At 39.9% G+C, this 229,629-nt stretch overlaps 7 protein-coding genes, 3 long non-coding RNA genes and 2 other non-coding genes across 23 annotated transcripts; 4 read left to right on the forward strand and 8 right to left on the reverse strand.

Annotated features, from left to right (window-relative positions):
* Positions 1-8,134: 8,134 nt before the first annotated feature.
* LOC120719772 lies at positions 8,135-26,013 on the reverse strand. Of its 2 annotated transcripts, XR_005692749.1 has the most exons (4): positions 25,065-26,011; positions 24,545-24,689; positions 22,554-24,420; positions 8,135-10,629 (listed from the first exon to the last, which is right to left on the reverse strand). It is a non-coding gene; the product is annotated as an uncharacterized LOC120719772 (long non-coding RNA). The 2 variants fall into 2 exon arrangements; XR_005692748.1 differs by having other exon boundaries at positions 22,554-24,689; positions 25,065-26,013.
* A 6,823-nt stretch (positions 26,014-32,836) lies between these two features.
* Positions 32,837-52,332, reverse strand: si:ch211-136a13.1 (HHIP-like protein 1). Of its 2 annotated transcripts, none has more exons than XM_040009161.1 (15): positions 52,165-52,332; positions 51,102-51,973; positions 43,005-43,269; positions 42,216-42,495; positions 41,954-42,079; positions 41,732-41,875; positions 40,148-40,260; positions 39,757-39,897; positions 39,346-39,420; positions 38,901-39,027; positions 38,539-38,684; positions 37,384-37,465; positions 36,863-36,945; positions 36,210-36,503; positions 32,837-34,452 (listed from the first exon to the last, which is right to left on the reverse strand). In XM_040009161.1, exons 2-15 carry the CDS (start codon positions 51,405-51,407, stop codon positions 33,680-33,682), a joined length of 2,955 nt encoding a protein of 984 aa, XP_039865095.1. In that variant the 5' UTR covers positions 51,408-51,973; positions 52,165-52,332; the 3' UTR covers positions 32,837-33,679. The 2 variants fall into 2 exon arrangements, with proteins under 2 accessions (XP_039865095.1, XP_039865094.1); XM_040009160.1 differs by having other exon boundaries at positions 52,106-52,332.
* Positions 52,333-67,822: 15,490 nt separating this feature from the next.
* LOC120719403 lies at positions 67,823-74,171 on the reverse strand. The gene is made up of 2 exons (XR_005692681.1): positions 73,622-74,171; positions 67,823-68,730 (listed from the first exon to the last, which is right to left on the reverse strand). It is a non-coding gene; the product is annotated as an uncharacterized LOC120719403 (long non-coding RNA).
* A 17,826-nt stretch (positions 74,172-91,997) lies between these two features.
* On the forward strand, positions 91,998-97,929 carry yif1b (Yip1 interacting factor homolog B (S. cerevisiae)). 3 transcript variants are annotated; one of them, XM_040009407.1, is made up of 8 exons: positions 91,998-92,195; positions 93,741-93,843; positions 94,081-94,210; positions 94,355-94,459; positions 94,685-94,821; positions 95,080-95,235; positions 95,331-95,424; positions 96,336-97,929. In XM_040009407.1, the coding sequence occupies exons 1-8, from the start codon at positions 92,150-92,152 to the stop codon at positions 96,489-96,491; spliced, it is 927 nt and encodes a 308-aa protein (XP_039865341.1). In that variant the 5' UTR covers positions 91,998-92,149; the 3' UTR covers positions 96,492-97,929. The 3 variants fall into 3 exon arrangements, with proteins under 3 accessions (XP_039865341.1, XP_039865343.1, XP_039865342.1); XM_040009409.1 differs by having other exon boundaries at positions 91,998-92,171; XM_040009408.1 differs by having other exon boundaries at positions 91,999-92,186.
* A 2,241-nt stretch (positions 97,930-100,170) lies between these two features.
* On the reverse strand, positions 100,171-113,571 carry LOC120719445 (probable E3 ubiquitin-protein ligase HERC3). Of its 3 annotated transcripts, none has more exons than XM_040008604.1 (24): positions 113,568-113,571; positions 108,796-109,020; positions 107,920-108,070; positions 107,740-107,816; positions 107,059-107,286; positions 106,872-106,963; positions 106,662-106,789; positions 106,276-106,430; positions 106,095-106,150; positions 105,922-106,013; positions 105,735-105,794; positions 105,532-105,628; positions 105,264-105,444; positions 104,061-104,212; positions 103,715-103,834; positions 103,485-103,583; positions 103,205-103,375; positions 102,826-102,966; positions 102,474-102,640; positions 102,241-102,307; positions 102,090-102,160; positions 101,742-101,925; positions 101,250-101,352; positions 100,171-101,095 (listed from the first exon to the last, which is right to left on the reverse strand). In XM_040008604.1, exons 2-24 carry the CDS (start codon positions 109,010-109,012, stop codon positions 100,860-100,862), a joined length of 3,045 nt encoding a protein of 1,014 aa, XP_039864538.1. In that variant the 5' UTR covers positions 109,013-109,020; positions 113,568-113,571; the 3' UTR covers positions 100,171-100,859. The 3 variants fall into 3 exon arrangements, with proteins under 3 accessions (XP_039864538.1, XP_039864537.1, XP_039864539.1); XM_040008603.1 differs by having other exon boundaries at positions 106,095-106,153; XM_040008605.1 differs by lacking the exons at positions 108,796-109,020; positions 113,568-113,571 and adding an exon at positions 108,406-108,701 and having other exon boundaries at positions 106,095-106,153.
* On the reverse strand, positions 109,422-119,829 carry LOC120719444 (NACHT and WD repeat domain-containing protein 2-like). Of its 2 annotated transcripts, none has more exons than XM_040008602.1 (10): positions 119,616-119,829; positions 119,392-119,480; positions 118,459-118,566; positions 117,683-117,877; positions 117,298-117,436; positions 116,984-117,132; positions 116,114-116,458; positions 115,845-115,946; positions 114,924-115,719; positions 109,422-113,662 (listed from the first exon to the last, which is right to left on the reverse strand). In XM_040008602.1, exons 1-10 carry the CDS (start codon positions 119,695-119,697, stop codon positions 110,556-110,558), a joined length of 5,112 nt encoding a protein of 1,703 aa, XP_039864536.1. In that variant the 5' UTR covers positions 119,698-119,829; the 3' UTR covers positions 109,422-110,555. The 2 variants fall into 2 exon arrangements, with proteins under 2 accessions (XP_039864536.1, XP_039864535.1); XM_040008601.1 differs by having other exon boundaries at positions 117,298-117,439.
* Positions 119,830-121,439: 1,610 nt separating this feature from the next.
* LOC120719447 (F-BAR and double SH3 domains protein 2-like) lies at positions 121,440-188,010 on the reverse strand. Its single transcript, XM_040008606.1, is given in 22 exon segments — positions 121,440-123,561; positions 124,784-124,878; positions 124,983-125,175; positions 125,684-125,904; positions 127,116-127,293; positions 127,438-127,521; positions 129,637-129,687; positions 129,689-129,772; positions 136,909-136,971; positions 137,193-137,282; positions 143,064-143,168; positions 143,325-143,441; positions 150,914-151,009; positions 151,926-152,048; positions 156,389-156,517; positions 156,638-156,692; positions 159,531-159,664; positions 159,807-159,951; positions 160,395-160,474; positions 170,638-170,683; positions 183,766-183,863; positions 187,990-188,010. Coding segments are annotated over 22 exon segments (2,301 nt in total). The 3' UTR covers positions 121,440-123,468.
* trnam-cau lies at positions 173,149-173,221 on the forward strand. Its single transcript has one exon. It is a non-coding gene; the product is annotated as a tRNA-Met (tRNA).
* Positions 174,133-174,206, reverse strand: trnat-agu. Its single transcript has one exon. It is a non-coding gene; the product is annotated as a tRNA-Thr (tRNA).
* On the forward strand, positions 187,991-189,598 carry LOC120719448. The gene is made up of 2 exons (XR_005692689.1): positions 187,991-188,551; positions 188,642-189,598. It is a non-coding gene; the product is annotated as an uncharacterized LOC120719448 (long non-coding RNA).
* Positions 189,599-194,581: 4,983 nt separating this feature from the next.
* LOC120720006 (P2Y purinoceptor 2-like) lies at positions 194,582-200,084 on the forward strand. Of its 3 annotated transcripts, none has more exons than XM_040009588.1 (5): positions 194,582-194,720; positions 195,936-196,289; positions 197,028-197,196; positions 197,440-197,785; positions 197,869-200,084. In XM_040009588.1, exons 2-5 carry the CDS (start codon positions 195,953-195,955, stop codon positions 198,061-198,063), a joined length of 1,047 nt encoding a protein of 348 aa, XP_039865522.1. In that variant the 5' UTR covers positions 194,582-194,720; positions 195,936-195,952; the 3' UTR covers positions 198,064-200,084. The 3 variants fall into 3 exon arrangements, with proteins under 3 accessions (XP_039865522.1, XP_039865520.1, XP_039865521.1); XM_040009586.1 differs by lacking the exon at positions 194,582-194,720 and adding an exon at positions 194,727-194,835; XM_040009587.1 differs by lacking the exon at positions 194,582-194,720 and adding an exon at positions 194,850-195,032.
* An 882-nt stretch (positions 200,085-200,966) lies between these two features.
* On the reverse strand, positions 200,967-228,783 carry relt (RELT TNF receptor). 3 transcript variants are annotated; one of them, XM_040009584.1, is made up of 11 exons: positions 228,412-228,783; positions 212,320-212,394; positions 212,123-212,215; positions 211,041-211,225; positions 210,601-210,653; positions 210,246-210,500; positions 206,204-206,284; positions 205,794-205,872; positions 203,979-204,362; positions 202,561-202,686; positions 200,967-201,336 (listed from the first exon to the last, which is right to left on the reverse strand). In XM_040009584.1, the coding sequence occupies exons 2-11, from the start codon at positions 212,359-212,361 to the stop codon at positions 201,333-201,335; spliced, it is 1,302 nt and encodes a 433-aa protein (XP_039865518.1). In that variant the 5' UTR covers positions 212,362-212,394; positions 228,412-228,783; the 3' UTR covers positions 200,967-201,332. The 3 variants fall into 3 exon arrangements, with proteins under 3 accessions (XP_039865518.1, XP_039865519.1, XP_039865517.1); XM_040009585.1 differs by lacking the exon at positions 228,412-228,783 and adding an exon at positions 213,913-214,424 and having other exon boundaries at positions 210,246-210,497; XM_040009583.1 differs by lacking the exon at positions 228,412-228,783 and adding an exon at positions 213,913-214,419.
* Between the last annotated feature and the right edge of the window lie 846 nt (positions 228,784-229,629).

The raw sequence follows: 229,629 nt of genomic DNA on the forward strand, positions 1-229,629 counted from the left end.
AGGTAGCACTGAGGAAAGGGTTTAATGGTTGTAATGGTCATACATAGTTATGTAATAAATCCCAGCAGTTCCAAAATGTTCTGGTGAATTTTACTCTCAATAAAATATATTAAATCATAATGACTGTTATGTTTGTATGTCTTAGGTTAAATGTGATAATATATGTAAGAGTTCAAATAATGCACTCTCCCTGTATTGTGAAACAAGGCTTTGAGTGAGGATTAATCATCAGTTTGTTAGTACCAGATAGGCTATTTACTCTCTTTAATTGATCTGTAGCTTAAAATTCAGCACAGACTCTTAGTATGAGGGAATTCTTGACCTAGGTAAACACTGATCTGTACTCCATACTGTGGTTTGTGTGTTTTAAGAACAAGAAAAAAGAAAGGAACTCTGTGTGTTCCCCTGAGATCTATTGGTTTAGAGTCTCGTAGCAGTAAAAGTATCAACTCTTGATTTTATCTGGGGGAAAAGGACAGCAAAGACGCCCTGGGCCAGAAAAGGGCCTATGAAGATAAACACCATTGGGCCTGATCATGAAGTTTCTAAAAGGTAATCAGTAAGTGTGTTCTAAGAAATATTTATTATTATTATTATTATTATTATTATTATTATTATTATTATTATTATTATTATTTAAATAGAAGTAGACAAAGTAGTAGTATTGAGATATTAACATCATGATCATAAGTTAGTAATGTTAAGGTTACATTTTCTGATTTTTACATACAGAATGTATAGGCTAATCTATGCTTTAATTACATGTACACCCAAATAACTATTGGTATATTAGCATTAAACACGAATGAGCTACTGTGTGACCCCTGTTAAGAACTGCATTTTATGTTAGAGTTTTAACAAATCAGTTCAATAATAGCAATTAGCTTACAATAATCTGTTTATTTCTCTTCTTGCTCCAAGTGGGAAATGTTCTGCAGTTTGAAAGTAGAATATGATGTAAATAACTTAGATCTTGTCAGACACACTGTAACTTGCACATTAAACAGCAACCTAAGTGCATTCAAAATGGCTTGGAGATAATAAACATGAACCTAAAAGTACATGACTCAGTGGGTATATTCCTTCCAGGCTGGGCGAATTTGTGAAGGAATTGTTACACTCAACAGGCAAGTAGGACATTATATTACTGTTTACATAAAACATCTTTTCTTGTTTCACTGACAATGGCTTGAGGCTCGCAGCCGGAGATGGGGTTCATGCTTGAACTGGCAAACTAACTAAAGGCTAAAATAGGAACACATCAAACAACGGACCAAGGCACTGAGGAGAGAGCATAAATGGTTGTGGTGCAGAGGGTGCAGAGGGTAAGACAGAATGGTAACAGAGAAATCAGACACTTTATTATTAGATCACACTGGATTATACATTGGAGCTGTGGTCACAGCTATGCTGGAGACCACAGACTGGTGTGTATGAGACTGTTAGGGCATGTGTGTGTGTGTGTGTGTGTGTGTGTGTGTGTGTGTGTGTGTGTGTGTGTGTGTGTGTGTGTAGAGGGCAGCACCCATATTAGTTAGGTCAGTGGCTGTCTCATGGGGTGCCCGAGGACACACTGTTAGTTTAAATGGCTGGCTGAACATGGCTGCACACAACAGCACAGGTCTGCCAAAGCAGCTACTTAAAAAAAGCTCTACTATGTGGGTGATAACCTTATTTTCTGACTCCTAGTGCATTTAAGATAACACAATTAGGATGCATCCTACAGACAAACCAGAAGAATAAACCAGAAAGAAAGAAACCCAGAGGACCTAAAGTTAACACAGTACCAAACCACCAAGCTGAATATGGCTGATAAAAAGTGAAAATTTAAATTCACAGCCAGACTAGATTTCTCATTTAGTTATTCCAAGTCATTTAAAGGAGCCTTACTAAATTGGAAAAAAGAATATGGAGGAGTTGCAGTGGCCCCTCACTTTCTTTTCAGATTTCCTATTACAAGGATAGATTTTAATCGAGTTATCCAGAAAACATCTCTGAGTATTTAGGAATGAACAGAAATAATGTAAAATTATTAAAAAAAAAAAAAAAAAGCTAAATCATTTAAAAGCAAGGTATTAAATATGTAAATTAAATATGTAAATATGATGCATTTCTCACTTCTGTTCTTCATTCCAGCATTGGAAAAATGTCTGCAGTCCCTTCCAATTTCTTTCCAATTTCCATGGTCTAGTGAATCCTACAGATAGACTCTTCATCTGCAAAATGTGTAGCCCCTCTTATTTTGCTGATTGCGTATGTCATGGGAAAAAAGTGCAATGCAATCAAATAAAATGTCAGAGTTCATTGGTCCAACACAATATAATTTCAAAGCTATAAGCTGTTTATTATAGTGTGTTACATGAGATTTATGCAATCATCATTACACCTTGCTGTCATTGCAGTGGACCTCCCCCTCTTTTTTATTTTTTCTGGGGGATTTTCTTCAGAACTGCTTAAATTCTTCATAGCATTAGTCAACAAAGAGCTGGAAACATTCATCAGAGATCTTGTTACATATTGACATTTTAGCATCGTGAAGTTGTTGTACAACTGTTTAAGAAGAAAGTTTGAGCTTATTTAAACCTTGTGATATGTGACATTGTCTTGCTGGAGCAGACATTAGAAGATGGGTACACTGTGGTCAAAAGGAATAGACATAGTAAACAGTGATACTCAAGGTAGGCTGTTGTGTTTAAATGATCCTTTGTTGGTATTAAGGAGCCCAGTGTCTGCCAAGAAAATAACCACCATAACATTACACCACCACACCAACAGCCGCTGGAGGATGGATCTATGCTTTCATGTGTTTACATTAAATTCTCAAAGATTGTATCATATCTTTCTTTTAACAGTTTCATCAGAAATTTGCAAAATGATGCAACTTTATTTCTTTTATTTGATGGTTTAACTTCCCGATAAAAAGCCACCATTAATTGCAGGGTAATGGTTCAAGACGTCACCAGTTTGAATGACCAGCAATATCTTATTTGAGTTCATCAGTTAATTCACTCAGAAAATAATTTGCAGTCAAATGATTATTTACCCATGCACCCTTTTCCTCTGGGTGGAGTTGTGCTGCAGCTAACACAGAAAATACTGTACGACTGCAATCTGTTATGCACAAATGGGCAAAGAAATTCAGCTTGCCCATGCAAATGTGTGTGTATTTTTTATTTTTGTCTTCAGTCAGTTATTTTGGTTCTAACATAACCCGACATTCTTCAGCTTTGCTGCTCAGAAATAACAATATCATTTCAGTGATCCTCCAGATTATTGTCTCTTGTCTAGCCTCAGCCAGTACAATGTATTCTGAAAATCAATTCAGCTCATGCAGCATAAAAAAAGCATGAGATCAGTGCTTGCAAGTCAGTGACGAGCTCAGACTCAGAATGAGCATTTTTGAATATGGACTCATTTGCTTGTCTGAACCTCATGGTTTTCAATACTGAGTCAACAATTACTGCCTGGAGCATTAGACAGAAGTCCCACTTGTTTTCCCTACGGTACTGAAGAGTATTCCCATTCTACACTACAAGCAATAATGAGTTTGAGGTGCATTGTTAAAAAGAAAGTGTGTGCATATGTGCGCGTGTGTTTGTACATTGAGAAGATTGTATGGTTGTCTGTAGGGACAGCAGATGGCCAGGATTCACCCTCCAGGCTCTACCCTCTCATTGGTCCACTTAGCAATCAGCCTGTCATGTTAAAACTGGTCTCAACTGAGAAACTGAACTGCATTCAGACACTGAAGATAAAGCCCAGCTACTGGGCCAAGGCATGGCCACTTTCCAAATATAGATTTTTTTACTCTCAGTATATTGTCTTCATTAGTTGCTGCACACTAACAGTTAGATTTTAAATCCCAATACGCAACATTTCAGTATTATATGACATGTTAGGTTAAATATAGATATTACATATATTTCATCTGTTTGAGTCTTGTGCTATTTTTGTTTAGAAGGACCCTGAAATACAGGGTGGGCCATTTATATTGATACACTGTTATAACATGGGAATGGTTGGTGATATTAAAGTCCTGTTTGTGGCATATTAGTATATGTGAGGGGGGAAACTCCTCAAGATGGGTGGTGACCACGGTGGCCATTTAGAAGTCGGCCATCTTGGATACAACTTTTGTTTTTTCAATAGGAAGAGGACCATGTGACACATCAAACTTATTGCTAATGTCACAAGAAAAACAATGGTGTGCTTGGTTTCAACGTAACTTTATTCTTTCTATTTACAAGTTTCTGACCACTTATAAAATATATTCAATGTGCTGCCCATTGTGTTGGATTGTCAATGCAGCCCTCTTCTCCCACTCTTCACACACTGATAGCAACACCGCAGGAGAAATGGCAGCACAGGCATCCAGTATCCGTAGTTTCAGGTGCTGCACATCTCGTATCTTCACACCATAGACAATTGCCTTCAGATGACCCCAAAGATAAAAGTCCAAGGGGGTCAGATTGGGAGACCTTGGGGGCCATTCAACTGGCCCACGATGACCAATCCACTTTCCAGGAAACTGTTCATCTAGGAATGCTCGGACCTGGCACCCATAATGTGGTGGTGCACCATCTTGCTGGAAAAACTCAGGGAACGTGCCAGCTTCAGTGCATTAAGAGGGAAACACATCATCATGAAGCAATTTCAAATATCCAGTGGCCTTGAGGTTTCCATTGATGAAGAATGGACCCACTATCGTTGTACCCCATATACCACACCAAACCATCACTTTTGTTGTTCCAACAGTCTTGGAGGGATCCATCCAATGTGGGTTAGTGTCAGACCAATAGCGGTGGCTTTGTTTGTTAACTTCACCATTCACGTAAAAGTTTGCCTCATCACTGAACAAAATCTTCTGCGTGAACTGAGGGTCCTGTTCCAATTTTTGTTTTCGTCGAGATGCTGCAGTAGCTGGAGTTTGTAAGGGTGCCATTTGTGAGTAGCTAATATCCGCCGAAGGGATGTTCGACTAATGCCACTCTCCAGTGACATGCGGCGAGTGCTATGCTGTGGGCTCTTGCTGAGTGAAGCGAGGACAGCCACTGATGTTTCTTCATTAGTGACAGTTTTCTTGCGTCCACATTTTGGCAAATCCAACACTGAACCAGTTTCACGAAACCTAGCAAGCAGTTTGCTAACTGTAGCATGGGAGATGGGTGGTCTCGTAGGGTGTCTTGCATTGAAATCTGCTGCAATGACCCAGTTACTGCGTTCACCAGATATCAACACGATTTCGATCTGCTCCTCATGTGTTAACCTCTTCGACATGTGAATGGCTGTGAACAAAGAGAAACTTGTAAATAACTCATGAAAGAATAAAGTTACGTTGAAACCAAGCACACCATTGCTTTTCTTGTGACATTACCAATAAGTTTGATGTGTCACTTGGCCCTCTTCCTATTGAAAAAACAAAAGTTGCTGGCCGTTTTCTAACTATTGGTGAGCTTGCCTCATATAGAAAGAGGTATCAGAGATATTACCAATGGCTATATTAAAGGTTAATGAATCATTTACTAATGCTTTAAAGGTCTGTTAGAAAAATATATGAATATTTTGTTGCTATTAATGTTTTTTTCTTTGTGTAGACTTTGTTTTTTACTTTTGTTGATAATGCATTTAATAATGTAACATATATATATTGATAATATAATTGTTTAATAAAGGCTCTTGGGTTAACCCAGATAGCATTAGTAAATAGTAGACTGCTTTGTGTATCTATTATAAACATATGCCCTGCTTCAAGGTGTTACCAGATGATAAATACCAGGAGGCAAGGCAACTCAAAAGTTATTCTTATCAATATCATCTAGCAGATCTGTAAAACAAGTGAATTTTTCAGGTATTATCAAATAATTTATTCCAAAATTATAAGAACTTTATAGTTATACTGTTAAAACTTGCATTTACTAAAACAGTCATTAATTAATAATATATTTTTTGTGTTTGCTGACATCAGATGACCTCTAAAGCTAATTAAAATACCTTTGACTTTGGGTTTTTTGGAGTATGTTCACACATTGTTCTGCATAGTTTCCTTGCCACAGTCCACCCACTGCGTAAAGTGACGTCTTTTATATGTGAATTTTGGAGGTACAATTTTGGTCTACTGAAGGGGTTGTTTTATAATGCCAGACCTTTCTTTCGACGTCTACTGAACATCTAGTGCTGTCATCCGTAGGACCTCCATGTACAGGCTATTTATGGTCCAAATGTGGTTGTTTTTTCAATGTCAAACTCATATATAGATCTTGTTTTTATAATGCAACTTCTCTCAGTCCTGCTACCGATCACAATCACATTCACTTCCTTTTACAAATCTCTTCATAATAAAGCAGGATACTTGCAAAGTACACCATATATACAGCCAATGCTATTTAAAAATTTCACAATACATTGTGCTTCTTTTAAAAGGAATTCTAAAATGTTTCTAAATACTGTACTTTAACCATTATTATTTTACATTTTAACATGGATTTCAGCATTTTTATTATTTCAACACATTTTAAGAAATGACAATTTTAAGCTGGTTGAAAGAAAATATGTTGATTAATTGAAATAAATAAACCAGTTAAAGAAATCTGGAAAATGAAGAATAACAGAAAACCCCCCACATGTACTGAATAAATCAATAGGCTAACACATAATCAATCATGCTAGTGTATATATAATCTGTATTTATATGTGTCATGTGGATAATAACAATGTTGATATTTGTAAACACAAAAATATTACATTTATTAATCATGTAAAATTCCCGCAGCATGTCCACATGATTCAAAGTTCAAATGTTGAACATCATAATGATGTCCAAGTCGGGTCGTGGTTGGACATCCAAATTGTGGACCTAGTTTGGAAGTCATATAGATGTCCACAATTGGTCATGGACCAACAGACCCAATATAGACAAGTTCTGCACGTCTATCCAATGTCGAATGTTTAGTGGGTTACAGCAGATTTCCATCAAACCAAAGGTTTGCCTCATTCTGTATCTCAGCTCACACTTAAAATACAAACTAAATTATTAAATGTGACAGGAAATAAAGGTGCAAGTCTCAATGATCTAAGTAGGCTCGCACTAAAATGTTCTTATGTGCTATAAAAGGTGGAGATAAACCCACAAACTGATATGAAAGCAGCTGGTGTGTGAGCACAAAAGTGAAGACTTTTTGGTTTATAGTTTATACTCTTTGCCAGACATAAAATTTGAATCGTTCAACAACAATGACAGAAAAAAAATCAGTTTATTAAAATGTAGGTTTTATTATTATAGGTAGTCCATTGATTCCATTGATTACACAATGAACAGGGCAAGAAACAGTAACATAATTAAACAGGTTATAGGTTATAGCCTCCAGTTATAATGTTGCAGAAAGAGTTTGATGTGCTACTTGAGGTCAGGGGAAAATGCAGTGAGGGGTTTGCAAGAAAAGACATACCAATCATAATCTGTGTAAGCGTGAATGTGCAAGTGAGAAGTTCAGAGAGTTCTCATATGAGTTGCTTATGCATCTTTAAATGAATTTTCTTCAGCGCATGTGAAAGATTGATGTAACCACCATGAAATCATTCATTGGTTCGTGAAGTTCCATTTTAAAGCCTTGGTTTTAGCTTTCTGGTTGCCAACACATAAATTTTCCTCGGCCATAAGTGACCATGTTTGGATGAGAGGGTGGAGTAATACAGCTAAGGCTAGCAAGCTTGGTTAGCAAGGTGCATCCATAGACTGTATGGGTGCATAACACATACACAGATACTTGCAAATTAGTGCATAGTACAACAAAATGCTAGAATATCGCTCACTTAAATTGCAGCGTGGATTTCTTTGACAGCTGTTAGTAATCAACTTCTCAATAAGCCATGTTATTTGTCAGATAGTTGCATTAAAAATATTCCAAAAGGCACCAACACCACATATACTTTGAGAGGTACTTTTCTGTGGCTAGCAGAGGTGAAGCCTCGCATACAGCTACAGGATACAGCAGCAAGTGTCTGCACACACCTGCCAATCGAAGTGGCTGTGCCACTAATAAGCCTTTAAGCCTTAATACAATTTAAAACAGGTAAATTATATATTTTTAAAAAATAACCCCTATGCAATTACTTTTTTAAAGAGAAGGGTTTTTTTAATCCCACAATTCAGACATGGTCATTTCTGTTGTAAATTTGGTCATTTTACCATGGGACTCCCTGGAGATTAACTCAGTTTTGGAGCTAGTCTGTGGTGGCCACTTATTATCCAGTATTTAGTATAGGCTGTGGGCACACTTGTCTGAACCCTGTACAATTTATAAAAATAGACTGTGGTCAACAGAACCATCTACACTGAGTTTCATTCTAAACATTTTCTTGTATAGTGATTGTGACTTTTGGATTTACTTGACAACAAACCAAACAAAACACTCAATGTCAAATTGCTACTAAACCTAAGAGCTTACATACACAGTGTAACAAGTAATCATATGCAGAAATTATAAAATATCAAGGTTTTCCACACAAGCCAACAGAAATCTCAGAAAGTTAAGAGAGCACTCAGAGTCGCTGGTCATTCATTTTGGGAAATAAATGGTTCCTGTGCTCTATGAAATGACAGCAGGGACTCACGTGTTACTATGTCTTCTCTGGTGTCAGCTTGTTGGTGGAGAAAAGAATGATGAGGATAAAGTGTAGATTCGAGCCAGTCCTCCCTGCTTGCTTGTCAGCTGCATTTTGCTTTGCTCCTCCAATACAGTCACAGCTCTTAAACCTAAAATTATATCCATAATGACATGCAGCTCCATTGAACAGGTTGTAACCAAATCCCAGGGAGTTTTTTGTGCCTTTCTGAGTTTCAAGACAGATGGTGAAGCTTTGTAGAGAGATTTGATGTCCTCTTTTTTCTGACAAGCCATGCTGTTTCTCACCAGTTTGTTTATCACTGTTGTAGTCCTTTGTGTCGCACTGCAAAAGTACACAGTCTTGATTTGTGTGACATTGTCTCTTTTTCATGCTTTGCACTCTGTGTTGCTGCTCTGTGCCTGGCTTCCATATCCAATCACAGAAACATGGCAACACAACACAGACGATCATTTTGTGACCCCAATTATGCACAGAGGGATCTTTGCTGATGTACAAAGCTTCTGCAAAGGCTAAAACGTCATCCAGTTTCATGTCTTTGTGTTTTTAATATCGGTAATCGTGTGGAATGAACAGAAACACTTCAATGAGTTATATTGGTCAAAGCGTTATAAAGAGTATTTCAATACAGCAATATAAGCTTAAGTAAACATCTCATGATTCACACATGTGTAAGAGTACTGTATAAAAAACCAACTGTAGAGCAAATATTTTCACATTTTGTATTTCCATTACAAACTAGAATGAGATGCAATCTCCATATGCGATATAAACCATGTCACAGTTTACCAATTTAGACAAGTGCAATAAAATAACCTCCTTAATGCAAGATGTGATCATTGTAGTAAGTTAGAGGAATGTGATCATAGATAAACAGCACTGTATTCTGACAGAAAAACTGTGATGTATCAGATAGAAGTGTATATATAGACAAAGACTAGAAGCAGGAGGTTAAGGACAATGCCAATGACTCCTAGCACAGCCAGGAATCTTTCTTCTGGTGTGCTCAGGTATGGACACGTCAGGTCCATGTAAAACCTTTTCAAGAAATCTGTTAATTAATAAAAGTGGTATTTCACTGGACGCTTGGATTATTTGTGTGTTAGTATTGATGTTCTGTTCAAGTAGATTTATGGGTGTTGGGAGCAGATAGGCTAAAGGATCCCGCTGTTGATAATGATAATAATTAGTTTAACAATCTTGGTCCCAAGTAATAGTTTTAGGAGCATATACCTTTCTTATCAACTCATTTGTTCTGGTTGAATCAAAAGTGTCTTGTTTTTGTGACCTTTTAGATAAATGGCAGTGTTTTGGGTTTTTTTTTTCAAGTTTGCACAAAAGTGTGGAAGGAACATGGCTTTCAAATTTGAACACCATTAAATCGAAGACAATCATGACCTCCTCTCCTGCTGTCTGAGACATCCCATAAATGTTAGCCCACAGTTATGGAGCAATATGAATACAGGTATATCACTGTTGCCATAATGGACACACTGTGGGGAAAGAAATGACACAGTTAATATGAACAGTACAGGAAAGTCCAGGCAATTCCACATGAAGCTCCTCCTCTGTGACTGCAGGCAGTCTTTAGCTAGCAGAGCAGAGCTGTCTTAAGGAGTAAACAGTGTAGATGCAGGTGTAGATAAAAATAGTTACAATCCAGCTGAACAAACTGCCAACAATCCTCATAAGTCAGCGCTTACGTCAAATAATCAAACCCTCTTAGTATAGAAATACTTAAAGAGAGGGATGGCAGTGTTGGTAAAAGTATTGTGCCAGCATCTCCATGTCAAGTCCAGCAGAAAGCCTTAGGTGACGGAGGTGTAGATGTAGACAAATATGACCACTAAAAGATTGAGAATGGTCCCAATGATGCCCAGCACTGCTAAGATTCGCTCTTCACGGTCATTCGTGGAGTCATCCTCTCTTGCGTGAGCGCTGCAGACATAGCGGCTGCCCGGGACCATTGTTACCATCACAGAACCCCACCCCCACAGGGCGTGACGCCTAGCAACAGACACAGTGAAGAAGAATTAAGAGACGGCAACAAGGTTGAAAGGAGAAGAGGAAGAAACAGGTTCATTACTTCTAACACAGAATTGCTGAAAACTGTTCCTCTCTTTCCCCATCACAACACAAACACATTCATTTTTCCTGCATTCTTTTGATATTTACTATTTCTTGCAGTTGCTAAACACTTGGTGAAATTTGGCAAATAAGACACAACAGTTGGGTCAAGCATCTCACCTCAATGTCAAAATTAAACTTCGACTATATCTAACATTACAGATACACAAAGAAACCCTACAGAAAGAGAAATAATAAGCGTGCACAGCAATAAATACAATAAAATATTAAAATTTACAAAAAATGCAGTGATTTGGTAAAATAAAAAACACTACATGTGATGTATGTAGTGGACAGTTACAAGCAACCTGCTGTTTGTTAAGCTCTAGCTGATCTGGCTTGATTCTTTTTGACTGCCTTGTGTATCCTTGTGTATCTTGTGTGTGCTGTATCCAACCCTTACATGACCCCACTTCATTGTCTTTGCATGTTTATATCATTACCCTACTCCTCCCTCCTCCACCTAATTCATCTCTCATTCTCATCACTTCAGTGTTCAAAGTACCAGAGAAGAACTAATTAAATTAAAGCTGCAAGCAGCGTTAAGAGGGCCCTCGCACCCCGCGCGTTCAGCCACGCCCAACACCTACACCCAGCACATCCGATCTGATGTCACATTGATGGAAATCATGTGTAGAACCACAAGCTAAAATTTCATCTCGTTCGATGATGATTATAGTCGTCCCATTAGGTGGCGTTCTAACCATGACTGACAAATGGCATATCGAACATTTACGAGCTCGACTCTCAACTCATGGCTGCCATGTTTGGGAGAGATTGGACATTGTGCTTTTGAGTGACAGCAGATTGCTACTTTCTGGCTAGTGAGTGAACCTCCATGTGGCGCCATGACCACCCCGTTTCGCCAAACATTAAAAGCTTTACAATTCATTATCACAAAGGTCTATAGACTCCATGCACCGGAGATCATGTCATTTTGATGAAATCATGAGGAGGAGTTTGTCAAAGTATGAGACCTGAAAAGAGGGGAAAATGTTGCCAAAATTACACATTAATTTTAAAATGGCTGACTTCCTGTTGGATTTAGAATATTGCTCGAAAAGACTTTTTTGTACATCTTGATATCTTCCATAAGCTTACCAGGTTTCAACCTCAAAGATGAAACACAGCAGGGGCTGATGTTTTGAAATTTTGTAGGGGGCGCTGTGGAGCCATTTCGCAATATTCCATGAAAATATAACAACAAAGCCTTTATCACACTGGAGGTGTGGGCCAAACTCCAAGAGTTTTTGCACTTTCCAAGCCCCTCAAAAGCCACTTCATCTTTCATGGTGAACCGCCTTGCCACCAGGGTGCGCCGTTCAGTTTAAAGTCACAATTTTCTTACTGAAGCATCATGAGGGACTGATGTTAATATTTACCGCTTTTGATGTGGACCTGATGAACCTGTGAAAATCAGTTTATCAAAGTGAAAGACATGACATTTCCTGTTCCCACTAGGTGGCGCTCTGCATATTCCTGACGATGGGCATATCAATCTATTCAGGGCAGGTCTGACATCATGCCTGTAAAGTCTGATACTGATCAGACTGGTTTTCTTTGAGTTATACTAATTTGTTTCTTCATGGCAAGACGTCAAAGTTCGCCATGCTTTCGGGGTCACACCCTTTCGTGAAAACTCACACTTTTCACTGTAACCCAAGACCAACTCCTTAAGGCTTTCCTGGAGAAATTTGAGTCTGCAGACGTCACCCATCACTATACTGTACCCCAAAGTGTAAAACATGACATTTCCTGTTCCCACTAGGTGGCGCTGTCATTGATGTCAAATGTGGGAGTTGAAATTTTTTCAGGGGTGGATCCTTATTATATGTGGGCTCTTTGGTCCAGATCAGACAATGTATAACAGAATGAGAGGCAATAAGATTTTCATGGTGAATGATCAAAATTCGCCGTGCCGCCACAGTCACACCGTATCCTGAAAACTCAAAAGCTCTAAAATTTAATATGGCCCAGGTGTGTAGTTGACACTGACCAAATATGAAGCTTATACGATCAAATCCCAAGGAGGAGTTCGCAAAAGTACGAGGCCTGGAAATGGAAAAATTAGAGCCAAAATGGCACCTTCAATCCAAAATGGCGGACTTCCTGTTGGGTTTGCATCAGTGGTCCTGCTGACTTTTTTGTTCGCCTCAGCATGATACACGTGTGAGCCAAATTTCATACATGTAGCTCAAACTATGTGTTCGTAGGGCTGCATTTACAACGCATAGGTGGCGCTCCAGAGCCATTTCCCAATGCTCTTATGTAAAACCATTAAAATACACAATTTTTCACCAGACCTGACACATGTGCAAAATTTCATGAGTTTTTGAGCATGTTAAAGCCCTCAAAAAGGCACTTGTTTTGCCTGAATAATAATAATAAGAAACAGAGCAGATACAATAGGGCCTTTGCACTTTTAGTGCTCGGGCCCTAAATATAATAAAAACATAAAGTAAACTTCTTTAGTTTTTGTATCTGCTGGTTTGGTAAAGTTGTTATTACAGTTGTCTGATGAGGCACTGATGGATGTGTTTATTGAGACTCTGGATGTTTACCAGACTGTGAGTCAACTGTGTTCTTACTGTGATACCTGTTCTGATTTTCCTAAATCGTGCCTCCATACCATACCACAATAATTTAAAAGACTAAAACAAAAACTGAAACTAATTAAAACTAAACTAAACATTTTCAAACAAAGAAAACTAAACTGAAGTGAGAAAATCACATTTGGAAACTAAGTGAAACTAAACTTAATTAAAACACAAAAAGTCAAAATAAAATGAAAATAAAAAGCTAATTAGAAAGTACAAAACTATAATAATTCTGTCAATATATAATAGTAACATTAATACAAACCACAGTACCCCATACTACTGGCTGACTCATGCATTATTGACATTACACAATTTGTAGAAATGAGTGAGCACAGCTCCACTCGGTGCCTGCAGACTGCCCGTGCAGTACCAGGCTCAGACCTCTCTGTGAGGAGCTCTTCTTCAACTCCAAGAAAGAAAACGCACATTTAGCACAACAGCTCAACACCAGCGACAGAGATGGAAAGAATGATTCCAGCGCTGTCTCCAAAACAGCAACAGGCAGCTGTCACTCAGAGAAAAATCAGCAAGTATGTTGCTTTGACATACAGTAGACCCCATGTCCTGTAGTGAACAATATAAATAAGTGTGGACAGTACAGTCATCATGTGTGCGAAATTTGCTATTTGTTCATTGGCTATGTGCTGATAAATTTTTGGTAATGCAAAAATACTATTCTCTGTACGAGACATGGCACTCGTGGTATCCAAAACTAAAACACCTTCAGAAATTTAGAAATCCTGATAACTGTAAAGGCTTCACAAATGTTTTATTGCCACTGAATCGATGTACCCCAATCTCGTCATTTCTTAAATATTCCTAAAGCAATTTCATATAAGCATCTTTTCTTCTAGCTGGTTCCAATATTTCAATTAAATCTTTTGTCAAAATTCTTCAAAATCCACAGTCTGTAAAATTCATTACATTATGTCTTCTTCCATGCTTTTGTTCCTCCGTATGCTCTGTTGCTAAGCATTAGAGCTGTGAGGGATCAGTGGTGTCCTTTAAAAATGAATAAGGTCAGATGCTGATGAGGGAATTATCAGCCGTCCTTGGAGACAGTTTGGGAGCACACAGAAAAAGGGAGGTTAGGATTACGACGACGCAAGCGTGTGTGTGCGTGTGTGTGTGTGTGTGTGTGTGTGTGTGTGTGTGTGTGTGTGTGTGTGTGTGTGTGTGTGTGTGAATATATTCTAAAATGAGTAAGACTGTTTGGCTGTCCAGTACACTGAACCATCCATGACTAAGTCCACTTTCATCCAGTTTTTTTCTATAATCCACGCCCTTACAGTGGAAGGAAGTAGTATTGACAAAAACTGGCCATAGAAACAATATTTTTTTATAATGTCTTGTTATGAAAGAGTACATATTCCCTCTGAACTCTTTAACATCAGTAAGTCCAGACATGTACATACATACTAAACACTAGTAGCTATTCATCCTCAAAGAGTTTCTCTGCCCCGGTTCTCTCTCTACACTTGTTGTTCAATCTTTTCATTTTGGTGGTCTGCTGGCTAAACATTTCAACATCTAGCAGCTGTTCAGGCTGCCCAAGGGTGCGATTGTTTTTGTGTGCATGTCCTGTATAGAACTAGAGAAACAGCACACTCTTTTGATGCAGTTGAGTCATTCAGCAGTGTAACGTGATTATTTCCAACCCACTTAAAGGGGATTCATGGCACACCTCAAAAGTTGAAGCCATAAAGCATAGAAATAGAGGAGAAAAAGTGAGAAAGTAGAATACATTTGAACTACAGCACATTGCAACTATTCACCACTTCTGATGTTAGGTGTTGATTGTGAGTTTAAGTCATGGATGCTGGAGATGAAAAAATGTTGGCCATCTGTTAAAGGCTCTTCCATTTGATCCTCTTACAGAAATTAAAGTAAGAGAAGACTGATGCTTTTCCTTCACAAATAGCTACTAGAAACTTTTCAATTAATACAATATTTTTCATAAATGTTTTTCTTTGAACAATAAAAATATTCTAGGTGTTCAATTCGAGAAACAGGTGGTTCAGACCCAAACCAGATTGCTGTGCATCTCAGCCACATGCAGTAGATATCTGAGCAACTGGCTCTAAGTCCATTAAAGTTATGAAGCCACATACCAAGCTACCTGTTACCTATCATTATAGCATAGTGTTAGAATGCAACAACAATGCATTTTCCCCCCTCACACACAGATGAAGTCCCATCACCTCTTGAAGACTTCATAGTACCATATTATCCTAAGAGGGCACTTTGCTCTCAGACTGCAGGCAACTCCCAGTTAGTATTCAGGCAGCAGAAACCCTCTCTCCTCTTCAAATGAAGCTTAAAACTTTCCCTGAGATGTGTCTTAGTTATGCTGTGGTGGACCCAGGCCCTGGGAGACTTCCCATGATGCACTGAACATGTCTTCTCCATTCCCATCTTTCCACTGTATGTGTTCATGCACCATTACTACATGTCATTAAAATTTGTCTTCTCTCTCCCACACTTTCTGTTTTGGCCTGTCTCTCTATGCTCTCCTTTTTTCTTTTTCTGTTGGGGTTTTCTCTCTTACAGTGCAGGCTTTTTACTTTACAATATAAAGTGCCATGAGATAACTATTGCTTTGATTTGGGGATATGAGCATAAACACAATTGAACTGAAATGAATTTTCAAGCATTGTGTCTGGTTCTTTGAAGATTTAATTTCTTATTTTATCAGAAGTATAATTATGATAATTATGTCTTTGATTATGCTATTGTAAAAGCAATGGTATTATGTGGTACTTTGATTGTTGGATCTGTGATGCTTTGATTAAATGCTGTTCTCGCTTTGCTTGTTTAATAGCAACAATGTAAGGACCTGCAATCACTACAACTGAGAAGTGACAATACTACTAAAACCCATGTTACATATCTCAAATTACTATTACCTACAGTATTTAAGTTCAATTGCACTGCAAAAGGTTTGATCCACCAACAGTACAGTGTTTTTGCTTGCTATAAATGTACATATACATCATGAATATGCATGCATTTGTGTATCTGTGGCTAATGAAGAGGAACAGTGAATTGGTGGGTGGGTGTCGATTCTCTAACACTCATGATTTGAGGGTATTGTACTGCAGAACGTAGTGTGTTACTACAAAAATGACAAGAAAAAGGCAATTCACAATGGAAGAGACACAGACCACCATAACACAAATGTTGGTCTTTCTTACAGAGAAATTGCAAAGAAAGTCAAGGTGTCAGTGAGTACAGTTTCCTTCACCATCAAAAGGCAAACGCTGACAAGAAGAGGTCTGACCCAAAAGCAGACCCAAAGGCACAACTGAATCAGAGGATACGTTTCTGAGAGTTAACAGCAGCTAGGTGGCTCACAGGACAACAGCTTCAAGCATAATAGTGGTCGTAGTAAGAAAGTCTCAGTGTTAAGTGAGAAGACTTCGAGCTGCAGGTTTGACGGTACGAGTTGCAGCAAGAAAGCCATTGCTTAGACGTGAGAATAAGAGAAGGAGGCTTGCCTAGGCCATAAAACATTGACACTGGATTACTGAACACTGGAAGAAGGTATTATGGGCTGATGAATCAAAATTTGAAATCTTCAGTTCATCACTCAGAATCTTTGTGTGCCGTTGAGAAGGCGGAAGGAGGGTTCCACAGTTTGTGCCATCAACTGTCAAACATGGAGGAGGACGTTTGTTGACGGTCTGGGGCTGTTTTGCTGGATCCAGGGTCGGTGACTTGTACATAGTGAGAGGCGCCCTGAACCAAGCATTCTGCAGCGCCATGCAATACTCTCTGGTATGCACCTAGTTGGCCAGGGGTTCATCCTACAGCAAGATAATGACCCCAAACATAAGTCCAAGGTATGCCAGAACTACCTCAGGAAAAAAGAACAAGATGGTAAGCTTGAAAACATGGAGTGGCCAGCACAGCCTCCAGACTTAAACCCCATCAAGCTGGTTTGGGATGAACTGGACAGAAGATTGAAAGCAAAGCAATCTACAATGCCGCACATTTATGGGAGCTTCAGCAACAGATATGAGAAGAAATTTCTGAAGAATATTTGAGTTCTATTATAGAAAGAATGACACGGGTGTGTTCAGCTGCCAAAGGTGGAACTTTGAAGAGTCAAAAGTTTAGATTACATTTTGATCTATAAATTGATTCCATGATTTCTTTTTAAACTCTGCTTTCTTATTTGTACTATGCTTTCATTTCAGAGTGCAATGAGATAAACTGCATAATTTTCAATTAAAAACTGGGAACATTGGGGTGTTCTAAAACTTTTGACTGATATATATACACAGTGTATACACTAGTATACTGTACATGTAATATGCTGTATCGTTCACACAGGCTGGGTAGTTTCAAATCTATTTCAGGATTTTATATTCTCCCTCTTGCTTCCTTCATTTCTCCTTTTAAGAACCCACATTAGAACTAACTGAAGCAGCTCAAGCATTTACTCGATTTGAATTAATATTTAAATACATGCTGTATATTTTAGGCATTTAAACCTCTATAACTTACTGCTATTTCAAGAACAAAAGAGAAGGAGCTGCAATAAAATATCCTATTTAGTTCTTAGCCTTTTGAATATTATAATATATTTGTACCATAAAGCACTGAAATATCCTAATGTGTTTTTGCACTGGACTATCGTACTCTACTATTTTATCCTTTTACCACGGCTAGGAGCAGTTAATTTGCCTATTCTAATGAAATGGCCTTGTTAATCCTGCAGTATTCCTGCAGTATAGGCAAGCATAAATCAGTATAATACTGGAATCCTCCTGAAAAACAAAAAATAAAAGCATGTATGTCCCTAATTATGACTGTTCAGCTTTTTTGAGGCAAAAAAAGTAATATTTTAGAAAAGCATGTGATTAAAGTCTTTTAAAAACAATCACAATTTGAATCTGATCTGTAAATTATTGCTAATATTTCACAAACAGCGATTATCCCGAACTTGTTTTGAACCAAACAATCAGGGCAGTGTAAAGTGCAGTAACACTGGGGAATTCACCATCGGCTCCCCCGCTGACTGAGCAATGCAAAGCAGTCTGCCCCGTAAAACTCATGCATAAAATTCATCATAATTGGTGCAGATAGCTCCTCTGCTTATATCGCTGTCAGATTAATTTATATAGGAAGTTATATAAATTCCCTACAGATGGTCCATCTACAGCGCAGTGTGCATATGGGAGTCGGAATCTGAGGTCACATAGCAATTTGCTACCAAAGCAATCTCATGGAAACATCCTGAGATGAAACTGAGGCTTGTGGGATGAATGCTTTACATTAGAATGTTATCGTATCAGTAGAAGTAACTAATTTCATTTTACATCAATATCAGCAGCAGGTTTTATTTTCTTGTATGTTGTGCTTCCTTTGAAGCTATGTAATGATCTCAACAAGCTAAAAAATAACTCAAGTAGGTTTTGTATTATTATCAATATACAATATACATTAAATATTTATGCCAGTAGAATTATTGATTGATCAGCCTGAGAACAGTAAACAAGACTCGCTGCTGCAGAGTTATGTCCATGTAGCCATACACTTATTGCTGTAGTAATGCATAATAGATAACAGATTTGTGGAGGCACTGATAAAAGTATCTATTGCCCCTAGTCATATACAAAAAAATGCTGCTTCTGCTGGCAGTGGTTCTCTATATTTTTGAATAGTGTGTGCTCCAAATAGCCTGCTATGCATCAGTACTAATGAACTAAGCAATATTGGTAAAACTCTACCTTAGAAATATTTCTTGAATGTTTAAAATGACAGACACATTGTAGAGATGCAGACATAATTAGAGACAGTCCTGCCAGAAGGCTCCACCTCTGTGCTTCATCTGTTAGCATCCAAACCATCAATACCAGTCAGGTAATCCTAACGTTCTAATAAGAGCAACAGCATTACAAATAAATATGTCACAATTGAAACCAGTAAGTAAGCGATTAGAGGACCTGATACTAAAAAGGATTGTAGGGGTACAAAAGAAGAGCTAAAGGAAATGGAGATAAATGTATGTGATAGGATTGTTTTGAAATTTTATAAATAAAAATAATTGATTGTTAGTTTGGCATTAGTTAGTAGTCTGCATACTGACACTGTTCAACAGCATGTCACAAGATAGTACTATATCCATGGATGATCTGGATCATGGTGGTATTGTTTAACATTGAACAAAGACCCTTCAGTGACTTATTATGTGACTAATAATTTGAAAATAGGAAACAATAATATTAACTTGCTTTTTTTTTAATCCAGATGACCTCAAAATGAAGACTAAGGCATAAAAAACTATCTGCGTGCTTCCTGCTGAGCCACAATACTCCTGTAGTCGGCTTCCATTTATTACTAGTTATTCACTCGGAGGTACTGGGAGGATAAAACCAGCTGTACAACTTTTTTCATCTTCTCCCCCTTGTCTTTTATACTTCCAAATAAATGTGATTTATTACACATCTCATACTGATGATAATAAAAAATAATTGTCTCATAATAATACAATCAAAAATTTTAAATATATATATAAAGCGAGAGAGAGACATATATTAATCTCTGGCTCTCTTCCACAGCATGTCTTTTATCCTATCTTCCTTCTCTCACCTCAGCAGCAGGCGGCTGGCCGCCCCTCCCTGACCCTGGTTCTGCCGGAGGTTTCTTCCTGTTAAAAGGGAGTTTTTCCTTCCCACTGTCACCAAAGAGCTTGCTCATATGGGTTCATATGATTGTTGGGTTTTTCTCTGTATGTATTATTGTAGAGCCCTGCAATATAAAGCGCCTTGAGGTGACTGTTGTTGTAATTTGGTGCTGTATAAATAACATTGGATAAATAAAAACTGGATGGATATATATGAATAAATAAAGCTTATTTATGCCAACATAAACTATGGTAACTAAAACCTAGTCTCTCTGTGTGTAACTCATCAACGCTGACTTCTCATTAACAGAAAATCTGACCTCTTGATTCCTAATCTAGCTATTTGTACACAGTGAGGTCACTGTTAAGCAAATAAAATAATAATAATGTCAACTACAATAGCAGGTTTAAGTTATCCTGTGGTGAACTGTGCTGTATGTGTTGGCTGTATAGCCAGTAGTGGTCACAGGAAGGAGGAATTGCAAGTATTGATTGGTGTCATTGACTGGTAGAATTATTGACTTCACAGAAAGTCTCAGTCATTAATCTTACAGTTTTTGTATTTGCCACACTGAACAGAGACTCTGTTTAGTCTTAGATCACTGTCACGCACATGCACAAAGGAAACATGTATGGGCACCGTGTGCTGTGGAGAATGTAGCATATATAGTAATGTAGTCAAATATAGTAATTTTACCATTGTCCTCTCTCTCTCTCTCTCTCTTTCACACACACACACACACACACACTGAGCTGATTTGCATTACATCATGGTGATGGTGTGGGAGCCAGATCTTTATGACACTAAAACGTCCCACAGCCTCATTACGGGCTTGGCTGGCCAGCACTGCTGGAATATAAGGCCAGCGGCCATCAAGCAACTGTCACTTCTCCTCAGCAACAGTCCTTCCTTCTCCACGCTGGTGCATGTGTGTTGTTAATGATGTGTGTATGTGTGCTTGTGTGGAAAGAAGAAGCAAAGAGGGTGCCTACTTCACGACAGAGTGACTGTGTATATGTGTTTGTGACAGAAAGGGAAGAGATGGAGTGCATCTGTGTGAGTGAGAAAGTGTCGGAGAAACACGGGGATAACAAGAACTCGCTGAGTTAACTGCTCAACAACTCAACTCAGCTTGTTGGTTCTGGTCGAACAACATTGCATTTTATACTTGATTTAAGTTTTTTTTTAATAAAATGTAAAATAATCAAAGCATAATGCTAATGCTATAAATATTTAGCTTCTTCTCAGAAACAACAAAGTGATCCTTGCAGCATGTCAAATATTAGTGGACATTTTAATATCATCTCTAATACCAACATGGAACATTTAGTTGGTCCCAAGCAAATCACACCATACATACAACTTATTTTACTCGGTGCAGGTTAGTCCTCAGGTCATAACTTGCTCTGATGTTTATTGATTTTTTTTTTTCTTCTTTTGGCATGTACCTATATAGAAAGTGCTTTCTCACTTTATGTTAGGCACGTTAACATTTTTGTACTGTGCTCAGGGGAATTGTTTCTATGTTTTGCCTGAATTGTTGTTAATTGTTAGGAGAGCTAGAAGATATTTCCTAGACTTAAAATCTTTAATTCTCCATTAATACATAATGATAAAATAATATTGTGTGGTTAAAAATGATGATGAGTCACTTTTTATTCAAATCCCAGGCTCGATGTCATGTGACCCTCTGGGCACTGCTATCATGTGACCTACATTAAACTGTGTGAATCAGTGGATGGAGGCATAATGTCACCCCCTCGGCTTGCATATCATATGGACTGTGTCAGATCACATGACCTGCATTAAATTAAATGAATTTAATTTAATAACCCTGACCTCTGACCTTTCACCTTTTACCTTGAACAAGCTCCTGTGGGGAATATGATCTTTAAAAGGGTGATACACAGAGACACACAGCCACACCTGTCCAAAGATGCTGTGAAAGCATATCATATAAGTAGAAATTTGGCATTTTCTGTGAATCTTATTAATTACTGTGAGAATTATTAGCAAAAATTGTTGAGCATAAGCGTAATCTGAAATGCTTTTGGCATGGCAGTGGTCTAGCAGTGTAAGCACTTAGAGATACAATGTACCAATTTACTTCAACATATATGCCACATGCTTTTCAGATGACTTTTCTGCTCACTTTCTACATGCCAAACAAACTGCCACCATGTGCACATGACACTTGTAAACACAAGTCCCCTTGGACATGCTTATCCACAGTTTTTTTATCCAAGAAGAAAGCTGCATCGTCAGTGTCAGGTGCACAAAAGAAAGTAGGGGACCACTACTTTTTTTCACCATTTCTTAATGGACTTTTTTCCAGTTTAATTTTTTCATACATGGTAGCATACAGCTGACAACATGCAGCATGCCAGCAAAGAATTGCAGCCTATTAGACAATTCTAAAAATGCCCCTTTTTTAAGTTATTGGAAAAAAATGTGATGCCATTTTTTGTTTTTTCTCACGTACTGAACATATACCAAAACGATGGCTCCACCGTTCATGCCAAGCAGTGATTTTTGTGTACCATTACATGCTTTTGCAGATATTTGTACTCACCATACATTGCACCAGGGGGGCAGTCGAAGACTCCTTTCTTTCTTCTCTTTATCCGAGCATGCTGTCAGTTTTTTCTTCTCCACCGTCCTGCTGGTTTCTCTCGCCTCCTTCTTCTTCTCCTCCTCCCTCCCCTCCCTGTCCCCCCTCTTTCCACTGCTGTTCAGGTCCAGCGCTGTCGCTGGTGCCAAGAATCCAGGCGACACACACACACAAGCAGTTCTGGGTAACTCTTTGAGAATACACTTCGACACAGCTGGGTTCGAAGCTCAGCGCAAACACACACACACACACCACTACACACACACACACACAAGCATACCCACAAACACAGCTGAGCACATCCACAGTCCTTACACACCCCCTGCGCAGCCTCACATAAACACACAGCTGGACTATTTGCAGCTGGATGGAGATTGTGGCATTGTGTTGCTGTTTTTTGATGTTTTGAGGAATCAGAAATTCAGGTTGGAGAAATGGCAGTTACTGAATGTTTAGAGATGAAGAGGCAGTGGGACTTTATTCAGTCCAAGAATTTCCTCGCATATTTCCTCAAGCAGTCTTCTATTGGTCAAATACTCAAACCTAATCCTTGCAGGAAACACACAAGAAAATCATTTATGCTTCAGCAGTGTTGGCTTAACTCATCTGGCAGGACTGGCGCTGTAGAAGCAGGTGAAGCATTTCAATCCAAAATGTAAATCAGTGTTCTTCTTGTAGAAAAGAAGAAAATGTTCTGGTCCTCATGAGATCGCTCAAATATCGGTCCTCTTCCTAAAGGTCCTCCTTTCTCTAGAAAGTCATTGCAGTCAATCCAAAGAAGTTGGACAGCTGCCCAAAAAACCTCCAGGAAGCCAACTCCTGGCTATTTTGCATGTCTTATGTTATTTTGTGCCAACATCTCTGCTTCATATCGCTCAGCTTGACTATTCTGGTGTAAAAACTCCTCAGAGAGAAAGAAATCAGTTGCATCTCTTCTGTTTTCCCCTCTGTGGAGCAAGTAGCATGTTCTTGCCAGAGTGGCCTGTCGGCATCAATATTTAACAGCGACCTCTTGCTGTGCTGCTGTCACAGTTAAAGTTTCCATGTCCCCATCACTGTGCGCTGGATCTCATGTTCTCTGGTCTGCAGTGTTTTCTCTTCAGCTCCGTCTTTCTGTCCTTCTGTTCTTTATTGTATTTCCAATATTGCTCTAACCTTTCTACCCTCCATCATTGCCTTCCTCTATTTAACCCTCATGAAACTTGCTCCATATCCAAACCTCTGCCAGGTTCTCTCCTGGAGGTAAAACACAGCCACGCAGGACTTTCTTGCCCGCAAGGAGCTCAAACAATCTTTCAATAATCCCCTCCTACTGTCCTTCTTTGCAGTTCTCCATCCACTAACCCTGCAGCAAACCTTCACTCAACCTTCCCTCAACTGGCTTCAGTCAAATTAAACCTTCCACTTTCTATATTCACCCTCTTCTTGCCTTCCTCTCCCTCTAGCAACCTGATTCACGTGGCCTATATATCACTCACTGCCTGCCTGCGTGGTTACTTCTGTCCTCATCCTGTCCTTCTTCTGTCTAATGACAGCTCAATTCTGGTCAAGTCCTCTCTGATTTTTTTTCCCCCCGCTTTATATCTTCCTCATTGTTCCTCTATCTCCCTCCACCTCTCCTCTTGCATGCAGAATACGCGGCATTTGAGCTGCTGTGCTCTGAGTCATACCGCTCTCTCCTCCCTTTTCCTTCCAGAAGCTTGCAAATGTTCTTTTTTTTTTAGTGCCTCGCTTCTCTAACAACCATCAGGATTTGTTCAGCATTTTTTTAGGTCCTAGGCGCTGAAATGATGCCTTTTCATCCTGCTGACACAGACAGAAGGACAGGCTGTGGATAGACAGTCAAACAGAAAGACAAAAAGGAGCCAGTCATACTTTTTCCCAACAGAGGCAGGAGTCTGCTTTTAAATGCTTGATCCTGTCTGTGTTTTTGCTGTTGCTAGTAGTCTTACTCATTTGATTACAGAAGGCTTAGTTTCTCCTCTTCCCACTGGTGAAATGCCTTTTTCACTCGCCGCAGTCCCTGTAGCAAGTTTGGTCCATTTTTCCTCTCTTTAACCCTCACAGCTGGCTCTCCAAATATGTTTTTGTGACAGTCTGAAAAGAGGAGAAGAAAGGACAGAAGCACGTTTACTGTAAATACCACTGTCTTTTACACTCTAAGAACACACTGAGATGTTCTCAGAAAAGGGGGCAGAAAAGCTTATGCGTGGGTGAGTGGGTGGAATGGAAAGATGGTTAGCAAGAAAAGGTGTGAAGACAGAGGCACAAGGATGGATGAAGGGTAAGATGGTGAACAGAGGAAGATGAAGATGGGTACATGCATGGATTTAAAGGATGAATGGTTCGGCAGGTTAACTGCTGTCACAGAGGAAAAGGCCTCTCCAAGTCTCTGTTAGTCAAAACTATCAGTATAGTAGTATTTAAATGAGCTTTGTCAATATTTCATTCATTTATAGTTTGATATTTTACCTGCGTTGGAATCCTGCCGTACTCTCCCTGACAATGCACTGCTGCTCTCTTTTAATTTCTACCTCTCTCATCGTTCTCTGTCTGCTGCTGCAGCCTCAGTCTGTGCCATCACTAAAATGCAGTATCCCTTCCCTCCCGCCTCCTCTCCTCTGCCTACTCCCTCTGTCTCTCCCACTCTGTTTCCCTCAATTTCTCTCCCTCCTTTACCCCCACCATGCTCCCATTCTCTCTATATTTGTCCTTCTCTGTCTGTCTGTGCCTCTATTTTTCAGTCTCTCCCTCTATCTCCTCACTTGGTTTACACGTTCACTTCCTCCATCCCCGCCCCTTCCGCCACTCTACCCCCTGTCTCCACTTTCCCCACATGTATTCCATCACCACCTCTCCTCCTCCCTTTCTTTCACTCTCGTCGCCTGCTTTTTTCAGCCTTTCCTCACAGAGAAGCTTCGAGAACACACTGGACTGGACAGGCTCTGGAAGGGGAAAGCTCGGGGGACATGTGAACACCATTCACAATCGCGGCGCATGAATAATACATCCATAGTACGTTCATACTTTTTCAAATGCATGCACACATCAAAAACCTGCTCCAAAGATGTTCTCTCGCTCTCTCTCTCTTTCACTCTATCTGACTGAGAAAAAACAAAAGTAGATCCTGCTCAACAAACAATGAGGATTTTGCTATGCGCTACCTGTGCCAGCCACATGGGCTAAAACGCAGCTCTCTGAACGCACTGAGAATGAAAGCAGGTCTTCAGCAGCGCAAGACCACAGCTGCAAATCGAAGAAAGATTGAGCAAAATGTAATTAGTAAATTTCTCATACGACTGCAGCCACATACTGTTTTTGCAAAAAATATGTCATTTAAAATGAAAATTCAGTTTTGACAAGCAGTGATCGACTCATTGAGCTGCTAAATGAAACATTAGTACATTTAGGTTTGCGTAACCAGTGGAAAAGAGACAGAAGATCAGAAAGGGAAAGCGTTTGAGTGGGTTTGCTTGCATGTACATGTTGCGCTGTGCTGAACATTTGTGCATATATGTGTAAACTATGAGATGTGCATCACATCGTCCTCTTGCATATATGTATGTGTGTGTGTGGCTCAGGTTGTGTGCGTGGGTGGTTGTGTGTAGCTGGTTAGAACTGTCCTTTTGGCCCCTAGCATCACCCAGTGCCACCATCTGTGCTGCCAGCCAGATGGGAAGGGTGTGTGTCTGCACAAATGTGTGTACATGAGTGAGTGTGTCCAAGCAAACATTTACATGATCACTGGATGCGCTGTTTTCTTTTCTAGAATTTTTTTTGTGTCAATCCACAGAGCAAACTAGCTGTTCTTACGATTTGTTGACTATAAATCTGATGCAACGCCGCCACCCTCCACCCCATAGTAACATTTCATTGTTAAGTGACACTATGCCTGTTGTTTTCAAGTGACCTGAGTCCTCTAGTGATTGTACTAAGTGACTAAAGCAAATCATGCAGCTATAAAGCAAAGAAAGGAGTCAGGAGAGGTTACTACAAAGCCATGCAGTCTATGACAAAATAACCAGATACCTCACACTATGTACAACTCACTGTATCACTTGAAATATTCAAAGTACAACTGTGTTTTTTGTGTCATTTCATAGACATGATGGAAGGTGGAGATGTAGTGATTACACAAACTTATTTGAGATGAGCAATGGAACAACTGCCAAAATGAAACTACAAGATTAAACCGCTTTAACTGAAGAGTCATTGCTCTTACAGCAGATCTTATCTGCCTTGGTCATCTTCCAGCAACGGATGTTATGTGCATCACAACTGCACTGCATTGTGAGATATTTATACTGTTGTAGCGTCCACGCTAAAACAGGGACTTGTTTCAGCAAGCCCCAGGGTAGACCCAGCTGAGAAATATAATCAGCTGAGAGATTATATTTCTCAGCTGGCTTGGGAATGGTGTCCCCCCTGGAAGAGGTGGATGGAAGTGAGGAAGTCTGGGCTTCTCTGGTCAGACTGCTGCCCCCACGAGCTGAATCCACATATTGATTATAATAAGAAGATGGATGGATGGATGGATGGATGGATGGATGGATGGATAATCCTGGCACAAGTACTCTATGGGACTGTGCAAAACGTCTGAAAGCACCCATCATTTCTTTCTTTTTTGTTCCTTTAGACTGTTCCTTTAGTTGAATCTAGACAAAAAGAGTGAGAAAGCCCATTTTGACAGGCAAAATAGTAATTCTAAAAGAGCTCTTAGCCAAAACATTGGTGTATCTCGGTAGGGTGTGAGGTGTTTCCTAAAAAATCTGAGGGAACTGGATGATTGGAGGACAAAAAAAAATGAACAGTAAATGAACAGTATCTGATAGTCAGGTCCTTGAAATTTAGGACTGAAAATCTGTCTCAAAGAGTGTTGAATCAAAATGTTACATTTTGGTTCCAAACGAAAGGCAAAGGTCTAAAAAGGAAACTCAAAACCAAAGCCTAAACTGACACAAAAAGCTTAAGGTTAGCTAGAGAAATCACTGGAGCGGAAAGGAAGCATAACAAACAAAGACAAAGAGGAGGACGTGAAAATATTTACACAGAAAGGACAAATTGAAGTTGGGAAATAGGATAAGGAGTAAGACCCTAAACACAAAAAAAACTTGAGGCAACAATGTCACCCGCTGTACCACCTGTACAAAGTTTGCTCAACAGAAGTCCACAATTCACCCCCTGTCTTACCAAGTAAATCTTAAACCAGTTTCTGTATCTCTTGTCATATAAGATATTTCTCGTATCACACTTCTTGTTCCATCGCTTAGTCTTGTCCATAACTGCAGGTGTGTAAAAATTAAAAAGCTGAATCCTTGTCGGGTCATAGATGATTGATTGTCGCTCTTTAATGGACTGTTTAACCACACCTTAAATGTGGTTGATCAACAGAGCGAAACATCTGCTCCCTTGCTCGCAGATTCGGCACATTTAAATGGAGATATGTGTGGAGAATAATGCATTAAACATACATACAAACATACATACTATTTGGATGTCTAAGGGTAGAAATGAGCAGGATACAGATGAGCATCAAACCACAGATGAGTAGTTTAGATGTCTGAGAGTTGGATTACAATATGGGGCTGAGTTTGACTTTGACTGTGATCAGATTAAATGTAATGATTAAAAAGCAAAAGATAAAGGAAGCAACACACTTGTGGGATTTTTTGTAAGCTATGCTGTTCAAACTCAAGAAGTAGATATAAATATCCTATTACACACAATGTGACAGAGGCGTGTCAACAATGCTGCAGTTTACACCAAGATTATTTAAAGTAGGCCCTGTTCACTGGTTCCTATTTGCCGGGCAACAATAAGGAACCGCGTGCAAAAATATATGCACTAAGGAGCAGAGCTAACAGGGTGGTTAATCCCCCTAAATACTTGAAAAGATGTGGTAACTCAAATCAAACACCAAACCAAACAGACAGAGGCAAGAAAAACATAATGAGAGAAAAATGCTCCTAAGTTGACATCAGACACACACACAAAGCCATCGTTATCCTGATCTTCACTTTTTTCATTTGAGTTTGATTTTCCAGCTCTCTCCAAAAAAAAAAAAAAAAAAAAGCCAAACTTGCCTTTAGAAAAGTAGAACTCAAAGGAAGTGCAAGAGGAGAAGAGACAGGCAATGAGTGATTAAAACAGTAATAAAGAGACAGTCGGAGGGAGCAAGAGATCTAAATTAGGAACAAAAGACACCGGAGGATGTATGTGTGTGTGTGTGTGTGTGTGTGTGTGTGTGTGTGTCTGCGCTGATGTGGGCATTATGTGCACACTTGCGTGTTTCTATGCAGTGTATCTTTACAGCCCCCTTGTGAAACCTCAGGCAACTTAATTCAGTGTTTCCAGTTCAGTCCTTTCCTGCTTTGCCTTCCTATTCTCTCAGTTATTTTAATATCTTTTTTAATGTAATGGAACTTAAAAGTATATAAAAACATATATTATTGCTAAGAAAAGCATATTAAACGGAGAAAACAACCATATTTTGTTGCTTTTGTTGTCTGGGAGGGTTTTCTCTGCAGTGATATTTACACCACGAGCTATATTCCTGCTGGAGTGATATACTGTAGATCGATAGGACACTCTATCCGTTCCTTTTCAGTCTGATCCTGTTGAAGAATATCTATCGTCTTAATAAGACATAGATCCATTAGAGATAATTAATGTCACAGTTAAATCGGCTGCTGGCAAAGATTATCGTCACTCTGTATCATTTATTGCTTTTCCTATCTCTGATCTTTTTAATCCAGTGTCCTTCTTAATTATCTTCTTTAGACTTTAGCTTTTCCGTCTCATGAACTCATGAGCTAAAGTCAAAGTTATAAACAGGTGATCCTCTGTGCACACGCCTTGACTGAGCACACTGACGCAACATAGAGCTAATTTCAAGACAGCAGAGGCGTTGCTGTCATCTTAACTCTGAAAAGCACGTTGTGCAAATGCATGCTTGAAAGTGTTATACGCATGTGTCCATCTGACCACTGTGTGCTTTTTTTTATTTCTTTATTATTTTTTACACAGGTGCACATGTGGTTCCCCTCTCCTGTTAATCTGGGTCAGCAGCAGAGAAGCGATGATGAATTGCACAAGGGCTGCAGCTCTCCCTCGTGTTGATATTTCAGACTACAGGGTGCTCTGTAACAAAACATCTCTTGTGCTGTAGTCTGAGCCACAGCTCTGCTTGTAATTAGTGGATGATTTATGTAATGTAATATAATAATAATAATAAATGCAAAACTCAGTGCATTACCAGCTCATTTTGGCCTCTAGGTATTACCTCTGAGATCATGGGGACACTCTGGTCTATGCTTTTATGCTTGGAAGTATGAAAAGGGGGTATTGAGCATGGCTTGGTTGTCTCTTGGTTGCGGAGCTGCTCTGGTGTGAATAGTTACGACTCTCTTACATCTAAGAGACTCCTTCCTGAGGCCATTGCCTAAAGTGTGTTCTGTCACCTTGCTTGGGTAAATAAGACAAAAATCCTGTGTCTGAAACAATGTCTCCCCTGAGACTTCAGTCAACACAGTATAGGACATTGCAAGCAGATGGGGCCAGCTAGCCTAAAGGCAGAGGGATAGAAAGAGAGAGAGACTTATAAGGATTTTAATTGTAAGCCTGCTAATGGTATAACCACTTTCATCTTCTGCTTTGGAATTTAGACCTTAAGACCTGCATACAGTACAATGTCACTCGCATTAACATCACCATATAGCCACTTCTAGTAGCTTCACTGTAAAATATACATAAGATAATCTCTCACAACAGGGGCGCCTCTGCCTTGCTTTACAGAGACAGACCTTTATTTTCGGAAAGTGCCACTGTCACGGTCCAGAGGACAGGATGCACGCAGTCTTTGGAGGACAGATGTGAGTGATGATGTGAGAAACTAGCACAGACTGAAGACAAGGTGAAGTAGCTATATGGATAAATTAATTAATGTGTCATCGCTCTGCTCTGAGGGCCTCTGATGGTTTCTTGGAATTCATGGCTCGAGTTTGCCTCTGCCATGCATGACTGGGTGAGTTTATTAGGCGATGGATTGAAATAGATTGAAAAGTGCTCTACTGAGAAAAAAAAAATGAAAGTAAAAACAAATTTTAACAGTTGTGTGATAGTGCAAGCTAATGAAATAGATAACAAGGGAACATGGACTGTATTATTCACAGCTCCCTCCTCATTTTTCAGTGAGGGTAAAATTATACATGACTGCCTCCCTGTGGTCTGGAAGCAAAAGCAAGCTTTATTTAAATATGATCTTTTTTTCCTGGTGTTCTGTTTATAAATACTTATTAACAAAAGGGAGCTAATTCCATTTTTATAATAAAAATCATCTAGGCCGTTGTATTGTTCTCAGGTAAACATTACACAACTCTGGTAAAAAAATAAAATAAAAATCTATAAATATTCAAAAGTAATTCATATTTAGTTTATTATTATTAATAAATGATTAGTTTATTATTATTTCTTGTTTGCTATTTTTGTATTATTTTTAATGGTAACACCTTATATCTACACGTGATTTCACTCACTGACCACTTTATTAGGTACACCTGCTGAACTGCTGATTAATGCAAATCTCAAATCAGCCAATCACATGGGAGAAACTCATTGCATTTAGGTATGTGGACGTGGTCAAGATGATCTGCTGAAGCTCACACCGAGCAAAAGCATGGGGAAGAACAGGTGATTTAAGTGGCTGTGGTCGTGGGTGCCAGAGGGGCTGGTCTATTTCAGAAACTGCTGATGTACTGAGATTTTACCACACGACCATCTCTAATGTTCACAGAGAATGGTACGAAAAACAGAAAATATCCAGTGAGCAGCAGGTCTCTGGTTGAAAATGCCTTTTCCCAGTGAGAGAACATAGGAGAATGCCCACTCTGCATCGAGGTAATAAGAAATCTACAGAAACTCAAATAACCAACAACATCTAGAAATGCAGCAGCCCACAGGCACGGCACCACACCCGATGCCACACCGGTCAGTTACAATTCTCATGGACTCACCAAAACTGAACCACAGAGCGCTGAAGAGACTTCACTTCTGGCACAAGACTAGAAAGCTCAGAATTTGATGTAAACAAAATGTAAGCATGGATGTGCCTGTATCAACAGTACAAAAGACAAGCATGTCGGGTTCATATTTAAAGTCGATGTTTGTTTCCAGATCTGAGGAAAACAGTGGTACACTGCAACTAGGAGGAACAGTAGGAATCATTTTAATCCAGATCAAGAAAAACAAATGAATTTGGATAATGTCCAGTGAGGCTAACCGGATTTCAAAAATATTGTTTGGAATCATGGTTTTTCAGACATTTCGTTTTACATAATGAAGAATTATGTCACCTTCAGTTTAAACCACATCCATAGAAGCAACACAAGATGGTGTACTGCTTCTGTTTTCTTCTTCGTCACTTCACTCCTTCACTCCTTAATTTGCCCAAATGCTGCTTCTCTCTGTTCATTCAGCCATCTGTTTGTTTGTTAATATGGGACTGTTTGTAATAACGCCTCTTTTACACTCTGCTGACTTTCATATTTTAATGATTGCACAAATATATGGAGTGAGAATGAAGGAAATAAGGCCGAGCTTTAGATTTCGTGATATTTCATTATAAAATTGAAATGTAAAGAAAATGTTGACATGTGGTGCATTCCAGCCCACTGAGTGTAACTCATCAACTCATCAGTTTTTCCTTCTGTCAAAATGTTGATATGCGTGCACATAAGAAGGCTGGACAGCTGGACCTCCTCATCCCCAAAGCTAAATTCTGTTTCAGAGAGCAAGAGCTTAATCTGATTTTATATTTATTTTTTTATTGCCTCTAAGGTATCATCTCTAAAACAATAGGCAGTACTTGCACTGTGGAATTACTTATTATTTATGCATCAACAGATAATTATGGCCTATCAGGAAACAAAAAGATCTTCAATGTTTATTCCATCTGACCATAAAATGTGTGGATGTTTATTTGGGGCCACAGAAAATATCTTTACGGTCAGTAAGGACTGTTTCCACAGTTTCATCACAAACATTTTTACTTCCTGTTTAAGGTCTACATGTAAGTCAAGAAAAGTCAGTGACAAATGGGTCAAATGCTCTGTAAACTGTCTCAGAAATTTCTGATTAATATATTATAAATCCTCATTGTTTTACACAACAAAGTGCTTAGAAGTGTTGCTGAAGAAGAATTGGATACTGTTCATCAAAATTCACTGACAGCAAATAAGAGAAGAAAATCACTTTGCAGTAAACTTTATTTACATCACAGGCCCCCTGTGCCTTTAACATCTCTTTATGTAAACCTGGAAACATTACATTCAATCCGCAGAATGTCCAGCATTTCCTGGTTAAAGATATTTTTTCATCTTAAAACTACATTCAACATGTTTCCATGTGCAAATTATTTAAAATCTGCCTCAGAAAATAAATCTAGTAAAATTATGCATTTAAAAAATGTTTGTGTGTTCTAGCAGGATTTTTTTTCTTTAAATGTCAAGGCACCTCCAAAACTCACTCAATCCACCAGTTTTTAGCTTGATATGCATCATGAACATTATGAAACCATTAACTGCTGAGTACCAAAATTAATTTAAAAATGTTCATTTTTTCCCACTTTTTCTAAGTACAATACTCACAAGGGGTTAAGAAAGAGTCCCTTTTGTGAGCGGTAACCACTGTGTTTATGTAATTATGGTTTAGATACTATGTTGCTGTTTACTATAATCATCATTGTTTCAACTTGTAACTGATTATTATCTTTACAACTGTGGATTGAGTGAGTTTAGAAGGAGCTACTTGCATATAGATCACACAAAGCCAGTGAAAAGTTGGATGCATGTTCTTCTTTTCCACTTCTCTCCAAGACGCAAATAGAGCAGTTTTAAGGTAACGTGCAGAAATGCAAAAGCAGGATAATACAAATTCTGAAAATTGCAATTAATTAAAAGTCATCCTTAAAAAAATGTGTGGGATCTAATAATCATTCATACATTCACTGTCTGTATGTGATAGTCCCATATATTTTTTCCAGTTTTTCCAGTTCTCCCAATGCTTTTCCCTTTCTTTTAACCAACTCCTTGCTAACCACAGATCACCCCTACATCTTCCGCATGTGAGCAGTTATGTTTCCCAACCCTGGACCTCTTGCACTCGAGCAGTGATCTCTCCCCACCTTCACACTCCACATCATCCAAGAATATCCTAACACTGTCGTCCGCCTCCCCCAGGACAGCCCTCTTCATCACTGCCAGGGCAGTCGAGAATCCAAGCTGACGACACACGACGCTACCTGACTTGATGGTGAAAAGGTCATCGCACACTGTACCCCACTGGCCACGGATGAAAATCTCCACTCTGCCTCGATCTGGCAAACCTTCGGCGCTTACAAGTCGCACTGAGCCAACCCACAGCCTCCACCCGCCTCTTGCTTTCTTGTAACCTTGACCTCTACCTCGTCCTCTCGGCCTCTTAAACACTTGGTTGCCCTCTCCTGCATTTTCCAGCTTCTCACCAAGCCACAGCTTTTCCTCCTGTGTTTTAAGCAGCGTAGTGTTGGTTAGTGGTCTCTGGGGCCTGTAGGATGGTACAAGGGGCGTCTGGCTGAAGTACGGTGGCCATGCTGTGGTCATCCTATGGTCAGGAGCTTTTGGATAGGGTGTAGAGATTAAAGTCATGTGCGGCTGCTTCAGCAATTTTGTGGATGGAGTGGTAAGGAGTTGTGGTTTGAAATACTGTGAGGTGGTGCTAGGGGGGTACTGAAGGGGTCTTCCATGTCTCCCTGTTGAAGGTGTGGTGATGGTTGGGGTTTTTGCAATCCTAGATGAGTCTGCAGTCATGGAGGTTGTGCGATAACCTGATGAAGAGACAGAATCACCCTTTTTATTTGTTTTATGAGGTGCTGAAACTAATGTTAATATAAAAAAAAGTTTGACATTTTGGGAAACAGAGATTGTTTTGTTGTTAAGAATCAGATGCAGAAGAATCATATAAATAAGAGGATATTTTAGCGACTAATTAGCCTGCTAGGAAATGGGTTATGTGCAAAGTTAGCAAGTTAGCTAGCTATACTACTCATTATTTTTTCTATTATCATTTAAATAAAGAGTAAATACATCTAGCAAATTTCTGTATTCAGACAAAAAAAACTGTTAAAAATGTAAAACCACCATTATTTTGGTCTTTTATATGTGTAGGTATTTAAATAAGATATCATGTTGTTAAAATGCTAGCTTTAGCTGTGCAGGTAGCTATATTGTAATATCTTTTTGCAGTCCGTGTTCTAGCTAAGCTAACTAATTAAGACACAGCACTGACCTTATCAGCTGGAAGCACATTTCCCAAAATGTTAAACTGCTTTAGGACAATTTTTCATTGTACTATTTGACAAAGGAAAAATAGTATCAACCACAAAGGAAGGATGTAGACACAGACACAAAAGGATGAATGTCCAAACTGGGGCTGATGCAGAACAATTTATTCATAATAAATTATGCCAAAACACCTGATTTAAATTAAAGCAGTGCAAAAACCTAATGCATAAATAAGTACCATTTATCCTGCTTTAGCTTCTTGAACCAGCCAAAGAATAGCATGTTAGCAGGTCTGAAGTTGGGATTCAAAGCCAATTTAGTCAATTCCACGATACCTGAGTCGGGCAAAAGCTTGTGCAAATGCAAATGGCTTAGTCTGAATAATTAAACTTGTGATTAAAACTAAGCCAAGAGGGTGAGGCAGTAAACTCAATTATAATTAAGATAAACAACAATTTTACAGCATTTTCTCTGCAAATTATGCAAATTATTTTCCATTCCCCATGTTTATGTTCCAGTGCACAGACTTGCTAAACTGTATAGACAGGTGAGATGCAAAAATGAATTCTTAAAAAGCTACTTACTTTTTGAGTGTATATTGATTTAAGAAAAGTCACCTTTTGTTTTTTTACTCTGTTTTTTTTTTTTTGCCATTTAGGTTACAGTATGGCTTATCTGCCTCAACAAAGTAGAGAAAATGTCCCAGGGGGCATATTTATCAAACTTTTTAAATCATTTTATGTGTTATTTATTTCTATATAAATATTCACAATATTCTTAATCAGTTCAAAACGGTGTGTAAAACCAGTTAAAAGGCCAAAAACTATATAGCAGATTATTTAGTTGAAGAAAAACATAAATAACCCTTAAAACCAATTTAAATATGATTAAATTATAACATTTTAACATGACCTTTTGGAGATAGTACTGATACTTTTTGATCATGAGAAAGCCTGCATAGATTTTATAGTTACCTTATTCCAAGAAGGTGTGATTCCCCCCCCCCAAAAAGAAAGCTAAGCTAACTTATTAGCACTTAAGCCTAATTTGCAAAGGATTTTACTTAGAAGCAAACATAAATTTAGTAATTAAGATGTAAAAATGTGAAACAAAATCAGAATGTAGGCGAAGAAACCACCAGTTTTGGCGTTGCTGGCTTCTCCTCGTGCCACGGTGTGAACCAGTCTCGTGGACTTATTTTTAGTCTTAATAGTCAAATTAGTGGTTGGGTTAGCGGTTTGGCTAGAAACTGGGTAATCAGTGGAGCTAGCCTGATAAACGGGTACACCAGCAGGCCTACCAGTGGACGAGGTTGTGGCAGGAGTTGTTGCTGCCATCTGGACAGTTCTTGGCTTTACTGTTGTGGTCGACGCAGATTTTGTTGTGGTTTTGAGAGCCAGTGTTGTTGTTGGTAATGTTGTCTTTCTTGTTGTTTTTCTTGTTGCTGCTGTTGTTGGCGGTGGCTTTGGTTTTTTTCTTGTTGGCATTGGAGGTTTTTTTATTATTATTCTTGTCTTCTTTTTAGTTGTAGGTTTTGTAGTGGTCGTTGTAGTAGGAACAGCTGTGGTGGTTGGTTTCTTGTTGATTACATACTCTGCAAAAAAGAGAAAAATAAAATAAAAAGAATTATGCAGTGCTAAAAACCATCCGTTGGATACCTGATGCAAGAAACTGCTTTGATTTGGTAGATTTATCAAATTTCAACGCTCCCATTAAAGTGAACAATCAAGAGACATCAAGAGAAGCCAAAAGAAACCACATGCATATTAAATAGCATGTTTTAACCATTTATTTACTGCTGGAAATGTAACTCACCAATTTCTAGAAAGAATCACTTGTAAAGTGCCTTGAAAAGCGCTATATAAATCCTATCCATTATTATTATTATTATTAAAGGTTGAAGCAGGGCAAGGAAATTCGAGAAAAAAACACCACTTTAAGACTTTCTTTTACCTTCTTTTGGGTGGAAATGAATTAGTTTTCCTTTTATCTTAACAGGTGAAGGCTTGATGCTACACTTTCCTGGTGGTGCTCTCCTGTTTCCAAGACAGAAAAGATTAGTACACATGCAATATTGGGTACTATAAGCACATATGTATCTTTTCATTATTTTTTTTTATGTTTTGTTTTTAATGGTGTTTAGCAGCTTCCACTTTAGTTTTAGTGTGTATTAATGCAGAGATACAGTAAATGAAGATAGATTAAATAAATAAGATTTAAAAAATCTGTTTTTCTTATTTCTTTCTTTTTGCCAGGATTGGCTAGAGAGGGATGGAAGATGATTGTGCTCTGAGCAGTTCTTTTAATATTTTAACATGTTGCTGCACTGTATTTTATTAGCAGCATTCCAACTCTTAAAACCTCCATCATATATAATTATTGGGTTCACACTCTCACACCTTAACATCACACATCCATGTAGTTTAATGAGCACTTAACTGCTGATGAAGTAAAGTGATGCGTTGGCAAGTTACCTGGAAGGGTCCACTATCTTGTAGATAACGCCACCTCTTGCTGTCGCACTCGGGACTCCTGTGGCTAAGAAATACAGCTCACCTGGAAAAATTCACAGACGAAATGGAGAAAGAGAGCAGCAGGCAGAGACGGCAGAACATAAAAAGATAAACGGGGAGATTAAAAAAATAGGAAGCAGTGAGCAAGAAAAGAAGGAGATAAAAAAAGAAAAAAAATGTAAACAACAAGAACAGAGGGAAATATTTATGATGACAACAGACGGGAGACAGAAATAAAAGAGGTACAAAAATAGCAAAATGGGGGAGAAAGAGAGAGACCAAAACACTACTCTGGGGAAAAATATTTTAAACTTTGCTTTAACCATTCGTCTCCAATTTGCTTCCTGAAATTATCAGGAAAGAAGAGAAATACAATTTTTTAAGACCAACACAAACCTAAACATTTCCTAACTTAGAAATCATGCAGTTTAGTAGTAATCTAATTTCATTAACAATAACACCAGTAAAAATATCCACTTTGGTACTTCACACTACATGTGTACTAGTTAGAAATAATTATTTCTCTTCACATTAAGCCACACAGACCAGGAGACCAGTAGGAAATCCCCTGGAAACCAAAGACATGTAGAAAAATAAATTGTATTTCCGGACCAGATGGTGAGTGTTTGCTCTTGCTATGTGAAATCAGTCCTAAAGAGGGCGCTACACCAAAAACATCTTTGATTGTTTTGGTTACTAAGAGACAAAACTGCCTGTAGTTCTCATGCAAGAAACTTACTTGTCTGCAAACATTCGCCAATTACTCACTGAGCAGTAGTAAAACTGTGAAATGTGCAACACAAACTGGAAACAGAAAAAAAGTTACACCTTTTTAATAGTGTTGGCTGCAGGTGTCACAAGGAGGGTTTCAGTGCAGTACCCTACATCTCTTTGCAACCTATTTCACCAGCTGTCAGCAACCTCTAACAACCCCAACCAGTCTGAGAATACACATTTTCCACAAGCAACTGGCAGCTGCCAGGGGATTCATGGACTGTTTCTAGGTGTGTGTGATTGGGGCTCAAGTTTATCGTTCCATTATAAATGTACCTAATTAAATAAGTGATGCAGTGTCTGGTAGCAATACATCAACACACCGACCCACACAGTTATTACCTGCTTCATCTTCAGCAAAAGAGATGATGTATTTATAGTAACTGTTGATAAGTTTGGGGAATCTGCAGGTCTGGTCTCTTCCCATGCAGATTTCATTGTACTGCCATTCACCTGTGGTAACGTTCTCCCTAAGAGACATCAGACGCCTAAACACAAACAGAGATACATATAATGTTTACGCATAGCAAGAGCTGTAGTCCAAAAGCTTCACATCAATGCATTTTTACTGTAAATTATTAAATCAACCCTGTGCAGAGCAGTTCAACAGCACACTGACTGGACACTGATTAGGTAGAAATCCACAAAAACAAAAAAAGGTTACGAGTGTTTTCATTTGAAATTTTCATTTTACAAACACACACCCGCTCATGAAATCCCCAAAGATGTAGAGTCCGTTAAGGTTGGGCATCTGACAGCCTCTGTAGATGTATCCTCCTGTCACAGACTTGCCCAGCTTGTGTGGATAGGCAAAGATTGGCAAGACATCGTCTGCAAACACATAAACAAAGATCAGACCTCGTTTATTATTCAGTGTCACTGCTACATCATTGTAACAAACAGGAAATATACTGTACCCTGTAAGAAACCTGAGCTCGTGAAATTAAATGACAATGAAGTTCAGTTATTTAAAATGTCTTTTGAGTTGACAACAGTTTTTTTATTCTATTCTAAGGAGGCTTTTACAGAGAACAAACAGTGTGCTGTAACAATTTAATTTACAAATTAAATATCTGTATAAATATTAAATAATTTGGTTAAAATATACTTGTATTTATGGACTTTCAGTAACCCAGACTGTAGACTCACCGAGGGATGAGTTTTGACAGAGTTTACGATCGTAGCAGCTGAATCCTTCTTTGGCTCTCCATCCGTAATTTCCTCCTTAAAAATAAGAGTTGACACAGTAAAATTACTCAGCAAAAAAGAAGTTCTACAATTTATATGTATTCAAACGGTTTGATGCTGAAAAAATTGGATTTGGTTATCAAGCAGTAATTCTAATGTCTATTCTACGTCCTCTTTTGAATACATGAGATTCTGTTTTATTATTTGGCAGGAAATAGTGTTTCTGTAATGATGCAGGCTTTAAAATAACAGTTGTGGCCATATTATATACTGATAAAATTAAAAAGTAATTTCACTTTAATGTAAACTACTTCGGTGAAGCTGTTGAACTATAGAAAAAGAAAATCATCCTTCAAACTACAATTATCATACCTTTAACAATGAGGTCTACCTCTTCGTATTTGTTCTGGCCCACGTCACCACAAAGCATCCTGCCTCTGCCTTCAGTGGTAACGGGGTCACCGCGGTCAATGGAGCAACGCCACATGTTGCGAACTCCATAGGCATAAACCTCTGCAGGGAAACAAAGAAAGAAATACGTGGATGGAAAACACAAACAAAAATGACATCCTCTGTGAGGACGCACTTCTGACACGAACAGTCATTTTCCAGCTTTGCACAGAAAGAAAAACACAGTCCCACCGCAGTCCAATATTATGAGAGAAAAGCTAAGCTAGATTAGCATAAATAAGTGTGCCATTCAGCATCTTCAAAGTCACCAGACATGATCACAGTCTTCCACACAAACAGGAAATTCATTTACCCGGCCGTGCCTCCTTCTCGCCCAGAAATGGGTTGTCTGAGGGAATGCTGTACGGGGCACTGTTATCGTTGAAGTCAACGTCAACACGCAGCACCTTGCCGAGAAGTGTTGACCTATTAAACGTAACGACCAGACAAAAAAGGAAGAATGACTCAGAGTATCATAAAGACTGTGGTGACTAAATGGTTCAACCGTAAGTGTTTATTTAACGCCAGAAAAGCACGGTCAGATCCGTTTTGCAGTTCTGAGTCTGAATCTGAGAAGAGAGTATAGCTCTGGACACTTCAAAATCCATCCTGCTACGTCTATCAGCAGTCACATGAACAATGGACAGTAGTGATCTGAATCCACTGGCTGTCATAACACTGACCATCAATGTGGGATAGTTTAGCATGAGCTGTTTCTTTCCTTCTCCCTACCTTTCTCTCCCTTGTTGTTTCATCTGCTTAGAAATGTAAGGAAAAGAGGAACTACCTTCACAAATGGGTGTAATTTCTGTATAAAGAATAATTTAAAACAAATATTATTAATGGCCTTTATGGCCTTTTTCCCAGTGTCCACTTTTTCCAGTGTTTACCACCCTGCACTCACTCTCTCTCTCCCCTCCACATTCCAGTGTGTGGTGGTCCATGATGTGTGTAGTGTGTCATGTCAATATTAGACTTGGCAGGCTGCATTCCCAGAAGAGCTACTACGGCTTGTCAAAAACAGCCTCAGGAAGAGACAAACGGCTAAATTGTCCATCTCTGGAGAAAAGGTGCTAACAGCTCTAAATGAAGTCCCAGTTTTGGAGGAAGTTTACTTGCTTTCTCGATACAAACATTAAAGATAGATCGCTATTTTTGTCAGCCCTAAAATGCAAACCTACCTATTAAATGTGACATTATTGGTGCATTTCACAGGATGAAGTATTGATTACAAAAATCAATACGCTTTTTCTATTGGCTGAACGACTTGCAACCAAAGTTTTTTTGGGTTTATCTTTAATTTTCTGTGCTAACAATTCAAAAATAATAAACTTCAATCAATGCAGCTCTCGGTATAATGATAAACCATAGAGGAGGAATGCCTATTTGAAGTGTTTTGTAAATTAAAGACTGAAATCTCCATAAACTGGCACAGCACAGAACCTGGCAGTTATCATGAATGATTGTTTATGACACGTGCAAACAAAGTTTTCACTCGTCACTTTGAAGAAATTGTTTTGAATTATAGTCTTTGCAAAACTATCATTTATAATGCCCTCTGTTCAATGCAGAAATGTTCCTCATAAATTTGATCCTTTTAATTAGATTTGATTTGAGAGGAATTTAACTATCTGGAACCCATTTTTGGCAGGACTTTCTGACGCTTTACCTGCTCCGACTCGACTTTGGTATTTTGTTTATCAAGTCAACATCTTGACAACGTCATGAGGCCTCGTGAAGATTATAAAGATGAGCAGTCTTCACAATCGCAACTATGTCTATTATATTTGCGTGTTATTTGAGATTTCACATCTTCTTTAACACAAAATGTGAAATCAACATTGTGAGTCTATGCATGCATCCAAACATGCAAACACATTAGTTAAACAGTACTGACTTGTTTTGTGAATTGCCAAACTTTCCAAAAGGATCTCCAGCACGGCCACCGTCACCTATGAAGATGTACAGATACCCATCGTGACCGAAAAGAAGCTGTCCTCCATTATGATTGGATGCTGGCTCCACCACCTCCAGGATGGTTCTACAGCAGGAGAGATGAGAAGATGATGAATGTATTTGTGTCATTTAAGACCATGCAAGGACCTACTAAATACAGCACCTCTCAGAAAAATGGTCTAGTTGATTATCATCATGTGCTGATACTGTGAACTCGCTGATTCGTATTCGTTCCTCCTTCTTAACAGACACAGAGTAGTACACGTAGGCTTTTCTGACAGTGGTGAACCTGTGAACGAAACAGAAGCTCAATGGAAATCACATTTTGGCACAATGATTTTTTCCTTTGAAAACAAAATGTTGCTGTTTAAATGTGGACATATCCCTTAGACAAAACTAATATTTTGATTGAAAAAAAGATGGACCTAGGGTGTAAGGCTATGCAGAGGAATCCCCTCTCGTCTCCAGTCCACGGGGATGTGAGGACGGCTTTAGTCAGGTTGAGGAAAGGTCGATCGATCCTAGAGCCGTTCGCCAAGTACACCCACACATAACCCAGCTGCTCCGCAACAAAAAAGCGATGAGTTCCATCATCTGCATGGATCATGGCCACAGGGTTACGGAGTCCATTGGCAACTTCCTGTAAGCACAGCTCCAAACATCCTTCAGGATCTTCATTTAGCAATCCCAGGTTAGCATTTAACTCTTAGGGTGGGGAAAAAAAGACACGGGAGAGTAGATTGGCATGTGTCTAATCACATGTGCAAACTGAGTTGCAATCAAACTTGCAGAGGCTTGCACCAAATTAAAACTGTAATTATTTTTACAGCAATGCACTATACTTTCAGCTTCTGTTCAGGCAGTTACAAATCAATATGAAGAGCTCTTCCACCCACACTTTCTTTCATTGCAGTGATTTTCTTGGTGAGACAGTGCAGACACGGATATTTTCAAATTCATGCATGCAGTTCAGACTGTTTGCATCCATCATTAACATTCGTACTAATGATTTTAAACATTTCACTTTAAGCATGCTAGCTGGTTTGCTGATGTGGAGCATCATTTTGATACTGACGCTGACATTTAGCTCACAGATTGATGTGTTTAATAACAGCTTCAGAGCTATCAAGGCTGTATACTCTAGACCTTTTTCTGGGCTAGTTACACCGAGATTCATTTTTTTTTAACCTCTTCATACAACATGTAACTCATACCTGCATTTGTCAAGACACTAGGATAGCAATACTCTTTGTCCTTCAACACCAGAAATTCACAAAACCTTCTGTGATCTTCTTCAATTGTGGCAGTCAGGTTTGCAAACTGCTGTGAGTTCCCTACGTCCTCAAGCAGGAGGCTGAGCGTGTACCGGCACTGCCGCCAGTAGTCAGAGCAGTAATCCCCACAGAGTCCAGGTAGCGCCCTCATGGGTGTGTTAGCGTCCTCGGCATCATACAGGTGGGCAGCATATGGAGAACACTCCTTCAAAGGACAACAGATACCGTTTCATTACATATGATTTAAAAATGTAAAACTTTTTTAAGCTAATATCAAAGGTAGAGTTACAGAAATGTATGAGATTCAGTAATAAATCACTTAAATGGATTTGTGTATTTGTTCTTCCACAGACTCTGGGCCTCATTTTGACTGGGCAAGCCTGAGATATATCCAGCCTGTCTGAGTGCGGCCTGGTATAAATGGATCCCAGGAAGGTCCACTCAGTTATTAAGTCACAACCACACTGTCCACACCCAGAATGGTGTGCTTTAGGCACAAAGAGCCATGGCACCCAAACCATCATCATGCAAACTGGTGCGCTTTCATTTGCCAGAAAAACCAAACTGATCCAGTAAACAAATCCCAAACAACAAACCGGCATAAGATTGGTTTGGTAGATCAAGAGTGTTTAGATTAAATCTGGTGTTGTTTCTTGTAAGGGCTCATAAACCTATTTTCACTTTGCAGTGAATTATTTCTGACATCAGTAAAGTTTTCCAAATAACTGTTTTGGTATTTAAACAAAAGTAAATATTTAAATAAATAAACATAAATAACGTTGCAAAAGATTTAGCTCATTTAGTACAGATCAGAACAGCAGATATGGGATATTTTTGTGTTGTTTCACAGTCTGACGCTTAATCTCAGCTGTTTTTATATATGGAGATTATTACAGTGATTATGTAAGTGGTGGATTTAGTTTCAAAAGCACTTTAAAAATTATGTCACTGAATAACGTCAACGTGGACAAAACGTGTTGTTTTTAATCCTGTCATCACAATGCCTCTTCTGGTAATTATTTGCTGTAACATTTTTGTAAGGACATTGGTAAATGAAAACATGTACTTATGTGTTTTTATCTAAAAGAGTTTTTAAGTTTTTGTTGTCTTCATTGAGCCCTGGTTGAAAAATAGTCCCCCAAACGATGGACCAATGTCACAGAAGTTGCCTGGACGTCTTTGCTTGACTTTCTAGTGAGAGAAACGTTTGTGTTGAAGGATTTCTGTTTGCAATCTTTTCCTTGATTAGAATGAAACAAAAGCAGATATTTGCAAAAACAAAACAAAACAGTGGTTTCTTGACCTCATAATCACAGGCTTTCTGGCTCCTTTCTTTAACTTTGCACTCAAACAATTGCATTTGATGCTGACACTGAACGCAGTGATGCAACAGCTGTAAAAATCTTACCTTCAGCATTCAGATTTTTTTTTTTAACAGTCTGGGTACATGTAGGAAAAGCCTCATTATGAGAAAAAGATCAAAGCAGTTACAAGGGAAATAAATGGGTGATGTCCTGTTAACTAGTGAATCTACATACTGGAAAATAATGTAAACACCTGCCATTTGTTTTTTTGTTTTTTTGTTATATAAATCTGTTGCGCTTGCCTTTATTTGGTAAGACAACGTATATCAGGTAAAAATGGATGAGCAGTAACATATTTAATTATTTGTACCAGCAGAGCACTTTATTCTAGAGTTGTTTAAAGAAAGAAAAGATCCTGTAACTCAGTGCAGTCTGGGGCAAAATGTAAAGATTTTAAATTTATTTATTTTAATATAATTGTTTGATTTTTGTTTCTATATGCAAACCTCTATCTAATCTCTGTTCTATGTAGAAACAGTACCAACAACCAATTGTTTATCCTAATTACCACCTGTAAGACTACAAGGCCATCTTTTGTGTTTGGTGTATATTCCTGTGAGCAGATTTTTTTTAAGTATTTAGACCACAATTACACACATATGGACAAACTCACAGTAGGTAACATGACTCAAGCTGTAGCCCACACTAAAATGGATATGTTTAAATATAAAGGTGTGACAAATCGATAACTATCAATACTTTTTGGACACTGTTTTGTCTGTTTTTTTACTGTATCACATAAAATGTTTCATCACAGTTGCTGATCATACAGTAGTCCATTAAACTTTACATTTCTGTGTCTGTCTTTGTCTTTTAGGGCACAGATGGCTTAAACTGCTGTTCCATCCAAGTGTTAACTGAAAGACTGACTTTTATAAATCACAGAGAACGGGGAGGTGGGGAGTTTGGCAAAAACAGTCAACGCAGACTCTTGTTGAACATCTTGATAGCACTACTGTGGAAAAGATCAGAGTGTTCTCTGAAATAGATTTCTCTCTACTGGGCCAAACAAAAGCTGTGTTCAGTCTGAGATGCTGGAGCTGCTGATGAAAGCAGTAAACAGGCATGTGGGACAGATGCTACGTTCAAGGAAAAATGTATAAGTTCAAGCTATATCTTCTTCAATAGATATATATTTTAAGCCATGGTTATGAAGATGTTTTCTTTGCTTGAAAATGAGAGACATGTGTTGGCAAAAAGGCAGAGCAAACTGCAAATACTGCACATGATCTTTTGTTTGAGCAAGTCGTGCTGAAATCCCAGCCATTGTCCTATTTTGGTTCCACTATGATAGGGTAGAAATAAGGCATGCAGCTACAAGCAGCTGTTTCTAACAACGCGACCACTTCAAGCTGCTATAATTTGGTGTTTACGCCGTCAAATTCAGAATAGACTCAGATTTTATTCCTGTCATCTCACATGCTCCCGATTCTCCACTGACTGCTCCACACGCTGGTGTTTTATTGTAGCTGAGAGACAAAAAAAGAGTCGTGGTAAACAGATGAGAGGTAAATGTGTGACCCTGTCAGAGGAAATGACACAGGCTGAGTTTTTAAACTGAGAGAGCAGTGTGAAACAGCCAGACACATTGCTACCGTACTAAAAGCTTGCTTATTAAAAATGCAAGAGGGAAACAACTAATCTGGACTTCTGCTGCTTGGTGCAGTGCTCACTAAATGTTTTTTATCCTCAAACAGCCCCTTTATGGGTCTTGTTGAACTGAGGGTGCTGCTAATGGTTTATTTGATGACAAAATAAATGAAATCCCATCGAGAAAGCCACGTGAAAGCAGAGCACAACTATAACACGCAAATGCACACTCTTTTCAAGGGCAACAGAATGCCCTTGAAATTATCTCTATGTCTGTTTTTATTATTGTTAATTCATTTGTTTTTCTCTTTTCTTTATGGCTGACATTATCTTCACTGATTTTATTCATCTCTTCTTATTCCTGTTTCTTCATCCTTTTTCTCTCTGCTCCTCTTTTGCAGCAACCTGATATATCCTGGACCCCTGGCCTGAGGAGGAAATGGTTGTTTGTTTGGTCAAGTAAGCAAAGAACAATGACAGTCTTCCTCCCATCTCCCTGACTCACACACACACACTCATTTCCCACTCTGTCTCTCTCTTTAATATGTGTCTGCCTGTCCCTCTCTTCACGCTGTGATTGATATCAGTGCCAGGAAGCTTCCGTTCTGCAGCTGGAACAGATGGCTTCAGTGTATGGCTTTTACCCTGGTTAAGTACCCTGGCAGCGGGGTAACCTGACCGCCTCCCAGGCCTCTTTCACCTCAAATTATGAACTTGGGAGCCGAAAAACCACAGAGCGGACCATCATCATTGAAAAAGGTTTAAAAAGTACACAAAAGCATCAACATACCTCAAATGGAACCAAAAATGCATTCTTTATTTTTAACATAACTTTTCATATAAAGCGCTCATGTAAATGAGAGTTTCTTTAAAGGCTTTTTGTTGCAGTCTACACAGCACATGTGTATCATGCTAAACTTTTTGAATGTATATTTCGTCTGAGCTCCACCTATATCCAGCAGTTGTAAATGGTGCGTGAGTCGCAGCTCTGCAATTTTACTCGAGATCCAGCCTGCACTGCTTGGTAAGAACCACATCAGGCTATAATTACCACAATAACATAAGTCTATATTTTTGGACGATTCGTCATCATCTTTACATAATGTATGATGTATGAAACTGCCGGGAAGCCGCCAAGTTTGTTAGTTTTCATTGTTTCCTTGTTGACATCAAAAATTAAAGTGTTATTTATGGTAAAGCTACCCACCCGATTATTTTGGCTTCTGTATAGTGAAGCTTTTATCTCAGTTATACGGCCATGACCAAATTTGTGCTGCACCTATCATTTAATTTGTGCTCTGGATCTGCACGTAGTAAGCATCTGAGCTGCAAAGTCAGGGCCTAATTATGTCATCAGTGAGTGGGAATGGCTTCAAGGGTTATTCCAGGAAGGGAGGGGCTGGATTTCAGCACTGGGATCTGTTTAAGATTAAAGAGCTGAAAAAGGAAACTAAAACACAGTCACACTAAAATAGAAAAACTCGTTAGAATAAAAAATATCCAAAACTATTAACAGAGACTAAATGTTGAGTATTTATTTTATTTTATGTTCTGTTTTGCCATGTTCACTTTATTATTAGTAGTATCATTATCATCATCATCATCATTAACTATTATTAAAAAAATGAATTTCCTAAATATGGGATAAGGAAAGTATTTCCTATCTTATTTTTATCTTATTTTTTATTAAACTGCATTGCAAGAATAACACAATAATGCATTTGGAAAGTTTTTTTTTTCATGCCAAAATTGTATGAGTCAATGCTTTTTAAAACAATATAAGTTAAAGAAAAAAAAATATTATGTTCACCTAGGGATTGCTGGTTCATTTTTCTACCTCTGCCTTATGGTCTCTCTGCTGTCATTAAGTGAAATTCAGTTGTTCCCCTCCACACCTAATGTTGGCACAGGCACTTCATTCAAATATTGCCAAGTCTTCTGATGGCATAGTTAAAACCTTAATGCATATTTTTGTGAGATTACTGGAAAAGTGAATGTGCTGTTAAATTGTTCTGCAATTTCATACAGTTGTTCTGGTTCAAACTCTGGAGACTGGCTGTCTTATGCTTATGTCAGTGCCTCATCTGAGAAACTAATGTTTTCTGGCACATAGTTCACGCTTACTGCGTGATATGACAAAGTTCAGAGTCTTTGTCCATAAAACCAAAACCTTATCCAATTTGAATTTGGGCGATCTTTCCCTTCAAGGTCAAGATTTTGTGCACCTCTGGATTTCTTTCTGCATTTTTTACTAGTTTTAGATATTTCCCAGGAAGTCCCAGTATGAAAAACTTCACATCTTTCTGTGAATATCACCATGGACCACCAGACTTAAAAAGAGAGCAAACACATTTTGTTGATTGAGGAGCTTCTGAAAACTGATGTTAGTTGTTTTGTTCATTATAACTAAGATATCAAAGTAAAGATGCACCAATTCCGATTTTCTAACTATACTTATAGCTATAACTGACAGTATATTGACAGCTAGCTGCAGGTTCTTCTCTCACTGAAGCAACTGAGAATAAACTGAGAATTTACATGATATTTTTTATCTTGCTAAAGAGAAGCAGATGAAACAGGTTAATATAACAATACAAATTTTCAGTACATTTGTAACTTTACCAGATAAGATGACACAGACTGTTTTTCTTTGACCTTTTTTTCATACCAAGGCTGCTACCTGGCTGGATCTAAACACGTTAACTTTAGCCGTAGCGCCGTCACCTTTATTAGCTTCTTTAAAATGTTCACGTTCAGCTGGTGAGGGTGATTTAAGTGTCTGATTAGGTCTCTTGCTAAGAACATTTGCCGATTCTGTCGCAATTTACTTTGCCAGTTTTGTGTTTTCCCTACTCACAGTAGAACTCGCAAATGGCCACAGCCAAATGCTAGCATGTGGCTGCATGAAAAGGACCAGCTCACATTTGAATGCACGTGAGGCTAGCCAACAGGTCACCAGTCAGGACCAAGAAGACTGCAAATTATCAGATTTCCAGTCAATCAGTCCATTTCAACTTTCTTGGCTTTAAAAAAAAATGATGACAACTAATCTGTGATTTGTTTAGTACATGTTTGCGAACAGATGACCATGCAACATCACCTCCATGGACCCAGACATTTTGTGTCTACATCAAATAGCAGGATTCACTGGAAGAATCCACAATTTTTACAAGCCTGAACATCATGTATCAGGTAAGACAAATAAAATTTGAATTTATTTATTTATGAATTTAAGAAGTCCAACCAATGGCGCGTTTTTTTGTTTTTATTCAACAGGTGTCCCACTCCATGCACCTTAGTTGGTGAAGTTGTGGCAGAAATTTTTGGATATCTATGTTTTTATTTAACACCCATGTGTACTGTCATTTCATCAAGAAGAAAAGTTAGCAACAATAAACTGAACGGTTATGCGGTACAGTAAAGGAATTACTAACATATTTTTTGAAAAATCCACCGTAGTGTTATATGAACATTTAAATCAGGCCAGATGTCTGATACACACCACTCCATGGGTTGCATCAGACCCTACAATAATACAAATTAAACAGAGAAAACCTCACCAATCTTATGACCCCCATGAGCAGGTGCTCTGGTGACAGAGGGAAAGAAAACCCATCGCAATCATTCATCTTCAACTCTCTTAGCAAAAGGCAGCCTGTTCTTGATTTTGGAGGGTTTATTTCCACTGGATGATCCACGCCTTTGTGCTTTATATTCGCCATGTTCAATTTACACATCGGTTTGGCTTTTGATATGAGTAACTGCTGTCTAAAAGCATCATGTATTCATTAACCCTTTAGAGCCGATCGGAGCGGACACGCTCCATTTTGTGTAACTATTTTTAAATCCCGGTAGCACTGCAACCATGTAAGCTAGCGCAAATAATTTTTTTGCATATGAAACCGGAGGAGTTGTACTTACATCTTATGCCATCAGCTTGTCCTAAGTCACAGTTTCCTTCCACATAAAGCTTTGCAAAAACTGCATAAAAAGCACTTGCAGGAACAAAAACATAATATTCCAGAAACACGCTTTACCGATCCGATCAGCTGTTCATAACACTTCCTATGTTGGAATAGACGTCAATGCGAACTTTTGCATTTCCGCCATTACCTGCCCGAAACCGGAAGTGACGTCATTTTCGCTGAAATGTAGTCTTTTTTACCATCAGGGCCTCAGGGCCTATACTGGTCTTTTTAAAAGTTATCTTTGACTTTATGACTTTCTGTGTCGTTTCTGGGATGCTTAGGACTCATATTGCACTGCTGGAAATAGTTTTATTTTGATGCATATGCTGCTTTTTTGCAAATTTGCAGTATAATATTTATTTTCGTTTTTCCTGCAGTGTATAAAAATTGGTGTATTTCAAAAATAAAACTATGAAGACACTCAAAATAAATTTCCTGTGGTGGGAAACTATTTTGTGCAACTTTTTTGTATTTACAGTTTTGAGGGATAAGCCTCTTAAATTTCTCTAACTAGAAATATATGTTAAAAAATCAAAAACGATTTTCAATTTTTTTGTAGTTTATTGCACTTTTTTGCAATTTATGTAATTACTATGCACTTAATGAATACATATTATTAAAATCTGGGCTATAATGGTTGTATTGATGTATAGCAACTTGAAATGCTCCCAAAAATGGCTCCACAGCATGTAAAAATATAATATAAGCTCTGGCGGACTTGGTTCTATGGTAGGTCTTAAAGGGTTAAACTGTTAAAATATTTTGTTGGTTCTCCTTTATGATGAGCTTCTTACACATGACTAAACACACTTATATCTTCCTGTTGGAAATATGTAGTAGAATTTATTACCTGCTAAAACAAACCAGAGGGGAATCTGCTTTAATTTAAATGTAAAAAGTCACAATTGTGATGCTAGATTAGAGGACAGCATAATAAAATAAAATAATAAATAAAATAAAATAGCATAATAAAATCTAGTTATTATACACACAGTGGAAAACATGAGTTTGGATTCTAAACTGAACATGTGTAACATAGTCTGATTTGAATATTTGTACCGAATACTCATCAAATCAAAGACATCAAATAAAATTAGAATAAATGTTTCTCTTACCTGGCAGAGGATGCTGCGTACGTATTTGCCACAGGCTGCATAACCTGAATGGTCAAAGTTTTCCATAATGTTGTAAAACCTGCCCGATATCTCCTCATCTTTTTCCACATCACAGCACCCAAACTTGGAATACTCCTTGCAGAAGGCCAATGGCTGCCTGGGCTCAAATGGAGGCTTGTAATCCAAACACTGAGGGTGACAGCTCCCCCACCAGGTACGGAGGAGCAACAGCAGGATGGGGAGAAGGTGGTGAGGGGAGGTGTGCTGCAAGATGCATCTGGGGACCAAATTGCAGGTCTGTATCATCGTGCTGTAAGTATACGCTCTCTCAGTTCTGGATAGTTTGTCTCTTGACCCAGTATTGTAGTAAATGAAGTCAGTGTGAATGTGGTATTTGAGTTTAGAAAAGGTAAGAAAAGGAAATGAGTGTACAGGTTACATCACGTCTATAAAGCGCAAATATGAAACTGAAAGTTAAAGTGGAATGTTTGATGTTTTCATTTGGTGTGCTTGTCTCTGCAGATTCAGGCAGCCATCAGTGAGCTTATGTCTAGAGGTGTGAATGTGTGTATGAAGTGACCCTCCATCACAGCTGCCTGCCAGCTGGCCAGAAACCTACAAAATACTCAGGATAGCTCCAGTTAAATCTAACTCACACAACACACTCACATGGTAGGCTAACCTCAAGATGTGTGAGACAAAAATGAGGTAAAATATAGTAAATCTGATTCAAGATCCAGTGAATTATTTTATTCAGGAGAACTGCAGAGCAGTCCTGAAGGTCTGTCCAAGCAATGTCCCAAATTTCTGTGATGAGAAGAGTTTACTCAGTCATATCTGCATAAACACCTGCACGTCACAGCAGAAAGCTCCTGAAAGAGATAAGGTTCCCGTCACTGAAACTGACCATCAATCACATTGCAACTTATTCTCAAAAATAAGTTTGTTGTTGCACTAAAAGCAAATAAACAAAAGTACTAATCTTCTTAGAAAGAGGGACTAACCTTACGAAAAGCAATCGAAAATGCTGCACCCTCAGCCACAGTTTCTGAAAAATATTTACTTCTAGCTTGAAGTCACTCGGAGAGTCTCTGCTCTGTGTTTGGTCTGGACGTGCTCGTTTGCAGAAGCCATAGGTACAGACAGACAGCAGAAGAAAGTGAGAGTGAGAGGTCCTTTCATTCAGACACAGCCACGCTGCAGCTTTAGCTGAGATCCCTCCCTCATTGCTTCTTTCCTCCTCCCCCTCCTCCCCCTCCTCTCTTCTTTTCATTTGCTTTTTCACTCTCCTACAAAGACACATGCATTCCTTCCCATAGCATGCGGTCCATATTGCCCTGAAGTTGCAACTTTCTACCTCTTCTCCCTCTGAACTCCCCCACCTTCAGCATTCCCAGACCTCCTCTCTGTGTCTAACAGTTCCAGACAGACTTACTCACACTGGTGAGGTCGTGTGTGTGTGCGTGTGTGTGTGCGTGTGTGTGTGTGTGTGTGGTCAGATGAACTGAGACGTGTGCTGGAAGCAGAGACCAATGGATTCTCCAGGCACTATTCCAAGCCTGAATCTTATGTTTAAGAGCACAACTGGCAAACATTTGCAACTAATTTGTTTGAATACTTTTAGTTGAATTATAGCTTCTTCCTAAGTCAGAAAATTAAAAAAAAAAAAAGGGGGGGGGGGGGGGGGACAGTTAAAAGACCTTTAAACTTCTTATATACAATGTTTCTCTACTTTGACTTGCTTCAGATTTGTATAATTTATATTTTAATGCATTATAATCAGCACAGAGAACATGACTCTTCAGGTTTTTTGCAGCTCATTCTTTTAGTTTGAGATCAAACACTTTACCGTCTTTACCGGGATCCAAACAACACAGTGCTACAGATTGTTCAATGACTCCCCGGGCAAACTCATGATTGCTAAGAAAAAATTGTTATTCTCCTACTGGTTGGCGAGTGGTTGCTAGCAGTCACCAGGTGAAACTGGTTGCAAAGACGTATAAGGTGCCCCACCAAGGTAGTTTTACATGGAAGATGCCCGTTTGTCTGCGGACATTTGCTAACTACTTGCCAAGTAGTAGCAAAACTTGGCAAGTAGGTAGCCAATGTGTTTGAGTAGCTGGTTTACAGATAAGTGAAGTCTTCCATATAAATTTGATATCCTCTTTGCAGCCAGTTTCATCCAGGAGCTCTCAGCTACCATAAGCCATCTGGTTAGGGAATACACATTTTTCCCTACTGAGTGGTCACTGCCAGAGGGTCACTGACAGGTCTGCAGGCATCGATGATTTTAGCAACTGATTTCACAGTGCCGGCTTGCAATCCACAGCAACCACTCTTTTCGGTAGCGACTTTTCGTGTCCAGGTGGTTAATGACTTGTCTCTAGACCTGAAATAAAGTGATAGGTTTGTAGCTTAAACCTATTCGCTGGAACGTTAAGGACAATTTAATTACACAGCAAAGCAAGACACGAGTAGGCAAAGTTCTTTATGTTTCTCGTGCACGGGAGAGAACTGGACAAACGGCGTTCCTTCGCTTGACCCCAGTTGCTCTCATCTGCTCCCCCGTAACACTGCTCTTTTATTGAGGTTACATGAGTAAGCATAGGTTCATTAACATATGACGTCTACATACACACAAAGAGTACCTTGCCTGTGCGTTGTGTAAGTGTGTGTGTGTGTGTGTGGGGGGGGGGGGGGTCAGAGTGTGACCCCATAAACGACTTCCCTAAACCTGCTGGTCTGGAAGTCCAGCAGTTCATCTAAACAAAAGGCACTTAGCCTAAAACAGATATAGATACGTTTATCCTACCATAAAACAATAAGACAAGGTACGACCTCTCCCATGCTCCCAGAATGTGGGTGTGAATGCCAGAGCACTCTGGAATGCACACGTCTCTGCAGACTACTAAGGATCAAACCTCTATCAATCTACAACTAATTATAAAACTCTAAGCATATATAAGTAGATATTTCTAAGCATAAATGACAATAAACAATGCAAATCTAACATAAAGCAAAAAAAAAAGGTGAATATTAGATTTCCAGATGTGTGGACAGAATTTTAACAAAGAATGCTAATGGATGATATGTTGTGTGGTGTTTCAAACTTGCGTTTTTAAAATGAGTGTTCTTCAGTTAAAATTGGATTGGGTAGGATATTGGATAACACTGTATTTAAGTTAAAATGATAACTTCAAATAATAGGATAATTCAATCGAAATCTCCAAATAACCAGTAATTTCCGACGCAAATAGTCATTTACAAATATTGTAACAGATATAAGTGAAAGTTTATTCTCCAGTTTTAAAAAAGAAACTCTTAAAAAAGGAGTTCACACTTGCATGGTTGGTTGTGATTTGTATGTGTTTTTATATAAACATACCACAACCATCTGTGTCTCATTATTGCTAAGCCACCTTTTAGATTAGAGTGACTCCCATCTGGCAGGCTGACTGTCAGACACTTTATCACTCTGCACTCATAGGCAAAAACAATCTACAGCCAGACCTTCCTTGGATTAAGTAAATGGGCACTTTGCGTTATGTAATGTTATGAAATTGCATAATCCATTATAGCTAATAGATCAACGTAGTAAAAAGAGCTCTGTATAATAGCAAATCAGGTCTACTACTAAGTAAAGCTTTTTCTACTGAAGGGAAGTGAAACTGAATCAGTTTGCAGTACAGATACCTGTAGAATGTCCTGATGTTGGAGATTTCATACTAAGTAAAATCAGTACAGGCTGTTTTCACGACGAAATGAAAGTCTACACAATGCTGACTCTTATAGTAGATCATATCTGCAGAGACGTGACGTGATCTGTGCTGTGAAAGATTAACGTATTTTCTATAAACTGTTTATGCTCAGCTTCAATCTTTAAAATGACTTGAATGACGAAGCGACTGAGTCATAATTTACTGGAAAAGTAACAACAGACACTCAGACATACTCAGACACAGAGCTGAGCTATCTAAGCAGCCTAGCAGGCTGGCCTGATTATTGCTATCTTGTTTTGTTGTCTCACACACAGACATACACAATAAATATTTCAAATCTTGCAGGAGACTAGTCTCGCAGAAAAATCTGGAGCTGGTCCAGAGTTGGTACCAGTTTTAAAATCAAGTCTGTGGAATTGTGAAGTACCGGTGGTTTTCTGGGGGCGTGTCCATGGGGATTGGAACACGTTACCCTGGCAACCTAGCAAAGTTAAGTTTAATGTTTTAAAATGTAGTTAGGCTTGTGAAAAGGTCTATTTTAACCCAAACCATGATCATTTTCAAAACCCCGCTAAATTGTTTGGTGACTAAACAAACCACCAAGTGTGGCCTTTTCTCCAGCTGGTAGTGATTAAATACTTAAATAATTAAAAAGTAAGAAAAGCACCACATTTTGAATAGCTGATGCGAAACACAACACATAATACAAAACAAAAACTCCACGAATTTGGTAAATATCAAACTTTTTAGAGAACTAGGTATTTTATAGCGCTCAAACAGGAACTTACATAATGTTGCCCTTGTGGTGGACCACTAGAGGGCTCCACTCACACCCAATGTGGAGGTAAGCATGGAAGACACAGAGCTCTCAGTTCTCACTCCTTTATTCCTCTCCAACATTAACTGAACACATCGCACCACAAAGATGATCAGGTGGTCCCGGCCCAGGCCCCTCGCCGCAGCCGCCCACCTGCAACCGGGCTGATGGATTCTGTTTTTTCCCCCAGGAGCACCCCACAACTAACGGAGCTCGAGTTGTCTGCTGCAATCTACAGATTGTTCAATGACTGCAGCTTTTTCTGACCGCCAGAGCCAGCCTCGCTCCCGGGCTGGGTTTCCCACATGTGGACTGGAGAAGCCGGGTATCAAACCTTACAATTAGTAGACAATCACTCTACCCCCTGGTCACAGCTTCTGGGTGTCTTCTTCCTAATGGACAGAAGGGGGTGACTCTTTTAGCTAAAAAAAAAAAAAAAGATTGTTTAGAACTGCTGATCTGTGGAAACTCAGTCCTTCAGCTCTTTTGGACAGCAACCTCAGTAAATAGTTTAATGGTGAGTTTGTGGTCCTGGTCACTGGTCGTACTGAAGTGAACTTGATATACATTTTGTAAATCATACTTTCCCATGAAAGTTCAAGAGGACAATTAAGACTGGTATGGCTTAGGATTTAAATGACAAGTCGCTGCTGTACTGCTTGTAATGCATTGCCCTCATTACATCATTGCATCATTACATCCGGTTGTGTGCTCGTGCAGGGGGCCTATCTATATTTATACATTATTGGGTATGCCTGAAGGGTCTTCGAGTTTTAATCTGCCAATGAAAACTGTGACCAAGTTCACCTCATTGTTTTCCTCTGCCCTTCTAACACCAAATATAGACATTGTTGCCAGTACATCTGTTCGCGCGCGTGTGTGTGTGTGTGTGTGTGTGTGTGTGTGTGTGTGTGTGTGTGTGTGTGTGTACAGAGCCCAAAAACAAAGTCATAGATATCTGCTTGGAAAACTTGTTTTTTTTTCACAGACACAGTGTCTTCTCATTTAAATCAGTTCAGGTCCACTTAAAACAATCCTTGTCATGAATCTACTAGTATTAAATGAAAACTTCATTGTTTAAAAGTCAAATGACACATGAATGATAACATAATGTAAACAGTAATACTGTAATCTACATCTTGCATAGCTCTCTGTTAGGATTAGGTTAGGCAGCCCTGATCTCTAAGTGCAAACAGTCATCATGACACTGTCGACTGTCTAGCTCTTTAAATCTGTGTTTATCAGTCATTAATCCGTTCTCCTCTCCTTTCCCTGCCCATCCCCCCTTGTAAACTAAATGTACCGCCAAAAATCTAGTGATCATTGTTTTTGGCAGGAAAAACAGTAATATGAGAATTTCCTGTCTTGTGGTGACTTTCTGTTTTCTTTCCAGGAAACTAAATGCTTTGAATTTTCTTATAGATTTGTTCCTTACAATCCTTGTGTCTTATGAAGCCTACAAACTGTTATGTTTTTCATTTTATCTGCAAGAGATGTCCTCCCTTAGGTATCCTCGCCTCAAAATAAAACAACGGCAAAAACAGCATCTTTTGTTTATAGAAGTTTTTCTTGAGATTCAAGGTAATTCTGTGGTCAACAGGTCAAACTGAGTATTAGATAGAAGAAAATAGAAAGTCAAAATAGAGACTAAATGTTAAATAATATGGAAGACTTTTGTTTGTAGAAAGGTTTTGTCTTTGTGTGTATACGAATTAACTCATTGGTGTGTATTTGAGGATCTCTCGACACCTCAAAGATAGTCATCCCTGGCAGGACTACAGATGGACTGTGTTTGAGGGCTTTAATTGCTTACGTGCACAAACTCACACACACATACATGCATACAAACACAAACTGAGTGTAACACATTTATACAATGTTTTAACATGGAGGCTAATTTTAAAAAAGAAGAAGAAGAACAATACCTCTTGTGATTCATTAGAAATATAAAAAGCAAGACCTCTGCAACAACTTCTGTCTCTTAAGTATTCTATGCCATCGTTCAGTCAGAGAACAAATAATTCATCCCTTCAGTTCTCTATATGACTTATCGGAGGAAGAGAAGCCTGTCAAGGCTACATTAAAGTAATACCCTTAGACAGGTTAAAGAGATGCAACAGTCCATTAAAATAAAATGAAAATTTTATGATCAGCATTTCTAAGGCCACATTATTCCAACTTCTTCGCATGCATTCGGTGCAATTTTATTTAATGTTAGTTTAAGAGTAAGTGAACTTATAAAAAATACATGAGTACTATTACAAAGTTTTGAAGATTTTTTTCATATTAGATTTAGATAATGCATGCTACTTTAGGAGAATGATGAATTCTAATGCCTGTATAATAGAGCTTCAGTTTTGACTATAAGGAAAGAAAGTTTTTAGGTGTTTGACAACAGTCCATCCGGTGTCCTTCATACTGAAATTGTAATTCTGGAGACCCAAAAGATTGTAAAATGGTGAGAAGTTCAAAGGTTTTCACAGGTCTCAGTTCCACAAGTCTTGAGACCAGTAGGTAACCGTTGCTAGGGAAAGATGTGTATTCCCTGACCAGTTGGTGATGGTTGCTGGGTGTCGCTAGGTAAAATCAGTCACAAAAGGATTGCTGCTACAAAAACCTTGTTGTAAATGCTTTGGTTGCTAGCAAATTGCTGTGGTTGCCCAAAGTTTGCATAGAAGATGCCAACCTGTGAGCAAACACTAACCAACTGCGACCCACGTCCAAACTGCAAACAGAAAATGTTTGCCATCAAAGTAGAAGTTGGGTCTTACTGCTAAAACCCCCCAAAATGGACAACCTTTACTTTGAAAGAAAGCAATGTCTGTTTCCTGTCTGATTTTAGTTTTCACACTTTCTCTACTGCTCAGCGAGCAGCTACCAAGTGTTTGCAGACAAGACATCATCTTTCTTGCAAATTACAGGCAACTGCAGGAATCTACTCGCTATCAAACCATTCGCAGTGATATGATTTTTGTGTAGCACCGTATACCTCTTAGGTCATAATTCATTACCTTGTAAACTTGTAGTTTTTCCCCATGCTTTAGTTTGTTTTCACAAAGAAAAAATCCAAGTGAGCTAAGGTGAACCAAAATGCGTCACTACAAACCACACGAGAATGCCTGGTCCACTCATCAGATGATGTGTCCTTCATGGGAGAATCAAAAGTAAATACAGGAAGAACGTGCTGTGTGAGAAAACAGAGAATTTACGTTGATTTCATGGCTAGTTGGCAGCCCCTAAATACCTTTACACAGCTATAGCACCTTCCCACACTGAAAATGAAAAGCATATGTTGCTATGGGACGTTTTTTAGCTCAAACTTGTGTCTTACACCTGGTAGTTGGTGCGGATCACGTTCACACCATAAACTAACTGCTCTGGAGTTCATTTGAAACCGTACCGACACAACCTCCTCCAAAGGGTCTTTATGTGGTTGTTTTGGTGCACCCAAGAGCTTCATCATCATGAGGTATTTGCAACATGTTCAAAGAAGTATTTATTCTTGCGGGATGCAACATCCTGCAACTATATCAGACCAAAGAAATAGTCAAGTTTGAAGTTGTTGCATAAGCAGTTCATGAGAAAGCTGCAGCTGGCCCATTCTGAACAGGCACTAAACTGACATTTAGTCAGTTTAGCAGATAAAGTTCCTGTCATTTCACATTTATAAGTACATATTAAGACCGGTCACTTTGAAGTTTCACTCAACCAAAGCTAAGCACTAATTATCTGTGCAAGAGTCTCCAATCTCTGGTTATTAGCACTAATGGTTACCCATTCCACAGTTTGGGTTGGACTGTCTTTAATAGTTCTCATCATTTCATTTTCATCAAACAGTAAAGTGAATATTTACTTTGCAGTGAGAGAAAGTGTCTTTGAAATCAGCATTGTTGTGGCGCATTCATGCATTTACATTGGTTGCCATCACAGCTGGAACACCATCATTTCTCATTAGCATCAATTTATTGCATATTATGAAAGATTAAGTTCATCTTTTGAGATAATATTGGGAATTTACACTATGCATATAGTAAAAGATAGCGGAGCATAACAATAATATGAATTTGTTGGTTTTGATAATTAAAGTAAAAGTTTAGTGACTTCTCTAAAGAAATGCAAAAACATGATTTTACTATAAGTTGAACCTGAGAAGCCTTTTTTAAACAATTCAGGCACAGCAGGCAGTTTAAAATTCTTCTTTATTTAATGATCATACCACACCAAAGTTTGTGCTAGAAGAGCCATACAATGGAAAGAACTATAATACATGACCAGTGTTGGGGAGTAACGTAATACATGTACCGCCAGTTACGTATTTAAAATACAAAATATGAGTAACTGTATTCCATTACAGTTACCATTTAAAAAGGTGGTATTCAGAATACAGTTACTTTGCTGAAATTAAGGTATTATATATATAGTATACATGGCGGTATTTTCCTGTTTCATATGTTTGGCTACGCTCTCTCTATTTTTGGTTTCCACGCCCCAAACAAAACACGCATTAAGAAGCTCTAATGCCTGTGTCTCAATCTCGCGGCCCATGTCACCCCTACTTGCGGCTGCATAATGACGTGAAGAAATATTTTTAAAAAATTATTCACAAAAATTATTAAATATGAAGGCAATAGGCAGAGTGTTACAGTCATAGCCCTAAAGAATGTAGCTTCATGGGCAGTGTAGTCTGTGCTGCAGCGAGAATGGACTGCCATACACGTTATGTGTCTGTGAACGAGGGAGGGAGAAAAAGGAAAAGTAAGAGCTGTCACCGAGCAGAAACAGGAGCTGGAAGCATGTAAATATAATAATAACCACTGCAGCCAAAAAGAGTGCCTGACGAGCCCAGTTGTAAGTAAGCTGCTAAGACTCGACTGTACACCGTGTTCGTGTTTGCCTCTCAAACAATAAGTTCCGTTGGAGCAGCCTTTCAACGCCTCTCTCTGTCTCTCGCTAGCAAAGTTGACCCAGATAACAAAGTAAAGCTAGTTTTCGGTTACGAGCCTGACACGAACTCGACATATTAGCCAGAGGTTACTACGGTTCGGAGCCGCGGACCTGTTGTCTATACAAGTTTGCTGCAAAAAGTGCAGCCTTACCTAATGCCCACCCCACTGTTACTCATTTTGTATTAAGATTTAAAAATGTAGTTGGTATTGGTATGGCGAGTAACCTTGAGTAATAGTAATAAATCACACAGCCATAGTACATTCATGTTGTAAAAAGCTTGATAATATATTAAGTAATCCAAAGTATTCAGAATACGTTACTCTCATTGAGTAACGTAACGGAATACGTTACAAAATACATTCTGGGGCATGTATTCTGTAATCTGTAGTGGAATACATTTTAGAAGTAACCTTCCCAACACTGCCAAAGATGTACACCAAAGTTAATTCATCTTATAAAATATATACATCAGTTTTTCACACAGGGACATGTCAGTTCAGATTTTTTACCCCTTAATAACAAACACCTTCATTTAGAAACTGCATGTTGTGTTTACTCGTGTTTTCATTGCCTAATATTTAAATTTGTTTGATGATCTGAAACAGTATGAGAAAACATACAAAACATATGAGATCAGGAAGGAGGCAAACATTTTTCACACTACTATATACTACTACAGTGTTAGCACAGTAAAAATGGACATTAGGCTCTATATTACTGCATAATGGACTATATTTTTGTATAATATATGGACAAAAGTACTGGGTCACATACACATTACACCTACAGGAGCTGCTCAGCCATTGAAGCCCATACCATGAAGCCCCCAGCACACGGTTTTTGTGCTGATGTTAATGCCAGAGTAGGTTTGGAGTTCTGCAGTTATTGAATCAGCAGAGCGTTGGCAACTTACTATATACCTCAGTACTCAACGACCACTCTCTGTAACTTTATTTGGTCTGACACTTTGTAGCTGAGTTGCTGTGGTCCTGAAACACTTCCTCTTTGCCATAATTCCACTTAAGGTTGATCGTGGAATATTAATGATGGAAGAAACTTCAAGAGCTGACCTATAGCTTCAGTGCCATCCTGTTACCATACTCGAGTTCAGTCTTTAGAATAATCCATTCTTTTACAAAGGTTTCTGTGAAATAAAGTGGGTCTAACAGACTCCATGAGCTAGGCTCTTAATTTCATACACCTGTGGCATTGGGACTGAAAACACCTGGCTTGAAAGATTAAGAGGTGTGACCCAACAAACTGAGGACTGAGGACAAAATTAGCTGGGTCCCAGGTGGGTTTACCAAGTGGGCCCCAAATATTAGCACTGCTTCTCCCCATTTGGGCCCCACATGTGTGTGTTGGCTGGGTATTTTTGTGCTTTGGGGCATATTTTGAAAAAGGATCTGTAAGTTACATCAAAATTTACCAGTTCAACTTTACACATTTCAAAGTGGTCTTCAAACTTAAATCTTAGTAGCATGACTACTGGACTACTAGGTTTAATTAAAAATAAAACACACACACCACTACATCTACTGCCATTTTTGGTTTTTCTGTTCTCATACTGATTTCCTACTAGGAGGTCAGTCTAACAAGAGTTCTCTTTGTCTCTCCTCCATCCCCCTATTGTTTTGTACATTTGATTGTCTACCTGATGTGATGTTTGTGTATTGTATGTATGGTCAGAAGAGGTCCAATTTTGCTGCAGGCAATTGCAAGTGACAAATAAATGGCTTCATCATTTGAGTCAGATGTTTTAATAGTCTTTTCCAGACAGCGAAATTTTAGTCAGTATTGTAATAGAAAGGAAATGGATTTTCAAGTTGTTGGTCCTCGTCACAGCTGCGAATAGAAGTGTTTACATGTCAGCAAAGATAACCTTTGTTGAACATCTGTAATCAGACAGTTGTTATTCTTCACCATTCTTTTGTCCATTCATCCTCTAAGCATCCCACACCATCACATTGTGCATAATATGTGTTCTCTGCAAGAGTAATAGTACTGTAATAATCATTCATGATGCAAAAGTGTTCATTTTTTTCATGTTGAAGTCGGTCATCAAGACATGAATGTATTTCCATGAAATGGTACGTGATCCAGGAAAGTAAAGGGAATCAAAGCTACTCTGTAGTTTCCCAGCTTTTTAATTTTTTAAATGAAAACAGCACTTTTGTTTTCTGTCCAAACTCTTTCATTAAGCGCTTCTCCAGTATACAGAGAACATGCAGGAGCCAACGATATTCAGCCAAAGGTTAAAAGTTGAAGTTTAAAGGGAAATTGACCCCTATAGTTTTTTATTGTTTATTTGTTAAAAGGTTTATGTGATTTAGGTTTTCCTCACATCGGGGTGAGACCAGCTTTGTCGCAAAATTAGTAAAATCTGAGTTACGACAAAATCGAGACGAAAAAAATGTTACGAGTCAGGGGTCTGGTCAGGACAGTGTGTGTGTGTGTGTGTGTGTGTGTTTGTACAAAAGAGGGGTTTCACAATGTGGATTTCACGGTCTGGTGCCTCGCATGCATGAAAGGAGGGATGTGAGAGATGACAGAGAAAGGGATGAAAGGGGAAGAACAGAGGGTACAGCGTGACACAAAGGAGGAATAGACCACGGTGTATATTATGCAACACCAATTGAGCTTTTTAAATTCTCATCATAGTAGTTAATAACACTTTAGGCTCCTCTCAAAAGGAGATAAGAGAAATATATAAACTATACTAATCAAGCTAGGCAAGAATAAGGCTTACAGTAAGAAAAAGGTTGACAGTTAACCTAACTTAACCCTGCTGACAGGGCAAAACCCTCGAGCTGATATATTCAGGGTCAGACTCTGCAAGGAGCTGAGATGAACCCCAGCTGCTCGGTTCCTCTTGCGCTTCAGTTTTATGGATCATTTAGCTTGTTATGCTGCCATCTTGGGTTCATGTCTAGTGTGGAGGATGTATTTAATTTTACTTGCTGCAAATGAGCAATGCAAGGGAGCCTATTTATGCTACCTCTTTTTCTATAGCAATCTACAGTATAGGGATCGCTCAGCACAATAACAGCAAGAGAAAACGTGTGACGTCAGAATATTTGACATTTACATTAAACACGTGTAGTTAAAGGATTTTCATGTAGTTAAGAGATTGGAGTTACTAAGCACTGGGAATTAGAAAGTAGGATGAAGATGTTGACAAAGACAGACAAAGAGCCTTCCTATCTGGTGGGTTTCCGTTATATATAAGTTTATATGTCTTTGTGGAATCAGATGAGTCAGGCTAAGCTTGTTATCACTGGGTAAGAACATACTGATATCTTTTGGGCTAATACTGTAGGTCCAAGCTTTAAAATGAAAAGCAGTCATACACAAAAGAAGAAAATTAGAATAGCATGAATGTGCCAGCCGGCCTTTATGTGCTATATAATTGGGTACTTTCCTTTACAAACATAACGTTTATTTTTTTACCCCACTAGATTTTTTTCTTGCCATAATCTCACTTTAAAGTTTTAATTATTACTCATTTATTCTCATTCCCACCCGACATGACATGAGAGGTTGATAATGACGACCACTCTTTCAAAAATCATCCTCCTCACACTACCTCTTCCCATTTTTCCTTTGTCTCCTCTAATCCATCATCGCTCTTATCCTCTCATTTCCTCTCTCACTCCTATCCAGTGTCTCTTTCCTTGTCAGGTGTCTGAAGTCAGTTTATTAATGCCAAGAAATGAGCACGATGCATTTCCACCTTCATTATCTTTCCTTTCCCATCCACATATTCCTCTTTTACTTTTTGTGTCACTCATCGCCTTTTTGCCTCAGATGACTATCATGACAAAGTCTTTCTCATTTCTGTTCTTTTTGTTCTCTCTGGACTCTGGCAGCTCTCTCTGCAAAATCATCTTCTAATAAAGTTAGCCACAGAGAGCTGATCTGCTGTGACCGATCTAAAGCCTGTGGGGAAACACTTCCCTCTAGGATAATCAAGCAAGGAAGTGAAAAAGTTATTATTTTAAATGAGTAGGAAGCTCAAGAGGCACATTACAGCTCATTAGTCTGCTGAGGACTGACAGGACAATGACGCAATTCACTCTAGACTAAATCTTTAACAGAGAGATGCTGAGATGCACATGCAAACACATGCATATGTAGAAACACATGCAATTAAAGACAAAAAACTGATGGGTTAAAACTACATAGTGCACAACAGCATGTTGATAACTAAGTACTCAGATAACACACACCAATTAGTTAAACTGCAGGAATGTCTTAAAGACATAAAGACCTGGGTGGCCGCTAACTTTCTGCTTTTTAATTCAGATTAAACTGAGGTTATTGTACTCGGCCCTGAAAATCTTAGAAATATGGTATCTAACCAGATTCTTACTCTGGATGGCATTACCTTGGCCTCCAGTAACGCTGTGAGGAACCTTGGAGTCATTTTTGACCAGGACATGTCCTTCAACGCACATATTAAACAAATATGTAAGACTGCTGATTTGCGCAGCATCTCTAAAATTAGAAATATCTCAGAGTGACGCTGAAAAACTAGTTCATGCGTTTATTACTTCCAGGCTGGACTACTGTAATTCATTATTATCAGGATGTCCAAAAAACTCACTGAAAAGCCTTCAGCTAATCCAAAATGCTGCAGCAAGAATCCTGACAGGGACTAGAAAGAGAGAGCAGATTTCTCCTGTATTGGCTTCCCTTCATTGGCTCCAGATCCAGAATTGAATTCAAAATCCTGCTCCTCACATACAAGGTCTTAAATAACAGGCCTCATCTTACCCTAATAAACTTATAATACCATACCACCCCATTAGAGCACTTCGCTCTCGCTCTGCAGGCCTACTTGTTGTTCCTAGAGTATTTAAAAGTAGAATGGGAGGCAGAGCCTTCAGTTTTCAGGCCCCTCTTCTGTGGAACCAGCTTCCAGTTTGGATTAGGGAGACAGACACTATCTCTACTTTTAAGATTAGGCTTAAAACTTTCCTTTTTGCTAAAGCATATAGTTAGGGCTGGACCAGGTGACCCTGAATCCTCCCTTAGTTATGCTGCAATAGACGTAGGCTGCCAGAGGATTCCCATGATGCATTGAGTTTTTCCTTTCCAGTCACTTCTCTGCATTGAATCATATCTGTTATTAATCTCTGTCTCTCTTCCACAGCATGTCTTTATCCCGTTTTCCTTCTCTCACCCTAAGCAGCAGCAGATGGCCGCCCCTCCCTGAGCTTGGTTCTGCCGGAGGTTTCTTCCTGTTAAAAGGGAGTTTTTCCTTCCCACTGTCGCCAAAGCGCTTGCTCACAGGGGGTCATATGATTGTTGGATTTTTCTCTATATCTCTTATTGTAGGATCTACTGTACAATATAAAGCGCCTTGAGGTAACTGTTGTTGGGATTTGGCGCTATATAAATAAAATTGAATTGAAGTATAATTGAAGGATGGACGCAGTCAGCAGAAATATTTACTACCATTTTAATGATGCTCAGTTATCCTTCACACTATTACACCAATAGCAGCTGAACTGTTGGTACAAAGCAGGATGGAGCCGTGCTTCCATGGTCCATGGTTTCCCTAAAAACGTATTAGACCAGGAAATGTTTTTCCAATCTTCTGTTGTCCAATTCTGGTAAACTGTGCATATTGTAGCCTTGGTTTCCTGTTTTTAGCTGAAATTATGTCATTATTAAGGTTAAGAGAAATTGTGGGTTGCAATTATATTTTGGGTAAAACGGCCCTTAATTCCTTTTTATATAATTGTGCAATGCATTAACACTTGTATGTAAATGGGCTCACTTTAAGTGACACTTTATCACCAGACTCTGGAGTTTCCCTCAGATCCTGGAAACAGGCGAACCTCAGATTTTTCTTTTTAACTGAACTTGCAAGTCTCAACTTTCTTTCCATTACTTCTGACCTCTTGTGATCTTTCCTCATCTCTCTGATTTCTTATCTCTTTGTCCTCTCTCTGCTCTTGTGTCATTCTTTCTTTGCTGTTGCCTTTATCAAAGCTAATTCCTCCTCTAACAATCTCAGTGATTGGAAGGAAGCTGAAAGCAAATGGCAAATGGCACTATGATGATGGTGGATGTATCCACCATCATCATAATGGGGCAAATGTAACCCTGACCGAAAGATATGCCTCCGCATGACGTCTCCTGGTTGTTAAATTTGAACAAATCACTGCTCAATCCCATTGAGCCCCGTTTCTTTCTACAAAGAGTTTCTTTCCTCTGGGCTTTTAAAGGGTGCCACAGCTTCTTGAAAGAAAACACACTGGGACAACTAGATTTTGCTGAAGCACTGACTAATGTAAAAAGCACTTTAGTCATGGCATAGTTGTTCTTGCAGCTCAAAACTGACATAATTGATTGTTCATTACAGCTCTGCTGTAAGTATAAGCATGCTTTGGATTTCTCAGTGTGGACAAACAGTAAACACGGCGCTGTAGTGAGAGAGATTGAAAGATATATTTATAAAGCTAAAAATATACACATTAGTAGCTCATAAAGTTGGCACGCCAGTTGTCCCAGACTTATTTTGAACATGTTAATATTCCGACCCTAAAACAAATGTTTATACACTGTAAACACATAATGTTAATATGCACAATATATCATCTAATTTCCAAGAAGTAGAGTGAAGAATTTTGTTTTTATTAACTGATCTCTTTAAGTTCTAAAATGTCCCTAAATATGATTCAGTAGGAGGAGTGGGTCATATCACAGTAACCATATTACTGTGCAGGTTTCCAGCAGTATGTTTGCTGATAATAAAAATAAAAACTCATCGGTGCACTGGTTGCTCAAACCTCTGACCATTAACTCATCAGTGTGAAGCTTCAAACAGTTGACCTCCTTCTGGCTTCTGGTCCCCGTAAGAGATCAGGCTCTTGATCTTATCTAATCCTTTGTGGTTGTGACGCTGACCTCTGCTGAGCCTGCAGAGTAACCAGCTCAAAATCAGTTTACGTAATAACTGACCCGTGCAAGCATATTACTACAATTTTAGGACCATAGCTTTTATTCTGTCCAGAGTCCAAAATAAATAACTCATAAATAATAAATTTCCTATTTTGCTCAGGTAGCAGTGCCTAGTAGAAAATGCTAATACACTGTTTGCACGGAGGCTAAAATAAACATCGCTGTGACACTTTTAGTCCTTCAGCTTTAAAGGGCGAGCCCGAGGACAAGTTTCTGTGGCCTTTAACAATCAGAATTGTTTACAAAGAAGTGCACAGGATTAAAACTGAGTCATAGCCATGGTTTTAATGCATATTAAACAGGTTACACACAAAGGAAACCAATGAATTATGATAGTGCTCTCAAATAAAGCATTCTAGAAACAGGCAGTACAAGGGTAACAGCAGAAATGTCTTTAAATCTGTGCATTGCATAAGGGAACAAAGGTCTGTTTTTAACTGTAATATGTAGTTTTCACTTTGGAAATTTTAAAAAAGGGAAAAATTCCTGCATCGTGTAACTTTCTGGGTCTTCAGTCAGATGAAATGTGAAACAAACTACATGATGTACATGCACGTCATCTGAGTTTGGCCAATGAGCCATTTTGTCACATTTTACGTTAAAGTGAACTTCTGTACCAACATATATCACAACCTTAATTGTTGCTTTCCTTTTGTGGTTGTTGAACTGTACAAATGAACAGAAAGATTCTGTCAGCTAATTATTTCAATATGATCGCTGATTTTACGTTTTGAAAAAGGAGTGGGGTGACGGGGCTGTGGGAATAAAGACTCCCATGCAAATTCCCCTGCAAAATTCAAACTGATGCTTACATTTAAAAGAAAAATAATCCATGGGATCCGTCTTAAAGTAAGGCTATTTTACAACATTTATAGAGAAAATATATTTTAAAAATATACAAGAGTTGCCATGTCCGACAGCAGCAGAATTTTTTTTGTTCCACTCTTCTACTTTGTCAGAAGGCACAGGCACAAACCACAGCCACCACCACTATGTTGCCAATTGTTGCCAGGACAGCAATCCACAGCCAAATGGTGTCACTGGACACTTTGCCGTCATCCTCGGCTTCCGAGGGCCGCGAATAGCCGGCGTTGAGGTTGGACGTGGACGTCTGCAAGGACGTGTTGCCGTTGTACGGAGAATCCATGAAGGCCCCGCTCACAGCCGGGAATTGCTGCCAGGCAAGTAGAGAAAGAAAAACAAAACTGGGTGATTAATAAAGTCAAGTGCAACAAAACGAATGACAAGCTGAAATATGCGATTAAATAGGGTTTTAATCTGGTACGTAATATTTTAAGGTCTTTAACCTACAATGTAGTGACGAATTGGTGCTATAAAAATGAAAAATATTGCAAGTCAGCACCGTTTTCAGTACAACATAAATAATAGAGTGATGAAAGGCACAACTGGAAAATGATATTTTCTGTTCAGGTTAAACAAACAGCTGCTCCTGGTCTCAGGAGAGCTGTAGCGTACAGTGACGAGAACGCAGCATCTCAAAGGGATTAATTCTCAGACGGATTAACAGTCCGTCACATGCTTCACGTTACTAAAAGCTGCAGAGGCAAACACAAAGAGGATGAAAGAGAAAATCAGAAAGCAAACAAGGCACAAAATGAATCCCATTTTTAGTCTCAGGTGGAGGTGTTTGTCCTCTGTGGGCTTTCATATTATCCCATCAGACAGGAAAGAGATGCAGCCAGTATTCGTAGAAATATGAGCACACGCTCATGTATGTTTACGCTCTTCTTCCAGCCCTACGCACACATTTACACACATGAGGTCCAAGCCACCTCAAGTTTTAGCCACTTGCTGTCACTATTCATCCCGGAGGTGTGACACACACGCACACGAGGTTGAAACTCAGGATGCGTCGGCGTAATCCGCTGTAACGTTTCTCACAAACTCACCAGAACACCCAAACACAACTACACAGGGTGTCTTATACTCTTAAAGCAGAGACTGCACAGTCTGCGATACAAACAGACAGCCCAGTGACCATTAATAATTCTAGTTTTCCACCCTGACAGATGAAAAGTTCTGCTGAGTTTGACCCTTGGACTTGTAGGTATTTAGGCATGTTAAGGAGCCGTTCTGTGATCGCTGAGCAACATAATGTTCAAACTTGACTGTCCAAAAAAGGTGAGTCGGATCTGACTGTGTCTGGAAATGTTCATTTATTTGATCAATAGTATATTTTTAAGAACTAAACATTACTTCTTATCTATACTCATTAGTTTGTTATTTATTTCTGATCACTGCGATCACCCCCACTGGAATAGGGGACGGATGATTTGAATGTAGCTCTTCAAATGTCACGTTCATCCGATGAACAAATGTTTCTGACGCTGCGTCATTGTGACTGCAGCTGAGGTCAGACCTTTGTGACTGTGAACACAGCTATGGCTCTGGGATGTTTCAAACATCAGGTTCAGTTTGACCCCAAGAGCTTCTCAGGCAGCGTTTATGTCCCCATCTACCCTCTCTATGACCTAACTCCAGATGTGACTTCAGGGCAAATTTCACTCATACAGACGTTTTTGTTTTTTTTGTTTTTAAGAACTCACTTCGTTATCACTGAATATTTACAAGAGAACTCTAGCTGAGTTTAGTGAATATGCTTTCTGTACAAGGGAGCGGATATTTTTACCTTTGTGACGTTTAAACGCTAATTTTGAGGAATGAGCAAAGAGTCATTTGAAGCATGACATGAGAACATGGTTCAAATGCCTGCTAGTTTTAACTAGTAAGACTTCTTCTGTCTTCACACCAGATAAAGTACACAAGATTTAATGTTTGTTTGGTTTTATTTTAGTTTTTGGCATGAACTATCTTTGTATCTCATCACTCTTTGACCAGCTATTGGGCACAAAGACAAAAAACTGCCAAACAAATCCAGATTCAGGCACAAATATTGAACATAATGATGTATAAAACAGCTAATCCTTGATTTCAATGCATAAAAATCCACTGATCACACGCGGATCAAGCAGAGCTTAGGCTACATATCCCAGCCAAGCAGATCGCAGAGCTTGTAGTGTACATATTAAATCCAGCGTATGTACAGTATGATGATGTTTTCCAATATACACAATCATTCATTCCCAGCTGTCTCATCTTATCCAAAAGCAGCTGCATGTTTTCATACCGTCCTTGAAAAAAAGGAAGAATTTAAAACATTGCAACCATTAAGATGTGGCAGCATAATTCATGAGAAAACTTTGTGAGTGCCCACAGACGCCATCTAATATCTATATTTAATTAAAACTGCCTCCTGGGATTTTTCACAAGTGAATGCAGGTTTGGAGAAATTTATCATAAAGCAAGCAACATGCAATCTAATCATACAGAAAATCTAACCATATACATATATATATTAGGGGTGCAACGATACTCGTATCGATATTGAACCGTTCGATACAGTGCTTTCGGTTCAGTAAGCATATGTATCGAACAATACAAATTTTTTTATTTATTTTATCAACTTTTCTTCTGACGATGCTGTCTGTGTTGAGAGCTCAGTGGATCTGCGCTCGACTACTCCGCCTAGGCTGCACTGTCGAGTGCAGATCCACTAAGCGCAGCGCAAGCTAGCAAGACAGGAGCTAAGCTCGTTGCAACATGGCAACTACCTCAACGCTACCTGAAATTGAACCTCCCCCACCCTCATTCATATCTGGCGTTTGGAACTATCTTGGTTTTCATGTGAAGCATGACCCTGATGGTAAGTGCGTCATGGACAAAAGTAAAACAGTATGTCGGATGTGCCACGCAATGCTCAATTTGTGGGAACTAGTGCCGTAGCGCTGTTAGCTTGTTAACGTGTTGACGCCGTCCAGCCCCAAGCACGGGGCGATCCGTGGTAACTTGTTAACGGAGATTTGCCGCGTTATGGCGTTAATGTCATTTTAACGAGATTAACGCTGACAGCACTAGCGCTGAGAGTATAGCCCAGAAGAAGCGTATAGTATAGCTTTTATTTTGGAAAGAGCCATTTCTCTGTAATAAACTCTCTTTTCCAAAGATGAGTGATTTCTCGATTAGATAGATTTGTTGTGGTTTTTTTTGTTGTTTCAGCAACATTAAATTTAAAAACTGTGCTTTTGAGTTAAAATATATATTTATAATTTTAATAAATGACAACTTAAAAAGGCATGAAAATTTTTTTTGTATCGAAAAAATATCGAACCATGTCACTAAAGTATCAAACCGAACCGAACCGTGAATTTTGTGTATCGTTGCACCCCTAATATATATATATATATATATATATATATATATATATATAAAATGAAGGCAAAGCATACTGTAACAGTGGGAGTTGTGAAATCGCTCACTTTTTCATTAGAAAGTCTGTGCCCAGAGGCAGTGTCTCATTCTGCGAGTAAAAGGAAAAGGTCATCAAGAAAAGCAGCATGAGCATGAGCAAGTGTTATTACACCACATGGTTGGAGGACAAATTATCCAAAGATATAATGAGTTTGTTTTTAGGATGACACAGCCTGAATTCAAATAGTTTCATATATACTGTACGCTATGACTCCGCGTGGTCAACTGAAAGTGGAAGTCGGGTCGTACTGTATGGGTGCTAAAACATTAAGATCTAATTTCTGATTTTAGTTCTTTTTTTTTCTTTTTTTTTGTTCATTTTACTTTTATTTGTTTATTTGAGAAAAAAAGCTCAGTCTTTGGATGGAAAATCTGATATTAAAAGCCTGTGGCGACATGAGAAAGGATTCGGCAAATGAGTTACAAATTAATGAATTAATGAACCGCGTCAAATGCAAATGCTGTGCTCTTAGATGTGAACCAAAGACATCCACTGCAGTATTGTACTACAAATACAATACTTTTCAGCAGTGTTTTTACATACAACCAGCCACACACACTTAACCACACATCTACTCTCACACACAAGCTTACAGTCACTGCACTGAGCAGTGTGAAAAGGCAGCAATCTGTTCAGTCACATTAAAGTTATATAAGGAAGTGACCTCTTTCAGTGCTACAGCATCTTCATAGTTTTACTTTAAGTGCTGTTTTTTCACACTTTAGCTCAACATTTTCACTGTGTCCCAATCTCAGAATTGTATGTGTCTCCAGCTAAAAACGACTGTGTTTATTTCTGGATTGTGCATTATAAGATCTAGAAAAATGTAAGCTTGTACTGCAAACTGTAAATAAAGAAATCTAAAGAAAGACATTGAGTGTATATCGTGAACCATATCAGAATTGTTTCAGTTAATTTTCTGTTAAATATTGGATTTATCTAACTCATTGTTTTGCTTTCATTTTTTAGCCACTATACTATAGTAGGCGTGGTATAAAAAACAGCTTTAAATTCATCTGCAGAATTCATCTCCACAAATACGCTGATATATAACCGTATCTTGATCAGTATGATATAACTGCAATAGAATAGAATAGTGGCAAATTAAGTCATATAATAAGTGAGGTTAATCCTCTTCTAACTGGATACCGCACGGACTGAGTACTAGATAACTGAGATTTAATTACAGACCACACACATTTAGAAGAAATACCAATCACCAATCACACTCAGAGTGAAAAAGTGATTTAGCAGTGATAGAAACACACCTTCAGTCAAGAAAAAAGCTAAATAGAACCCTAAATTAAAATGCACATAAATAAACATAATCTTAATGCATATCTAACTCTCAAGAAATAGACAATCATATTCAGCCTGTTGCTGGTCCTGAAAATACAGATCACCTTCTTGTTCACTCTCAAATGCTCTAAAGTAACAAAACAAGTCAAGTGCAAAGCTGCTGGGATACTGAATTTGAGACTGCACCTTACACATGCTTGATCCTCTGTAAGTGTCTGTAAATTCGTTTAATTTAAAAGTTTAACATGCCTTGCATCTGATGCACGGGACATTTTGTCATGCTTTTGATACCAAGAGCAATCTCCATTAAGATCATACGAGTGATTAAAAGTTTCCAAGTGATTCCAGGAATCCTTATACAAAAATCTATGTATCTAAAACACACCATATAATGACAAACAAGCTAGAAAGAAAGTATGAAAACAGAGAGTTGTACCTACTGCCGGCTGTATGCGAAGAAAGAAACCAGTTCTTAGGATGCGGTCTGTCTCGTCCTACGCTCTGACTTAGAGTGCATCCAGAAACAGAGAGGAGCTGCGCTTCATGAGAATGAGAGACCTAACTGCATCTGAGAGAGACACAGTATACACTGAGAGAGAGAGACAGAGAGAGAGAGAGAGAGGTATCCTTTCCAGTGAAAGTGAGAGATGAGTGTACACTGTGAGAGCATGTGTGTGTGTGACAGCTATAGAGATCCCACTGTGAGAGTATGGATGTAAAAATGTGCGTGGGTAAGGGTGGGAGTGGTTTCATCTCCGAAACAGCTGAGCTGGAGGTTTCTAACCTCACTCTGACAGACTATTTATGTATCAGTGAAGGAGAGCCCTGACGGACGGCGAGAAAAGTGAAAAATGATGTTGTTCAGCCGCAAATGAGAAGAGCAATAGGGCGGAGGTTTGAGATGCATCCACTAACAGATTTGAACCAGCGGCACTGTGAGCACTCGGCACTCGATTCAGCTTGCTTAATCAAATGCATGTTGGTATTTCGGGAGCTCGTGTACAAATATTAACAGCATTCATCTGCATGTACGAGTGAAGCCATATGCACAAATTAGAGAATGTGTGTAAGATAGCATGTCTCGCAGCTTGTGTGCGTCATGCTCTGTGAATCCATGCAGAAGACAACTGTCTCAACATGTAAGTTGTCTCAGTCATTGTTTAAGCCCGCCGTACTTTTTGTTAAAACATGAACAAAGGATTGGTCAAGTATTTGCATTCATACACAACAACAGTGCCTCCTGCTCATCCAGTTCAGGGTTAAGATGGGTCTGGAGCATGTCACAGCTGTCAGGTCACCAGTCTGTCGCAGGGCCAACACAGAGAGACAGACAACGATTTACACTTTAGATTCACCAGTTAACTTAACATGCATGTCTTTGGACTGTGGGAGGAAACCAGAGTAACCACAGAGAAGGCATGCAGGCACAGACAGGACATGCACACTCCACACAGAAAGGTCAGTGGATTTGAACCCAAGACCTTCTGCTGTGAGGCAAAACTGCTAACCGCTGCACCCCTAATACTAATGCTTAATTAGTAATTCACAAATAACTACTATATTATTAGTTACAAGCCCCAAAACAGAAACATACAAGTAAAGGAATGGAAAGAGAAGATGTTTGCAGAGAAATAAAGAAACAAGTATCAGAGCAGGTCTTCTGCCTCTTAACTTTTCACTTCCCACCCGTCACGCCGTAATATGTAAACTTTTATCCTCCTAACTCTATCCTGATGTTTGCCTGAGACTTCTGCCTCTGCTTCTACAAATCTTTATGCCCTGCTTTTGACCTCCTCTACATCTTTCTCGCTCTTCAAATGTAGTGATATCACCCATAAAATTAACACATTGCTGTTTTGTTTTCCTTCTCACATCATCTAACCTGCTATTTTTTCCTCCACTATCCTTTCATGAATTTTCTCATCTCTCCCTGTTTCCCTGTGCATCACTTTACTCTCTTGATTCAAAGCGTGATAGTATCATCCCTCCCTAGATGATGTAGCGTATAGTGCTGCAGGACTTGTAGTACTGCCGAGATATATATATATATTTTAGAATTAGAGATTTCTTCTGTTCATCTGTTTAGAATAAGTTGGCATTTGAGTCTATTCTCTGTGCCCATCTGCATGTGCATCCTGTTGTTGCTTAGAGTGAGGAAGCACATGTGTAGCCTTTATGTTTCTGCATGAGCATATGTGTTGGCATTCATTTGCTTGTCTTTGTTCTAAATGAACAGGTGCAGGAAATGCATGCCTATGTAGATATAAAGCTTTATTCTGTGTGACTGTGTGGTTGCATACACGTGTAAATGTATATGTGTCCAGGACAGGCATGGTTTATAAAGTTATGTAATGTGCTTCTACACTGAGGGCAGATAGAGAAAGCGCGTTTTGTAATCCCACACTCATGTACAAACAAGACACAAATGAATGCACACACATATGCTGCAGAAACACGCATTCATCAATCACTGAAAGCGCACAGTTATCTAAAATTAGAAGGGATTGAAGTGAAGAGAAAAAAGATGGAGAGAATAAAGAGGTCCATACTCACAGATGTTTTATTAGATATTCGTCTTCAGAGACGTAGTGTATCTTTATATTTAAAGTGTGTTTCAGCTTTATATGCAATATCTTTAAAGACTGGGAAGATTATGTTTTCATTTCACCTTTGACAGGTTAGATATTGCCATGACTGGGATCTTTGGTCCATATGGTACTTATTTAAGAGAAAAACATGGATGGAAGAAAAAGGGGAGGAGAGAAGGAGAGAGAAGGAGAGACAGAAGAGAGAAAAATAAAAGGCTGAATAAACAGCCTCACAGCATCCAGCTGTTCATCTTCTTTGTGAAACATCTGTCATAAAATTACAGGCAGTGAAAGCAGAGGAAGGGGAAGAAAATACAGATGAAAATGATGCTTAGCTACTTCTTTATTCATAAAGTTTGCACAGTTAGCTCTGGACTGCTCTGTACCCTCACTAGGCATTTTCTGCATGGTTTTATTATATAAGGAATGTTATAATGTTATCTATACATTAGATCTGTAGAATCTCCCCCCAAAACTCTTCTGTAACAGAAGACGCTCTCGCTAATAAGCACAGGTTAGTTAGCATGATCCAGAGCATTTTAAACATGCAATCTACAGAGGATTTATATCTGATGAACCAGCAAACATTTCTACCTAAAAATGTACTTATTGGCTACATGATGTTATTCTTTAATAATAAATCTGATATTTGTTCAGTGATGGAAATGCTTATTTTAAAAAATGTCAGAGATGCATAGAAAAGAAAATAATATTCAAAATGAACCAGTTCTTTGACACAGTCTTTCTCCAGCCATCTATCCATGTTATTCTAATTCGGTGTCTTGGGAGATCTGGAGTCTATCCCAGTTGTCAGGTCAAGAGCTGAGGTATAACCTGGACAGGTCATCAGGGCTAACATTGACAACTCATGCTGACACTCACACCTACTACCAGCTACCACCCTGAGCACACCCAACTTTACCTGATCACAAGTCTCAGTTTTACTACACAAGATAATTTAAATAAATAAATAATCAAATGGAGTAATAAAGCAAGCTTGAGTGGCTTATGGTTCTGAGGCCACGGTACTGGGTTATTATTCTGTGATTAAAAGAATAAAAACTCAAAAAGGTACAATATATGCAAATCATTAAATTACATTTGTAGAGTTTTACAGACCTGCTGATATTGTCTCCTGCTTGCAACAAGCCTTAGAGCCTTTGAGACAAACCTAGTTTAACTGAATTCATTTTAAATCACACCCAAGACATGATGGTTTGCCCTGAAATAAATGACACCAAGCAAACTAAATCAAAATGTAGTATGCAGCTGAAAATAATTTCCATAATTTATAAGTTAATGAGCCATGTGATGAGAAGAAATGTCTAAGGCGAACTTTAGCTGAATGAATTCATGATAAGAATTGAAGCAGCAATTGTGCGAGGAGAGGAGAGAGAGAAACAAAATGAGCAAGAAGACGAGCGAAAGAAAAAAAGAGATGACCGCACTCGGTGATGAGCAAGTGCGAGTACTCTGCAGAAGAGCCTGCTCTTATGGCTGGTTGAATCTTTGCTTAGTTTTGCTGGAGGCTTCAAATCCTGACCAACAAACAAAGAGCAGCATTCACTCAGTTATTGTGTGCTTCAGACACACACACGTACAGTATAGGTAGTGTAACTTAATGTCACTTACGCATTCAATTGCAAAAAAGGATTAATAGACTGTGATTTTACATTTCAAATGTAAATTAACGTAAAATCACTGTAAATGTAATAAAACATAATTTTCTTGTTTTTTAAATGTATCTGTATGTACATATGCATATTTATATTGTTAAAATACAGTCACAAATGTATCATAATTTCACAAATATTTGTCCGTTATTTGGAAGATTGAACTGTTAAATTCAAATGTAATGCTATGGAAAAATATATAGAATCTTATAAACTGTTTTTACATCAAATAATAATTATTATTATTATTGTTATTTGGGGCGATCGTGGCTCAAGATTTGGCAGTTCGCCTTGTAATCAGAAGGTTGCCCCGGCTCGGACACTCTTGTCGTTGTGTCCTTGGGCAAGACACTTCACCCACCACCTACTGGTGATGGCCAGAGGGGAATTATAAAGTGGAATTGTAAAGTGCTTTGAGGGCCTCAAAAAGCGCTATATGAATGCAATCCATTATTATTTAAACCAACTGTTAACTGTATATTGCTGTACATTTAAGTATTATTATTCATATTGCCACATTCATTTGACAATCATTGATTGTTTATAGGTAATTTCATTGTTTAATCACATTAAAATGTTCCTAATTTAATGTTTAAAAGCACGTGAAAAAGGCAAAATCCCATGTAAAATTAGGGCAACAAACTGTATTGTCATTACTGAAAATAACCGTATTTTCATGAGAAAGTTATTTTCTGTTATTTTATGGTATTATTTTGGCGCCCCAGCTGCCGGAATATTAATGTTTTTTTAGGATTTTTTTTTTTACAGCGTACGATGACCTGGATGACTGAGAACCTTTACAGACATATGCTGTAAAATCATTCCACCCTGGAAAAACAATATTGCAAAGAAATCCTTAAAACTCCAAAGTTACTATGATATTCATCCCTGTGAAACATGGCTGTAAGTTTCTGACCACAACTGTAAGTCCATGTATGGAGGAGGTTGGGGTTGACAGATGGGTCAACAAACCAACAACAAACGCAGCAAGTAAACCTTAACAGGCAGCTGCTAGTTTTCAGCTTCTGTGTAACACCCATGCACTGATTGTTTTGTTTTCCCTCACATGCATGTACTCATCACTGGTAATTACCAAAGTGGTTTAATCCAAACCATAACCTAACCAAGTATTTTGGTGCCTTGAACTAACCATACAGTGAATGACAATATCTCTCTGCTAACTGGTTGGAAAAAGTCAGGACAACATACAGTCATCAAAGGCAATAAAAAATGAATAAAAAAGCCAAAATAAATTCAGTCATACAGTAGATACAAATCTTTTTAAATGGCTGGTTTGTATTTATTTTCTGTACTGCAGAAGGATAAAATCCTTGGGACTTGCGTTTTATGTCATGTCTTCCATTTGCTTTTTAGCAAGAAAAACAAAATGCCAGTAAATTTTTTGTGCTGCCTCTTGTAAAACAATTTTCCCCGACTTTAATCAATGATTTATAAATAACCATTTTCATCACTTTTGAACATGGACATTTCGTTTTGTCTTATTAATAAGTTATGAAATTCAACCTCATACATAAAAATATATGTATGAGGTATCATGCAATATACCTTATACCGTAAACATTTGTTCCTTAGTCAGTCATTTCCCTTTGATTATATAATCTGATTATGTTCGTATTTTAGTCTTTTTCCTATTCATGATGATGTTTGAGCGCAGAGGAGTTCACAGGGAGCACGCCATGTGAACTCCTCTGCACTCAACCATCATCGTGAATCCTGGTCTTGTTATCACTTGAACAACCAAGTCACGCTGCCATGTAACAAAATCACATGTACATGGATTACTGAATGTGTTACCTCATAGGTCATCTGACCTTATCAGGAATGCTTCTGACGGTTGTATGAAGCCAAGTTATAATGTAATACATAAAAGGAAACACTGAAATATTGCACCGGAGATTATACTACACTGCCAAGATATCATAGAAAATGAATGAAACACGTCACTGCATTAACATTTAAAGCCTCGGTAATGTGAATAAACGCAGACCAGAATGATACAGAACACTGTTAGACGGTCTAATGCACAACACTGTCGAATGATTGCTTTTTTCCATGTGCTCTAGCCAGGAGTTGCTTCCAGCACGATAGCATCTTGATACTTGCCCAGGAATAAGAAAATAATGACAAAACATGGTCCACTTACACCTTTAATACATCAATTGTTCCATATCCAAAGTTCCAGGTGAAGATGTAAATGAAGCTTCGGTTGCTCTGCATCAATAAATAGCAAGTGCTACAGAGGAGGAGTGAGCATAAAAGGAGTAACATTTTTATGGGCTGTAATTTCAAATGAAACTTTTCAAACAGCTCAAAAAATATCACCAAACATCCAAACCATTTTTGCAATTTGTCACAAAATGTCCAAAACCGGAATTTCCCAGGGAGACAAAGAAGTGCAACACTGAGAGATGAAGATTGAGGATATGTTAGAAAGATTATTATTATTTTTTATTTTAAAAAGGTAAGGAAATTTAAATCTTACATCTGATGCCCTCATTTATTTATAGTTTTTAAAATAAGATATTTGATTCTACATTGTGATTATTAATTTTTTTTTATATCAAATTGAAGTATCTAAATTTTGTGTTATTCAAAGGCTGCATGAAAGTTTTAGGGAGTCTGATACAGTTTAATGCAGGCTAAACTATTTAGTTTGCAGTATTGTTGTACAGCTTACAGTAATGCACTGTGTTGGATTGGTGCAGAGCAGGCTGTGTTGTTCATGTCGTAAATAATCATTCTGTACATTCGATAATCTTTAATCCTACAACCGTTTACAACTTGCATAGTTCCCATTTCTGTATAGCTGTATATCTCAGATTCTGTAAAGTTATTTATTTCATATTCTGTATAGTTTTTCATATTTATATCCTGTTCATAGCCTGTACATAGCTTGTACTCACTACAGCCTGTACATACTTATAGTTATAGAATATTCACAACATACTTCATACCGTGTACATTATAACATACCATAATAGACCCATTTCTGTAATATACTTACATATCTATATTATTGCTAATATATATTGTAATATATCTATATCACTAAAGCACTTCTGGATGGATGCAAACTGCATTTCGTTGCCCTGTACCTGTGCATGTGCAATGACAATAAAGTTGAATTCTATTCTATTCTATTCTATTCTATTCTATTCTATTCATGGTCAATATTGAGTTACATAAATAATAAATAACTTGAAAAATTTTATATTAATTTCATGTGTCTAGGGGTCGAAAATCAGCCATATATCTTGTGAAACATCTACTTATATCTTGTTAAAGTCAGTTAGGCGAGTCCATAAAGAGCAGTGAATACTGAAGTAACAGCACAGCTGATTACTGCCTGTACACAAAGAAAAATCTCCAGGAGCTTGCATTACTTTATGATCAGCCCACCTGTCAAATCCACTTTAATCCCTCATATTTTATATATATATATATATATATATACAGTGCTTTCGGTAAGCATATGTATCGAACAATACAAATTTTTTTATTTATTTTATCAACTTTTCTTCTGACGATGCTGTCTGTGTTGAGAGCTCAGTGGATTTGCGTTTGACTACTCCGCCTAGGCTGCACTGTCGCGTGCAGATCCACTGAGCGCAGCGCAAGCTAGCAAGACAGGAGCTAAGCTCGTTGCAACATGGCAACTACCTCAACGCTACCTGAAATTGAACCTCCCCCACCCTCATTCAGATCTGGTGTTTGGAACTATCTTGGTCTTCATGTGAAGCGTGACCCTGATGGTAAGCGCGTCATGGACAAAAGTAAAACAGTATGTCGGATGTGCCACGCAATGCTCAATTTGTGGGAACTAGTGAGTTAGCGCAGTTAGCTTGTTAACGTGTTGACGCCGTCCAGCCCCACGCACGGGGCGATCCGCGGTAACTTGTTAACGGGGATTTGCCGCGTTATGGCGTTAATGTCATTTTAACGAGATTAACGCTGACAGCACTAGTGGGAACACAACGAATATGACTACACATTTACGCCGACATCATCCTAGTGCAAAGACAAGTGGAAGCAGACAAAAACAACAAGCACGCATGCTACAAACTTTACCCGAGTCATTTAGACAGCCATTAGCACATGATTCTCCTTATGGGGACCTGATATGTTTAATATGCTGCTGAGAATATAGCCCAGAAGAAGCGTATAGTATAGCTTTTATTTTGGAAAGAGCCATTTCTGTGTAATAAACTCTCTTTTCCAAAGATGAGTGATTTCTCAATCAGATAGATTTTTTTTTTATTTTGTTGTTTCAGCAACATTAAATTTAAAAACTGTACTTTTGAGTTAAAATATATATTTATAATTTTAATAAATGACAAATTAAAAAAGCATGAACATTTTTTGTATCGAAAAAATATCGAACCGTGTCACCAAAGTATCGAACCGAACCGAACCGTGAATTTTGTGTATCATTGCACCCCTAATATATATATATATTAAAGCATACATTTAGGCAATGACATGTTCATTGCATATATCAAGTCTAAACTTAAATAGAAGATAGGAAATAGGAACTGTTCATTAGAAGTTAATTATCAAGTTTCTAAGGTGAAGTGTGAGTTGACAGTTGAATTATTTATGTAGCAATGTGCAGTTGTGTCCATCCTGTCTCATGTCTGACGTGTGATTCTAATCTATCATGCCAACCATTGTGAATGAATAAAGCATCACAGAGGTTATAGTACGCCGCAGGGCATTTATGTGTCCTCCCCTCCGTGCCTTTATTTGTCATGACTTCAGTTATTTCTCAAGGCTATCTCAACCCTGTGCTGAAGGAACAAACACGTGAGGTGCTTCATGCAATGTTAAACGACATACAGACATTCTTTGAAATCAACAAAAAGACTTCCCAAACAATGTGAAGCACACAAAGTAGAAACAAAGAAACTTTGTAGGCACATTTCATACACAATGGCTAGTTTGGATTTACATAATTACATAATAATTGCATAAAAAAATCAAAACACCTTTAAAGTGCAAAACATAAAAACCTTGTAAAGTATATTAAAATCAAGGAACCCAGTTTAAAGGAAATTTAAAAATAAAGAACCAAGGCAAAAAATAAGACACTACAGAAGTTTTCTCTGGAAGCTCGCTCCATATTTATAGTGCATGCTACCTTAACGCTTAATGCTTTTTCCATCTTTAGGTCAAGACAGAACCTGCTCTGTAGTACATGATCATGCTCTGTCATAATATATATGAAGTACTGCTTTGCAACCTTTACACAGTAGGGGTCAAGAAGTTGTAGAAGTTGGTCAGAAAGTTAGTGGAAAAGCAAAATATTACACAACGATTCATGTCAGCAGTTCAGCGTCTGATAAATAGAAAGTCTGGGTATTAAAGAAATGCATGACTCGCTAGTGTAACTGCTACAGAAACTGTTTATATACAGCTTCACTTTCAAACTTCCTCACTCATTTTTGCTGACAAAACACAGCTGAGAAAACACTTTAAAAGCACAGACTACCAAATAATTCACACTGGATGAAATGAACAACACCAAACATGGCTTGGAGCTAAATGTAGTTTGGTAAACCTAAGCTAAGTATAAAAAAAGCTTTACTTAGTTTATATACACACATACAGATAGATAGATAGATAGATAGATATTGTGTGTGTGTGTGTGTGTGTAAATAAATAAATTCACTATAACACAAAAATGTCTTGTGCAAGCTCAGCTTGTAGTTTGTGTCCAGCAGTCACATGTGCAGTCGATGATGCTGCCAATGTCACGTATTTGTTAAGGCCATTGTGATTCTTAGCCATGTTGTTTGGGATGATGTGAGCCCTGAATACTGATGACATATGCTTTACGCGGAGGTCAAGTAACGGGTGGTAGCTGTTTGACTAATGTGCTGCCTGGGCATGCCTTCAGTCAGTCATTATCATGCCTGAAAAGAAAGTGGGGTTCAATTCCAGGAGAGAAGATGTGATACTTAAAAAAAACAAACTAATTCCTTTCCTATTGTGGTCCTATATTGATCATTATTTTAAAAAATATCAAATATGATTGCAGTTAAACTACTTAGATTAATGTAGTTTTACTTGTCCTCAGTGCTGGACAACTGGACATCAGTAACAGGAGACTTCTTAATGCTGAAAACAAAATACAAAAAAAAAATATGATCACATATTTTGGTCATAAATGTTTATTCAGGCAGAACAGCAAACGTATTAGTAGTTTTAGTTCTCAGTATTACATACATGCTTTACTTTACAGCCCTGTAGTTCTGTATAGATCACTGTATGGATGTGGGTAACTTATTTGTTAAACAAAGCAAGACGAAAATCTGATCCATGTTTCTTTGTTTTGGATGAACTGGAAGAACGAGCTGCTCGTGATGGATCCAATTTGCTGTGTGTGCTACGCAGATGTCGCTCCGAAGCATCTGATAAACTCTTTAGCAGATGGTAATCTGACCTATATTTACATCGCACACACTTTGATTGGCATTGCTTAATTAAGACCAGTCTAACAGTCACTCCCAGAAAGAAAAAAAGGGGGTTGGGATTGAAAGAGAGGAAAAGGGTCAACAGAGGAGCAGTCTTGGAGGTTTGTTGCTCAAGGACACTCAGCATCTACAGGATTTGACAAATACATATTGAAAAAAACATTTCACTTGTTTCCTTTTTCTTTTAACTCTTCTGAAAGGTCAACCTTGAATTAGGCGGATTATGAAACTGATTTCTTTGGCACTATATTTTGTGCCATATTTAATGTAGTGGAAACATTAGATTTACATCCTTCATCAGCTCAGTTATGACCCTTGAGCCTTTCACTTGAAAATACGTTCTTTTCTTAACAAAGTTTTGGAGATGCGTGGGGTTAAGTTAGCGACGATGTTGCGACACTGACAGTTAGTGTGGGGTGATTAAAGACCACACATTGAGCACATCTGATGAACTATCTAAGAACAGATGGCTATCAGATGAGGCTTTCCATCAAACTCCTTCAGCCAGACAGAGTTCACGTCTGGAGCAGAGAAGCTCAATGAGTAGAGGATTAAAGGGAACTACCACTCAATTGAGAGATATAAAACTGTTTATTATTGGTTGAAAGAGTTTATATTTTAACCTACAGCACACATACATAAAGTCTAACCAGCTGTGTGGAAAAGTTTTGAGCTTCTGTTGCCATTACTTGAGCATGTCTTTGCACTGAGGGTGTGTTGATTTAGTGCCCATAAGCAGATGGTAACAGGAGACTTTGCACAACAGGGTACCCATCAGGAAATAGGTACCCAATCTCCAAAACTACTGTGTGTGATACAGTGACATCTCCTCTTTGTGCCTTTGCATCATACTGTTTGATATATGAAAGCTCTTTTTGCCAAATTGGAAAAATTATTTATTTCCCCAAACAGCAGGTTTTCAGATGTGATAAATAAATACTTCTGTGGCATATTTCATCGGGAGTCTATTAAACTGTGTCTGTTATGAATGAATGCTGTCACAACCACTATCTTTTTTTACATTTTGTCCAAAGACATGTAAAAAATGGTTTCTAAGTGTCAATAACACTATTTAGTCCTTAAAAAAATCCTTTAAAAATGACCCGTCATATCTGTAAGTTCATTTATCCTTTCCACATAAAGAAAGATGTATCTATTTTATACTTGCCACTAAATAATTATGATTTTTTTGAAAAAAAAAAAGGACAAGCTAATAGACAGCCTTACTCAAATATTTTCTTATGAGAAAACTAAAAAAATCATCTTTGGAGATGCACTATAGATGCTTTCTATTGCAAATAAAGCACTACAGTAAAAGTGACTCAGTTCCTCAAAGAGCACATTCAGTGATAATAGGAGTTTTACTGTGCTTGCACTTAAAAGCCTGTGGACATATTGCAAAACACATCTGTAGGCTTTATAGCCCTCCAATACCCAAACGGGTCACTACTGCAACATAAAACATTGCCCTCAGGTTATAGCTAAAGCTCAAGATCATAATTCAGAGGCTGGGAAAAAATGAGAGAAGAATATTCTTTCATGATTCAGAGTAACAGGATAGAGGCTGCTGTGTTAACCTTTGAAGAAAAAAGTCCAAGTTCTTATTTTTGTAAGCATGTTGTTCTTTGGATGCTATTTTAATGAAAGACTTTTAAATGAACTTAGTGGACTGGAAAGCTTCACTGGATAAAAAGTAAAATGTTGAGTTGCTGATGTGCAAAAACTGCTTCATTCATGCATCCTGAAAATGGAAAGCCCTCTATCTGACAGTGATGTGATTTTTTAAATTATAACACTTGAAGGCAAATCAACATACAGCAAAGGAATATGCATTCAGTTTGAGTCATGTGAGCAGTACCCTCATGGACAACGATGTCTTTGTGAACAAAGCTGTACCCCAAATTGTTCTCAACTCTATTTCAGTCCACATGAGTGTATGGCTCATGGATACTTCACTCCACTTTGTTAAGAATTGGCAGAAAGACGGGAAAAAAGCAGCGCTGTTGTGACTCAGTTGTTTAAATCAAGCGTGAGTCCTTGCTCGCGTGTCTACTTTGGGAGAAGCTACTGCACAGACTGCTTCTGACTCATATCTGTATGTGTGCTCTGTCTAAAATTGTACAAATAATGTGCAATTTTGTACTCTTCAGTGTACAAAAAGTTTTCTAATGATTCAGTGACTCAGTCTACACACTGTAGCTACAGTTCCCAAGTAATAATAAAGGCTGATAAAAGTAGACAGTGTGGGATCTGTACTTTGTCTACTTTTATAATAATTTCACTACAATACACTATGTCTGGAAAACCTTGATTACTATGAGATCAGGCTGTGGGCTTTTAAAGCTTTGATACTGGACAACATATGAACATTTGACCGCTACAGCCAGGGAATCCAGTGGATGTAGCAGAAGTTGGTGGCATGGTCACTGTAAATGAGTGCAAAGTTGTTCTAAATGATAATAAAGGTCATCGAAAGGCATAAGTCCCCTGTAATTAAATGGAATTCCACTGTTAATTTTAAATTACAATTTCATTATATTTACCTACAAATTCTTAAAGGTAAGAGTAAGGGGGTCACAAATCAGGTTTTTACTTTAAACGAATCAATACTATAAGGAAATTTAAATATTTAAAAATTTATTACAGTAATAGTGTGCAGTTTAATGGTAATATTTCCCCATCTGACATCAAAAGTACACTGTACTATGGAGTGGATTCACTTTGCCTTTTTACACCTTTAGATTCATTATGTTGTTGTGTATGATGGGTTTGTCTATTCATCTCTGTACTTTTATTTTACTAATTAAAATGTGATAAGGACTATTCTTGTTTTTCAGCTTACAAGAAAAGAAATACCTGTAAAAATTTGGTCTACGTGACTTTATAATGATGGAGCTGATTCTGATTCAACTCGGTTTTTTCTTTTCTTCCACTGTTGTGGTTTAAATTTAACTTTCAGACAGAGGTTTCTTCATGCTTGTAAAACACATGGAAGCCAAGGTTAAGCCACTCCATATCGTACAGTGTACTTATGACGAAAGACTGGGAAATATTGTTTGTTTTAAGCAAAATTGCCCAGAATTTATGCAGTACTTCAAATTTCTTACAGTATAATTTGTGTACCCTATTCTAGGGTAGCAAATCATCCTTTAAGTACTTCTAGGTAAATATAAATACATATTAATTTCAAACAAAATACAGTGAAATTCCATTTCATTACAGGGGAAGTAAGTATTATAACAGTGTTACCTCTTTGTCTTATGATGACACATTTTTATCCTGATGGGAGTGCTCTCTTCTAAAATCACATTGTCTCAATCAGTTTCTACCATGATCCAGTATCTCGTTATCTCCTCTTTAGTTAAAAAAAAAAAAACCTTTTTAAATATCCTTCTAAAAGTCATAAAGTGAGAGCTTATATGGATAACCATATTTCTGTTTCCTTACCTGTGCAGACATCAGTGATAATTCCATTATCCCGGGGTCAAAGGTTGCCAGCTAGAGCGTCTAAAGAAGGCGGTCTTTAAAGTAGAAGTCAGACAGCTGACAGCAAAGAAAATAAAAGGAGAAGAAAAACGAGTATGAGGGCTTCAAAACGGCACTGCTGTGCTTCACTCAGTGTACTTGTGAATGCTTTTCATGCTTCACAAAAGAGTTTCTTCTCTCAATACATGTCTCTCTCCCCCCTCTCTCTCTCTCTCTCTGCCTTTGTGGATGTGTATGTTGCACATGAAGCATGCTGATATGGCTTTGGCACTAAACTCCACGTCTTCCTGTTACAACTTACTTTGGATTGAACCCCATAATCCCAAAGGTGGATCCTTGAATTATGAATGTATTGCGTGCATGTTTTTTTTTAACCCCATTATAAAGGAGTCACAGGCTGTGATTAAATCATGTAGATAATAAATATTTCCCCTATGTGTTATAGGTTATTATTGTGTTATAGTGTCTCTTAAAAATGTATTTTTGGCTCTTTGGCTCTTTGGGTGAGGGAAACCTTTGACTATAAACAAAAGTTTCCATTTCTGGTTTGTGTTTAGTATCTTTTGAAATGCAGCACACATTTAAATATGCATTTATATGTTTAGAAAGGTCCTAAAATAAAGTTTAAAATAGTCTCTTAGAGGATTTCCTCTTTATGTTTTATATTGATTTAGGTAGGGTAACAATATCTTAAAGATTAATTTAAATCTATCATTAAAAATTTCTGAAAAACAAAATGCAATAACTTTCCTGTTATTCAGTTCTTATTTTCAAACACTAAGTACTGATGACCATCCAGAAACAGCTAATTGTTTCCTGCTTTATATACCCCATGATTATTTCAGCAATAATGTTTTCACATCCAAATGCACCAGAGTGCAACAACAATAATTACACTACCTGGGACTCTGTATGCCGTACAAAGAGATACTTTTTGATGATGATACAAATTGCCTCTAATGACTGTAGACCTCTATAGTACTTTGTGCCCTTTGCAGTGATTTTCAAATGCATGAGAAAATAGTCCCTGCTCTAACCCGTGTGTGTGTGTGTGTGTGTGTGTGTGTGTGTGTGTGTGTGTGTGTGTGTGTGTGTGTCATAATTTAGCGTGAGAAAATTACTCCACATTTATGTGCCCTGCATGTCCATGTGTAGGCCGGGCTGTTTCAGAGTTCGTTGTGCAGTACAGAGTTTGTCACGGTGCCTGAGGGCTGGTGACTCCAGCTGTCAGTGGAGAGAGTGAGACACAAAGTCAACTTAAACAAAAGAGTGACAAGTGAAATGTGTACGATTAGAGAGAGAGGAAGCAGATCCACAGATTGAATCAGTTCGCTGCCAAAATTAGTTTGTGTGCTCACATCATGTTTATCAGTTAAAACCCACAGGAAGAAATGTGGTTTTACTGGGTACATTTCCTTATCACACTTCCACGTCCAATCACTGTAAAACACAACTTTAACAAATACAATAAAAAAGACATCATAGCCACAATTTTTTTCACATATTGTGTTTTTTTAATAAGGCTGTTGTGTGAATGGATGAATGAATGAATTAAAATGCTATATATATAATAAACACTGTGAAACCCCAAATATAGAGAGTAAACTCTTTACATTTCTTTTAATCTTTTTAATATGTGCATAATCGTTTTTCATAGACTACACAAAATGAGGGAAATTAGCGCTTTAAGAGTGATGCATTAAATGTGCGTCACTTGATTTATTTTATTTTATTTTATTGCCACTTGGGGGCAGTAGAGTCGCTGCACAGTCTCTGATGGTGTGACCCCCGCATCTTTTGTTCACTGTCGCAGCCACGGAACGCATTCTGGGGGCTGGGTGTTGGCTGTTCTTGATTCCTGTAAAGGCCAAGCTATTTTATGTAAATCATCTCCAATGCTGTGTCTGGAAACTCCCCAAATGCTTTTAAACCAATCGTATTTATCTGAATGACAGTGAATAAAAGACAGATTTTTCTTTTGTCGTCAAACATTCTGAAGAACACATTTGCTGAATGATGTATGTAACGTAAAAGAAAGCACTGATTAGCCCACGAAAAAGTATTATTCCAGTCAGACATAGCTGGGTGTTCTAGGAAAGGAAAGAAAGGAAAGTCATCTTTTGTGATAATGCATAGTGACATGTCCATCAAGTGTTGATCAAGCGAGAAGAGGTGTGTACAAAAAACACCCATAAAATTACTGATACAGCTGATGAAATCTCATACGGTGTTGGGCAGATAGGATATTATGTATATATGAGAACAAGCTACACACACTAGAGCTAAAATATTTAGTAACAGGTCATAAAACCAAAACTAAAATCTGAAACTAGCTAAAATAAACTTGTTCACAGACTCAGGTTGCACAAATATTTCAGAAATCTGCAAAAAACAATCGCAAAACTTGAAAGTTATTGTGGTATTTATTAGTTATATAACAAATCCGAGCCATGCCGGAAAAGTCAAGCATATAGATATATGTAGGCGTGTGTGTATGTGTGCCATGTATACAGGGTGGGCCATTTATATGAATACACAGTAATAACATGGGAATGGTTGGTGATATTAAAGTCCTGTTTGTGGCACATTAGTATATGTGAGGGGGCAAACTCCTCAAGATGGGTGGTGACCATGGTGGCCATTTAGAAGTCGGCCATCTTGGATACAACTTTGTTTTTTCAATAAGAAGAGGGCCATGTGACACATCAAACTTATTGGTAATGTCACAAGAAAAACAATGGTGTGCTTGGTTTCAACGTAACTTCATGAGTTATTTATAAAGCCAGCGATAGTAACACGAAATTCACACTTTTATACATCTTGTTTGATTTTCTTGCTTAATATTTGGAAGTCAGTGGCACATCTCTGACTAGGCTCACAGCCCCAGATTCTCATTATTTTTAACCATCTAGTCTTCAGTCAAAACAACGAGTTACTAAATGGTGTGGATTTAAATGACTTCATGCATGCTTCTTCGCTTGCTTTCACTAACTCAGATGGTGTTGCAACTGTAGCAGTTTGTCTTGAAACAGCAACTTTTATATCAAAATTTCGTGTTTATTCTCAAAATGATCAATAATATATTTCTTTTTTTTAATGTGGCCTTAAAACTCTGTCACACTTTCCTGTCGTGCCACACAAAAACAAGGCATTACGGGTGATGGTTCATGGGCAGCCAAGCAGTCAAGTGTGATCACATTCCAAGTCTTGTCTATTTTACAGTAAGTCAGAACACAGAAAAGCAACAAAAAAAGTAAATGTTGGTTCAGAGTGTACTTGTGTGAATAATTGAGTAGAAAATGTTTTTTTAAGTACTAGTCCATTTTTAAAAAGTCACTTTAAGATACATTTAGTACAGTTTTAGAGTCTTATTAAATTCATTTCAGTCTCACTTTCACTTAAATACATATCATCACCTTTAATCTCCAAGATCCCAACGTGGATAGGTATTTTTAGATCAGTGTGACCAATTACAACATGACAAATGACTGATTATAGTCAGATATGTGTCTAAGGTTTTCTACAGACAATTTTGATGTAAGCAGTAATTGCTACGGTAACGTACAGTAAGTTTTTCCAGTTCAATGAAGCTGACTGACAGTCTGATAAGCACTGTAATGTCCAGAGTCACAGAGTTTTAAAAAAATCACTGATGTTTTGTTGTTGTTAGTTAATGGAGTGAACTTTAGTTGGTTTGCAAACTAGATGTGTGTAAATGTTCAGGCACCAAAATACACAAACATCTTGGTAACTCTGTAGCCTCCTGGTGCTTTCAGAGGAGAATCATACTGTTATTATATACCACTGTGAGTCTCTGCATTCGGTCTTTTCTATAACAACATTACAGATGGGCAGTATGCAGGGAAGTTCAAACGGCTCAGAAGAGAGAGGTCATCACATTCACTACACGTACTAAATTAATGAGCCAACTTATTAGCTTAATATAACTTCCAGCTCTGTCTATAAATGCCCCCATTGTCCAATAACTGGTTATGTAATAGCCTAAGTGTTTAATCTAATTGCACGCCTTGAGGTAATTCCAGACAGGAAGAAATCTGAATGTGTCAGTTTTCATAACATTACTCCTACTGATATTATATTTTATGTCATATCCTTATTATCCATACTAGATCATAAAACAATCACCAGTTACTATTAAAGATCAGCCCTGTTATATGAACCGAATTTTATCAACCCATAAAAATAACCATGAGGTGCGCGTGTAATAGGGGGTGTCTGTTTCTGTACAGATTACTAATACATCTTCCATAGCTTACAGGAACATTGTGTATTTTTTTTTTTTTTGAAAACTACACAATAAAAATGTATAAAATAATTACTTCATAAGACTATGGTCAAAATAATTATCTGTTACTCACTGTTAAAACTGTTAAAATAAACATACTGGATAAATATGTGCTATTATGTGTAGAAGGTTATTAACACAGTCACAGTCGCCCATGATTAATGCAGCAAAGCAAAAACCAATAGAAACGTTATCGTGGGCATAGACGTGAAGAAACCTCGACACAGCAGACGGCGGTGTTCACCTCTCACGTCCGTTCATCGTTACATTTACAAGAGAAGAAGAAGAAGAGCGTATTCACTTCCGTGTAAAATTTCATGAATGACCACAGCTTCCCCAGTGTAGCTCGCTAACTAGTACCAACTTCAAGTAGTGTCGCTTGTTTGACAGCTGCCGCTACCGCCTGCTTGTTCTAAAATGGATTATACTGCAACTCAAAGTGGGTTCAGACAGCGTAAGTTACGTACGTAATTTTCTCATTAGCTCAGTTCATACGTTTGCCGGGTGCATGCACACATTTGATGCTGGCTACTGTTAGCTCGCTCTTATCAGCCGGTTGAGACTACCTGCTGACGTTAAACAACTTGTGTAAACACGGACAGTTAAACGGTGAATTTAAGCTTAACTTTCAACTTTAATTAAAGAGCTTTAATTATATAATAGGCGCCGACAATATGTGTTGACACTGCTAACTAGCTAATTCGTCTCCCGTTGCACGGGCTGGGCTGGCTAACGGTCCCCTCTGATGACGTTACTTATTCGGAGTCTTTTTTTTGCTCCCTCTATGCTGAGCTTTGTTTGTTTAGGAGCCAGAGCTTGCAGTAAACAGTGCTTATTTGAACTCCGATCAGTTTAATGATTAGTAATGAATGTACAGTGTTATTTTTGTGCTTTTAAAAAATGTGTCAAGCCACTGCAGAGGGGGCCCTCTTGAAGAAGCTTGCTTTCTTGCTTAAAGTAGAACAGTTTTGTAATATTTACATATTTATTTCACTTTTTTAGCTTCTTTATTTCATTCTTAAGACTTCTCTTTTCCGTGTGCTGCTCTTTACACGGGAGAGGAAAACAAGGTCTAAACAAGCAGTAGGCGCCTGAGGATGCAGTAATCAGGTCTTGTGATAAGTGTCTGATTATATGAATAATACTTCAGTGAAATGACTTAAAAGACTGTCTTCTGTACTGAGATTTCATACTATGAATTTATTTTGTGTAAATAGACGTGTACTTTCCTTAACAGTTCTCTTTATGGCTAATTCAGACCAGCTTCTTCAACAGCACACTGTGGTCTAAAAACTTTGGGTGTTCTTAGTCAATTACTTGTTAACTTTTACACGATCCCACTTGTTGCTATCATACATAATAATAATAATAATAATAATAATAATAATAATATACTTTACTGTTGTTATGCAGATGATACAAAGTTATACCTGTCTTTTTCCTCTGATCTAACACCTCTTCATAATTGCTGGATGTCTCGAAACTTTTAAGAACTGAACTGAAACGGGATGGAAATATTTGTTTGTGAGTCTAAAAACTTAGAGACAGATTTTTTTCTCATAATTAAAATCCCCTTCTGAGAACAGTTAAATCATTTTTCTACCACTTAACGAATAGTAAAAGTTAGAAAATCCAGATCTCAAACTGGCTCTGAGAAATTAGTCCTTGCATCTGTAACCCTTTATTTACAAGATTATCCAAATCATCAGAAAGACGGATTCATTTTGGCCCAATTACAGCAACCAGTGTCTTTACACTAATGTGGAAATTTGAGCATATTACCCCTGCACTGAAGTCACTTCACTGGCCCCAGTTAAATGCAGAATTTTCTTTAAAACCCCTTTTTTAGGGGCTCTCTTATCGATGTCTCTCCACTGCACCTGTATTCACCAAAACAGGTGAAATGGGTTCACAATAGTTCATGTTTCCTAACTGGACAGATTGATTACCCTTAAGTATATCCATCATGAGTGTTTTCTCCTTCCTCAAACTCTGTCTTTTTACACAGAGCCCAGTATGCGTCTAAGGAATAGTCCAGGGGACAGTCCAGATGGCAGTCAGCTGTTTGAGGATACGAGCAGAGCTGGGCCTGGACCACAGGCAGGATACAGGTGGGACTCCTGCCAATGAGGATGAAGCTGTTTTTTCCTTCTTAAGAAGAAGCCTTTGACTGTGTTTTTACAAATACTCTCAGTGCCAGAAGGGGGCGACAACATTCCACACCTCATGTTTTACTTTATCGAGCTCATGTCTTTTGTCTTCTGCTTGCATGTGTTGTAAATATTGCTTTTGCTGATTAGATCATCACGTTCACTGAGCTGATCCCCTGTCTTGTGTCACATTGGCAGGAACCAGCAGGCCGGCCCTCAAACTGCAGGATTTCCTGGTCAGACCCTCCTGTCAGAGCCCATGTCCAATCTGGCCATGGCATATGGCAGCTCGCTGGCATCCCAGGGGAGAGAAATGGTTGACAAGAACGTAAGAGCAGCTCACCAATTTTTAACAGGAATGAGTCCAGTAAAATCCTGCTCATGTTTAATCTGATAATAATGGTAGAATAAATCCAGTGATTGCCCTTGTTAGTCAGAGCCTCATTTATGTCCACATGCTTGCTTGTTTCAGCTGGATAGATTCATCCCAATTTCCAAGCTAAAGTACTACTTTGCTGTGGACACAGTGTACGTCGGGAAGAAGCTGGGCCTTCTAGTTTTCCCATATATGCACGAAGTGAGTCTCTTTACACCTGCTAAATGTCAATCATTCTGGTGGATATGTGTAGAGATTGCTTGTGGTTTTCCATAAATATTTAAGATAAAAGAAGAAACCTGCTTCTAGGTCTGTCTTGAAAAGTAATGTGTCTCAAATATCTTCACATAGACCCAAATATTTAAAAACATGTTTATTTTGGGTCTTACATCTTTGAAAGTAAGTGTGTGATCATGTATGTTGCAGAACTGGGAGGTGAGCTACCAGCAGGACACTCCTGTGGCTCCGCGCTTTGATGTGAACGCTCCCGATCTTTATATTCCTACCATGGGCTTCATCACATACATCCTGGTGGCCGGACTTGCCCTCGGCACACAGAGCAGGTACATCTGCATCCATGTTTTTATCAGAGTGATGCACATTTGAGTATGACCCTAAGCTCTGGTTATGACCATCTTAAACGCTTTTTGGAGACTTGTAGTTTTATGTGTTTCTGGTTTAAGCCATTTCATTTTCTTAAAGGCTGTCCTTTTCAAACCTTAAAGCCAAAAATGGAGAACATCACCACAGGTTCATAATAAAGGATTTAGAGTATTCTCTGTTATATTTCTATGGACTCTGTTATTTTGTGCCTTCCTCAGGTTTTCACCAGAGCTGCTGGGAGTTCAGGCAAGCTCAGCTTTGGTGTGGTTAATCATGGAAGTCCTGGTGGTCCTCCTGTCGCTCTACCTTGTCACTGTAAATACAGACCTCACCACTATAGACCTGCTGGCCTTTGCTGGCTATAAATATGTTGGGTATGTACCAATTGGTGTCATTGTTTGCCTTTTATTACTCTGAATCTGTCAGTGTCATGCCTTAAATGTGTATATCTCTCCTTTTGTTTCTGTAGGATGATTGTAGGCTTAGTGGCGGGCCTTTTGTTTGGGAAGCCAGCATATTATCTGTCTCTGCTGTGGTGCTGTGCTGCCATCTTTGTCTTCATGGTGAGTAAAATTATTTACTTACGTTTAGTAATTTTGTTTTAGTGTACAGATTTTAGGGCGGCACGGTGGTTAGCACTGTTGCTGCACAGCAAGAAGGTCCTGAGTTCAATTCCACCATCAGACCGGGGTCTTTCTGTGTGGAGTTTGTTGGCCCTGCGACAGACTGGCGACCTGTCCAGGGTGTACCCCGCCTCTCGCCCTATGACTGCTGGGATAGGCTCCAGCGCCCCCTGCGACCCTGAAAAGGATAAATTATTGAAGATGCTTATAGGCTTGAACACATGTCAGAAAGCCTTAAAGGTTCATAGATCTAACGTCAAACTGTGCAAATGAATCCTTCTGTATTTTTTAGTACATAATCGCAACAACAACAATAATAATAAATTCCTCGTGATTTTTTTTTTTTTTTTTATCATAACTGCCTGAAACTTGGGGTAGTCATGTTTAAAGATAAAAAGTTAGACCGGTCAGGTACTTTGCAGACTTACGTTTTTTCCACTTGGGGGTGCTGTTGTTAAACATGGCCAAAGTTTCAGAGACTGCAATAATCCTTTTGATCCAGACGTTTAGCCTTCAAGTTTTTTGTATCATTTGTTTTTCCTGTACTCTTGTTCCACCCTGACTTCTGTTTAGCACAAATTTCCTAATGTGTTGTGCTGTTTGCATTGATGAGTCAAGGAGCAGCCAGTCAGAAGAAAAAGACAATTTAGGGAGATGGGTGTTAAAGAAAGAGGCGTTGAAAGAGTTTTTGTGTCCGACAGTTGAACTGAGGGGGTTGTATAACCCAGCAGTTTAAGACAGTATAAGATAAATTTGTCTTTTTGCAAAGCTACTTTGGTGGATGCTCAGGTTAAAAAATCTAGAGCTGCAAATAAAACGTTTTCAAATATCTTTTGCTTGTCTCTCCTCAGATACGCACTCTGCGTCTGAAGCTGTTGTCAGAAGCAGCAGCAGAAGGGAAGCTAGTGAGAGGAGCCAGAAACCAACTGAGGATGTACCTCACCATGGCTATAGCAGCAGCACAGCCCATTTTCATGTACTGGCTCACTTTCCACCTCGTCAGATAAAAACTCCAGCCCTTGCACACAGAACTCGTCATCTCACCTGACTAAAATTTGAAAAAAGAAAATAAACACAACATACATATCAAAGAAGCTGGACTTGAATGAAACACACAGCGACATGAAGACTCCACGTACGTGTGGAGCTGAACAACACGCTACAAGACGATTTAGAGAAGATGCGAGGCGTTACCGCCGTTTCACAGCACAGCCATTTCATTAGCATTGCCTTTTTTAAGTCTTCGCAATTTTGTAGCAAGAGCAATTGGCTTTAAGTTTCTTTTTTTCTACTGTGTAATTACTGCTTAATTATGTTTTCTTTGTTTGTTTTTTTTAGGAGTATTTATGTATGTATGTATGTTTGTGTACAGCAAGAGTATTATTGCAGATGTTTCATGAGTGATATCTCTGAGCCAAGAAAAAGCGGTAACCTCAGACAGACCGTCCACTTAATAAAAAGAACTCAAATCTGGGTTTGAAAATGATCAACTGGCTCTGCTTGAACGTTTGGATGATGAAAGCTTTTCCCCTTCTAATGTTTTTTTTTTTTTTTTTTTTTTAAATGGCTGTAATTGTCCAGCAACATGAGTAAAAACATCTATCTGGAAACCAGGGTTACCCAGCTCTTCTAGAAATGTCATATAATGTCTAACCCCCATTGTTCACACACTCTGTATTGATTCTGAAAATATATATGTTGTATAATTCACCCTGCTCCCCCCAGTGACGTCTGCGCTGTTCCCTCCCTCTGCCCCCCTGCAGGACGTCTCTACAGGAGAAGAGTTAAAGTTTGAACATCAGAGGCAACAAATGTGGTTAAGTTTAAAGATTAGGGGTTGTTGTGTAGTGCATTCACCTAAAGCCCTTTTATTTCAGTGTCTAACTTGACATCTATGCTGTTGCTAGCAGATTTCCATGGTTACCTGTAGTTTGCATGAAAGATGGTGACTTACCTGCGAACACTTGCCACCTGCTAGTGGAGAGGCAATAAAACTTGAAAGTGTGCAACACAAACAAGAAGCGGATAATGTTTGCTTTCAAAGTAAACCTAACTAACTTGGAAAGAAAGTGTTTCCGGTTTGCTTTCTACTTTTCACATTTTCGCTAATACTCCACAAGTAGTTTGTTACTGTTTGCAGCCATTAGGTGTCATACAAACTGTGGGCAACAATGGCAATCTGCTTGGAGTCAAGCACCCAAAGGTTTTCGGTCTTTGCGATTAATTTCACCTTGAGAGTGCCACTAGCCTCCCGAAACCACTCACCAACCAGTCACTGAATGCACACTTTTCCCTAGCAAAACATGTATTACACTTCAGAATCGCATTCAAATGATAGCTGTCTGCATTTTTCAGAAATTAGGTGTATTCAGCTTATTGAGAACACCTATGAATGTTAACCAGTTTGATTCTCATAACAAAAATAAATACTCTTCTCCCTAGCAAGAAACAATAACACTGGAAAATATAATAAGTAATTTTATCGTATCAGATGAACTGCAAAAGAAATTTCCCTCGTACCGTCCCGGTACTGGTAATTTTTCTTATACAGATGAGGCCTTATTTCTGTACCATTATTTAATAATTAAAATGTACAAAATGTGATAACTGTTTGTGATAAAATGAAGAGTTGACTGATATATTGCATATTCCTTTATTGGGTGAGAAAATCATACCTACAGAATAGATATCAGAGCCTGACTTCTGCTAAATGGGTCAAACTGGGCAAAAAGTATCCAAACACATAACATCCTTATAGAATATGATGTAACACTATAGATCAACTTACCTCAGAATATATAAAGCATATAAACAATTACAGCAATATGATGCAACAAACACAGCAGTGCTACTAATCCAAAATACTCAAAGCTTCATAGAACTGAAACACATGTTATTTTTAGGTCCATTCTGCTGCTGATACATACTTTAGGTTTCTGAACATTAAACTTGTTACTGTCTTTCATAGTGTGTAACCTGAAGGCCCTGAGTACTTTCTCCCACACTGAAAACACTGGAATGATACAATTATTTGAACATTACCTAATAAGACTGATTCAGGACAGACAATTAGTTATTTTAAACTTTTCTAGCAGTCCTTCACAAACAGGGAACAGTATGTCTATTCTCTCCATCTGTCAGCTGCTGCTGGCTCTTCCTCCTCCTCTTCCTCACACACTGCTGAGTTTGTCCTGGTGGATCATCAGTGGTGCAAAGCCTCACAGATGATGTGCAGCAGTGGGTCCCTCAGTCTGTCCTCACTCTGGACACTTGCAGTTGACATACATGGAAATCTGATTTGGTACCAAATCAGAGTAATCAAGTAAATCCAAAACTAGTCTAATGTTATTAGAAATGTGCTTATTTCTCATAAAGCCTGACTGTGTCTCAGGAACTCTTTAAATTCTGTTAACAAGTACTAAAGCCATATAGTCATTATTGAGCAGACAGATGGGTCCAATTATCAATAAAAAGTGAGTCTTTGTTTGGTTTTGGAATAAGTGTTATGAGAGTAAGAGTAGGGGGGAGGGTGTTATTCTCTATACTTTCTTTGAAAACCTGTAGTAAGAACGGAGCCAGGAGATTAGAAAATGATTTGTAAAACTCTGCAGTTAAACCCTCTGTGCCGGGAGATTTATTGGCCTTAAGTGCAGAAATGGAATTAGAAACTTACTCCACCATCAGAGGGCTGTCACAATGACTCCTATCGTCCACATCAATAGTTTTTAGGTTTTTAATATCATTGAGAAATAGTGTTGAAACGTCCTCATTATATTTTGAGTTGTACAGTTTAGCATAGAATTTGGCACAAAAATTTGCCTAGGAGACAATGCCATTAATATTTAGTTGATGAATAGAGTTTGTTTTTGATCTGTATTTTTCAAGCCTGAAAAAGGAAGCAGAATTTTGTTCTCCCTCCTCCAGCCACCTCTTCCTGAATCTTACAAAAGCACCCTCAGCCTTGCGTCGGTATAAACCGCCCAATCTATTTTGAAGGTCTAGTAAAATCTTCCTCCGAGGTTTTTTCTGAGGACTTCTGGTAATGAGAGGCCAGTTTGCTGATCACTTCTTCCTCAATTTAGTCATTTGACTCCCATATCTTCTCAAGAATCCTTTAGTAAGGAATTATTTAACTTCAAATAGGAGAATTTGTAAGGTATATCATCCAGTGTAAGCATTTGGATGTTAATGTGAATTGCTCTATGATCAGTGAGAGGGGTGGCAAGTATATTAACAGTAATATTATCTTTATCAATACAATTAGAAACAAGCCAGAAGTCAATACGTGATTGCCTGGATCCTGTTGCTCCAAGTAAAGAGTCTATCATCTGGAAATTTTTCTCTCCAAATATCCACAACATTACATTTTCCCATGAATTTTTAAAGTTTGTACTGTATGAAGACTGCTGCCCTGGAGGCCACCTATCAACCATATTACCTAAAGCGATGTTAAAGTGTCCACCAATGAAGAGGTTTGAGTTTGTGTATTTGGAGAGCCAGAAGATAATTCTTTCTTCTAAGGAGTCGAGTAATTTATCATTGTAGGTTTTATTATTGTAACCATATATATTGACTGTAATGAAGGTACTGTTATTGTGTCTGATTATTGAGCAGAGGTAGTGTCCTGAGTTGTGTCAGAGTGTAACTCATCTCCAGAGAAGTGGTAATAATACAAAAATAATAAAATACTAGGCAGCATAGCAGAGAATTTATTAAGATGATTTACTAGGTACAAATGCAAGAAAAGGTGATTTCCTAATCTAAGTATGTTCTAAGTATGTATGACATGAAGTGTTTAACAAATTTCTTACACAAATATTATAGAAATCTGTCAAAAACTTGTTTACAACTAAACGTTATACTGTTATTTCTTAGGCAGACAACAAAGTGGGTTCATGTTTTTTTACCCACATTTGAGCGGGCACACAGGACTTCTCTGAGAATACAATTCAACCCCTGAAACTAAATAAAATAAATAAAATAACAAATCTGACACGCTTATTTGCAAAACTGAATCTGAAAATTCACAGATAACAATGGTTATTTTGTAGCATTACAAATCATCATTTTGAGAGCTTGTGCACAGTGGTGGATTAACCACTACAGAACCATTGAAACATTATTTTATTAATTACCAATACTGTGGTTTAATCCATAAACTGGGCAGTGTAAGAAATTTGCTAAGCACTGTATTTATTGAAGATTTAAGCTTGTGTTCATTTTAAAAGCACAAAAAAAAAAAAAAAAAAGATAAAAGAAAATTGTAATAACAATAAAAAATATCACTCAAAATTAATAGCACAGATTGTAAAGCAAGAAGAGCCGAAAAATAACCGATGCTAAGATGGGCTCTTTACAACGAAACCCCTGCTGCTTCACTCTGTGGTGCGTCGCTTCTTCCGGAAGCCTCTGTTGTGATTGATAGCCTGGAGAAGCCTTGTGCGCATCGTCCTCTCGACTGGGTATCTCCTGTAGATGGGCAGTAACAACAGGAAATGGCAGGTAAGCGATTCAGGCAAATGGCGTTCAGAAGCATCGGGCAGCACAGCCACTCTCATCTTGATGCTCTCCATTCCCAGGAAGGGTACGCGATCACTGCCTGTGAGAAACACTGAGGATGAAAGAAAATAACAGAGGATAAGTGAAAAACTGAATCTGAAATGCTACACAAATTTTTGGCAGGACATCAAGAAACATATGTCAAGTAAGCTAAAACTGATAGATGTAAATGGAAATGACAGCAAGCCTAATGATGAAATACTTACAAAGGAACTTTTTCTTTTCCTCTGCTGTCAGGCTCTCAAACACCTCCCAGAACACCACTATATTTGGATGCTCATCATGGTATTCGCCTTCATAAAATGTGTTCTGTTTGGGAACATAAAAATAAGGACATATATGAAATATGTGTATCATTTACATTTTTTTTAATCCCACTGGCACCAGACTAGGTGTCAGTGGTGTCACTCTGCTAATTTCATAAGCAGAGTGCAAGCTTTAAATTTAATTCCTGATTTATGTTACGTTGCAAGTGTGCACACAGTCAGCTATTCTTTTGTATTCTTTTGGTCAAACTGAACTATGGTGACACATATGGTTCAGGTGTTTTAGGGAATTCATAGCATAACGTGCTAAACTATCCTGCATTGGCAAGGAAAATTACTCATTCAGAATATGGTGAATTAAAAAAACAAATCAGATTATGAATAAAAATCTTAGCATCAATATTGGCTCTCTTCAAGTTTATATCTCTTTACCTTCTTGAACACCTCCCAGTCGTAGTTTTCTTGGCCCACCATCACTGCTTGCAGCTCCTCTGGCTGGAAGAAGTCCACCACGTCCATGTTGCACACTTTGAAAAACCCTCTCTTGAACTCGTCAAACACTCTCTCCACTGATTTGTTGAAGACGTAGTTCACAAAGGCAGCTACGTATTCTTTCCTATTGATGAAAAAAACATTTAAAAGTATACAAGTACTGATTTATAGTGTTGGCAACATCCCAGCCAGTGTAATGGCATGTTGCAACTATAAAGAAGGGAGCACAGCGTGGATGTAGCTGTTAGATGGCAGAGAAGGAGTGCTGTGTAGACTGTTTATACACACCTGTTTGACCCGGTGACAAGTTTTCCTGGTTCATTTGGATCAAGCTCAACTGTCTCACCAGCCCAGGACACCTACCACAGATAATCACTCTGTCAGGTGAAGAAAGTGTGAAAGAAAAACAGACACGAAACACATGATTTAGTAAACTTACAGTGAAAGTAGTGTCCAGCGTTTGAACAACATCAGGGGTGTAGTCCTCTAAGATGATCCTCCAAGACCTAAAGGCACAAAAGCACTGATGAATGTTTTGATACTGTTGTTAGCACTATTTTCAGTGTATTTGAGGTTAAACGCACGGGAAATATCTATGTATCAATAAACTTCTTTTGTCATGTCATGTGAGAAAGAACGCGTTTCACTTGTGTGTTTTTAAGTCTGTCTTACTCTGCCAGCACAGGGTCAAACTCCTTCATGTCATCCAGCGTAGGTTTGACCCTGAGCAGCTTCTTGAACAGAGCTTGTGGGAAGCGCAGGTGGATAATGTTGTGGTTGTAGAGAGCCAGGCCACACAGAACGCCAAACAGGAAGTAAGTCTTCTCCTCTACTTTTGGCTGTTTGGTCGGTGAATAAAAAGAAATTGTGATACAGAAAAATCAATTTTAAATCTGAAATTGATCATATATCTATACCTCTCTATATTTATTTATTTATTTATTTATTTATTTTAATGTGCTGCTTTATTTTTTTAAGCAGCACATAGATTATTAATGTAGGTTTTTTCCATAATTGGTCTTACCTTGGGAGGGAACCAGGCCACAGTCTGGCTGTCATTATATATGAACATTTTAGATTCTGGAGCCATCAGCTCATCAAACACATGCAGGAAAAAGTCCCTTTTGTTGACATTTGTTGTCTTCCTGTCCTCCACAAACAGCACCTAGGACAGAAAAAAAAAAATCATGTTTCTGTTAGTTTCTGCAACTCGTGATTTTATAGAGCAGTTTATTTAATCCCATGTCCATTCTCTTCTGCTTATCGATATCGAATTACTAAAGTAATTTTATGGGCATTCATCTAAACACTTGGGTCCTCTTTTACACTTTAACGAAACACTGCTGGCCAACAGTGCTAACCCTAGCTCTAGCAATCTAGTAAAAGTAAAGTTTCATATTTACTAAAAGCTCCCTTTGGAATGCACAGTGGTCGGCTGCACTGAGCTGTCTGAAGGTGTCCTCGACCAGGTGAGATCGCCTCAGGGTTAGCTGGAAGACTGGGGCAGGTGGAGAGTCTGGGGCGTGCGGTTGATGGGGCACCAAAGCTGCTTGATGAGCGAGTTGATGCACATTCTGTAAGTGCAAAAAAACCCAATTAGAAGGAAATCTGCTAAAAGATAGAAATCAGTTCCTGTGTAATTGCAGATGGTTAAAAAGGGTGAAATCTGAATCCACGTTCTACCTTCACTGTGGCTGCACAGAAGTTAAATACGGCCACTTTGTGAAGCAGGGTCAAAAGGAATGGGTAGCGGCAGAAGATGGCAGGTGTGCTCACGTCATCCTTTAAGACAATCGGTCATTTAATAATGAATATCAGTAAAAAGCAGTCTGACAGAAAGTGAAATCCATACTGGACAAATGGACACATTGTTTATTTGAAGCACTTGAGTTTACTGTACTGTTTGTTTTTACCTCCTCTTTGGAGAATTGCCACCAAAGCATGATGTCAATGTCAAGCTGCACAGCATTTGTGATTTCTTCTACATAAAAGGTGCTCAGTGGGACTTTGTAGGACTTTCCAGCTTTGTTTGCCTGGAAAAAAATATATTTTTTATCAAGAAAACAGAAACAATATCGTCATTTGTTAACTTTTTTTTTAACAGTTTTTCTATCCCAAGACTTTCAATTATTAGAACTGATCATATTTTACTAACAAGAAATTCCAGTTGATCTGTTAATTGAAACCAATATTTCATAATTATACCCAAAATCTAACGGTCATTAAAAAAAAAACAGAAGTAAAGCACACAGCACTGACTTTGTATAGCAGCTTGAGGGCTTCCAGGATAAATTTGACTCCTGGGTTGTGTGTTTGTAAGAGGCCATTCTTTAGCATGAAGGCGAGAGCCTTTTTGAAGACCATGATGTGCTTCATCAGTATCGAGGGGGACAGTGAACTCCACCACTTTTCTGCAGAACACACAAAAAACATACAAAGAAATATTAAGTTTACACTGCATAAATTGGATTGCTAACATCTCCAAAACTATTATTTAGCAATAAAAAATAACTTCTTATACAAACTGAAGAGATTTTAAAACAAAACAGTGTCTTACATTGAATAAATACTTTTAAAGTTATCACAGTAAACTCGATCATTATACTGGGCTAAACCAATTTATTAGACCACCTGTCATATGTTGTTACTTTTTATGCATATAAACCGAATTTAACATTCAACTACTAAAACATTTTTTCTGTCTAGGAATGAAAGTAAATAACTATATTTGGCATCTCATTTAAAAAAAAAAAAAAACTACAACTAATGCTGTTTCATTAAATGCTAAATTTGAAAATTCATGGATAACAACAGTACTTACATTTTAACATTAAAAAAATGGTTTTAATTAAAGAGTTTAAAGAGTAAATATCAATAGTGTTAATTAGTGTTAATTTAAAGCGGCGGTCCCCAACCCCTGGGCCATGGACCGTTAACAGCCCGTGAGTCGTTTGGTACCCGGCCGCGAGAGTTGAGGCTCGGGTGTGAAATTTATGGTTTTCATCATTTTTATCATTAACTGTGTTTCCCTGGGTCTTTTCCCATGTGTTATGAATAAATTTTATTTTTTGGGGTACCAGGCCACACAGAAAAAAAAAAATTAATAACTTACATTATTTTAGTTTTTTTCTAATCTGACTGAACAGTGTGAAGCAGGGTTTTCTACAGTTATACCTACCAAAACAAATTTGCGGAGCAGACAGTGCATAAGCAGCACACTTCGGGTGTCATTACCCCCCATTACTCCCAGGTGGGACCATCTCGTATCAGCCGTATCATTTTATTTTGTATTTATCCGCAACACCTTAAAGGCCGGTCCATGAAAATATTGTCTGACATTAAACTGGTCCGTGGCACAAAAAAGGTTGGGGACCACTGATTTAAAGCATTTACAGCATAAACCTGACAACGAGTGGTTGACTAACAAGCTTGTTCTCCAATCTTGTGACAAAAGTCATTTACTTAATGTTTCCAGAGTCTTGTCCGACATCTCTGCTATAGTGATGGTCACAGATAGAACTGCATTCATGACATTAGAGTCCTCTTGAAGAAGCGGGCAGGTCAGAAGAATCAGGATGATCTCTGGAGATTTTAATGCAGTTCTTGACAGGTCAAGCAAGTCGCACAGAGGGACCAAGTTTACCTGCATGGAAAGGAGACCTACTGTATGAGATCACAAGTTTAAAAAAAAAGTCGTCATATCTCAAATTGTTTAAAGAATGTTCTTAACTGATTGTTTGATCCACTGTCTTGTGAACAGCTGGTCGAAAGCTCGGCTAGCGGCCTCCAGGTCCACGGTTAAGTCGCCTGCTTCCAGTGGAAACCCACTGATATCAAACAGAGAGGTGAGCGGCAGCACCAACCAGTCAACCCTTAAATCTTACATTTCTAGATTAACCCCGACCCAGACACAACCATCAGTGAAGGACTTACTTGGCTTTTGTGAAACTTGCAACAAGACTTGAACTTGTCAGGAACATCGATCCGATTTCTCTGTCACAAAGAGAAAGAAACATCAGCAGAGACTGAGACAGTGAAGATCTTGAACATATATTTAATATAACTAATATTAAAACTGCAGTCACATAAATCTAAAAATCCCAGAATGATGATGAATTACCTTTTTGCCTCCACATTACTATGCTCCATCATCAGCCATTCTTGGAGTTTTGTCTCACCAAGACGTCCGGTTATCTGTTTGTGAACAGAGTTCTTAAAATAAAAGAGAGAAGAAGTGAGCAGGCAGAGTGACCTGTTTTCTGTGAGCAGTTAAAGCTGTAGGTGTTTGATTACCTCTGCAGGTGAAGAGTAAGCAAAGTTTGTGTTCCACCCAGCAGCTATTTTCAAGTCTGCTTAAACAAAAATCAAACAATTTCATCTAAATATTTCAAAATTTATTAAGCACATAAACTTAATTTACATTCGAGATTCTGAACTATTAATCCTACTAGCAAAATCTAACACGCATACATACCACTGGGCATGGCTGCTGCATCGTCAGTGGTCCATGGAAACTGAACCAGAGTGGGAGTCAGACTGCCACCATTGTGCCCATTTCCAGTTTGACCTTTAGCTCCACTGCCAAAAGCCCAGAGCTGACCAGAAGAGCCCAAAACCAGAGTGTGATGCCTGGCAGACCAAAAACAGTCCATGGAGTGGGTATTAAATAGCACTCAAACTGCTTCATCAAACACACCTCATCCACCCAGGCACTTTTCTCTATGCTTAAGTGCGTTCTAGCTAACATTGACAATACAACACAACGGGGATCTTTAGCACACAGACTGTGAGACGCTATAAATGATCATGATGGTAGCCATGGTGGTGCTTATATTAAAAACAAAACATCCCGGTTTTTACCTGCCACATGCAATCTGGGAAGCAGGACCATCCACACCTGCAACCAGTTTGGGCTTCACTTCATTAGCAGAGGTGCTGTGACCGAGCTGACCTTGGCTTCCGTCTCCAAAAGTGTAAACTTTACCGTCCTGCAAAGCAAAACAACCGTAGTTTTTACTTTGACTGTTAATCAATGGTTGGAGTCACCTGGATGAACCAATGAAGTCAAACCTTTGTCAGCACAGCAGAGTGCGACTCTCCACAGCTTATGAAGGAGACACTTAGAGGTCTGAGCGCAGGCACCATACAGATGTTGAACCTGCCTGTTAAAGCAGAAACAGATAAAAAGTAGTGTGTTTTATTTCAAATCATGCCACACACATATACATTAAGTTTATGAGTCACTAACTTGCTCTACCTTTCTCATCCACCCTGTTAACCCCGAGCTGACCACATTTATTGGCCCCACAGCAGTACACCAGGTCTGCGAGGGTAAGGAACAGACTGTGGGTCCCTCCTGCTGCAATCTGGGTTACCGCTACTCCAGCCAAAGCACAAATTATGACGGGTGTATCCTGCACCGGCACCTCCTTCCCCAGGCCCAGCTGACCATGACTGTTTAAACCCCACGAGAAGACATCGCCTCCTGGAGAGAGGTGAAAAGTGTTTTTAAAATGTTCAATTAACAAACAAATCATGAATTTAGTTTATCACATTATTATTCCTCAACCACCACAGAATATTTTACATAGATTAGAAGTAGAATAAATAGGATGCATGGATACGTTATATAAGTGAGAATTATGTAAATCAAATTAGAAATTCAGGTGCAGTTATGGCCTTTTAATTGATATACTGCTGGATAAAGTGCTGGAGTTTAAATGGACTGACTCTCTTTGCCAAATGAGCCTCTGGCCAATGAAATATCTTCAAATACTGTCAGCTACGTGAAAGAATATATGTCACACTTTTAGGGCAAGCTGGGTTTACAATACGGATAAAGACACTTTAAAAAAGAAAAAATTCATCATCAGTCATCATGTGTGGGGAAAACTGTTATCGCCATTGTTCCACATGAACACACAAAGTTGTGTCTTACCTTTAGTCAGGGCCAGGGAATGGGAGTTTCCACAAGCAACTTGAATTATCGGTATGGGCAGTGGGACAGGCACCTTGCTGCATGATGATGGACAACAATTCGTAAAAATGTGGCAAAAAGCTTTGAACAAGTCAGTGATAATTGTGCGTATTATTCATGTGTCACTGAATGAATGATTACCTTGGTCTGTGACTGTTGGAAGGTGTTGGTAACCCTAGCTGTCCATCCTCTCCTGCCCCCCAGGAGAAAACGTGTCCAGATGCACTCACAGCCAGAGAGTGGTCCTGACCGCAAGCCATCGCCACCACACGGCCCAGCCCCTCCACTTGAGCTTAGAAAGAACGACAGAAATTGCACACAAACGTGTCAGCTGGATCACATTACATGTCTGACCACAGTAGCCTGAGCCTAATGAGAACTTAATCATAAACAAAGACAAACAGGGAAGTTTGGGACATCCGCTAAAACCTGTGCAAAGCTTCTCATCTATAGTGTTGCAAAGCAGTAAACAGCTTACCTTACTTACCTGCGCTTTCTCTGGGTTAAATCCAGTTATAGCTTCTAGGTTTCACAATACATACATACATACATACAATATGCATGCTAATGTATCAAAAATATATAATAATATGAGATAATAATATAAACCTGTTATTTATTTCTTACATTTTGCACGTGGTTTATATGACTGTCCGTGTTCGTGGTCCTGTCATATTTCATATTTCTTGCTACATCTAGCAACTCTGAAAGCAACACTGAGATTTCTTAGGAGGTTTTAACTTTCGTTGTCTGCGCCGACAGCACTGAAACGAAACTGAAACTTGACGCATTAAGTTTTATTTACGCAGTAAGTGTTCCGGAGATGATTTATCGTTTCTTAAGGACGCAGTATCTGATTAAAAGCCTGCGCCACACGGTCAAATCACACCTTAAATAAATATGTCCAAATACCCGTGAAAAGAAACTAAGAAAGCAATTAATCAAATAATAAAATTATAATATTTTGTTTTATTATTTTGTTTCCTTTAAATGAAAACAGCTAAACAGCCTACTCACCTATGATCTTTCCATTTTTTTTCTTCTGTCGTCCAAGTTGTCCCTGAGAGTTGTGCCCACATGACAGCACGTCCCCGTCTGCATTAAGAAATAAAGTGTGCCGATCCCCACAGCAGATCTTAGTTACAACCCCGGGGACGGTCCAGGACACGGGGCTGGGGGCCCCCTGTGACCCGAACTGTCCGCTGGAGCTGTCTCCCCAACAGAACAGCTGCATGTCTTCACCTGGACTCAAATGAGGACGTTGGGGGCTCTGTGATGGCAATTTAGCTCAGCTGAAGCTGCCTTCGAGGGTTGTCGGAGATATTACAGTCACCTCGTAAAGAAATCGACCATTCAGTCGCATATTGGATGTTTTTTTTCATAAGGGCTACCGTGTCTAAAACTGTCATTAATGCAATTATTTAATTAATTAACTAATATAATAAAGATTTCTAGGCTATAGGGTGCACAATTTGTTCTTTCCAAAAGCAGCTAATGCAAAACCAAAAAGTGCTCCACTTTACGAGGTTGAACTTGAAGGCATCACGAATAAATGTGGAGGAGGATGGTACCAAATAAATAAACTACTGTGTATACTTTCAGTAACAATCAGTTCTTTTAACACAGAGCAGCTATTTTTATCTTTTTTTTTAATTTTATTTAAGAGAACAGCAGTTATTGGGAATACAAACCATGATGCATTCATGCCAAAGTGGTGTTGTGTTTACAAAATACACACAAAAAGAGATTTATCAGACAGTTTGGTTTTAGATAATTGCAGCAAACCTCCTGCCTGTGCCAGCATACACCAAACATGTTTAATATTTATACATCGATATATACAGTTTACAGTATTATGTACTTACAAGAATTTATAATATGACGCTCTTCATTGTGTGATCTATCTGGCCCTGTGTTAAAAAGTTAACCTATTAACTGCTAACAACAGAATTCATGGTTTCATCAGTTACAGTGACTCGTCCAGATCCTGAAGCAGCAAAGCAGCCCCAGGCCATTACACTACCACAAACCACCAGGTTTGACTGTTGGTTCTCTTTTTATGTGTTGTGTTAGTTTTACACCAGATCAAACCTTTTAAAAAGTTCAGCTTTTGTCTCATCAGTCCACAGAACATGCTCCGAAAAGTCTTGGGGATCGTCGAGATGTTCTTTGGTAAATGTGAGACGACCCTTTGTCATAACATCTCATATTTCCACCACACAGACAGCTTTTTCTGATGTGTGACGAATCCCTCGATGTTCCTGGGCGTTTCGCTCGACTCACATGTGTTTTTAAAAGGCTCTTTGGCTTTCCTGAGCCTTTTGCATCCCACACAAAACGTTTGTGAAAGGTGGGATTTGTTTTTTGTGACTTCCTGGATGAGTCATTGGTATGTCGACCACTCCTTCACCGTTTTACAGCTGTGGACGACGTATCTCTGTGTTAGTCCAAATGCCCTTTCTAGACTGATAGATGTCAGTGACTATGTTTTCTGAAGTTTCTTTGCTTTTTAAGATCTTTTAGCCTTCTTCACTTTGTCAGACAGGTTCTGTTTAAGTGATTTCTTAATTCAAAAGGTCTGGTAGTAATCAGGGCTGGTAAATTCATGATTTAACAAGGGGGGAATTACTATTTCTCACAGGGTCATGTATAGTTGGATAGCTGTTTTCCCTCAATAAATGTAATTGGTAAATAAAAGCTGCATTTTCTATTGACTCAGATGATCTTTGTCTAATATTAAAATTTGCACATTCTTTGTCCAGAATCATATAATAATCTTAAGCCCATGTAACATTTGGTGTGTCTTGAGGAAACCAGCTGAATGGCGTCCTGTCAAAGGGACATTGCTTCAGCTGGCCGCTAGGATCTTCCCAGCACCTGATTGGCTCATCCTCATCGACTGTGACATCTGAAATGTAGTACACACCTACAGACCCATCCCCAAAGCCCACAAACACACAGTGCTGCTCACAAATAACCAGAGCTAGTGGATTCTTAGACAGATGCACAGCTCCTAATCTCTTCCCATCTGAAAGTCGCGTGACTTGGAGGATGGGCCTCGCATGCAGGTAGCAGTCACAGCTGTCCTCCAGCCCGGAGGGCGTGGTTATGTAAGCAACATAGTGTCCAGTTTTGTCCAGGCAGGCTTTAATGACAGGACCCTCGACTTTGAATGAGCACAGTGTGACTCGAGACAGATTTAAGAGGTTAATTACGCCGCTGTCAATGGACAGCAGTGCGTAGCTGCCATTGGAGGACATTTGGAAGTCCTCAGGCTGACAGTGAAACATGTGTGGCAGCTGAAAGTGCCAGCACACAGTCTCCTCTGCCACCTTCCACGTGTACACAGTCCCTGAGGCCGCCATCACAACCACAAATTCTGGGTGCTGTGAAAGCGTTTGGAAAGCGACAACCTCCTCAGAGCTTTCCACACAGGAGAAACGTTTGCTAATCGAGCCCGACCACAGACTGGCAGCCAGCAGGTCTCCATGGCAACAACCGAGCAGGTAGGTGCTCTCAGGTGAAACCTGAGCATCAGATAGGTATGGGTGGATGCTGCACACGATATTTCCTTGCGCAATCTTGAAAACCCGCGAGAGGCCTCGCTCAGAAATGCTCACTCCAAAGTTGTTATTAGGGGTGATCAGGATGTCTCTAGCTCTGCTGCCACCGATGCGGAGGATATTTTCACCTGTTTCCGTCCGCCACACGTAAATATCTCCAGCCGACAGTGACACCAGGTGGATGCCGTTTGGGGAAAGCTGCAGTTTTTCCACAGGCCCAGTATGCAGGAAGTTAACATGTGGAAGTCCCGTGTCTAGACTCCACTTCCACACCTTCTCCGACCCATCTCTGGTGTAGAACCACACGCCTGTTTGCTCCACCACCACCTCCTTCACTCCACCGCCCATTTTCTGTGCACTTCCTGCAGCATCAATCATCTCGGAGTCCCACACTGTCAGGCAGCCATCGTGACTGACACAAATGACATCTGAGGCCATTTTGAGGAGTGTGTGCGGCTGCTTGTTCATTTCTAAGGAGAGCACACACTCCCCACTGCTGACCCTCCACACCAAGATAAAGGTGCAAGTGTCTAACAAAGCCAGGAAAAGATGGCCATCCTGGGAGAGCACAGCTTGAGTGAAGGCTCTTCCCTGTGGAGCCAAGAACTGGTCCCACAGCTCCCAGTTACAAGTATCCCACAGTGAAGCCTGGTGGGCTTGACACATCAAAAGAGTATTGATTTCACTGGAATAATCTGTACTGAGTATGTTAGTAGAGTAACCCTGAGTGAAAATTTCTTTCACAAGTCTGGGTGGTTGTGTATTGGCTGCCACGTCCCATAAAGCTACACTTCCAGTCCTATCAACACATGCCATTTCCCTCTTGTCTTCATGGAGGATGATCAGCGTAACAGCGCTGTGGTTTGAGTTTGAGCAGGTGCTAAGCAGACTGCTGGATTTCATGTCAAATACGGACACTGCGCCTTCCTCCTGCCCACAGTACATGAAAAACCCATCAGAGGAGAACACTGAACAGGTCACAGGGCTCTGACACTGGAAATGAGTTAGGGTTTCACTGGAGATGTCAAACACGCTCACAAAACTCTCATCTTTCCACCACACGGACAGCGTTTTCTGATGTGCGACGAATCCCTCGATGTTGCTGGGTGTTTCGCTCGAGTCGCACGTGTTTTTAAAAGGGTCTTTGACCTCGAGAAACTTTTCTGGGCCTTCCACATCCCACACGAAAAGCTTGTTGCAGCTTGTGGAAAGCAGGAGGAACGGACCGCTGCTCTTCACGCCTGCAAACTTTAACTCTGTCTGCTCGCATCTGAGTGACAGTTTGGCTACATCATATCCACACCCTTTCCAAATCCAAGCAGAGCCGTCATCTGTGATCTCGGCAACAACCCCACACTTTGTACCGGCGATCTCTCTGACACAAACGCCCTTATTTATGTCATCGTACTTTAAGTACTGAATGTGGGGAACACAGGGAGGACTGGGGCAAAGCACTATTTCTAATCCACTTCCTCTCCCTTCCTTGATTTCCCTGACATAACCCTCAAGAGCAGGAAAGACCTCCAAATAGGGGAGGAGGTTTGTCTCCATCACTGAGGGCAGCTGCAGAGGTGAGCTCTGCAGGAAGCAAGCAGAAGACTTCAATGTGCTTGCTAGTAGCAGTCTTTCTCTTACAAACTTAACCTGAGATGACTCCTCTTCAGTCTCCAACATAGCTAGCAGATCTCCAAGAAGACCAGCTCGAACCATAGCCTGGTGAAACCCAAATGACAGCAACAGCACGCACTCAAACTCCTTCCACCTGCCACTCTGCTGCAGGTGATACGGCAGTTCTACGATTTTTCTCACATTCACCCGACCACCACCTTTCATTGAAGTTAATACAAACGGCTGGCTGGGTTGCCGAGTGTCTGTGTGTGTTTTTAAGGCTGCATCCTTGTTTACGCCTGACGTCTGTCCACTAAAATAGTCGGCCATCTCAGAATGAAGCCTTCTTCTTACATCAGGAGCGTCTAAATACCTTTTCGCCACGACCAACTTGAAATGCCTGCTCACCCAGAACAAAACCAGGGAACCTGCAACTTTCCGTTGGATAAGAAAGCTCTTTAAATCCAAAAGAAGTCTCTCCACATCGACTTGTGGGACTGTCATCTTAAAAGAAGAGCCTATGTGCGGCAAATCTTCCTTAATGGACAGCAGATCGGCGAGCTCAGCCTCTGTGAGCCCAGACCTGGAGACGGTGAGGTAAGAGACGGCGCGAGCCACGATGGAAGAGAAATGTTTCTGCTCAAGGTGATCCAGGAGCGCAGAAATAGATGAATGAACGCCATCGGGGAGAGATGACTCAGTCACATCAGAATCTGAAGACAAGGAGAGAAGAGGAGAATTATTTAAAAGGCCAAGTGGTGCTATCCTGATTTTTGGGGGGGTATTTCAAAAAATGCAACTTGTGAAGACAAAAGTATTCTGATCTAAATAGTTTCATTATTATTCAAAAACAAATCTATGAAAAACACAGCCATGTGGAAAAGAGCACTTTCATGGGACTCTATGCAGTTATGTGACAAACTAAGTACACCCCATGATTCAGCAGCTTGAAAAAACACCTTTAACAGCAACAGCTTGAAGTGTGACTTTATCAGCGTCTCACGTCGCGAGGTGTGCGCATGCAGGAATCAAGCACAGAATGGCAGTGGCAACCTGGTCGACCGCATCCTGTCCTCATATCCTCCGATGCACTGTGAGATACATCGTGTAGTTTGATGACTTGCAGGAGTTGTGAATGAATTTCTGCCTGCTTTTTCTTGAGAATGGTGCTTCCGTTCATTGAGGTTTGTGGGCATTCATTTACGCACAGCTCTCTTAAGATCCCGCTACAGCATTTCAGTCAGGTTGAGGACGTTGACTGGGCTGTTTGCAAGACCTCTATTCTTTTCTTTTTCAGCCATTCTGTTGTAGATTTGGTGCTACATGATGATTATTGTCCTGCAACATAAGTATTTAATATACAGAGGAATTCATGGTCAAATCAGTCGTCTGCAACGTGCCCAGATCCTGTTTCTGCTAAACAAGCCCAAATTATTATCACACCTCCACCACTGTGTTTGTTCCAGAAGTCTTGTGGTTTGTTCAGATGTAACTTTGCAAAGCTAAGTCTTGCTGTCTTTGTAGAGAGAACAGGCTTTCTCCTGGTAACCCTTCCAAGCTAACCATATTTGTTCGGTCTGTTTCTAACTGTACTGTACATTTAACATGCTAACTGAGACCCGAGAGTCTGAGATGTATCTCGTGTATTTTGTTTTTTTGGTTTGTTTGTTTTTGCAGTTTCCAGCTTCTGTTGCGATTCTAGTATCGTGTTAAGACTCCAGACCAGCAAACTGCCAAAACTTTTATAGAAGTGTTCACACTTGCTGATGATCACCTTAGCACCTTAGCATGCTTAGCAGCGTCTGGCTATTCCTGTGAAGCAATAAGGGTGTACTTAGTTATAACGCTCTTTTTCACATGACTGTAAGTGACCCACATCACATGTGGGTTTAGTCTTTGTGTGGCATTTGTAGCTCTGAAAACAAGACTTATTCCTTTGAGAAACTGTATTTTTGTTTACTCTATTAGTAATACCAGAGCGCCAGAGCGAGGTGTGTGCATGAAGGAGGCGAGCATAGAGCGGCAGACAACAGCGAGCGAGAGCCTGGTTGACCAGAGCTTGTTGTCCAGACGTCACCCTCCTTCCTGAACCTTTCAGCAGAGACGCCAGCATCTGTACGCTCTGTTTCCTGTCCACCAGTCCCAACTGTATACACAACCTTCCTGTACACATGTCCTCTGATACACTCTGAGATGCATAGTGTAGTTTTATGGCTTGCAGGAAGTGTGCTCGATTGGAGGAAGCTGTGACGATGAGTTTGACAGCGGGAGGAAGGGGCCTGGGAAGGCTCTCAATGATTTGAAGACCAGTGTTGTTTTTGAGTTGATCTAATCCATCAAGAATAAGGACAAGAGGCTTTTCAGTTGAAGGCAGGTGGCTGATGAGGGATGAGAGGTGTTCTTTAAGTTCAGACAGACAAGCGTCGGGTTTTATGTTGCCAAAATCCAGCTGTCTTTGATCTGGATGTTGAGCGGTACTCCAGCTTTGCTTGCAGTCAGAAACGTGCTCTTTGGTGCCGCCCTCATGTTGGGAATCCAAAACAGATGTTTGGCTACAGCTGGATGTGACCTCTCTGGGGTCGGTGGTACTGCCAGGATCATCCAGGTCACTGCAGTGGCTAGCATCCTGCTTAGAGGAGGAGTCAGTGAGATATCTGCAGGCTATCTGATAACACAAGCTCGACAGCAGATGCTTTGGTGAGGCATTAATTGATAGGTTGCAGAAAAAACTGATCACCACAGGATCGCTGTCTGCAAGCCAGTGCTTCATCTGTGGACAGAGAGAGATAGCTTTAAGAGTCAGTGAAACATATGCACACAAAAGGCACAAATTCTTATTACAAATTATATATATACACTATATGCCTGCTTCAAAATTCCCTTTGGTCCACCTACCTGCTGAGTGCAGTGTGCTAGCAGGACCGTCTTTCCTGTACACGGGCCTCCGGTCACTACCAGAGGGAACTGATGGTACCTCTGCTTCACATAGGCTCTGACCTGCAACCAATAAGAGCAGAGCTATGCTGCAGGTGTATAAATAAGGAAAAAATGAATTATACAAACATGTCATGTTTTAATATTTCTAACTGCACACAGAACAAAAGTGCCTGTATTTTCAATGTAAATAGTATATTTTAGTCTGTAAAGGCTAAAACCATCCTGACCTTTTCCTCCTCGGGCTGAATGACGTCATAAAACTGACTGAGGATGTCACACAGCTGCTCCTGTTCGGCCTGCTCTTGGGATAAAACGTCACAGAGGGGAGAAAGTTCTGCGCTTTGAGAAACGCTCAGACTGTCAGTCATCTGCACAAGGTCACAGTACACCTGCTGGCACAGAGAATCAGCATAGCCCCGCCTCCTAGCTGATGTGTAACCATGGCGGCGGTCGCACTCTGTGGTGATGGTGTAGACTAGAAGTTGGCGGGAAGTTACGAGATGAGGGAGGAAGCACTCACACAGCTCTGACAGTAACTTTTCGTTAGTGGGTGATGAACTCAGAGTGGCATCCTGGAAATAAAGAAGAGGGAACTTTTCACAGTGGACTTAAATAAAAAGGGTACAAATTGTGAATTCTACATATCCCTTTAGTAAAATAAAGTTTCAAGAGTGGTCAGAAAGATTAAATTTTATTTTAGTTCATCCTTTTCCTGACCTCTCCCATAATTAAACATGGTGTGGCAGGGCGTGGTCTGCAAATGCACCTGCAGGCCTCGCCGGCTTATTCAGTATGAGGACTAGATGTTACAATCCCTCATAATGCATTGCTTCAAATGGAGAAAGTCTTAAAGGGATGGCTGTTATGAGGAAAGGAAACTTTACCAGTGGGACACATCGTTGTGTGCCTCAACTTTACAGGGTCTAAAAGTCTGTGCTGACTGCTATAAGGTTGTTGTTGTTGTTGGAGTGTATATTCGGCTGGCGACTGGAAAGCCGCAGCTGTGTGATTGTGTACAGCAACCGCGTCAATAAAGATAGTGAAGAACATGGAAACGTGGTCGGGTCTGTTGTGCATCTACTACACATGGCTTTTACCTCCAACTTTGACTGTAGTTGTATTTTCACAGGTCCCTTTTGTCTCTCTGCTTTTGCATTGATGATCTTGTGGACATAGACCAAGCAGCGTCTGACGATGTCTCTCTCAGGACAGCTTTCCAGAGCATAACGCAGATCTGCATCGAGGGCTGGAGACAAGTGGTAAAGCAAATGTTTACTTACACAACAAAAATTCCTTCTAACTACAGGAGATATTCCAAGGCACAGACGCAGGCTGCCCATGACACTAACAACAGTGGATTATGACAAATGACTTGACACACACACACACACAGCTATGTGGGGTATTTCACCTGATCTGTAGAAGATTTTGGCTCTCTCTGGGGTCATGCTGCCACTTTGGACACACAGACTCACAGCTGCCTGAAACAGCTTCCTCAGTTCTTCCTCTTTAGTCTTGGTTTTGCTTTCCTCCTTCACCTTATTTCTTTCCTGCTGCAGAGGGAAAATATCCAGTTTATTAAAGCATATTAAATATAAATCATCCTCACATACACTATAAACACAATGTACTTGATTTAAGGACAGAATGTGTGATTCGATGGGATGTTTCTAAAACCTCAATAAGATTTTAAATGATGCATAACACAAGTTGAAATCGCATTACTTTATATTATATAACATTCTAGTTCATAATTAAAAATAAAGTCATAAAATTATACCATCGACTTTAATTACCAGAGAATAGCTGCGTCTGTGCGGAGCTCTCAGGCAGTAGGTCGTAGGGATGGTGTTCTCGTCCCTCTGATAGACTTTCTCCAGCTCCTGTGTACTGACGCCGGCCTCCTGACACTGCTGCAGCAGCAACTGCAGCTCTGACACCTCCACCTGAGCGGGCAGACGGGCTGTGCCATACTGATGTCCTACCAGAGCCTGCAGCACCACCGTGTGGTCACAAGAGGAACAACAGCACGGGGAAGCATTGTTTAGTATTAAGGATTTATTAGCTGGTAAAGGACTTTGTTTTGTTGTATTAAGCACATCTGTAAGAAAAGTAAGCTGTGCATGTATGTGTGTCTTTATTACTATTTTTTTGTTTGATTACTATACAGAACATCTGCTTAAGAGACAACTGTGTGATGCTACACGTGTGATTTTGTGTCTTTTACTTATATTGGAAAGTGTTTCTATTATTTTGTCCATTTGTTGACACGGCTCACTGACAGAACTGTTCTGCAGCCGTGATGATAAGTTAAATTTAAAAAGGAGAACAAACATAGCACAGTGTAGATAACTTTGCAAAGTCCAGCATACTCCAGAAAGGGTGAAAAGCTTTTATTTTTAAAGTTCATAATACTAAAAACTGATAAAATTCAACAATAAAACTTTGACTACAACTCATGGCAAAGTGCTGATGTCCTTTAGAGCATGTCATCATTCATTGTACTGAGAAGTAAGGGTCAGTGGACTTCTGTTGGTTTACACTTGAGATTCTCCCCAAGGACTTTATTTACCAGTAAAAAAGGTCCAGCTGAGCTTCCTCTGCATTCATGTATCATCTGATGCCTGGTGTCTTCATCTGGCCAACGACTGGGATCACTGGATTCAAACGGGTCTATCACCTGCCGACATAAACACACTCAAGAGTTAAAAAATGTGGAGTGGAAATAAAAAATTAAGAAAGCTGAGCCCAGATCCAGTGAGAGCAAGCATCTAAGGTGGGGTGAGGCATCAGGTTCTTTATTCTGTCTGCTGATTGTACACACCACAATGAGCTGACTGAACTGTCCCAATGTTTATTTAATACACATGAGCGAAAACCAACACAGACAGTCGCCTCACAGCTGCTCATTCTCTTTGTTGTCAGATATAATTAAGGCACGTTATTGACTGCATCAGTGGCCTCAGGGAAAACGGTGGAAGACTAAAAGTACAAATACCTGCAAGCAGCTAAAATGCTACTGCTGTCACCCCCCGTCGCTGGCGACATTACGCATGGGTGTCTTTGTGATGGACCACACGGAATATTAATGAAACTTTACTTTTATAGCTTCAAGATTCGAGATTTTGTGTTTTCTATCTCGTTTCTCTAATAAAGAGATGCACATTTCAAGGATCTTTCTATAAAGAGTAAAAAAAAAAACCTTTAATTTAATTACAAACAACCTTAAAGCAAAGCAGTTTACAACGTGTCCTCCAGTGGACCATATCTAGTTCTCTTCCCAGCACTAAAAGTCATTAGTGTGAGCATTTATGCCATTAAAGTAATCTCGTTTTAATGTATAAAGCAACAGTGCCCACATCCTTCCTTAGCCTGTTTATGGCTTTAAAAGAACAGAAAGAATTCCCAAGAAAAACACAACTCACACGCACACTCACATCTACTGTTTCACTGACATGTTTTCGATGCAGCAGGAAGGTTTTAAAAAAGTAAAGTGTGTGCTCACCCTGACATCCAGTCCCAGCGAGTGTCTGCAGTGCTCTCTGAATCTGGGGAACACACTGTCCCTCAGAGCTCTACGCTCCACCACGCTGTCTGTACACAACACAAACAGGATGCACCTTAACAAGAACTCAAATGACAGAAGAAAACATGATACAATCTAACATGCGTATTTTTTAAAAACACACCTAGTTACAGCTGCCTTTCATATTAGGAATCACTGCCTACCTTCTGGGTTGGAGCACAGGTAGATTTTCACACAAGATGTGCTGAAGCCAGAATCCAAAGGGGATTTTCCTCCGGTGTGCATGCCTGATAAACAGCTGCTGTTCAAATAACAAAACACAAGGAGGGAAAACTCCTGGCAGGAACTTATCGCGCGTCCCAAACGGAGAGCAGCTCTGTGTCGTCTCTGCTGCTGTGTCTCATGTTCCTGCAGCTCCGCTCAGGAAGTTTGGCCTCGGGTGCTGTGGAGCGTGTTATCATGATCACACCCACTTTTGGTCAAACATCCACACAAACACGCTCAGTCTGAAAAAAATCGATGAGTGCAACTTTTCAACTTTTCCATATTTTTTATTAATTAACATTTGTACACAATAAATACAAACTTTGTTTTTTGTTGTCGTTTTTTGTACATCCAATAATAATATGCAGAAAGACTTTTGCACCTGTTCTCAATATTGTCACCATGGCAACAGTCTATTAAAGAGAGAGGCCAGTTGTTCCACCACATCGTTAATAATAACGGCAGCTGTGCTGCTCTGAATCCACATAAGGAAAAATAAAGTGTCATTTAAAACATAAAAACCATACCAAATAATTAAACACTGTCGCGGACCAAAGGGACTGTTAAAGATGGGAAACGATCCGTCTTCAAAGTGGCAACTGGCAATGAAATGTCATCAATTTTATATATGACAGACTGATATGACGGGAATGTCTGCGGATGCTGAAAAACCATAAACTTCAAAACAAGTTCGAAAACCAGTAAAAATCAGATCTCAGAGAGATCAAGGACAGGCTGCTGTTCCAAGTCGCCTTGACCACACTGTCACAAGTCAATGCTAGTCCGTACAACAGCAGAAGAGCAGAGGGTCGTATCTAAAAATGCAACTAATTCCAGCATGCTTAAGTTTGCTAGGATGAATGCTACACAAAATGTTGTGGTTTCACTTCTTACTTCTCCTTTTAGAAATCACCTCCACCGGGGAAAACAATCGATTTGCTTCCAGATTAAGACTTTTCTTACAGGAGACCTGAAGATGTGCTCCAGTGCATACATACATAGTAATGCTAGAGTTTTAAATTTAATATTAATCTCCATTATCCACAGTTCTTCTTTTATTTTTGTTTTGCAGTAGGGATGTTATCTGAGACAAAGAAAGAGGATTACTGCCTGAATGTTCAGTTTTATCTCCTACTGACAATTTGGACAATACTCTACTTTGTAATTTATTCCGTGCAAACGCTCTCCAAACTTGTTCATTTGCAGTGAGGAACTGGGACATATCTTCAGAGTCAAACACAGATTAGATTAAAATTCCTCCTCTCTCTGTCTTATAAACAATCACACTCATAAACACCCAGGCCTATTTCGAGACCAAAAAAAGAAAATGATTCATTCAAACGCATCGCTTTCTGTAATTTTTGTTTGTTTTGTTCTTATAAATAAAGGAGAACAGCGAATTTCACTGTCCACAGTCGTCTCTCCACCTCTTTGGAAGAGCTGGGAGAGTGGAGATCTTTATTTGTGTTTGTTTTGTTTTTTAAGCATCAGTCACACTGAAACAAAAAAAGTCCATAGGATCAGCTTAAAAAGAACAACTCTGAATCATTTTAACTACAAGGATTCATCAGAGTCTTTGCCACCCGTGCCGATGCTATATGAGGGTACTGCTACTTTCCAAGTAAGGTAGAAATTAATAAAAGTGCTACGCTGCCCTTCAGGCAAGGAGTTTCAAAGGCTTTATGGCCACGTAAAGGGAAATGGGGGCATTTATTTACTTTGAGTAAAAAAAACACACACACAAAAGATTTGTACTTAGCTCCATTTGAATGTCATTTGCTAGTTCTGTCCATTTAGTTTGATTTTTTTTCTTTACACACCTCTTTCTGTTTTCTGTTTCTAGCATTAGGACACAAGATGTGGTGGCTTTGCTTGGCGAGACGAGAGAAAAATTATACCTGCAAATGTAATGAGCGTCAAGTAAACGTGCGTCTTAGTTGAACTGAACAGTGAACAAATCGGCATGAGAGGGATGAAAACTATACAGTTCTGTGCTAATAAGAAGTCCCAGCCACAAATACTTTCCTGTGTCTACATCATCTGAAATAAAACTTTTCTTTGTTGCCACATAGTGAATACCAACAATTTGAGTGCCTTTAAAAGCACCAGCAGCGCATCTCTGAACCAATCAGTGATACAGACATACGGCGCACAGAATGAGAGAATGTATCTGTCGTATAATGTATCTGCATGTGTGTATGTATGTATATGATAGTCACTGATTCACACTGACTGCCAATGGACAGAATCGTCTTTAGAGGAAAGAGGGAGAGACGTAAAGGAGGGACGGGAAGAGAGGCGATGCTAAGAGCAGAGGGAAGGATCCAGCCTCCTTTATCTCTCGTTTTCTTTCATCCTCTCCCTCCTTTGAGCTCTCCTTCCTGCTGTATTTACAATGCCCTTTCAGTATAAGATGAAGATAAAACTTCCACTACATATCAGACATGGTATTCCATTCAGCTGAGTTAGTCTATATGAAATGCTGAGCATAACATTCCTATGACGACAGTAATGTACTGTACTATTACACATTAAATACGTATGATGATAATGACTATATATGACGAGGGAAGGCCTAAGGAGAGGGACACTGCGTCCACGCACACCGCTCAATTTCTCTGGTCGTTCACTTCGTTCTCCACTGCTCTCCAAAAACGTGACAGACTTGGCATGTTTTTACTTACATTTCAGCCAGCTTTCTTTGGATGGGCCCACAACACTCACAAAAGGTAAGGAAAAGGTATCAGATAAGAATCAGACTTTTTTAAAAACAAAAACTAAAGCAAAACTAATGCCCCCGGGAATACAGTAGCAAAAAGCAGATTGTTTATTTCCATCTGCACTGAATTAGATTGGGCTCTCTTCTTTGGGCCAAAGCAACATCTGTACATGACGCTGCAAGCAACACTGACCATTGATTAAATCACACACACAGCATGAAAAGCATGAGCTGGGTTGCAAAGTGGCTTGCAGATGTGTGATAACTGTAAAGAGGCTAAAGCAACGTAAATATTGCATCCAGTATGATATCTGCCAACAAGATCCATACTAAGTTATCAGCTGTTCATGTGGGCTGCCATTTAAGTCAGCTTCTGCCTTTAGGGGTCACCACAATCAATCATCTGCCTCCATCCCACCCTAATTTTATAGTTATAGTGTATTGAGTTATATGTTTGGTTTGTCTGATAACCTTTTACTACATTTTGTCAGTTCTTGGGGCTTCAAAACTTTTCTCGTGCTTCATGATTATTTATTGGGAAGAGAAAAAATCTAAATATTGACTCTGATCTGCTTCTGCAGAAAGATAAATGGTCTTATGGAAAGCTTGACAACAGAAAACTTGCCAAATCCGTCATCTGTCACAAATAGCTTTTTCCCATCCTCCTCCTCTCCTGACATTCTTCCTCTGCTTCACCGTGGTGTGATTTGCTGCCCAATGAGGTGAGGTTTTAAGGCAAGAATGAAAGGACGGGGTAGGGTGAAGGGATCGGGGGTTTGTGGGCTACTGCTGCACTTCATTAGGAAGCTAATACGGAGATTATTACATCGGATAGTCTGCCTTTGTCCCCTCTCTCTGCTCTCCTCCTCCTCAGCTCAAAGGGAGAAGATACAGAGCTGCCAGGAGTTCAGGAGATTGGGGCGGGGGGAGGGGTCAGCGTGGTTCAGTTCAGTTTACTTCACATCACTTTATTTAACTTCACTTCAGTTCCCAAGCCTGTAGGATACATCTGCCTTTCATCTGTTTTCATTTCTGTTTGTGCGCCTATAACCGGCTGTCAGTTTGTTTGTCTGTCACACCAGCGTGATCTCCACCTCCTCCGTCTTGTCGTTCTTCTCCTGCTGTCGGCGGGGGTGCTGCTTGGGTGGAGGAGGAGCGGCTCGCACCTGCAGCGGAGAAAGAAAACACATTGAATACAAGAGTAAGGAAAAGAAAGAAGCCAAAGTGAGAAAAACTGAAGTCAAGGTGATAATGGGGACGACCTACTTTTCTTAATTTGACAAACAGTTAAATGTTCACTTCCTGCTGCGAGACACAAATGTGTTATCAACGAACAGGAAAAGTAGGGAATTGTCTGCTTTTAGACTCTAACAAAAAAAACTGTGTTTTCAACCTATTGTTGGGATCTGTAGGTCACACAGGTTAACGAACACTTAAGTATCCTTCACATGTCATCAGAGCACAGCGTGCCAAACCGTCTTCGAAAAACTGACGGTTACTTATATGTCATACATTCATCTGCTGATTATTTTCTTCATTAGTTTCTTTAAGTCCCTGTGAAATCCTGTGCCGTGACATACACTGTAATCTAACTACACGTCACGCTGATGCGGCCCGCAGTGAACGTTTATTACTTGCTTCTCTTCTTTTTCTGATGCCTTTTTTTAATCGAGAAGAAGACAATGAATCGAGTTGAAGAGAGAAACCTCACCGCCGACTAGTGTTTCAGTGGCAAAATTACAAAGTAACACAGGCACAACATCACAAGTGTAAATGCTAGCAATGATGTCAGCCACTTGCAAAGGCTAAGCAGCAGGGTGGGGATGTGGGCCGGACCAGTGAAACTCCCGTTTCTACCAGTGTAAAGAAGTTCAACTACACTTTTAATCCAGGAGATGCCTTGAAAGAGATCTTTCAAGGCATCTCCTGGATTTTCTTTCAACAGATGTCTGTTGAAAGAAAAGGAAGTGCAGTTTACAGCCGTACATGTCATTTTTTGTCTGTGATAAAGAAATGCTGTGTACCCTGCCCTCTGAATGAATGTTTTCATATAGAGTGAAACAGCATGGTCTTTTGTTTATCTATGGCTAAATTACTGTGGCGTAGTATGAATGACGATGAAGAGGTCTTTGTTGCTGGGAAAAGCCATAAAAAACCCAGAAAGACCTTTGACCACTAAAATCTAATCGTTTGCAAATTTGGATGCATTCCCTCTGTGCTTTCCAGAGATGGGAGGAAATAAAAAGACAGCTCGAACACACACACACACACACACACACACACACACACACACACACACACACACACACACACACACACACACACACACACACACACACACACACACTGTGCACAAAAAAACACTTCTTGAGTAACACTGATACTAACAGGTCGTAGTTTGCCCGGGCCTCCTTCAGGAGTGAATCTTGGCGGCTGAGTCTTAGCAAATCCTGGAGATACTGGACTCCTGCCAGAGCTTTGATCTACAGAGGGAGCGAGACAAAATTTCAAATTAAAAGCCCCGATTACCTTCCTCAAAAACCTCACTTTTCGTTAAACATGGTTGTTGTTGTATTGGTTGTCTTACTGTGAGCTGACAGCGGTCCTTTGTGTGACGAGGCAGGCAGAGGAAGCTTGTGCTCCCCATTAAGAGCAGCGGAAGGGGAACGTGGCAGAGGAGGTGGGGTGGAAGTCTCGGGGCTGGTGAAGGGGCTGATGGGAGGCTGGTCGTACAGCGGAAGAGGTGGCAGAGAAGATGGCAGTTTCAAAGACGGAGAGATCTACAGAGAGTGGTGGAAATAAAGAAAAGACAAAGTGGGCTACAACACAAAACTTGACCAGGATACTTTTTTTAACCAACATTCCCTGCATAGCACTTAAAAAATGTTGGGTTGCGTGTTATGTCTACAGGCTTATAGGAAGGGAGAGGCCATATCCTTCCTGCTGCTGAGCCTCTAATAGGGCAGCACTCAGTGGCACAGATAAGACCTCTTTTTTGTGATTGCAGTGCAGGTTTTTTATCAGAATGCTGCACAAACACGGCAGTTCTGATGCACTGTTTTTGAACTCTGACTTGCTGATAGATCAAATGGACAACAAGCAGGAAAGGAGGAAGGGATGGGGGTATAAACTGGCACAGTCGACTACACACAGTCTTTGGTATTTCTCCCCTGAGAAAACACTGATAAGACCAAATGTCTCATTCAGGTCTAGAGTAAGTCCTGTTACCTAAGATGACTTGTATGTTATCTGTGAGATTAATTCATGTGTGTACAGGTGTTACTGTACCTGTGTGTCACCTGCCCCTCCCGCGCTGGTCTCTCCATTCTCTGTAAGATCTTCTACCAACACGGAGGGGAAAACGCCCACCCGCCCGTTCAGCTCCCCCTCCCAGAAGCCGTCGTCTGTCTGAGTGTCACGGCTCAACAAGCGGATCACAGCTCCCTCGGAAAAGGAGAGTTCCTCATCCGCCTGACCCTCGTAATCATAAAGTGCACGCACATACACCACTGCAGAGAGAAAGGACGATAGAGAGAGAGGGAGAAAAAACAATTATAAGTATACCGTCGGAACAATTATTCTCAGGGAAATGCAGTTTCTTGTCTGCAGGGCCCTTACTGTTATTAAGAAAATGGTATACACCGCTGGAGAGCACCAGATACACAAACAGCAGTGGATTTGCTCATGAGCCTGGTCTAACTATTCAGGCACAGCAGATACAAAGTAATAAAAAGAAAAACGGATGAAGAGTAAGAGCAAGAGCACAGTAGGAGAAGATAAGGTTTTAAATAAGGCAGGTAAAGAAGCATGCAAAGACTAAAAAATAACATAAAATAAAGAGTTTTATATAGCAAAAGTTACAACCACCCAGTTTCCTCTCCTTGTTTTTGTTGTCAGTGAAATGGTGCTTGACCAATAAAGCTCGATTAATGCAGGTTTCTGGCTGTACGAAATAATTAAGTTATGCATCGTTTGCATTGATGACCAGATAGGTACGGCCTGTACAAGTAACTCCAGCTCCTTTTTTAAGGCTGTCTTGAATTTCAGCTCAAACTTTATGTCTACCAGTTTAATTTACTTTTAAATGAACTTGTGAATACTTTGGCTGGTTGATTACAACCCACAGGGCTGCAGAAATAAAACAGCAAAAGTTAACAGTTAACAGTCAGGTTAATGCTCCGCTCTTGTTCTCTTTTTGTTCTCTTTGAATATGAGACAGGATTTTTACAGAAGGCGCTGGTTCTAGTTCATTGACATGCAGTACTGTGATTTATTAAAAGTGCAAACATACATGGAAATACAATATTTGATGGTCTTTGGAAAACCTCTGGAAAGCCTGAATAACTATTGCTCAAGACCACTTTAAAAATGATCTCCTTGGATGCAAAATATAAAGAAATGAAGCATTGCTCAAGACCCTTGTAGAGTATTGTAAATGAACTGAAATGATTAGGGTCAAGGGTGTTTATTTAGAGCATCCCAGCAAGGTTCAGTGGGCAACCCCTACATTTCCCCTTTCCAATAATACCCTGCTTAGTGTACTCAGTGTACTCTACAGAAGCAGTAAAGAGAAAAATGCCTCAGTTAGTGGCCCACAATAACCTCATTATGGGTGAAAACTCATTTACACGGGTACAACTAGAATTAACCTCTTTCCTTTAACTACTGCCATGAAGTTTAATTAATCCTTCACAGCAACTGTGCTTACAGGGTTACTTACTATTTGTGTCTCCGTTTATGCAGCCCGAGTGCAGCTCTGGCTCTGTTGAGTTAGACGAAGTGTGTGACCGAGCATCGAGCGTAGCCAGAGACTGGAGCATGCTCAGCAGACTGTTGGAGGTCGGGAACTGCAGGTATTTCTCTGGGACATAGCCCACCTGACCTGCCTTATTGCGTGCCTGAGAAACAAACAAATAAACAACAACAACAAAAGAAGCCCCAAAAAGCATGTCAGTACAGACAGTAGCACAACAACGATCAAATTATTCAACTGGCAAAAAAAATGCGATACACATCTACAGCACTTGACTGCGATCGGGTACCTTAACCCAGTCCTCCATGTCTCCGTCCTCAATGACCTCCAACATCTCCTGTTCATCGATAGTTAACTCATCTGGTTGGGAGGCCTGAGGAAGAGACACAGCGGGAGTTAAAGAAAGAAAAACAGAGAAAGTGGGAAGGAGAGTAGGAGAGTATGAAAGGAGGAAAGGTCAGCAGATGTGAAAGGACAGAAAAAGGGAGTAGCCAGACCTTATAGGCAAGGCAAGGCAAGGCAAGACAAGGCAAGGCAAGTTTATTTGTATAGCACAATTCAACAACAAGGTGATTCAAAGTGCTTTACAGAGACATTAGAAACAAAAACAAATAAAAAGCATGATTTAAAATTGATTAAAACAAGCAAACAAACAAACTAACTAATTAACAGACAAACAAACAAAACAGGATATAAAATCAAAACAGATAAAATCAGAACAGTAGATAAAATCAGTAGTTAAAATGTTAGTTTTAAAATTTAAGCTTAAAAGTGTGGATTTGGTGCTTTATTCAAATGCAGCTGAGAACAGGTGAGTCTTCAACCTGGATTTAAATAAACTGAGTGTTTCAGCTGATCTGAGGCTTTCTGGGAGTTTGTTCCAGATATAAGGAGCATAAAAGCTGAATGCAGCTTCTCCGTGTCTGGTTCTGACTCTGGGAACTGATAAAAGACCGGCTCCAGATGACCTGAGGGATCTGGAAGGTTCATACTGGGTCAGGAGGTCACTGATGTATTTTGGTCCTAAACCATTCAGAGCTTTATAGACCAGCATCAGAACTTTAAAGTCTATCCTCTGACGGACAGGCAGCCAGTGTAAAGACCTCAGAGCTGGACTGATGTGGTCCACTTTTTTGGTCTTAGTGAGGACTCGAGCAGCAGAGTTCTGAATGAGCTGTAGTTGTCTGACTGATTTTTTAGGTAGACCTGTAAAGATGCTGTTACAGTAATCAAGCCTACTAAAAATGAATGCATGGACTAGTTTTTCCAGGTCCTGTTGAGACATCAGATCTTTTATCCTTGAAATATTCTTGAGGTGATAGTAAGCTGATTTTGTTATTGTTTTAATGTGTTTTTCTAAGTTTAGGTCTGCATCCATCACTACACCCAAATTTCTCGCCTGGTTTGTGGTTTTTAGGTATATAGATTGAAGTTCTCTGGTGACCTGTAATCGTTTTTCTTTGGCACCAAAAACTATTACTTCAGTTTTGTTTTTGTTTAGCTGGAGAAAATTGTGGCACAACCAGTCATTAATTTCCTCAATGCATTTACCAAGAGCCTGTACAGGGCCTCGGTCTCCTGGTGACATTGTGATATATATTTGTGTGTCATCTGCATAGCTGTGGTAGTTTATTTTGTTGTTCTTTATAATCTGTGCCAGTGGGAGCATGCAAATGTTAAACAGAGGGGGTCCCAAGATGGAACCTTGGGGAACTCCACATGTGATACTTGTCTGCTCAGATGTGAAGTTACCTATTGATACAAAGTATTTCCTGTTTTCTAAGTATGTTTTGAACCAGTTTAGTACAGTTCCTGAAAGACCTGCCCAGTTCTCCAGTCGTTTGAGTAATATGTTGTGGTCAACTGTGTCAAATGCTGCACTGAGATCCAGTAAAACTAAGACTGACATTTTTCCACTGTCTGTGTTCAGACATATGTCATTAAACACTTTGGTCAGAGCGGTTTCAGTGCTGTGGTTCTGTCTAAAACCTGACTGGAAGGCATCGTAGCAGTTATTCTGTTTTAAGAAGTAATTGAGCTGTTGAGAAACTGCTTTTTCAATGATCTTACTTAAAAATGGGAGATTTGAAATCGGCCTGTAGTTGTTCATTTGTGTCTTGTCAAGATTGTCCTTTTTCAGTATAGGTTTTATTACAGCAGTTTTTAGTGGTTCCGGAAACACACCTGACATTAAGGAAAAGTTGACGATCTGTAACAGGTCTGACTCTAAAGTCTTTGAGACTTTTTTGAAAAAACTTGTTGGCAGGACATCTAAACAGCAAGAGGAGGAGTTCAGTTGACCTAAGATGTCCTCCATATAACCAAACACTTCTCTATTAATGATTAGTTAATGAGGTATTTAAATGGCATACATATGTCAACAATAATACTGTGTGCTGCAGGTGTTTCCCTTCTAGTAGGCAGATATTTGATGCTGTGTGCATGCAGGTGTGTGTCACCCTGTAACTGTGTGCATGCTGCTTCACACCTTGTATGAATACAGGACTTTGCAGGTTAGCGGGTAGTTGCGGAGGGTCCCCTGAAGGGCTGGAGCTGCTGTCGTCAAAAACCTCCATATTCTCCTCACACTCTTCACCCTCTTCACGCTCCAGGTCCACTGTGCCCTTTAACACACAAACAGATCCACAATGAAAACCTCTGATAAGTACAAGGACAAACAAGAAAAGCTCCACTCACCTTTAAAGCTAATGATTAAAACACACGCCTATATTCAAGAGCAAAAACACAACAACAGCTGTTTAAATGCAAAACATTTAACATATTTTACATGATACCAGATGGTAAAATGCTCAGTATATTTATATTTTCTTTGATGTTTAGCTAAATTATTAATGTAAACCAGTTAAAAAAAGTCAAAGTGCTCACAACTCCTGCTGTCCAAGTGATGCCTAGTTAGGTATACTGTTATCTGTTTATTTCTACTGCTTCGAACTAACCTTGCAGCTCCCCAGCTGTGTTATGATCCCAGCTTCTCTTCTCACTTTCTACTATGCGTCCGATAACCAGCTGCGAGACTATGTCTTGTCTATTCGCCACCTGTAGTATTTTTCCATCTGTACAGATAGTTCCTTACCTTTCTACCGCTCCTTCCTGTCTGAGTTTCTCTATCCTGCTCAGTGTGTGTACTGTAGCTTTTTTGACACAGGTGTACCAGGACTAATGTTTCAAATGAGCCAGCCACTCCCTCTTTTGTTCCATGTGAATTTCACTGGCTTACAGGGAAGTCATGTGATACAGCTGGTAGAAAGATCTATCACAGACAGAAGGCTGACCTGACCAGTAACAATAGATGGGGAGAGAAAATAGCGTGTGTGTGTGTGTGTGTGTGTGTGTGTGTGTGCGTGTGTGTGTGTGTGTTCTCAGTTCATTGTGTTTAGTCATCAGATTTCTGTTGACACAGTAAACTCTATAACGGTGCACAACAAAACACGTATGTCTTTAGTACTTTAGTTAATCTCCAGAGTTTGACATATGATGCTGTAATAAAAAAGACACTGTTATCAAAACTATCTGAAGGAATGGGTAAGAAAATAGGGAATTGCCCATGTTGGCTAGCCTATGTTGGAAAAACACACACTGTGGCATGTTTTTGCACCTTGACATGGGTGTGTCATTAACACTATTTGTTTTAGGAGGAAGGCTTTCTGTTTTTACCCACTTGGTAACACGTTACCAAAGGCTTTTAATATGTTTTATTTTTATTTTTAACCTCCTAAGACCTGAACTCTTCCACGGCATGCATTTTTAATTTCTTTTTGGTATTTGGAATGATTGGGACCCGATGAATGTAAAAACAAAGAATTACCAGATTTTTTTTACCTGATTTTTGTTTCTAAGAAAAATGAGAGCCACATATGAGGATATTCGTTTAACATTTCAATAGAACAGTAGCAGTATAATGTCCTCGTAAGTGGATATCAGGCCCTTGTAGAGCAAAATTGAGTATTTTGGTCTGAATAACCCAAAATGTGATGTCCACATATGTGGACGCCAGGTCCTAGGAGGTTAAAGCTCTTGTATTGAATTTGTATCAAGTGTAATTTGGTCTTTAAAGTCTTGTATTTTGTATCAAGAGCCTAAACACATTTGTACACACGTCATTTATTTTTGCTGTACAAAGAGACTGGATCTAATGCTCTGATATTTACCTGATATTAATCTGTACTGGAAAATTGTCATCCAATTAATTTCAGGAAATGGCTGCTAAGTATTTTAGATAATGTCACTCCTACATTTTTTTTCCTGCATCTGAGGATGCATGGCTGCTGCAATTTTGAGGTGTTTTTGGTCATTTTTCCTTTTGACCTGCTGACCTGAGCTGACCTCAGGGAGATGATGATGAATCAAAACATTGCTTTTGTTAAAAAATAATGTATAGACCTCTCTTCCTCCTTTTTTTGTTTTCCTGATTGTGAGCATACTTTTTACCTAGAAGAAATATAAACATGGACTTATGTTTGTGCTTCTTTAAAACTGTTACCTGCATAATAAAAATGTTACATTTGCCGTGATGCTGCATATTGTTCAGCCATGATTTCTAAAATAAATAGAATAACAGTAGCATCTACCATATGAATAAGTACTGACTATAATTAGCTTGGTAAAAACACAGTAATAGTTAAACTGACAGGACTGGCCTTAATTTTTGCTGTTTTGTCCTGCTAACGCATGAAAAAGTGAGATCTGAGGAACATCAGTTTTGTTAAAATGAATCTTGAGGGGCACATAAATGTGCACACCAACATTCATGGCAATCCATTCAGCAGTTTGGATACAGTTCCCTAAAAACCACGCCATCCTAAGTGATGTGCTGCCGTGAAGATGACTTCGTTTTTAGGAAAATGTGTTACAGGATAAGCCAAAGGTTTACTGAGTGTGAGTGTGTTTCACCTAAACATCAGGACACAGTCCTGTGATCCTTTCAATAGTTACTGACATGTCTGAACCACATAAAATAAACACTGCTGCGGTCTGTTAGTAATTGATAAGTGTCCATGTTAAATAATAAACCCCTGATGTAACACATCATTTACCACTACTACCTGGACAAGGGTAATTTCATTGTAAAGAGAAGGTGATTTCAAGCACAGCCATGTAGAACCTACGGCGTGGAGGCTTCAGTCAGGGCCACAGTGGCTGCTTGTTTGTTGGTTCACATTAAGCTTATCCATCCATCCATCCATCTTCATCCGCTTATCCGAGGTCGGGTCGCGGGGGTAGCAGCCTAAGCAAAGAGGTCCAGACCTCCCTCTCCCCAGCCACCTCCTCCAGCTTGTCCGGGGGAATACCAAGGCGTTCCCAGGCCAGCCGAGAGATATAATCTCTCCAGCGTGTCCTGGGTCTGCCCCGGGGCCTCCTCCCGGTGGGACATGCCTGGAACACCTCCCCAGGAGGCGCCCAGGGGGCATCCTTGCCAGATGCCCGAACCACCTCAGCTGGCTCCTTTCGATGTGGAGCAGCAGCTGCTCTACTCTGAGCCCCTCCCGGATGGCCGAACTTCTCACCCTATCTCTAAGGGAGAGGCCAGCCACCCTTCGGAGGAAGCTCATTTCCGCCGCTTGTATCCGCGATCTCGTTCTTTCGGTCACTACCCACAGCTCGTGGCCATAGGTGAGGGTAGGGACGTAGATCGACCGGTAAATTGAGAGCTTCGCTTTTACACTCAGCTCCCTCTTCACCACGACTGACCGGTGCAGCGTCCGCATTACTGCAGCCGCAGCCCCAATCCGTCTGTCGATCTCCGGCTCCCTTCTCCCATCACTCGCGAACAAGACCCCGAGATACTTGAACTCCTCCACTTGGGGCAGGAACTCATCCCCGACCCGGAGTGGGCTTATCCTCTTTGTTGATTTAAGAATACGCTGCTTAGCCCAGAGACCAGTTCCTTTTAATCCCTGAAGTAAAGGCCAGTATGTATTCCAGTAATAACCCTATAAAGTACCACAAAATATACATCTCAGTATATGTACCAATACAGCGGAGACACAGGCCAGTGCAAGATTTTACTGTTCCTGGAGGTAATAACTGCAAAAGTGTTATTGTAATGAAGGCAGTTGCTGTCTGAGAGGCCTGAGGTTTTTAAGGCTTGCAGTATTTCATTCAGATTAATAAACCTGAGTGGGATGAAGAAACGGCCGAGGAGAGAGCCTGCTCCCTACTCTCATTGTGTTTCTGTCACGTCCTGTGCAGATTATTACTCGCACTACATCAATCCTTTGTTCTTTCTTTGTTATCGGTCACTTCTGACTTTTCCTTCCCTTCTCATACTGTCTCTTTTTCTTGCACCCTGTTAATAACAATGTCCCAGCTTTCTTTGCTGCTGTCAGTCTCCCCAGGCTCTCCAAATAAAATCTATGTCAGATGAACTGCTGTCATATGCCTGAATACTCAATGTGCCTCCTGGTCTGTTCTTTTAATGACATCTAAACCACACTGAGTTTTCAGCACGCGCCTACAACAGACAAATCTTGTAAATAGGGCAAGAGAAGTAAAATTAAATTTAAAATGCAGTCAAAAGAAGATAAATATTGTTCAAAATTTTAACCCTCCTGACTGTTTTTAGTATAAAATATTTTGAGACATACACTCACTGGACACTATTAAGCACATCTCTCTTGTGGCTTTGACCCCTTTTGCCTTTATAACTGCTTTAATTCTTCATTGCATACATTCAACAAGGTGATTCCAGCACCTTGTTGAATTAATCAGAGATTTGGGTCCATATTGACATGATGGCATCACACAGTTGACACAGTTTTGTCCGCCACGGCATATCTGTGGCATTTAAATGATGCTCAGTTGGTACTAAAGGGATCAGGTGACAAGAAAATATCTCCCACACCATCACCAGCAGCCAGCAGGGATTCATGCTTTTATGCTGTGTGCTGCGTGACCAAATACTATCCAAACGCTGCAGCAGAAATGCGGTCTTCTGCTGCTACAGCCAATCTGCTTTAAAGCACGATGTATGTTTAGAGATGCTCTTCTGCATACCTTGACTGTAATGACTGATCATCTGAGTTTGTGTTCATCTTCACCCACAGAACTGACCCCTTCTAGACATTTTCTATTTTTAGACTTTTTTCTGTAAATAGAGATGGTTATGTGTCAAAGTCCCAGTAGATCAGCAGCTTCTGAAAAGCTTACACCACATTCACTTAAACCAGCCTCCTTCCTCATTCTGATGCTCAGTTAGTCAGCAGGTCATCTTAACCATATCTACATGCAGAAATTAGTTGATGCCATGTGATTGGCTCATTACAAATTGGATTTGACCTGCAGGTTTGTGCACCGTGATCAAATCTTGAGGAGACTCAAGGTGTGGGGACCATTTTGTCTGAGCAAACATGCCACACCTTATATCTCTTACAGTATAAAATCACATTACAGCAAGTTATTGGCTGTTTTCACCCCCACCTTTCTCACCTCCAATGCCTCTGCTCTGACACGACTTTCTCCTCATCTCTGCTCTTCTCCTTCACCTCATACCCCTCCTCTTCTTCTTTTTTTTTTTTTTACAGCCAATTAACTTTTCTCATTCTTCAGTACTTGTCTCTCTGCTGCTGCTTCTTTCACCCTTTAACTGCACAAATGCCTCTTTCATTCTTTTTCCATTTAGCTCATCTCTCTCTCCATTTTCTCTCTTTCTTAAGTTCAGTGTCCCTCTCTCTCTCTCTCTTTTTCTCTCTAGTGTTAGGTGCAAGCTGCAATATCACATGAGCAGAATGTCAAGTGCTTCCAATAAAGCAGACTGGCTATGTTTAGTCTTGTTGACAGACAGACAGACACACGTCTCCTCACAAAGCCCCATGTGGGATCACTCTACTAGTGATTGGCACACTTGCCTCCCTGTAAAGCTAATGCAGAGAAGACAACTCACATACAAATGCACGAACATAATTACGCACAAATATCCCTACACAAAAGAACACAGCACGTAAGGCTGAATTACAGACAGTGTATAGTTTACATATGGCACTTTCATACTTCATAATAAAATACCTCTGTGATAAAAGCTGTATTTCTAAAGTGCCTAATATTTTTAGGGTGGAGTTCTGCACAGAGCATGAAAAACTTGGGACCCATTAGCACATTCATACAGTTTGCGCACACTTTCACAAACATGATGAGATGATACACAAAAGACGTCACATCTGTCTACTTTGTCATTAAAGCTAAGAGCTGTGAAATAAAGTTAAGCGAGAACTACAGCAGTATTCCACTGAGGAAGTGGGGCGTTTTAAGAGTCTTTAACTGGTGTGATAGATGATTAGGCAGCAGGGCCAAGGTCAATTATTTATCAATTTACATCTTTCAGAAAGTAATCTGTCAGGAGAGCTACTCTGGTTGGGAGATTTTCACAGATAATGAAACCATAAAGAATGAGCAGCCATGAGCCCGTGTGTTAAAAGTTTAACATTTCATTTTTGAATGTGCTGAATTGAGTGCCGTGCTTGTGTAGTGAATTTGAAGAATTTACTGAGAGACAGTTGGGAAACCAAAAGATCATATACAGTTTACTGATGTGATGGTGTTCATTTTAGTGGGTACAGCAGGCCAGTGTCAATGCAATAAACACAGTTACAAAAAAGTGTGCAAAAGTCTTGAGCCATTTCTTTATATTTTGCTTACAAGGAGCGAGAAATTCTTGTAACGTTTTAAAGTGCTCTTGAGCTATAGTTCTCCAGGCTTTCAAACACCTTAAGATAGTAATAAGGTGATTCCCAAAGAGCTATTAGCTAAAAGCTTGGCATAACTCAGCATGGCGTGCAGTGTGTCCTTAAAAAAATTGAGCAAACTGGACAGGTAGAAGACAAGAGAACAAGTGGCATGTGTAAAAGAAACCTATCTACAGCAGATGAACGGCATCTGAAAGTTGTGTCCTTATGAAACAGGAAAGCTCCTTGGACAGCAGGAGCTGAGAGATGCAGCTGACCCTTTAGCTGATCCATTCAGAAATGCTCTTGGTAGAAGGGGTGGATGTCAAGAAGCACTTCTTAATGAAAGGAAACTGGGATAAAAGACTGAGGTACTTCAAATTACACGAGAACTCGACTGAAAATCAGTGGCAACAAGTCTGATGGAGTAATGAATCCAAATTTCAAATTTCAGGTCCAAATTGTTGATGGAGATAAAAAAAAAAAAGGTTCAACAGTGAGTGTCTACAGCCATCTGTAAAACATGGTGAAGGCTCTGTCATGGTTTGCATTTCAGCAAGTGGTGAACATAGAAAAGGCAGATAGTGATCCACCATGTACACCACTTTGAAACTGTCTGATTGTCAGTGATAATGATCTCAAACACACTGCTAATATAGTGAGATACATACATGAAAAGAAAAACACACAATGCAACACATCAGTTGTGGACTGATCTCCCCAGAAACCAGACCTCTAGTTAGCACCAGACTTAATCAGCTCCTACATATGATTGCATCCACTTTAAAAAGCCTAAGACTCCAACAGCCAAAGCACTAAACATCCAGTAGGTGGGCACATTCATCTTTGTCATATAGTTTGTTATTTACCCTGTAGGTGTAGGAATTGCATTTTCTAGCCAAGTGAGAACAGATATTGCAGGCTGGTAGTAACATTAGGACCCATGTTTTGTTTAAAAATACTTTTAAATATATACATTTTAAATATTTTGTCCAAATTTTGTCCAGTCGTAGACAAGTTTAATTGTTCTGGCTTGGCAAAAAATAGCTGCAACGCAGATGTAGTGAGGGGCTGTGTCTCACCGACAGTGAGGGGTCGTGGGAAGTGTAGCTGGCCCAACGTTCATTCTCCAGCTCCTCCATCACCTACAGCATGCACGGAGAGAGTCAGGGGTTTATACACATATTGCAAACAGGCAGACACATACACACAAAATATACAAACAGCAACAACAAAAAAGTGCTCAAAGATATGACTGCAAACACAACCATACGCATATCAAATAAATCTTCACACAGGTCAGGGACATGCACATGAGCACACAGCATACCTGCATGCTTTCCCAACACTCACTGACAATACACACCTGGTTCATGGCGCTCTTTAGCCATGTATCCACGGCAACCCCAACTTGGCGTAGAAGGTCCAGCCGAGCTTCAGCTTTCAACTTTATTGTCTTTGGAGAGAAAAGAGGTTAGGGTTGTTAAAGAAGCACATGTACCAAGGCTGCAAAGTCCAATATCAATCTTTAAAAGAAAGGATGATATAAAACACTATACAAAAGACTGGTTATTAGCAAACATGCTAATAATGCTCCAACTACCTACATAAACGATGGGATTACTAAAATGCAAGGTCCTAAAGAAAAAGATGGAAATTACAATGAAGCTGTATGTTAGAGGAAACATAAGGAGCTCTTTCTACTCGTGTCACAGCTTTCATTTTGACATCTTGACAGTTCTGTTCAATGCAAACTGAATTTTCACCCCAAAATGTTTAAAAACTGGGTTACACAGTCTCCTAAGCAACAAATCATCAAAACTTGCTGCACTCTAATGAGACAAGATGATGATGCTATATCCACCAGTAGGGGAACCCCTGAGATTTACATTGAAGCTCTCTCGCATCAGCTCGCTCTTATCTCTAATCCTGTCTCCTTTTCCTTCTGTCTCTCATTGTTTTCATCAATTTCCTCTTTCATTACCTGCTTCTTTCCTTTCTCACCAGTGCTGACAGAGCAGACTGATAGCTGATAGCTCCATCCCACAGAGGCACGGAGTAAGACAGAAAGACACGCCGTCAAGACAGACTCCCACACTTTGATCAATAAAGGCCTGAGCCACTTCATGGGCCTCAGTTTTTCCCTTCCGTTAGCAGCACCTAACAAACACCAGCCTTGGCTGTTGCTACTGAACCATAAACATACCAGACTAAGATGGGGACAAATAATGGCCATTACACTGCTAGCAACTGTTCCTTAAGGAAAGCTGCAGCACTAAATCATTAATGTAAGTCAATATGAAGCACAGCCAATGGTGTGAGTGCAAATCACTTGTGGATAGAGTGCACACAGTCAGGCAGACAGAGCATCTATAATCAATACAAGCAAAACTGAAAGAAATAGAAAAATAGATGGAGCATAGATAGATAGAAAACTCGCAGGGAACATCAGTAGCTTAGCAGATCATCTGGATCACAATCCATCACGATAAAAAGCCCATAAAAGTCAATAAAATGACAAATGTCACCTTGACCTTGAGCACAATTTGGGTGGAGACTCGGCTGATCATTGTGTGCAAGTTATTATTATACCTGAGGAGAAGCAGCGATTTTTGTGAATTGTGGATGAACAGACAGACACCTCGCCGTGACATGAGCTCATTAGTACTCTGGCCAGCAGAACTGAACATCAGGAGTCCAGCTGTAAATCAATTATTGATTTATGATTGAATTATTAAGGATTCTGGGTTCACGTCTTGTGCAAAGACCTCTACGGAAGTCAAACTGTGTTATATAAAAGGTGCTACAAACAAGCATCTAAACACATAACAGCAGCTATGCTGATAAAAGCAATAATGTGGTATGTGAGCTCCTTGTGATAGACAAACAGCAAAGAAGAGTTATTTAAACTATAAAGGGCACAGTGGGACCACTGCAATCACTCCCTATATGTACTGTAAGTTTTCACAGTGCATTCTGTCATCATCTCAGCAAACCAACTGGTCTGTGTTGGTTTGCTGAGACTCATGGCTGTGTCTATGCCCTATTTATTCAATTGTGCTCACATGTCAATACACATAGTGTAGAAAAATATGAGCAGATCCACTCAGTCAACTTTCCAACTCTTGTTAGTTTTGCTTGCTTGTAGTGAAATACTTTTGAGAGCACAACCTACTCCCTGCTCTGATGTTGTGAGTCAACGAGGCCAGATTGTCTAGTGGAGGCAGTTTGAGAACAGCCTCCGACAGCTACGTATGGAAACAGCCCCTTGCCTCAGCTGTTCTCACTCCCACCCCCTCTGAGAGCTTCTCATAAATAGGAAAGCAGCAAAAATTCCCATAATCGTTTATTTTAAATAAAGGAATTTTAGATTTTGTACTTCAAAGCATAAAAGAGCTGGTAGCTTTAAAAATTTAGGATTTTCCATTAAGAGAAATTGGAGAAAATCTTAATCTGATTAGCTTCAGTCCGAATGACCTGCACACAGTATGTATCTCCTACGGCATATGCAATACAACTGCCATGTGCCTCTCTCTGACAAATTAATGAGATCAAAAGTGTTCCCTTCATCCCAGTGCTGTGTTTTCTCCTGATATCTGATCTTGGGAACATGTTGTTTTATTAATTAGCTTCAGCAGCGCATTACAGGCTAGCCTGGGGCATACTATATCATTTATAAAAGAATATATAACGCATTTAATTGTATATTTTGACCATCTTCACTTGTCTTTTATCATGAGGCGTTTCATTTTGTATAGTTTTTTGTGACCATCATAGAAACAAACAAACAAAAAAACTCTGCCTTGCTTTTTCCAATCATGTCCACACAGCTAAAATGCATAATCCTGTCAATATAAACCTCCCAGCCTCCCTTGGCCTTTTAACATATTTAATTAAAGATTTGGCTAAAACCGTGGGCCAACAAATTTACATATCTGGTTTTTGCTTCATGTTTATGATAAAAAAAAAAAGCTCATAGAAAACTGTAAAACAACAACAACAAAAAAAAAACAGAAACTTGCTGACATTTTCAGACTTTACATTAAAATTAGAAGCAGCTATAATGTTTTATCTCAAATTCACAACTTCTATTTTCGACACAGTTTCACCTGCAGTTTTATATTCAATAAGCATTTCAACAGTTGTTGTTTTAACTCTAAACACTGGCTTTAAACCACAGCTTTAACTACAGTAAATAATAACAGTCTTGATTACTGACTGATTGTAATCGTGCATGCTTAAGCAGGCATACCAGATAGTCTGCTTGTGACGTAGAGACTGCTTAGCCAGAAAAACACAAATTCCTCAGAAATGCAGCACTTAAATATTTAAGGGAACAACTGATCATCACAAAAAAACTTAAGTTACTAAGCTAATGACATTTAGACGTGCAAGACGCTGCCCAGGATGTCCCTGCATAGATTTCACTTAGTGGAAAAAAAATCCACTGCATCCTCCACTCTGATCTAAGGGGGGAGGAGACTCCTGGCACCATGCGGAAACTGCATTACCCAAAAATGCGTGCTAAGGGACCAACTCTTGATATGGTCATGGTTTACCCATACTGCTACCAGATGAACCCTCAGATGGCCAGGCTTCAAAGGCTGCTGTAAGCATCTCTAGCAGCTTCAGCCATGTTTGAACAGCCACTCTTACCCTGAGCTGAAAGGACTCGAGCAGAGCCTGAATTCCAGTCCCTCTCGAGTTGACCGTCCCATCATGGATGCAGAATCTAGAGACAACTTGTTGAAGTTGGTCTGCTGTGTTGGACGTAGGGAGCTTTTGTCCCAAATGACCGACATCCCCCCAAGGCCTCGAGGTGGTAAACTGGATTGTTACCTGTTCACCCTTGTTGCACGATGAGGCACAAATCCAAAGATCAAGGTAAGGTATTATCATTATACCTGACAGACTTAATAATCTCAGGGCTGAACTCATGCGGCTTGTAAGGTGAGGGAGAGGTTTAAGGGGGTAAACTGATACACCAGTCCCCGAAAGGCGAAACACAGAAATCACAGACAAATGACATCTGTATACCTGGTTGCACTACTGGCTGCTGAAAAGGGTGTGGCCTTGAAGAGAAACAGCAGCCTGTAACCCTGAGAAGTTGTTTTCAAAACCCATATATCCTGTGAATTGACTGCTCAGTAGTCCAGCTGCTGTTGCAAAAGTCTGCCTAGTGTTTGTTGTGTTGGCTGTCGAGGGGGGATAAGGGGTTGTCTTAGTGTTGCCTCTCTAGCACACCTGTTGTCACTCACCTGCACCAGTTTATGCTTCCTATCCTGACACACTGATATGAAGTCTGAAGTCTAACCGACTTCCTGTTATACTGTGATGACCAAGTGTTCCCTTAATATTTTTGGGTAGTGTAACTAATGTATAGGCCTGGCTTGGCTTTGTGATTGATATTGCTACTGGAAAATGGCTTGATGGAAGGAAGATGGAGCTAATTCACAGATAATACAGATAATGCTCCCATCAATAATACAAAAAATACAGCTAATGTTCCCATCAAACCTACATAATGTCTTTTGTCCTGCTTTCACTCCCTTTATAAATCTGTGATAAGAGCTCTGTGATAAAGCCATTAGTATCAAAGAGCTCATAAAATATTCACCATCTTAGTCAAGGTAATGCTGGTCTAGAAGAGAAATTAAAGGGAAGCACGAGAGAAAGACAGAGGATGAAGCACAGAAAAAAAAGGTGACGTGGACACATGTTTGCACTTTGCTATGAAAAGATTCTCTAATTATTTTGAGGGAAGTGAGATCACAAGCTACTGATAGCTGCTAAATTATTCGAATGCATGACAACAAAGCAAATGTTTCTTAACTTGACAGCAGAGGGTGCCAAATATGCAAAAGCCTGATAACAAAGGTAGTGTGGAGCCAAAGAGGAAGTTAGATAGAGAATGAGCCAAATGCAATGAAGCTGAAAAGCAGAATGAATAGAAATATAGACTTCTGGGAGCGAACGGAGAGGATTACGCTGAGAAGGATAGCGCACGGTGCAGTGATCTCATTGAGTGTTGACAGGTTCAATCTGTGGGAATCGATGCGCAATCAATAAGTATCTGGCTAGGGTGTGTAGAGGGAAAAGAGTGGGAGGATGGAAACAGAAAGAGGTACATGTGGATTGAAAGCCTGAGGAGAAAGTGGTCAAAGAACCAATAAAAATATGTGATCATCTGACCTTGTATCAACATTTTCATTATAATATAATAAAATAATCTAAAACATTACAGCTGTTTTTAACCTACAATGCGTCATACCTGCATGCAGTAACAGTGGGATATTAAGAGAAATGTAACTGTAAGCTATGACATACATCAAGGATGTAATTAATTAGTTTTTTCAGATTTGTGTAGGTGAATAACATAAATGATCTGTCACATCTTATGCTGGCAAAAGTGTGACGATAACTCGTGGGCCATGCTTGTTAAAATATACCCTGCTACGTCAAAGAAGCTGTGCAGAGTGAGAGCATACGGCCAATTTCACTCTTCATTCAATTCAAAATACATCGGCCCAAAGAGTGGGCAGCACTTCAACTCGTTTACAACGATATGCAACATTAAGTACTTCTATGTAAATGTGTACCACAGATTTCATGGTGTTTCAGAACAACAAACATTAGCCATTCATTAGAGACCTATTAAAACAATGAAAAATAAGCTTCCCGTACACAACAGTAATAACACAGAAAATAACATCTGCTTATTTTTGATATCAATATCGCATCACAGATTTTTTCCTTCTCTTTTTTCTTACTTCTATAAAAATAAATCTCATGTTGCTATCCAAGGCAGACTCTCTTGGAAACGTTTTTTTCCTGTTCGTTCCTTTATGTGTCAGCATTAGTGCACATACTGCAAAACGTTCTGTGACAGGCCGCTCCATAATAAGTACTCAAATAAATTCACGCTGTATTTCCAAAGTTTGTGTTCTGAACATTTGTTGGAAAAGGATCATCTATTCATCTGTTCTCTGTATCCTTGTAGCTCCATGCGGCGCCCAGGTTTTGACAGGATAGAACAACTGACACGCTGCATTCACCCACATTTTGGTGTTTTCGCTTCACCTGACCTTGCGTGCCTTTAGACTACGAGATGAAAATGAAGCACTGGGAAAGTGAGCTACATGAAGATGGGAACAAAGTGCAAACACCATACGCACAGGGTTATATTTAAACACAGACCCTGAGACAGCAGTAAACGTTGACGATCTGAGTCACACACCTCGGCTTTGCGCATGTTTTCTTTGGTGTCTTCGATCTTCATCTCCAGATCTAATCTTCCCTGCTCTGTGGGAGGCAAGCCGTGGCTCTCACACTCCTCCAGAGACTGACAACAACACACACAAACAGAGAGCGTGATTAGAACAGGAATGTGCGTGCACTTTAAAATTAACCTGATTAAGATTCACATGTTGCATTTCTAAAACGTGCAACAAATGTTTGTGAGTGTGTCTGTACGTGTGTGTGTGTGTGTCCCTCTTACTCGCTTGTAGTGAATGATATTCTTGTGCTCTCTGGCCACCCTGGTTGCCCATTTCCTGGCCTCCTTGTTCAGACTGTGCTCCTCTGTCGTCCCCGACTCCGACTCCAGCTGACGACTCTAATATCCCACACACAGCCGCACAGAGACACGCCACAGCAGCAGGCAAACACACAAAAATACAGTGTCAAAAACAACAGCTCAAGGTGTGCAATACGCAGAGGCTGTTAATTAAGCTAAAGAAAGCAACATTGTTTCCATAGCAAGTAATTAATACAGTGTGTGTTGCGATGCTCTGTTGTTACCTTATGAAACAAAAAGCTGCTATTAAAACCACATGTGAAACACCATGTGTGTGTTTTTCTGTGTACTACAAAGTGAGAGAAGAGGAGGTGCGTGTTGACAGCACTTTTTGCATGTGACTTTATTTTGTTGCTTTTTTAAAAAAAAAATATACTACAGAAAACACGCGGGGTCAGTCAAGGAATCTGCATGGCCTTCCAATTAAACATATGACATCAATTATAACCATGCAGCCAAAGTGAATCCTGAGCTCATGCACTTAACAAAGAGCTTTTCTTATTTCACATGAAAGATTTCTATTTTTTTTCTCTCTTTCTGTTCTTTGTCACTGCTTTAAAGTGGGCGGGGATTCGCTGGGAAAAGGTCATGTTGCATACTTCTGCCCATCATGCATCATTTAGCAGTATGTGAATGAAAATCTGGTGACAGCTGGGAGGTTCTTTGGCCACTCTATCAAATTCTGATAATAACACACCCACAATATCCAGATTAACTATGTTGGATGAAATATTTCTTAATATTTTAATAAAGAAAACAAAAACATCATTTAATTTGATTCAGTCTTCTCTAAACAACTGATGCTGATTTCATAGAAACATATTTGCATTTTTAAAGCCAGATTTTTCAGTTTAATCATAATTATTTGCTATTGTTGTCCAAAAAACATGACTCAGTAATCAAATTATACAGCTGTCTGCCATGGTCCAAAGAAACCCTGAAAAAAAGACTGTTTTTGGTTACTTGTTTACAAATATGACTCAGATTTGATCTTTTCATTTCTATCGATTATAAATGCATCATAGCAGGGGCTGAAAAACAAAAAGGATACTTTCTAGTAATTTAACAATGACCCACTCCAGCTTCCCTCGTGATAACTCACATCGAAATCAATGCAAAATATCTTGCAAAGACTTCCATGTATAGACATTCGTCGTCAGTGCTGTGTTTGCACAGACCTGAGAGGTTTGAGTTCCCATAATCTGATAATAAAAGTCTGTTAGCCTCAGCTAAAGTACACAATATTATAATTATACCTTTTCATGCACATCATCTCTATTAATTATGTGCTGATTCTGTAACAATAGGGCATAAATCTGGCTAAGTATAGGTGTGAAACCAAGTGTATTACATGGGAGATTTACAGCTTAATTACATTCAGGCACAGGAGAATTGCAGCAAGTTAAGGGAGAGGGCAGGAAACTCGATTAGAACAGTGGCTCGAATATGACATGTCACGAACCTGCATCTCAATTTCCTTAAATTAGAATTTCAGATAGTCTGCCAGCATCTACAGTTATGTGAACAGTAAAAAAAAAATCATCTGATCCTTACCAGGTCTTAAATACAAGCTCAGATGAAACACAAAACATCTCGAAAGACAAAGCTAAACCGAAAACGTAGAAATAGTGTGGAAAACCTAAGTACACCCCTACTGCTTCCACAGGAGTTACGAGGGTAAGTAACAGCCAGGAGTTCCTAATTAAATGCAAATTATTATCCGATCATTAGCAAATGTAAGCACATCTATAAGAGCAGAAGTTTTGTCACTCTGTCGGTGTGCGTAACACGATGCCAAGGAGGAAAACATCAGCAATGATCCTCAAGAAGCAATTCTTGCTCCCCATCTCTTTGAGAATGTGTATATGGTCAATTTCTAACAATTTCAATTCCATTATTATACAGAGAAAAGGATTATTCACAACTGGAAAAGATTCAAGATAGTTCAATCAGCTAGAATGTCCTAGCAAATTCCCACCGAGGTCGGACCGTGCAATGCTCAAAGTAACTGCAAAAAAACCCTAAGAGCTACATCTCAGATACTACAGGCCTCAGTTAGCATGTTAAATGTTAAAGTTCATGACAGTACAATAATAAAAGTGAACAAATATAACTTTGGAAGGGTTGCCAGGAAAAAGTCTCTTCTCTCTAAAAACAACATGTTAGCACAGCTTGGGTTTGTAAAGCTGCATCTGAACAACCCACAAGACTTCTGGGACGAAGACCAAAGTGGTGATGTTTGGCCATAATGCACACCAAGCATGAAACCAAACACAGCATAACAGCACAAACCTCATACCCACTGTCCACCACGGTGGTGAAGGAGTGAAGATTTGGGCTTGTGTTGTAGCCACAGGACCTGGGCACCTTGCAGGCACTTAGTCGATAATGAATTCCTCTGTATACCAAAGTGCTCTAGAGTCAAATCTGAGCCCATCTGTCTAGTAGCTTACTACATTTGGCTGAAATGGGGCCATACAACAGGACAATGATGAAAGAGATATGTGCAAATACCTGCAAAGTTCCTCCACAGTGACAGGAGAGACTGATAAATGGCATGCAGAAAATGACTACTTCAAGTTATTGCTGAAAAAGGTGGATCTACAAGCTGATGAATGAGGGCGAGTACTCATCTGAGGTATTGTATTTAAATAATTTTAGAACCTGGTAAGGATCAGATCATTTATTATGATGTCATAATACATAAAATCTTTGAAATAAAAAAAGATCCACTCCCTTTCACATGACTGTTCATACTGCAAATAAATTCTAGTGCTCATGTGAGTCATGTGACTTTCTGCATCACTTTTGTATCTTCCTGTTGCACACTGATTATCTCGTTACACCCAAACAGATCAATCAACCTGCACTCTAAATGCCTTTATGGACAAAGGTGAAATATTATTTTATTAAATCATTTAATAAATTGGAAAATAACAACATTAGCAATGACTGTAGGTGCCATAATAGGCACAACTATAAACAACTGACCTGACATATAAGGGAAAATGGTGTCATCATCAAAATCTAAACCTTTTTCAGACTTAAAGAGGCAGACACATCATTTAGATACAGTCTTCTTGCAGGTTATTCACTCATTCTGAACACATTTCTTGTCTTAGACACATATTATTATAAGAAAAAAATGTCAGAAAAGGTCTAGGACTTGCTATGATTTAATGCATTTGCACAGGTTTTTCTCTTAATAAGGCTCTCGCTCTTGTTCTACAGTTTTTAGAAACATATCGCTGTCTTAACTAATAAAATTCATCATGCTGAACAGCACATGTATCACAAATTAGCCAAGGCAGCAGTATTTCTATGTGAAGTGTTTTAATGGCGTTTTAAAGCAGTGGGTGCCTAGGACTCCAGTGTTTCTACACAACTTGCATTAGAGCAGCAGCGGTGCATTCAGACTGCAGCAAATACCTGCCTATGATTATGCTTTTTTATGCGTGTTAAAAGTGAAAGAATGAAATGAGTTCTCCTAAAATAGCACAGAGAAAATGTATGTGTACAACCACAGAGTTGCTTGTAAACCACAATATGATGTCTACATTCACAACATGTAAATTTAATGCAGTGTTAGCTTTAGTATTATTTCATATTTTATGTTTTATGGGCTTATCTTACACATGCAGACACAAAGAATTCAATAATCAACATGTAAGATATACGTAGCATGATTTTGAATGGAAATCAGGAAACATTCAATTTCCAGTGATTACATCTTGAACCCATAACAAATTTGTAAAGGAAAATTACACTAAACTATGACACATCAGCTTTCAGGATGTTGATGACAGTATGGTGATATTTTAAAAGATGACATAAGGTTACGGCATCAGATGAGTCATGACAATGGTCATGAGAAGCCAAAGCCACCAAAGGTATTCAGCTATCGTGCAAGTGTGCCTTCATTGCTTGATTATGATGAAGCAACTAGAAAATGCAGGAAACATAAAGAACTTCTTTAAATAGACCTGTAATGGCTGAACCACCTCAGTGTAGTCAGCTGTCGTTGCAAGGTTTATGTCAGGTGGAATAGTTGTAACAATCAGGTGAACTGTGGCCTTTTTAGATATTAAATAAGAAAATTTCATCAGCTGCTGCTCTATTCTCTGGTTTGATTATTCTATTGGTGCACAAAAGCAAAGTCGCATTGAGCAGATAAAATCTTGACATGTAATTCAGAAACTCCCACATATTTGTCATGTTTATTTTTAGTTCTCACGCCAACTATGTGGATGATGTCATAATCCTATCTGCAGCCACTTGTGTGGTTATCCCAGAGTGTCTCACGGTCTTGTTACGGTGACAGATGGACATAAAAAGTCGGGCAGTGAAAGTTCTTTAACCTCCGCTGTATTTCAGTAAAAGGAGAAAATCGAACCTAAAAAACAAACAAACCATACGCTATTGTTTTATTGTCTGTGGTTAAAGTGCTGACTGCTGTAGGCCAAAATCAACAACCTCCTCCCTAAGCCACAAAGCTGAGAGCCATATAAAAACAGATCATTTATAAAGCACAATGATGTGTTAATGACTATTAACAAGACATGACTCTTTTCCAGTAATAACAAAAGAGCTCTGGGTTTTATCACTACATAGTGTGCTGTCAGATTTGAGCCCATCCTCAGCTGCTTTTCTCAGTTATTCCCAACACACAATAATACTTTGCTCACCCTCACCGCCATGCTGTATGAAGACTTGGTGCTCCAACTGGTTAGAGTTGGAGCACCAACTTTTAAACAATTTCTGTTTAAAAGAGGGATGGGCCCACACTGCTCTCCCAGATACTTGGAATATAAAGGTTATTCTAGCTGACTAACTGTCTGCCTGTCAATCAGAGTTAGATCACAGAAGAAGTCCCTGCCAAACAGAGCATGTCATACTTGGGCGTCTAGTTCAGCAAAGTTTAATTTAATGTGTGTTAACATTGATTTGTCATGTCACTGAGTCGAAAAAGTGTCAGCTCACTGACACTACAGTTGTTTTTAAAGAAAATTATAATGTAAAGTATCATCAAAAGCATCATAATCACAGGCAAGGAGATCCATAGTGACAACATTCGTAAATAGTGTGCATAACTATGAAAACTCAAGTATTTTTCTGTCTTTTTTTTTCTCACTATAACAGGTCATTCCGAGCATGCGCTAGAAATCTAGGAAATATAACTTAAATTGAAAGATTGCTACCAGTGAGGGCAAAGTCTTTTTTGTGGGTTAAAAAGGTTTCTCTGTTGGGTGCCTATGAACACACACTCACCAGCCACTTTATTAGGTACACCTATTTAACTGTTTATTAACAAAAATATCTAATTAACCAATCACATGGCAACAGCTAAGTCATGTAGCCATGAAGACATAGTCAAAATGACTGGCTGAAGCTGATTTGAGCATAGCGTGGTTGTTGGTCCCTGACTGGCTCGTCTGAGTGTTTCAGAAATTGCTGATCTGCTGGGATTTTCCCACACCACCATCTCTAAGGTTTACAGAGAATTGTCCAAAAAAGAGAAAATATCCAGTGAGCTGCGGTTCTCTGGGAGAAAATGCCTTTTGATGCCAGAGGTCAGAGGAGAATGGCTAGACTGCTTTAACTCACGTATGAACCTCAAAGCAGATGAGCTGCACCAGCAGAAGGCCATAACAGGTGCCACTCCTGCTCGTTATAAACAGAAAACTGAGGCTCAGACTCACCAAAATTGGACAATAGAAGTCTGGAAAAACTTGGTATGGTCGTGATTTCTGCTGCAACAGTCAGATTGCAGAATTTGGTGTAAACAACATGACAGCATGGATCCATTCTGTCTTATATGAACTGTTAGTGTGGGCAATATTTTCTTGGCACACTCAGTACCAGCTGATCATTGTTTGAATTCCTCAGCCTAACTGTGTATTGTTGCTTCCAGTAGGATAACGCACCATGTCACAAAGCTCAAATAATATCAAACTTGTTTCTTGAACAGAACTGGTGAGTTCTCTGTACTCAAATGGACTCCACAGTCACCAGATTGCAATCCAATAGAGCACTTGATGTGGTGAAACAGGAGATTGATTATCCAGTACTAGCAAGGTATAACTAATAAAGTAGCCTGTGAGTGTATGAGGTTTCAGATTTTTCCAGAGCCATGCTGAAACATCAACCACAGCCTGAGGTGTTAAGTTAAACTGCATTATTACGCTTTGTTTGGCTCATGGCCGACTGAAAGCTTCTTACAGTAAATGATGCAGTCAGTATAAACAGAATGTATGAATGAAGCAGATAAGCCATGGTCTGAGAAGTATGATAGGAATGCTGACAACAGTTAAGACTACCTGTGCCAGGGTCATTCTCATGGCACTGACGGGCGACGGTTCAATGTCCACCAACTGCTGCACCGAGCTCAGAGTCTGGCACACACACACACACACACACACAAATAGACATCCAGGCATCCGCAGACCACACGCCCAAAGAGCAGCAGTGCAAGCACACAGACAGACAAACACAAGGAGCGATTAGTGGAAAAAAAGTTTAGGGAAAAAACTGTTAGCAAAGCTTGAACAGGAACAGGAAGACACAAAGAAGGAAGAGAACATTGTTACAGAGAAAACTGTTAGAACACTTGAAACAAGGCAAAAGATCAGAGGCAAGGAGAAACTGGCAGAACCCAGAGAGAGAAAGAGAAATGTAGAGAAAGGAGAGTGCACAATATGACTCAGACACAGGAGAGAAGGATACTACTCTAGAAAGGTATTAGAAACAGTGTCCAGTGAGAGCAATTTCTTTTTTTAGCCAGAAAGACTTAAAAAGTCCCCGAAGAGGAGAAGAGAGGAGACAGCATGATTCCCACTGCTCCATTCCGATCACACAGACCGTGATCACTTGACAACAATTTAAAATATTTGTAGCATTCAGCAACCAATTGAATTTAAATGATTAAATTAGCTTGCGTAAATGACAAAAAAAAATCCCAGGCTAGAAAGATACACTCCCAACGGACACGCAACATCTGAACACAGAGCCGATTCATGCATCTTTCACGTTGTCAGCAGACATTAGTTAACTGGGCAACTCCATCTGAAACTGTTAACATAAAGAAATCCACAAAGTCTGGGAACAAAAGGCCCAAAGATATCTCAAGAGAAAAAAGGGCGATCACAGCTTTGGCTCACGGATTTTTAACTTGGCAGGTCTCTCAGCCCCAGATGTTTTAATGTGACTCTCTAAATCAGAACTGCGGTAAATGAATTCTGTTTCATCACTCAACTTAAGGATTTAAGCAACATTTTATACACATAAGATATTAGAGAGGACAGAAAACACAGGATGAAAGGAAAGCCCACATGGCTGGCTGCTGTCTGTGTGTGGGAGTTTGTGCGTATGTGTGTATGTATGTGTGTGTGTGAGTCAGCAAGTGAAGTGGAGTGACAGTCCTGCTGTGAACAGGTTTATGTACAAACAATCTAAGTACTAGTGATACATGAGTATTAATCCAGGAGATCTGTGTGTAGCTGTGTGAGTCTCACCGTGTCACATTCACTGGGCTGGAACTGGAAGTCGTGCGCTTTGTGAAACACCGGATTCTCTTGCATGAACAACTGCTGGTTGTACTCCTGCATTATCTGAAAGAAAGAGAGAAGGAGATCTTTAATCCAGTACATTTTGCATGCAAGTTTGGTGCTGTGTAAACCCGACAATACAAGAGTCTGTTGAACTTCATGTGTGACGAGGCTTCTGCTCCCTTCGAGGATGCAAACGACAATTTTTTTCCCACTGCCGCATCTGAAGCCCACAGTGGGTGAGTGTTTCATATTCATGCATACATTTGTGGGTTCATATTTTGACTTTAGAGGGATTCATTTTTCAGTCCAAGAGGGATATGGTTCAGAAGTTAAGTCGAGTTTCTGAAGACAAAACATTCAAACCAAAGCTAGTGTGAGTGTAGTTTAGGATGAGACCCGAAACCAGTGAGAAACTGTCCCACACAGGAAGCAGCTAGAAGCGATGTGGTGAGCAAACAATCCTGAAATACAGTGACATTCAGTAAAATGGCAACATGCAAAATAACCCCTGATAATGCGTTCGGGTCCTGAAGTTAACATTTCACAATTTGCCTTTGAGTACATGCTGCGTTAATCAAAAACAGTCACTGTGTTGTGTCTTTCTTGCACAGTTAAAGTAGAATAGAAACCTCATCATGCCACACAAAAGGTACACACAGCTGCTCCCTTATTCACACAGGGTCACAACAGAAGGTAGCTCTATCTTTGATTTGACAGATTTTTACACCAGATTTCCTTCCTGACACAACCCCAAAATGATCCGTGCCTACTTCTGCAACAGAACTGAAGATCTGCTTGTGAGGTGGCTGTGCAAACCACTAAACTGCAGACAGACACAAAGAAATTCAAGAAATAAAATAAAAAATTATGCACACAGAAAGAAAAAAACTGCTGAATGTCAAAACACTTTCAGTGGGTTCCATAGAAATGTCTTACCACAGATTCAAAAAGCATATTTTTGTATTGTCTGACTCACCCTGGTGGATTTGTCCAAAAGGAACTGATACGTGTTGTGTGTAGCCTGGGAGGCCTCAAGCTCAGTGCGACAAAGTGCCACCAGGTAGTCTTTGACGTGCTCATAGATTCTGCCGTCCAAGGCCTAGAAGACAGACAGAGAAAGACAGGAACCAGGGGTTACACTGAAGCATGGATGAATTCAATGTAATTCCACAATCCTTAATAATAAAGCAGAGAGGACAAGGGAATCAGGAGGAGACACTAAGAAATAGACAAAAAGAACAGAATGTGAATAAGCGTTGCTAGTTTGTCGTAAACTCAAATTAAATCTTGTGTTTAGATAGCCATAAATGTACTGTGATTTTGTTACATAATCTACTGATGCACGTCTATGTTTAAAAAATCATATTTGAGGTCCATAGTCCAGTGATTACACTATAACTGATTGACAGCTCCCTTGCTTTTGTGTTATTTTTGTTGCATTTGTTGGGTGGGACAATTTCCTCTGTTAATGATTGTTTCTGTTATTGCATAAGCTACTGTGTAGCAGGACTAAATCAACTGAAACTTCTTGTGTGGAAGGTAATTTCAAGCTTTATTTTATGATAAATTTCACTAGAACACACCCCAAAACATGCAAAATACATACAGGACATACATTCAAATTGAACAGAAATAGAGTCCAGCATAGCAAAGCCCACTTCTGTTACAAACAAACACGCCTCACTCGCATCGCCGCCTCCCATGGCGTACTGTATATTATAACTTTAAATGCAGTATATGGCATGTTTCCATGGGCCATTAAAAAGGATTTTATGAAAAACACTAAACTAAAAAAGGAAGAGGTGAAAAAGTGAAGAGAAAGATGGTGAGAAAAATATAAAGAGGTGAGAGGGAGGGAACAAAGTCACAGGAAGGCCCAAAACCACGCAGATGTTTTTATTTAACAACTGTTAACATTAGCGTTTCTGATGCACGGATATAAAGACATTTTAATGAAGTATGCAGTCCAAGTGAACAGCCTTTCTATGGGCAGCCGGGATACTGCTGCCAAGCTGTAGGCAACGCTGCCAAACAGACAGAGAGCGGGGCTGACGGAGGGGAGGAGGAGAGGAAGAAGAGGGGAAGGGAGAGCATTTTGAAAAGGTATAAAAGGTATTAGTGGGTGAGAGCAAAAAAGAGAGACTTACTGAAAAAAATGTGTTTATGGGACACGAGTGTGTGTGTGAGTGAGTATGTGAGTGTGTTCTTTGGATGGTGTTCTCACAGCTGCAGAGGAAGGTGAAGGGGTTCAGATTCCAATTCAACAAAACACAGAGAAGGCACACACACACACAGACATCAGTGATCAAATGCTCAGAGACACACACATACACGCACTCCTCTGGCCAAAGTCTCAGAAACGTGCACACACTATTCTAACCAGCGGATCATTTAGGCCAAGTCTGCAGCCTCCAGCTAACACCTACGTCTGTCTCCTTCTTATACAGACAAACACATTTAAAAAAACAACATAAAATCCACAACCCACAGCATTCACACACAACACAGCCTCAAAAACAATGGGATATTGACAAGGACATTATGTCATTAAGGGTGGGTTGCTGGCTGACTTCTCTCTAAATGTTCCCTCATCATTCTGGTCATTTCCTCCTCCCCCTTTCTTCTCTTCCTCCCCTCCTTTTTTCATCCATTTACGGTAGTGTTGAAATGAAGTGAGTCAGCTTCCAGAAAAAGCCCCGTCCGTCCCTATACCATGGCCAGTGGATGTGTGTTTATGTGTGTGTGTCTGTGTTTGGGTTGAATGACTGCATCAGTTGGAACAATAAGGGCAGCACAGGGGAGCAGACGGGGCAGCAGAGGTGCAAGTGTGAGGGTGTGTGGTTGTGTGTGTCAATGTCTAGCCGGCAACTTTAAAGACCGACATTAATAACAGCATATACTGCTGACAGCAGAGGGAGACTTTGAGCAGTCAGTTCTTCCTCTGCCCTTTCACTACAGCTGTCGCATTGACAAGGACGGCTCACCTATAAGATTTAAGTTATTACCGCAGCCTCACTACAACTCTCAGTACAGTCAGTATTTATGAAGGGAAGATTTGATCTAAACAAGGCTATCAATTACAAGTCTCCTCACCTATCATCCCCAGAGAAACTATTCTATTATCCTTCAGTCATCTATTTCACACTTAATCATTTTCGTTTCTCAGATGACCTAGGAAGGAAGGAAGCCGATTCTTACCACTATAACTCATTTAATCTCCCATTTCATGGGATAACTACAATATCTGTTGAACATGGAGATGAAAAGGCCCCAAAAGCATACAGGAATGCATTCATGGAAAAGATTTCACGCCTTCCTTGAACTGCAGAGAGAACTCATACATTCACGAGTGCTGATATTTTCAGGTAAACACCACAAATGAATCAGCACAGGAAGGAGAGGGAGGACAGACAGCTTGCTTCCTTCTAGCAATGTCCCTCATTCTCTGTGTGTGTTTTCATGCGCATATTTGTGTATGTGCATATTTCCCTGCAGTCCTGTCCTTCTGTCACAAGAAGCTAAGGATCTATTATTCAGAATGGCCTCGTAGTATAGATGCTCATGCACGCCTAAGGCAGAGCATGCGAGAGTGAGGAGAGAAGACAGAAAAGAAGACAGGAGAAGAAATAAACAAGGAGTCAAAAGCCAAGAAACAGAAGAAAAAAAACTTAAATTTTATTTAATACTATTGAAATCCTGAGTACATACCATTTAACTGATGGTCAGACAAATGAGAAAAACAAGAGCAATAAAGCTGCAGATGTAAAACAGACCAAAATGTGTGTCTATAACAGAACTACCATAATCAGTCACGCCTGAGGATTTTTCATGCTGAAGAATTAAGCAATTGTCAATCAGACGCTTTCCAGGTAGTACTGTACAGTGGGTTAAAATCTCATTATGCTTTTCTATGTTCATAATTCCACAAATTTTAACAAGACACCCAACACCACTGGCTGAAATGCAGCTTCAAACCATGACAGTTTTACCGATGGCTGTAGACACTCACTGTCGTGCATTTTCCACTCTGGACTACTGATTCTCAGTCCAGTTGTTGTGAAATTTGGCACATCTCAGCTTTTTCTCCCTTCCTTAACAATGTTTGTTGACAGCCACCCTTTCTACTGAGACACTTCTTTTGAGGCTTTAGTGAACAGTAGAGAATAGACCAATTGAAGTGTCAGATGCATCTCTCAGGTCCTGGGTTTGGATTTTTCACATTTCTTTAAGAAATAACTTTCAGATACTGTTCATCTGCTATAGGCAGTTTTGACACACCATGCTGAGATATGCCAAGTTTTCATCTAATAGATCTCTGGAAATCACTTGTTAGAGCAAAAATGCTCTAACGTGTCTGTGTTATCTTTGGCATTTTTAATAGATTCAACACAAGAAACTGGAACAAATGATGTTTTGTGACATACTACTAGTAACAAATTGCTTAAAAAATGTAAAAATTGGTTTCTTTTCATCCCTTGAGTTAGGTTCTGTTTTGTGCTTGAATGTTTCATGAAAATGGTCAAGTAAAAGTAATGGACTGAAAATTTGTGAAAAAGCAGCCAGAGAAACTTGAAAAAGACCTTCAGACATCCTGGAGAACTATTGCTCGAGACCACTTTAAAAATTCCAAGAAATTCTGGCTCGTTGGAAGCAAAATATAAGGAAACATATGATGTTTCGAGACTTTTACTTTATGTGTTGTATCTGTGAGCATGTTAGCCCATGTTTGTACAACAGAGTAGCTAGGCTGTAAGTGAATTACAGACTGGGATTTTTGTTTGTGTATTTTCATACAGATCATAATTAAAGCAGTATCACAACTGAAACAGCTCAGCAAGATATTATTGTGTCTGATTAAGACTGGGCTTAACCACCTTTTGTATTCAATCATCTTAGCAGTTTAAAATAAAAGACCAAAGACAAAAGAATGTCTTTTTTGATATTCCATCGGCTGAAAATGATAATTTCCTGCCCACCGATGATTTGGTTTAAGTTGACATTAGCATGGCTCACTTTTCTTCACATAAGCCCCTTTCAAATCGTAAATCCGCACAACGCTGCGACTTTCTTTGAAGACTCAAAACTGTGAAATCAACACTTTTTCGTGTGTGATATTTCCCTACCAGCTATTTCACTGACAGTGAATGGGAGTCTGACTTTGTGGACTCATAAAAGGAACACATTTTCCCAAAACGGAACTTAGATTCAAAGCTCCCCAATTTATATTCTGAAAACAGAAAAATGCTTCCTCATTCCCGTCCAAAAAAAAAAAAATCCCTCCGGATATTATCCAAGGGAGGCTCTTAAGTCAGTACTTGATCTAGTAAAGCAAAATATTGCAACAGCATTAAAATCTCGAGTCTTTAATGTTGGCTTTGTGTTTTCACTTTCACACCACTTACCTCATTCATTTCCTTTCTTTCATCTTTCTATATTTACCTGTATGCAGTGCAGCAGATCTGTATGGTAGTAGCGATCGTGGTGAGCATTGGCAGCAGCTAGCGTTAGCAAGTAGTCATTCCTGGCCTGTGTCGCCTTTGAGTTACAGTCACTTCTTTTTGCTTTCAACTTCAAAAAACAGACAGAAAAAATGTGTATAGTGTTACTACTTGTTTTTAAATAATTGTTCAAAGTAATACATCTGAAAGCCCTGCCTAAACAAGCCGCTGTTATGTTTCAGGTTCTTACCTTCACACTTGCTTTCTGTAAACTAATTCTTGACTGAAAAAGACCCAGTTTAGACCTGAAAAAGACAAAAAACAAAACAATAATAAGTATCTAATTTTATTTAATTTTTTTTAAACACTGTAAACTTTTTGTGTATTCACATTTTTAAATTTAACATGTCAAGTAAAAGACGACAGAAGGGAAGATCCAAGGATTTCTACCACATCTCCATCCTCTGATTCGGACCAGACTTTATAGACGAACCCTGGCCTGAGCAGAGCGAGACTTGACAGTGATGAATGTGAGCCTGATCCAGACACTCATTTGTATCAATGACAGAGAGAGCCTGTCTCCTCCCGGCATGTGTATCCGTGCGCATGAGCGCAAAAACATTAAAAAAAGCATGTTTATTTCGATTAAATCTAACACTCGCCGATGCAAATGCTTCAGTGTGTAATTTTCTCTGCCAGTTCCCCGCGCGAGAGTACCTGTAAAATGCTTCTACTTAAGTCCTACTTTACACCCCGAGTGCTGTTAAAAATAACATTCACACCAATTTATTCCTGTGTGTTCCTTGTGCCTCGCCATTTTTATCCTCTCAAACACACACGCATGTGCATACTCTTCAATAATGGCACACAGGCGATACAGTTATTTCCATCGCTGCTACTTTCTACTGAGCGATAGAGAACAGAAAAGAGTAGATTGGCCAATCGATGTGAGCGCAAACCAAGGGTTGAGAATTCAATGAAGTGAAAATGTCACCATAGCTACTGCTACCAAGGGATGGGAGGAAAACAACACTCATCAGCTCCAGATCAAACTCTGGAACTAATTGTGAGACTGCAAAGCTTCAAGATTTGAATTCTTAGAGCAGAAACAGGTCAGGTGGCTGTTCAATCAGAAAGCCTCTTAAGCTTGGAAGGTAATAAAAAAGTAAAGGACAGACACCAGGGTCACAGGAAAAAAGTGCTTTCAATCAACATCAACATTACTCTCTATATATCTGCTGGAGCTATGCTTCAAATTAATTAATAATATCAAATTAACATCGTTTAGATGTGGTTAGCTGATTCATCAAAACTAAAGTCAGTCAGTCAATGTTTCCACACTATTCTTTACTGTTCCTCTCTTGTTGTTTTCATGTCTTTTCGTCTGTATTTTTTCTCTCTCTTTCAAACACCTGTGTATGTTTATGACTGATTGCTTCTTTCATCCTTGATGACAATGTTTTTCCCTTTCTTTATCTCTCTCCAAACAAAAACACACACACATTCTCCTTATGAGGTTAACCAGCTTCACTCTCTTGATTGCATTCTCCCTCACCATGGAGACCATCTGTTTAGTCACACCATTTTTATATATTTACCAAGAAGTGTGGTAAATTAAAGAAAAATCCAACATAAAGTTTCTAAGTAAGACAAGTGTAGGGAGACAGGATTTACCACCAGTAGACTTCGGGTGTGACTTGATATTTAGGAGGACTCTTCTCTCATTTTGGTGTTATGATACACGGTTGTGTAAAGCGCTCTCTTGAGCTTTATTCACACAGGCCTAAACATCCTTCAGTGACCCACAGGCAGTAAATAGGTGAAATGGGTCTCAAAGAGGTGCCACACCGAAAACCTTGCAATGTCTTTCGTTGCTATCAGTTTGCTGCAGTCACCTGTAGGTTGCACAGAAATGAACTAAAGCTAAAAAGTGTGGCGCAATCTACGCTATATTGCTAAAAGTATTCCCTCGCTCACCCTAATCAATGGATTCAGGTGTTCCAGTTACTTCCATGGCCACAGGTGTATAATATCAAGCCTCTAGGCATGCAGACTGCGTCTACTAATATTTGTGAACGAATGAGTCGCTCTCAGGAGCTCAGTGAATTCCAGAGTGGTACCGTGATAGGACACAACCTGTGCAGTAAGCCTAGCACTGAAATTTCCTCACTACTACATATTCCACAGTAAACTGTTAGTGGTATTATAACAAAGTGGAAGCGACTGGAAATGACAGCAACTGAGCCATGAAGTGATGAACCCTTCCTGTTCCAACATGACTGCGCACCAGTGCACAAAGCAAGGTCCATAAAGACATGGATGAGTGAGTCTGGTGTGGAAGAACTTGAATGGCCTGCACAGAGTCCTCATCTCAACCCGCCAGAACAACTTTAGGATGAATTATGAGTGGAGACTGCGGGCCGGCCCGTCTCATCCAACATCAGTTTCTGACCTCATAAATGTGCTTCTGGAAGATTGGTCAAAGGTTCCCATAAACACACTCTTAATCCTTGTGGAAAGCCATCCCAGAAGAACTGAAGCTGTTATAGATGCAAAGGGTGGGCTGACATCATATTAAACCCTATGGGTTAAGAATGGGATGTCACTCAAGTTCATATGCATATGAAGGCAGAGGAGTGAATACTTTTGGCATTAAAGTGTATGAATATTTTCTTTGTATAATTGTAGGGTCTTTACCTTACAATATAAAGCACCTTGAGGCAACTGTTGCTGTGATTTGGTGCTAGATAAATACAATTGAATTGAACTGAATGGTAACCATCAAAGTAATAGTTGGTTGAAATCTGTTGGTCACATCAATAAGATGAATTGACAAATCAGTGTCTTCAATACAAACAAAACACAACCCTCAAGCAATCAAAGCAATCACAAAGAGTTTTTTGGTGCAGCATCCTCTTTGCAACCGATTTCATCTAAATCTGGTAACTGCACCGCTCAAAATCAAAGACAATAAAAAATTTGAACAGCTTTGTATTGATTTGCAAGTGGACCCAACTCGTGCCAGGCAAATATGTGCCCTCCACAGCATAACAGGGACACCAGATCCCCTCACTAAAACTGACTTGGCAACTACCTGAAAAGCCCTACACACACACACGTGCACAGTGTTGCGGCAGACTTACTTCGCCTCGATGTCGGCCTTCTCTCGTATAGCGTGGGCAACCTGCTCGCAGTCGTAGTATTTTTTCTTAGCTTTGGCCAACTCCTTCACTGACTCCTGCAGCTCTGCTTGAATGCCGCTCAGCTGATCTATTGTCTGTGAAAAGGAAAAAAGACAACAGGCATATGTTTGTTGAACAAGCAGAACAACATGAAGTTAACTCTGAGCAAGCACATTGGAAAGATGCAGCAGCAACAGAGCACAAATACTGCTTCAGGAATAAAAATGACCAACTGACCTTTTTAAGCTGCTGCTCCTTGTACAGTCTAACAGTCTTAGCGGGCTCTGATACTTGACTCTTGTAATTGTCGCATACATTGAGCCTGGACTGGCTCACCTGGACTGTACCTTCTAAATAGGACCTCCACACTGCATACACATTCCTAGTAGGAGAGAAAAAGCACTGAGTGCTGGAAAGTTTCTGCAGCTGGATTATTTAATTAATCCAATATCCATTTGCTTGGATATTGGACACGTTTTTTAAAATGTGGGTTTTAAAAAAACTGTGTGAGCAGGGAACCACAAGGGGAGAAAATTTGTGTCGCAATGCATTATTTCTGTTTGTCAGAATAACTTAGATCCAACTTCAAGTCTTCTATTTCAGTGCCTCTGTTACAGTAAATAATGACTCATAACTGTGCTGTAGACCATGACGATTTTTTTCTAGAATATTGAACGACTCCAGCACAGTATAATTTCAGCCTTCATGTGAACACTGCAGCTGACATAAATTTGTAGATGATGCAAGAAGACAAAGTAGCTTCCAGCTCCTAATTTTATGTAATATGTGCATTTTTCTGTGTCATATGCACACACACAAACCTACCTATAGTCTGTTCTCTGGTCATCAGGGTTGATTCCAGGCCAGTCTCTCTTTAGGTACTGACTCGCTAACTTCTGCAGAGCCTGAAAGCACAAGAGCACAAAAATGGGGAGCTGGGAACAATTAAGGACCATCTAGCTCCTATTGTCTGATTAATGAATCCCTGCCAAATCCCCGGAGAAGATGCTTTTGATGTTATAGGAAACATGCAGACTGTTAGAATAAAATGAATTACAATCGGAGCAAGTTTGTGAACTGCACTGAGTCAGCTCACTTGCACCCAGTCATTCAGATGAGAGAAACAGTGTCTAATGTTTGGAATTCATAACAAATAAAATACATTCAAATCTGCAACTTGACAGAAAATGCATTCACTGTTATCATTATGCAAGAAAAAGGAACGTATGGTGAAGATGGGCGGTTGGATTTTTATTTCTGTACAGTGGATGTTTTACAGTTTAGTTTGGGTATCAGTGCACAAGACAATAGACGGGCTTTGTGTCAGTAAATCCGAGTCAGTTCCCGAGAAACCTGAGGGCTACAAGAAAGGGTAACCTACATCTTCCAGACTGGGTCACTGTGTCAGTAACAGTGACTCACAAACGCTCTGTCCTCGTGTCCCTGTGTTTACGTTCGTAGGGATGGGTAGCCTTAATAAAAGAATCCCTACTAAAATACAGTCAAGACAGTTTGAGTTTCAAGGTAAATACTCCAATCCTCAAAGCCACCTTCTTCCCTTTATCTTTTTTATCAAGCTTCCAGATCTGCATGTAAATCTGATATCATTCCTCTTTACAAATCTCCTCCTTGTTATCCTAAATCACCAACACTTCCCTCTCTCTCCATGCTTCACCCTTCATCACTTACATTATGATTCTCAATTATTTTAAATCTAACTATTGCCCCCCCACAATCCCCTTACACCCAATTGCATTTACACATATACACATCCCTTCTGTGCTCTTTTTTTAATACCATGCTATTGAGCTCTCTTTTACTTTTGTCTCTCCCATTATAACATACTCAACAGAATTACCCTGTATCTCTCTTTCTCATCTTGCTTTTTTCACCTTTCACAGATGGTGACTGAGGCCATCAAAGAACAGTTCTTTCTCTAGTTTCCTGGACCAGATATTTGTTTCCCTCCAGCTGACACACAAGCTTGTGTCCTGGGGGAGACTGTGGCCTAGTGACCCCTGGCATCCACTGTCTAAAAACCTCATAAAGAAAGGGAGAATAACTCTTTTATGAAGAAAAAAGAAAAAAACAGCATTATCTCCTAAATGTCTCAACTGGAGTGAACTAAGCATGTTTTGTAGTACATGACGTGCAGTGAGTAGATTAATAAAGAGAGTCCAGGTTTAGTTTTATTATCTATTTGTGCCTTTAATTTGCGCAAATAAAGGAAAGATAAAGAAACAGCAAAAGCAAAATAAACAAATGGGCAAGATTACTGGCATCAGCAACCTTGTGTCATGAACACATAAAGATCAAGAACAGTCATCCTCGCTCTCTTTTTCTCACTCTTACCAACAGGCTGCAGTGGATCTGGATGGCACTTTTACTTTGAAGCCAACATTCTCCATTTCTGGTTTGTGTTGGACTTTTCACAGTTTCACTGTGGCAAGTAGTTTGCAAGTATTTGCAGATAAGTCAACACCTTCATGCAAACTATGGGCAACTTTGGGAATCTGCTAACTACTAATTGCAATTAGGTTTTCGGTTCAGCACCATATACCCTTTTACAACAGATTTCACACTAGTGACGGCAACCTCCAGAAACCACTCCCCAACTGGTTACCAGGAAGTCACTTAGGAAGTCTCTAGGCCTTCGTGGTTAAGGCTTTAGCAATTGATTTCACACCGACGATTACCAGAACCCTTCACAGTTGGTCAGGTAATATTCATTTTCACATAGGAACCGGTGGTCACCGACTGCTGCCTGAGGCCTCAAAGAAATCTCTCTGAACGCTAAACTGCTCAAACAGTCTGATTAGACACTCATCTGCAGAACTTTCCAATACCAACAAACTAACATTCACGCCCACTTCACATGAGGATTATCCATCTGTCCAGCGCAGTGAAGACAGGCTGCGTTTGAACCTCTCTTCCTTTTTCATTCTTGTTACAACTCCACATCTCTTGTTACAGTATCACATCTCTCTGCTACTGCAGCTCTTAATCCACTCCACACTGAGGCCACCCATATGGAAAAGTAACAGAGAGAAACATTGTACTACCAGATGGGATTCCAATTTTTTTTTTTTTAATTGTTTGTATTTCTTTTCCATATGTGCATCCATAACAACATAAAGAGCTCTGGATTTCTGACTTGATCTGTGGTTTGTTTCTAGTGAAGAAATTCTTTGCACTGCACTGTAACAGCTAGGAGATAGAGGATGTTATGCCATAGAACCCTCAATAAAGCTATTAAACTACATTTTGACCTCCAGCTGTCTTCAGAATGAAGACAACCCATCACTTAGGTAAGAACAGGACATTCTTACATTCAATATGAACCTGTGGGCAAATTCACACTTAAACAAATCTGAACTTACCATTTATTTAAAGGTGAGAGTGCCTTTGAAAGCAAGCCAAAACATAAAGTTGCAGGAGTAGCCATTTCACTATTAGACATTGACCACCTGCATGTCCTTGCTCCAAACCTTTTTTTTATGCCAGCACACAACTTGGAGCCTCTTAGATCAGCCTACAGAGCTGTTACCAGAGTACGAGCAATGACTGAATGGTGAGAAGGACACTGACTGACTGAAATGTGAAAGCTTACCTAAGGTGCTCTTGGCCTATTAGGAGGATGCTCTTCAGTTACTCCTGGCTCATCTTTTTATTCCAACTGCTCTTGCTACAGCCTCTCTTCCCCCCTTCCTCTCTATTTTCATGCAGTATGCTTTGTTCCTTTCCATTTTTTTCTCATTCTCTCTCTCTCACTCTCTCCAGCTTCCTTCTATTCATTTTCTACAGGACATCTCATCCCTCCATCCTCCTTTCTCTGCTGTCATCACCTGACAACCACCTGAACAGCATGTTGCCATAGCAACTCCTCTGCCCTCCCTGTGTGGTCTTGGTGAAGTAGAAATGCTCCCTTTAGTAGTGTGTCTTTATGTGTGTGTATGTCACACACACACACACACACGCACGCACGCACGCACGCACGCACACACACACACACACACACACACACACACACACACACACACACACACACACACACACACAGGATATCCTCCAGTCTGGGTACCCTGTTTTGCCACTCTGATCACAAAAACAGGATATGTGTGTGTGTGTGTGTGTGTGTGTGTGTGTGTGTGTGTGTGTGTGTGTGTGTGTGTGTGTGTGTGTGTGTGTTAGAGAGAGAGTAACAAATCGTTGACAAACAAAGGAAAATTGAAGGAAGAAGGAGAAAGGCTAAGTTCTGCGTATTTTAGGCATATGAGCTAGTAGGCTTCGCTAAACATCCAGTAATTACACTTGTTATTATAAACATGTGAGTTTGCACACCACTTTTAAAGTCATTACCCCATGTAGGGCATGTGAAAAGGTGAAGGACTCACCCAACTGGACATTAAACTGTATTTAACCAGCCAGCTCGTGTGATGTTCAGGTGCAGCGATTTGTGCCAGTGTGAGAAAAGAGCAAATAACAGCCACAGCTAGCGAGAGGTCGCCCTGCGATACGTATCATGAAAGCTCTACTCATCCAGCACCTAAATCAAACACAGCTCTTCCAGTACCCAGAATGCAGCTGACGCATCACCTGCCGTGGGCTCCACAGAACTACCACACAGGCTGTATTGTTAGGGACAGATTATTTGCAACTGTTTGAAATTTTGACAGTCCCTGTATTACTTTGACAAGAAGTAAGGCAATACACCAATAGCCTTGCAGGACTGATAAATTATTTTTGATAAGTGTGTTTTGAGAACACTCCTGTTTTTAGAGCTGCAGACTAGTTCTGTGCTATATTTATTTACTTAGTATCGATCTGATACCAAGTAAATACTGTACCAGTATTGCTGAGTTTAAACTCCGCATGAGTTTGTAAATCACAGCTTAAAACATGAGGCTTTGAATGCAAACACATAAGAATTAGCATATTTCAATATGTTTGGGCTAGTAATCATTTTATTAAACAATGCACATCCTGCTACATCTCTCTCTCATCTCTAGAGAAAAATGATATCATGGTGATAACTGGTCTTTTTTTCTTCCTCAATCCCATTATCTTTATCACTCAATAGCTCTTGTGGTGAATGACTGATTGTTAAAGTTTTATTTGGCAGAGTGTCTGGAAATCAGATGAATATGAGCTCTGAGTCAGAGTAAAATGAGCATGATAAAATGATTCCATATGCTGCAAAAACAAGCATCAAAAACTAGCTTTCTATAATATTTGTCTAACATAATGCTAGCAGGTAGCATGCACCCCATACTCTGACATATTTAGCTGACTCATAATAGCGTGAATCCCCCACGAACCACCGCACTCTCCCTCCCAACAATGTCCAGAGTGGCTGTGTGAAAGAGGTACTGATTACAGGACAAAGTGTGATGACACAACTGTTACTCACTGGTAGGAATGATGACTGTATTTTATCTAAAGTATTCACGGTCGCACCCAAAATTTGTCCGGAGGGCTTTAAACTCTCAGAAATAACTCATGATTACACTTGAGCGACTGCGGAAAGAGGAAGTGATGTCACCCAGTAAGAGCATATGTTAAAGTTATAATCTATAAGTGACTAGCAGTTTCTATGCTTCACTCATCCCTTCACAATTTCTTTGTTTAGTTTATTACTCGTCTGTCGGCTGCAGTCCTGCTAAACACAATCACCTTGATACTTCTGCCCGGTGTTTACTCCCTCTGTTCCACTCACTTGTTTTCTCCTGTCTGCGTCTCTCTCACGTTTGCCCATTCTCTAGCTGCCTTCTCTCCCTCTGTCTCTATCTGATTTCTGCCTGTCTTTGCATCTCTGCCTTTTCAGCCCGCCCTCACTTTCTTAACTACTTCCAAGAACAATATACTTGATTTCCTCTCTCGTCTCATCCAGTCTTCACTCATCTGCCCCCGAAGCTCTCTGTTTCTTGTTTATATGTGTGCAGGGCTAGCTACAGTAAAGTAAGGGAACAGTGAGTGGAGGCTAAATTGAATAGAAGCACCATACAGGACAGTGTAAGAATGTGAGAGAACAGGGAGATAAAAGAGAAGCTGTCACTTTCTTTATCGCAGTCTCTCCTTTTTCCTTAGACTTCTATTAACCTTGAAATCAATGCAAATGAAATAATATAACAATATCTAATATCAGACACATTAGCGATAAATGCATGATTAACAAGACAGCTACAGTATAATGGATGTGTGCATGAGATCCTGTTACATACAGTTTGAAGACAGTGTGAGAGCACTATACAGAGGTGAAACAGTGAAGAAGGAAAAAGAAAAAAGTAAAAAAAATAAGCTGCAAAAGCACTAGTTTCAGTTTATTTACAATATTCAGATCTGATGTTTACACTGAATCTGGTTCTGCTGCAGGTTTCTTCCTGTTAAAAGGGAGTTTTTCTTTCCCACTGTCGCCAAAGTGCTTTCTCATAGGGGGTCATCTGATTATTAGGGGTTTCTCTGTATTATTGTAGGGTTTTTATCTTACAATATAAAGTGCCTTGAGGCGACTGTTGTTGTGATTTGACGCTGTATAAAACTGTAATAAAACTGAATTGAACCTAAGAACTCATGTATGCTTTTTAATTTTTATTTTTATTATTATTTTTTTGTCAGAGAACACAACATAAATCAATAATAACCAATAACATTAATGCTGATTTAGCACAAGTAACAGTAAAGCACAGCAGATACAGAGCAGCACAGAAGGCATGCTTTTTTGGGCAGTACAGTGAAGTATGACCCCAGCCTAAAACTATTCCAGTAATGCTGATCGTGGGAGGGAGAATAAGGGACAAACAGCTAACCCTTACATGCTAACCCGCACACTCAGAAAACATGGAGCTTTTGATGGACAGCTGGTAATTGTGGCTGACTCCTGCGCAGAGGGCGGGTGGATGTCTGGTTTGACACATTGAAAGGACAAAGGTTAAATTTTCACTTTCATTCTCGCTCTGTTGTCCTCCTACATCTCCCAGCTCTCAACTTTTTTCTTTAGCTGTTCTGTTAAGGGGTCATGTCCGTTATTCCTCTGCCTCACTGAAGGCTGATTGGCTTTATTTTCCTGACTCACCACCAGGGGTCAGCTACCTGAGTGTCTGGGAGAGAGACAGACGAGAGCCAAACCTTACGTGCTAGTAAAATCCTATTGTGAGAGGAATAAAGGGGGTGGGTGTGTGGGGTGGGGGGCGTCCTGTTTGCTTATTTGATCTTGAAACAACATCTATTTGCCATTCATCATACATTTATATAAAAAAAGAAAAAGAAAAAAGAAACACTACACTCCGACATTCCTCCACAAACACACACCTACAATTAGGAGGGAATCTATTGTCCTACTAAGTCAGGGGGCTGTTGCTAGGCAACCTCTATTTCTAAGGTGAAAAAGACAGCGCTGAGGGAGAATAGTGAGAGACAGGGAAAGCTAGATAGAGGGAGGGATGTAATGAGCGTCTGAAAGTAGGAGGAGGAGGGGTTGACCACAGGAAACGCTCACTTAATCACTCAAACCGCATGCAAATAAAGACACTCATCCTCTAACACACACAAACAAGCACTTTCCTCTTTTCCTTCTCTCTCCTGCCATCCTCAGTCCATGTATATGCATGGTGAGGATACTGGTGCTGCAAAACAAGGGTTGGTTGTATGGACAGCTGCGAGGAGGCGTATCTGTATGTTAATATGTGCTTAAGAGCAAGCCGGGTTATGTACTAGAATGGTTTTTAATAAGCTCCGGGAGGATTTTTTTTTTTTTTAGCTGGGAACATTTCTCAGTGACTGTATGGATGTGTGTGTAAATGTCATGGGAGCTTATGCAGAGCAACATCAAATACAATGGAAATCAGACAGTCTCACAGTCTTGGCTGGAAGCACTGCTTGGCTTCTTCTTAGACACAACTTAACTAACGCTCAGTATCACAAGTATGCTGACTCAGCCTTCTACTGGGAATTGTATTTTGTTTTTTTCATGTGTCCCAACAAATCAGCAGTACACTACAAAGTGGCTGTCTCGTGGATGAAAATAATTTCATGGTATGTAAGCAGCTCAGCCATGTTTAAAATGACAGTGGTGTGAAAAAAGCAGCTCTGGAGTGTTTCAGTATTACTACTACTGTCAGAAGTTGAGGTAATGCATCTATCAGCTGTTTGCAGGCCACAATTAAGGTACAAAAATAGAAGAAGAAAGCCTCACTGACTACCAGATGTTGGTAAAATGTGTTGTGACGTAAACAGGAGAAAAATGCTGAGCCAAAAACTACTACAGTCGAACAAAAGTCCTGTGTGGAACACAAGAAATGAAAATGAGGACCAATGCAAACTCTCCTGCACCTAACCACTGTTATGTGAGAGTGGTTGCGGGAGGGTGGGATCATCAAAGAATGATTCCCAGTGAATCTGAATGGTGCTTTTGCTTAAAATGTCTATTCCTTCACAATGAGAATCAGTCTCAATGCCACACCTAATAGTACCTTTAAATAGCACTTCAAAATGTGCCAGGTTTCTTATAAAATTGTCTGTTATAATCAAACTATTCATCAAGTGTTACTGAATGAGTACTTTAGTCAAACTGGCTTCAGTAAGAAAAAGAGCTTTGAAAAGACATTTGTGTATAATCTAAAAGACCGTGCATGTCTCAGTTTGGATAAAGGAGTTCTCATATTGAAAGCCAACCTATTAAAGAAGGCAATTGAAGCCATTTTCATGAACAGAGGTGCAAGTGAGACAGCAAATCACCATCAGATTGGACTTCAGGGGGTCTTTAAACTGCCAGTTTTATAGTACAAAGCACTTTGTGACGGGTGACTGCACCCATGTGAGAATCATGCAAACAACTGCTTTCGGTGAATTCACTGCAAGCTGCAAGTGGAGATCACGTATGTTACTGAGTGGATGCCATGCTTAATTACGTGTAGCAACCTTTTTCCGTCTTATAAGAACTGCAGCTTTTTATCAAACAGGAAACAGAAGAGAAAGAATATACAAAAGAAACAGGGGAAATAAACAGCGACACACTTGCCAATAACTACACAGGAACAAGGGAAGTGAAACCAAATGTGGCCTGCAGCACATGTGTGAGCTTTTAATCATCTGAAGAATGAATCAAAAAGAAATCTGAAAGGCTCACTTTGGAAAGCTCTTAAGTTAAGCAGGCTGCCAATGCACTATGTACGTCCTTTCACTTCTTTTTATATTCTTTTGGGTTTTTTTACTGGGAAATCTAATAAGTATAAATCTATAGTTTTCACTAGCACAGACCCTCTGCAAACAGTGGCATAGATGACTGTCATTTACTTAAGGTTAGTCAATGCTTATTAGAGTATTAATTAAACTATATATATACAATATATAATATATTAAATTACATTTTATTATCTCAATTTATTAGAGATAAAGCCCTGGATGAAAATTAAATTACACATGCAAGGCCTCAACACAGACAGCACAGTACTTCTACTACCAAAGAGGTCAAAATTAGAAAATCAAGGTGCAACTGAAGTGAGAGCAAGATAAAAGATTGAAGTAACAATAATTCTTGACAGAGCTGTCACTCATCCACTCCGTCAGCTGGTTGAGATGCAATATTTGACTCACAGCCCTGGAACTGCGTTATTATTACTAATGACGTTCTTATGTGCTCAGATAAATGGGACTATTTTAGTTCTGCTCAACTGATCTGCAGCCTTTAACTCCACACATCGTGCCTTTCTAGTTGACATATTATTGAAAATGATTTCGTCACGCTTATCTGAGAGACACTTCAGAATCCATACTAAAAGTCTTCATCAGCTCCTCTGTTCTGCGGGATCCCTCAAAGCTCAATCCTTGGACCAATTATGTTTTCATTGCATACTATATTAATCCTGAATCATCTTGAGAGCATTGCTTACCTGTATTTTTCTGTTAATCCAACAAAAGGCTCTGCTACCTCAGTCAATGTTTCAGTGCTATTAGTGATTGGATGTCTTCAAAATCCCTCTGTCCTAGTAAAACTGAGGCTCTTGTGTTCCAGTTCTGCTTCTCTATGGAGACTGTTCTTTACTTTAGCCCTCTCATTAGCAACATCACATCATATGATCAGAGACTTGGTGTTATTTTTCTCCATCTTTGGGCTTACAGTCTTGTTTCTTTTATCTAACAAACATCTCGCCCTTATTTCCATCCAGTGAAACTTGGAATTCATTTTTAAATTATTAGTTACATATAAAGCCCTACATTGCAAGTCTCCTGCATATACAGCAACAATGCTGACACCTTATTCCACCAGTCAGCCTGGCTGGTCTCTAGAGACTGCTCCCTGTTCCTATTTTAAATCTAGAGGCTTCTGTAGCACCTACACTTTGGAACAGCCTTTCCCAGCCCATCAGTTTTGGCTGAATCAGTGGTTTGCTTTAAACTTAGAATGATAGAATGATTTTGGGTTTCTGTACAAACCAAAATTTTGTATGGAAATATGTAAATAACAAACTACTGTAAGACCGTAAACTTGTATGTACCTTATTCTGGGATACATACACTTATATGTTTTAAAGTGGTGCAATTAAAACCTCCCTGCTTTTACTCTGGTTGCTACCAAGCTGCACCAGTTGTGAGCTGTAGCAGGGAAACGCTCTGGGATTCTGCTTTGTCGGACTTCTTTCAAGTTTCAAGTGGACACTTTCCATTTTCTCAAGGTGATTTTGAGAATCTGCTAGCAATCAAAGCAATCACAAGCTGTTTTTTGGTGTAGCACCCCCTTTGTGATCAAGTTTACCCAACGACAGCTAGCAAACCTCCAAAAACCAATCAACAATTGGTCAAGTAATACACATTTATCCAGAGTAACTGGAGTTTGGGAGGGGGTTGCCAACCAGTCTCTAACCCTCTGTGACTGAGAAGTAAGTACATCCTTTTTGAATATCATAGCATTTTATATTAATTATTGTGTAAAGGATGACGAAAAGCGCTGTGAACAATGAATTTGGTCCAGAGGTGATTGAGAAGATGGAGAAGCTGAAGATATTTAAACAGTATATAGTTCTTGTTTTAATGTATGGGTTCCTATATTTAGCGACAGTCCAGCCAGACCTACCTGTGCATAGTCCCGCTCCAGTTGTCCTTTCTTCAGACTATAGCTCCTGCAACAACAAAAAAAAAGAAACTTACTGAAATGTACAGAGGATAAATGAAACAACAGATAGATTCATAATGTATATATCACAACAGATAACATGTAGGAATACAGATAGCAAATAAATCATCATCAAAAGCACCAAGGCCTATTGCTTTGTTACACAGGAGGCAGAAAAAACAGACCTGATGTTTATTTTCAGTGACAGTTTGTGTACTGTGTGTTCATTATGATGAGAAAGCACAAATGCTGCAATCCCACCGAGTATGCCAGGGGAGAGCTTGGTGACCACAACATTATGCAAGGATGGAATTACCACTCTCTCTTTATTTCTCAACGACTCTTTCTAAAAATACCTTCTGAATTTATGACCCACACAAAGCAACCTTTCCCCTCGCCCTGTTGATGTGAGTCAACAACATCCTGGAAGTGAAGAGACAGTGAAAGCTCTTATCACAGCCCAATATTATGCAGAATTAAAAACATAACATTACATATGTGATTACACAAACAGATACATATTTTGGCCATGAATGTGAATGGACAAAGCATCATGTACAGTTGATTGGATCTAAATATTTTTATATATATTTCACTATGTGTGTGTAACATGTATTCTCGAGTTAAATGCATAGTTCATCAGATGCGAGCCCAGCTAACTAACTCAAAACCATTTTTAAAGCTTTTTACAAATCTTATCACATTTTTCACTGTGATTTATTTCTTAGAAACTTGCAAGGGGCTTTCTGTGGATGGTTACTGGAGCTGTTAAAAAACAGTTATTACAGTACAATAGCTCCATATTGGAAAAATGTGTCTTATATTAGTTGGCACTAATAGCAAAAAGGTCTAGCAGACTCAGGAAAATATTATTAAACCAAAGAGCACTGCTGGGATTTGAACCAAGGATCTCCTGTTTACTAGACAGGCGCTTTAAACAACTAAGCCACAGAGACACAACTGCAAAGCCTATTTAACCTTACCATCTTGTTGCAACATCGTAGTATGATCAGGCACTCTGCTTCCTGTACACTTATTAATGATTATGATTGGTCAGTTGCTGCCAATGCCACCCACCCCTGAGAGAGCTGAAGAGAGGCATGGAGGCTAAGCAGGAATGCCGTTCAACACTTTTTTCAAAAGAAGTTCAGGTCAGACCAGAAAAAAGCCATGGACATTTTTAGCTATTCTAAAAGTTATGACTGAAATGATGATCACATGAATTTTATTTTGCTATTAAAGACTTGTATTAGCAGAAATAAATAACTTTAATGTTGATGTATGCCACCTAAGAGAAAAGACAGCAGGCATTTTCCTCCTGCTCTGGGTTGGTAATGTGGATGGAGACTCTTTGGAAAAAAACACTAGTGTGGATGAGAGTAATTCTCACATGTAAATGAGGGTATTGTGTTTAGGTGTCAAGAATAACCTAATCATTAGCATTAACCTTTAGTTCATTCACATGTAGATATCCAGAGCTCTGTGGCCCATGCAGAAGCACACTTGATCACACTTGGGTAACTTGTTCAGGCTTTATTGGACAAGGACTTTTACACAGATTATTCTTTGCATGAAACAACAAATAGCAGATTGGCAGAAATATGAGCCTCAGTTAAAGTTGGGGGGGGGGGGGGGGGGGGATGAGGGGGGCATGAAAACATGACAGAATATAAACTACTACCAGAAATAATCTGTATCTGGAAGAAGACGTATACTGACTCCATTATAGGCATTACAAGCTGGTGCTTACACCCACTCAAGATACCTTCGGAGCAGCACTGCTGTAGCTCAATGTTAATTTAACATGGCTTTGAGAAATGAGCACCATTATACCCTAGTTTTGAAAACGCAATAGCTCGAGGCTTTTTGCTTTGTATCATCAGATAAAGCAGCGCAGGGTACATTCAGTCCCAGTATGTATCCCATGTTGACATTGCTGGAATAATTACAACCACACTTCTTATTATTGTACAATATATTTTAACTTCAAGTCACCGAACCAATGCTGTCTTAAATCCGATCAAGACAACAGACTGTTAACATCTAAAATTAAGTACCATCAGGAAAGACGAACAGTGGAAGAAGACAGAGAGGGGAAGACAACACTGTAAGAGTAGACAGCATAATTACCACCAATGGCCTGTATGATAATTACAGCCCAGACAAATAGGGTAGTGCTTCGTGTCAAACCTTTCCCCAGACATCATTTCTGTGTTAAAGCTGCTATATCCAGTCTGGTTTCCAAACACAGGTTGCTTAGCAAATTTCTTTTAAATAAGAGACTGTAGTAAACCTGCACCATTGCCATTTATCACTGATCTGCTGCAAGAGGCTGGAGCATGTGTTTACTGTTTAACCCCGCCCCGTGCTTGTCTGCTGAAATACGACACGCACACTCCCCAAAACAGGCCTGTCCACATGTGGGCTTAGTATCCGCTCTCTGAAAGGGACACACGCTTTTGCAGCACACAGGCCTCGTTGGCGCAGTAGGCAGCGCGTCAGTCTCATAATCTGAAGGTCGTGAGTTCGAGCCTCACACGGGGCAGATGTTTTAAAATTGTCAACTAAGCAAAATAGCAAAGCACATGTGCCTTGAAGTGAAACATCGGACAGATTTCTTGCATTACATGTTACTGAGCCACAGAGGCATGCTCCTGCTAGTTGCTCAACAACCATGTTTGAATACCTTGACAAACTTGTTAATTATACTTTGAAAAATCCTTCCTGCCTTTAAGGCAAAGCACACTCAAGAAACCACAGTGCTTTCACTTCACTCATAAAAACAACTGTCTAAACTAAAATCATTTCATGCTCCATGCTAAAGAAGGAAAAAGTATAGTTCTCATAAATGCAAATAACAGGCCACTCCTTATAAAGCTGTCCTAATGGCCATGTTTTGGGCTCTAGGGCTTCTGTGATAATTAAATATATTAGTATATAATCTCAATTGATAGCCAAGGTTAACATAGGTGGAATTAATGGTATTCAGGGTGTTTGTATCACATTGCATAGGTCTATGGTTACACACATTGAGTGACATTCTTGCGAGCTTCATGCATCAGCCTTAAGGCAATGGCTCAAATGTTCTGATGAAAAAGAATGGGAGAGTCATCATAGAGTAAAAAATAAATACATTTTAAGAATCATCTATCAGTACCAATGAGATGTATGTGGACCTCATGCGTGTTCCTCTGTTTTTTCCATAGCAGGGGCTAAGCTTAAGAGCAAACAACAGTACAAGTACAAACAAGTTACTCCTATAACTGGTTGTACTTTATCATGATGCATATGCGCTGCCACAACACTGCATTGCTGACAATGAGTGCAGGATTTCCTTCTTTGACCAAAACAGACACAGTATCTGCTGTTGTCTTAAATTAAGTGTCTTAAATTGTCCAAGAGTGTGCAAGTGTTCAATAAAATATTATTGAACAAGTGTAGCGGAGTTGGAACAAAAGGCACTGCTGGGATTCGAACCCAGGATCTCCTGTTTACTAGACAGGCGCTTTAACCAACTAAGCCACAGCGCCTACACAAAGAGACTACAGGATATCAATTCCGTGAGGTAATCCATCCACAATACGAGGTTAGTCATTAATATACTGCAACAACATGGGAATAGAGCAGCTGCGAGAGAATTCAACATTAATAATCAATGGTACGGAAGTGGAGGAAGCAAGAAGAATGAGTTGAGTAAAGTTTGACTTATCTGACTGTTTTGTTTCGCTTAATGCACCTTATAATCCGGTGCGCCTTATATATGAAAACAGACCTGCCATGGAAAAGAGCAACTCAAGTCAAAGCATTAGAAAATCAACTGCCTGTGCTATCTTTTTGAGTTTAACACACTACGGCAAGATACACAAGATTACTGCACTAGATGTTATGGTCCTGCTCTTGCAAGCTCTCCTGTAACTGTGTTGATGACCTAATCTCATACTGTGAAAAAGCAGTTGGTATACCTTGTTGGTATAAGAGAATCCTTGCTGTTTTTAAGGCAAAGAAGCTAGGTGCAGTTTTCAGGAGTTTTCAATTTCTTCTGTATGACCAATCTCCTAAAAAGATTTAAATTAACATGCTTAACTTTCAATAGCTCCAAATGGCTGTAATGTCTAGTTTCTGGATCTGTCACCTGAACATATCACAGCACATATGGAAACATGACTGCTGGCTCTATTCACACACAATCGATCCTGCAAGCCTGAAACATACAAGTCAGAAAGTACAAACACAGAAATGCTGACAAACACTCATCCTCGCTGGGAGCTTTGGACATGTCTGGGCTTTTCATGCTGCCATGGTTACAATCCAGTGGAGCCAGCATATGTAAACATCAACACCCAATTATCAGCTCGAAATGTCATTCACACCCATTTTGCACATTCATGAGAAACTGTGTTCCTAAAATAGTCAAAATAAACAGAATAGGCATTTCAGAGTGAGGTCTTAAAAGTTATATAGATTTAAGTAGTTATCTATTTGAAGATTATAATGTACTTCATGTTTGTGTCTATCTGCATTTGCCTTCTTCACCCCCTAGATTTATTCAGCTAACAATTCACATCTATCCCTTCAAAACCTCTCCATACCTTCACCTGCACCTCTATTTCGTGCCTCTCTCCCCTGCTCTGACCCCTTCTCTCTGGCTTGATGCACTCTGCTTCCTAACTACTTTTTCTCTACCCTGCTCCTTTTGTCCGCCCACCACGGGTGCGTGTGCGTAACTGAATGGTGTACGAGTCGAAAAGCCAGCATGTCAGCATCAGCTGTGTGTGAAGAAGAAAGGGAGGGAGAAAATGTGCAGGCTTGCAGATGAGTGTGTGTCCGACAGGAAATACTTAAGAGCCTGAGAGTGGACACAGTGGATGTGTGTGTTTGTATGTCTGTGCGTGAGTGCTGAGGGCAAGAGGAGCAAGAGGCTGAAAAGCAGAGAGAGGAAATGATCAAACATGAGAAAACAGCTGAGGTCAATGGTTAACGGGACACAGACTGAGATCAGTGACAAAAGGATAAGCAACATGAGTCACAGAGTGAGACAGAGGCCGAGGAGAATGGCCATGTTTTCACACTGGTGATCGACACGAGGCATAATACAGCAGATTTGCAGCAGTCTTTCCTCTCCAAGACCAAGCTGGCATTCAGCTCGAAACATGTTTACTTCATCTCAGAAAAGACAACAGTTGATAAGCTGAGATGAAATCTGAGTTCCCTTTACAATAAATTAATTCTACACAGGGTGTGTGCTAGTATTAAAGACAGCAGTACTAAGTATTAGAATAAAAACTCATCCCACCAGTTCTCTCCCCACACACACCTTTGCTATAACCCCACAAAACACTGACAGGCAAAAAGTAAATCTCTGATCATGTGTTTAGAGTTACTGTTATCTCTGTCCTCAAAGACTAAGACACTTTCTGTGACTGTGAAGGCAGCTGCTGCTCAATAATAATATATTATGACCAGGTTAAAAAAAATCACAGTGAAACTTTTACCATTACTCAATGATATATTGTTTTCTAAAGATATCATGGCAAAGCATTTGAGGCCGTGCTGGGGTGTGAGTCGGTGGCCAAATAATTTCCAACATCAGCTGGAATGCTTTTTTATTATGACCTCGTATTGTTTGTGATATCTGATTTTTTTGTCTGTCTTCAGATGAATCAACTTTATGAAGATGAACAGTGTCGTTAAAATGGGTGCATTTGATGTTGTGAAGTTACCTATGAAATCAGCGACTACTGCAGTTTATTTATTCCTTAGATGTGTTGAGGCAAGTTAAAACTAAAGAATAATTTCTCCCACTGTAGTTTTAATGCCACATTTTTACTGAATGACAAAAAGTATTTTAAGTCATTCATTTGTAATTTTTGTATTAGTAACTTAAATCTGTCAAACAATTGGTAACTGAAAATGTTACAAATTGTAGGTTAAAATAAGTACTGGACTTTAGACTCACAGCTGCATGCTACAGATATCACTGCTGGAAAGAGAAAGAGAAAGAATGTCAGCATATAGGCAATATAAGACATAGATATAACTTCCAGGGTGGAAAAATAGAGTTCCACCTTCCAGCCCATCTGAAGTGTGCCAAACAGCAAAAGCTGCGGCTGCAAAAAGACTTCTGATCCTATACAAGTACAGTGGAACCCTGACTTACGAATACCCCATTTAACGAAAAATTCAAGTTACGAAGGCACTTAACGGCAATATTTCTGCCCGTGTTACGGCAAAATGCCCGCGTAACGAAATCCGCTGGCTCTGATTGGCTGAGCCCAGAATGCCCGCAATGCCCACAGTGCCTTCCGAATCATGTGACAACCCCTTGGCTTTTGTACTTGCACTTCGCTGTTCCACTTGAACGACGTATTGTTGCTGCAGTTAGCAATTAGCCTATAGCCTATCGTTCACTCAAAAGGCGCGATGGGTGCTTTGACTTACGAAAATTTTCGACTTACGAAAGACCCTCGGGAACGAATTCATTTCGTAAGTCGGGGTTCCACTGTATATGAGAAAACAGCTTTTGGTCTTGACCTCTGTTAACATCTTTCCTGATGAGTTTATGTGCTCAGTCACTCGTTTTGGGTCCTTTTGATCACACCATGTTACAAAATGGATCATTACCATTGGATGAAACCAGACACAATTTGGCTAACAACTTGTAAAGAAGCTTCTTGGATGTGATCTGAAACATCTTCAAGCAACTTAAAGATGTCCTGTCGCTTTTCTTTCCAGGCTCCTTAGATCACCATGAGGTAGATGACTGAAAATCTACACACTTGACATTTAAATTGTCGTAACAACTGAACTGATGAAGGACTTTTATTGGCATTTTAATGTGAAAAGACTACTTGTTATTTAGAGCTCATTTTAGCAACTTTGCTTCAGCCTTACTTGATATCTGAGAACACTGTCAATGGTCCCAACAGGCCAACAAATGGCCAATCAACTTGCCCAAGAACTGACCCTGGACCATTGGTGAACCCTTTGTTTAGAGTTACTGTTCCTGATTTTTTTTTTTAATTAATTAAACATAATTGTTAAAGCTACTGCTGGTCAGTAAGAATGGATATTGATTCTAATATTGTTAGTGAGTGTACTAAGAGGTCAGATTTGGTTTATGATTGAAAGTGCAGCTGTAAACCAGAGGAATCTGAAAGCTCGTTGTTCATTTGCTCTGTCAAAATGTCTATTTACATTTTTCAATTACTCAGTGGTATTTCATATGCTCCCTTGCACTGACAGGTTACAAGTCTATTCAGCTCCATTCAGAGGCAATTTGATCCTCTCCCATTAAAAACACCCTTTGGAAAAGAGAGGGCCCTAGAGTAATTCACAGTTGCACTTGGATTTAATTCTAATAATTCTAAAGTACAAAAGAACTACGACCTTAAAAGAAGAAGAATGAAAAAATAATAAAAAGAAGAAAATAAAGATAAAGAGTAGATATTCATAAAAAAAATCTTTACCTACTTCAGGGGGGAAAAAAAACAAAATGAACAATTCAAAATGCCAGAAACACTTACACGAACGAAGGCCACAAGTTGAAAGACATAGGTGTACAACAGAGATGGAATGGATTATATTTAGCTGCTGAGAACTTTATTGTTCATCGGGTTATTTTTCCAAAGGACAAAATATTGCAAATCTTAGAAAATCCTCTGACTCCACCACAGAACAAATGGTTGCTTTAGCTGCTTAGGCTGTGACACTGAACTTTATTATATTATTACATAAAAACATAATGGTAAGGTTGAGCCACTGTTGCAGGATCACCTTATTTTAATACAGAAATAACCTTGCAACCAATATTTTGTCATTTCAACCCCAAGTATTATGCAGGGTCCTCTTATGATTCAGTCTGCAGTGTTATTTTGTCGAGTACAGACGTACCTACACCTAATTACATTATCAGGGTGTGAATCAGCCTTGCATTCATTTGTGTGTGAGTCTGGGTTTTTTTTAGTTTTTTAATGCAACAAGGCCTTGATATTCTGTTCCCCATCTTCCTTCATTATGGAGGCTGCAATGAAAAGCATTAATGAGAACTCTTGGTGGCACTTTTGGGTTCAAATCAGACAGTTTCATCTAGCTACTCAGCAAGGAGAGCCATTAGGTTTTAATGATATTTGCAGATAATTCCTAGGATTTGGTCAATTAATTTGCATGAAACACAAATTTCATTTATCCCAGTGAATCATGCAAAGGACAGACATGGGGGGTAAATCACATCCAGTCCAGCAATCTAGTCCGAGCATCAGCTTCCAGGCTGCTATTTTGATCATTTATTTTATCATTAATGTCGCAACATCTCCACAATTAATACTGCTCTTTATAAAGTCTCCACAAGGCACTCTGTCTGCAACATTCTGCATTTGTTCTAAACAACATCACAGCCTGTCAAAGAGTTACCTTACAGCAAAATGAAGCTGCACAGTAAAGTATATATAGCACATTGTTCACTGATCTAAACTAACAGACAATAGCTAATGCATGGCCAAATGATAATGAGCACAGCACACTGTATGAGAGTATTTCTATGGTCAGCGCAGGATGATGCGTTTGTAGCTATTAAGGCAGACATAAGGGTATAGGGGATTTAGCTGGATTGAGGACATCAAGTTGACTCCCTGAATCCACCAACTCGTCATCATTTTCTCCTCTCTCCCGTTCTCTTGTCCTTCCTAAGACTAGACTAGCTGAAATGCACTCCCAGAGGATGAAATACACGGTCCTTTCTCTTTCATCTTTCCTCCATTTTTTCCCGTTATCATTCCTCTCATACCTTGTACAGCTGACACACAGGCAGGAGACACAGTAGATATAAACTTGTATATGCGTGTGCATGTGTGTGTGACTGAGCGCTTTGATTAAAGCCAGTCTGTGGATTAATTAGGGTAAATAACCTCAGAGCTGCTTTTGGGATTTATGTGTTAAAACCTAATGTGTGTTTCATACTAGAAATGTGTCTGTCAACCATGAATGTTTTTGTCATTGCTCTCCTGTAGGGTCCATCTTTTAAAAATACTGTATATGGAAACTATTTAGTCATAACTAGTCATGGTGACACCATCTCAGGAAAGGACTAGCTGAATCAGAGTCAGTTTCCAGAGGTCACGCATGCACTTTTACAAGGACAGCACAAAGCATGTTCATCAATTGATTAGCTTTCTACTGTAGTCTAGTGACTGTTTGCAAGCATCAACTGTAGATATTAAGTCTGCATTCTGTCCCAGTGTGGATATGGGGCATGTTCCTACCTGCTTCTTCCCTTGGGAATCACTCAAGATCTTTGAGTGCATCCCAAGGATTGCTCTGAGTGTGGGATGTCCTGCCACCGCCCAAAAAAAGAATCTGTAGTCCTGAAAGCTGCAAACAGCTGCTTTGGTATTTGATTTGGTTTTTTAAAATAGAGTAAAAAATAGAGCTAAGCAGAAAATAATAACTGCAGAAATTATATCGAGAACGTATTTAGCAAATGTGTTGACAGTTATAATACTGATCTATTAATTGGAGAAACAGATGTCTAAAGTATGAAACTGCACTGACCTTTTTCGTGTCATTGTTAGGTGGTTGCTGGGCAACATAAAAGCATCACAAAACATCACGAAAAAGTTTTGTGACTTTAACTGAGAAGTTACTGTTGTGATATTAAAATTGCACTCCTTTTACAAGGTGTTACAGGTGTGCATAAACTCACTGGCTAGGCAACACGATTATCTCATAACACCTGATATAAGAACCATCAGGGGCCTGTACGAGTACACCACAACTTGTGATCATCTAGGAGGAGTTTCCAGGAAAACAAACAGAGTGAGACTTTGTGTATTATAGTACAATGGTTGGCGTGTTAGAGTTGGGCATCACAAACAACCCTTTGGCGGTCACCACAACTAGCACAAAAGCCCAGTGCGATGGTCCTCCCTGCACCCACTTGACATGCTGACATCAGAATTAACTCTTGTCTCACAAATACACACAATCAGGGAGAAATATTATTAATCTTAGATAAAGAATCAAATAAATTAAAAGGAAAAACCAGCATGTGAAAATCAGTCAATGGGTCATAGCTACAACCAAAGAAAAGATGTCAGATTTAAGCAACAACAGAAAAGCACATTTGCCTCGAAATACAGTCTAACTGAGGGTCTGTTCTGCTAGATCATTTGCTAAAAGCACATTTATTGTCACACGGATGTGTGTAAATATAGGCTGAAGAATATCTTTGGTAATATGCATATGTAATAATATGTTAATGAGCCATGTGCCCAGCGTTGCTTATGCTGATGAGCCATATGGAGCTTTGCCTGGAAGCCTGGTGAGAGCTGTAATGTTTACAGATCTCTCAGGTAAAAAGTGAACAGGAAAAAAGATTATAACAATATTCTCTGTTACAGTGATGCTTAAAGGCTGGGTCATTCCTTAAAGAAACAGTGGAGATTAATGAAATCATGTTGATGAGACTGAAAGCAAGTCAAAGAGGTTAAAGAGTCAAAAAGGATAAGCACAGATGTTATTCTCTGGTTTTCTAAGGCTTCATAGGATGAGACTGTTCATACACTTTCTTGAAATGCAACAAAACACCTCAATTAAAATTCCGTAAAGTTAAGGAAAAGAAGCTGTTTTCAATTTATTGCATTAAGTCTTTTTCTTTTTTCTCTATTAACTAGTATTAACTAGTGCAGCAAACTGCAGCTCCAGAGAGACATGCAGCTCCTTTTTCCATTTGTATAAATGTGCTGCCTATATAGTCCTTTTTATGCTTAAATAACCTGCATCATAGCTTACTTTGCTGAACCTTAGGATGGATATATACACATAAACGGTCCATGGACGAACCTAATTGCATTTACCACCAACACTGCTGGCTTACTGGTACTACTTAATCTGCAGCTGGACTTTAGACAAAATAAAATTGAACCTGATCTTTTTTTTTTTTTTTATATCTTCAAAGCTATTAGGCTTTGGATGTTACAGCTCTTCTCAAAGTAGGCTACTTTTAATTTAATCTGCACAGGAACACAGTGGCCTGCAAAGCTTCATAACTACTCTTTGCAAAGTAAATACAAAAAAGATATACTCTTCCTCTGCTTCACAAATGATCCTTTTTCTTTGTAATAAAAAACAGATTTAAAAAAGGAAACAATTTAAACAAACTTCATTCCAGAGTTTTGTAACAAAAACATGATATTGTAACAAAAATGCAACTGCAGCCCACTAAAAAGCCATTACTTGTGTAAAAGGATTAATTATTTACACCCTATTAGTAATGTTGACAGGCTAATTCATATTTAAAAGGCTGTGTTACCTTCATTGTAAGGCTCAAATATGTTTTGCAGCCCCACCACAAATTTTCAGATTAAAAATTGCTTGAAAATGTCTCTTTTGATAGTAAAGGATGCCAACTCTTCAATTACGGGATAGCATTTGGACCCAGACCCCATACTAGGTAATATTAGCCACCCTGCATATGTTATTCCTAACTTTTTTGTTCATTTACAGGCTGTATGGAGTTGTTTGTCTAAATGCTTCATTAAGGTACTTGGATGTATTTATTTTATTTTTCAAATGAGTTTATATTAAGTTTTTATTAATTTACTCAACGAGAGGTGGTGTGCGTGCAGTGTCGTCATCCAACATGAAACAAACAATATCAGACAGAACATGTCAGCTCTAATGGTTGGTTTCAACCCAGAAGATGCAAAAGCATAACAGAAATAAACAATTTCCGCTTTCACATAAACTATTTCTTGAAAAACATTTTCTCTATAGAGCGATTCAGTCCTGTCAGAAGACAACTCGCAATTTAGCCAACTGCTGTCCTTTCAGCACCTGTGGTACTAGGCTGCTGGTTCGGACAAACATAATGGGAGCTGAAGTCGGTTGACGAAATGGATACGTTCATCACACTGTGCTGCTGGTGTGAAATTCAGATAGCCCTTCTGCTCTTTTATAATAATCTTTCAAAATCGGCTAAAGCCAAAAGACTGGGACCACAGTGGTTTGCTCAAGGACACATCGACTAAGCAGATGCATGTGGCTGCAGGGGCTTAAGCCCAGGACTCCCAATCGCAAGCCAATTTCCCTAATCATTGCACCACCCCACTGCTCCTGATTTTGCCACCATGAGAATGTGTCATCAAAAATAATTACAAAACATTAAAGGCTAGAGCAACATGGAGAGAAAACACTGCAGGCAGCATCTTTCACTGACGAGGATGACAAAGCCAATTTGGGAACCTTTTACCCAGTGGCACATACCTTCATCCCTCACCGACTGAAACAACTAACACATCGTGGTTGCATATGCTTAACTGGCTCTCCCGCGCTCCCACAAGTGAGACCAGAGCCTTGTTCGCTTTCCAAAACCCAGCAGCAACAAGCCAATCTGTTCTCAAACAGCTGGAGCTGCCCCCAAGAGTGAAAGAGGGAGAAAAAAGGGAGGGAAAGAGGGGGGGAGGGAGGTCTCAGAGAGAAAACAGGCAGAGAAAGTGTGAAAATGAGAAACAGAGCAAAAGACCGGGATGGGAGCATAGACGCAGAGAGTATGAGAGTTCGCTGTCATAAATAATCAATGCTTAGTCAACACAGAAAACGAGAGCACGTGAAGGAGCCAGGGCTTCCTCCTATTCCCTAATCCAAAAAGGGAAAACTGCCAGCTCACATATGTCACGAGTAAACAGAGCTGAGCTAAGTTGAAGAGGATATATGGAGACAGACAAAATGATAATCAGAGGAAAAGCGACAGAGAGAAATTAAAGTGAGGGAAGAGACTGCAGAGAGTTTTTGCAGAGAGAATATGGAAAAGGTGAAAGTGAGAAAGAAAAAAGAAAGAAAGAAACACTTGGAAAGCAGGAAGCGGGCTGCAGGAAATTCCTTTGTCATCCTCCTGACCCTCTCTGCTTGTCAAAAAACTGGAATATGACAGTCCACGTCCTCTTTCTCTTCTCCCTCACTCCTTTTTCCTTTTCTCCGGCTGTGTCCGTGTGAGCGTGCTGTGCAGCAACGACTAGATTTCAAGTCATCTGCCATTTGTTAAGCGCACTTGCTTGATGCTACAGACAACTATGTGACTCGGAAACGTGTTCATACCTCATGTCCTCAAGCAGGTCACATTCGGTCTGGTGTTTAAAGTGCAGTCTTGTCATCTGCTCTGTGTGAGTGTTTTTCAGCTCCTGTGTCACTTTGACCTGGATGAAACAAAAAGACATGTTATTAAATGTGTTATTTATTAATCCATCAGCTCCACAGGCATGTTATTGATCTCTATGAAGCCCAACTTTCAACAAATCATCAGTCTTCACATATCAATATATTAAAACAGTAACTACATATTAACCTAGATGTGATTTTGGCCAATGCAGAGGACATAAATGGCCGTCTTTTCCTGGTTGTTAAAAGGGTTCATTAAATGACGAAAGCTTCTACCTGGCTGTAAGTTATAAATGCACGTTAACAATAAATGATCCATATCAATCCATAATATTTCCATCTCATTGACCCTTCGTTAGATTAAATGCTGCATGAAATTGCCCAAAGTAACAGACTGAATACAGAAACATCTTTTAACATGAGCGCATTTCATTTTGTGTTTTTAGATAATCTGCTGATCTATTAAACTGTTTAAAGAAAGAAAGATTTGCTTTTAAAAATTTGTGATATTTTAACGTAACTTGTTTCAATCAAAAAACTAAGAATTGTTTGGACAACTGGACAAATATGCCCTCACCAGCCACCTCATTGGGTAAACCTGGTCAGTTGCTTGTTACTGCAAATAACTAGTCGATCACATCAGCAACTCAGTGCATTTAGACAAGCATACATGGTCAAGACGACCAGCTGAAGTTCAAACCAAGCAGCAGAATGGGGAATAAAGATCCTTTTGGTGCCGGACAGGTTAGTCTAAGTGTTTCAGAAACTGCTGACCTGCTGGGATTTTCCCACACAACCCTCTCTATGGTTTACAGAGAACGGTCTGCCTTGTTGATGGCAGAGGTCAGAGGAGAATAACAAGACAGCTTCCAGCTGTAACTCAAATAACCACTCGTTAAAACCAAGGTCTGCAGAAGAGCATCTGTGAACAAGCAACAACCTTGACCACAGCAGGTGCCACTCCTGTCAGCTATGAACAGAAAACTGGGGTTACATTTTGCGCAGGCTCACCAAAGTTCGACAACAGAAGGTTGGAAAAACTGTTCCCTCACAAACAACATGAAAGCATATATCCATCTTGCCTTGTATAAGGAGTTCAGGCTGGTGGTCTAATGGTGTGGAGGATATTTTCTTGGCACATTTTTGGCCCCTTAGTACAAAATGAGAATTGTTTAAAGAAGCACTGCAAACCTGAGTATTGTTGCTGACCAAGTCCATCCCTTTATGACCAGTGTACCAATCGTCTAACAGCTGTTTCAAGTAGGCTAACACACTATGTCACAAGCTCAAATCATCTCTTGAACATAACAATGAGTTCACTGTACTCAAATGCCGTCCATAGTCACCAGATTTCAATCCAATAGAGAACCTTTGGGATGTGGTGGATGTGCAGCTGACAACTTTGCAGCAACTGTGTGACACTATCATGTCATGTGGACCAAAATCTCTGAGGAATGTTTCCAGCACCTTGTTGAATCTAAGCCATGAAGCCTTCATTAGCCAAAAATAAATATGAGTGACACTGATTTCAAAATGATGTATACTGAAAAGCACTATATTCTCTAGCTGCCCATCAACTGTCCTACTCTAAAGTAACCTGTAAGTAGCACATACATATACTGTATACACTCCCATCCCACTCATGACCCATCAATGTAAAAGTCGGCGTCAGGGTTTTGTGAGACCTTCAGTGAGGCAGGTATGGGGATTTTTTGCAGTTAGAGGTGACTGAGAATACTCTTAACATCCCCCATAACTGCAGTGTTTAGTAAAGATGCTGTGTGCATCAAATTCAATTTAGTGGCCAGGCTCCTTCACACATCTTATGCTAAAAGAGACATGCACACAGACACACAGACACAAACACACACATCTCCTGCCAACAGAGTCGCTGTGAAGGTCATTGTGCATTGTCGGGTGAATTCCATCGGCTATTCACCAGAGTAACAGTGGGCAAATTCACGACTGTTCTAGACAAAACAATCAACAACATGCCACACACACTACACTGGCACACACATCAACACACAAACACAGCACAGCTCCTTTCTTTCATGTGCTGTGCCTTTGAAGATAAGGAGGGAGTGGTTCATTACAATCAGGGCAAAATTTCTTCACTTGATTTCACCTTCTATCACTCAGTGGCAACCCCAGAGGATGGCGAGAGGAGGGGAATGGTGACAGAGAGATAGAGAGATGGGGCGGGGGTTACAAAATGAAAAAGAAGATGTCAAATAAGGGCAAATGTGAAAATTATGAATAACAAAAATGGAAAGAGGAAGAGATATGGCGTAAACATCCCCGGCTGTGAGATAACAATATCAAGAGGAGTTTAAATTGTTTGTCTTTTGGCTGCATCCCCCTCCACTACAACCATTAACCTTCTCGGTGGTCTTCCTATTTCCTTCTGCCTTAAAATAAGGTAGAAGATAAAAGGGGAGGGTTGTGTCAGGAAGGGCATCCGGCATAGGATCTCCGCCAAATCAAACATACCTTCAAGCACATGTGAGGATGTCAGATTCACCCCAGCAATGAAGCATGTATACCAATACACATATACTCCCTCCCTGTCTGATACGTATCCAGTCTAAAGATGCAAAGATGCTTTCACTAATTAAACTTAAGATTCAATGCCATCCGTTGATGCAGTTAATGTCAATTTAAAGAGTTCAAGTTCACCCCAAAATCAAGCATCTGCAAAACACTTGTGTAGCCTGCAATTTCACAGGCTCAGCTAAATTTGCCCAGTTCTAACCAATTCTTTAAATCCACAAAACAGAGACACTTCCTCAGCGTCCACACCCACTCTCGAACTTATGGATTTAAAGCTAGATAGGCAGACACTGCATTGCCTTTGTCAGGCCTCTTTAATTTAAGCCACATAAGGCGAATAAAAGAGAGCCGAAATGACTCCATGTTTGTTAGCAGATGTGCTGAGACACAGACAGAACACTTAAGGGGCTGTATGTGCCGCACTGGGAGAGAAATTATTAGTATCCAACAGTCTAGCAGAGATGCTGTGGGCTGAGTGCACACTGAGGGTAGCGGCGCTATTGCCAGTGGGTAACTCACGAGTATTTTTTATTCATTTATTTGTAAATTATGCTTTTATTCTGGAAAAATTTTAACAGGAGGTTCAGGAAAGCAGTGTGTACAGCCTCAGTCAGGCGAAGACCTGCACAAGTGTGTGGTTTAAAGGCATGATATGGCATGTCCGAGGCCACAGTGTGTGTGTGTGTGTGTGTGTGTGTGTGTGTGTGTGTGTGTGTGTGTGTGTATGTGTGTAAACGCAGGGTGTAAGTGGCACAGAGGGAATACGTGGTAATTAAGAGAAATCTGATGCGGAGCTTCACAGTAGGGAAATTGGCTCTTGTGCATCTATTTCAGGAGGACACACACACACACAGACAGAAAGCAGTGGACCAGAAACTTCATCACACCCTCATGTGTATACACACATACACACACACGCTGCACAGCACGCTTTAGGCGTCCTTTCTCAGCCCATACAGAATCAGTAAGTCAGCGTGGCTCTGGCTGCACGCCTTCCTCGGTATGCTCGGCTTTTTGTCAGCTCTGCCTTCAGTGACCCCTGCACGGACTGATGAAGGTCTTTCTCTGAGACATCATCACAAAAGACGAAATCTTTTGTTGTGCTGTCTGGGGCAGGAGAGTGGAGTAGAGTGGAGTGGAGGGGGGGTTGCGGGTTGTTGTCATATTTCCACAGCGTCCACATTTTAACAAAAACAACCACCTCACTGGCCACAACGCTAAAAGCACTGCTCATATTTGAAGTTATTCCTATTCCTGCTGCACGTCTCTCCCCCTGAATCCCGTTTAGTCGTGCTTTGTGCCTCACGGTAGCCCACCTAGCGCTTTCTAGCTAACGTTATTTGACGTGTGAGGGTCACGCTGCTGCAGCGGCTGGACAGATGCACATTAATAACGTTCACAACTAACCCAGCTAGCCGTCCTTGCTAATGTTGGCTAGCGAGGGTCTTTCCGACCTCCCCTTTAATTTAGCCTTTATTTATTTATTTTTTTGTATTTATTTATTTATTTTTACCGGAAGCTTTTTGTCGTGGCTGTCCAACCGTGAGCTTACAACACTGTTATCTGCCTGTCATTGTCTGCACAGCCCTACTAAAAACATAACGGACTCACCTTCCTCGGCGGCGGCTGCATGTTGAAGTATTGACATGAATGGTATTTCCCTTGTGAGATGTATTGTAATTCCGAGAGGATATCCAAATCAGTGTGTGGCACTAATATTTCTATGTTTTTCCCCCCCTCTTGCTTCCTGAAACAAACACCAACAAAAAGAAAGAAAAAAGCCTCCCCTCCGAACCACAGGGAGGAAAGACGGGAGTTAAATTTGTACTCCGGCGGCCATGACTGATGATAAATGGCTAGTTTATATGCAGAGCAGAAACTGGAGCTACGAGGAGAGACCGGACACGCTTGTGTCGGCTGCTGCCACTACGACAGGACTGGTGTGTTACTGTACTCTTGTGAGCAGGAGAGGGGGAGGCAAACAGGCGGAGAAGAAAAAGCAGAGGGAAGGGATGAGGAAGATATTAACGGGGAACCCCATCAGCAACTCAGCTCAAGGGCTCCACCGTGCGGGGAAGAGCAGGACAGCGCCCCGTGCCTCATTAATGAAAAACGGCCATCAGGACGGGAAGAGATAATCTTTTTGTTTGCTCGTTCTCGCCCTGTGCTGGCGGTAAAATATAAGTAAAGTTGTCTTAAAGCATATAAGTCGGACAAAAAGATTTTTAAATGTTTTATTTATTTATTCATTGTTTTTTTACAGCCGCTCCAGCTTGCTTATAGGGGGAAGCGCAGGAGGCAGAGTCCCGCAGACCTGCATAGCAACAAGAAACCGCATTCAATCAATGGTGGAGTAGGAATAAAAACGGGATTTTGTTTCAAATAAATAAATAGACAAATTACATATACAAGTTATTTAAAACGTTTTTGCATATGACCTATTATTTCTTGGCTAGGGAGTCCTAAAAAGCGTCTAATCCACACAATTACTCACTATTATTATGTAGATTATGGCGCACGTCAAAAAATCTATAGAAAATCAGGGGGCAGACAGAGTAAAATAGGGTCACTGGGTTCATTGCTCCTGGGGAACGGTGATAAAAGTCTTGTCAAGGGTTGGCATCAGCTGCAGCTGGTATCACAGCACCCGCAAGTATGCATGCATGCAGCCCGTAGCCTATATGCTTTTATTAGGCGTCATTGCACGTGGTTAAAAATCGGCCAAATGCAGGAATCTGCTGCATTTCTGGGTCTTCCGTTATAACACAATTTATATCTCGGGTCATGGACCGCTTTTCATACAAAACAAGACGTCATTTTAAGATAGTGGGGAACTGGGATGGACATTTTTTACACAATTTTTAATCAATTAATTCAGAAAATAATTTGAAGATTTAATAAAAAAAATCCTAAACTTTAGCTTTACATGAAGAACCATTATTCTTCTGGGATCAGGTTGTAAACGGTTTTAAGTACTTGGACACACATTTGAATCACTTCTTCCAGCCAGCTGTGTTAGCTTTATTTTTCAGGGTGGCCTCTGCAACATGAGACTAGAAATCTCCCAAAAATCTTCACCATGAAGCAATATTGCATGTCACTCTGCTCACACCCCTGTCAAACTGTGTAGTTGTCCAGCTTTTGGGAAAGTAAGTAAGCTTTCCCATTAAAAAAAAAAGATACAGTGATTAATGGAATAAATAGGTAAAACTAAATAAAAGCAAGTCTACGCAGGTGGGTCTTATGCTTCCTTTTTAATGCCATCACCAGTGTCCACAGATCTTAGTCCACTGGAAGCCAGTTCCACAACTTGGGAGCCACAACTTTAAAGCAAAGTCTCCTTTTATACTTTTGTACCTAGACCCACTGTAGATACCACCAACAACCACTAATCAGCTGCCCTCAGAGACCCAGTAGTCGTGTATGTATTAATTCACCAGGAAGCATATAGCCAAGGATCACCGTAATCTTAAATTGAACCTTAAAGTTTATGTGGAACAAGTCTAAATGGGATAAAATCAGCGTCACATGTGGGCTTTTATAGGACTTGGTGAGAAGCTTTGTATTCTGGACCTGCTGGAAGCAACACAGAGATGATTTACTCAGGCGAATGAATAATGAATAATGAGTGATCGAGGACGCGATGACACAAAAGCGTGTATAATCATTTCCATTTCACACTGAGACACGGTATATTTTTAAAGAGCAATGTTCTGCAGATGATTAAAAAAAACAAGTTTTAACAAGACATGCTCATCAAAACTGAACCCTCCTTTAAAAGGAACACCAGGATCTCTCATGGAGTACTGAAGATTAATAGAGTTAATGTTGTTAGGGGCACACATAAGAGTGTCAGGGGTTTTTGTGTGTGTGACAACTGATTGTTCTGAAGAACAGATGGTTTTATTTGTTTACATTCTGGGGTTTGAATGGCATGTATGAGATGTCTTCAAAGTTTTTGAGGATGTGTGCAAGTAGAATAAAATATAAAGGTGTTACCCAAGCTTTAGGTAACGCCGCGAGATAAGGCGGCAGAAGAGGACACAAAATAGGAAGAGACCCAATCCAGAGACCTACATTCAAAGTCTCTCAGTCAGGATACCCTGATCAACCATGTCAGAGGCAGCAGACAGACCTATCAGAACTTCACCTCCATCTCCATGTTTTAAAATATAATTTGAAACTCTACAAACAGCTGTTTCAGTAGAGTGAATCAAACTGAATTTATCCAAATTGTTTTTCAGCAGTTGACTACCTTCAGCAGTCCTAGAAGTGTAGTGCTAAAAGGCCTTTTTGAAGGACCAGCATTGGGCTTTTGAAAAGGAGGGTGGATAACAGCCTGTTTAAATTGTGAAGGGGACACAGCCAGAGGTTAAAGAGTTGTTAACTATCCCGAGAACAACACAGCCCAGAGGTGTAAATGACCTGTTTGAACAGCTTCACCATGTGAGGTTGGTAAAATGTCAAGTGGGCAAGAAGAGGGTTTGCTGACGAGATCATATCAAAGACATCGGCCCAAAGGACGGGTCATATTTGCTCTGATATGATGGATCTTATTAACCAAGAAAGAAGGAAAGTTTTCACACTCTTCAAGCAGGAGAAACAGGATAAATGGCGTCTCTGAACTTTTGGGTTCCCTTTGCTGTTATGATTTAAGCTTGAGTGAAGCGCGAGAACATCCCGCTGGCTTGGAAGACAGAGGAAAAGACAAACTAGCTCAGAGGAAGTGAGCGTTTTACTTCTTGCCTCCTACGTGTTATGTTCAAGGTTAAGGTACAGGTAATCATTCATTTACAAAGTTTCTGGAGCAGGTGAGACATTAAGCACACTTCCTCACCTATCACACTCGTATATTTCAACACACTCTCACACACATTCGCGCACTCGGAGGAATCACATTCATGTTCACACCTAACTTTTTAACAGCGGAACAGAGGAAAATGGCTGCCACCCACTTATGAATCGTAATTTTTGCGTTAGGATCCTGCAAGGATTGTTTTCGTCTGTGATTTATTTTATAATTTGGCTTCTGCACATACATTCCTTTGGCCTTACCGAGGTAAGAGATTGTTATGTGTCTGTGCCCATAAAACAAGAAAACAAGAAATCGGAGTGTTAACATGGGAAGTTTATTCTACTGAGTGGCTCCCACTGGTGTTTAAGTGTGCATACAGTGTGCTGGCCCCCCTGTGGTGTACCGCCTAAATCTTAAACTAAAGTTAAGATTAGAACAAAGCTCAGCAGCGTGCATTTCATCACAGCCCACAGCCCTTGTTGTTAATGCAAAATCCAAAAAATCGTTAGTTTCACAGGTTAACAACCATTATTGTGGCGTGTGAGAGAAATAAGTTTTATGCCCTTTGCTACATGATCATTATTAGTTAATTGTTACATATTTATAATAATTAATTCAGGAAAATGACAAAGGAGTGGGCACTTTTGTTTGCACACTGGCAGCTTCATTGAAAATGATTGAAGAAATATAGGCATACACACCTTTTTTTAATAGCATGGCCCAACTAACTGAAGCAGCTCTGTATATTTGATTTGGCAGATTTTCACACCAGATAAATGCACAAAAACACAACCCTGAAAGGGATTTTTGTGTCCTCCTGGTACTGAGACAGTGATCGTTCACTTGTTAGGCAAATGTGTAAACCCAGACACTATGGAGCCACTAACAAGTAGCCTAACCAAAACTTCAGAAAACAATAGCACGGGAAAGAAAAAAGCAATAATTTCAAGTGAATAACTTCAACTACACGTCAGATCAACGTAACCCAGAACTATTGTACTCAGCCTCAGTATGGCCAATTTCACATGTGCATTTCTGGCTACTTTTCCTCCACAGTTTTTGAATTTACCAGTAAAAGAATAACAGTCACATTATCAAGGACCCACAATTATCATCAAACTCATGGAGGGTGATTGCTGATACTATCAAAACTGACCCGAGGGAATTTTCAAATAAGTTCAAATGATTTGTTTCTATTGGCTGGCACTCCATATAAAACACTGGGGCATGACCAAAAGGTACTTAACACATAGTGGACCAGCACAAGCACGTACGCCAGCAACAATGTCTGTCATTTAAGTAGGTTATGTTGTGGTCTCTGCAAAGATTCCACACAGGAGTCTAAATCAGGCCTTAGGTGTGAGGGCAAATCTGATTGAGGCTTGTGCCACCCCATACCCTCCTTCTGGACACACCTCTGATGTCTCCTCCTAAGGAATTTGGGGGGTGGGGGTGGCATGTTAAGCAAAATGCCCATTTAGTTGTTGGTGAACTAAATACTTTTACTAGTGCAGCTTATATCTATAAATAAAGATGATTATTATTATTACTGTTGTCATCAGTTTACAGGCTTACATTTTTACAAATTTCTTGCTCTAATAATAAAAGATGATTTAAGGCATTTTTTCATGCTAAAAAAATCTGTCTTCTTATTTTAATAATACTAAGAGTAATTCAAATATATATCTTTCTAGGTTTACCAAAGTGAGAAACATAAATATTTAACCAGTTCGAGGTGTCTGTTGGTTTTACTGAATACAGTGGGGCAAAAAAGTATTTAGTCAGCCACCGATTGTGCAAGTTCCCCCACTTAAAATGATGACAGAGGTCAGTAATTTGCACCAGAGGTACACTTCAACTGTGAGAGACAGAATGTGAAAAAAAAATCCATGAATCCACATGGTAGGATTTGTAAAGAATTTATTCGTAAATCAGGGTGGAAAATAAGTATTTGGTCAATAACAAAAATACAACTCAATACTTTGTAACATAACCTTTGTTGGCAATAACAGAGGTCAAACGTTTACTATAGGTCTTTACCAGGTTTGCACACACAGTAGCTGGTATTTTGGCCCATTCCTCCATGCAGATCTTCTCGAGAGCAGTGATGTTTTGGGGCTGTCGCCGAGCAACACGGACTTTCAACTCCCGCCACAGATTTTCTGTGGGGTTGAGGTCTGGAGACTGGCTAGGCCACTCCAGGACTTTCAAATGCTTCTTACGGAGCCACTCCTTTGTTGCCCGGGCGGTGTGTTTTGGATCATTGTCATGTTGGAAGACCCAGCCTCGTTTCATCTTCAAAGTTCTCACTGATGGAAGGAGGTTTTGGCTCAAAATCTCACGATACATGGCCCCATTCATTCTGTCCTTAACACGGATCAGTCGTCCTGTCCCCTTGGCAGAAAACAGCCCCATAGCATGATGTTTCCACCCCCATGCTTCACAGTAGGTATGGTGTTCTTAGGATGCAACTCAGTATTCTTCTTCCTCCAAACACGACGAGTTGAGTTTATACCAAAAAGTTCTACTTTGGTTTCATCTGACCACATGACATTCTCCCAATCCTCTGCTGTATCATCCATGTGCTCTCTGGCAAACTTCAGACGGGCCTGGACATGCACTGGCTTCAGCAGCGGAACACGTCTGGCACTGCGGGATTTGATTCCCTGCCGTTGTAGTGTGTTACTGATGGTGACCTTTGTTACTTTGGTCCCAGCTCTCTGCAGGTCATTCACCAGGTCCCCCCGTGTGGTTCTGGGATCTTTGCTCACCGTTCTCATGATCATTTTGACCCCACGGGATGAGATCTTGCGTGGAGCCCCAGATCGAGGGAGATTATCAGTGGTCTTGTATGTCTTCCATTTTCTGATGATTGCTCCCACAGTTGATTTTTTCACACCAAGCTGCTTGCCTATTGTAGATTCACTCTTCCCAGTCTGGTGCAGGTCTACAATACTTTTCCTGGTGTCCTTCAAAAGCTCTTTGGTCTTGGCCATGGCGGAGTTTGGAGTCTGACTGTTTGAGGCTGTGGACAGGTGTCTTTTATACAGATGATGAGTTCAAACAGGTGCCATTCATACAGGTAACGAGTGGGGGACAGAAAAGCTTCTTACAGAAGACGTTACAGGTCTGTGAGAGCCAGAGATTTTCCTTGTTTGAGGTGACCAAATACTTATTTTCCACCCTGATTTACGAATAAATTCTTTACAAATCCTACCATGTGAATTCATGGATTTTTTTTTCACATTCTGTCTCTCACAGTTGAAGTGTACCTCTGGTGCAAATTACTGACCTCTGTCATCATTTTAAGTGGGGGAACTTGCACAATCGGTGGCTGACTAAATACTTTTTTGCCCCACTGTATATGTAACATATTAGCCTCAGGCCCCAGATGCTTGCTCACTGTGGACACGCTGCAACTCGTCAAACAGTCATACGTCTTCACAACTTTTTCATTGCCTCCAGTCTCCCAGGAACACATTCAACCACAAACAACAATGTGAGGATACTTTGGACAGGATAGTCAGGATAATAGCACCCATACAGTGTGAGTTACTTCATAAGTTATATGTTTTTTAGGGTTTGGGGTTTTTTGGGGGGGGGGATATTTGTGAACGGCTGTTTTACCAGAAAATAGCAGAAAGGAATTTATTGCCGAAGAGGTAAGTTCTTCTCAACTTGGTATGGCATGCACAAAAACTTAGGAACTACAAATATGGACGCTCGGGTCTGTTATCGATTAAATTTAACACAGGGCTGTTTAGAAAAGTAAAGGAGAGAAGAACGAAAGGTTCAGAGAGAGCAAAACAACATCAGAAAGAGGAAGGGGGTGGAAGGTCTGCTGCAGGCTAACTCCTCGGTGAGTTGAGAATTTAATAAGGTTGCATGTTGTTTCTTCAGGCTCTTTCTGTCCATTGTATTGCATGGCTGAACTTGGGCTTGTCAAATAAACAGAAAAAGGGCCTGAGTTTGTGTGAGCCAGCAATGTTCAGCTCACGCCACTGAAACTCTCCAAGCTGAATCTGGTTTGAGTTAAAAAGTTATTCCTCTGTTTCTGCCGCTTGCAGCTGGAGGGTTTTTTAGACAACTTTGTCATGCCCAAACAAAACATGCTTTTTTTTAATCCGCCGTGGGCCATAGCTGCACCAGATATTTTCTAAAAAAGTTGTTGGTACATAAGTTGGTGAATCAGTGTCTGAAATAAACTTTGAAACTGCATCGCTGATATGTTATTCAGAGGTGTCCCGGTGTTGTTTAGGCCAGGTGGAGGAACTGTACTGTCTGTTTAAGCGCCACCGCTTACACAGAGATTCATATTTTTGAATGGAAAAAAAAGCTTCAGGAGAGTCTAATTATCAGTTATGGTTTTAAGTAGCTCCTTCTCTTCTTTCACCCACAATTAAAGAAAGCAACAACTAATGTCTGTGAAATGTCCTTGTGCATTTTACAGAAATGAAGTGAGTCAAGCTGGATTATATTAATTTGATTGTGCAATCACAATTGGCTATTTGCCTATACTTGGTATGGCATGATATGCTAGACTGTGCTGTTGAAGCATGCCAAAGCAAATGATTCAGGGCCTCTTTAACTGATGTCATATCCTTCTAATCACAACCATTTTCTTTGTCCTTTGTGCCTAATAGTTTTCTCTCTCTCTCTCTCTCTCTCTCTCTCTCTCTAGATAGATAGATAGATAGATAGATAGATAGATAGATAGATAGATAGATAACTAATTCACTCCTTTCTACAATTTTCCCCTCAGGTCTTCTCAGCATCAAGATGGCCAGCGTTGACAACAACAAGACCAACCAAACCAATTTCAGTGCCAGCTACTGTCAGTTCAATGATGATTTTAAATATATCCTCCTCCCTGCCAGCTACACCCTGGTGTTTGTGATTGGCCTAGCGCTGAACGCCACTGCGTTGTATGTGATTGTGTTCCGCACCAAGCGCTGGAAGCCCTCGACCATTTATATGTTCAACCTGACAGTGTGTGACACCCTGTACATCTTCACGCTGCCATTCCTCATCTACTACTACGCCGACAATAACGACTGGCCGTTCAGCGAACCCTTCTGCAAGCTTATACGCTTCCTGTTTTATGCCAATTTATACGGTACAGTTGTGGAAAGCTACAAACTCACACAGCGCAGTACAAAAGCTGAGCTTGACTTATTGTAGAGCAACAGCTTTGCAAGATAATATGCTGCAATACAGTATGCATTATTTGTCAGTGCAGTATGATGCAATAAGGTGTGAAATACAGTGTGTGTGTGTGTGTGTGTGTGTGTGTGTGTGTGTGTGTGTGTGTGTGTGTGTGTGTGTGTGTGTGTGGAGACTGTCAGCTTTAATTCAGATGAGCAGTCTCATGGCTGAGGGAGGGCCGTTCCCTTGATGTATTTTATAGGTTTACATCATAATCTTAGATGTCAGTGCAATTCAGAGAGGCCAATATTGGGCTGAAAAACCCAAATAAACCCGAAATAAATAAGAGAGAAACACAAAGCTTTAGGAGGGGCCTAAATGCAGTCGTCAGCTCAGCGAAGCCAAATGAATAACTGAGTGGATGATCACAGAATTATTTCCATTGTTAAGAAAATCAACTTCACATCATCTAACCAAGTCAAAAAAAATGCCTTAAGTGGTAGGAATATCATTATACACGCAAGAGACGCCTTCATGAACATAAACACTGAGGGTTTACAAACAAGGTGCAAACCACAGGTTACAATTTCTTTGTTTTGTTTTGTTTTTTTATGATCTATTAGTTAATACAAAGAATTACACAGTAATACTAATAATTATTAGTCTATGAAAAAAGCATGCTAAACATTCATTTTTCCCTCTCTGACAGGCTCCATCCTGTTCCTGTCCTGCATCAGCCTGCATCGGTTCGTTGGTATCTGCTATCCGGTCCGCTCCCTCAACTGGGTCAGCGCCCGCCAGGCCCGGCTGGTGTCTGTGGCAGTGTGGGCCTGTGTGTTATTCTGCCAGGCTCCTATTCTCTACTTTTCAAGAACTAGGTGATTAAATGTTTGTAACTTTATTTCTCTGTCTTCGTTTATTTTGTGAAAGTGTCTCTAATTGCATTTAAGTGTGGACTATCGACTTTTGTGGCACACCAGTTTTGTACTGTGCTTATCTTAGGTGACCCTAATGGGACACACTTAAAAGAATAGCCAAGCTTTCACTCAGGTTGAGCCCCAGACAGGGGGAGTGCCGTTTAAAGATCCGAAACAAATGCAATCTGTTATCTGCTCTGTAAGGGACGTGAACACCGAGAGAATCTGCCACGACACCACCAGTCCAGAGCTTTTCGATGACTTCCTGGTGTACAGCTCAGTCGTATCAGTGCTCATGTTCGTCTTACCCTTCATGGTGGTGATGGTTTGCTACGGCCTGATGGTGAGAAAGCTTCTAGATACTGGCTGGGGGTCTGGAGCAAGAACCAAAGAGGAAAGAGGAGGCTTAACAGCCCAGAGATCCAAACAGAAGTCAGTAAAGATGATCATCATCGTGCTGGCAGCGTTCATGCTGTGTTTCCTCCCTTTCCACCTCACCAGGAGTCTTTACTACTTTTTTAGATACATGAGGCAGGTGAATCCAGCACAGGTGAGGACAAGCACTTCTTTAATAATAAACATGTTATGATGACTCTAAAAGATCGCTGAATGACATTTGCATCCATTCACCAGATCAGCTGCAGCTTGGTGGAAGCCTCCAGTGTGGCCTACAAGATTACACGACCTTTGGCCAGTGCCAACAGCTGCGTGGACCCCATCCTTTACTTCCTGGCAGGGCAGGATGCCCGCAGCAATCTCACTAAGAAGCGCAAACTGCCGCCACCAAAAGCAAACAGTGGAATCCAAAACTTGACAGCACAACACTAACACCATGTGACTGTTTGCCACCTGGGCTTGTGTAACAGTAACAGACTGTTAAAGACTCGCATGTTTATCTACCACTCTCTTCCTCACTGTGTTTTTTGTCCTGTCTCCCTCCCCTCACCCCCAACTGGTCGAGGCAGATAGCCGCCCCTCCCAGAGCCTGGTGTTGCTCTGAGGTTTTCTTCCTGTTAAAAGGAAGTTTTTTCTTCCCACTGTTACCAAGTATTTGCTTATAGTGGGTCATTTCATTGTTGTTGTTGTTTTGTGTGTTTTAATGTAGAGCTTTTACCTTAAAATATAAAGCAATTCAAGGCAACTGTTGTTTTAGTTCAATATAAATAATATTCACTTAAGTTGAATTGAATTAAACATGATTGCAGGAAGGTTAATGACTCTCAGGACCACCTCCAAAGTGACAGCACCAGTGGGGGTTAAATACCTGGGACTTCCCATTAGTTTTTTTGAACAGAAGAACCTAAAAAGAAGTACTCAAAGCTACTGCCACCTGGATGGTTCAAAACCTACATAGACACACAGTATTGCATGACAGATGAGATCTCTTCAAAAGAGTACTTTTCAATCTTAAATTTGCACCAGTCGTTAGTTTAGCAGGTGCAACACTTCTGAGATGTTAGTTTTACTTCAAGACAGATATTTTGTTATAGATACTATTTTTTGTTTTCTTTTTGCTAAGAATCCTAGTGAGAGCAAATTAAAGGGAAAAACCTGAAGTTTAGTTTTATTGTTAAAATACTGCAAATCAGGACAAAGGAGATTTATGATGACTGAAGATTAGAAATAAATGTCTATATTGTATTTGATTTCTGACTTAATGCATTAAATGCCTTTGGATGTATAGGGAACAAAGATTGTGTATTTATGAAAATAGAAAACTACGTGGCATATCACAGCTGTGTGCTTAGAGAATTGATTTTATGAGTAATTTCCAGCACCTGATGTTTGTATAAGAACTAATAGGTTTTCTACTGTGAGCGTTGTTCTGACATGAAAGACAGGAATGCGTGTGTTCCCCACAAGGGTCAACCTCACTGCAAATTTAAGGCTTGTTCTCGATGTCCCGGAGAAAAACACATGTCACAAATGTGAAGGATGTAAAAATCATGTAGTAAAGAAGAAGACATTTTTAAAATGTGGTAACTGGCAACCTATCGAGGATTAACCCCACCTTTCGGCCTATGGCAGCTGGGATAGGGCAAGATGGATGGATGGATGGATGGATGGATGTTTTTCTTCTAATTTAAATCCATGTGTGTCCATCATTTTTTAAATCAAGGAGCCATAGGAAAAGAAGGGAATTTATAGTAACGTACAACAGTACAGACTCAAGTATCCCTTTAATCTACAGTGAACCACTAGGGGGTGACAACCCCCAACAAGTTCATCATGGTTCAAGCAATCCCATCAAATATTTTGCCATTTTATAATCTAGCCTCACACAAATCTCAAGTCTCACATACTCACCAACTCCAGACACCACAAAGCCACACAGCAGTGCAACACCAAACCAGATAGCATTTAAAATACCTCTTTATTTTAAAAGTAAAAACATCATACAGGCAAAAAACTGCAATATTATATAAATGCATGCTACAAAGCTGATGAGATGAATATTTAAATCCTTCCCTCTTTTCAGCAACACTTCAGCTTGAATACGTTTCATGATAACTGTAGTCTGAGTGAGAATGTTACTAAAAACAAATCAAAAGAAAACATGTAACGCAGTCAATAAATACCCTTCCCTCCAGACATGCTGTCATATTCCTTGTCACAACATAATAAGAAAATATGAAAATGAGCAGTTAAAAAAAGCCTCTATCATTATAGTACACGCTTGAAAACCCAGGAGGATGTAAACTAAAGCCAACTGAGCTCACATGACTGAGGCATCCGCTAATTCTCTGCAGCCACTGGTGGGTTTATTGAATTAAACTATAAAATAAATTAAAAAATAAAAAAAATGTGCGTGTGTGTCTGTGTGTGTGTGTTTATAGAAGTGGTTTCTTTGAATTTTGAAGATTGCATAGCTACAGAGTGTTTTCATGAATAGAAGAGGAAACTGTAACAGCTGAAGGAAAAAGCACTGAGATGATAGAATGATAGAAAAATAACAAATATCATGTTAAACTTATGCTGCACTTCAGCCTTCGGGCCTATGCATGGTAGTGTGGTAGCATTTGCTGGGGTTTTTTTTCTAACTTTTTCCTTTTTTTAAAATGATAAACCACAAATGTCACTCGCTGGTGCAGTGCAGTTGTCTTTCCCATTATAAGGGATCTAACGTATCACCTCATGCATACTTTAAAATTACAAAACGCCATGTCTGTCTAAACCCACCCATATTTACATATGTACATGTTTATTTACATGTTTTCTTCTACAAAAGCGAGACCCACCCCTGTAACTACTCTTTCACTCTAATGACGACAGCAACTGGGAATGAGCCAATGGGCTGCGGCGTCATTAAAAATGCTCTGATATAGCTTGAGGTGCCCCTCTTAAAGAAAAATCGGTACATCCCGAAAATGTAAATCTCGCCATTTTTATTTGGTTTTATTTTTTACTCTAAAAGGTTTTAACTGAGTGAGCAAGTGAGGTCTGAAACCTCCTCAGTTTTGGTGTCAGCAAAATTACTTATATTTAATTATTTAAATATATAACATTAAAAAAAAAATTTAAAACGTACCTTTTTTTAAATAATGAAGTGTCAAATGATCCAGATTTCTTATTTTTATTTGGCTTATTAGCCAACTGTGGTGCTAAAAAACTCATATGCTCATTGATGTTGCAAACCACAGGCTGATAGGCGGAGGTTTTCTGTTTTTTATGGTGCATTCTTATAAATTATTATTATTTTTGTTTTTGTTGTTTTGTTTTTTCTTTTTTTAAAATAGAAGCACTCTTTTTTTTAAAAAAAAAAAGTCCGGGAGTGCATTTGTGTATAATACACGCTTCCCTCTTTCTAGTGTCAGTTATTGTTAACCGCTCTGTCCTTGGACGTCTCGCGACCCGTTTCTGTTCGGATGTAGCCGTGATGCCTCTGATGCGGCATCCGATACGTCTATAATACAATAATCTGCCTATGTAATAATAAATACAGTTATATTCCTATTATTGCATTATTAGAAACAACTACTTCCAGCAGCAGGTGGTTTATCGGTGTCAGTCAACTAAATAAAACACCCTTGGTGTCAGCGGGTCAAGCCGTCGCCGGTGAATGAGGTCATCTTCAGCGAGGTAGCAATATCGTCCCTTCACCTGCAAACATGAATGAAAAACAAAATTAATTATGACATTTTTGTCATTTCAAATAAATCTCAATTTGATTTGACTAAATCTAACCAATTGTCAAGACTACATCAGTTGCTGGTCAGCAGAGATGGGTAACGCGTTACTGTAATCCGATTACTTTTTTCAAGTAACGAGTAAAGTAAGGGATTACTATTGCAAAAACGGTAATTAGATTACCGTTACTTTCCCGTAGGAACGCTGCGTTACTGCGTTACTAAAACCGTGATTTTTTTGCGAGAATGTCTCACGACACTGACGTAAGCAAGTGCGCCGTTCGTGAAAACAGCTGTGTGCAGATCAACAATGGATAATATATCGAGTACGGGAGAGAGTATGAGCTTGCAGCGTTTAAAGGGTGGAAGTACTGACCTTACTTTGAGTTTGATTCCATAAAAAGTGACAAAAACATTAGTGTCCATTGTGCGTGGGAAGAAAACTTCTTTTTACAGTGAAAAAAAACCCCTAAACTTCCAAGCAAGCACCGAGTGCGCAACGACGTAATGGGAAATTCACAGAGAAACTCGCGGATTCTTCCACTGACCGCTGCGGCACACCTGCACCAGGGTAAACCTCTGCCTACCCTACTCCTGCTTTACAGGTGAAAATAGAGCAAAAGAGCCGCTGAGTCTTTGACTTTATTTATTTTCTGCTGTGTTTTACTTGCATTTATTTGAAAGAGTGAGTGTAAACACACAAAAAAACAATTATTTTATGTGCTGAAATGTGCAGAAAATAGGTTTAAATATTAAACAACTTTCTTTCAGTCAGAGAATGTTGCATATAATTAAATTTTTGCTTGATGCATAAAGTTAAAAAATTAAAACTAATAAAACAAGTTTTAAAAAAGAGACTTTTCCATTTGATTACATTTTGTATGATGGATTATGTAGAAAAAGTAGAATTGGGCTGAAAGATCTATCACTTTATTACCTATTCAGGTTGTAAATCGTGTTTTTAAAAAGTAACTAAGTAATTAATTACTTTTGAAAATAAGTAATCAGTAAAGTAACGGGATTACTTTTTGGGGGAAGTAATCAGTAATTAGTTACTGATTATTTTTTTCAAGTAACTTGACCAACACTGGTCAGTACAGTCTTCAAGTGCTGGCAGTGCACAGAGGAAATGAAACAGAAAGAAACAGCATGGATAGAAAGAGAGGCCAAAACTTCTTGCTGTGTTTGGAGTTCCTACCTCCGGATGCCAGATGAAGACAAGGAGAAGGACTTCCCGCCGAAGAAGGAGTTCCTTTGCTCCTGGGATGCTCTCTTGGTCTCCACTGTGCATGGCTTCTGCTCCGGGATCTGAGCAACTTGAAATCTGTGAATCAACATATAACATAACCATTATTACATTCAGAAAACAACCCTATTATGACATTGCCTTGTCTGCATGTTAGTACCTGTGTCCTCCTGTGTGTTATGTAAATGTGAGTCAACACAGTACACAGGTACACACAGGTGTTCCCAAATTTCTTCTTGTGTCACACCATCTCCTCCTTTACTAAATCCCTGATTCTTCTCTGTAGTCTTCCTCTTTTCCTCCTGCCATATATCCACTATCACTCCTGTGCACATGTTCAAACCATCTCAGCCTTGACTCTCTGACTTTGTCTCCAGTTAATTTCAATTTTTACTTGGGATCAACTGAGATAGGCTCCCCCTCACCTTCCTCAACCCAAACCACAACCACCCAGAACTGGATAATTTGTGAATGTAGGAAAGCCTCTGAAGTTACACTGGAACATCTCTCCAGCAAAAAATGGAATAACACAGTGAGAACATTTTGGGATGAATTCAAAGGTGCCTTCTTTTTAGTCCATTGTAATTCAAAAAACCACAGACATCCCATTGTTAAGGAGTCTAATGTAAGTGCAGTTGGATTTTCTGAGCACTGCCCTTCTCTTCTCCTCAGTCCTCATAAATTCTCCTTGATACCTTCCCTTCACCTCTTGATGCGTTCCATGCAGGTAAAAGAAAAGTAATTAGAAAAAGGAGGAAGGGGTTCATTTTTTGGACTAATCAACTGCATAATTAGTCTTCGTGCCTTTTTAAGTGTATTTAAGTGTGTTTCTCTCGTGCATCGTCATGGTTACTTTCTGTGATTTTCCAGCCCACCTTCATTGTTTTCACCCACTGCTGATTGAATCCCTGTGCTCTGCGTCCTGTTGTGTAATCAGTCCCCTGTGTGTACCTATAGTCCTGCCTTTTCCTGTATCCTCAGTCAAGATATCTTCCGTGTAAACTTGTCCTGTTGTTTGAACTTTGTTTTCTGACAATAAAGGCTCCTCTTTCACAACCCTGCCTGCCTCTGAGTCCCCTCCACCACCTTCACGCCACTCGATTACACCGACCCTGGAAAATCGCCGCTGTGATGTAACAAGTGAGAGCTCATTTATTCTTGCTGGTGCGACTGTATTGGTGGTGGTATACAATTCAAATCCATGACCTCAGTAAAAACCAGCAATACTATCATTGTCAGTGATGCTGGGTACTTTCAGTAACAGCAAACAAAAATTTAAATGCTACAGGAAAGTTTAACTATGTCAAAGTGAAGCCTGTGAACAGCACCCAGCTACATGTATTTAGTAAAGTGTTATAAAGTGGACGTACCTTCCTACAGACAATACTGTGAGCTCTCCTTCCTTTTTCTCCTTCACTTCACTTCCTTCCATCTTTTCCTGTACAGTTTTTGGCACAGTGGCTTGTGTATGGTGTGTATTCACGCACTCTCCACCCAGCAGGGGGCTCTTCTGCTGGTCGGAGGATGTGTCCAGGGAGGGCAGGATGAGACTCTGGGGGGGCTTCAGGGGATCTTTGAGAGAATCCAGGGGTGGAATGAGAACAGGGGGCCATTTTTTCTGGGCGCAACGGGTGCAGCGGTAACCATGTCTGGGGGCCAGGCCAGAGAGGCCGGAGATGGTGTGGTGGTGAGACTGATGAGGGCAGAGCCTGGGAAGGGAGCGGAATTGGGATAAGGGAGACAGCATCGGGAACCTGGGGGAGGAAAATTAGATTTATTAAAAAATAAAAACTGATGTTGACATATTCAGTTTAGACAAATCGTAAGTGGAGGTTACATCCAAATACCACAAAATAATCTACAGAAGGATTGTAAAAAGGCCATTTAGACTAGTGATGGTAAGAAAAGTGTTGGTTATAATACTAAACTGTACTAAGCTTTCCAGAATATCCTAGCATGGTACTGGCACATCCCTAATATTGGTCCTGGACACAATCACTGCTAGAATATGGCACAAAATAAATAAATATGTCCAATCACAGCAGCGATCACTGCTCTGTGTCAATATAAAATCATTTAGCAACTCAAATCTAAAGTTTTCATCTGTTGGTACAGAGCTTGTTGGTTTGTGTGTCTTTTCATTGTTCACTTTTTATTTTTTGCAGGGGAAGGCAGAGCAAAAGAGACGAGCGCTGTATGGGTGAGCTACAGTGAACCCAAATAACCTGTGCAAAACCTCCCACCACACACATCCAGATACCGATCTGAAAGCTTTCCAGAACAGTCTGTATATCTCTGTGTGTGTGTGTGTGTGTGTGTGTGTGTGTGTGTGTGTGAGAGAGAGAGAGAGAGAATGTTCTGGCATCTAAAGATCACATGTGACAGAACCACTGAGCAGCAGTGCACAGCCACAGGCCCCAGAAACGTCTGCACTGAAATAAATTAGATCTAATGCTCATCATGTCATCGCATCATTAATTTAGTCTTTCGTGGGGTTTACAGGTGACAAATTATGATTGGGGTAAATGTGGCATCACTGTCGAAGCAATAATCAAAGCCCTGCAGTGCAGACTGTTATAAAGTGGCATTCTCTCGAGCCTCATCGATTAAACTCTGGGAACTTGAGCAATTTTGGCTTATGTTACAACCTCAGGTTCTTACCATAAAATGCACTCAGTCATATCAAATGCGTGGCTTGAAGCTGTGTGACAGACTCATGACTAGACGGCTGTAAACTGTGTTAACAGCTGGTTTCAAGCCTCTGCGAGTGAGTGAGTCACTCCCAGTTATCAGGCTCCTGAGGAAATGTAGCCGACACAGTCACAATAATGTGCGCTCCTAAGTGAATGTTTTAGCATTTGTTTTAGTTAAAGAGCTTAAATGAAACTAATAATGTCCAGACTGAACAACTGGAATATTAACATGAGAGTAGCATGTGGACTTATAGCCCTATAAATTCAAGTTTAGGTCTCCATGCTCAGTGCAAGCGTATGAAAATGTATCTGCACTGCTCCCATTTCTGCCTATACATCCTCCCACACGCACTTTTCTCTTGACGAGCGCCTCTCTTTCTCTCTCCCAGACTTCCCCTTTGCCATCTCGTTAAGTGTGACCTTGGGCAGCATGACTGAGCAAATGCATGTGATGATTTGTGGTTGTGCAAGTGCGCGCGTGCGGTCTCGTACTTGATTGACGAGCCTTTGCTCATAGCCATCTCTTTGGTCTCGTACTCCAGCAGCAGTTCCTCCAGCGCAGCAGCATTTTCTGAAGCAAGCACACATATACACATTTAGCTATAATGCCAGCTAGCCAAACTATAAATCAGAGTAATTAAACACCTCCTGCCTGTGAAAATGTAATTCAGGAGTTTATTAGAAGTGCATAAATAAGGTGGATGTAATTGATGCAGGAAACTTGGAGAGGAAAGCCAAGCTACTGTGTATATCTTGGGCCAATTGGGCCATTTATCACTTTAGTAGTAATAAGCTGCGGACAAAGCTGAAACTCTCATTTGCTGTTTATTATAATTTTTAGGCTACTTGCCATCTGTTAAATAAATGCACAAATTATATGCGACGTCACTGTTAGTATTTACCTTTCTTCTCGGTAATGAGGCGAACCAGAACACTGATGGTGTCTTCATTCAGGTCATCGGATATGTAGGGACAGGTGTTACCTAAAGTAAGGCAGAAGCAATGTTAATAAACAGAGATTTTCCAGTATTGTTTATGTATGTACTGCTTTTATTGCACTGCTTGTCACTTTTAACACTGTTCAAGGGACACTCTGATTGATACGGGTGGATGTAGATGGCCCCCTGCCACTCACCATCCCATAATAGTACAGCATAGTGAGGCAGCTGAGTGGAGAGCAATGACGATAAAGGGGAGAGAGGGAGATTCGCTCACTCAGCAGTTATGCGTTGTTCAGCACTGCTGAGCTGTGTGTGTGTGTGTGTGTGTGTGATGTACCAGGCCCACAGTACCAGATGACAATGCGTATGTGTGTGTGTTAAAGAGCACAATGTGACAATATAGATGCCAAATGCGACTGTGCATGCGTATTTCTGTCTTTCTTGCATAAGCAGCATTAGGCTGTTGTTGGACCGTAACAATAGCTCTGTCTCCACAGTGCCTGTTGCTACGCGAGCATAACAGCATCAGTTTCACGGGGTGGCAGTTGTTCTCGTCTCTTTAATACTCCAACAAAGTCACAGCCTGATATCAAGTTTCACGTTTAATAGTGGAAATACCTTCTACCTCTACTTATGCCTTTATTGGTTGTTCTACTTCTTGTCTTTGTCCTACCACGTCTACGATTCACTGATTGTCTTCCATCTGTGCCCTGCTTCCTTACCCGTATTCCACATTTTAGTCCATTATGTAGTTCTGGTTGGTATCTACTTTACATTTTTTTAATGTTTCTTTTTTTTCTCGTTTCTTTTTTTGATTAGTTATCTGTTTAAACGTTTCCCCCATGTCAGCATTTTGGTCTTTTTTTCTTTAGAACAATGAATAGCATTACAGTCTAACTTCTCACCAGGGGCAGATCTAACGGATAACAAGCCTTCAATACATAAATTACAGTACATCACGGCAGCACACGAGTCTCAATTTGCTTAATAATCATCATAAGTTTAGGCTTATGATTAAAAAAAATTATGTTTGCATCTAGGTTTACTGTAAATGCAGCAGTTCTGTGTTAACGGTCAGCAGCTCACTTCTACCTTTTCCTGTGTGCACTCATGCTTGAGCAACTGCAGAGTTGCATCTACTGTAGCATCAACCCTGCATTTGCCCTTTCTGTTCCCCCCTCAGATTTTAAGGTCGATGCATTCTCCAGTGAAGCAAACTGTGCTCAGTCCTGCATAGTCAGAGTTGCCACCGCAGCATCTGATTTTAGCCCTGCCGAGCTAAGCTTGGCCTTGCTACCCCCATGGGTATTTCCTCTCAGATGGAATGATGGGAAAAAGTGCTGGAGTAAGAAGTTCCTCTAACCTTAGGCCAGTCAGGACTACAGTGTGCAGACAGGTAAGTGCACTGCGACAATGATTGTTACATAACAAGAAGAGAGCTGTCATTGCTTTATATGCAGCCTCTTACTGTACCTAACTTCTTCTGCATCATCAGCCCTTAAAGCATGAGTCGAATGTGGCAATGATGGTGATTAGAGGTCTTATATTGAAGTTGGAATTCTTCCTCATGCATGAGGTCTTCTGCTAATCATCACTGAGGACCTCATACATGAACCACTGTTATCTGCTTTATGTCCTAACGAGATTGTTCACTTGCATGCTTTCTGCATGCTTTTTCATGCTTTTTGCAAAATGCAAAATTAAAAAGCAAATCACTATCCACTATCCCAGCATACAGATTATCATGTCAACACTGCAATCTATATAAAAATGAATTACCTGTTTATTTTAAAAATGGATAGAGGAAGAAAAAAGGAAAGAGAATAACCCAGAGAGAATCAAGGAGAGAGGGCAGAGGAGAAGGAAGGACAGGAGAAATGAAGAGACCGACATAAACAGTGAGTCGAGGTACCCGATTGAATTATTGATCTAGCTGGGAAAGGAGAGATGAATTGATAGTATCGTGTTCAGATGAGAAGAGAGGGGCATGTTAGAGAGGCAGGAAACCGGATCAATGGAGAGCAGAAGGAATGATGAAATAGCAGAAGAGGGATGGAGTTCAGGGAGTTTCCCTTCAGGTGCAAGAAGGACTTAAATTTCACAACAAGATGCAAAGAGAGAAAGAAACCAAGGTGATGCTAAAACAAATAGGCAGAGAGCACAGAGAGCACCGACTGTTGCTTTGACCCCTGGTTATTCTCATGCACGCATGCATTCCTCCATAGATCACCCTGGCCTCCACTACACAGGCGTAGCTACATAGGCTGCTACAGCTGTAAACTTCTCACCCTCCTACGAGGGCACATAAAAATGCAAAAAGAACCACTAGTAGAAGGAGTAAGTGAGCGAAAAATAACCATTTGTTTGCATGCTGTAGCTCAGGTGGCAGAGCAGGTCAGCCACTAATCAGAAGGTCGGTGGTTTGATCCCAGGCTGCCTCCTGGCTGCCAAATATCCTTGGGCAAGATACTAACCCCATGTTTGCCTACTGGTGGTGGTCAGAGGGCCCGGTGGCGCCAGTGTCCGGCAGCCTCGCCTCTGTCAGTGCGCCCCAGGGCAGCTGTGGCTACAATGTAGCTTGCCATTGCCAGTGTGTGAATGGGTGAATGACTGAATGTAGTGTGAAGCGCTTTGGGGTCCTTAGGGACTAGAAAAGCGCTATACAAATGCAGGCCATTTACCATGTTTGCAGTTATGGAAAACGCTGTAAATGAAACAACAGGTGTTGCACAAACACTTGACGTGAGGCATGCTGTCACACAGTCGGATCTGTCGAGGGTGCAGCTGCGCTCTGACGCTCCCGATTCCATGCAGGTTTCCTAAGAGCCTTGCACCATCAGGTGAGCGAAGGAAAAGCCAGCTTAGCCTTTAAGTCTGCTTATTTATCTGCACCAAATGACTGTAACAAACTGCGTGTCGTGTATGCTGTCTGGCTGCTGCAGTACTTGTGCAACAGTGGATTCTAATAAATGAAAACACAAAGTAGGTTACTGTAGAGTGTGGCAAGCTCACTCCAGCTCATTAGTGTGTGTGGTTTGTTTCATAAATGCAGGTTAGCAATCTGGTTATCTAGAAAAGTACAATCTGTAAAAGTAGAACTGATTATTACTCCACATTCTTCACAGCATCTTTTCACCACCACCCCCCAAAAACCCTAAACAAAACACTTTTTATGCGTTTTGTGACACAATTGAATAAAATAAAAGCTGCCTGGAGGTGTGTGCCTCCCATGTGACCTTTTACAGAAAACTAGAAACCTAGTAGGTACAGTACATCCAGTACAATAGAAGCATAAAGAAAAGAAATGAGTGCATTTCTCAGTTGCGTGCACAGAGAAAGAGGAAGAAAGACGTTGCCTAAGTGAGTACTCTCTTAAAGGGCTAATTTGGCTCACAGGGTGAAAAAAAATACATTTAAGCACTTCAAACAAGATTATGCAAACAACAGAGAATGGGTATGGTAACTCATACAACCTTTCTCTTGGATTAATTTCTACGTCTCTTTCAATTAGCGCCCCTCCCCTCTGTATCTTTTTCTTCTCCTGTCCTCCCTGACTCTTTTTATGCTTTCTGCGTTGACGCAAGTCCGTTTCTCTGACGTTGGCGGGCGAAGAGGTTGACGAGAATGCCCCACTTTACCTTTTCAAATAGGAGCATTACATTAAAACAATACCTGCTTAGCTAATTACAGCATGTAATGTCCCCTGTGAGGTCAAAGTTCAAAGCAGCTAAGATGAGAAAAAGAAATAAAACAGCCTCACACATGGACTCGCGTGCAGTTACATAAAAAACATATGGGGACTGAGTGCGCATGCAAAGGCGCTGCCCTTTGAGCTGGGCTGGTTTCACTCTTGACAGGGAAACTTAACCACATCGTGTGCATGCCAAGTGTGCTAATTTGGCATTTTTATGGTCAAACGCGACAACAGCCTGAACTTAAATGCTACTTTCCTATTTTGCTCCCATTATTGTGATTTTCTCTCTGCAGCCTTCCCATCTCTCACCTTCTTTCTGCGGTGTGGCAGTCTCTTCATCTCCTCCCTCCTTCTCACCGGTGCAGCGGTATCCCTTTTTCTTTAGGATGTTGCAGATGAGGATACCCAGCAGGCCCATCACACAGAAGACGGGCACCAGGGCAAACACGGCGTACTCTGCTGTCTTTTCCTCAGTGCTGCGCACCACTGTGCTGTTGGCCGGTCCTCCTGCTCCACCAGACTGACCGTTACCCACATTACGGACCACTCTGACATGCAACCCTTCTGAGAGGAAAGAGGGGAAGAAGAGCGAAAAAGATCAGAGAAGGAGGCAGCGTGATAGCAGAAATCAGTTCACTAAAAGCAAGTTAAGAAGCATGCTTACTTTTCACACAGGGACTTTGGGTGGAAACTTGCCCAGCGGCAGAGGAGTGAAACCTGTGAATGGATGAAAAAGAACCAAAAAGAGCCTAATTAGAGAGATGGATGAAGAGAAAAACACAAGGGGCTGTGTAACAGTGAAAGAATGAATCAGCGGTTTTAGCTTGTGGCATGTTATGTCCAGTGGTGCCTGTTCTTGATGTTACCCGCCCATTGTGGTGAATGACACACTGTGTTTGTCCCTGCGCTTGTGTGTGTGTGACTGTTTTCTTGCTTTTTTGAGACAGAGAAAATTGCAGGACTTAATTTAGAACAAATAAAAGTTTATGAGTTACAATATTGAATGAAAGCCGCGTTATTGTCCACCCTGTGGTTGGATAGACCTCTTTGTGGACTAGCAAGCATACAGGTAGACCACCACAGACTCAGGCCATGAGTTCTCACCCAGTCAGACAGTGACCACAGACGGCGTCAGAGGTCCCGTTGCCAGAGGATGCAAGCTTTCGGCCGAGGATCTTACAGGAGGTGTGCGGACGGCAAACCTCAGAGTCCAGTGCGTCTGAAAAGGTTCCAGCTGGGCACACCTGGCAATGCACTTCTTCAGCTGGACTCTGGATCTGCCCACAAGCCTGAGAAGAAAAGAAAAAGTCTAAAGTCAGGCAAAAGAGGCTTAAAGAGAAAACGTAGCATCCCTGTGGCGTTGTAGAGTTGATGGGTAGCAAAGAGCTGACCGTTTTAATTTGAAATCCTGCTTCTGTGTTAACTGGAAATAAAATAAAGATATTGCAGCACTTATAAGACTCAGCCAATATTTATGGATTCATGAGAAGAACAACTTCATTTTTGACAACTGCAGTGACCAAATACACAGACTATAATGTAATGGAGGAGATGAAAATGTGATTTGAACATAAACTGCAGGTGGCTGCTCAGGCGGAGGGAGTTGAATAAGTAATTTAACGAGCTGTGGAAATGTATTGGGTCCAATATGTTTTAAAGCTCTACACTATTTCACATCGAGCGAAACTCCACTTTCTGTCAGAGTGAAGAAGTTTAACTACACATTTAATCCCTGAGATATATTAATATAAGATAAAGAAGTGTGTAAAATTACAGGAAAGGTTGTCCCATATTTCTAAGACATAAAGTACTGGTTGAGTGATGAAAATGTTCTTTATAGTAGACAGTGAAAAGCAGGAACTTTTCTGTTATTTAATTGTTATCTATTACTTAACTACTTTGGTGTAGTATGAATGGCTGTGAGGGAAGTCTTTATTAGCAGGAAAAGCTGCAAAACTTTAAATAACGCAGCTAAAAGTCCAAAAATCGATGCCTTCCTTCATATTTTGCACAGCTGTCTAGTCGGGGCCAGCCTTACGTTTGACACCCCTGCTCTACACTATAGAAATTAAAGACAAATGTTGCCTACTGAAACAAGCATATTTATAGCAGTTAAGGAGGTGAAAGTGTTTAAAATATATAATAAACAATACAAATGTTATTAAAATATTAAAATGTTGTCTCACCTTGGAAGGCTCCTGGCCTGCCGGGCATTGCAGACACGCACACCCTTTCCCACACCGAGACTGCACCGCTGCAGTCCCTCCACAGCCAAACAGCTGGAAGACACAGAAACACACTCGTGAATCAGAAGAAGTGCGCACACGTGTGGATACACTCTTCTTCTTACACAACAGAGCTCACAAAGCATGCGCATATTTACCGCGAGGAGGACAAGAGCTGAGCAGCAAAGGTGGTTCCTCATCTTCTTCAATGTATTCGTCTATGTACATATGATCTAAAGAAAGAACAGGCGAGGGGTTAATAATAAAACATGATCAGTTCACGAGGATTTATGAGATTTTAAATGCTGTAAACAAAAACACAAAATAGGTTTCCGGCACTTTTCCCAGCCTGATATGGAAAAATACGACACGTCAAAACTGACGACCTTACAGCACTTTCCATTATGTCACACACCGCGCAGGCATGCACACTCACACAAAACCGCAAGAGTTCACACGGCGTGAAAACACCTGAGTCACTTATCCGGAGCAAAAGCGTGGCTCCTGCGATCGGGAGGTAAGGAGCAGGTGTGAATCCTGTAAATATCATTTATCGTGAATCATGTCCTCTTTATGCACAGCAGGGTACAAACCGAGGATTTTCTGTTGCTATTTCTGAGCCATAGGTACTCACGTGCACACTTTTAGCACTGATTAACTCTGCACCGCATTCATTAGATAACATGTGCTGCCCCTGCGATGGGCATTTCCCTTTATTCAGAAGATTTTTCATACAACCATGCAATCACAGCTAAGTGACGCATCATGACGGTGGAGGGTAAAATGAGGATGACTGCACTGCTTTATTTAGCAGATATTTTTAAGAAGCTTAGGAATAAATGAAAAGGTCTTTGTGCCACAGGTGACTGTTGCATTGTAGCAAGTCAGTGTCATCCCCTCTGCAGTATCTGTACCTGAAAAACATCTGACAACAGCTCATTTGAAACTACATCAATACAGTCCACCTAAATTTATATAAAACCTTACAGTGCAGACTGAGGAAAACTTTGACTTGAGCCCATTTATCAACTCTTATATGCAAACTTATTGGTTTGTCAGCTGCAATTATAGTATTCTGACACTCCGGCCAAAGTCTGCTGTATTGTCAACTTTTAAATACTGCTGAGAGGCCAAACTCCTGCACTCGTCTTTCTGCTCTGCTTGACTGACTGTGATAAATTGAATGAATTCCACTGAATACATATTATAGAAACAAATGCATTTTTGAGACTAACTTTTCAAAACTCACCATAAAAATATACAGAAATATTATGTGGTGAGGTGTTACTACGCAATTGACAAAAAGAGGATTTGTTGCCACAGTTGTGGGGGCTGTGAATTCACACCGGGCTAGGATTAGGTGAGGATCCATAGCCTGTTACATGCAGCAGATTCATACATGATAATTCTTTGTATATATCAGACTATTTCTTGGAAATCTAAATATCAGATGTGCATGTAGTGACACTCTGTTGCATGCCAAAGACTGATTTAGTCTTTTTTCTCAGAAATGAGAAGGTGGAACTTGCAGACAGAATGTCTCTGAACGGGCTTGTAAAACAGCCACTGACAAAAGCAAAAACATAAGAAGCGTTTAGAATGTGCAAATCAAAAAAATAAAGGGGAAAAGGACACGCAGTGGAAAGGACGAGAAATAAGTGCAGGAGAAAGAGATATTGGGGAAAGATGGAGGCTGTAAAAGTGAAAAGGGTAATGGGAGGGAGAGGAGAAAAGCAAAGCTGAATACTTACCCCAGGCTTCCAGTGGACTGACACAGTTGCTGTGGCAACTCAGTAGGGATGCTGTGTGTGCTGCTACAAATGCTGAGTCAGGGCCAAAGTCAAACTGCCTAACTTTCTTTTAACTGTGCAAAAGTTGCTGCAAAAACGCTCGATTAAACACCCTGAGCTCGGTGGAACTTTGAAAAGTCGCTTAAAAAGGAAAAACTAGAAAGTTTAAGACTCTGAAAAGCTGTTAAACACTCAGATAGTTAAACAAGTTAGAGAAGTAACAGAAAACTCAGCTGCATACACACACAGACACAACACACACACACAACTCTGTGAAGCTGAATGAAAAGTCCAGTGTACCTGCCTGTGTCTTATAGTGCCACTCTGACCACAGACACACCCCTGACAGCCTCAGGACATGCCCCTCCTGCACGTGTGTGTGTGTATGTGTCTGAGTGTGTGTCTGAGTGTGTAGGTGCGTGTGTGTGTGTGTGTGTGTGTGTGTGGGTGACCGCTCCAAGGCACCACTTCACCTTCGACCACACATGAAAACATTTCAAACATTAGTTGGAAAATAAATGAACCGCTTAAACCCACTCACTGGTCAGGACACACGTGTGAACACACATCACACACACACGTATCAGTAAGCGTGTGCTGAAGGTATCATTTAACAGGGTTTGTACACCTGATGTATGCACATAAGAACCATGTATTACCATATATGTTAAAACCACATATGCAGATAACACACACAAACACACATACACATATGGAAAGCCATAATAGCCATGCCTTATACAAACAAGAAAATAAAACATGTAATGAGTTTATGATTTTGGTCCGGCGAGGTGCCTCATGGCAATGACAGGCTTCCGAGGCATAATTTTAGGGGGGAAGAGAGAGATAAAGCGAGGACAGAGAAACCACTAGCTTATAAAAAAACACGGCGGGGCTGAAGGGCAACGGCCGATCTGGTCGAACAGGAAGAGAAGAGCGAAAGAGAGAGGGATGGAAAGAGGAGAAAGTGGCAGGGAGTGACACTGCTAAAACCTCAGCCTGATAGCATGATATATATAGAAGCATTTGTTAAAATGCCATACAGACCAGAGCAAGAGGCTAATTACAAGTCACACATGCACACATACTGTATATGTGCACTCAGACACACATGCAAACATGCGCTTGTGCGCACACATAGCCGAACAAGGGGAAAAAATGATCAATAAAACGACAATGATAGAGAGAGCATAACAAAAACGGGACCTGCAATTAAGTACCTCCTTTTTTTGGAAAGTGTCAAGTAACAAACTGGACCGAGCTGGAGGGGTAGAGGAATGTGAGGACTTCCACAGAGAACCTCACTTGACCTCTAGAAATGAAGCAAATGTGCTTTAAGTGCAGCAGGGAAAGGTGAAGTTGATCCTTTAGATTGATGAGATGCATATGCTTTCAAATGATGGCTCCATAGGGTTTCAACGTTAAATAAAACCTATTTTTAAAAAAAGCTTTGATGAGAGATCAAGCATTTCCTAAAAGTTATTTTTCTGTTAAGTAACATTTAATTGTTTCTCACTGGTCGGGTAAGTGCAATAATACTTAAGCTACAGTGTCAATGCATGTGCTGAGTGTGTGCAGCAGGACCATGTGCACGGAAACTGTAATTAAAATACAAAATGATGTCCAAAAAGGATGTTCAAAATGAGCCTAACCGCTGCCTTTAGAAGTCAACCGTTCACAGCCAGACAATCCAAGCTTGCAATGTCTGCATGTGATGCTTTTGCATTTAAATCCTCTTTGACTCTGGATTTCTTCTCAAAACCACTACAGTAGGGACCGCCAACACGTGGGACTTTCACTGGAGCTACAGGCACGAGTGCCTTCAAATAACCATTTTCTTGTTTGCTGGTACTTCTCAGGCTCATGGCATTGGAGAACTTTTCAGTGTATTTTAAAGAAACTTGTTCTCGGGAAGAACTTTACATTTCATGTCACTGATTTTCAGCAAAGCAGCAGAGAACAATGCCATCCATCGATCCATCCATAAGTCCATCCATCATCTTGGTGGCAGCAGCCTAAGCAGGGTGTTTCAGCCATCCTTCTCCCCAGCAACACGTTACTCCTTGGGGCATTGAGAGGCGTTTCCAGGCCAGATGAAACATATAATCTTGTCAGCAGGTTCTGGGGTCCCCTCCCAGCTGGGTGTGTCTGAAAAACCTCAAAGTGAGGTACCCAGGAGACATCATAGCAGTGGCTTTACTCTGGGATCCCTCCGGATATCCAAGTTTCTCACCCTATCCCTATGGCTGAGTCCAGCTGAACTATGGCGATGACTCATTTTGGTTGTTTGTATTTGCAACCTTACTTTACTGAATCGTCACCCTGATCTCATGACCATAGATGGGTTAAAATGTACGTTGACTGGTAAAACGAAAGCTTCGCCTCCCAGCTCAGTTCTCTTGTTTCTTGTCCAGTACAATACTTGCATATTAATCCACCAGCAGAACCAGTTTCTCCGCTTGAATACGATCCTAAGTCATGTCTGTGTAAGGTTCTCAGTCATCCAGGTCATGTTAGTCTAAATAGCTTGAAAAAAGGGTGGTTTAAGTGTTTGGTTTAAGTGTTCTGGACTTATTTAAGTGCTTTGAAGATGTTTTGGCTTTCATACAAGAGATTTCTTCAATTCTAAAACCAAAAAGTGGAGAGTCGCCAGTATTGAAACCCTAGTGAGGGTTGTACCTTTGAAGGTGTTCCTTTGACTATTAATCATGTACCTCATCACATGAGTCAGGGCGTGAAAATAGGCATGGGTCATTACTGCCAGAGGTTTCGGGTGGAACCACTGTGAGACCTTGCCCCACTCCATCATGTGATCTATTGAAGTCACATAAGTCACATTCTCAGATGCTTGAACATCTGCATTTCGGAAAGCATCTTTCTGCCAACCCAGAGGGAGCACTCTACTATTTTCTAGTCGAGAACCATAGTCTCAGACTTGGAGGTGCTGAATGTCTTTCCAAACATTTCACATTCAGCTGCAAATCATTCCAGTGTTCGCTAAAGGTCATGCTCCGACAAAGCCAGCAGAAACACTCCATCTCCAAAAAGCATGGATGCTATTTCAAGGCACAAACAAGGCTCAAACACACACTCTCCTCAACCTGTCTATGTTTTTAGATCCTGTCTGGCAATATCAAAACAGGATCAGAGACAAGGGAAAAAACTTACAAGAAGACCAGAATAAGAGCAACCGGGTATTCCTCTTCATTTTGAATTCTTCTGTTTCAGCCTTACCAGAATACACATTCTTACCTTTGATTTGCACAGCTAGTGTTATAAAATACCATTTTATTAATAAAAAAAAAACTATAAAAGGAAATAAAATGACAAATACCAATGTAAACTGACAGCTTCTTAACAAACCCTAACATTTGCTAACTCCCTAAATTGAAGACCCTGTGATAAGAAAAGCAGTGGGGAGCTGTCATCATAACTCACTAGAAGTCTATTCATAGACAATGTAAAACTTGAACATAGTTCAACACTGGGAAAATAAGACCAATCCAAAAGTCTATCTGCAGGTGATGGCTGTAGTTGTCCTATAGAAGTCTACGAGAAACTAGCTAAAAACTAAATCCATCCATCCATTCGCTTCCACTTATCCTTTTCAGGGTCGCGGGGGGCGCTGGAGCCTATCCCAGCTGTCTTAGGGCGAGAGGCGGGGTACAGCCTGGACAGGTCGCCAGTCTGTCGCAGGGCCAACACATAGACACAGACAACCATTCACACTGACCTTCAGTCCTGCATTCACACCTATGGGCAGTTTAGTGTTTTCAATCAACCTATCCCCACTAACTGCATGTCTTTGGACTGTGGGAGGAAGCTGGAGTACCCAGGGAGAACCCACGCAAACACGGGGAGAACATGCAAACTCCGCACAGAAAGACCCCACCCTGATGGTGGAATTGAACTCAGGACCTTCTTGCTGTGAGGCAATTCATTAACCAATGAGCAAGCAGTTTCAACCTCCATATCACATCATGATGGCGGATACGAAAACGCTCATCTAGAGGATCCCGAACGAGTCTTCAGAAACTACTGGATCACATCATAGTAGCCACACCTTTTTATACTTATGAGTTTATTATATCATATTCATTAAATCCACCCCAGATCTTTGATTCAGTTTTCAGTTTTTTAATCTGTTTTTAATTTTCAGATCTTTTTCACAAGTGGTGGAAGTTGCTTGGTTGTAGCCCAGGATAATTGTTGCATGGTGACGGAAAAGAGGGACTATGTAGTTGATTTACTATGCATGCTGATTCCTGTGGCAACGTTCTATATTTTGTAAAAAAAAAAAAAAAAAAAAAATTATAAAACTACGAATTACAAAAAAAAAAAAATCCCAAACAAATCTTACCAGTGCAATAACAACATCATCATTATTATTATTTATTTCACAGAAAAACCACAAAACAGTCCTTTTTAAGCAAGTCAGGTATCTGACTCAAACATTCATCTTCATCTACCTCATCATTAACTATTGTGTTAATTAGGTGGCTGTTTAAAAGAGTCACCTGGAGAGATCCCATTAGCCTTTGTGTTTGCATGTGATATGTAATTAGTCTGTAGCTACTGGTCAACACACCAGTAAACACTCACAGTCATGTCATAGCTAACTTGTAGTTGCTTTCTGGTCTGTAATTGCAGTTTCTTGGTTATATCGCTCAGATATGATAACCCTGCTTGCACGCATGTGACAGCCATGTGCTCGGGCTTGGAGGCTGCAGTCAGATGGATATTGTAATGAAAAAAAAGGAGGGAGAGGGGACAAGAGCGTAGGAAGAGAGGGAGGATATAACAGGACATTAGCACCTCTAAGAATATCCCTGCAAACACAACAAAGACGCCAACGCGACGCCAACACCCGGAGTGCTTTCGTCATTTTATGTGAACGGGCGAAAACAACAAAACAGGATAACAATTAAAAAAGAAAAACACCTCAAAGGAAAGGGAGAGGAGAGCGATGACTTTTTCTAAACTTTGTAAAACAGTAATTACCCCAAAGCCTGCACGCTGTTGTTTCACACATACAAATAACAAGTTACGAAAACGTCAGATGACCAGTCACATGCTCTGCTCGGTTCTGAAAATAGCAATAATAAAGAAGTAATGGCGAAGGCATGACAAAAACATGGCTGTTATTCTCTTCTGTGGTGGTTTTGGAGGCGAGGACCAGTTAAATGTGTTGGAGAGCTTTTTCTGGCTCCTTGATGTCATGCTGCAGCTCAGCTGAGAAATCCTTCAGGATGAAGCTGTGAAGGAAGGAAAAAACCACAAAAGAGGAAACACAAGAATGAGTGGAACTCCTCGCCTTTCAGGCAGAGGTGACTGAGCAGCGCCTGAGATCACAGGTAAACCGAGGCGAAGCCACCATGTTATTGGCTTCCAAACAATGAGCCAGGATTTTGGTCAGGCATGGGACTCTATTTAATTTTTCTGTGAAAAGTCTAGACACACAAGAACGCCCCAGTCATGCTGACAGATCTGGCACGTTTGAGTTATTTAACAGTGGTGTTCCCTGGCAACGATGAGTAATCGCTAAAGCTTTATCAATTGGTTGTTACATGAAATGCCATTCCAGTAATAGCTCTTGGAATGAAAAAAAAGCAGTAAACAGCTGTCCAAACTGATACTTCACTTTAGTTTGTAGGCTTTTCTTTTCTAGATTTCAAGTTCTCCACCCCTTTGTTTACCTGTTTTTTAGCAGTCTAGCATCCACAGTTTCAAGACATCGTTTCCAAATTTTGTGTAACGATAGATACCAATAACAATTTGTTTTTGCCATAATGGTTGCAAACGGTGGCTAGCATTGCTGCCTCACAGCAAGAAGGTCCTGAGTTCAATTCCACCATCAGGCCGGGGTCTTTCTGTGTGGAGTTTGCATGTTCTCCCCGGGTACTCTGGCTTCCTCCCACGGTCCAAAGACATGCAGTTAGTGGGGATGGGTTAATTGGTAACTCTATATTGCCCATAGGTGTGAATGCAGGAGTGAATGTGAGTGCGAATGGTTGTCTGTGTCTATGTGTTAGCCCTGCAACAGACTGGCAACCTGTCCAGGGTGTACCCCGCCTCTCGCGCTAAGACATGTAGGATAGGCTCCACCCCATCTGCAACCCTGAAAAAAGCTAAGTGGAAGCGAATGGATGGATGGTTGCATTGATTTGCTAAAATAATAGTATTCTGTTAGTCTAAATAAGCTTAATTAACTTAAATTGAAGACTCAGTTTGTTTAATATGCTATCCCTGTAATGCCTGAACCATGAAATAACTGCAAGAAAATATTACTATAAGTAGTATAAGTATTATTGAACCTTCTGACAACAAATTTATATATATATGAGTTTTAATTTGGATCATATTTGCACATTTTTGTGCAATTCATTACCATCAAATGTATCATGCAATTTATTTAAGAGGGGAAAAAAACAACAACACACTGATGATGTCGAGGTCTCAAAAATGCATGTACCAAAGTTACAAAGTAACTTATTATATTCATGTTTTATATATAAATTTCATTTTATTTATTTATTTTTTCTTTGATTAAACTTTATTTTATTTACCAATGTGTTAAAATACAGTTTCAGACATAATTACAAATTTGTGAAATGGGACTCCCCAAAATCTGCTTTTACAAATAGGTAACCGAACACCCAAATGCAAAACATGCAAATATAAATATTCACAGGATCCCGTGGTATGGTCACATAAACCCAATCACACAATGGCGCATTAAAATACTAGCATAAATGAATTAAAATGTGAACTTCACAAAATAAAGATTTGGGGAATCCTATCCGTAGAGCGTTTGGATCAATCATGTTTTAGTTGCAGCTGTTGTAGGAAGCTAACACTTAACATTTTGTAGCACTTTCACACTGATTCTAGATCTGTGAACCTTTGCAGGTCACACTAAAACATCTCTTTGGTTTAAAACTAAAACTCACTTTGGTTTGTTATCAAATGAATAAATCAAGCCTGGATTTGTTTGGTGTCTTTAACCCTCTCTGTTCCAAGGGCACCATAACAGAACTGACTCTACACTCTGTCCCAGTTGTATATTATTACATAATCCTGTTAAGCAAGTGCACTTTTTTCAGATTTAAAGGTCATATATCCTTGATTAAAACTTACTCACCAGTGTGAATACTGGGAGTAACTGAACACATGGACCAATGTGGTTTATTGAGGTTTCATGCCGTATTCCCACCAAAAATCAGACTCAGTGGACTGACGTATTTATTATTTACTGTGGCAACAGGCGTAGTTGGCCTAAAATAACACATTAGTTAACAATAATAAACCTATGAGTTTTAAATAATGGATTTGGGAATTATTAACACCGAGTTAGACAATAACCCTAAATTGCTTGCTGTTGACCAGGTTAGACATTGTCATTGACCGGGTCAGGTTTAGCTTTTCACCACCACTGAGTTGCTTTGTGCTAAAAAAACAAAAACAAAAAACGTGTGAACTGAATGAAAAAGGTTGGCAGTTAAAGAATTGTGTCTTTTTTATTAATCAGCTATTGGTTCAAAATATTTCCAGATATCCTTCCTTTGCTCTGCAGGTGCGATCCTGCATCATCAAAGATGGAGAGGTAAACACGTGCTGCTCTACAGGCTGGAAACCTCTGCATTGTCTTAGGTTCAAATCCAATGAAGTCCAGCAGATTATCTCAGAAACGTGAGGTCAGCTAAGCCTGAAAGAGGGTTGTTTGCCTTAATTCCTTAACCGTTTTAACCTCTTGGAGCTCAATGATACACCATTTCGGAAATGCACATTCAATATCACCCTTCGCTCAAGTAAAAACTGATGCTCATGTCAATGCATGCATGCATGCATGCATGCAAAAAAAAAAGTCTTGGATTTCCCTCTCCGTCACAGGCCTGGCACAATAAAACTCCAACCACGACTTCATATGGTGATAATGGCTACCTATTGTAGTCATGATGGGGGATACCTAGCTGTGACGCACGTAAGCAGCTATTATCTTACGGGCCAAGAAGTCAAATACAATAAAAAAGAACTGAGGTGGCAAAAAAGGTTTAAGGTAATTATACTCCATTCATCATCAGACATTTCGTGTCCTGAGAGATAATGTGCACGTGTATGTCAGCGACGTGATCAGAACAACCATACCCTCTGTTTGACTTCACAGAGGTGCCCATTATTGGCAAATGAAAAGCTGATTTACGCCAACGCTTTCTACGTTAGTGCTCAGGCAATGTCTCATTATGGGGAACGTGTGCGATAACTGGGCAATTGTCGCCCCTTCACATGCGTCTGCAGACGGATGCGTTTTCCCTCACTCTCCATTTGCGTCTGTTGGGCCTCATCTGTATCCTTTGGTCATGTTTTCCAGTGGAACTGAACACCGGCTGAAACTTACCGGGCTTCTCTTGTGTCACGTAGACATCACCGAGTTGGAACGAGAGAAGGTGAACTGACCAGAGCAGAGAAAAAGAGGGCACCAGAGAGGGAACCAGAGAGCAGGAGAACACTACAACGTCATTTTCTTGCAGCTACCACAGATGAACCATGTGCACAAACACAAGTAAGAATCATTACTTTTTTTTTTCAACCTCTTAGTTGTTGCAAGCAGATGCAGCATTGTATGGGAAGTCGCAAATTCAGGAATGCTTTGCATCTTGCATAAATGGCCACACGAAAGATGGAAGTCTTGGAGATAGAGATGTTTTTGAAGACTTTCCCATTAATTTAGATTTCGCCTGAATTGTCAAGAAAAAAAAAGTGTTTTTCACAGAGGAGACAACACTTTGCTGTTGTTTAAGCCACCACGCCGACCACAAACCAATTCAGACTGCAAAACAGCCGTAAAAGGATCCACGCTCTTCTGTTTTCTGGGTTTTCACAATTTGGTCTTGAGTTGCGAAAAAGTGGAACCTGCGGACTTGTTTTTCCAGCGCTCGCGGTTTTCCCTTACATCACCGCCGTCATTAACAGTGGATGTAAATCACCTCCTCGTGTTCAAGCATTTTAAATAATGATTCACTGCTTATACACAGACACACACGTGCTATCATAAAACACATTTTCACACACACAAACATGTGAAAGCAATACGAAAACAACCCTTCTAACATGTTATCTCAATTTGTCCACCAAATACAAAGGATTCACTTAATTACTGTTTTAGTCGCTGCGAGGTAAAAAAAACAAACTGCCTCAGAGGATGAGCTCAGTAAGGAAAACAGGATTTTTATTTGGATACCTGCACTATTCATACATGTGATCTAGAGTCATGAAAAGATGAGTGAGCTTATAATAAAAGGTTGCTTTTACCAGCTGTTAGATAAGTAAACAAGTCTGCACAGTAAATATATGTAACTGTATATACTTTAGCCAGTTAGCTAAGTTAGCTAAGCTTAGGATAAAAGACAGTCTGGCTCTGATCAGTGGAAATAAAATCTAGAATATGAGAAGAGTATCCCCTCATCATGTTTCAGGAAGGGACACAACACACACATAAATTAACATAAACAAAATTCATCTTTAATAATCTTTTTGCTTGTTAATAAATAAATAAAAACAGAATCAATTAAAAATGAATCAGCCAGCCACTTGGCAGCAACTTAGTGCATTCAGGCATGCAGACATGGGGCTCTAACTCAGGAGGTAGAGCAGGTCGATCCCTGGCTGCTCCAGTCTGCATGCCAAAAATACCTGGGCAAGATACCAACCTCAGGTTGCTGTTATCATACAACAGAGTGAGAATGTTAGACAGAAAACACTTACATAGAAAAAGCACATAAAAGGTGGTTGAGTGATTGAGCAAAAGAGGACCCGCTGAAGTTTAAAGCAAGCATCAGAAATGGAAAGAAGGGTGATTTAAGTGACTCTGAATGTGGCAAAGTTGTTGGTCCCACTACAGTACCTATTGGGATTTTCCCACACAACCATCTCTCTTAATTGTTGGGGTTTTTTCTCTGTTATTGTAGGGTCTTTCTCTTACAGAATAAAGTGCCTTGAGGCGACTGTTGGGCGTGGTTGTTGTGGTTTGGGGCCATATAAATAATGAAACTGAAAGTTTACCGAGTATGGTCCGAAAAAGAGAGTGGGTAAAAACCCATTGTTGATGGATGGTTGTTACAACCAAGGTATGCAGAAGAGAATCCCTGAACACACAACACATCACACCTTGAAGCAGATGGGCTACAGCAGAAGACACCGAGTGTCACTCCTGTAAGCTGAGAACACAAATCTGAAGCAACAGCTCACATGGGCTCACCAACACTGGACAAAAAAATGGAAAAACGTTGCCTGGTCGGATGAGTCTTGATTTTTGCGGGGACATGAAAAGCATGGATCCATCCTGCCCTATATCAGCAATTCAAGTTGCTGATGGTGACCTTTACTGCGTACCCATCATCTGCTGGCTGCTTCCAACAGGCTAACACACCATGTCACAAAGCTCAAATCATCTCAAAGTGGTTTCTTGTACATGACAGTCAGTTCACTGTACTCAAACTGGCTCCACAGTCACCAGATCTCAATCCAATAGAGCAACTTTGGGATGTGGTGGAGCAGAGGATTCACATCTTGGATGTGCAGCTGGCAAATCTGCACCAACTACGTGATGCTATCACATCAACATGGACCAAAAGCTCTGAGAAATGTTTCCAGCACTTTCTTGAATCTATGCCAAAAAACATTTAGACCGCTCTGAAGGCAAAAGTAGGTCCAGCCTGGTAATAGCAAGATACAAAGTAACTAATGAAGTTTACGGTGAGTGTACTCTAGTTTCCACCTCTATTGATTACAGTATTTTCAGCCCTGTCTATGTAATGTACATCAAAGTCGCATCACAACCGAGCCGATGGTGATGCAGAGTCAACTGATGTTTTCATGTTTGTAACTTTGTAAAATACTGGAAAGCTAATTAACAATGATCTCATCATCATCTTGTATTATTAATGCATGCTAATAAAAATATACTCATCGTTATAGCGATGTCAGAATTTATTCAGTTCACAAAAAGCAGTTCTGGCAGAATTATTCTGGCTCTGAGTTTGATGCATGTCTACTGCAGTGCAGAGACTCTGAGACAGAGTAAGAGCAGTGAATTTTCACCAGCCCTTCTCTTACAATGGCATGAATAACTCGCACATATTTGTGCACATATTTAGAAACAGTGTCTTATAAATTTCTATGTTGCAGCAGATCTGAATTATAGCATAATTTCACAATATCCTGTGTACCGAGCTGTATTAATACCTCTGTAAAAGTGCTGCAGCAGACCATAAAATTCCTGCTTTGAATACTACTTTGTCATTACTCAGCGGTTGTATTTAAATTGGGCATGCTTGTAGCACTTCTCACATAAGACACACGCGAACAACACTCACACAGCCACTAGCTCGTGTCTCGTCACAAAGACATCGACCCGGACATGTTGATGTGTGATTTGCTCTGGCAGCGCAAAGCCAGCGACTGGTTACTGGCGAGTTCAGCTAGCAGATTGTGGTTGCTTTTAGATTTATCTTGCCTCTCGCAGCGTCTGTGGAGCAGCAAAAAAAGCTGCAGTCCCTTTCTTCCTGTTTTCTCAGAGCTTATTTTTAAAACTGTGTCATTAAACAGCATACAGTAGGCAGCGACAGGGGATACAGAAGACAGAGAGGGGAGAGGTCATCGGGGTACGCAGGGCGAGAATGCAGCTGAAACCACAGCAGACTTTTGTAAACTTGAGATAACAAAGAAACGAGACATCCGGGAAGTGACACTCTTCCACAACCAGACTGTCAAATGAATGAGCCTGACAGACGGAAACTCTGTGCAGCGTGACTTGCAGTTTGCTGTCTTAATCTAAAACAAATGAAGGGCGTATATGTGTGAGGAGGCGAGCACTTTTGCTCATGCCAGCATCTTTCCAGGTCTTTCTGTCTGTAATTATGCAATCCTCCACTAGTGTGTGTGTGTGTGTGTGTGTGTGTGTGTGTGTGTGTGTGTGTGTGTGTGTGTGTGTGTGTGTGTGTGTGTGTGTGTGTGTGCTGAACCGACTTGGATTGGGATCTGCGGTTTGTGCAGTGGGAATTTCATTGGCAGTGAGTTTCCTGGCTGACATTGGGGAGGCATGCAGGCAGCTGTGGCACGAGGGCGGAAGAGCGCCGGGCGGCACTCCCAACCACTCTGGTTGGACAGATGGACAGACAGATGATGCGATTGACAGGTTAATTGAAGCTTAGGCTTTGACTCCCACATGCACTCACACACGCTCAGAGGTGAAGCAGTACATCACTGCAATACAAGTAAATCTCAGGCTTCTTATCTGCTCCAGGCTGCAGTGAACATATACTTTTATTTGCCTGTTTTCAATCAATCTCGCCTTTTCCATTCGTCTCTTTCTCATTCTCATGAGTACAGCACACAGTAAATGCTGGGTGGGTGGAGAGGTAAAATGGGAGTTACACTTAGTTCATGATAACTGCACCAACTCCTAATTAAGGAGAGCATGCATTTAACTGGAACACCAGCTGAGCACAAAACATGGCAAAAAGTTGCAATGCATCAGGTTGCCTAAACTTACAATAATCAAGCCAAAGAAGGAACATATGTGAGAGACATGCAGGTTTGTTTAAACCAGGGTAATACCCAAAAGTTTAAGCCTGTGTAAACGCTTTTGAGGAATGCCTTAGCTGTCAAAACCGACAGAAAAAAACAAACTGCACATTACTAAGGTGTAATGGCATAAATAATCATAATAAAATGAATAAATAAACAGTTAAAAGAAACAGCCTGTAGATGCTCCTCTTTGCAGTCACAATTCTGACTCCAAAAGCTGCCAGACAAGCTACAAAGAGAAAATAATATTTTTTAATGTAAATTCTCAAATGTTAAAAAAAAAAAAAAGACTTTTAACACATTACATCACTCCCTGAACTCTCACTCAAAAAAATACACCTAATGATCCACATACACTGCAGTCTCCCAAAAAGCAGCATCCACTGAAACATGGTCCAACAGTTGGTTACGCAGTTCAGACGAGTTCAGACAGAAGGATTTACTTCCATTTTTAAACCCTCTACTTTCTTCTTCCAATCAGCTTCATTTTATCTTCATACATATTTTATTAGTGGCTGAGCCACTGTATGGGAAATATACTTAAATATTTAATACCACCGCACTCATTAAAAGGCTGTTTAACCCAAACCAGTAAACCACTGGAGGGATTTCATCACCCCACTCTGCTGCATGGTCTTTCACAATGAGCTGTGAAAGTACATGACAGGAAGCAGGAAGTCTGTCTTCCCGAAACATCACGTCAGTAGAATACATTTTGCACACATTCAGTTAAGAAAAAACTCCCTAAAACGACTGCGCTGTAAAAACAGGGACTGGGGAAGCCGAACGTGGCCCTCTTCTGGTGAAAAGCGCATGTGAGTGAGTAAAGTTCAAACCCTCTTATTGATACAAGCGTGCTGGAATTTGGGATTCAGACAATGGAAGCCCTCTGCCAAAGATGACAGTCTCATCTCGGGGCTTGCGCATTTGTGAGTGTGTAATCAGGGGAGCTGGCTCTTATTGCGGTGTGCTCCTTACGCAGCAGTATATCCTGCCAAAACCACTCAAGTATGGTGTTGTATGTGATGGCGCTAAGACACGGTTTGAAATGAGCAGTTACTGGAGCACACGCTGCAAAAGTGAAACTGTCTGAACGCGGTAATTGAACCAACTTGACGTGTTTGCAGCTTCTCCGCTTCTCGGCAGAATATTTTGTGCGAGATTTAATTGACTTAATTGGCTGCTATAAGACTTTAAACCTAATAGGAAAAACATATGCGAATAAATCAGAGCAAGAACTTCATTAAAAAGCGAGTAGGTGGATCACACCATCAGTGAGGTCATCACGCACCCATTACAGTACGTGAAGCATGCGCTCATCCTGCCGTTACAAAGCGCTACACATGCGGTATCACAACCGTCTATTCATTCCATTTAGTTTAATTAGGTATTAATGACTGCTTTACTGTTCATATGAATATTCAAACTATTTATCGATCGATAAAGGCGGCTAAACTAAATTTTAAGTCAGTAGCCAAGTTAAATGAACGCACTACAGATGCTACATGCTATGGAAGTTCATGTGTATGTTAAATAAAATGAATACAAACGCAGTCTGTGCAGACACACACGCATATAAGAGCACCGTTTTATCAAAAAACAAACAAACCAAAAACGTACTTCTTTAAACCTTCATAGCCAAACAGCACGGAAGTTTTCGCCCAAACGCATGGCTCTAACCTTCCAGTATGTGCCGTGTGCCGGTTAAGTCACACGAAAACGTTACCGCCGTGCGTAAAAGCGGTCTGGTCTGCAACACCGGCTTAGTGGCGAGTGAAGCTCCAAAGGATTCTGCCACAACTTAACTACCGGCTTCAGCAGCCATGCAGGTTATCCCCTCTTGTTTTAAAGAGAAAAAAAAGTTGTTTGACTTACCGGTTTGGTGAATAAACGGAGTGAAAATCAGTGTTCAGAGACGAGCATCATCGATTACAGGCGACTAGATTAGCAGGTGTAATTAAAAAGCTTGGCAATGGATAAAAACCACAAAGCCGGTGTTGAGGTTCCCCCTCTCTCTCTCTCTCCCCGGCTCCTCTGTGCGTGTGTGTGTGGCACATAAACACGGAGCTGGCTAACTCTGAGCTCACAGTGCGTCACTGCTGCAAGCTGAAACCCCCGTCAGTGTGTGTGTGTGTGTGTGTGTGCATGTAAACCCCCTCTGTTGCCGGTAGTATAGGCAACAGCCACCTGTGGCTCACAGCCTGGCAGATTCAGTTCGCAATGTGGAGGCCCAGAGTGTTTAAAGCTAAATAAACACTAAACTACAGATGAATAAAAAACGTTCCATATTAAAAACTAAATTTAATATAGTCAGACAATGAAAAGAATAAGCTTAATGTTTCATTGTTTTATATTTAACTCATTTTAGAAGTTTTTCTTGGGACATTTTTGCCAAGACTTTTTTTTAAATACTTTAAATCTAGTCCATATTACACTGTAAAGCCAACAAGGTTTCATTTCCTAGACAACAGAGCTAGCCCAGGAAAATATTTTAATACCATATTATTATTGTAATCCTCTGGTTCTATAAATAAATTCAGGCTAAGTAATATTAAAAGGGACCTATTATGCTCATTTTCAGATTTTCTTGGATTCTCCTGGAGTCGTTTTGAATGATTCACAGTTCAAAATAGTAGCAGAGCCACTAAGTGTAAAAGTGTCTTATGAAAAGCAAATATGCTTGAAACCTTCATTTTTGTGGTGCATTAAATACATAAAACTGGAGCCCAGCAGTGACCAAGTGTTTTTCTTTCTTTTTTTACTGTCTGCATGTTTTCTTCCCAGCAACTGGCCCCTCCACCCACCCCTTGGTGTGGATGCATCTTTCTAGTTTTATGACGTGAGGGCTTCAGTGCAGTGCAAGCCCTCAGCATACATAAGTGTATAATGGGTTTTAACATGACAAGGACAAGGCCTAACTTCTTGTTAGTGATTATGATTGACTTCAGCTGGTAGTTTCTCTTTTCTGTCATGAAAGTCATTTGTTTGACAGCAGTTATTGGCCTGACAAACTCTCAGAATAATGGGACAGCCCAAGAAACTCTGAAGATCTAAGAAGCAGAATTGTAGATTTACAAGTTCAGAAGGTCTCTT

Source organism: Simochromis diagramma, unplaced genomic scaffold (genome assembly GCF_900408965.1).
Source record: "Simochromis diagramma unplaced genomic scaffold, fSimDia1.1 OVJJ01000344.1, whole genome shotgun sequence".
NCBI classification, from domain to species: domain Eukaryota; kingdom Metazoa; phylum Chordata; class Actinopteri; order Cichliformes; family Cichlidae; genus Simochromis; species Simochromis diagramma.

Excerpts from the sequence above, each read along its gene's own strand:
- si:ch211-136a13.1 (XM_040009161.1), bottom strand. The coding sequence starts at position 51,407 with ATGATACAGACCTGCAATTTGGTCCCCAGATGCATCTTGCAGCACACC. Across the intron at positions 42,080-42,215 it reads TGCATAGCCTTACACCCTAG|GTTCACCACTGTCAGAAAAG; the intron begins GTCCATCTTTTT and ends TTTCGTTCACAG. Across the intron at positions 39,421-39,756 it reads GGTAGACCTCATTGTTAAAG|GAGGAAATTACGGATGGAGA; the intron begins GTATGATAATTG and ends CTTATTTTTAAG.
- yif1b (XM_040009407.1), top strand. The coding sequence starts at position 92,150 with ATGGATTATACTGCAACTCAAAGTGGGTTCAGACAGCGTAAGTTAC. Across the intron at positions 93,844-94,080 it reads GGACCACAGGCAGGATACAG|GAACCAGCAGGCCGGCCCTC; the intron begins GTGGGACTCCTG and ends TCACATTGGCAG. Across the intron at positions 95,425-96,335 it reads CTGCCATCTTTGTCTTCATG|ATACGCACTCTGCGTCTGAA; the intron begins GTGAGTAAAATT and ends GTCTCTCCTCAG.
- LOC120719445 (XM_040008603.1), bottom strand. The coding sequence starts at position 109,012 with ATGCAGCTGTTCTGTTGGGGAGACAGCTCCAGCGGACAGTTCGGGTCA. Across the intron at positions 108,071-108,795 it reads AAAAAATGGAAAGATCATAG|CTCAAGTGGAGGGGCTGGGC; the intron begins GTGAGTAGGCTG and ends GTTCTTTCTAAG. Across the intron at positions 101,926-102,089 it reads CTTGTCACCGGGTCAAACAG|GAAAGAATACGTAGCTGCCT; the intron begins GTGTGTATAAAC and ends TTTCATCAATAG.
- LOC120719444 (XM_040008601.1), bottom strand. The coding sequence starts at position 119,697 with ATGCACACCGGAGGAAAATCCCCTTTGGATTCTGGCTTCAGCACATCT. Across the intron at positions 116,459-116,983 it reads AACTACAGTCAAAGTTGGAG|GATGCCACTCTGAGTTCATC; the intron begins GTAAAAGCCATG and ends CTTTATTTCCAG. Across the intron at positions 115,720-115,844 it reads TAGCACACTGCACTCAGCAG|ATGAAGCACTGGCTTGCAGA; the intron begins GTAGGTGGACCA and ends CTCTGTCCACAG.
- LOC120720006 (XM_040009588.1), top strand. The coding sequence starts at position 195,953 with ATGGCCAGCGTTGACAACAACAAGACCAACCAAACCAATTTCAGTGCC. Across the intron at positions 196,290-197,027 it reads GTTTTATGCCAATTTATACG|GCTCCATCCTGTTCCTGTCC; the intron begins GTACAGTTGTGG and ends CCTCTCTGACAG. Across the intron at positions 197,786-197,868 it reads GGCAGGTGAATCCAGCACAG|ATCAGCTGCAGCTTGGTGGA; the intron begins GTGAGGACAAGC and ends TCCATTCACCAG.
- relt (XM_040009584.1), bottom strand. The coding sequence starts at position 212,361 with ATGAGGAACCACCTTTGCTGCTCAGCTCTTGTCCTCCTCGCG. Across the intron at positions 204,363-205,793 it reads AGCAAAGGCTCGTCAATCAA|GTTCCCGATGCTGTCTCCCT; the intron begins GTACGAGACCGC and ends TTCCTCCCCCAG. Across the intron at positions 202,687-203,978 it reads ACAGTATTGTCTGTAGGAAG|ATTTCAAGTTGCTCAGATCC; the intron begins GTACGTCCACTT and ends GTTGATTCACAG.